General features: G+C 36.4%; 3 protein-coding genes across 4 annotated transcripts; 1 reads left to right on the forward strand and 2 right to left on the reverse strand.

Annotated features, from left to right (window-relative positions):
• Positions 1–3,892: 3,892 nt before the first annotated feature.
• ZNF365 (zinc finger protein 365) lies at positions 3,893–22,115 on the reverse strand. The gene is made up of 5 exons (XM_053450180.1): positions 21,999–22,115; positions 15,269–15,994; positions 7,219–7,399; positions 4,962–4,999; positions 3,893–4,384 (listed from the first exon to the last, which is right to left on the reverse strand). Exons 2-5 carry the CDS (start codon positions 15,979–15,981, stop codon positions 4,132–4,134), a joined length of 1,185 nt encoding a protein of 394 aa, XP_053306155.1. The 5' UTR covers positions 15,982–15,994; positions 21,999–22,115; the 3' UTR covers positions 3,893–4,131.
• Positions 22,116–31,595: 9,480 nt separating this feature from the next.
• On the forward strand, positions 31,596–61,729 carry RTKN2 (rhotekin 2). The gene is made up of 12 exons (XM_053450610.1): positions 31,596–31,778; positions 36,153–36,352; positions 38,509–38,567; positions 44,130–44,183; positions 49,236–49,353; positions 51,315–51,512; positions 52,928–53,022; positions 53,448–53,554; positions 56,554–56,685; positions 56,961–57,126; positions 59,885–59,992; positions 60,901–61,729. The coding sequence occupies exons 1-12, from the start codon at positions 31,629–31,631 to the stop codon at positions 61,443–61,445; spliced, it is 1,932 nt and encodes a 643-aa protein (XP_053306585.1). The 5' UTR covers positions 31,596–31,628; the 3' UTR covers positions 61,446–61,729.
• Positions 61,730–94,245: 32,516 nt separating this feature from the next.
• On the reverse strand, positions 94,246–221,962 carry ARID5B (AT-rich interaction domain 5B). Of its 2 annotated transcripts, XM_053451208.1 has the most exons (10): positions 221,905–221,962; positions 221,392–221,646; positions 194,797–195,022; positions 164,706–164,936; positions 129,164–129,276; positions 127,805–128,024; positions 125,991–126,043; positions 123,186–123,283; positions 104,417–104,615; positions 94,246–97,510 (listed from the first exon to the last, which is right to left on the reverse strand). In XM_053451208.1, the coding sequence occupies exons 1-10, from the start codon at positions 221,923–221,925 to the stop codon at positions 95,360–95,362; spliced, it is 3,567 nt and encodes a 1,188-aa protein (XP_053307183.1). In that variant the 5' UTR covers positions 221,926–221,962; the 3' UTR covers positions 94,246–95,359. The 2 variants fall into 2 exon arrangements, with proteins under 2 accessions (XP_053307183.1, XP_053307184.1); XM_053451209.1 differs by lacking the exons at positions 164,706–164,936; positions 194,797–195,022; positions 221,392–221,646; positions 221,905–221,962 and adding an exon at positions 133,645–133,754.
• Positions 221,963–267,494: the final 45,532 nt, after the last annotated feature.

The following is a 267,494-nucleotide window of genomic DNA, read 5'->3' on the forward strand; positions in this document are numbered from 1 at the left end:
TTCTAATACTTTCAGCAACAAAGATATCATCTTTCCCTTATCATCAGATTTCTGTTTATGCATATATGAACAATAACAGAAGCCTTGTATTTTATTTTTTATGACAATGATTGAAGGAAGGGATCATGAACTGAATTTCTGGTAGAACGGAGGTAAGCAGATTAAAAACATTTTGTTATATATTGGCCGAATAAAAGGTATTACGGTCTCTTGCACCAATACAGCTATTATATTTTCCTTATTGAGTATGCAATTGTCATGAGGAATGAAATATAGAACAAGCTTACATGGCAAACAAAACACAAACAAATTGTAAATAAATTTATTTCAAGCCATTTTAATGACAGAAATAGTGACAGTTCATAACTGACCACAAAAAAACATTTTTTGGTGACAGAATCATTTTAAATGAGCCACCCATTACTTATTATTAAAGTGTGATACATTCAAACCATTACATTAACAGGACAACTTGAATGCAATAATTTAAAGGATTATATACATAGATTTTTACAAAAATATCTATACAGAGCTGTTCTGTTTCTGTTTATTATAGAACCTTCTACAAATACATCATAACAATGCATTTCATTCAGATAGACTGTATCTGTTCCATTTACAAAAACAAAAATGTAAACCTGTAAATGTAAAGTCCTGGTTTTGGTTTAGATGTGATTTGTACAAAATAATAAAAGGTTAAAGCATAATTCAATTTTGAAAATAGACAATAAAAGTCTGTCAAAGGGAATTGACCTTTAAATTGCTACCCTTACTAAACCCACTCAAATGCAATGTATATCTGCGTCTTAACGTCCAGTTTCAACCAACCTATGTATAGAGGGCTCTAGTGAGGTTAATTAGTATCCACCACTGTCCTTCAATAAGCACCGTGCACAGGTCACATCACACACTTAGCTGCATAATACAGACAAGCCTACACATTATTGGAGCCTAGCAGGTGTCTAGAAATGACAAGAATCAACTCCACTCTGCCCATATTTTGTGATGGAACAAAACTATATTAGCTTATATTCCCTAATAAATCACAGAAGAAGATGTGTGTGTGTGTGTGTGTGTGTGTATATATATATATATATATATATATATATTTATACATATATACACACACACATACATACACACATCCGTACAGTGTACTGTGCAAAAGGTTTCAGTCAGGTGTGAAAAGAGTGTTGTAAAGTAAGAGTACTTTCAAGAAACATGTTAATAATGCAAAGCGAGTGACCAGAAGAAAAACCTAAATCAAATGAATATTCGGTGTGACTACCCTTTGCCTTCAAAACAGCATCAATTCACACAGGCAGGTATTTTGCAGGCATATAGTAAGATGTATGAGTAAACAATTATACCAAACAGTGCTAATGATCATCAGTGTAATATGTAGGTTAAAACACAATAATTACATAAAACACACCTGCCTAAAAGTTTTGCACAGTACTGCGTGTGTGTGTATGGTATATATATATATGTATATATATATATATATAAAATAAAATACTCCTTTCGGCTATTTACGTATAGCTACTTTGGCATCCGATAACTAGCTTATTTACGAGTACTAGGCGTGACTGGGCAATAGAGAACATTAAGTACCTTAAACTTTGTGGGTGGTGTTAGCAGAGGTCTTCCTAAAATGGGTTGATCTTATGAAAAAAAATCAACATGTTTCCCAAGGCTTATTAATAATTAATATAAGATGAATTGTCTGTGTATGTGACGGTGTGTCCCTGAATGGCAGAAGTAAACTGTGGTCACCCCAGATGGCAGTGAATTGTAGTACTGAAGTGCAGGTGGAATTTCAGCAATTAATTTGGCAAACAGGTACTCAGGAATCTGGTGTCATTACACAGTATAACAGCTAGAATTTAACCCTACTTAATTTAAGCTATGCCATCTATTAATACAGTAGATACCTATAGGGGCTTTTCAAAAGTCTTTATGTGCTATTCTGCACAAGCCTGATGATAAACTTCTTAAATACTGTAAATAGAAACCAAATCTATTTATATTTCAGAAGAGCACTCTACTTCCCATAAATTCTGAAAATATATATCCATATGTCTCATAAAACTATATTATTATATTATAGCCTATAAACAGACTGTTTGGGTCAGTTGTATAGGTAGTACAATAGGCCCCATAACTATTATCAAGAAGCACCAAAATTCCTTGATAAATGAGAACAATCATAATTTTCAACAGTATATTAAATATGTAAATTTGGCTTACAGTCTTAACATTTTCCTCCAGTTTATAGTTTTCAAATTTACCCTCAGAAACAGCTTGTATATTGTGTTTTCATTTTTCAAACCATAGTTTTAGCCATACTGGAGTGAGTATGTCTCTGTGTTTTATTCTTATAGAACCCTCCCTTGTGCCTTGTTATGTCTTTAATAACAAATGCTGCCACAGCATCTACTATAAGCAAATGTGCTTCCAAATATTAAGTAGAGTGGACAGCTCAATTTAAAGTGCAAAAGAATGAAAGTGCCCAAATATCGATGTGCCTGGGGTTCCTGGGAGGTCTTAATCCAGCACTGAGCGCCCTCTATTTGTTATACTGCTTCCTCATAAACTTAAGTGAGAAGCAGTTTTTATTTTAAAAATGATAAAACCCATATGATACCTTTAGAATGTCACAACTGTGTGTTTAATGGTCATTTTACATACTATTAAAATTAGTTGTTTTCTTGTAGTGTGTTTCCCAACAGGCTCATTGAATAATGGCGCACCAGGTGAACATGTTTTTGCATGAGGGGCTTGTCTAAAAGAACAACATTTTACTATCTGTTGTAAAGCCATTGTAAGAACCTTGCTATTATATACAATGTTCTCCATAACAATGGTGCCCAACTCAGTCCTCAAGGCTTGCCAATGGTATAGCTTCTTTGAATCTCCTTATTGGAATATACTGTGGTAATTACTAGATTGTTCTGTGTGCCACGGAGAATGGTTTGGGAACAAGTGATCTATTATTTGCAAATCCTGGGTTATTGTATGCAAGCCTAGAACGAGCAAGGATGCATTTTAACATTTTTCCTTTTCGCTCCTAGACTTTTAAACATTAGAATCATATATACATATATATTACTGGCATTATCTACTGAATGCTGAGTTGCCAAGAACTATGTCTTGTTTTTTCCATCATTTTTATCCAGATTTAATTTTTTAATCTCCTGACAATTTCTGGGAGTACTTCAGCAAGACCTTTCCATTTCCTGCTTATCCGGGTCTATATTTCACTCTCTATGGTCCTCTGTGTGAAAATATAATAGTTATAATGTATTTTTATGGAAAAATAGCCAATACTGGTTCCTATATAATAATAATTTTGTTTCCTAAAGGTTTTGATATGTGAACTGCTAATATATAGACTTAATGGTCTTAGACCAGGCCTGGACTAGCCACGTGGCGCATCAGGCAAATGCCTGGTGGGCTGCTGGCCAACAGCACCCCCTGCCGCATGGATACGCCTGGCTGCATACATAAGTATAAAAACATGAGGCCATGCATAACCAGCCACAGCCTGCACTTATGTTACTGCCAGTCTGGCCCTGTCTTAGGCACAGTGTCACTTACATACTATCAGTTTTAAATCTCCTAATTTATGTATAGCATGCATTTTGTGCTCGAGCAGCTGGCGTTGTCTTACTGATTGATCAAAAAAATGGATAAAAAAGTTATTTTTATAGTACCATCATCACTGAGAAAAGAAGGTAGAATTTAACGGGTTTTCGTGCAAAGTGCAATGGATACAAACAGTTGCATCCTAACTGAACATACATGTGACTGATGCAACCGTGACAATTATATCTCATAGAATTTTTTACACATATACATATATTTATAGTGCATATCTAAAATAGCATTTTTGCATCTTTTTTTACACTTGCAGAACATTTATGGTACGTTAATAACTCATAAAAATAAACAATACAATTTACACACATTTAGTAGTCATTCTCTGTTTTTTTTTTCTTTTTTTGATAAGTAATAGACATTGGCAAAATTCTACTACAATGGGTATATTAGTACAACTCTTACGGTTCAATAGCAATAAACCATTTATTAACTTATATATGTATATACTTATATTTTTATTGTAAAAACTCAGTATTGTTTATAAATATTGTGACACAAACTTGGCTTCTTTGTCAACTTGGTTTTGTTAAAAACTTTTCTGCCAATTATTGATGGATCACCTTTCTTCTGTGACTTCCAAAGATCTCTAGAGCTGTCAGAAGTCTCATAGAGCAATTTCATTGGCTGTATCCCTATGCGGTTTATGTATGTTCGTCCTTTCTGGGCAGATTGAGGTTTCACGTCATGTGAATTACTAATAGGATGGCAACTGCATCGATTCCTGGGGAAAAAATAAAGATTACTGTAAAATGTATATAAATTGTTAGAAGTTTCTAATGAAACAATTACCCAACATACAAGATATGAAGATTTAAAAGCCCTATATACAGAGCTCAAGGCTGCGTTAAAGAAGACCTAGCTTATATAAAAGTGATGATAGGGTCTACTACAAATATTCTTTTCATTTATATTGTGTCTGATTTTGCAAGGAAGTGTATAAATAAAAAATATATAAAAAGGTAGCTAGAACAAATCACCAAAGAGGGACAGTGACTGATTAATAAGAGGCAAATAACTTAACAGGAAACATTATTCATGTCCTGTGTACAGTAAGTTGGTACGGCTGTTTCAACTGGTATATACATAGGGAACATTTAATTAAAAAAACACACACACACACACATATATATATATATATATATATATATATATATAAAACATACACACACATACATGTATACTATTACTACTATTTTAGTACACTGAACTGGAAAATATAGTATTTGGGAACAGTGACAGTTCAGCTCAGTAGGGGATATAAAAAAGATCAAAATAAAGCATAAATTAAATATACATACTGAGACTTGCTTTTCCTGCTAGCTGGAATGTGTCCAACCTTAATTAAGAAGAAAAAACAAACTTTATAAAATAACTCAATATTGTTTCATTCTGAGTAACTCACTATAAAGATAATCAATTGTTTCTTACAGAAGGGGTTGCTCTTCAATTCTACAGACATATTTTAAGAAGTGAAGTGTTTTTTTCATACATATGAGACTAGGTCAGCAAAGGACAGGCTTGCTTTTAGTTTAAACTTTCGTGAGTCCACACTCATAGTTTGAGTTTCAAGTCACTTGTGCTATAATAAAGCAAAATCGCCAAAAAGGTTGTTTTGATACTAGCATCCCAGATGCGAGGGATATTTCCACTGCACAAGAGAAGCAACACTCACAAGTATACATTTTATACTTTCCTTGGCTTCATTAGAGAGGTATGGTTGGTATCTCTCAAGGCACAGTAATTAAAGCGGACCACGTCTGAACTTTTTTACTTTAAGTGATAATGTCTAAAACATTTAGAAGAATGAACCGATGTGTGTGAGATGAACTGAATCGAGAGCGGGACCTTTTTCACCCAGAAAGATGCCAACTACATCCCACATGGGCTGTAAGTTGACTTGTGCAGTGGAAACTTACTTGCACCGAGACATACACTAGTGCTACCTGTTCTCAGTAGAGCTGTCTCGGCCCTGCTTCTTAGAGACTCTGGGTCAGTTTCTTCTTTCTCTGGGAAGGCCACACCTACATCATGCTCCACCTCCTCCCTGCCCACTTTCCCAAGTCCCCACCCACTTCAGGCTCTGGGCGGCTAGCCACGCCCCTTACAACAACACTCTTAGATGAACCCAGCACTGGAGCTTCCTGGAAGAATTACCAGTAATGTCCATTACTTGGAAGGAAATAAGTATAAGCGGTTAAGATTCCCAGTAGAATTCTATTAGTACTTTCAGTCACCAATTTACTTCCTGTTCTTATTTTGTGAAGCATTTTCCATCCAAGACAAGGACATCAATGCTTTTATCACTATACAAAGAGCTTTTTCTTTGATATAATTCTCAAATGTATTTAAATAAGGGTATTTCACTGAAAAGGATTTTAAAATACACAATTTAACCTGGTAATTCACACACATAAGCTAAACAGTGAGACTGTACAAATAAATTTCTTTTCAAAGTCTTTTGAATAATTGCAGATTTGACAACTTCTAAGCAAAACAGGGGGCAAATAAATAACAATTTTATTCATTATATATATGTTTTTAAAGGAAAAAGGCACAGGTTTGTAATCACTAGAGATGGTATATTGTGGCACACTGACTAATTGAATCCTGCTTGAATTGCAAACTTGGAAGTACAGAGATTTAAAAAAAATAATTCAAATGCAATTATAGGATAACATGCACCCAGCCAAGTGCTAAAAAATAAATAATTGGCTATATGCTTTTGGTATTACAGTTACCTTTTTTAGTAAGACATATTCTTATTCTTCAATAAAATAATTGGTTGGCTCTGACTCTGTTAGAAATACGGCATGTGGCTGAGTGGATTAAATAAATACTATATACAGAATATACACACACGCATATATATATATATCAATGAAGTGGGAAACTTCTTCTAATCCAGGACTAGGCTATTCAGTTACATGCAATTCTTATAATTACATGTTAAAAGGTGAGAAAGTGGCATAAACGATGAGTATTGTCTATAAAACGTGTTTTGAAGTTATCCTATCATAGCAACTAACAGAATGGTCTAACCAATATTTCCCTTAAAATGCATTGTGCTGATCCGAGGAACCTTTACATCTTATATCAACTGAATGTAACGCGATCTGCGGCTTTGCAGCATCCACGGAAGCCTCACACGCGAGGCTGACCGTGGATCCGGGGAGAAAAGCCTCAAAAAAGTGGTCGCCACCGCACTGATTATCAAAGATCGTGGCGGCGGCCAGCTAAACAGCTTAGGAAGTGATCAGCAAACAATCACCATGTTTTATCTTTTTTTATAGTAAATTAGATATGATAAAAATAATGGTATCTAAAGAAAGCCCTGTTTGTCCAGAGAAAAAAAAACAATATATAATGTGTGTGGGTGCACAAAATGAGAAAATTACAGCTAAACAGTAACGCTGAAAAATGTTAAAATAGCCTTTGTCCCAAAATGTACTACAAGTAAGAAACAGTCTTGTCATTAAGGGGTTAATAAGACATTTTATAGCAATGAAGATAAAAAAAAACTATTTTATCCTAATAGTGAACAAAATAAATAATTACCACAGGATTGCATGTTTTTGCTTGCATGTTTTTAATCTGTCGATTTTGATAATATTCCAATTGCTTTTCGGCAAATTCAACCCGTTGAAGGAGATTCTCAATAAATTGCTGAAGTCTTCTTTTTCCACGAAATTCCTTTTCAGCCGCTGCTTCCAGAAAATGGTTGATTGTAACAACTTCTCTGTAAGAGATAGATCATGTATAATACCTCTGTTATGCTAAATCACTGATGGTTTAGAAATTTAGTCTACAGACAATAAAGCGATATGGTACTTCATATGGAAAGAAGTGTTTGTCCACCAATTTGATATCATGAGTCCATAGGTGAAATTCAATATTCTGTAATTGACTGGAGAGTTTTCTTTTAAAGAAAAACTTTGCTTGATATTTGATCAACTATGTGGTATAAAAATTAATGAGAAAAATAACATTTGGAAATTAACAGTTAAACTCTGCCAAAATATTCTATATAAAAATTGATATAAAGTAATGCTTCTGGACACTTTTAATTTGTTGCAGCTTTAAGACCAATGGGGCCAATATATTTGGCACACTGTAAGACTGGAAATAGAGAAGGGATGCTTTCTTATTAATTCCTATTCTGAACGCAGTCCATGGTACCAACTGTCTGGCACTAACATAAAAATATTCATGCATCCAAATACGCATTCCAAGTACTGGGATGGGCCCTAAAGAATTAATTTAAATGGGATTGCCCAACATAGCTCTTTTGCATTATTATTATTGCCACATATACTATAGATTTTAAATGCATTGGATTGTTTTTTCGGTTTCAAAATGATTATAGTATTTTTGTGTCTCAAGAGCTGCATTTGCTCAATTTTAAGACAACCCTATAGGAAAAATCTGAATATTAATTTAGGAAAAAAAGAAAGGGCCTGAATATAAGACGACCCTGTAGGAAAAAAGTTTTACTAGTAAATGTTAATTCATGTAAACTATGTAAACATTTTTTTTATATAAAAGCTATGATTGAGAAAAAAAAAATTTGTTTTGATTTCCTTTTATTTTCCAACCTGCTCCCCAGTTATGCACATCTGCCCCCAGGCTTGCCACTCTGCCTCCAGAAATGCCTTATACCTCTATATGTCACTCTGGCATTTAGGGGTTAAAAGCCATATTATGGGGCAGAGTGGCATATAGGGAGGTATAAGGCATTTCAGGAGGCAGAGTGGTGTATAGAGGGTTAAAAGGCATTTCTGGAGGCAGAGTGGCATAAAGGAGGTTAAAAACGCATAACTAGAGGCAGAGTGGCATTAGGGAGGTTAAAAGGCATATCATAGAGCACTCTGCCTACAGAAATGCCTTATGCCTCCCATTTAACCCCCCCAAACTTACCAGTGCTTCTGACTCCCTGGTGTGTAGTCGGGTAGCGGGTAGATGTCTACGCGATACGCGTAGGCAACTTCCGTTGCAACCGGAAGGAGGTGTCGTTAGCAGCGGGAGTTGTCTGCGTCCATCCCGCGTATCCCCTTGGCTGTCAGAATTCCCCGCAGCGGTGCGGGGAACTCTCCTCTCTGACAGCCGGGGAAGGTTATATAGTTATAGGTATACAGTATTTTGCACATGTTTTACACATGTGTTAAAAAAACTGCAGTAAAGTAAGAATGTTTTCAAAAATAGACAAAGTGCAAAGTGAGTGAACAGAAGAAAAATCTAATTCAAACCAATATTTGGTGTGACCGCCCTTTGCCTTAAAAAGTTTTCAAGGAATTCGGCAGGCTCATTGTTTCAAACATCTTGAAGAACTAACCATGGTTCTTCTGCAGTTTTAAGAAGCAACAGTTGCTTCTCTGTCATCATGTAATCCCTTACAGACTCAATGATGTTGAGATCAGGGCTATGTAAGGACCAAATCCCAACTCTATTTTCAGAAATGCTGCCGCAAACTTGCAGGGAACATCGACCATGCTTCACTGTTGCCTGCAAACGCTACTTTTTGAACAGCAATCCTGTCCTTTGGCGAACTGCCATCTGCTTCAGAAATATTTCTGACTCATCAGTACCAGAGCATCCACTGTAATTATTCTGCACCCCAGTGCCTGTGGTTTCGTAAATAGTTGAGTCACTTGGCCTTGTTTCTAAGTCAAGGGTATGGCTCTTTGGCCTCAAGTCTTCTGCCAATAATGGGCATCTTCGGATTGTAAAGGGAAGTAAGCATGATGTGTATTTCATCTGTTTGGCTAACCACTACGTCTATGGTCTTAAACATTGCCTGTTTCTTTTTGCTTTTTCAAAAGAGTTTGGGCAGAACATCTGGAAATCTCTGTATGCATTGGAAGTGTAACTGCCTTGTGTGTTGTTGCTGATCACAATCTTGCCAGGGTGTATGACTGTTGAGGCCAATTTCAGTCATCCTACACAACTGTTTCTGTTTCACTTAATTATTGAGTTTAAACCTACAGTCCCAGTGACATCAGTTGGCGGTCCCACTGACAACACCCCTATTTAAAGGGGACCCAGAGGATTCAGGTGCTGACCCCGAAAAGCAGCGCTTCTCCTGGAGTTCTACGGGCCAAACCAGTAGAGTTCCCAGGCATATATGTGTGTATATGTCACCTTCTTAGAATCATATCTACAAAATGTTGTACATAATGTACTCACTGGCCACTGTATAATGTACACCTGTTCAATAGCTAATCAGCCAATTACATGGCAGCAACTCAATGCATTTAGGCATGTACATGTGGTTAAGACAACTTTCTGAAGTTCAAACCGAGTATCACAATGGGGAAGAAAGGGGATTTAAGTGACTTTGAACGTGGCATGGTTGTTGGTGCCAGACAGGTTGGTCTGAGTATTTCAGAAACAGCTGAACCATCACTGTGGTCACGCACAACCATCTCTAGGGTTTACAGAGAATGGTCCAAAAAATATCCAGTGAGTGGCAGTTGTGTGGACAAAAAAGCCTTGTTGATGTCAGAGGTCAGGGAGAATGGGCAGACTGGTTTGAGATGACAGAAAGGCAACAGTAACTCAAATAACTAGTTTCAACAAAGGAAGGCAGAATACCATCCCTGCACATACATCATGTCAAACCTTGAAGTAGATGGGGTTCAGCAAAAGAAGACCACACCAGGTGCCACTCCTGTCAGCTAAGAACAGGAAACTGAGGCTACAATTCGCACAGGCTCATTAAACTCAGGCAATGGAAGACTGAAAGAATGTTGCCTGATCTGATGAGTCTCTATTCCAGCTGCGACATTCAGATGGCAGGGTCAAACTTTGGAGTAAACAATATGAAAGCATGGATCCATCTTGCCTTGTATCAACAGTTCAGGCTGGTGGTGTAATGGTGTGGGGGACATTTTCTTGGCACACTTTGGGCCCCTTAGTACCAATTAAGCATCATTTAAACACGAGTATTGTTGCTGACAATGTCCATCCCTGTATGACTACAGTGTACCCATCTTCTGATGACTACTTCCAGCAGGATAACGCAACAGGTCACAAAGCTCACATCATCTCAAACTGGTCTCCGCAGTCACCAGATCTCAATCCAATAGAGCACCTTTGGGATGCAGTGGAACAGGAGATTCACATCATGGATGTGCAGCCGACAAATCTGCAGCAACTGTGTGATGCTATCAAAATCTCCGAAGAATGTTTGCAGCACCTTGTAGAAAGTATGCCACGAAAAATGAAGGCAGTTCTGAAGGCAAAAGGGGGCCCAACCCGGTACTAGCAAGGAGTACCTAATAAAGTGGCCAGTGAGTGTACATACAAACACAGATCTAATGCTTTGATATATTGTCTATATTAATAGAAGCAGAAGTAAATACTGCCATTAGATAAATCCCTGTGAGAGTGTTGTGTTGTTTTTCTTTTTCTCATGGGTTTGTTCTCTGCATGTTTTTTTTTCAATTCCCAGATGCTTTTACACATTTAAAGAACACATAAAATAACCATGCTTTATTTCTTATTACAAAGCAATAAGGACATATCCAATAGACAACTGCAGAGAGACTGTGGATTTTTCAAGAAGAACTGTATTACCACTTATGTCACGTCATAATGAGTTCCAAGAAAGTGACTGTTCAAAGATAACTTTAAAACAGAATCATATAAAAATAGCAGATAGCACCATTTTTGGCAAAATCATAATGAAACTTGACAAAAGATATATTCTTTAAAATCTCCTTTGTTGTTTGATGTTTATATATACCGTATTTGCTCAATACGTTGTTGTTTGATGTTTATATACACCGTATTTGCTCAAAAGACAAGGTTTTTTTCAGGGTATAAGGCATATTTGGAGGCAGAGTGGCATATAGGGGGAGGCATTTTGGGGGCAAAGTGGCATATAAGGGGGTATAAGGCATTTCAGGGGCAGAGTGGCATATAAGGGGGTATAAGACATATCTGGGAGGCAGAGTGGCATATCAGGGAGGCAGAGTGGCATATAGGGGGGTATAAGGCACATCTGGGGGCAGATTGGAAAATAAAAGGAAATAAAAACAAAAAATAATTTTTCTCAATATTTTTTATTAAATATGAAAAAATAGTTTACATGTGAATTAATATTTACTAGTAAAAAAAATTTCCTATAGGGTAGTCTTATATTTAGGCTTTTTCTTTTTTTTCTAAATATTGGGGGGTCGTCTTATAATCAGGGTCATCTTATAATCGAGCAAATTGACAATATTTCGGCTAAAACATTAACTGATTTATTCGCACAGTTAGCCAGTTATTTATGTAATAATATATGTTAGCTATATATCTGCACTGGAAAAAAGAAATACGATAAACCTGCTCTTAACCATGGTTACCTTAACCATTTATTGTGAATATACTTTTATAATCTGATAGAGATAATCCATCTTTGTCTTGTTTGACATATGGATTTCCTAAAATCCTATTATGCATCTGAAATTTGCTACACATCAGAGAAAGATTTTGAGACCCCTACCATATGGTTTACTATCAATATAAGAATATGTTCTGGAAGTTTTATTTCCACCAGGTGATATTTACAGAACACATCATAATCAGACAGACATCAAAGACTCTAGACATACCAGTCCAGTGCTGTTTATACACATATTTCTGCCATCAAAAGAATGCGAAATACAAAACAGACTAAAAATTATTAAATGCTCATTAAATTGATGTAGCTATGTTTCCAAAGCTCATATTAGCTTTCTGCATAGAGATATTGCATTGCATTTTCCATATTCTGGTGGGACCCCACATTAATTACCCACACTTTGCTTTGCATATGCTCACCTATGCATATTTTAGGCATAAGTAATCTTTAGCTAGCCAACAGAAGTTACCAAATATGCTTTTTTTTTCTTTTAATGGCTAACACATTGCAGTTCTCTCTCTCTCTATATATATTATGTATTGGCTAGATAGGCTGCACCCTAAAAACAATTAAAGAAAAAATACACATTAGTGGAATAGTAAAACAGTATTTTATCTAATAAACAGGAATACCTGTATTGTAAGATTTTTGGTATTTATTATGCAATTAGTCAGCATATGTTATATATAAACAGAAATTTGTAACGCCCCCTAGAAATGCCACTCTGTCCCCCCAGACATGCCAATGCCCCAGACTCCCTGGTACCTGGATCCATCTCTCTGGCAGCCTCCTGGTTGCTTTAGCTACAGAGGCAATCTCATTTAAAGGCAATCAACCCGGACATCCTCCAGAAACAGAGCTTCTTATCTAGATTAGGCTACTCATCTAAGAAGAAGGAGCAAAAGTGTGCTGGAAAATCTTGGGTTTCTAATTGGCCCCTGGAAGAATCTTATCCTTTTCTAATTGCAACACCAATATAATGGATGTCAATCAATCTACTTCGACCACAGAAAAAAAGGGAGCACGAAGTCCCTCCGGAAACGTAACTGTACTTAGTAGTGTACCTAGCGGGGGGGCGGTCCGCACCGGGTGCCGCTCATCAGGGGGGTGCCAACTTGCCGGCGCCGGGCACCCATCCAGAGACAGAAAGTAATGTCCGTCGCTGGAGGAGCAGGCTCAGTTGGGGAGATCAAGGATCTCCCTTGAACCGGCTTAAAATCACTCAAGGGAGCCGGAGGTCTATTAAAGACCTCCGATACCGCTCCCTTGCGATGGGCGTGGCAACTGCTGCTGTGCGCCGGGGTTTCTTGTCAGATCCCGGCGCACAACACTGAAGCCGCGCCCACCGCCGTCCGTTCCCTCTGAACCGGAAGGAGACAGCAATCAAGCCCTGGAAGGAGGCCGGCCAAGGTAGTCAGGCAAGACCAGGCCAGAGGTCTGCAGAGATAAGCATTCAAATCTAGGCAAGCTCAGGCAGGAGGCAGGTAGGTCTAGGTAGATCCTAGCATAAGCCCTGGAGAGATAGCCAAGCCCAAGGATGAGCCTTGTCAAAGTAGACAGGCCAGCCCAAAGACAGACAGGCCCAGAGGCAAGTGGCCGTCAGAGGTAAGCCGGCAAGGCCTGGGCAGAAGGCCAGCAGTCCAGGGCCATAATATGAGGCTAAGCTCTCATCACCCACTATGTCCACAGACACCACAGATCCCAAGGATCCTACCCACCAGCACCTGGTGGTTGACTGGTCCTCCCAACCAGGGCTGCACACAAGGCTCCCCAAACCAACTGAGGTAGGGTACATAGCCTGGGAAAAGATCTTTCCCATGAGCTCAATAAAACAAACAAGAGGAAGACTGACTAATAAGAAACATATTCTCCAGAAAATAGCATGCAGTGTGCCAGTGAAAGGCTGGATTAACATGGTATGCGACCCAATCTGGATGCACAAATAAAAGGAAACTACGTTAGTACAAAAAGCTCACGCTTCAGGAAATTTTGGCAATCATTCGCCCATGTCCTATTTTAATACTTTTCATGCATTAATTTTACCACCAGCCTTTACCAAAGTTTGTGGTATTATTTTTATGTATAATTACCACAAACCTTAAAAAAAATAATGGTATCTGTAGAAAGACCTTCTTGTCCTGAATAAAAACAATATATAATTTAGAAATGAGAAAACAGGTAAATTACAGCTAAACACTGCAGAACAGTCGTCACAAAGGGTACAAGAATGAAAAACCACCCTTGTCCTTTTACCCAGGGCCAATAGATTCGAAAGCAAAGGAAAACGCTATATATATTGACCTTCCAGTTTCCAGAAGCTAATGAAAGAGGTATAATGGGAAGAGTGAAAATAAGTTAGACAGGTAAGTACCATATTTGCTCGATTATAAGACGAGGTTTTTTCCAGAGCAAATGCTCTGAAAAATACCCCTCGTCTTATAATCGGGGTCGTCTTCTAATCAGACCCCAAAAAAATGGCTGGGGCCATGCTGCTTACCGGTCGCGAGCAGCGTCTCTTCCGTTAGAAGCAGGAGGACAGGAAGCTTGAAACTTCCTCACAGAACTCTATCTCCCCCTCCCTCCTCTGGGGGCGGGGCCAGAGAAGTTGCTGGTACAGCCGGTCCCCTGCAGAAGTCTTCGAGTGAGAGATCTGCAGTTCAGGTAAGGGGGTGGGGGAGGGTTTTTGGGTAAGTATGTGTGATTAATGTGTGAAGTATGTGTGATTAATGGAATGAATGAGTATTTAAATGTTTGTGAATGTGTGTTTGTGTGTGATAGCATGGATGTGTAAGGGGGGTGGGGGTTGTAGCATGGCATAGGGAGGCTGTAATCCCACTACTATCATCCCCAGGTTCCAGCATGTACTGGCTGCCTTGGCTTGATAGGAGTGTGATTGCTGTGAAAGCATTTCTGGGGGCAGAGTGACATAACTGGGGGGGGCAGGTTGGCAAATAAAAGGAAATTTAAAAAATATATTTACATGAATTAATATTTACTGGTAAAACTTTTTTTCCTATAGGGTCGTCTTATATTCAGGCTTTTTGTTTTTTTCCTAAATTAATATTTTGATTTTGGGGGGTCGTCTTATAATCGGGGTCGTCTTATAATCGAGCAAATACGGTATATATTAACATAAGCACAGTACTTAAAAGGACACCACTGGAAACCTGATATATGTCTATTCATACTACTTTTGCATTCACTTTAAACATTAATACTTACTCTTCTTTCCTCTGGAGCTCTTGCTCAGATTCTGTCAGTCGTTGTCTAAGTATTGCAATCAGCTCAACAGCAACATCTACTTGTCGACTGAGCGCCCTTTCCCGATGCTGGACTTCTTGTTTCTTCTGGGAAAGTTGCAAGAACGCAGCACGGACTTCCAAGAGCTCTGATGTCTTTTCACAAAGCTCTTTATTAAGTTTGTCGATTTTCTTTTCTATTGTCTTATCAACGGTTTCAGCAATTTGGTTAAATGTCACTTTCCCTTGCGGTTCTAAATTTGGCTTAGTCCTGGTTGCAGGATATCCACATACAGAATTGTGAACGTTTGTGGATTCATCAGAAAAATTACTCTTCATAAGCGGTGAAGGTCGTTCCGTTTCAGTGATTGCCTTGTTCTCATTCGTTTGATCACAATAAGTAGATGATGCTTTTTGCTTCAGACCATTGTAAGTGGAACCTATTTGTGTTTCGTTTAAGGGTTCTATGGATAGTTTGGGATCAATCTCTTTTAAAGAACAAAACAGACCTGACTTCCCCAAAATATACCTTTCTTCATAGCTGTGCATATAATCCAGATGAGCCCTTAAAGCACAGAGGCTTCTAAAACGTGAATTTTCTCCACATTGTGGGCAGCGGAAAGGCTTATAGACATTGTCATTTCTTAGGGTGTCCTGCCATGAGGACGTGGTTCCTTCAACGGTTTTCTGTTGCATCACACTCAATACCCTGCAAAACAGAAAAACATTATTATTTAATGCTGCCTGATCTTACTTTCCTAAAAAAAATGTGAGCTGCAGTCATTTAAAAGCTAAATGTATGGTATTTATATCGGGTCCACAATATGGCGATGTTCCTTACATCAGGCCATTTCATAAGTAGGATGGTCTGGGAATTAAACACCTGGGAGGGTGATTATCAAGAGTGACAGAGCGCTATTATATTAAAAAAATAAAGATGTTCTGATGTAAAGGGACCGATTACTGTTGGTAACAGGTCCACTAAGTAAGAATTTATATTAAAGAACTATGTGTGTACTTTAATTTGCATTCTTCAAAAACAAAATATAGCACTTAACCTAAGCTTCAATCATTCTTGCTTAAGAAGCCAATCATTATAAGGAGAGCATTCCCACAGCAGGGGTCTACATAGACTTTCATCTGCCATGTTCGCAGGGTCTGAATAGACCCTATATATATATATATATATATATATATATATATATATATATATATATATATATATATGGTCTATGCAGGGCTCGACAAATCCCAGGTGCCAGGTCGCCATGGCGACAGAGAATTTTGTCCTGGCGCCTAGGTTTTGTCAGCCTCTTACATCCAGAAAAAAATATGGATGTAAGAGGCTGAGCCACCACACGGGGGCGCTGCTGCTGTCTGCCCCAGACAGCACAGCCACTCAGAGCCCGCCCCCCGAGCCTGAGATCACTCCCACGGAGTGATCCTGTGGGCTGAAAACGCGGTTGCTGCAAAACCAGCAATCGTGTTTTCAGCTGCCACAGGCAGCTTCAGGAAAGGGGGTTGTGTGTTGATTGGGTCCCCACACAAGTGTGGGGACCTGACCCAACACCCCCCAGCTGCCTGATCGCTCCATGAGAGCGACAGTGCAGCGTTAACCCCTTCAATGATCACGGCATTTAGGAGTTAATTCCCGTTTTGTGCGGGGCTCTGCTGCTGGTGGTCTGCCTGGAAGCCCAGGCAGACCAGCAACAGCAAAAACGAGCCCCCACAAGCCCTTTGATGATTCCTGTAGGCATGGAAGCCTACAGCAGTCATCAAAGACTCCCCCCTAAAATGGCTGGTCTATAGACCAGCAATTGAGTCCCAGCTGCCAGAGGCAGCTTCAGGGACAGGGGAGAGGGTTCTTTGGTCTCCGCATGAGTGTGGAGACCAGCCCCAACCCTCCCCTGCTGCCTGATCGCTCCCTGAGAGCGACAGTGCAGCGTTAACCCCTTCAATGCCACAATTGTGTATGACACATTCGTGGCATTGCAGGGGTTAAAAAAAATTAATAAAAAAAAAAAAAACAGCACTGACCTGAAAGTCCAGGGTGCTTCCAGGTCAAACGCTGTGATTTTAGTAAGTGGGCTGATTATGATCAGATCACTCCTGACCAACTGTTAGTTTAAAAAAATCCTGGCTCCTAACTTTTTTACCTGGCGCCTAGATTCACAACAAATTTGTCAAGCCCTGGTCTATGTATGTGTATGTGTATGTGTGTATATATATGTATGTATATATATATATATATATACATACATACATACATACATATACACACATACACACACACACACACACCGTATTTGCTCAATTATAAGATGACCCTCATTGTAAGACAATTTCCCCAAATTTAAATACTTGACTCTTCAAGAGTGGAACTACTTTCAGCCATCTCCTCTTAATGGATGAACCCAAGCTGTATGCCAAGAGCAAATCCACCCAACACTGATTTACAGCAAAGAGATTGGGATGTAGTTCAGACTGGAGAAGTGCAGCCGGATAGTAATAAAGAGAGGGAAGGTACTTAAGACTGATGGGGTGGAACTACCAGCAGGACACATAGCAGAAATACAGACCAACTACAAGTACCTTGGTATCCAACAGTCGCATGGGAAACACAATGAGGAGGCAGAAAAGGTAGCAACGTCCAAGTACCATTAAAGCAGATCATGAAAAGCCAGCTCAATGGGAAGAATAAGCGTTGTGACTTCTACACATACTGTACATCCTGCCAATAATCAGATACCTTGCCGTCATAGAGAGCTGCCCAATAAAGAACACAGAGGCTGCCAATATGAAGACCCGGAAGCTACTCACAATGTACCGAGGTTTCCACACCTAGAGACTGTACACTGGTCAGAAAGAAGACGGACAGAGTCTGGTAAGTGTCAAAACTACTGTCCTGAATGAAACCAAGAGTCATTCGGAGTACATCAGTAAGGTGGCACCCATAGATGAGCTCCTGAGAGGATGCCTGAATCAGAAACAGACATGCAAGGAAGTGTCATGGCAAGCCAAGACCCTGAATGGAATGTACCAATGACAAATAGCAGAGGTGGCTGACATTGGGAAATCCTATGAGTGGTTGGACAGGGCTGGACTCAAAACGAGCACTGAGGCACTGATAATGGCAGCACAAGAGCAGGTACTAAGCACCAGGTCCATAGAGGCAGGCATCTACCGCACCAGGCAGGACCCAAGGATCAGAGGGGCTTCTGAGACAGTCCAACAAATAGTGGAGGGGTATACGTAGCTAGCACTGTGTACAGGAACATCTGCACAGAGTATGGGCAAAACTGTCACATGCCCAAGTGGGAGATTCCACAGAAGGTTCTGGATAATAGCTGAACTAAGATCATGTGGGACTTCCAGATCCAGGCGGACAAGCAGGTACTGCAATCAACCCGACATCGTGGTGGTAAACAAGGGCCGGAAGACTTGAAAGATATAGTGGTGCCAAGTGACTGGAACAAGGAGTATGAGAAGCTGCAGTATTACCAGGGGCTGAACAAGAGAGTGAAGGCCAAAGTGGTCCAAGTGGTCATAAGAGCACTCAGTGCTGTGACCCCTAAGATGGGAGAGTGGCTCCAACAGATTCCAGGACTGATATTAGAACACTGTCCAGAAGAGTGCAGTGCTAGGAATAGCTAAGATACTGTGCAAAATTCTCACATACCACCCGCAGGGGTCAGAAGGAAATTTTTCATATTATGTATATGTATATATATATATATATATATATATATATATATATATATAGTGGCATAGTGTGTATTTATTATTATCTTTTATTTATATAGCGCCAACAATTTATGCAGTGCTTCATACAATACATATATTTAGGGTATATGACAATATGTATAACGCAAGTGCGTGTGTGCGCATATACACCAATCAGCCATAACATTATGGCCAACTGCCTAATATTGTGTAGTTCCCCCTTTTGCCATAAAAACGCCCATGACCCGTCGAGGCGTCCCACTAGACCTCTGAAGGTGTGCTGTGGTATCTGGCACCAAGACATTAGCAGCAGATCCTTAAAGTCCTGTAAGTCGCGAGGTGGGGCTTCCATGGATGCATCCTGGTGACATGTGTCCCTCCAGGTAAGTGACGCACACACACTCACGTTATGTGAAAGAAAACGAGATTTATCAGACCAGGCCTCCTTCTTTCATTGCTCTGCAGTCCAGCTCTTAGGCTCACGTGTCCATTGTAGATGCTTTCGGCAATGGACAGGGGTTAGCATGGGCACCCTGACCGGTCTGTGGTTACGCAGCCCATACGCAACAAACTGCGATGCACTGTGTATTCTGACACCCTTCTATCAGAATCAGCATTAACTTTTTCAGCAATTTGAGCTACAGTAGCTCGTCTGTTGTATTTGACTACATGGACCAGCCTCGCCCCCATGTGCATCAATGAGCCTTGGCCGCCCATGACCCTGTTGCTGGTTCACCGCTTTTCCTTCCTTTTGATAGGTACTGACCACTGCAGAAAGGGAACACCCCACAAGAGCTGCAGTTTTGGAGATGCTCTGATGCAGTTGTCTAGAAATCACAATTTGGCCCTTATCAAAGTCGCTCAGATCCTTACGCTTGCCCATTTTTCCTGCTTCTAACTCGTCAACATTGAGGACGAAATGTTCACAAGATTATCAGCGTTATTCAATTCACCTATCAGTGGTCATTCTGTTATGGCTGATCAGTGTATAGATGCAAGTGTTCGATAGTTTGTACATGTCTATAAGTGTGTTGTTAGCGTGTTCAAGCATATGATGTGTGTTACTGTATAGCATTAGTGTGTATGTCAGCATATAGTGTTAGATAGTGTGCATATTAGTGTATACTAGACGGGGTTAGTGAGGTTAGAATGTGTATGGCTGTTTCTGCATGGCGTTACCATGAGTTAGATGCGACTGGGAGATGGAGAGCAGGAGAAAGCGTGTGTATGTAACGGTAAGGAGGTAACTTGAGTGTAAGACGGTGGGCTTGTGAGATGATCAAAAGGCGAGGCAATGGGTGGAACAGGTGGATGGACATGGGGCTGGCTGCTTTACAGGGCACGGGGGCCCTGACATTAATTCTATACTTGGCCTCAAGATTGCTGATGGTGGCACAGCATAAGTGGATTCATCAGGATTACTTCAAACCAGTTCCAGTGCTGGCTCACTTTAAATTGCCAGAGGGATTGAAACCTCCTCTCCCAACCCCACACATGCAGAAAGTGTTTCCACTGATTTCAATTGGAGTGCTTTTCTGTCAGGGATTTGCAGAAGAAAAAGCAAGAATTGCTCTGAAGCTCCAGCATCTTCGGCAGAGGTTTTTGATTAGGTTGATAATGTTTATTAAAGTACTTACTGTATATTTTAATACACACTCTTCATTGGTGAGCCTGTTTTGAGCAATAGAGGGCCACATTAAAGGGACAGTCTAATGTCCCTGGCACCCCTGCTATAAAGGAATGCATATGCCTTTGTGAGTAACCCAAATCCTCTATGATGACATCAACATGCATTCTTAAAAAAGAAAATCATATAAAATTAAAGCTCTTATCTGACACAGAAGAGATTATCTTGTAGCAGCAGATGTATACCTCCTCTATGACCTGACTGTTCCTGTCACTGATTGGCTGCTTAAGCAGCTAATCTGTGGCAGTAAAGAACTGCCAACACAATCAATGAGAGTATGTTCCTATCACTGACAGACAGCCTATGCAGCGAATCAGTGGCAGGAGGGCGCTTCTATTTAAATCTATGGGGAGACTTTACACACTTACATTGCAAGTAGTGTTCAGCAAAGCCAGTGCTGGAGGCGAGCGCTTCATGTGCAGGAAGATGCATTCGGCCAAATGCATCTCCTGCAGGGCATTTAGGCGAGGAAGAGGCAAATGCATTTGGGGATTCTGCAGAAGCTACCCATGCATTTACAAAACGGACCCCATGAAAATTTACCACCCACCTATCATATGCATTACAGTGCATATGATGGCTTTCAATTTGCTAAACTCAACTATCGCTAGTGGACGAGAAGCTGCAGAACGATTCAAATCACATGAAACAATAAACGATGGGAGAACGCTGTAAACACACTGCTGCTACAGCACAAAATGCTACTTTAACTCTGAAAAACAACAGACATATTGAGAAGCTGTAAACCTGGCAATGATTTACAAGGCAACTAGATGGCAACTGATGAGGAGTAAAGCAGAAACCCTGAGATTTATTCAGAGCATAAATATATGATTGGAAAGACCAGGGACATATAAAATATGTATACAGGTATATGTATCCTAAACATATGCATGTATATATACACCCAAAGCAGTATATATACACCCGATCATATATGCACTGTGAGTGTACAAACTGCACACACTATACAAATCCAAACACGCATTTATTTTGTTATTATGTGTGCTTCACATACATACACAACTGCATGGTGAACACATTAACCACTGGGCTGCAAGGAATGCACGTCGTGCGATCAGCTGCCTCTCACATAAATCATCCATCTTTAAAAGAGAACTGTCATGGCTGTCTTTCTGCTGGAGCTTATATACTGAGGTGTTACTGTGTAAAATACATGCAGGAGACTGTGGGCATTTTAGGAATATAGCGAATTGGGAGCTCTATATTGCACACATTGAAACGTTTATCGTTATCCCTCACCCGCAGCATCCGTAATCACAGCAGGAAACGGCACACTTACCTGACTTGTTGCTGATGCTGCTGGAAAAGCTCTTTTCAGCAGTGCCGTAAATCAGCGCCGGGCTGACACATACACATAGCAGAGCTGAAGGAATGTTGCTAGCCGGACACCTCCAGGACAGCTACACACTTTGCAAAGTTGAGATGTAAGCTGTCCCCTAATTGGTCATTGGACTGTTTCCGCTGATTGGCCAGTTATGTATCTGTATCCTTTTTGTTACTGATGGGATAATGTCATTTATTACACAGCTTTAGGCATATAATCCCTGGCATTAGCCAGATAACCAGTTGTAATAATGTGTAATACATTACATACTGTTAAAGAGACACCTGATGTCTAGACAGATGCAGCTCATTTTTCTCTAATGTCCTTTAGGAAATCTTTTTTGAGATGTCTTATTTTTATTGTGTTGATCTAACCATTTTTATTCAAACAACTGCAGATATGAATCTATTATTAAACCAGAGAGATCACATTTCTGCAGCTTTCAGTTCTCAAGGTCCTTGCACAACGTATTCTCATACCACTCAAGCTTCCTTTTTTGAGGAGGAACATTCCCCCTTTTGGCCATTAACCCCTTTGTGACAATGATTTAATTTTTTTGTACCCTTCCTGACAATGACTGTTTTAACATTTCTGCGGTGCTTGTGTTTAGCTTTAATTTTCTTTGATTTACTGTGAACCCACACAAGTTTTTTTTTTTTTTCAGGACAAGAGCATTGTTTAGATACCATTTTTTGTTCACATAATTTAATTTACCATAAAAATATGGTGACAACTTGAGGGAGAAAAGCACCTTTTCTGACGTCTGACATTTTTTTTTAAATCTGGTAATCCTGTCCCCACGTCCTATTTGAATATATTTGAAGCTGGCCAATTCGGTTTACCTCTATCAAACCATATATGTTTGAAAACTAAACACCCCAGGGTATTTAAAATACTGGTATACCAAATGTGTGTCCCGGTGGCCCATCCTTTACAGTCTGCAAGGTGAAATTAAGCACCCTCCTAGAGTGGTGGGACCCCCTGCGACCATGGTTGCTGTAGGCTCAAGGGTTAGCTGTTATGGGCACCCAGGAATGACTGGGCCCACGGCTGCGAAAAACACCAAGAAATTTTTTGAAAAATTGCCCTAAAACCCACCGTAAGCTGTGACATGTATACAAGGAAAAGAAAATCCTGATATTCATTTTGATACATGCATGAAATGTGAAAAATATATAAGAAAAATCCTTCTCCTGTGTTATCATTAGATTTGAGGTTGTGGCAGTCCACTTACAGAGATAAATGAGGGCCTCTGGCTTTCTGCTTTCAGGGACTATATAGTTTATAGGCATTATTTTGATGTTTAGGGTATTTTTACTCCCAAAGCATGATGTGTGCCTTCCTGGTTCAACTGTAAAAAATTAAAACCTCTTCGCATACTGTTTGTGGTATATGTGCTCAGAAGTGGGAGATTATTTCTGTTTTCTTTCTTGCCCCAGGTATCCCAGCATGCACCATCCAAAAGGTGAAAAGGTAGAACAAAAACCTGGCAAACCTAAAGTGCCCCTGGCAGCTTTATGGTTGCAATGGACCACCTCGAAGGGTACGTGTCTTTGAAATCCTCAAGGGGTGCGCACTTAAGGAATATATAGAAACCTCCCCCATTAAAAATATTTAAACTTTTTTTTTTTCCAAATTTTATTTGAACCAAACGGTCAGGAAAAAAAAATGTTGTCCGAAAAGGAACTCGGCAAAAACAAAATGAAAAATTTGCCTAAAAAATCTGATGAGAATTCTAGCAGGATTATAGGCTTTAAACAGATTATAGTTATTTGAGCCACTACAAGGAGGTTTATGTCCTCTGCATATCTGTAAGGATGAAAGAACTTGAACTACCTGCTTTGTCAAATAGATGATTCTTGTATTTTAGACAAGTACTGTAAGTGGAGAGAAGCATAATGTATGCTTCAGGGGACCCATGGAACGTGTGTGGCGAGGAGCACTCTGTTTCACAGCAGACAAACCTGAAGGCATGACTCTGATTCTGTCACTAGCAGTCATTGTGGATTGCATCTTCAAGGTGCCTAATAAGTTCACATTTATTTACCACAATGTAATCTCCTTATCTTACTGTGCAAACATGAATGAATGCCCTCGGAGAGGTCCTCTTACTTTTTACCCAATGTAAAACTGTCCTGTCTGGAAGTCACCGTATATTTAAAGCAGAGCACTGTGGAATATGATCGCACTATATAACCAAAGCTGACATCAGTGGGCTTTCCTGCTGATGTCGGGGGGGGGGGCTCCCACTGACATTGTGGGTAACGCCCCCATTTAAAAGGGGAAATGGGTGGGTAGTGGGACGTGTCAAGACGGAGGATTCGGGTGTTGACCCACACCACTTCTCTCGGATTTGACCCGGAGAGTTCCCAGGTATGTATATAACGCAATAAATAATAATACAGGTAATAGATGATTAGCGACAACAATATCAAGACAAACTAAGAGATCCTAGTATTTATTATTATTATTCTTTATTTCTAAAGCGCAGACAGATTCCGCAGCGCTGTACAAGGTGAAAAGGTTACAGATAATAACAGGTACAATACAACAATTGACACACAGATACAAGAGGAATGAGGGGCCATGTTCCCACAGGAACTTACAATCTAGGTGGATAAGGGGTACAAAACAGGAGGTGAGGACTGCATGGTAGTGAATTACGTTAACGTGGGGCGAGATAAGGGTTGTAAGTGGGTGAGAGGGAAGTTTTGATGATTACCTCAGTGGTAGGCTTCCCTGAAGAAAGGTTTTTAGTAAGCGTTTGAAGGAGGGTAGAGTTGGTGAGAGTCGAACAGCACGGGGAAGAGAGTTCCAGTGAGTACTAGTACAGAAGGAGAAAACTCTACTCTTGCAAGCTTACAATCTTTTCAAATTAATATAGAAATTGTTACATTCCTCTGAGACTTGGACATGCTCCCTTATACAACTTTTGCATATAATGTTTGGCCCTAGACCTTTTTTTTAAAATCCTCAGTCCATTCCTGACTCCTTGTTTTTGCTGTTGGAAAAAAATATGTTTTCCAACAGGCAGAAGACTTTCCCTCTAGCAACAAAGAATGCATACTAAAGGACTTCGACACCCCCCACCCCAGAATTCTCGAACAAAATGGTGAGTGTGAAGGGCACGCCTTGTACCCCGGCTGGGTACACCCGTCGGTTCTGCAATGCTTCCTCCCGGGACCGAAAGGGTTAAAACCGCTGCCCGCGCTAGACGATACTAGCGAGGCAGCGTTCAGGAACTGGCCCGGTGTCCCTCTGATCATAACCCCGCAGCACACCAAGGCGCAACTACAGGCAGTGCAGACATTGTCCTGAGAAGGACAATAGGTGATATAGCGTGTCCCTGAAGCATTAGACTAGACTAATGTCCAGGGAGAGAAGAACACTTTATTGGGGAAACACACGGGCTTATATACAAGTTAGGTGAGAAAAAGACCATAAATCATGTCCACATCTTCCCGCTCCATCCCCAGACAGACCGGCGCCGCGCTTAGGCCACCGAGCCCTGCAATGTCCGTATGACGTTAGCTGTCGTTCTCGGGGTGATTCCGGGGTACCGATGGACAGCTCGGGGTCCTGGGGGTATCCTGTCCAAAAAAGCAACGCGTTTTCAAAGTCTCCCCGGGACGGACCGTTGTGTGTGCAATAACCGTGCCAGCCGATCTCTGTTCTCCTGGCAGTCCCAGCGACCGGGAATCTGCTGGAGGCTCCCTCTTCAAACCACCTCTTGTCTGTATCCCACCACCCGTGAGTTACCTCCATAAAAGAGCGGTGTGGTCGGGTTGGTGGTGTCCTGGCTACGAGGGGTTAAAAGTCTGTGGGCAGGACATGTGGCACACATATAGGATAGGACATGAGGGAGAACAAAGGACACTCAAACACCACATATATGGGGAAAATACATAAGTCACCAACAATTAATATATCAGTACATTTTAACCCCGGATGGTCACAATAACTACTACAGATGGCACCAGTTAACCCGGGGCCGTCACAGTGAGTATACCCAGCATGTAATGGGTTTGCCAAATGCAGGCAAGGAGCATTCTTCTGATATGATGAGGTGACACAGCCCATATAAAACAATAAATAATAATATACATTAAAGTGCATTTGATGATGGGAGTGTCCATTTAATTTCTACTGAGGGGTGGAGGTTAGAAGAGAAAATCATTTTTGAAATCAAAGAATAATTTGTTAACATATAGAGAAATTATTTTTTTAAATTATTTGTATTTAGTATTACATCCAGTTTGGTAGCTAAGTCCAGGGAACATTTTTTTCTAAGTACAGGCATAAAGTTGATGCACTCGATAGGCTTCTTAAAAGCTTTGCTATAATTATATTGAAAGGCATTTTCATCTGCAACAGTATAGAGATATAATGATTAAAGAGGGAGGAAAATGAGGAACAATGGGCTCAATCAAAAAATAAATATTAAAAGGCCGGAACTAATAATGAGAAAAAAAGGCTTAGAAAATGATATTTAGACTTTATCTTTACCATTCAATTAGTTTAAGAAGCATGTTCATTGTGCTCGTTGCTGCATATCTTATTTGTATCTAAACACTTGTAAGAGATAGGCAAATATTTTGCTATGAATAGATTTTTTGTTCTGTTTTGCAGAATCATATAAAGACTTATGAAAATATAACATCCTGTAAAAACAACAAGAATACTTCCTGTTGACATATTATAGATATGAATAGAAATCACAAAACCCAGCGTGCAATATACACTATATGGACAAAAGTATTGGGACACCAGACCATTACAGCAACAAGTACATTTGCATTCTAAATGCATAGGCATTAATAGGTAGTTGGTCCCCCCTTTGCAGCTATAACAGCTTCATCTATTATGGGAAGGATTTCCACAAGATTTTGGAGTGTTTTGGTGGGAATATTTGCCCATTTATCCAGTAAAGTCTTTGTGAGGTCAGGCACTTGTTGGATGGCAACTACTGGCTTGCAATCTCCGTTCCAGTTCACCCCAAAGTTGTTCCATGGTTTTGAGGTCAGGGCTCTGTGCATGCCAGTCAAGTTCTTCCACATCCAACCATGTCTTTATGGACCTTGCTTTGTGCACTGGGTCACAGTCACGCTGGAATAGTAAAGCCTTCCTCAAACTGTTTCCACAAAGTTGGAACCATAGCATTGCCCAAAATGTCTTGCTATGCTCAGGGCCGGCCGAAGACTTAACGCCGCCTGGGGCGAAGTTTAAAACTTTAAAAGTTTTAAACTTCGCTGACGCCATTATCCCCCCCCCCGGTACTTGCCTTTAAAGAGTCCTGCCGGCGAGTCTCCCTGCTCTGCCACGGTGCCGGTTTGTAATGCTGAGCGCCGGAAATTGACGCCACTTCCGGCGCTCATCATTACAAGCCAGCACCGAGACTGAGCAGGGAGACTCGCCGCAGAGGAGAGAGGGGCGCCGAGCGGGTAAGCGAAAACTACTCGGCGCCCCTCTCTCTCTCCTCCGCTTCAAAACAAACAACCAAAAAAACCGCTTGGGGCGGCACTCTAAAGTGCCGCCTGGGGCAATTGCCCCATTCGGCTCCATTGTAGGGCCGGCCCTGGCTATGCTAAAGTAGCAAATACTCCAGTGTGAAAACCAGCTGCAGGATAATATTTTACATTTTTAATTGGTCCTCCAATAAAAAACTACTTATTTGGGTCAACTTGAGCCATGCTAGGATTTAATGTCAAATTTCTTAAAGGGATGCAAATGAATATCTTGCAAATTACACTAGTTTGGGTGCTGAAATGTAGACCATAGTTTTTGTGACAGAGACCCGCACTCAGGATGAGTAGCTCCTCCATGTAGGTCTTCCTTGCAGAGAATTCCATAGGCAGCCTGGTAATTATAGCTCTTATTCACCCAGTCACATGCCAAGACACAGTGTAGGGTGAGAAAACAGACTCTTGTTTATTGAATTTGTACACATTGAAGCAGGTTAAATACAATATCTTCCATTCTACCTGTCCTGCCCAGGGTAAACATCCCAGCTGTCTACCTGGCACCCCGCCGGTATGAAATGTCCAGATGTACAGAAACAGGGTTCCCCCTAATGCTGTGACCCCCAAACCCTGTATATCTCTGGATGCCTCTCATAATTGCCTCCCTCATCCCAAAATATTATGCTGATTGGAGGCTTTATGAGGGAGTGACAGCTGCTCAAAGTTTTACTGGACCGCAGCGGATTTGTGGTCCGCCCTAGAGTTCCAGGAGAATCCTGCTGCTGTTGGTTATATGTTGCAGTATCTAGTGGTTCCCGTTGACGCAAGCACATAAGGATGTGTTTTGTAACAATGACTGTGCCCCATAATGGTACAATGAAAGCTTAATTTTTTTTTTTCAATGCAAGAAAGAAAAAAGTACTTGTCATTTTGTTGCCCTTTTCCAGCTAAAATATGCCTGAAGAACAGACCTAGTCTGAAAAACTTGCACTCTATTATACTCGAGTTAGGTATCATCTTTTCCTAGGTATCAGCTCTTTCCTTTGTACACCTAACACAATACAACTCTATATAACTTTTTTGTATTTTTGCATTGCTTGTGACATTACATAGCGAGGGCATAATCGTTAATGGATTTCAAGTGGGGAATGCTTTTACAAATATGACTCTCCAGGCAGAGCATTGGCAAAAGTGCCCACAGAAGTGAAACAGATCTGTATATAATATAATAAGATTTAGGAAATATCTGCTGGTTCAGTGGTAGCAGGTACTTCTGATTTGATGACCGTTGCCTACGATGAGCCAGTTGTCAATGCTGACTACCACACACAGTAAATGGCTGCTTGAATCCCACGCTTAGGTATATTGTGAAAAGTGCTGCTATAACACTTACCTTCAGGTACACTTAGTTTCAATGAACGAACACAAAAAGTAGAAGTTGATGCATGATGCCTTTTAGAATTGAACTGAGTTAAACTGTATAAAAGATGATATCGTAGGGATGCACCAAAATGAAAATTCTGGACCGAAACCGAACCGAAACCGAAAATGACCCCCCCTCCTTAACGCTTTTATTAAAACACACCAAAATGGGACAAAAAAATGCAATAACAATATTAATATATATATATATATATATATCATTGTTAACTGCAATCACACTGCTATCATGCCCAGGCAACCAGTACATGCTAGAACCTGGGCATGATAGGAGTGTGATTTTAATAACAATATTACTTATATGATTGTTAGCAGCAATCACACTCCTATCATGCAAAGTCAGCCAGTACATGCTGGAATCTAGGTTATGTCTGGGCATGATAGGAGTGAGATTTCTGTCAACAATCATATATATATTGTTATTGCATTTTTTCCAATTTTGGTGTGTTAAAAATGGTTAACACACCAAAAAAACAATAACAATATAATATTTATATATATATATATATAATGTCTAACAGCAATCACACTCCTATCATGCTCAGGCAGCCATCCTGGGCATGATAAGAGTGTGATTACAGACTCCCTCTTGCCACCCCCTCACACACACACTCATATTCCTTATTCATTTACATTAATTCCCTTAATCACACATACTTGCTCATACACCCTCCCCCACCCCCTTTCCTGAACTGCAGCTCTCTCACTCGCAGACTACTGCAGGGGCACTGCTGCTTCCTCTCGAACAACTTCTCTTGCCATGCCCCCAGTGGAAGGAGCGGAGCAGAGTCACGTGATGTTCATTCGCATGAATCAGCTGGGTTCCTGCTTTTCCTGCCCGAGATGCTGCTCGCACACTGTGCAACCAACACGCAGGTAAGCAGCCCATATAATATGGCGACTGACCCATTATTTGAAAGAGCTTAGAAGGCAATCAACGATCGCCTCCTACGCTTAAGCGATGTTGCTTAAATGCGAAATGCGACACCAAGTGATCACAAGTGCCACTGTGAGAGATTTTACCTCTCGCAAGATGGTGTCGCCCATAAAAAACAAATGTTCTCAAGAGGGTCTCTCCAGGTACTGTATCCAACCATGCAAGTCAATGGAGCCCAGCTTACTAATCACAAAGAAAAAAAACTCCCTCCTGATGTCACTGTCAGGGGAACTATCCAGTTCTAAAATGTAAAAGAAAAGGTCCAATATATATATATATATATATATATATATATATATATATATATATATATAAAGCATCTTCACAAAAGTCCTGGCATGGAAAGAGTTAAAATACTTTAAAAAATTATTAATATATTAATATACTTAAGTATTAATTAATACTTAAAATATTTTAAATATTTTGATGGGGTAAATCAACTTGGCCGGGTTTAAAGATGTCCCAAAAATAGGGCATGGCCACACACTGACCAGTTGTCGAAATTTCAAAGGTGGCCATTTACCTCCCTGTATCACTGTACTCAGGAGAAGTTGCTAAACAGATATTGGGTGTTGTTTGCTGTGGCATATACCAGGAGCTGTAAATTCATACCTAACGTAGAATGCGTATGGGGAAAAAAAAAATTACTACCAAAAAACTTGACTGCGGCCGGTAGCAGAATTAGTGCTTGGAAAGGGTTAAAAAAAACAGTATTTGAAATACCCTGGTTTGTCTGGTTTTCAAACATATATGGTTTGATGGGGCAAATTGACGTGGCCGGCTTCAAAGATGTCCCAAATAGGACATGGGGACAGGATATGAGGAAAAAAAGGTTTTTAAAAAGCAATATACTTCTTGTATTAATTGCCCTATAATTTGCAACAAAAATTTTTTTTTTTGGTATTTCTAAATTCAGGACAAATTTTAGAATCTATTTAGCAGGTTTCTTCATTAGCTTTTGTAGATGAGTAAAAGATATGTCAAGTAAATGTCAGAAAAAGTACTTTTTTTCTACATTTTTCACCATATTTTATACTTTTCTTTTGTAAATTATATGATACGATCAAAATAATGGTATCTAAAGAAAGCACTTCTTGTCCTGAAAAAAGGTCTGCCGGTTCTACTTGCTGTAACTCTATGTAGCATTTAAAAATACCAGATTTGATCAGAATATTATTCTTCATAAAATATTACTGCTTAAGTAAGTTTTGAACATATTTACTTATTATTACTTATAATATCATTCAATTCATAGAAATGTCATTACTCTGCTTTAAATGGGTTGGTCTCAATAGTATTTGATAAGGTCCATAAATTACTTGTGTACTTCCTTAAAGTGTCTTTAATTTTAAATACGCTCCATAAACGAAAACCGATCCATCACTTTCCTCCTCGAGAATACAAAAGCCACTGAGCAGGTTGCACTATTGTCCAGCCGCACCTGCTCAAGGGAGCTCTGTTTGTCGCAGTCACAAGTGGACGGAGGTGGAGGGAGAGTTATTGTACCTTTCTATATGATACGTTACAGTGCTTCTCAGTCGTGCCATATACGTATATATTATTAGCGCCATATATTATACCATCAGCGGCCAATCCTTTCGGTGGTGTATACATTGTTTTAAGCCTAGCGCTTTACGTGCCCTGTTTAACCTCCCCCCTTAAAATGGTACGACCCACCCTTCACGGGGCGGTGATTGGCTGTCTCCCAGGAACTGTAGAAAGATTACAGATAGAACGTTGCAAAACACAATGGAGGAATCGGGACACGATCCACGGCGCGAAATTCAAATGTTTCGAAGGAGCGATAGGAATCGAGCCACGGTATCTGCCTGCTCGGCACTCGGGATGGAGATAAAGCGCAAGAAAATCCGGGAGAGCGCTCTCTTTCCGCAGCAAGATGTGAGTTGTGCGGGCAGACTGGGAATCTTTGTTATCAGTGCCTGGCAGGCAGAATCTCTGTCCTTCTCTCTTCCCCTCTGTTCTGAGATCTCAGAAGGTTTCGTGGATTTCAAGTCTCAGCAGAAAGCCTGCAAATCAAATGCTCTTTCTTTTAAAAGCCTTCCTAAAAAATCCAATGTAAAGCCCGATTACTAGCAATGCCTCTGACCACGCCCCCTACAACAGAGTCCCTTGAGTCAATTGCCTGAAAAAATTAAGATATGTAAATATTTATTATTAAAAGGACACGGCAGCCAGCATGTGCACTTTATACTTGCCGCTGGTCTGCGCTGGGTGGGAAACACATGTGGAAAGCGCTCCTATTGATTTCAGTAGGAACGCTTTCCTGACGCTTATTGGTTTAAAGCAGCCAATCAGTGGCAAGAATTCCTGGGCCATAGGTGAGGAGGGCAGCTGCAGATTTTACCTCAGGTAAGTCTTTCTTTTTTTGTTGAACGCAGATTAAAGTACTGAAAGGATGTTAATATACATTCTGTGGTGGGGTTGTCGGGGGGGGCAGTAAACTGTCCCTTTAATTAAATCATGAATAGAGAACCTTGCAAACATTAAAGAGCTGGTAGGAGAGTAAATTGATTGTCTGGCTTGGCTGTCTAATGATGGTAATCTATACATATTGGCAACAATACAACCTAGTAGGTTTGTACACTGCGTTAGAAAGTGTCTTTGAGGTCTACGTGTCCTGTGATTGGTAAGCTTTACTAACTATAATCCACGCTAGGCAGCTACAGTCATTTTTAATGAATAATGCAAAATGTTGGCTCTACCAAAGCACCGCCTCATACTGCTGATGGTATCGGTAGGGATAAACCTAGTAGTCCATGCTCATGCCCATCTTATTCTTCCTTGGCCCTGTCCCTTGGCATTGGTGTGTTCTTGCCTAGCCCCACAGGTCCAGAGGGGCTTCCACGCTCCCATATTTTCCAGGTTTATTTTGTGTAAAAGAACAGTCTTCTAAATGAAAAGACACAACTGTTCCTTTATCTCCCTGCGCTTCTGAGCCAAAGCAGCAAATAGTGTAATATGTTAACAATTAATTAGGCTTGAAGCCAAGGTCCTCGTCATTGTCAAACGCAAACAATTTAAAACAGCTGCAATCAATAACTTCTACCACTTACCATACTCTGCACACGTTCACCGGCATTACTTATTTTTATACAAAAACCCCTAAACTGACATTTATTAAAAACTATAAAGTATCATCGCGTAATATTCAATATTTGTCCCTAATTGTATAATTTTAGATTTTAGTGAGTGGTTGCGTATTACATACGCTTACAGCATACCATATAATGTTTTCTTCCAACCTTAGTCTTAAATGAAGGGTGCATATTACAGGCAACACAATAAAAACTTTTGTCACTGTGGGAATTACCAAAAAGACTGTTCATTCGATATGTGTGATTCTTCCAGTGCACACAATTCTTGGTAGAAACATGCAGATAATGTTACTTTTTGATTTGTAACCCATTGTTCCCAAGTTGCTACTTTGTGTATTCATGTGCTATTCAAGGCAACATGGAAACTATTTTCTATTTTCTTACTCTAACCAACAAATTATACAACCCCTGCTTAAGGCTGTCGGTTATATTTGCTTGGGAACGTCTAGCTCAGTGATGGCGAACGTGTGGCACGCGTGCCGCTGTTGGCACGCCGAGCCGTCTCTGTGGGCACGCCGTGACTACAGTCATACACTGTAGTCACGGCGTCAGCTCCCGCGGACTACATCTCCCACAGTTCTCTGGGGAGAACCCTCCAGCTGTTTCTGCTGAGCACCGGGCGACTGGATATGACGTTTATATCCAGCCCCGGCGCTCAGCATAAACAGCTGTGCGCAGCCGCACTGCACAGACTGCGAGCGGCAAAACGCAAGGAAAGTTAGAACGGAAGAAGCAGAAAGGAGGAAGCAGAAAGGAGGAAGGGGAAGCAGAAAGGAGGAAGAAAAGGTAAGATTTGTGGGGAACCAAGGTGGGTGGGTGGTTGATTATTGGGGGGTCTGATGTGGAGAACGAAGGTGGGTTAGGGGGGTCTGATGTGGAGAACGAAGGTGGCTGGGTGGGAGGGGGTCTGATGTGGAGAACAAAGGTTGTGGGGGGTCTGATGTGAAGAACAAAGGTTGTGGGGGGGTCTGATGTGGAGAATGAAGGTGGGTGGGTGGTGGGGGTCTGATGGTAGATTTGTGTGTGCATATACATATGGTAAGGCATATGTATGGGCACTTGGGCAGGCATATGTGTGTGTGTATAGGGCAGCTGTGTATATGTGTGTGTATATGTGCATACGTCTATGGGCAGTGTATATGTGTACGTGTGTATGGGCAGTGTATATGTGTACGTGTGTATGGGCAGTGTATATGTGTACGTCTGTATGGGCAGTGTATATGTGTACGTGTGTATGGGCAGTGTATATGTGTACGTCTGTATGGGCAGTGTATATGTGTACGTGTGTACGTGTGTATGGGCAGTGTATATGTGTACGTGTGTATGGGCAGTGTATATGTGTACGTGTGTATGGGCAGTGTATATGTGTACGTGTGTATGGGCAGTGTATATGTGTACGTCTGTATGGGCAGTGTATATGTGTACGTCTGTATGGGCAGTGTATATGTGTACGTGTGTATGGGCAGTGTATATGTGTACGTCTGTATGGGCAGTGTATATGTGTGTATATAAGGAGTGTATTTGTCTTATAGTGTATACGTCTTTGTAAGTATGTGCAAGGGCAGTGTATATTTATGAGGAGGCGTGTGTGTGTGTGTGAGAAGATTATGTATGTTTGGGCAGGTGTGTATAAGGGTAGTGCATATGTGTGAGTACTGGCAAGTGTGTATCTGCAGGCAACTGCAGTGTATATGTGTGTGTTTGTGGGCAGGCATGCGTAAGAGCAGTGCATATGTGTGTATAAGCAGGCATGTCATACATAAAGGGAAGAGAATGATTCCCTGTAACACATGTTTAACCCATTATGTGTGTGTACGTAAGTGTGTGCATGCGTGTGTATGTTATTCAAGTGTTTAAGTGTGTGGACACACAACAGCAAAAATCACATTAATTGTGCCTACAAAAGGCGTCTTTAAAAAAATACATGCACGTGTACAGTTGTATTTTTTTTTTTTGTTTTTTTCAATAAAAAAATGTTTAATGGAAAGCTCTGTTATTGTGTTTTTCTTTTTAAACAAAAGCTGTTAATTAGTACGAACTGTTTTTTCTAAACTAAAACCTCGTTATTCAGGTTTAATTGCAGTGTTGGCACTTTGAAAAAAATAAGTCGTTTTGGTTTGCAGTTTGGGCACTTGGGCTCAAAAAGGTTTGCCATCACTGGTCTAGCTGGTTGGATTTAACCTTGCCATATCATGCTTCCCGATGTCATGGGTTCTGTAAATGAATCCAGTCAATTTTCAGTGACCGGTCATGGCTTTTGAGCTCCATTATGGAGACTAGTTTCTGGAATGGTCTCCAGGTACCTGATGTAGGGCAGGCAGGCTAAGATGTTGAAAGATCGGTAAAATGGATTGGTTTAGTTGCTTGTTCCTGGTGCTCGATGCAAAAGCCAGTACAGGTGCCAGCTACAGTATATCTAAAAGGTATGTTTATCCCCTCTGTGCGCATGGGCAGAAACCACTTATGTTAATTTAAAAAGGAGCACATACCTGCCACTGATTGGCTGCTTTAAAGTACTCACAAATTATATGCTTTCTTCTTTAATGGGGATGTTAGGGACATTTTTACTCTGATTATCAATTTAATTTGTCCATCATACCTTGACTCACTATGAGGACGGTGGTCATAAGCGGCCCCTGTAAATGTTTGCAGGTGTTGTGCATATACACTCAGTATTACTCCACGTAGGACTTTTCCATTTTTTATCCAACAGCTGTTCATTTTCTGAACATGAAGCAGTTTTCCACTGACCTTAACTTTTTGAGTGCCGGTGAGCCAGTGGTGGGAAAACCAATATTGTGTATCTGGGATTGTTAAATTTCTACTTATATTTTGTTAGATGTATTATAGCTACCTCTCAAACAAGCATACCATGCGTTATAATGTGTACTGTTACCTACATGGTCTGCGTGTGTAATCTACATGTATGTGCAAGCAGATTTATTGGTTAAACTTACTAAGGAGGTGGGGGCTAAAAAAATGTAAAAAATAAATAAATAAATAATAAAATCACTCATATCTTGATTTTGTCTTGAGTTGGAAAATAGTAAGAGGTCCTTTTTATCTGCTATTTTCACCATTATATCATGTGATGGGGTGTACTGGATGCCTTAAACTAGGTATCTATGAAAAGCTTAACTTTGTTCCTTCCATTTAGGACAACTCGGTTCAAGAAAAACTTGATTTTGAAATTCGGATGCGAGACGGAATATGTAAACTGCTTTCCGTGAGCAGTCAGAAGGACCAAGTACTGAATGCTGTAAAGAACTTAATGGTTTGTAATACCCGTATCAAAGGATATATGTTGCAGCTCAACTCGCCGGCAGAAGAAGAGAATATTGAGAATAATGGGAGAAGGTGGGTTTGACCAAAAAGTAGTTTTGCAACTGTTCAATAGCATACATTACTACAGAGCCTCCAGAATCCCAAAAGCTGCTGTACCTCTTTCATGTGGGTCGAGGGGGGGGAGTTGGCCTTGTTTTTGTGACTTTGTGACTTTGTGCAAATTTACCAGAACTCTGTACATTTGCAATTCGTACAAATCTGAATGTGTATCCATATGTGTATTTTATTGATCAAGGGGCATATAGAATATTCTATGATCCTCAGTCCTTAACAGAGTGTTAGCACCAGGCCTGGGCCATAAATCGAATGAGTAGATAAAGTCACCAGAGCTGGACCTAGGGTGCCATAAAATGTACTGCTCTGAGGTGGGCTACCCAGGGGACAGCGACATAATATCAAATATGTAGAATGTGTCTATGTATTGTTAGAAGGTTCAATACGAATGTATATTTAGAACATGTAAATATATTTAACATGAATATTTATTTAGAATACCCGGGGTTTTATCCTTCCTGATTGATACTAAACATGCCCAAAGAGATATGTTCCTGTTATGAGAATGGCTACTTTGCAAACGGTTAAACCCAGCATATTTGATGTCCAGATTTTTATGGCAAAATTATGGAGGTGGCCGTAAACTGCATGTCTGGGGATGCCTTGTGGCAAGCCTGATTAAGTGTGCCATAAACTCAGGCCAAATCTTACATGGCATTTCCAAGTGATACAATGTGTGAATGTTTGGTGCCATCTGCTGGCCACGTTATTTAACTACACTGCTCACTGTATTTCTGCAAAATTGTTCTTTAAGTGGTAATAGCCAGTGATGATCCATGTTGAAAGTATTAGAAAAACTTTAAAAAAAATTTTTTTTACAAATTAGCATGTATAAAGAGCCTATTTTTCATCCTCACAAAATGTCAAGCATACTAGATGGAAAATGAAAAGCTCATTTGACATTGAACATGTTTGTGTATTTTTATCAATTGATTCAACATCACTAGCACTTTGCAGATAAGGTATTGATTTCTGCATCCTTGTTTTACCCTTTTCAAGGACACTTTCTCAAAACTAAGTGTAGCTTTTATATTCTTTTACTGTTCTATTGGTATGAGAGAAGATCGTGAAGAATAATTGACTGCATATTTAAAGTAATGCAGTGAAATAAAGACCTTTTTATTTTCATATATATATATATATATATATATATATATATATATATATATATATATATATATATAGTGTCTGTATTTCTGTGGTGGTTCATGGTACCGCCTTGCTTTGGACATTGTCTTTAGACCTCACAATGCTCTGAATAATACCCCTCGTCTTATATTCAAGGACGTCTTATAATCCGACCTTAAATAGAGGGCTGACTATAAGTCTAAGATCCAGATCCCTACAGCGCTGCAGGGGACCTGGATCCTCCTCTCTGGTAGCCGGTGAAACTATGATTAAACTTCCGCGCAAAGTGCATAGATAATCTCTGCTGCTACCTGGCACTTCCGTTGGAGCTTCTATGACGGAGCACCGGCGTGACATGACCTTCCAGTGCTCAGTCATAGAAGCCCTGGCGGAAGTGCCAGGTAGCAGCAGAGGTTGTCTATGCAGATTGTGCAGAGTTCCAATCATAGTTTTATGAAATATGAAAAAATACTTTACATGTGAACTAATATTTACTAGTAAAACTTTTTTTTCCCTTTAGGGTAGTCTTATATTCATGCTTTTTCTTTTTTTCCCTAAATATTCAAATTTTGGGGGTCGTCATATAATCGAGCAAATACGGTATTAGTAAACATTGGAGGAAAAGTTTAAATTTAAATGAACAAGTCAGTATCCATTCATTATTTTTAACCAAGGAACGGGACAAAATGCAGGGATCTAATTTGTGTCCATTGTAAGGCTTGTGTGTTGCTCATCTTGGGAAACCGTGGAGCTGGACTTTCCCAAGTGGATTCCATACTGAATAAACTAGAACGCTACTATAGGCAAATAGATTCTGAATGAGTGGTGACTTCGCTGTGCTTTCTGAGCGTTCCACCTTGGAATTTCTTTTGGTAAAGCTCAGAAATTAGTGAATTTAAGCTTTGGCCTCAGGCGGTAAAATATTTGCTTACAATAAAGTTTGTGTTAGTCATTCCTTTTTTATATAAATATATTCTTTTTTCCAGATCTTCTGATGCGGGAGTGAAAGAACGTGCAGCTTGCACTGGAAAAGTTGTTATATCAGGTACTAAACTGTCTCATAAGCACTACTGCTGTTTTTAAAGTATAATATTGTATGTAATCTTGAAGTGTTTTTATTTTAAATGTGCCATCGAGTAGAACAAATCTGTTAATGGCTTTTCTAAATACATTTCTGATGTCATTTTCCATTTCAAAGAAACTTTTTTTTTTTTTTTTTTTTTTTTTTTATTTATTTTTTTTTAATACCTGAATAACTTTCAAAAAAGTATTCTATGCACGTTCTAAAACTAGAGGGTTGGATGTAATGTAAGGAAGTTAGCCTGGGATAGGTTATAAGACAAAACAGCGGATTGAATAAGGTTTGGGTCGTTACAGTGGGAATAATTGGTAGGCTATATCGGCCACGTGATTATCTACTGTCAAAACCTGTTTCTGCTCACAAATACTTTCCCAATCAATACTGGCAGTATTTTTGTTGTGCCACTATATGGCACAGTATGCTATGTAGGCACAGTTAAAAGACCAGGCTTTATAATTATTGCTGCTCTTGGTAAAAAATCTAGGTTTTATGGGCACACACACGCCAGGATTTTTGGGTCAGCAAGGTTCTCAACGACTTGCTTTATCATAAGTTGTTGGATATTCTACATAGTTTAATAATACAAACGCGTTCGGATGACAAGCTGTAAAATTTCAATAAGTTCATTTATTTATTCTAAGTGCTCTTACAGCAACAGTTCCCCAAGTAACCGCCAAATTCACATAATCGTAGTTTTTTTTTGTTCGTTTTTTTAATCTGGCGGACGGAATTAACTCGAAGGACTGCTAGTTTTGTTTCTAGGTAGCTCGGCATACCAGGTGATAAGGTAAACACACTTTCAATTACCCTGATAAGTTTTCTTATAGGGTCAGTTAAGTTTTATTATCTTATTTGGAAGTTCCATCTAAAACAGGGTATATTTTTGGCACTTTATTAGGCCTGACAAATGATATTTAATTGCAACAGATTTTAAGATTTATTTTACCTAGTGGGTACCTGGCTCTCTGGGGATTGGTTACATCCTTAATATTGCCTTTTCTTCACCTCCTTAATTTCAAGTATCATTAATTTGATGTATGAAGCTTCTATATGGAAATGATAATGATGATTTTCTTTTTCATGTGGTTGATACCTAATATGTTCAAATTTCATATGGCTACGGGAAATCATAAATTGATAAAATGTGACCTTAAGAGTAAATCGCCAGATTTCAATGGACACGGTCTATGTTTATTTTAATATTGTTTTATATTTTAATATAGTGGATTTTCTGATTTGTAGACATGATAAAATAGTTAATTAGATTCTCTATTTTTGTGGATTTCTCTCTCTATATAAGGGCTGCAACTAACTATTATTTTCATAATCAATGAGTTGGCCGATTTTTTTTTTTTTTTTTTTTTTTTTTTTTTTTCCGATTAATCGGACATAAAAAATAAATGTAAATGTTTTGCTTATTTAAAATAATTTAATGAACAAACAGCAGAATAAAAAACTTTGAGAAAAATGCATTTCTTGTTTTTATTTCCCAACCTGCTCCCCCAGTTATGCACATTTGAGCCCAGGCTTGCCACACTGCCTGCCAGATATGCCACATATCCCCAGATATGCTTTATACCCCCAGATATGCCCCTCTGCCCCTCAGATATGCCATAGTGCCCTCTGATATCCCTTATACCCCCTGATATGCCACTCTGCACCCCTCCTCGATTTACCCCTGTGCTCCAGACTCCTTGGTGTCTAGTAGGGGCAGCTGGTGAGCATCTGCGCGTAGACCAACCTCTGCTGCTGCCGGCATTTTTTAACGGGGAGCACCGGAAGGTCATGTCACGCTGGTGCTCCATCATAAAAAAAACCCCAGCGGAAGTGTAGAATAGTATTGGAGGATGTCTACGCGCATCTCACCAGCCAGCTGTCGGAGAGGAGGATCCGGGTTCCCTGCAGCGCTGTGGGGGATCTGGATTTTAGTGTTATAATCTGACCTCTATTTGAGATTGGATTAAAAGATGAGGGGTATTTTTCAGAGCATTTCCTCATTTTATATTCAATAAAATCGATTCAACTAATCGATAATGAAATTCATTGGCAACGATTTTCTTATCGATTATTATCGATTTTTGATTAGCTGTTGCAGATATATGTGTATGTATATATATATATATATATATATAATGTACGTATATGTGTGTTTTTAAACAGACTTTCCCTTTAAAATATAGGAGTATACACTGTAAAAGAGCATATTGGGAATTCTAAATCAAGAAATTATTTTTCTTAAAATAACGTTCATGTGGCACCTGTTTATCAATATACTGCCAAGGTTTCTGTGTGTGTGTGTGTGTGTAGGATTTAAAAATAATTAATATCCTCCTCTCCTACAAAGGCCTTTTTAGGCATCTGCAGAAGAGATCTGTTTTGATATTGCTTGGTAGCAAAGCTTTACAATGCTGTAAACCGGAATCTGTTTTCATATGCCGGTGATCTGCAATGTATAGCCACTAGAGGGTACAAGAAACAGAAATCTATGCTGCAGGGGCACAAATCTACCTCCTGGACTTGATTGAATTTTGCGGTGGGACTGGGGGGTGCATTCTTCATTTGCATGCTAATAGGCGCATTCAAAAATACACTCCTTTATTCTGGGGTAATTTTGAGCTGCCCCTCTCGGATAACCTACAGTTCGTATTGCTGACATTTTACATGAATATCTCTATTGTTCCATTTAATATCTTAATAACATTCCTACTACTTAATATCATGATGCATTTCCTTTTCATCTGCACATCTTGTTCAAGCTGTATAATGAAAAGCTAGAATCTGAATGTGTATCACTACCGTGGCTTAGGCTATTACTTTACGCCGTTAGAAATATATCTGCGGAAAAGCATTACATAATAGCCTGCTTTTTAATCATTTTAGCAACAAAAGGACAAAGCAGGAAAACTGAAATACGTCTTTGTTGCTTTAGCAACACTGGATTAGATCATCCATAATTCAGACAGCATTTTCCAAGTGGTGAAAAAATGCAGTCGGGTTTTCGCACCTGTGATTTATCTGTAGCAGAAATACAAGCTCAGTTTTAATAATCATAAAAAAGCGAAATCAAAATGAATTCACACGTTTTGCGGAGTGCCAAGCAAGAAGATGTGTTGTAATCATAGTTTAATCTTTGAGAAGTAATATAGTTTCCTACACTCAACAGGTACGAAAAATGTTATATGGCTTGGGTTTTCCGTCTCTATTTACGTAGATATATAAGTGGCTATAATCTGGCTCTAATAGGAACGGTCCTTCAACATTTTGGACAACGCCGTCTTATTCCTGCGGCCCAAGGGAAATCTGATCATAAACCCTGCAGTATGTCAGGCTGTTGTACATGTGTAAGCAAATATTAGAAATCCTGTGAAAACACTGCTGCAATTTTTCACCAATTACATTACAAAAAAAGATTTGTACCGCTAAGTAACGCACACGCTGGGCCAGGATTATACTAAAAATAGTTGGCTCTGCGTTATATTGTGTAGTATCTATTCAGCGCTTCAATTCATGGATTTAAACCTCTTTAATCTTTATATTATTTCAGGGCATGAAATACCAAGTTAATTATAACGCGAGTACAGAGCCTGTAACACTTCTTTGATATGAAGAGTTTACATGTTGACGAAAAATAACATCACGGGGGGGGTGGACTGCAATAAAAAGACATTTTAGAGTAAAAGTACATTGTGGACAAAACTATTGGGACACCTGATTATTACACCTGAGGGGGTCATCCAGTCTGGCTTTACTGCGATATTCTGTTTTTTTTACTGGCTTACACCAACAGGGACTTTATTACATCACATTCTAAATACATAGACATTATTATGTAGTTGACCCCCCCCCCCTCCCCCGGCTATAACAATGTCCTTAAGCGTGTGTGTTAGTATGCGTTTGTAAATGAGTGTGTGTGTGAAATGAAATGGGTGAAATTGATATATATACACTCAAATTATATATTACCTGCAACAAATATGCAGTTTACTGATTCATAATAGTCAACATTTTATATCTGTGGCACCAAATAGTGGATTTTATGTAAATGACAATAATATACATAAACTAAATTTGAATGTAGCCAAAATATGAAAAAGAATGTGCTAATAAACCACTGTTGTTTGTTTTCTGATTATGCTATTAACCCGCTAGAATGGTTTAGCATCTAATAAATAATTTACCAGCTGCCGCATGGACGTAGTTCTGTGTATTGCTGGAAGTGTACAGTAAAATCCTGCAGAATACATTTCTTGGAATTGAAAGTACACAGGGTATGAGCAGGGCCGGCCTAAGACAAGAATATGTCTCGGTGCCCCATTTTTTTCTATTTTATTTTAGATAGCAAAATATTTTGACACAATTATGGGTTTACACAATTTTACGAAACACTCGAGCCATCATCGGCTTTTTAGTGCAAATGATAGCTATGTGAGCCCTTTACATCTTTCTTGTGTTGCTTTCAGGAATGCCCCACCACCCCATATGCCTTTGCCTGCCCCCCAAATATTTTCTTTGAAGGCGTATATCACATGCAGGGAGATGTGTTCATCCGGTCACCCCATCTCTATGCATGCCATTATTTTAATGGCAGCACTTTCCAGTCACTGATTGGCCGATTCAAGCAGCCAATCAATGGCAACAAATTTCAGACCACAGGTTAGGAGGGTAGCTTCTGCAGCAGGGCTGAAACTTCTAAGTAAGATAAGTGTGGTTTTTTTTATTTTTGAAAAATGCATAGTAAAGTTCTCAAAGACGAGAATATTTTGGGTGTCCGTTTCTAATATGCCCAATATTGATGGAAGGGAAGGAGGTACATCAGGGGTGATAAGCGGGGGGGCAGGGATTATGGTTCAAATGTGGTCCAATAGGCAGACCATTTGTAACTAGTTCAGTTTTTGTATTGTGCATATTGTAACGAAGAAAATGTGATATTGCTGTAGTAGCCCAAGATAAATTTGAGTCTTTAACCAAAGGCTACACCTTTTTATTGGGCCAACATAGGAAAACATGTAATGTCTGAATGATTAAACATATAGGTTAACATGTTCTAAGCATCTTTTGCTCATTAGCCGTCACAAATACTTGCCTTGTTTATGGTCGCTGCAAATATTGCCAAAGCTAGTTAAACATTCTTGTCTCTTCTATTTGCTTTTATTATATAAACCTGTTCTGAGATCATCAGTTTACTTTTGCCTAACACATAGGGGGTCTCTTAACAAAAAGAGATTTTGGGAGAGCTGAACATTTTAACCCCTGTGAGCTCTTCCATTTCTTAGAATTCCCCTAACTATTCACTATACAGGGCTAGCTCAGCCCTTCTTGAAGGAGATACTCAATGAGGTTTTTCCCTACATAACCTAAAGTGGAGTCAGTGAGTTAAAAGGTAGGTTTCTGTGAGCTCACTCTTTAGTGAAAATTCCCCATAGAGTTGATGTTCCATAGAGGACCTAATGCCATGGAGACCTCTGACATACATTCTAATTTGTCAGCATTTCTGTTTTTAAAATCAAATCTGCTTCTTTTCTCCAGGTATTCGAATCCCTTTGATGTGGAAGGATTCTGACCACTTCAGCAACAAAGAAAGTAGGTTTAACACATGAGAATTTTTATTTGGCAATTTGGCTTAAATACGGCTCTTAGCACTTGGCGGGTGAGCTTTTATGCTTTTGCCGGACGCAGTAACAAAGCCTCATAGTTCAATTCTATGTCATCGAATGCTCGTACTTATTGTCCTATACTTTAATAACAGTCAAGTTATCTAGTTAGTCTGTTAGCTGATAGAATATCGTAGATGACTTGTCTGAATTGAGCACAAAGATTTATAAGAAAGATATTGTGTTGACCAAACCTAAATTTATTTTTGTCATCACATTTATATACAGAAGTAAGTGTTGTCTTTATTCTCATAAATGTTCATTGGGGGCCACTGATTATATTCTTGAAAAGTAGCAACAATAAAATACAGAACACTCGTGCTACTTTGTATATCATACTTGGAAATATTTAATTTAATTACGTGCCTAAGCATTTATTAGTCCACGGTGTCGTTTGATACTTATTCGCTTGTAACCATAAATCACTTCATGCTAAATTAAAGTTTTAAGTCCAAGCTGGAATTTTTTTTTTTTTCGTCCACATTTTCCAGGCTTTGATGATAGAAACTGCTTGGAGATCCTAGACACGTGACAAACTGTTTAAATGTATAATTAATGAAAACAAGAGTGCTTTGACAACTCCTTCGAGTATAGGGCTTAACGATTTCATCTGAAAAACATCCAAACTTCATATACAATGGCTATTGTAGTGCCTTCAAATTTATAAAACAAATTGTTTGAATACAGGTTTTTATATATATTTTTTTTTTAATTTTTTGGTTCTAAAAAATGTTTTAACAGATCGTTTGCATGTGCATCTAACGTTTTTTTATAACAAAATTGAAATAGTTTTCTAAAACCATATTTATCAAATGAAAAAAAAAAGGGTCACCTGAGCCCTGTCTGCAGTAGAAACTATCCATTGGGCTTTCATTAAGTTAGAAAGCTCAAATGTATAAACTCCCCAGCTGACGATTTGTTGAATAGACTACAATTTAATCATTTTAAATGTTTTATCAGCTATCTGATTCAACTTAATTTTATCAATATCAGAACTTAATTTGGTTTTATAGCTTTAGGTTAATTGTGTCCGGACATTTTTTAATTCATCAATACCGTTCTGGCATTCTAGTACCTTTAAGTCAAAACAAGTTTTTTATCTGGGTTTGTTCACTGAAGAAAGTAGGTAGGGAAGTTTGCGGGAGAGTTGTCTTTCAGGTCCTTGACTTCACAATACATTGTGAAGGTCTAGCCCCAGTGAGCTTCTGCTGTAGGAAGCGCTTGGTTGGCCCTGAATAATGTATGTTTAAGTCAGTGAGATTTCCCTGAGGTCCCCTCATCCATTGAATTGTGAATAATGCAGACCAGCTCAGCATTTCTAGCTGGAGAAACTGCTAGTGTTGGCCCTTCATAATGACTAGAGAAGTGAGGGAGTTAAAAACCACAACTCTTCTGCAAATGGTCCCATTAATAGAGTCCATCATCATCATGTTCTCAAACTACAGAGCTGCATTCATTGTAAAGACTGATCTATGAGCAAAGGCCCATGACGGTATTGGAGAGACATGCACGTATGATAGATTTATCATTGGGTTTAGGCTATAACGCTTTAATGTATTTAATAGAAACAAAAGCATACACATGATGTGTGTAATTTGATCCCTTTAAATTAATAGAGCTACCTTTTTGATGTTGAGGCATATTTGGCTCCTAAAACATTCCTGGCCTGCCAAAGAGAATCAGATTTTTTTATGTGTTCTTTCCATTGGGAATAGCACATAAAACACTGTTGGGCGACAATGGTATGTAATGCTATTATACATTTCCAGATGTTGATGGATCTAAAATTTGTAGTCCTCTTTAAAACCTTTATTGAAAAGACGGTGGTTACAGCCCACCATTCTATGAAACCTTGCCCGTTTACTGATCATTTTGTCTTTGAGCATTTTAAAGCTATTTAATTGATTCTCGAGCTACCCTTAGAAGAAACGCCATTAACCTGGAATGTAAATCAATTTATAAGAGGACATTGCAGATCAGAACTTGACAAATATTTTAGTATCTAAGAGACGGCACTGAAAGTTTAGGGACCTGAAGACTTACGAATAAACATGCTGGTTGTTAATGTATTGTGAGCGATCAAGAAACACACAGATTAGCAAAACCATTAATTAGGATGCCTATTATCATAAGGGATCAAAGTCTTACAAATTGTGCTCACTGCTCAACCTGAATTCCTATATTTGTGATTTGTTGTTACCCTGATACTTTTGGGGACCTTCACATCAATCTCTAGTCACTTGCACCTTACGTTTTCAGATAGAAATGCACTTGGAGGTGCTTGGATGTGTACGTACTTGTCCACCTAGAGTCAACCTAGTTTGTTTCACTGATCCATGACAAAATGGGCATGACTGCCTGGCTTGCCATGCCATACGGAATTAAACTTATTGGCAGTTGCATTCACAGTTTAATATAATATTTGGAGATACAAGAACAGGTTAGCAGGGCTTCATTTATAAAGAGGTGGAGAGGACGTGGATAATACTTACTAGCATGTTCATTATGCAAATGATTCTTAGCAAAGAGCACGCATCCCTAAAATTGTATTATGTCTCAAGGACAAAGGAATGAGCGTAAGCATTCATCCAGGAAGGGCGCCTTTGATGGTAGGTTGATCATGGTCTGCTTGGTGCCCAACAGATTCTACTTTTGGTTACTCTTGCGATCTGGATGCGCTTTAAATGATTACTTTGTAGAGCTTTATCTAATCTGAGCCGCTTATGTTTGCCTGTGTATTGTCCCACATTTTTTATAACGCTTTAGTCCATATACATATAATACTAATTAAACTGTATTCCAAACTGTAGCGCCAGTGTTCTGATTATGGGTGTACCCCGATTGCTCACATTTTTACCCCAGCTGCATTGTATTCTTCCACCATATATGCTTATATCTATGTCTGCGGATGCTATTATATCTTTTTAATACAGCTTTTAGTTGTAGAAGTGTTTTATACATATCATTCAGTATGTGTAATATTAATTTACATGCTGAATGCCTAGAGTATTTAAACCATTTTCATGTTCTATGATTTAATAACAAATACACTTTCATAATAATTGAGAAATTAAACTTTTTAATTTACAATCTTTGCTAGCACTTCGTAAGCTGCTTTCACTTGTAATAGGCTTTTTATACACTGCCAGCCAACTTAATCTCTTAATACCGCCAAGAAAATATTTCCATTAAGGGATGGCAATACTAACGCAAGCTTGCCTCCTTGATATCATAGGAAATTGTCGCTTTATTACTTCAGAGACATAATCAACAGATTGGTTTCGCTGGTGACGCCATGCAAACAAAACTGATCATTTGATAGGGATGTAGTAGGGGTTCTGTTTCTTTATTTCCTTTGTAAGCTTAAATGTTGGATCGTATCTAGCACATCAGCTGCTAATGTTCTCCTTTTTAAATAAATAAAATGTTTCCCATGCTAAAACCTCTGACATGTATCAATCCTGTCCCGAATAATGTTAAATTAAGTTGATTTCCAGTTGTACATCGAGATACAATATAAGACCAAAACTATGTAGACTCCTGGTCATCACACCTATATAAGCTTGTTAGACATCCCATTCCAAAACCATAGACATTAATATGGAGTTGCCCCCCTTTTTTGTGGTTAGAAAAGCTTCCACTCTTCTGGGAAGGGTTTTCCACAACATTTTGCAGTGTTTCTATGGCAATGTGTGACAATTTATCAAGTAGAGCATTTGTGAGGTCAGGCACTGATGTTGGACGAGAAGACCTGGCTCGCAATCCCAGCTATCCCAAAGGTGTTCAATGGTATTGAGGTCAGGGGTCTGTTCTGCACACTTGAGTTGTTGGACCTTGCCTTGCACACAGTGGCACAGTAATGCTAGAAGAGGAACGAGTCTTGCACACACTGGTACCACAAAGTTGGAAGCATGCAACTGTCTAAAATGTCTTTGCATGTTGTAGCAATAACATTAAGCTTCGCTGGAACTAAGAGTGCCAAACCCTGAAAAACCGTCCTATCACTCCAGAGAACACAGTTCTACTGCTAGAGAGTCTAGGGGTTTACATCACTTCAATGGACGCCTGATGTTGCATATGATCCTTCATATATTTAATTTTGATTAAGGCTCTAGTTTACCAGCAAACTTTACCAGCAGTGAAGGAGCCTAATTCAAAAATCTAGACTGGTTTTACCATCTGAGCTGCTGACTGTAGAAATACAGTTTTATAGACTTGTGCATCTAGATTTGTATGAATTGCAGATTTACAGAATTTTGGTAAAGAAAAACAAAGCAAAAAGCGCAGAATTTTCATATGGTATTCATGGGTTCACATTCACTCATGCTCACACTCTTGTTCTCGCTCTCTAAATGTTTCCCTACCTTCTCTGCCGACCACTTCTGCTACTGCAGACCACTTCCGCTTCTGCGTCTTCTCTTTTCTCTTCTATCTTTAATACTTAATCTTCTTTCTTTGTCTGCATCTCCGTGTAAGTAATCCGGCAACTTCCGCCAAAATGGCGGCGCTGCTGGCCTCCAATCAGGTAAGAGGTCGTCACCAGGTAAGAGGACGTCGCTTGTGGTGACACCCTCTCCTGATCCTCCAAATGGGCCTGAGGAAGTCGCTACAAGAACCGCCATATTGCATGAGCAGTGAAGGCAATTAGTTTGCTTGCATCTGATGGTTTCGTTAATAGCCCCTTGAATGGGAACAGGTCGGTCAAATCATTTTATTTTATCCAGATGACTTTGGGTTTACTGAAGGAAGGTCACATTCCAGTTTAACTGGTTTGTTGATCCCAAGCATGAGGTGCAGGAAAACATACATTGAGTTTGGAATCCTTATCTATCGTTGTCTTCAAAGCGTGAAATAAGCACAATGAGTTTCCGGTGCATAATGAGGCATTTCTTTGCTGTGTGTTAGAATAGTTTGCTCATGGATCTCATGAGCATATTACCCCATGCAAAACTAACCCCATGCCTTTTTATTTACTTTACAGAATCACAGCGCTATGCCGTCTTTTGCATGTTAAAGCTGGGAAAAGAGGTTTATGACACTGACATGGTTATAGTGGATAAAACAATGACCGATATTTGCTTTGAAAATTTAATTGAATTGTAAGTACAATTTCTCCCTTTGTGTTAATATTAATCAACTTGCTTTATAATATATATATATATATATATATATAATATACATTGTACTTCTGTTTACCTTTAAAGTTATAGCGAGTCTCTGTTGTATTACGTTTTTAGGCACCTTGTTTTAAATAAATAAAGTTCCATGATTTATTCTGATATATTGTTCAACAAATGTTATATTCCCAGGGATCAGCATCACTTGCAATCCCAGCATTTCAAGCAAATAAATCTTCTTTCCTTTTCTCTTAAGGTTTAATCACATTAAAATAACACAAACTATTTAATTTTTTTTTCCAGTTTCTATGGCAACAAGCAATTAGTGTCTGCTTTTTTGTGCCCCATAACAATTACATGTTCTTGGCAAAATTTTACAAGCGTAAAGAATTATTTCTATGAAAGGTCTGGGCGTTCAGCAGTACTAGTGATGATGTTTCTAATGAAGCATTTAGTTACAGAGCTGTTACTTTCAGCACATTAAGTGGAACAGCACCTTTAAATTCCTCTTCAAACGTTGTAATTTGAATCCTGCCATGTATTGAGACTGTGTATTGCTGAAAATAAATTACAAAGTATGCATGCGGAGAATGATGGTGGTTGGTTCTTGGACAACAGTTCCTACAACTCTCATCCATCCACTAAATGAAAGTTGGCTCTCCCTATTATTGGAGCCTGACAACACTTTTATAAAAATAGGCTGCTAATGGAATTGTTTTCTTGATTTTAGGTCACTCTGTTTTAAATCATAACCAGTCCAGCTTCTTGACAAATTTGGAGATTTGAAGGGCAAATTATGATAATCTTTGTGCACTCATGGCAGCATGGGTTTTAAAGAGGATAGGTTTTTTTTTTGAGATTTCTCCTCAATTTTATTATTACTAATATTATTATTTTTTGGAAAATGTCTGCAGAGATAGAAAACCTTTTATCAAGTGACCGGTCTGCATTACTTAATGGAGATCTTTTTACACCTGTTATTTCAACAATGCATTGCACCCCAATGGATTAATATATACCGTATTGGCCCAAATATAGGCCGCACTTTTTCCCCCCACTTTAAGTCTTTAAAGTGGGGGAGCGACCTATACAGGCAGCAGGGTTAGGATACAGATCCCCTGCAGCGGTGCAGGGGACCTGTATCCTACTCTCTGATACGCTCAGACAGCTTCCCCTGCCGGCACTTTCCACAGGAGGAGTGCCGGCAAGGGAGAATGTTGAAGCACATCGTGAAGACGTGCCGGCGGCGGAGGTTGTTTACGCGCATCGCCGCAGCCGGTGAACATCCGCACGATGCTTTTTACCTCTGCCCCCAAGACTTACCAGAGCAGACTCCTGGGTGTCTTGCGGGGCAGGCGGGGGACACCTACGCAATACGTGTATACAACTTCCGTTGCCGGCACATCCGCTGAGTGCCGGCACCGGCAGTTGTATGCGCGTATTGCGTAGATGTCCCCCACCGGCCCCGCAAGACACCCAGGAGTCTGTTCTGGTAAGTCGGGAGGGGGGGGCAGAGTGGCAGCATATCAAGGGGGGGGGGGCAGAGTGGCAGCATATCTATTAAAAAAACTTTTTCTTTAAAAAAGCACCAAACTTTTAGGGTTCGGCCTATATTCGGGTGCGGCCTATATCCAAACCAATACGGTATATAAAAATATTATTTATGTTGTATGCGTGCATTTATCAGGTGTCCAGTTGTTTGTTCATTTTGCCTTATAACTTTCCTTTTGCCCGCTGTTACTTTTTTCCTTTTCATTATTTCTATCTTCATTCTTACGGTATTCTGCCCTGAAGAGCATACTTTCCCCCCGACGTTATAGATTTGTCTGCATGTTTTTGTCTCTAAGAGAAGAAGAAAAAGGGCTCTTCGCATTTCATCAGATTTTGTTACTGATGAGACCCCCCTTTAACTTGATTAAATTGTGTTTGCTTGTTTTTGACAGCACCGAAGCAAGGCCAGATTTTCTGCTAAAGCTGGAATTATATAGCTGCTGCATGGAAGATTCTTCTATAACCAACACTCCAAAGAAACTTGCGCAAAAGCTTAGAAACTCAATTGGCAAATCTGCAGGCAAGAAATTTAATTCAGAGTTTGAAGAAACAGAGCCACAAGCTTTATCGTTCTCAAGTCCTCATATGCCGTGAGTGTTTTTTTTCTTTTTCTTCCACGATGCGTTTTTCCTGGGAAAAATGTTTTTGAGATATGTTTATACATTTAGAAGTCATTTCTAAATGTGGAAATTATATGATATATACCGTATTTCTCCAAGTATAAGACGGTCCCTTGTATAAGACGCACCTTAATTTTGGGGGCCGAAATAAATAAAAAAATATTACATAGTTATTGTACTGGCTGCCTGGGCATGATATGAGTGTGATTGATGTTAGCTGCTAGCAATTGTTGGCAATCGCACTCCTATTATGCTCAGCCAGCCAGTACATGCACATCACTTTCAGCCTCCACACGGATCAATGCTAACACATACATACATACATACATACATACATTCATACATTCATATACTCCCCCACCTTACCTGAACTGCAGATCTTCTGCAGCCTTCCGTGGGGGCCGCTGTTTCCCCTCTGCCTTGCTCGAGCAGGAACAGAAACTGAGCGGAGTCACGTGATGCGATGTGCATTCACGTGACTCCACTGGGTTCCTGTGTCGCCGCGGCGGATCAAGAAACGCTGCTGAGCAAAACAGGTAAGCAGCAGGTCCCCTTTCTGGTCCCCTTTTTTAGACCCCAGATTTTTCTAAAAAAGGTGCGTCATATACATGGGGAAATACGGTAATTTATGACCTCGGGTCCATCAGAGCCGGTGTCGACAAGCATATTAAAATCAATCCTGGATTTTTAAAGCTAGCAGACAATAACATGGTATATGTGGATGCTGCAGCTCCTCTCTATGCTCGCACAGCTGCAGCATGCGGCTGTATGTATCCAGCTGTCAGCCAATCACAGGGAGGGTACCATCCCGCTAGGCATTTGCCTTGTTTTCCTTATGGCAACTCCTGGCTCGTTCAGAGCATGTGAGTTTTTGAATGAAATGTTAATTGCTGTTAGATTGTGTTTGTGCCTTATGGCATGTCATAGATTAACCATAAATGTTTACCGCTAAGTCAAACATCCTATAATATTACAAATGAAGCATGTAATGTGACCTTTAATTAGTATGGGTGACATTTTGCACAGATATCTTTGGATGGGTTAGTAAAAGGAAGAGAAAACATAGTGCCTGAAAAAAATAGTTTGTAGAGATGTATTTATGTTCCATGAACAAATTCCCTTTCTGTTGGCTTCAGGGATACTCTGGGTTGGTCAATAACAAATCAACAAAAGGAAGGAGATTAATAGGTCTGCATAGTGAATTTTAATGGGTGGTGCAGTCCAACTCTTGGATGATTGCAAGCATCATTGTCAACGCTTCATTAATCGACATTACAGTAAAATACTGATTTATAATGGAAGTGAAGCTAACTTAATAAAATTCACATACAGGGAATGATGCTTAGTGTGCAGTTACTTTAACATCTAATCTTTTTGCCCCATAGAGGAGCAAAATACAACTTGCTTGCCCATATTACCTTCGCTTTGGAGGATATTGAAGACAACTTCAGCACCCATAGTCTAACCATAGCTGCTCATGGTAAGTATTCAACTCTAATAGACATTAAAATTGATTTTTATGTGGAAAACACCTTTTTATCTTGACTTGGTAAATCTCTAAGAGGCTAAACTCTTAGGAGTCCTACATCTTGCCTATACAAAGAATATTATATTTGTGCCCAGAAAGAATGTGGGTTCTAGAACCAAAAACTCTATTTTAATTCAGTTGAGGTAATCTGTAAATCTTAATATAGGTCTGTAAGAACCGAATTGCAAACATTCATGATAACATTAATGAAAACTACTCAAAAACTACGAATCCAATGTATACATATTACGCTGTTAATCATAACATGCAGAACCAAAGCTTACCAGTATCTGCACTCTGCAAAAATCATATAATACGTAGCTGGAATGTATATAAACATTAAATATCTATGCTGTTTTTCTTTTTGTTGTTTGCAGAGGAATCTTCTTTTTGGCTTCCTTTGTATGGTAGTATGTGCTGCCGATTAGTTGCCCAACCAGCCTGTATGACTAACGAAGTAATATCAGGATTTCTCAACCAACAGGTACAGAAGCTATGTGATTCTCTCTCTCTCTCTCTCTCTCTCTCTCTCTCTCTCTCTCTCTCTCTCTCTCTCTCTCTCTCTCTCTCTCTCTCTCTCTCTCTCTCTCTCTCTCTCTCTCTCTCTCTCTCTCTCTCTCTCTCTCTCTCTCTCTCTCTCTCTCTCTCTCTCTCTCTCTCTCTCTCTCTCTCTCTCTCTCTCTCTCTCTCTCTCTCTCTCTCTCTCTCTCGGGTCACCGTCAAGTGTGAAAATCTTATTTGAAAGCCCATGTATTTTACAACATGTATATCATTTGTGTTGACTAATAGCAGTGTGTGTGTATATGCAGCGACGTAGGTTTATTTGAACAGTGAGAGACAGAATAACAACCAAAAAATCTAGAATAACACATTTTAAATAAGTTATAAACTGATTTGCATTTTACTCAGTGAAATAAGTATTTGAACCCCCTATCAATCAGCAAGATGTCTGGCTTCCAGGTGTCTTTTATACAGGTAACAAGTTTAGGAGATTAGGAGCAGTCTCGTAAAGGGAGTGCTCTTAATCTCAGTTTGTTACCTGTATAAAAGACACCTGTCCACAGAAGCAATCAATCAAGACCAAAGAGCTGTCGAAGGATGTCAAGAACCTACACAAGGCTGAAATGGGCTACAAGACCATCGCCAAGCAGCTTAGTGAGAATGTGACAAACAGTTGGTGCAATTATTTGCAAATGGAAGAAACGCAAGATAACTGTCAATTTCCCTCGATCTGGGGCTCCATGCAAGATCTCATCTCGTGGAGTTTCAATGATCATGAGAACAATGAGGGATCGGCCAAGAACTATGTGGGAGGATCTTGTCAATGATCTCAAGCCAGCAGGGACCATAGTCACCAACTACGAAGGTAACACACTACGCTGTGAAGGCCTGAAACCCTGAAGTGCCTGCAAGGTCCCCCTGCTCAAGAAAGCACATGTACAGCCCGTCTGAAGTTTGCCAATGAACATCTGAATGATTCAGAGAACTGGGTGAAAGTGTTGTGGTTCGATGAGACCAAACTCGCCGTGTTTGGAGGAGGAGGAATGCTGCCTATGACCCCAAGAACACCATCCCCACTGTCAAACATGGAGGTGTAAACATGATGCTTCACCGCATCAAAGGGGGGATGGATGGGGCCCATGTACCATCAAATCTTGGGTGAGAACCTCAGCCAGGGCATTGAAAATGGGTCGTGGATGGGTATTCCAGCAGGACAATGACCCAAAGAACACGGCCGAAGCAACAAAGGAGTGACTCAAGAAGAAACGCATTAAGGTCCTGGAGTGGGAGTGAGAAAATCTATGATGGATCTGCAAAGAGGAGCCAATTACAAGAAACGTCTGACCAAGTACTAAGTGATGTTTTGCAATGGGGTCAAATACTAATTTCAGTTATTTGAAATGCGTTATTCTGTATTTTTTGTTGTTACTCTGTCTCTCACTGTTCAAATAAACCTACCATTAAAATTGTAGACTGATCATGTCTTTGTCAGTTGGCAAACGTACAAAAACAGCAGGTGATCAAAATTTTTTCCTTCACTGTATTTACAACATGTATATCATTTGTGTTGACTAATAGCAGTGTGTGTGTATATGCAGCGAAGGAAAAAATTATTTGATCACCTGCTGATTTTCTATGTTTGCCCATTGACATGCATGATCATTCTATACTTTTAATGGTAGGTTTATTTGAACAGTGAGAGACAGAATAACAACCAAAAAATCTAGAATAACACATTTTAAATAAGTTATAAACTGATTTGCATTTTACTCAGTGAAATAAGTATTTGAACCCCTATCAATCAGCAAGATGTCTGGCTTCCAGGTGTCTTTTATACAGGTAACAAGTTTAGGAGATTAGGAGCAGTCTCGTAAAGGGAGTGCTCTTAATCTCAGTTTGTTACCTGTATAAAAGACACCTGTCCACAGAAGCAATCAATCAAGACCAAAGAGCTGTCGAAGGATGTCAAGAACCTACACAAGGCTGAAATGGGCTACAAGACCATCGCCAAGCAGCTTAGTGAGAATGTGACAAACAGTTGGTGCAATTATTTGCAAATGGAAGAAACGCAAGATAACTGTCAATTTCCCTCGATCTGGGGCTCCATGCAAGATCTCATCTCGTGGAGTTTCAATGATCATGAGAACAATGAGGGATCGGCCAAGAACTATGTGGGAGGATCTTGTCAATGATCTCAAGCCAGCAGGGACCATAGTCACCAACTACGAAGGTAACACACTACGCTGTGAAGGCCTGAAACCCTGAAGTGCCTGCAAGGTCCCCCTGCTCAAGAAAGCACATGTACAGCCCGTCTGAAGTTTGCCAATGAACATCTGAATGATTCAGAGAACTGGGTGAAAGTGTTGTGGTTCGATGAGACCAAACTCGCCGTGTTTGGAGGAGGAGGAATGCTGCCTATGACCCCAAGAACACCATCCCCACTGTCAAACATGGAGGTGTAAACATGATGCTTCACCGCATCAAAGGGGGGATGGATGGGGCCCATGTACCATCAAATCTTGGGTGAGAACCTCAGCCAGGGCATTGAAAATGGGTCGTGGATGGGTATTCCAGCAGGACAATGACCCAAAGAACACGGCCGAAGCAACAAAGGAGTGACTCAAGAAGAAACGCATTAAGGTCCTGGAGTGGGAGTGAGAAAATCTATGATGGATCTGCAAAGAGGAGCCAATTACAAGAAACGTCTGACCAAGTACTAAGTGATGTTTTGCAATGGGGTCAAATACTAATTTCAGTTATTTGAAATGCGTTATTCTGTATTTTTTGTTGTTACTCTGTCTCTCACTGTTCAAATAAACCTACCATTAAAATTGTAGACTGATCATGTCTTTGTCAGTTGGCAAACGTACAAAAACAGCAGGTGATCAAAATTTTTTCCTTCACTGTATTATATATATATATATATATATTATATCTCTGTCACATAGGTGTGTGATTTTTATGCGTTTTGTGTCCATGTAGGAATTGGTGGGAGGCGTTGGCAGCTGCATTAGGTTGTACTGTGTGCTGAAAGGTGGAAATCTTCTGTGCTATTATACCCCAGAAGAAATTGATGCGAAGATCGAACCAACTTTGATTATACCTGTTAACAAGGTAAGTATTGTGAAGAAATACTACTATGTTTCATGTATTTATATACACACTCCAATCAATTTTGACAGGCATGTAAGAATGATATGGTTGTTGGTGGTCTGCAGGTCAAATGTAATACAATCCGGATATCTTGTTGTCCATGAAGCCTTTCTCCTTTGGCTGATGACAATATGTGACATTTTTTTGGAGGGGGGGTCCAACAAATGACAGAGGGTGACCTAACAACCTGGGATCGTGTGCATGTATAATTATATATATTGTTGTTTTTTTCTCAGGATACAAGAATTCGAGCTGTGGGGAAAGATTCCAAGAAAAGAACAAACAGTTTTTCTGTTATCAACATTATGTCTGGAGAAGCTGTTACAAAAATATTTTCAGCTGACAGCAGAGAGGAGCTTCAAAAGTGGATGGAAGCTTTCTGGCAGCATTTTTACAACATCAGTAAGTTATTAATGCGCAAGGCTCCATCTAAACAAGTCTTTTTATTTGTTTGTTTTTTTACTACTGAATAGAAAAAAAATGTAGATAAATGGTTTTTGTATTTATCCCAGTCATTTTTAAATTTCCATTGGCCGATGCTCTCTGGAAAGTTATATTCTTTAAGGAGGGCGGTTTTGTAATTTTTTTTCCAACACAACTCTCCTGCTTCAGCCTGTGATAACATTGCTGTGGCTTTTAAATGTCTGAGGCTGTACCGGTTTACAGCGTCGCATGCTGATCCTCGCTAAGTGGAAATACTGTGAATTGCAAGACTATTTCGCAAGTCTAGTGGTAACCTTTGACAAATAGCAGTGGAGACAGGCAGAAGAAACACGTGACTCTCTCTCTCTCTCTATATATATATATATATATAGTGGAGCAGAAGTCTCCTCCAGGGATGGACAACCGCAAGTAGAGTCACGTGTTTCTTCTTGTATGTATGTATATATATGTATATATATATATTTTTAAACTGGGAATAAGCCAAAGTAAGCTTTTGTTATCTAACATGTTTTTTTGTACATCGATGATCTATTGCCTTATGGTTGTTTTCACTAAAACTCACATTAGAAAGAATAACAACAAATCACAAAGTTGTGTCCAATACAAGAATAATTGTTTTCTTGTAATCACTTTTCTTGTAAATTTTTCATTTCATTTATCTATTTTTTCATGCACTTAATCCATGTAAAGTTCTTGTGCTGTTTGTTCTGCTTTTCTCCCCGTAATCCATTGTGCTAATTTCTCCTGTGAGTACAATTAGCACAAGCCACGTTGAAATTGTATTTCCCCAAAGCATGTATCTAATTAAGAATTTTCTTAAGGAACAGACAGCAAAATATTGCCTGTTTGGTATTAATTTTAATTGCAATGTTCGTGGTGTAAAAAAAAAAAAAAAGAGAGAAAAAAAATCACATTGGGCGAAATGGTTTTTGCATCAGATTTGTTGATTTTTGGTAACCTATGTGGGGGCATCAAAGTTTTTTTTTAAATGTGGACATTAGTTTATTTTGCTGTAAAATAAGAAATGGCTTTTTTTTTTTTACTGGAAATAACAGAATACATTTTGTACATTAAACAAAGTGGCCTTTTCCCTTCCTTTTAATGTATCAAGGAAATTCTATGCATTTTTTTCTCATTTATATATGCCCTTCTTACAATAGTTTGGTGTAATTTATTAAAATATCTGAAAGAAACCGGAATTACTGACCGAATACAATGGCATGACTTAATTCTTAAAGCAATGATTCTAAAATAAGCCCTCCTTAACAAAACCAGCTGCTGAAATACAAGCGTTTTGATATACTTGCAGACAAGCATATAACCAAATAATCGACCAACTCTCTCTCTTTGTTGGTCATGTTTTTATGTCTTGTCGCTCTTGTATTTATTATTCATGCGATTGTCTAATAATAGTCCAGTAGCAGTTACACAAAGTCAAATAATAATAATGCTTTTGTGCTAATGAGCAGAATGCCGCCCTGCCATCGGCAGCTGACGGCACCATATGAATGGCTTCTGAACAGCTGTTAAACAAGTTCTTGACATCGCATGACAGCTGGTTGGAGATCGTTCGTGAAGCAAATATGTATTCAAAATCAAATATCAATTTAGCACAATCACGCGCGACATTGGTGCAGTGGGGATTAAACATCAGTCTACGCGCTGCATTCTTCCGTCAATTAATCAGCAGTTAGAAATTGTGTGTTATCTGTTCCGTTGCTAACCAGTTTAGGGCTTAGATCACAAAATTTGCCGTAATTGGGTGTGTGGGGCACTGTGCCATAAAAAACACTAAGTATTTGATTGGTTGCCTCCGATTCCTAAAGCATTAGAAATCTAAGTGCGGATAACGAATCAAAATTCGTAAATGGGTAATCCGCTGTCCCATGCAGCCCCGCCAATGAAGAATGCATAGTAGAGTACTTAGTAAGTAATGTTCATTCTTCAACTTCTTAAGACCCCTTACCTTTAGGACGTGCTGCAGCTTCCCATCTGTGGCCCTGTTTTCACGCTACTAGTTGAAATTAGCGAATGCACCACATGGCGCAGGTAGCAGGGGATGGGAATGAGGCATGCATATGAAGGGGCTCTGCAGAATACCTCTATTCACGTGAACATTTTAAGTGGACACTCTGCTATCGAAACACATTAAACGTATGATGGCTGGAGTGCCCCTTTAATATTAGTCTAGTGTAATCCTACAGTACTTAATTGTTATATTCCTTACAAATTATATATCCTTTAACAACCAAGAATCGGTTATTTCTACAAGTTAGGGATTTTTATTACTCATTTGTGGCAGTATTTTTCTTATTAAGCAATTCATAAATACGTTCAGTGGAAAAGTAAATGTAGTGGATTTGGCAAATGTGCTTAACAATAATCGAGAGACGCAAACATATGATTTGCCTGCCAAGTGAAATTCTGTTTAATTATACATTCTATAAGTTGTTGCGTTTTTTATCATTTTTGCGCTCTCTAACCTTTAGGATGTTAATGTTAACAGTTCAGTATGTGTGAAACGGAACATGCTATTTTTAATACGCACATCTAATGAATTAAAAGCCATCACAATAGTATTAGTATGTAGGTGTTGAATAGCTTTTTCGTGATAGGAATAATTATGCATTTGATTAAAAAAAAAGCTCTCAAAAGGATATACCTAGATTGTATGGTACATTGTTACTGTAAACGTTAACTCAATTTATTCTTTCAGGTCGATGGAAGCATTGTGCAGAAGAACTTATGAAAATTGAGATTATGTCACCACGGAAACCACCATTGTTTTTAACAAAAGAGGCATCCTCTGTTTACCATGATATGAGTAAGTTTATTTTTGTGACGCATTGCATCGAGAATCATCTTGTATTACGCAAGTTTAATATGTAAAGTTTTTAAAGGGGGAAAAAAAAAATATATATATATATATATATATATATATATATATATATATAACACACACACACACACACACACATTATTACATTTTCACAAATCCACGATCTGTTAATAACACGCCAAACGGGCCCGGAATTCTGTGAATCCTTGCCTACAAACAAGTAGTTGTACTCAGTATGGTATATTCAAAATATGTGACCGGTCTGTGGCCCTGAAGAACTAGAATTGTACGCTCCTGATATACAATCTGTCTAAAACCTTTTGTTTCACACATGTAATCAGGGTTAGCCTAAATATTTTTAAAAATTCTTGTTTATATGTCCTTAAGTGGTACAAAAGCACATGAATGATTTTTATTTTATTAATGCAAGTCTGCCACTTTTATATCTGTATTTTAATGAACCAAAAATTTGCACAATAACACTTATAAGCAAAAAAGGGTCCCAGTCTTGTTGTAGCCCCCCAATTTTGTTTTTTTAGCAAGACAAGCTTAATGCTAATGGTTTGTGCTGCCCTGAAAGTTTTCTGTATTTTTCCTTTTGATTTTCTTACCTTTCTGATTACTTTGCATTATTCTGCAAACAACACCACCATTTAAGTATGTTAAAATATGATTTATTTTTAAGGAATTGCTTAGTAACTTTCAGTGTTAGTAATTTTCAGACCCAATTCATTTTTAGATTGTATTTGAGCATCCATGTTTGGGGTGATCTAGACCAATTCTTTGCCCCAGGGTTTATTGGATATGTTTGTAGACTAGGTTCTAGATTTGGAAGTTTTTAACAACTAAAACTTACAGCTCTACTTCACATTAAGCATTACTTGACCTTTTAGGTATTGGCTCCCCAGCGAAACTTGAAAGTGTAACCGATATTCTGCATAGAAAAATTGAAGAAACCGATGGGATGTTCCTTATAGGACAGCAAGAAGATGCTGCACCACCTCCTTGGGCTGCTTTATTTGATGGTAACCATGACCTACATTTTGAGAAAAATACAATGCCCTCTGCCTCAAAAGATGAGACCATACAGGGCCTTGATGGTAAAGGAAAGAAGAGAAGAGCACCACCTCCTCCACCCAATAAACCACAGTTTGGTGCAGAAACTCATACGAGCAGAGACATTGTGGAAAAAGAGAACATGTGGACACGCTCCAGCTTCTCCCGAAAGTCCTTTGATTCAAAGCTGGCTGCTCTAATGCACCCGTTTCAGAGGCCTATGGCAACCCCTCGTATCCCTGTTTTATCAGAAAAAAGACAACTTGAAGAAGGCAAGTCTAAAAGCCAAGATGATCACACAACAAAACCGATCCCAACCCCTAGACAGAAATCTGTCAAAGAAATACTGGACCCTAGGTCATGGCGCCAGTTACAAGAGTGACTTTTTTTAAATCATTTTTTTAATGCATTTTGTATATATATCCTTTTAATTCTCTAGTAGATGATAGCATTGGAAATCACCACGGTCCAATTAACTGTAATTTTCTACAAATGGTTAAGCACAGAAGAAAAAAGACATTTGTTATGAGCAAATTGTTCCATAGAATAATTGGCTTATTATTTTAATACCCCAATCCTATCCTCGTGTTATTTGTAATGTGCTCAGTTGATGTATAAGAATTTTCGAATACCATGAAAAAAAAAACTATGCTCTTAATCTTCAAAGAGAGTTTTCCTTCTTGTTGTTCTCCGCTGGCTTTGAGACTGTTCTGCATCATAATTACAGAGAAAATCTCTGTTTAAGATGACTAGGCAACATAACTCACCAATGCTGTCTTATGCCAAATCATCTCTATTATTACAATTAATAGGTACATTGTTCAAATTTAATGGTTAAACATACATGTGTATTCATTATCTTCTCAGTTTTTTTTTTTTTTTTTTTAATATTTCCTCTTCAGTTACATTTGTGGTTTTCTGTTGGCTTTTTCTGTATAGATTTATTTTACTTTAGATTTTTGAAACTCATTTATGTGGCAGCTGCATTATTAGCATTTGCGTATATTTTGTCCATAGACAAGGTCTTTGATTATTTAGCCATATTTCTGTATGGGTTTTTACATAGCTGTTCACAAAGGTATGATATTATCCAACAGTTCATAAAATACATTAAGTAATCCAGGGAAATAAGTTACTACGACAATGTAGTATGCGTTTTTCTTAAAGTACATTCATCCCTGGAGATGGATGATTAGATATGTTTCCTTTTCTTTAAACCTACTGTCCATCTCCGCTGCAAGCAAGTAGAAGGACCTTTCATTTGTACCAAACATATCCTATAAAAAAAAGAATATTAGTTGTAATTATGCTAGGAATATGATTCCTATCCAAACAGTACCTTTCTAGGTGGCAGAATTCACAGGTATAATACCAAATTTAAGAAATCCAACAAATTAATGAGGGAGTCCATTATTATCAGTCAAACAGTATTTGCATATTGTGTGCATATCCATTATGCATATTGCATAATAATTCCTATAAATGTTTCAACTACTAAACATTAAAAATAATATATAAACACGCAATGCAGCCAGCTTTTTGGGGATTATTCAAGAGGTGGCAGGAAAGTTGCAGTTTCATCTCTGGTTTTATCATGCATTATGAATGGCCCTCACGTGAGCTTCTGTTGCAAGAATACCTTGTATGCCAGTGTATAAGAAATATTTCCTACATTCATACTTTTTGAAACGCTCCTTTCTTATTAAACTATGAATAATACAGGGCCAACTCAGACATTCTAGCCATTGATGGCCCTTCATAATGCATAGTGAATTCCGAAAGTCCAATCCATAACTCTCCTGCTTTAGTGAAATTAACCCCCTTGTGCTGCAAGATTTTATGGGGGGGGGGGGAATTAGATTGAAGGCCACTTTGAAATACGCAAAATAACTTTTGTTTTTTTGGAGAATTAAGAAAATGTTTTTTAAAGTTATTTCAAAGAAAACATTAAAAAGTAATTTTAAGAGTATTGCCAGTGGGGTATTACAATGTCTCAGATATTGTATATTCTGTGAAAATATGCAAACATGTTTTTTGGTGTTGAAAAGTGTTTGTTCAATTCTGACCTTACATTACATTTATTTAAGATCTTTTAGTTTAAAAATAAAAAAACTTTCTAGCAAGGTCAATGCCATTTGCAAAACCGTTTTTCTTACCTGTCCTGAAATCACAATGGAATACAAAATAAAAGACCATTAACAAGAATGCACGTAGTTGTTTATATTTCCAGCAAAAATCACTCAATTTTGATTCTAAATGCTTTATAATTTTATCAGAAAATACCTTTTGATAAATGTATGATTTTTATATTAGTGGTCCTTAATGACTGCGATGTTTCTTTAGATGACTCATCTTTAACTGCATGACAGTAAGACTGAAGCAATCATCTGTCATTTTCTGTCTGTAGAACAAGATGTATTTGCCTGATTTAATTAATTTATAAATCTTCTATAAGATCTACCGCAACAGTAATATTTCTCATTAATCAAGAGAAAAAATGTACAGTGGAATATTGGATATTTTGTTTGACAAAAAAAAAAAAAAATGTAACTATAATGATTTAACAATACATGTGCATTTTTAGTTTAACAAACAAAATGAGTGGCTATATAGGAAAAAACTAATTAGAATTTGTTTCTAGATTTCTTCATTTATTCCCACAGTTACATACAAATATAGAGCGAGAAGCAAGATCTCTGTTTGGTTTGACTGCATGTGTGCTTCTATTCATGCATCTAAATGAGCTTTAATTACTCTCTGCATTTGAACTCGCATGAAATGCCTGGATTCATGTATTTTATGACTATTGCCTTAGTGAAAATAGAACTGGGTAAACTGGATTATGGATTCTTCCTCTTAATTCATGTTGTATCTATACATCTGTATATTAGTTACAAACACCTGTCATTAACACTAAAATAAATATCCCTAATTTTGATCATTTTCAATTGATTGTACCTGGTAATGTAATTTCTTTACATTTTTTAATAAAGTGAATTATTCATAAACTGAATTTGTACGTGTCTGTTTTTATTGATTTGTAGTAATTCATCTAACTAAGTTACCCCTCATCTGGAGCATGTTGTTCTACGATGGTTACCCATCTGTGAAAACCTCGGCTTTTGTTATAATATTACTTACCGTATTGGCTCGAATATAGGCCGCACTTTTTTCCCCCACTTTAAGTCTTTAAAGTGGGAGTGCAGCCTATATTCGTAGTCTAGCGCCCGACGCCCGGGACATGCAGTCCCGGGCGCCGGGCAGGCAGCAGGTTTAGGATACAGATCCCCCGCAGCGGTGCAGGGGACCTGTATCCTACTCTCTGATACGCTCAGACAGCCTCCCCTGCCGGCACTTTCCACGGGGGGGATGCCGGCACGGGAGGTTGTCTAAGCGCATCGTGCGGACGGTCACCGGCTGCGGCGATGCGGGTAAACAGCCTCCGGCAGCGGAGGTTGTTTACCCGCATCACCACAGCCGGTGACCGTCCGCACGATGCGTTTTACCTCTGCCCCCAAGACTTACCAGAGCAGACTCCCGGGTGTCTTGCGGGGCCGGCGGGGGACATCTACACAATATGCGTATACAACTTCCGGTGCCGGCACATCCGCTGAGTGCCGGCACTGGAATTTGTATACGCGTATTGCGTAGATGTCCCCGGCCGGCCCCGCAAGACACCCGGGAGTCTGCTCTGGTAAGTCGGCGGGGGGGGGGGCGACAGTGGCAGCATATCTCGGGGGGAGGAGGAGGACAGTGGCAGCATATCTCGGTATCTCGGGGGGGGGGAGACAGAGTGGCAGCCTGTTTTTTTGGTGCTTTTTTAAAGAAAAAACCTTTTCTTTAAAAAAGCACCAAACTTTTAGGGGGCGGCCTATATCCGAGCCAATACGGTAATTAGCACACACATAGCATAGTAAGGCAGGGCTGACCATACAGAAGCCTTCAGATGTTTTTCTTACACCTGAGAGTTTTTTTTTTGTCCAGTTATTATCCCAAATAATTAATGCCACTCTATTAAAAATGATCTCTGGCCTACTCTATTAAAAATGGACAGCAGGTACAGTTGAGGCTGAAAGTTTACATACATCTCCACGCATTTCTTGTTGTTATGCATTTCGTTTGACAATGAAGGCATCTACTCTGTTTATATCTGGGTGTAAACATTCTGTCAGCTTAATTCACTGTATCAGAATTCCAGTGGGTCAAACGTTTACCCATTCCTCCCAACACAAGTTGTGTAACGCAATCAAGTTTGTGGGCCTCCTTGCTCAGACATGTTTTTTCAGTTAAACTTACAATTTTTATGGGATTCAGGTCGGGGCCAACTTTGGAGGCACGGTTAGGAGTATTTCCAGTGTGGAAACCTTTAAACTTTACATTTAACCTCATGTGAATAAATGTTTAAATCCGCATGGAAGTCACTTACAGAGTGGTCTTCATGCCAAACACAAGCAATAGCCTAACATGTTTTGTCCATCATCCTAATTAAGCCCCGAATGGTGGGTAAAAGTCTTTCTTCCCTATGCACCAGACCAACCTCTCACAGTGGACACCTTGGCTGCTGTTTTTTTACCTTGGTTACATCTTCCCTTTGTGGCCCTTGATATAAAGAGTGCTTCAAAAGATCAAGGAAGGAATCATTTGTCGCACTTCCCAGTAGTAAAGCTCCCTGTGTTATATTGATTTTTTTGGTCTAGTGTTGGTTATTTCTACATATGCATCTCTAAGCTTTGTCCCTCATGAACAAGTGTATTCTTAATCTCACCTAATGATAACCAGTGGGTGATGGAGCAGAGAAATGTGGAGCAAATATTTACTTAAAAAATATTCTGTTTGCAGCCCTTCCTTCAAATAATGAATTCTGATCACGATCTGAATATTTAGAGTGATGGGGAAAAAAATCAGGTTAATCCTTAAGACCTTTACACTATGCCAGCGTATACTGTATGGTATTTTGAAATAGCTGGCCTTGGTTGATCTTTTTATTATTTGTAATAAGCATGTGCGGGTGCACATCCAGAAGGAAGTGGGAAAAAAGGCAACCATTAACGTAGTAAACCAAAACGAAAAACTTTATTTGCGTCCTTGGACAGCAACTGTAAGAAAGGCTTCTGCAGGATCAGACATCACGGCTGTCACAATTCGTACGAACGTGCTTACTCCAAAGCAGTCTCTTTGTTTTCAGAGTTCCTTCACTGAACCTAGTAGGCTACGTTGGGTCCGGTCATGCTGTGGGGTATTGGTTGTCTAACAAAACAGCTGGGATATAGTTGTACTGTTTGGGCTACGATGTCCTTAAAAACCTGTGAGAAATGATGACTTGATAAATGGAAGTATGCCAGTCAACAATATTGACTAGCTTACTTAATTGATCAAAAATAACAAACCAAAAGCACTGCCAAATAGCAGGAAGCATTTCTTCATTTCATTTCTCAGCTGATCTGTTGACCACGTCACTACATTAACAAAGGTAAAACAACTATGCATTTTTCAAAGTTCCACTTCTGATTCTACCAATAATGAAGAACTTGATCATTTGACTTACATACAAGTGAAATTGTTGGGGGGGGGGTTGTAAATCATTCTAAATTTAAATTCTTTGTATTTAGCCTTAAAAAAAATTGTAAGGCTTTTGACAGATTTTCTACTTTATTTAGGACCACAAAAATGTTGGAAAAAGAAACTTTGGCATGTGGTCGACTTGGCATGCCCCAAAGGATGTTAATTAACCACAAACGAACACATTATTTGAGGGCTTGAGATTTAATGGACCATTGGGGATTGCAAATATGAGAAATCCTTGTTAGACGTTTTTAAAACTATACGTTACTATACCATGCTTGGAATCATATCCTGTATGTAAACAATGTAATAATTTATCGTATTGTGTTATAAGCCAGTGCATAATATTCCACTGTGTATTTTGAAAACTTTGGTTCTTACCTTCTCCTTGTCCATTTCCTTAGTGGCAGTAACAAATAAAAAGGTTAACCTCCCCCTTCCTTCCCAGTATAATTAAAAATACAGGTTGTACCTGGGCAGCATTGTAGGCTTCAATGATCGCTTGTCTAATCCAACGGCGGATGGAGGCTCTAGAGACCTTCACCCCTTCATTGATGCAGCAGAGGAAACAACCAAGACTGGGGATTTACACCAGCACTGGAAATGAGACATATGGAAATACATCTATTAAGATCCAGGTTGTGGAATCTCTTTTGTTTGGAATTCTGAGTGTCTGGATAGAAAACCAGGAGGATCTGAGATGAAAAAGTATGTAACCTCTGGGAGAAATTCCAGGGACTCTTGGAACTGTTCTTGGATGGAAAGAGCCCGAAGCTCACAAGACCCAATGGTCTCAAGTAAGAGCAACAAGGTGGATGACTTTATATGTCAGCAGCTTAGAAAAGGTTTCTTCAAGGCAGGCTTCCAAGGGTCCACCGACAGTTGCTGAAGCAAAGGAAGGGGTCCTCCCTCGGTCTGAGTCTTGAGATGGCTTTGTGGATTTCTAATGACCCAGGGATGTTCAGCCAGACAAAAGTGTAGGATGGCACTGAGAGCAGAAATCTGTACATTCTTAGTACTAGGTTCCTAGTATAGGAGGAACAGATGGCTGAATGATGACACTAGAACAGCACCAGAGAGAAAAACATCCAAAGCTTGCAGCACCTGATTGATATGGCTGGCTTTATACTGGCGATGAGCATGTTAATCACAGAGGACAATTGACCCTGACTGGCCATGAAGCGCTTTTCAGGAGCCAAGCTGTCAGTTTCAAGGTGGCTGGACTTGGTTGGAAGAGTGGACTTTATAAGAGGAGATCTGTTCTGGTCAGTAGGTGAAGCGGGCTGTCCACTGCAAGCTGGACCAGTTCTTAAAGTTATACTCTCTTGGGACAAAATGAGACCACAATGATTACTTGGGCTTTTCTCATTTAAGTTTTTATTCATTTTACAAAGGTTTTTTTTACGTACAAAAAGAGTTTAGACAAAACTCTAAGACATATCAAAACATTTTAAACCATAAAAAGACAACGAGATGCAACGGAAGGAGGATGTCCCAAGACCCAGCGTAGCCTAGGTTTTCAATAACTGTATTCTTTTTTCCCATTTTGTGGGTTTAGTTAAGCTATAGCCATTTGATCTAGTTATACCCAGTTCTATTTTGCAATGGTAAATTGTATTTAATCTTATCTCTTCCCATTGAGGCATTTTTTTTTTTTACTTTTCCAGTATTTCACTATTAGTAGTTTAGTAGATAGGAGAACATGGATTATCAATATTCTTTCTAATTTTGAAAATGTTGGCCAATCCAAATGTAGTAGGGCACAGTCCGGGGTAAAGGGTAGATTAACCCCAGTCATGATCTCAATCTGGCCAAAAACCTTTCTCCAGAGAACATCTATATAATAGCATGCCCACCAAATATGTAGAAAGCTGCCGTTATCGTTTCCGCATCTCCAGCAATTCGCCTCTGTATGTTCATACATTTTTGCTAATTTTGCTGGGACTAGGTACCATCTGTTTATAGAAATTTTCTCTTATGTATAAACATTACTTGGGCTTTTCATTCCTTATATTCTTGATCAGACAAGAGAGCAGAGGCAGAGGAGGAAATATTTAAGAAAAGGGAAAAATTCCAGGTTTGAGTGAGACCATTGAGACTATAAGGTCTGATGTCATGAGTTCTATCTCTGGTGTTCTCTATCTGTCTGTAATGGCAAAGAAAACATCTTGCACTCCCCTGGTAGAACTGACTGATGGCTGAGGAAGTCTTCTTCGGATATTGGCGGACCCTTGAACACGAACTACTGACAGATGAGGCAGATTTATCTCTGCCCATTAACAAATTTGTGACTCCAAAGGCTTCTACCTTGTTCCCCTTGCTTATTTAGGAAGGCTATGACAGTCGTGTTTTCTGTAAAGATACCATCCGCTTTTCACATCAGCAAAGTTGCCAGGTTGACAAGATCTGTCCCAATGATGTAGGAAGAAGGCTTGAAGTGGCCAGATGTTGGCCAGGGCCCAGGGGACAGCAAAGCGGGCTAAAGTCATAAACCCCTACAGGGACATGATGCAGAGGATAGAGACAAGATGGTTGCTTTCGGACCTGGAGAATGAAGTCCCCGAGCCTCTGGAATTTGTCCATAGGAAAAAAGCTCTTTGGACTGTGGAGTTTAGAACTATTCCTAGAAGCACTCTCTTTCTGCATGGAGAGAGCTGAAATCTCTCCCAATTGTTAATCCAGCCAACATTTTGGAGAAGAGGCGTGGTCTGATGAACTTGGATCCGAAGACGTTCTTCTGAGGAAGCTGCTATCGACCAATCATCCTGGTAAGGAATAATTGTTATGCCTCTTTGTCTTAGGTAAACTGCGATGCCGACATCAGCTTTGTGAAAATTCTTGGAGCTGCAGATAATCTGAACTTGACGGCACTACAACTCTGAGAAACCTCTTGTGACTGTGTTTGACAGAAACATCTCCACAAGGATGATCCTGATGTCAGAACTTGCGTGTATTTCTATCACCTCTGCCTCTTCCTCTCTGGGGTTGACCTTTAGAATAATGGTATGGCTAATCACGGAAGGAACGAAAGGATCTACGGATTTTGATGGCGCTATATAAAACAATAAATAATAATAAAATAATAATAATCTATAGTCTTCCTTATCCATACAAGGGATTAGACTTTGGAGGAAGCCAGTTCTTACCCCACTTATCCAAATAAGTCTTTTCCCGAAAAGGAAATGACACAAAGATGGTTCTTGGAGACGTTTTCCGTCAACCAGGCTTTAGGCCAGAGAGCTCTTCTGGAGACGACAGAGAGGGGTCATAGCGGGCGAGGTACTACGCATTTGATGTCCATGTCAGAATTAAAGTCAATAGCCAGGCAGATGTTCCTAGCCACCTGTTTAGTCCCTGTAATAGAACCCAGATATTCTAAGGCCTGTTGAAACCAAGTTTTTAAAGCTCTTGCCATCTGCCATCTTGTGTGTTGGGATCATTAAAATTAGATGAACCCTCTTCCTAAGTTTTCCTAGTGGCATTAGCCACGGACACATCCACTCTAGGGGTCACCCAAAGCTGCTCGTTCTTGAAATCAAAAGGAAAAAGTCTCCTTTTACCCAAAGAAAATAAGATTTCTCTGGGTATTTCCACTGCTCGGTTATGATAGATGTAAGAAACTCGTGGACCGGAAATGTCTTGCACTTCTCGGTGTAGCCATGGAAAGGGATCAGATTTCTTGGAGACTTCTTCTTCCACTATTATCCCTTATTCCTTATCAATCTATTCCACAGAGACGAAAATTGAGTCTTCCTTAATGTTTTCTTAATTCTTCGTTTTTTAGTAGTGGGAGGAAAATAAGGGAGGAATGAATCTTCTAAGGAAGTGTTGGCCTCTTTTTTAGGATGGAGTGGGGGTAAGCTGGAGGAATGAGAGGAGCTGGAGCCTAGTGACTAGAAAGGCTCCTGAGGTGGTTGAAAGTGGACTGTAGTTCTTCCTTAAACCAGGGCTAACCACCAAAGTTTGTGCCAAGGAGGCAGGAACAACTTCCTAATCCAGAGGAGTAGTGAGGCAAGAGCATCACTAGAGAACAGACTGTAAGTGATACGCACCGCCAACCCAAAACCAGAAGACACCATTCACTGACGTATCAGAGAAATGTAAACTGTTCTCGCAAGATCCAGGCTGTCCACAGCACCACTGGCAGTGGAAATCCTCCAGCAGTCACCCAGCAAGGGAAACCTGCAGATGAAAAAGAGTTAAGTGCCTAATAGTACAAGAAGGTCTTCCCAATGACCTATGGACCATAAGACACAGTAGAATAGCCCCAAGGACCCCACCTGTATCCCCAAATAACCATGCACTCTAAGATCATTAAATGAATGACTGAGGGAAAAAAAGGACTCTTTAATAGGAGCTTAACCTTTTATTTGTTCCTGCTTTACTTGATTTGATAGCAAATACCAGTATAATGGTACAAAATGAAAAGTTAAAGTACTGTGGTGCACCTTGTGTCTGCCTCGCGGGAGAATTGCATGTGATGCAGGATACTGTATGTCAGAGACAACTAAAATGTAGTGTGCTCACCACGTAAGAAACAGAAAAGCATTGGGAATCCCCTTTAATCTTTCAGTATATGAAGTGTAAGTCATGTTCCTAATGTGGCACTCCACCTCAGCTACAGGAAAATGATTAATTTCTGCCCCTTTCATCCCAGGGTAATGGAAAACTTACTATGGTGGCTTTGAGTCCTATATTCTGGAAGAAAAATCTGATGTGTCATGAGGAAGAAAATGCAGTTTCTTAAATTACTTTTATGCTTTACAAGTGAATGCTCAAAACGTAGGATATTTAAACCAAGGGAAAACACTATTCCTGTACTTAGCTCTGGTAAATAATATCATGGAAAAAGGAAGAAAACATTGTGTTTAAAATGTATTATGAATATTAAGAACACCTACATCTCACGATAATGCTGAAAGTTAGCCATATTCATTCTCTTCAAAGCTAAGAATAATAATCAGTTTGCATAGGAACATAGGCAAATCAAGTATCATCTGTCATGCGGTTGCATTTTAATGAGTTTGACAAACTTTCTCATAAAATGGCCTTGCCTTTATAATTTAAATGTTAGCACCCAATAGCAATCTAATTGGTACATTAGGAATGGAATTAAGAATAGGATTTTTCTTGTGCATTCTAAAGTCAACTGTGAAGTGATGCATTATCTGTAATTTAGTAGTCTATACACATTTTGTTTGCTAAAAGAAAATGAATAAAAAATACAGATGTGGATGTTTTTACACTAGGTCTGGTATCCATTAATTATTGACTTTACATTTTATACAACACGGACCGTTACTAGTAGGATTTTAGCATTTTATTAGCATTTTCTTAAGAGGTCATAGCACTTCACTATTGTCATTCATGGAAGTAGATACTGATCTCATGTGTTTGTAAGGCGTCAGTAAAACACTTGGTGCCCAGTGTTGTTCTTTTGAGGTAACACAACCTTAATGAGGATATATGACCAAAAAATGCGCTAAGGGGTTAGATTTTCTTGATCCCACCTAAAGGCCGGTGCACCTCCTCCACCAAAAAGCATTACTACACAATTGATTAGCAATCCATGAATGGTTTAATAGATTCTTCCATAAAGCCAACTTCCCCTTCGCAGGCTTTAGATGCCACAAAGGAACCCTCTGTTTCATGTAATGATGCCTAAACAAATTCGCTTATTTAATGATCTCTGTTTAAAAGAAAAATGTGTGTGCAGCCAGCTACTTCATTTATAACCACTTTTAAATTCAAGGTGTTTGAAACCGTAATAATCAGATATAATTTTTTTTCCAGAAAGGCATTCATTTTACCCAATCACACAAAAAAGCAAGTTTGAGCTTTGAAACAAACCTTTAAGGTTATTTAATCAAGACCAGCACTTTAACTGTCACATCATTCCTCTACAAATGAGCAATAACAATCACACAGCTTCCTATTAATTTTCATCTTGAATTCTCTTTTTAACGTATGACATTACATCTTTGTAATAGTCGTAACAATACGTATAAAATGGCAAACTGTGCTGGAGACAAGATTAACAGGATAATGAAACTATGTTTTTGCGAGGTTTTGCAACCAGATGCTTTAATATGTTCAATGCATTATTTTGCCAAAATATTTAGCGACAAACGTAAACTCTGAGATTTGAAAGGTTTTTACTGCCTCTGTGGGAACTAATTTCTCTCCGCAAAACGAAAGTAAACATCTGGTAATGAGCTGGGTTTGTGAATGCCACCCAGGCGGATAAAGTGAAGTACTCCTGCTGTTGTATCCAGACAATTTAGTACTTTCTTTTACTCACTTGGGTTTTATGTTACCAGAACAAAATGCGTACATGAATTACACAAAAAAAAAAAAAACATTCAATTTAAGGTTTTTGTGTCTACCAACTTGCAAGTGGTTTTTTAATCTACAAGCCAAATACTCATCATCCCATGGAAAAGGGGGTTCTTTATAATGTAACGGAAGCTCAAGGTTGACGTTTTCTGATCACATAGTTTTGATTTATTTGGATTCATCTGGGTTTTGGAAAAACAGTCATTTTAATTGATTTAGTTAGAGGTCTTATAAAGTTACAATGGGATAGGAAATACTCTGTTTTAATGGTTTCATTTTCACACCTGCTTGAAACAAGAGAGCTGACCCTTCAAGAAATAAGAAGGCTAAAAATCAATGGAGGTATGCAGAAGAAGGTTTTTAAAGGACAAAAATGGTGGGAACTGAAAGAGTTATTGTCTTGATTTTAGCTCTGCCCCTATGCCCCCTTATTACCCATGTACCCATTTCTGTGGAAGCTTTTGTAAGATGGATTTATGGACACTGAGTTGGACTGTTGTCCTTTTTTTACTTGTCTCTCCTAAAAGTAAAGAAATGAAAGTCATAGTAAGAGCTTGTAATAATCCAAGAACCTTCTGCCTTCTGGCATCTTTAGCAATAGCAGTATAGAGAAAGTGCTGTAATTAGTTACCTGGGTAAAGTTTTCCCCATCGTATTGCACTAATTGAAAACCAAAAGAATAAAGGCTATGGGTCAGGGCCAGACTAACACCCTGACACTTTAAGGCCAATGGTTGCTAAATGACGTGAGTGCAGCTGCTGACTGGGTACATTATATTTTTATATTGTCACATATGCAGCAGCCACACACTGCAGGAACCAAAGAATGTGTAGCTTTTAGCCAACAGCTTTATAGAAGCTAAAAGCTGTGAGGGTGACAGTTCCTCTTTAATTGATCATAACTTTCAACAGTCTCAAACTTCATGGGGCAGCCACAATAACCAAGGTTGAAGACGGGTTGTTGCATAGCACACCCTGTGCAGTGGCGTTACTGTGACCCCTTGTTCCTGTCTCCCCGTACTGGCTCAAACATTTAGAGAGTGTCCTTCCAACCTGGACCGCACCGTGTGTATGTGAGAGCATGTATGTGTAGGTGTGTGTGTGTGAGCATGTGGGGTGAGATGGAGTATGTGTTAGAATGAATGTGTACGTGTTTGTTAGTGAGTATGAGTAATTGTGTGTAATTTGTGTAGGTGTGTTTACATATGTATGGCAGAGTGTATGGTTGAATGAGGGGGGGCCAGAGGGAATTTTCACACCATTGCCCTGTGGTTTCTATTTACGCCCTTGACCTTGTGGTGTCACAATGATAGCGTTCTGTCAGGATGAACCAAGGGTAATCTCACATGCATTACACTTTTACTAGTTTCGAACCCAGGAAAGTATGCAGACAGTTGGTAATATTTTTACTAAGAAAAGATCATGTGCAATGTAAAAGTTAAAACTTTGCAATATAATGTATTATCAGTGGTTTTGGGTCCCCCCCAATAACAATAGTGTTATTCCATCAGTGATGCAGTTAAATGAAAACAATTTGAATGAACTCTCTGCTTGCCAATTGACTGCTTTAACTTGAAATTCCAGCACATGTTGTTAATACTTCAGTGAAGTCTTTGAGGGCAAAATGCAAATACATAAAGGTCAAAAGTACAGTAAATATACTTTTTAACATTATTTGCATTCCTCCAACTGATGAAATACACATTTTTTAGTTGCTTTGTCTATAGTTTTGAGTAAGCATCCTTCATCTTAAAGTATGTTTAAACAGCAGAAGGAAAACATTTCATATAGCCTTGAGATGACAATTCTTCTTCTTCTTCTTGGAGTTAGGCCTTTTTATAATATGATTTTCTCCTTCCCCTTGCTCCCAGCGTTTGTTTCTGCCACTTCTTGGGAAGTTCATTTCCATTCCCAGTCACTCCTTTCATGCTCTTAGAGAGCATGGATGTTTGTGAACACAGTTTAAGCCATTGGGGAACTATCCTACTGTGCTCTCCCCATGGTCCACAGGTCCTTGGGCAAACCTCTCTGTACCATTAGACACTCACCCCTTTTTCAACTGCAGGCTTCCCTTGCTTGGCAACTGCTGGAGGATTTCCACAGAACAAGAGGGCAGGCTTTGAGGTCTCCGTTGCTATTGGTGCCTTGGCTAGCCTGGTTCTTCCAAGAGCGGTTTGCTTTTGGTTTCTGGTTTGCGCTCGACGTCACTTCTGGCGCAAGCAAACCTGCTCTCTGGTGAGGCTCTTGCCGCTGAGTGCCTCTCTGCCCCTTTGGATTAGGAATTTTTTTTGGTATATCTTCAGCTTGTGCCTGTTTCCTTGACATGAATTTCAGTGGCGTTCAGCTCCACTTCCGATTACTTCTCTATTTATGGGTAAAACCTTTCCTTAGACTTAGTTGCTGTGGTATACCCTCAGCTTGTGTATTTTTTTCTACTATTGTTGGTATTTCCTGTGTCGGATTCTGACTGTCAATACCGCTACTTACCCACTCTTGCTTTGAGTCTCTGGCTGCAACTTGCATTGTTTTCTATGAACCAGGATTGGCCCTGTTCACCGTTCCTAGTCTGTTCCTGTCCTCACCTCAACCCTGGACCTGTTTGCTGCCCAACCCTGCATCCCTGTATCCCAGGCTTGACTCGTGATTAGTCTTCAGTTGTGGTTTTGTCATTATTAACCTGCAGTTTGCTGGACCCCATGTGCTGTGCTACCAGAACTCCTGCTTGCTGCGTAGCTTCCTGCTGCTGGTTCTGGAATTCCTGTGGCCAGCCAGCACCTGTTCTTCCACTACCAGAGTTACTACTGTTTGTGGTTTCTGCTATCATGTCCAGTTCTTAAGATCTCATGGTCTGTGAGTTTCTACTTACCTCCTTGTGCTAGGGTTCTGTCAGTCTGCTCCTGGATTTGAGTATCCACCTGTTTGCCCGCTCCCTGCTCAGCTACTAGTTGAGCACCAGAGCCATCTAGCTAGTGTTAAGTGCAAAGTACAGCCTTTCTGCATAAAACTCCTATTCTCCTTGGCAAATTAGCCCTGACGCCGACTGTGTGCTCCATCCAAGATGTCAATCATTTCCAAGAGGTTTTACCTAGAAAAGCTACCTCTAACACAAGCATCCACCAACATAACAAGAGCTTATTCTTCATATAGAGGAGGAAGAAGTCGCCAAGAAACTTGGTCCTTTCCTTGGCTACACCAAGAACTGAAAAACTTTTCCGGTCCACAATACTCTCACATCTATCATGACTGAGTAGCGGAAACAGAGAACCCATCATCCACCCTACTATTCCTCTCATCCTGGATTTCTTTCAACAAGGGTTCAAATCAGGATTGACCTGAGCACTAAGCACTAAGAATGTACAGATTTCTGCTCTCAGTGCCATCCTACATTTTTTTCTAGCTGAATATCCCTGGGTCATTAGAATCAACAAAGCCATCTCAAGACTCGGACAGAGGACCCCTTCCTTTGTTCCTCCCTGGACCTGAATTTGGTGCTGTCGGGTGAACCCTTTGATCCTCTTGAAGAAACCTCTCTTAAACTGCTCACCTATAAGGTTGTCTGCCTTTTTACCCTTACTTAAGCCAAATGGGTCTGTGAGCTTAAGCTCTTTCCAAGGACCTTTTCCCTGTTTTTCTTGCTGACAGATTGGTCCTCCGACTGTCCCTGGAATTTCTCCTGAAGGAGGTTACAGACTTTCATTCATATGAGGAGAGCATACTTCTGTTTTTTTAATCCAGACCCCCAGAATTACAAACAAGAGAGACTCCACAGCCTGGGACTCAAGAGAAGTCTTTCTATCAGTTTGTCTTGTTCCCAGTCCTTGAAGCCTACTCTGCTGCCAAGGTTCAACCAACCTCTGGTCTGAAGGCACACTCCACCCGATCAGTTTCTATGGCCTGGGCAGATGCCTCCTGTGTTCACCTGAGTCTGATCTGCAAAGCTTTCGACGTGAGAGTCCCCACATCTTCACCAATCACTACAGACTTTTCCTTTGTTCTTCCAAGGACACACTATGTTTAGCCGCAGTGTTCTTCAGGCTGCATGTAACCCCTCTTTTTCTTGCTACCTCTTCCTGTGCCACCAGGAATGGCAAGAAAACTGTGAATTCCTCTTCCTTGTCCATTTCCTCTGTGCCACATTTTTGTCCCTCACAATCAAGGTTGTTTTTGTTGCATTTTCCTCAGCATGTCTTTTTAGTTACACTGAGGAGAAAGTGGCAAGTTAACCCTTTTATTTGTAACAATTATTAAGTAATAATTGTAATCATTTTCAAACATGAAAGCATATCATAGAGACAATACATATTAAAGTATAAATAGTTTTAGTAAATAATTTGCTTCATACAGATATAAAACAAGTATAATAAATTAGGTCCAGACTGGGGATGACTAAGAGGACTTGACACATTAAGGCCAGGGGCTGCTAAATGACATATGTGGCCGTTGACTGGAAATGCATGGCCACATTTTTATATTCTCTCAGTATACGGTCACGCATATCCAGCAGCTAAACACTGCAGGGCCTTATCTGCCTCTGGAGCAGCAGAACCCATAAGTATGCAGCCCTATCAGCCTCCAGCCTACTGGGCATCTGCCTGGTGTACCGAATGGCCTGTCCAGGCCTGCATTAAACAATATGGAGGACATTTGTGCCGCCACCTAGCTGGTCTCCAGGAAAGTTTTTTTTTCCATGACAGCAAAAATGAAGTAACATTGGCATTATTTAAAGCAGATCAATTTTTTAAAACTCTATAGCACATTAAATAAATATATGTAATGTTGTTTATGTAAGGACTTACCTGCCTCTCCGGTCCCGCTCCATGGCTGCTCCCGCGACGCTTCCTCCTCAGGCAGCTTCCCGGGCAGCGAGTACCACCGCTACCCGGTCGGCGTCTTCACCGCATGGCCGACCACGCGGCAAACAGGTACCACCGTGTGGTCAAAACTTAATATTGCACGTTACATTTGTAACATGCCTTTATAACCTCGGGTGACCTCTTCATGCAGGACACGCCTCCTCCTCTCCCTATTTAAACCCGGAATTCCTCTTCTGGATCACCCTTGGTTGGTGTATTTTTGCTATTTGCTTGCGCATTAGATTGTGACTGACTGCTCCGGTTTGACTTGGCTTGTTGACCTCGTTCCTGTCTCCTGATTCCTGCTCGTCTGGTATTGATTCGGCTTGTTGACCTCGTCTCTGGATTCTGATTTGGCTTATCCTGATTACCTTTCTGACCCGGTTGGTTCTCTGACTTTCTGGTTCCTGTTTGGCCTGGCCCACTCCGCCATCTGGGGTCCTACCTCACCATACCATTACAGTTTACATATTAAAGTGAGGAGTAGCACATCTGATGTGTTAAGCCATCTTAACTTCCTGATTTCCAGATCTGCAGCAAAACATGTATACAAGTCAAAAAATAAAAAAAACACACTATAGGCAGTTTTGATTAATTTACTTATACTAAAAGCTATAAAGAAGGCAGTTCCCTCTTTAATAATGAAAAAAATCAGCTTGGATTACAAATGGAATACAGCATGACAGGGTATTGCTGCCAAGTGTAACTACAAAGATATGTTTTTGTATCATTAATAACGTCTGTATTCCAAAGCAAATTGAAGTTAACTTCACGAACAGCACAGAGGAAAAGGTTTAAGAGATTGCCTTGATCTTTCATGAAATAAGAATACTTTGAAAATATTTTTCAACATTTGAAATCTTTACTGCTCATCTGTACTGTTTGAAGTTTATTGATGTTTTTAATGGATTGAGAAGTTATTACAGTAGGAATGTCACAACAGTTTATTTCTTGACTATCATACGTTGTTAATGATAACTTTGTTTTTTTGCAATTGTAAGGGGTTTTTTTAACTTATGAGGAATACATTTTTGTATTCTGCTGTTTTATTTAAACTGTTCCTGTTTTGCATAATCAAGTGTTTTTAGACAGCTGCATTTAAGCCATTTGTTTGTGCTCTAGCTATGTTATTTTACCCCAATCTATTGGCCAACACCATGACTCTTTATCATACTGCATGTGGTAAACATTAGAATTGCTCAGTCTTAATCACCCAGCCTGAGACTCTGGCTATCGGAAGTCTATAGTGGAACAGACTTTTTTAGCATTGCCATAAAGAATTAGCTCCGTGTGATGTTTGAGCAGGGAAGTTCACCCAAAATATCACATGAACGAGAACTAGACATGTAGAAATGGGCCAAAAACAATTCGGACTCATTTCTTGGTTTGTTTCTGGCCCATTTGTTTTCGGGCAATGATTTTCGTTCCCTGCCCTTTTCGGTTTGGCCGAAAATTCTGGCAATATGACGCCACTTGCGGTGACACCCTCTCCTTACATGACATCCCAGCAGCACCGCCATATTGCCCTCAGTCATGTCCTCTCCCCGGATTGGAGAATCAGGAAAGACGTTGCTGCAGCACCACCATTTTGGGTTATGTCCGCAGCGATGCTGGCGCAGAAAGAAGATTGAGGATTGAAGAGAAGGGAGATGATAGAAGATGTGGAAGCAGAAGTGGTCGGCAGAGAAGATAGGTAAACATTTAGATAGGGTGAGAGCGAAAGAGAATGAGAGTGTGAGTGAATGTGGAGCCATGTCGGATAAAAATTCAGAGCTTTTTGCTTTGTACGAATCTGAATGCACAAGTCTACTGAGAACAATAGCAACCTCCAAAATATTTTAATTGGGACAAAATGAGAAAAATACAGGGTTTTGTCAATGCTAACCTTCCTTACCATATTCTGCACTGTCATTTATACATCTAATTTACCTTTTAATCTGACTTGACTATTCTACTAATTTACTGGTACCATTGAAACATTTTTTACAAATTTACATAAGCAGAAATTATTATTACATCAAATCAATGGTCTTCTTTATGCTTTACGTACTTATCTAGTAGGGATGCACCCAAATGAAAATTCTGGACCGAAACCAAAATCTGTGCCAGCACAGATAAAATGCTGCCCAGCAAGATGGAGTCTGCACATCACTTACAGCCTACCTGTGCCATGCCCCCCACACTTACACATTAATGCTATCACACACATATTCATTCATTCACTCATTCATATACTCATCCACAGATACTCATTTATTCCCTCAATCATGCATACTCGTTAATACACCCTCCCCCACCCCTTTACCTGAACTGCTTTATATTTTAGTCATATGTTTGGTATATTTCAGCCATGTGAGGTTACTATAGTCATTTTGTAATTTTTTACAAATATTGCTTGCGAGCAGGGCTCTATCCACCTAATGTATCTGTTTGTATTATATCTTGTATCTGTCAATTCTCGTCTTGTCATACCCCTTGAATATTTGTATTGTAAGAAGCGCTGCGTAAATTGTTTGCGCTATATAAATTCAATTTATTAATAATATAACATAAGGTTTGTATTCCTTTTTTTGTATTCTTAATGGTGAATCCAGTGTCTCTTGATTTCAATATATTTTACAATTATCTGGCACGTAAGTCAATAGTCTCTAGTTGAGTAAAATTGGCTGTCCTCAAAATATTTCATGTCAAGTTAGATTTTATTTTGAATGTATCATCAAATATAATTTTCAGTCGTTGTTTGTTCTGGAAAGGATAGCGTATACAATGCCATCTTGTGGCCAATAATGGTGCTTATTTAAGAGGGTGCTAAACCGTTTTATTTTGTTCTCATGCAGGCATTTAGACGTTGAAACATTGTCTGAGAAAATGCCAGATTTGATTAGAACCAAATGTTGCTGCTTCTTTATTTTAAAGCCCTTTAGACAGGAATATTGTGTTTGTGTTATTTTTACATTCTGAGAGCCTGCAATAACTGCATGAACTACAGATTTTTTTAAGGTGACATCAGATCCAGCTGTTCTTTTTTTCCCCCTTGTTACAAGTTATAAAAAGAGAGAGAAAATGTTAGCAGTTCTAAAATTACAATACATTTAAACACTACTAATTCAAAGAAGAAGACACAAAGGAAGTTCAAAAGTTGCTAGAAAGTGTTTAAGGTTTGTGGGTTTCTTGTATAATATTGTGAACGTTTGGAGCTCTGGTTTTATTGACCCACACAGAGCTCTACTTTCTAGTGGCACTGGCTTCAGATGTGGGAAGGGTTAGCCCTAGGGGGAATTTTATAAGAGAATGTGAGTGGTGAGTAGGCAAGGCCCTGGTGGCAGACGGGTAATTGTGGAAGCGCAATGGGTTCACATTAAATTGCTTTTGTAACCTACTAGTAGTAGTGCTGCCGCTCGCACAGTATGTAAGCAGCTAAGGAGAAAGGTTCCAGGCAAGGTAAAGGTGCGAGGTGTAATGGAGTGAGTATGTTTTGGTGTGAGCGTGTATGTGTATTAGTGTGTGTTTGTGTTTAGTGAATGCATAGTTAGTGGTATATAATGCATATGCATAGATGCATATAAAAACCCAAATTCTTTTAGGTTTGAGAGAATATTTTTTTGCTTTTAGTCCTACGTTTATTTTACATTTCAATTGATATGTAACATTAAAGTTATAAAATATTGTATTAAAACTTGAGATTAAAAATAACAAATATTGAAATAGGCCTGACAGCAACGGCTTGGGTTTATAAACAACAAAGACACATTTATGTAAAGTCTACTTTTACGTACGTTGACAAATGCAACTGTTTTCTTCTTCACAACGCTTTCAAATATTACATTTCTGAAAAGATATATTTTCTTTTCCTGAATGAACAGATTTACAGCACTGAAATGCTGCAGAGAGCCAACTGGGGTGTTAAGGCCTTTAACAATATGGGTGATTTACATCTTACGTCTAAAGCTCAGAAAGTATGACTGTAATGTATAAAAGACGTATAAACTTCTGCAAAAACAAAGTGTATGACGCTTGTGCATTGAGATGCTTTAAATTGTCTACTACTGACCTGCATTACACAATGGGAGTTAAAAGAGCAATTTAGCATCCAAAATAATATATTATTTATTATACAATATTGTAAATATATCAGACTTACTGATTCAACCCTTGCTATAATAATGCAACCAATAAACCAATGTGCCAAAATTGTTTTTCCATTATAAATTACCAACTGACTGTGAAATCCAAAAATTAAAATATACAAAAAAGTAGATCACAGATATATGTCAAAAAGTGTATCACATATCAAAATCTTCTATCTTTTCAAAAGTAAGACAATAACATTTGTCAGACACGCACATTTTGTTTTCAGCAAAGTTCTGCAGTTTTTCAAGCTGTCCATGATATGAAATGAGCCATTGGTTAATTTCTTTCTATAAATCCAAAAAAAAATCCATACACAAGCCTGTTCCCCCCTGCTGGTTTGAAGTCAGATTTAGATTAGGGTCTCACGGTTCACTGCACATCTTTTTAATCTGGAACAATATTAAGAACGAAAATAGATGTTTCTTTTATTTCAATTCTTAATGGAATATACAGAATAGTGCCAAGTCTCAGAGGAATCAAATTAAAAAAGGGAATATTTAAAGCAAGTATTTTTGTAAACACAAGTTTTATATAAAAATATGATTTGATATATATAATAGCTCTGTGCAATATAGGCAAATAGGACATAAGTGGTGCATTACATGACAGTTTGGGCATTAAAGTTAGACTTAAGTTTTCAATCTAGAAGGAGGTAGGGGTAAATAACACAACAGGTGAAATAAATGTTTCAGGTGGACCATTCCCAATTTTATCTCAGTGTGTGAATAAATTATATTACTAGCTGTATGTATAGACTTACTAAATGGTAAACAGGTATGGTGGAAGACACACAACAGCAGGATTGTGGTTCAGAAAGGTGAGGCAGTGGTAGGAGGGGAGTGAACCTGTCAGTTGAAATTTCTGGAGGACCGGAGACTAAGGAGGATAATCTAATAAATCAAAGTAATATATTGCATAGGATAGGGGAAGCCCTTGTTCGTTCCCAAATTAACCTATTATTTTGTATTTATTTATTTATCGTAGTGTATAGTTCTGGTATGTAAAAAGTATTCGTTAACAGATGTCCAAGTAGCAGGGTTGAATGTGACTTTTTCCCTTATCTTGTCTGAAAAGAAAACATATGATGCAACATATATAGGTTACAACATATAGTTACAGCATAGGAGGTTTACTGTGCTTTTGATCGATCACTGACATTGTCGCACCTCAGATTTCAAAGGACAAATCTCCTGCCAAATGTAAAAAAGCTGCAATTTTAGAATGGCACAACCGAGAAGTTATGTGGCGATAGATGTCTGCGAGGCATGAGTCTGTAGTCATAGTCCACAACAACAGCGACACCTTATGACAGCCTCAAACACTTTTTCCAAAAAAATTTACCACTTTTACCACAATTAAAATTCCAAAATTAATGTTTTCCACTTGCTTCCTTATCATCTTTTTAAAATCTAGCACATAGAGAAATATTTTATTGTTTGTACGTTGTTAGAGGTTTTCCAGACCTAGCAAAGCAAAGAATCAACAGAATTGAATGGGGATACAGAGGGTTCCATTGGCTTCCATTTGTGAGGCTGGAAGACTGCACTGGTATCTGGTTGTGTTTTTGTGCATAATAAATAAACCACTGATGTTCCCTTCATTGTAAACAAGCAGTTTGTTGCCAAATGATTCATTCCATGTAATATAATCCCATAAGAGAAATAAACAAGATAATATAGTGGCAGTATTAGTTAAATTAAATATACAGAAGAAAACACATGATCACATCTGTTGTTTGTGATACCTCTTTAATATACTGATCATATCCATTATGAATGATAACGCACACGTCTGAGCACAGGAAACCATAGCTCTAGCCCTTTCAAAATATTTATAGAGCTTTAAATAAAAAAGGATCACCAATACATATTAAATACTGTTCATTTTGTTTGCTGCTTTTATCGCGATTGGATTTCGTTAAGGCCTCTAGATTGTAAACTTGTGAGCAAGGCCTAATGTATTTGTTAGTCTGTCATTTCCAGTTTTGTCTTATATATTTGAATATATGTTTTGTTAGAAGCGATGCATACATTGCTTGTGCTAAATAAAAGATGATAATTATAAATAATATAATTATAAATAAAAATTGAATTTATATACCCGAACACTATGCATAGTTTTCAATGCACGTGTGTATTTTTGGTTTCAAATTGAGTTAAGCACTATTGAGTCCCCGAAGATCGCTTTTGGTGTCAGTGGGTCGCCTCTAGGGGAGATCCTACAAGATCTGGCCCTCCCAACGCTTAGGTCTCTGAGTGAATGAAGGGGCTGCATATCCCCTTGGGAGTGCAGGCTCATATGACAAAGATTGGAGACTTGGTTCCACTGTGGCCCTACCACTTTTGGGTCACCGACCACCCTTTTTTTATTCTTCACATAGCACGGTAGTAGATTGTAAGCTTGCAAGCAGGGCTCTCTCCACCTAATGTATCGGTTTGTCTTAGTCTGTCAATTCTCGTCTTGTCATACCCCTTGAATATATGTATTGTATTAAGTGCTGTGTAATTGTTGGCGCTATATAAATAAAAGATAATAATAATAATAATAATAATAACAGTAGATGATGAGAAGAGCACGATTGCTCGGCCACTCAAAAAACAAAAAAAGTGTGTTGCTCCTTCATAAATCCTAGTATGCTGTGTATACAGGGTTTGAGGTTACCCGATCAGGGGGACCCGGGGGAACCCTGTTTTCTGTACAACGGGAGATTTCACAGCAGAGGGCCAGAGGGAAGGGAGACAGGCAGACGGCTTGAATGTTTATCCTGGACAGGGGGAGTGGAAGATATTGTATTTCACCTGATCGATGTGTATAAATACCTGTGTTATTTTCTTGGGAAGTGACTGGGTGAATAAGAACTATAATTACTGGTCTGCCTATGGAATTCTCGGCAAGGAAGACCTACACGGCGGAGCTACTCATGCAGGTCTCCGTCTCAGTTTCCTCTCCTTTGTAGTTCCTATTGCCCTATTGGAAAGATGGCACTGTAAGCATAAGCATCGTCTAACTGTAATGAGATCCAACAAGCCTTTACATTTTAACTTGAATTATTATATTTCATATGAATTCTTTGGACTATGAAACAAATGGTTAACATCTAAAACCATTTCTGCTGCTATTACAAAATGTGTAAGCAAGAAAGTACAAGGAAGTTGTAAACATGATCTAAATATGTGGTGACATGTAAACCGATGTATGCTAGTTTATGCATAAATGTAAGTTAATCAAGATACTGGCTTTTGTAAATGTGCTTTTTGTGTCAGAATACCATGAATTCTATCCTTCAAAATGATTTAGCGTATTCTCTAAACTGAATATGCCACATTTCTTTTACAGAAAACCTAGCCTGCCACTAATGAAAGGTGTGAGATAGGAAATGTTTGTGTGCATTCCAACTGGTCCCTCTCGTCCATTAAAATCTCTGGACTGCAATTCAAAAACTACATTTTTAAAAAGTAAAACATTTCTCGAATATTTCTCTTGCTGGCAATAGATTATAAACTCACAAGGCCAGCCCCCCCCCCTTCTCCCTCCTAGGTATTCCATATTGGGAACTGAATGCAATATTTTACCAGGAATTGACAATTTCTTTATAACCATAGTGCTGCATACTAGAGACCTAGTGATTTCTTCTTAACATGATTTGGGCTCAGAGAAGTTCTCCCTTCCCTGATCCCTCAAACGTTTCTCTATTGGTTGTTGTGCCAGGCTCTCTCTGCCCCATTTAAATAGCACACCATTGACTCCATTGAAGTCGATACTTTTTCTTGGGCCAACATAGAAAATTCTATAAGTTTATGTGAGCTATCAGGACTTCAGATGTCTCTTTTTCAGATGGAAACTCTCATTCATTCATTCTGGAGAAATCTCTGAGGTCCAATAAGCTTGTGGAACTTTACGTGTTTTTCTGTGATTGCCCAATAAGTAGTATGGACTTCAACTAGTTTTCTCATTGGCTAATATGGGTATATACATTTTTTTCTCACCATTCTTGGGTCTATTTTTAGATTTCTGAGGTATCTGGTTTGCTGGCATTAGTTTGCATGATCTGATATACAGCTATAGTATAGCTACAGAGAGAATCTAAAAGCAAGTTACTGCTGTTAAACAGATGGGTTTAGAGTCTGAGCAAAATGGTTGTAAGTTGCTATTTCTTGAAAAACTTGAGTCTTTCCTTGAGATATGTGTTTGCTTGATAAAGCGGCACAGCTTGCCAAAACTCCACTGAAAATCTTTATATGCACAGCTGATTTTTAAAGATTTTTTCATCTTCTCAGATGGCCCTGGGCAGAGCAAATCAAACTTTTTGACAACTTTTGTACTCCTAAAAGAACTACTTATATTTATTTAAATAAATAAAACTTACTTTGTTGCAGGTACAAGTGTAACATTGAGAACTTGGGTATTATCTGGAGTTATGTGATGATCTTGGGCATGGGGCATTAGGAGGTAATTATTATGAATTATTATATCCTAGAGGTTTTGTAATAATAGAGGTCTCACGGTTCCCACCCAAAAGTGAAATATGTGGTTGTGCTCCATCGAACTCCATTATACTTTAAGCCTATACCTATATATATATTTATTTTTTACTGGGAACATGAATGCTCTTTGGCCTGATTTCTACCCTAACAAAATTATTTTCTCTCTGTGCTTAAAGGTTTCAGCAAAATTCAGATTTGAAATACAAGAAATTAGTCAAATGCGAAACATCTTTAAAAATGTACATGGCGAGATGAATTACATGTGTTTGCTGCTTCCATAAGCAAAGATATTTTTAAAAAGTCAGTCATTTAATTTAAATGACATATCTGTAAATAAAAGCAGATGTTAGAAGGAGGAAAATCTGAATCTAAGTATGGCATAACCCAACTTTCCCACCGAACAATAGCACTGTATGATTTAGGTTTGCGATGAAGACATTTTTTTTTTGCTTAAAAAAAGTGTAAAAAGCTTCCCATAAAACAGCCTTCATAATGAAGAGGTTAACCATACATGTATGTATCTCTTACATTAATATTTTGAGCTCGAAACATGTGGTTTATCCTGAGCCACACTCTACTCACCATATTGTGTGAATGGTGATGATGTTCACAATGTTACAATTTTCGGAACTTAATTATGAGCACCATTTTGGCAACGTATAATGGTAAAGGTTCATCTAAATACAATCTTTCGCTTGTCTTTTGGAATGACGACTTTGGCATTAACAAGTGGGTTACTGCCATTTAATGTCCATTTTTGCATATATTTCAGCAACATTTCAAAAAGCTAATGTTTTTAAGAAGGTTTCTTGGCCAGCAAAATACTATGTAGAAATAGCTGTCACAATGTGTTTATGTTGGAAAGGTTTAAAACATTATTTTCTATAGTTGTGAGAATTCAAGCCAGGCCATTTTTCTTGTAGTGTAATATGCATCGTGGCCTTGGGCAGTTTTAAAAAAAACTGCCTATGTTAATGGAACAGTCTATTCCCAACAACGGGCCTCCCATTATAATACACGACTAGCAGCTGCCAATAATGATCATGTGCATGCTAGCAAAACACCAGTGCTCAGACAGCATAAATGTGATTGGCTGCTCCCAGTGTAACATGCATATCTAGGATTAACTGCATTGTAGGCCTCATCCTCCTTCTAATCTGGGTTAGGTAGATTAATGTAGCAATGTTCTGGCATGACTAAACTGAGTGGCAAGGAATGGGTGGGAAGTAGGTGGAACACGGTGGATAACAGGCAGTAGTAAACCCACCGCCCTAAAAATCAAAAGAGGAGAGTTGCCAGACTTATTTAATGTTGTGTGATTAAAATTCTAAGCACCATAACTCACTAGTAAATTAAGCCACCCCCTGCCTCATACTTTCCTGTGTCTTTACTTTGTTTCTCTTAAATGACACAAGACAAGAGCTCATTGTATTTCCAGTAAGTATCTAAAAGTCTGTGGAAATCAATCAAAATGGCCTTCTACACCAGCTACCGTCACATCATCAAATTGCGGTGACATCATTTAGCTGGTTGTGTAAGCAGGGCTAGTCCAGTGTAAGTCACGGCTAGCCTCCAACAGTATGTACATTGAGTGAAAGTAAGTGGGGATTGGGCATTGTTATTTGCCATTCCACCTGCATGGAAAATGGACGAAGCGACCTTGAGACCCAAGAAAGCAGCTCTTCACCAGGAGTCAAATGCTGAGTTTCTAGGTATGAATCTACTTAGCAATGACTATATTTATATATATACCTGCTGAATACGAGGATGGTTGTTTTATTGTTAACATGAATAATTCAGTAATGTTTTTCAGGGCACAATGATCAATTATTTAATAATGAACAAAACATTAGGAATTCATAGTAACATTTTATTAAATATTACAGTGAATCAAAAAGTACAAAATATCGTATGCCTGCTATGTGATTGGGAAACTATTGGCACATAATACAGTATCAAAAAGCCACTGGATAGGTACAATTTGGAAAAATACAAAAATTGAGTATTTCTGGCTCAGCTTATTTGTGGTAGTGTTTTGACTTAAGGTTAGTCAATAACCTTTCATTGAAAATCTGACCAAGATCATTACTGGGCCGTCATATTATATACAAATATTCACGTTACAATGCTTTTAAGCAACATAACTCGGATCACAATAAGTATACAATATTTACAACAAAAAAACTATTTTTAGATTTCTTTTAAACAAAAAGTATACACAGCCAGCTATATTTGAACATACCTTTTTAAATCCAAGTAAATATCAAATACATTTACAGCAATTTCTTTTAAGTGCTCATGGCAAAAAATAATAATGCAGTGACTCACATAAAATTCCCATTACATACAATTGTGACAGTTCATATTTTGGAACATGAAATGTAAAAATGGAATTTAGAACTCGACAAAGTAGGCAGCAACACCTTTCTTTGCAAAGATATCCTTAAAACGTGTACAGTCTTGAGGCCAAAAATGCTTGTGTGTTCTATGTGTCTGCAAACATATACATACGTATGTGCATTTGCACATATTCTATACACTGTATGTGTGCTTTTATGATTATTACACATGGAGGCATCTGTATTAACAATCAATATACAATCATACAGAAAATAATAAACGTGAGGTTTTATGTTTGAAGCAAAAATCTATGTGAATATTACATAAAAAAAAAAAGAAGCCACGTTCGTATAAAAAAATAAATAAAAAAACACACTCCTGTCACTTTGACAGTGATCAGCAAACACCATTAAGCAGAAATTAATCACGTTTAGAGAAAGCAGAACAATTAGCGAGAATTAGCAGGCAGCGTCATACTGTATGCGTCTGAGAAATTAGTATCCATGTTACAGTACTTTAAAGAGCCCATACATCACTGCCTGATGAGGCAAGGAAAATTAAAACATATTTGGTTCGCTTCAACTTGTTTTTGTAAAACTCGGATCATTTTGTTTGCCTGGCAAAATATATTTTTAGCGTGTTGTGTGACTGCTTTGGTGGATATGATTTCTCAGAACATCAGCTGGTCTTCTGTTTGTGATTTCAGCTCGCTAAAAACAAACTGTTCTCCGCCTTGCCAGAGGTTGTATGAATGTTTTATCTCGCAACCTTCAGAGCTCATAATGAATCACTAACATAGCAGAGTTTTGTATTACAACATTTCTTGGAAGAGAACATGCTTCATAGATTTATGGACTCTGCCAATTAGATTTCAGAGTTTCCTTGACAAGCCTACCTAATAACAATGCTTTAATTGCACACAAAAAGCTTGTGCAATTCAATATTAAATCCTCTTGAACTCACACAATGCAAACAAAGCCCCTTTTAAAACATTTTTTTTTTTAAATCAGCTCTTAGCCCAGAGAGAATTCAACTGTCTTTTTGAACTGTTTCCAAGATTCCCGTAAGCAGTTTTTTTTTTTTTTTAAACAAATAATCCACTGGGGTTTAATGCAACTAGCTTTAATTTAGAAATCTGTATCTATAACCCAATTTGGGAACACTTTCAGGTAGAAACGTTCATTTACATAATAAAGAAGGAAATAAAAGCAAAAAAAAAAAAACCATGTCCGTTAACACTGATTGCAACCTTTCAAACAGAGAAGTGGTCGACTGTTTATAATCAAATTCCGAAATGACGCTCATCAGGAGCAGAACATTAATTCTCTCTGTTGTATTTATAGAGAACATTATGCACTTCCGCAGCAAGAAAGACAAATTCGCCAGCAATGTCAGGCTGCACACCACCTCCTTAATCGAGTAGCTAGGAATGCGGTCCAATTGAGAGTTTTTATTTTGCAATTGAACGTATAGCTTTAACTCTTTGTGTACCCATGGGTGCTGGCAACCGTTGAAAAACAATTGTATCTCTCTAAATTCCTCCTGCACTCCATCACTTAATCTAAAATGGAATTTTCACTTTTGTTCCCATGCTGTTGTGAACAATTTATTATTGAGAGAGGAATTTATTATCAGAGAAGTCAAGCACACTTAGCTTTTTGGTGAAAAAGCACTACATTTATTGGAAATATAGGGCAGAAGCACAAATAACTGGCACACACATGTTCGGGGTAACCCCCTTTGTCAATGTGCAAAGCCAGCTGTAGCAGCACTACACAATTTTTGGTATTTTAAATCCTTATAAATCTTATTATTTATTTGATGGATTATTCTGTTTCAGGTCCTGGTGGCATGGTTACACTACACATGCATGTTTCTTTACCTATAACAAATTTAAACATGTCTACCCGACAATTTATATGAGAGAAGAGAATTGATTTGAAAACACAAGTTTTTTCAAGAAACAGCTGCTGATAAATATGCTTGTTTGCAAGGACAATTCAAATAAATAGACTTTTAAGCTGACAATACATTAGCATTATTAAAATAATATTTTTTTTTATTTTCAAAAGTAAGATGTTGGCATAGAAAAATATATTTTTAGAATATCCTAAATGTAGTACCTGTAGTTACATTATTATTAGTTATAGATTTATATAATATCATCATATTCTGCAGCACTTTTTAAAAAATTCTGTTAAATGCGTTTGTCATAAAAATGACAAAACTAGGCCATACGATATAGAATATATAAGACAAAGCACTGCATAATAATAATAGTAAAGAGAACATGTAGGCTACTGTTCAAACCGCACATAATAAAACACCCTGTGGCTTTCATGGGCAGGGCTGGCCCTAGGGTCTCTGAAACCCAAGCGCACCCCCTTCCACAGCTTAGGGGACCACATTGACCATGTTTTCCAGGCATAGTTTTTACATGTCCCTGATTGGCACAGGTAGTTGAAAGTTATATGTGTCCTGGAAAACATGGCTGATGTAGTCACCCAATGCCAACTAGCTGCCTCGGTAGCCTATATAATTGGGCTGGATGCATTCTTTATAAGCAAAATGGCTCTGCGGGATTAATAAGTGGTAAGAGGTTGTTGTCAAACAAAAATATAGTTCAGAAAACATAAATAAACGCCATATTACATATTAGGGTTTTTTTTAACTAGTACTTTGCAGCTAATGGGCTATTTTAGATCTAACACTACAAAGCATGTAACACATTAACTACAATGGCTTTTCCTTTTCCTATCTGTTGAAAACAAAAAAAACATTCCTATCATCGTTTCTATCAAGCATCATTGCCTCTTGATGGACTGTTAACGTGTAAAGGACACTGGAAAAACAAGGCCCCAGGAAGTGATGTGGAACACAAACAGAGAAACTCTTAGTAAGCAATAGTGGGAAGGAAATAATATATTATTCTTGGACTTTACTATTATACATGGTAAGTATAGTTGTGGGTTGTTTAGTATTAAGCATAATGCAAAGTTTGAATGAATGATGTATTTAGTATATAAGAAAAAAGTAACTGACACAAATGGCATACAATCATTATTCCAATTGCACCAAAATGTTTAATTTTAACATAATGTTGCTAAGGGATACCAGCACTGACATGTTACTAAATACCCCCCTAAGTCTTGTCACGAATATAGACTATCTGTGTATATGTATTTTGCCTGCACGGACAATCAGATGCCTTGTTCATAGATGTGATGATCATTACCACAAGTGAACATCATGTCTAATGTGTTTCTCAAAATTGAATCTGGAACGTGTTATACATGAATGCTCGAATTATAGCATGGAATTGAAATAGATTTTAAGAAGTAACTTGGCTCTCAAGCCAGACTTAGATATATTCTCAAATCTGAGGTGTAATGAACATATATAATCAACTGGATTATATTTTTCCAAAAATTGAAATATTTGGGTAATTTACACTTTAGGCTGCTTTTTAATTTTCTGTAAATTTTTAATCTAGCCATCGCATTTTGATTGTTAAGAATTTTAACCTTGTGATTCGTTAATATCATAATGGTTGTTTCGAAAGACACCACGTCTAAAGATTCTAAAGATCACCATGCAGTGACTTACAGCATTCCAATAATATCTACTGATCCAGAGACATCCTTTTACTGATACATATACTTTAAGACGCGATTACTGCAAGGGAAGTAGAAACATTCCAAAGGCTCATCATTTGATTACAGAGTCATTGATAGTAGTTTTATTATGTTCACAGTTACATCTGACTGCACACTGGGGAAGACCATCAAACATCTTTATATATTACTCTACTGAAGCGTTATGGATTCATTACGGCTGGCTGATCCTCTAGTGATATTTTTGCATGATGATTAACAAGAGTATTTTAAAATAAATATAGACTACTCATTAAATCTTTTCGGCTTTCTGCCACCCCCACTTGTGTGCATTATTCTTTAAGGGTGTTTGGAAAAAAGAACAATAAATAGGTGGTAAAGAAACATGGCTTCTAGGTTACTAGGAGATTACAAGCTTCTGGATCACCCAAGTAAAAGAATTTGTAGCTGCAATGTTTGATCTCATAAACCGTTCCTAGTGGGAACATAAAACCCAATCAAATGCTAAAATGCAGAGGTAAATTAATGTCAAAATTCTTAATGCATATTTTAAAAGATTTACACCTTATTAAAGGCTTTGCTGTCAAGAAAACTCTTTGAGTTATGTCAACAACCTTATCCTTGGGACCAATAAGTAAAGTGGCAGCAATTATATTTTGTGCGAGAGGATTAAAAAATGAACCGACTGCTAGCTGAGAACATTAATTGGTGACAAAATAAGTGTTACTTTTAAGAAGGAATGCACTTTGTTTTAATACACAATGGTATTACAATACAGAGTGTGTGTTCTTAGGGGAGCGGAGTGTGAGTTTGACATTAATAACTATCAATGATTTTGCCTCTTTTTTATGTGTTTTAACAGAAGGAGTTTACAATAACTACAGAATCAAAAAGTTTACAGTGTGATGAGTGTCATGTAATGAAGGCTAGCCACGTTGGTATGTGTAGCTAACCTTGCCTCCTTGACCCGGCTCAACCTATGCCAGGCTCCCACATGGTGAAGGAAAGGAGCACCAGGAAATGACCCTCATCACAGTCCTCCTCAGTGTGAGTGGGCCGGTTGGGAGATCACAGATCTCCATTGAAACTGACCCATTGAGCTAGGCGAAGTCTCCTAGGACAGAATATGTTGCTGGTAGGAAGTTCCCACAGTATGAAAATGTTGGCTTTTACTTGCTTAAACATTTTATATTTAATGATTTCGGTCTCACACAAGGTAATCTTCACACAGGCCATCAAATGTTACGTAATAATGTTACATGAAGCTGTTACATGACAATTGACTGTTTAGCATAGTCGCCAGGTATACCTAAAGACCTGGCATTTATGCAATAGCAGATTTAAGTTTACACACAATAATAAGGACAAAAAACACTGAAAAATTCACCCTACTGAAAAATAATAATTTTCCCCAAAATACTTTATCATTTATAAACCCGTCTCTTTATTCATGTACATAATGGGTCAATAATGTTGGTGTTTGTGTGTATATATATATAAATATATATATATATATATATATATATATATATATATATAATCACAGGCTGTGATCATTATTTTGTAAGAACAATGTGTAACGTGTGCATTTCCTGGGCACCTATGGGGCTCAAGTCTGTATAAGAATTGAAATCTTAAATTGCTTCCCTCACCCAGTTTAGAAGGAAGGGTAAATTTAGCACCAGTCCCAACATGACCAAAATAAAAATATTTCTACAGCAGCCATGTGTTTAAAAGACACATTATGTGTTGGACATGTTAAGCAGGGTAGAGAAAAATAATTTTGTATAGCAAATATATATATATATTTTTAATAATGTGCTCTTATGTTTCTGCTATCATGCAGCCTCTCCTAAAAACTAGTTTATTTTATAATTTTGCTCTTGCATATGTTTGGGAAGTTGGGTCAAACCTCAGACTTACCCAGGTATGGCTACTGGATCTATGTGGCATGTCATTGTTGCCTTAACATCAGCTCAGTCATGACAGTGAAAAGCTGTAGATATTTGATTATTCTTAGGTGTCATTTAATTAGCTTGAAACGAGATTTCAAGACATAAAAAGTCTTTTTTTTGCATTACTGGAAAATCTCTCCGAACTAGGGCTTTGTTTGCATGCCAAAACGTGTGATCAGTATTATACTAATTCTCTTTGGACAATCTCTCAAATTACAATTTTCAATACGTAAACAATACTGTTACAAAAAGATGTTTGATCAGCCATCATGGTTTAACAGACACACAAATAATAGCCTCTCAAAAATGACCTTGCACTTAATATAATATTGTTTAATAAAAAAAAATAATAATAAAAAAGCACAGAATCAACTGAAAAAGATTAATCCATATAAATTAGGTGAACAGACAGTGACACTGATATTTGTAAGAGCAGATATGTACAGTCAATTGAACAGTGTTTACCTTTCTGTCTTTATAGTGTTAAAATTTAATATATTGATTGACCTGTAACTATACATTGCATTGATTGAACTTTGAACCCTTCTCATGCCAGAGAAAACGAGCAGCAGGTTGCAACATGCTGCTCTCAACTCTGGCACACAAAGGGTTAACAGTCAACAACAAAAAATAATAAAAAGCAACGCAACAACATTAAAACAAGAAGTCAACATTTTACCCCTTTGTATATTTTTCATTCATCCAATATTTGCACCAGCGGTATTCCAAACACTTGTCTAACACTTAAGGGTCAGCTTTCAAGAAACTCTTTAGTTCCATAGGTGTTAAAAATCACATGTGCAAGTCTGAATTATAGTACGTTTATAAGGTATATGAAAGTACTATTCAAGCCAAAGAGTATGGAACTGAAATATAACCCAGTTCTTACCTCTAACATATTAGGTTGGAAGGTACAAGTTATGGTGTGGCTCACATAGACAATATTTTGATGCAGAATATTTTTTTACTGAGCAAGGAATGTAGCTAAAATATTTAACATTTGCCACTGGTCATGGAGAACTTTAAAGTTTTGTGCTAGGATGTACAGATGAAAGTTGGGAGGAAGGAAAAGCCGACTGTGGATTGATTGCTGTTAAGGGGTAAATGCTATTGTGTAATAAGTCTCCATATGAAGACCCTACAGATGAACCTGAAGCCAGTTGCCTGTATAGCTGTTGGGAGTTAGTGGAGTTAGCCAGGTATTGTCTCTGCATCATTAAGGAATGAAGGGCTAATGGCTGCATTAGAGGTGAAAGCATAGTCTGATTTTTCAAGTAGTGGAGTGGATGAGAATAAGTGGTTGGTATGCGAGAACTTAGCCCGCCACATAGGCCTCCAGGATAGATTCCGGGAAAGATAGGTGATGACAAAGGATATTTGTGGCCTTCCATCATGTTACTAGAATGAACATCATGCACAGATTTGCTGCTTTCACCATCATGACCTGTGAATGTCTCTTTCCCAGACATCTCCTTTGGTAAACTAAGAGGAGAGACGGCTCGTATTTTCTTCTCGCAGACAGGACTGTCTATATCATCCAAGTTTCTTTTTAGAACTCTAGATATTCCAAAGTTTTGACTATTTTTTCCAATAGTGATTGGGTGGACCAAAGCTTCCACCTTTCTTGAATTATCAAGTCTTACATTGTGAGTTTTGACAGGCCTGTGAACGGATTCTGGATGCCGTTTAGATATTGTCATAGGTGATACTCTACAGGCTTTTGGGTTACATTCAGCACCCATGCTCTTGCTATTTGGAACTTGAAAGTGATTCTGAGATTTACTTTCCTGTTGGACCAACAGATGAGAAGTGCTGGATCCTGGAATTTTCGAGGAAAGTTTGTGTGCAGATTTGGGGAGGCTCAAATCGGTTGGCTGGTCATCCATGTTATCTGATGTATTGTGTTTGTCTTGGTGGTGCAAGGAGTGATGGTAATGAATTTTCTCATGGTGCTTGTGTGGAGACAACACATTTTCAGATTCTCGAAACATCTCTCTTGGGTGATATTTAGATGAATGTTCATTATGAAGATGGTGCTCTGTATGTCTATAGAGTTTGTGCAAATGTGGTGAGGAATAGAATTCTGCCAGAAAGTTAGGCACATTAGAATGATGTGTACTTCTTTTTTCTGTCATTCTGTCCTTGCAGTCGGGCATGCTCGACTTCAACGCATAAGATTCAGCAAGTGCACTTTGATGATGCTTGGAGAAATCAGAACGGTAAGATTCTACTTTGTTATACGTACTGGGTTTGTAAAGGTCATTAATATTCTTGTCATCTGGGCTTTTTTGTTTAAAACTTTGAACATGCTGTATCACAGAAGGTCTGTTTAAAGGGACAGATTCAGAATTGGATACCTGGTGAGTTTGTGGTAAAGGTGAAGATACCTCAGCTTTTGTACTTAATTTTTTCTTGCTTATTAATGGAGGCGGAGAGCCAAAGGGATAGCTTCCAGACTGTGATGCCCCACTAACCTGAGATAACAGTTTCTTTTTTGCCAGCGGAGACATGATTCCTGGATTTCCCCTGGAATAAAGCAAGGGTGTGTTACCAAATGAGGAATCCTCATTCAAAGATGCAGAAACATCCTTTTCTTTAAGCACGTCGAGTGTTTGAACCAAGTAAACTTTGGGATTTTGCTTAAGTGCATTTTGTAATATGTTGCTGTCCAAAGGATTTTTGAGGTCTTCAGATACAAGTGAGTCCACCTTTACTGTACAATTTGCAATATAATCTGGTATACTGGGTAGTTTTTCATCTTCCATGTGGACCTCATGCTGCACTTGGACTTGAATCTGGGGAAATATATTAAAATTCTCATCACATGTTTCATTTTCCAATGAATCTGGAAATCCTTGTTTGCTTTGATCTGGTTTCATAACGGATTTTTCATTGGAAATTTGTGAGTGCTCATCTAGTTCACTGGAATTAATAATTTCTACTTTAATACATTTAGAGTCACTGGGATTCTGGTCTTGGTCGTTCTCTTCTGTGACTTGGTCATTGTTAGTGATTGAATCTTCAAGCTCCTCCTTTATCAAGGATGCAGACAATTTGACTTCACCACTCTTTGATTCAGAACAGTCTATAGATGGCTTGGTATCCTCAGAGTCACATGCATGAGACAAGCTTTTCTCTTCCACTTCCAGGTGATCGTGTTCCTCTGTCGTCTCCTATATGGAACACAATATAGATAAATAATCAGACAAAATATTTATTAAGATTTAATCATACACAACAATATTTATAAACAGATAATAGTGGATAAGTAGCTGTTAGGCTTTATAATCCAACTGTTTTTTTTCATCTCACCTACAATATCCCCAACATACTGCTTAGTGCTTAGCAAACCCTACCATTATTTTTTTTTTCATGTTCCTACAACTCCAGAAAACTAAAAAAGAGTAGATGGAAAAAAGGAAACACGTTTACGCAGCTTAAACATTGGATATTATTGTACTCCAATAAGTACCTGTAAAATGGAAAAATCACTAAAACACTAAAAAAGCACAATTATACCCTTAATGCAGTGAAATGAGAGTACAAGCAAAAGCAAAGATATTGATCAGTGAAGCTTATAAGTACAAATAACCCGAGCACTATAATTTATGGTGAGTGCACAGTGCACTCATTTTAATCAATTTAATTTCTTGCTCAGTGAATTGTTTATTTTCTGCTTTTATTATGAACCTATAAATTACCCAGATTCATAACATTTCTCAGAACACAGGTAATGATGTTTTTTGAGGGGTCATATCACATGCATTATATCATATTAACTATAATTAATAGTACCAGAGGAATTAACCTTTATATGTATAGCATTTTGGTAGTATTTAATATGCCGTAAAATATTTTCAATATATCAAAAATATAGCAATTTGCCAGAATAAGTATTAAGAAAAACAATTCTCCAAAGAATTACATATTCCATCAATTTGCCGAACAATAGGTTCACAGGTTTACAAGAATCTGTTCTATGCTCCTAAAGAATAAATATACTGTATTGCTAATGTATTCTACAACTGAATACGAGTGTTAATGTTAACTATACATGTAGCATCGACTACACAATTATATTCTTTTTTTTCTTTGTTACTTGGATTGGAAGCCACCAGTAGACAGCAGCTTATGATAGCTCTATCTATAACTCCTGAGTTCACAATTGAATCTTTTTCAATCTATAATGCAGTCAAGTAACCCCCAAACTCTAGGGTCATCAGAATGAATCTGAAATACAGTAGACTGACAGGCTTTTACAAAAGTTGCTGTCATTCTTTTGTTAGAGAGCCATCACAAAACATTGTGTGCGCTCTTATTATTTTTCCCTTGTCTAGTTAAGATAAGAGGCATCAAGGCAACATCAAGAAGCATATTATCTAAATTCTGTATGGCTGATCATGGCAGTAAAGGGAATGTAAAGAAACTAATGATTCACAACTGTTTTGAAGACGTCTTTCTGTACTTGATGCTTTTAATACCCCTCTGAGTTTAGTATTTCCTATTAGTTGGAGTCTTTTAGTGATCTTTGCTGGAGATTTTTTTTTCTTTTAATAACAGCTCTTTTCAGTCAAAATGCCATCATTAGTACTTTAATTTAGTATCTAACAATCAGCAGTCTCTTGAGCTTATTCAGTTACATGAAAATACCAGTCAGTCAAGCAAGAAAAGAAAAAAAAATCAGGTAATACTTTAGAAAGCTTAAATCTCGACATTTATTTCTGTTCAACAACACCTTTGGTGAATTTTGGGACAATAACCAAGAATTAGACTAAACTGGTTTGCAAAAAGACACACTTTCTCAGTAAATTTAAAAGATACTAAACGTTTATAATCTACAATCCCAGTCCATACGGAAATAATTTTAATTTTATAAGGGTGTGAAATGCTCTATAGGAGGCATAAGGTTTTAGCTTGTGTGTTAGTTGAGAAATACTTCTTAAATGGCAAGAGGTGATTTAATTATTTAATAATAAATAAATAATTAATTATTACAAATAACATTTAATTTAATAGTTGTTTCATTAATATATATTAATATACATGTAAAAAAGAAAATGAATAAAAAGCATTATTTTTAAAATAAAAACATAATTTTAAATTATTCTGTGTGCTGGAAACATCTTCATCTTATCCATGAACAGGGCTACTTTATTTTATGGTATGTTTCATTACATTGTAATAATAATTAAAAAATGAAAACAAAACAACAGCCCAGTAAAAAAGACATCTGCTTACTACAACAGAAAACTGGAAACTGTTTAGAACTGATGGTGTTGATTTTCTGCATTTTCTAGGCACTTTGTTAAAGCTTAACGGATAAATATTGTATTTTACAAAAACACACAACTGCTTTCCACTTCCGCCGTCTACTTGCAACAGGAGTGAAAGTAAAGGAAAGCTGACTGTATTCAGTCCTTCATAGGCAGGTTTTTTCAAGTGTGTTTTTGGGGACGCCACATAACTTTTTTGAGCAATCACGTTTTTGACCCTTGACATCAGAGATAATACTGAGATTCTTAGAATAAAATACTTCCAATGGCATAGGCAGGGCCGATGTTTAAAGAACAAATGTCAGTTGTGTGATGTTTGTTATGCTTACTGACTGACATTCAAAGTATTTTCAAGTAAGGCCTTTTGTTTATGCATTAATATTGATCCTCGTTTTATGAGGAAGGGTGTCAAGATCTACTGTGGTATATTTCCACTATCATGCTCCTCTGTAATGCATGTAACACATCTACATACATACATACATACATACATATTTCTAACCCGAACGCTTCCTCTTCTGGGTGTGGTGACATAAGTATTGTGGTCAATGTTTTAGCCAGTTGAACTCTTCCTGTATTACATGTCTTTTGATATGTTAACGAGGGCACACCTACAGTGATTCAATATGCCTGTTGAATGCAAAATCTTAGTTCAGTTTCTCTCTGCCCACCATCCTGCATGGATGGGGTTATCGGTGGTGTGCTGAGTTATGTTGGACCTTTAGGTTGCAGGTTAGTCTTGGAAAGTGTTGCATTGTATGTTGGGCTGTCACTCATTTATTGTATGTTACTGTGTTTTTGTCTCTTATTAAATATCTGTTAAAGTAGACGAACCTCAGTGAGATATATTTTTATATTTGGTTTAAACACCACATTTGGCGACCACGAATATCAGACTTCTACAGCAGATATTTATGAGGCCGGTGACTAAATTGCATTTTTAGTGCACAGCGCAACTGCAGTGCAGCATTTTCACAAGACAGGGGTGTAATTACTGATTTTAATATATATTGTGCATAATCTTGTTGATGTTTTGTTTGTTTTAAATCTTGGCCTGATTTGTGTATGAGGCCTGGTGATAGTAAGACAGTATCCCTCACTGTGGAGATATCTTCAACATCTTTATTGCAAATGGTGTCTTATTTCGTTCTTACATTTGTGCATAATTTTAGTAGCAATTTTATTTGTAATTTTTTCTTTATACACCAGTTTTAATATCTTTGCCATTGATCGTGGGGTAGGCCTGGTGCATGTGTGAGGCCTAGTTGAATACAAAAACCTTTTGCCTCATGGTGAATTGAATTGTGTGGGGGGGGGTTTGTTTGGTTTTCTCACCATTTTCTTTGTTTCTCATTTCAGGATAGGCCATCAAAAGCGAACTTTTCTGTATTCGCCTTAGTTAACATATAAGCATTGTTACCATTGTCTGCACTATTTAAAGGGGGTTTCATTTGAATTTGTTTTTGAAGATTAACAGTATTTTACAATGGCATTCCCAGGTGCTAACTATTTTTCTGTAGAAGTGCACAATTATTTTAGAAATTATATTCAAAAGCATAATGGTCCATACATGCTCCCAGAACCAACAGATTCCAACTGTGGGAAATATGAAGGATTTATGGATGTTTTAACAAACATTATTAAAGCAAAGCTAAGTGCTAAGAAAAGAAAAAGTTTAGTTGCACAATCTGTACTGTATACAATTGGAGGTTTGGCAGACATGGTACAGAAATTAAAAAAAGAGAATATGGAATTAGCAGGCAAAATGGAGGAAGCACAAAATGAAAAGGACTGCATTATGCTAGCTGCCTTAAAGACCACCACAATCGTGGATAACTTACAAAAGGAATTAAAAGACATAGAGGAACAGAGGGATACATATTTGGTTAAAATCACTGAACTCCAGAACATGGTAATGGAGTATAAAAATAAAATAAAACCTGAAAACCCAAGGGAAGATTTACATAATAGCCCAAGACTTAATCTTCCACAAGCCCCAATAATTGTCTCAGAAAATTTTAATGTGCAACAAATGCCAATAGGTTTTTCTACCCAGACACATCCTTTGTCTATGGCTGAGAAGGATAGTTTCCAAAAATGGTGGGGAAACATGCCAACCAATGATTTTAACAATTTTACACATTGGTTTCAGAGGGGAGCTGAGAGAGCTAGTAAAGGAGGCCTTAAATTAGAGGAATGGACGGAGCTGTTAGAGTATGCTATGGGTCCCATAGCTAGTATTTTACTGGGATTTAATGACAGTGTGTCTAAACAGGCAGGAAGAATTGCAGCAAAACAATTCTATTTACTCAGTGTAGAGAAAGAATTAGCCGACATTACAATGAGACAAACAGATGGTCCTAGAGAAGTAGCTCAGCGGATATTATTCTGGTCTACACTGCGTCAGCCACAGCAGCCAATGGAGTTGGGTTCACCAGCACATATATCCAGAGTGTTGGATGCTCTACCCCATGAATGTCAGGAGTTTGTGAGGCTGTTTGACCAAAGGCCCACAGACCTAGAACTGCTGCTAACTAGAGCAGACAAGTGGTGGATTGATCATCTTTACACTGAACATGCGTTAGTTGTCTCAGCAGTGAGACGGTTTCAAAGAGAACCTAGAGATATGAAATGCAAGGAGAATAATTGGAGAAATCGGCAATGGGAGGAGCTTCAGGGAAAAAGACATAGATTTAGTCAGAATTGGAGGAGGAAAGAAGGAAATAATTGGAGAAACCAGAGATTTGGAGACTGTAATAATAATGGAAGAAACAGGGAGAGTGGTAATTGGAGGAGAAATGAAAAAGAAGATAAATTTAAAAATCTGAGATGGGAGGAGACAGAGAAAGACAATACATACTGGGGGAGTAATAATTGGAATACCAGAAGGATAGGTAATAATTTGGGGAAACAGAGATGGGATGAGCCACAAAGGTACAACTACTACTGGCAAGATAATAACTGGGAAATTAAAAGAGAGAGAGAGGGTTACTGGAGAAATCAGAGATGGAGGGATCCTCAGAGAAATGGCACAAGGCAAAATAATAATTGGAGGAGGAAAGAAGGGGTCAGTAACTATAGGGAACCAAGACAACAAACTGAGAGAATGGGGGGTGGTGTAGAAACATTGGGAGAACAGGCTAGGGAGTTAAAAGGGGGGATCAAGAAAGAGGAAGGAGAGCATAAGAAGTCAGAATTATTGGCAGTGCCTGCATCTGACTTAGATGATGGATTATCTGATTGTTCCTTCAGCTCAGGGTCACAAAGTTATATGAGCGAAGTATTGCCTGGTTGTGAAGAATATTTTGAACAACAATATCCACAACACAGAACAAACCCAGCAGATCAACTTCTCTTTGGGTCTCAACCTAGACACTAACCCTGCCATCAACCCCACCCTACCCCACAACAATTATTTTTTGATTTTACAGGACATCTCAGAGCTTAAGAGACAGTGGTGATGGACCAGTGGATAAGTATACACTGTATCAAATTGTATTATTGTAAAGAGAAAAAAGTCATGGTTTAGGTTAAATGTTAAAAGTTTTTTTAAAGGGGGCGAGTGGGATGCTGAAATATATGTGCATCCCAACATAAAGTAATTAGTTACTGGCAAAACTGAGGAGAATGGGTTCTGGCAATAGTTTATTTTGATGGCCAAAAGAGGGATTGCCAAAAAGACAATATAACTTTTTGATTTTAATATTTATTTTATTCTTTTAAATCCATAGAACCATGAAAGAGCTTACATTTATAATCCTGGACCACCACTTCATTACCATCACTTCATTACCATCACTTCATTTAATTTATGCCTATGCTTTGTATAATAAATGTACTGTAATTTGTGGGTCACGGGTATTGTAAAATACATTGCAGGAAAACTCATGTCGCTGAGGGAATTTATTCCGGAGGGACGGTGGGCTGAATTTTTACCTATAAGGTTTTTTTGCTCCCACTGGGTTTTCTTGCATTTGGGTAGGGGGGAGTATTTAAGATTGTAATGTAAATATGTTGATATATGCATGTTTTAATGTAAAGTGACAGTCCTAGGTCAATTGCAGAAAAACTTACGTCGCTGAGGGAATTTATTCCGGAGGGACGGTGGGCTGAATTTTTACCCAAAGGGTTTTTCGCTCCCACTAGGCTTTCTGCATTAGAGGGGGAATACTTAGAAAATGTGCAACACAAGAGAAAATAAAGTGGGGGAATGTGGTGACATAAGTATTGTGGTCAATGTTTTAGCCAGTTGAACTCTTCCTGTATTACATGTCTTTTGATATGTTAACGAGGGCACACCTACAGTGATTCAATATGCCTGTTGAATGCAAAATCTTAGTTCAGTTTCTCTCTGCCCACCATCCTGCATGGATGGGGTTATCGGTGGTGTGCTGAGTTATGTTGGACCTTTAGGTTGCAGGTTAGTCTTGGAAAGTGTTGCATTGTATGTTGGGCTGTCACTCATTTATTGTATGTTACTGTGTTTTTGTCTCTTATTAAATATCTGTTAAAGTAGACGAACCTCAGTGAGATATATTTTTATATTTGGTTTAAACACCACACTGGGAAAGTAGTATCACGTGAGGCGTGAGCTAACGTGTAAGGGTGGCGCTAGCTCCAGATAGCATTTAGAGGGGGGAAACCAGGACATTCACCAGGTAAAGGACTTACATTTTTCCTTTACATCATATTTTTATGCATTTAAGTGAAATAGAGGTGTAATAAGTAGTTGCCCAATCAGAAAGGTTTAAAAGGAATCATTTCAAAACTGCTCTCAAACCAACCCGTCTAGAGGTGACATCTTACCTCAGATAGGTCCTGAGATTTTTCTGTAATATCTTTTTCTTTCTTTGACTTTTGGTTTTCTTTCTTAATCAGCTTTGTGTTGCACAGTTTGGTTTTATTGTCCACCTCTTGGGAGACATTATCTGGTTTCCGTGGTTTCACCGGTGGCAGTGGTTTGTCTTCTTCTCCTTTAATAAACCTTTCATATGGCAGGATTAATCTAGATAGTTAAGGAAAACAATATGTCAGCTTATTTAAAGTATCAATAAAGTCTACTTTAAAATGCACCTTCAAGCTTTTATTAGCATATGGTTACAATTTGAAATGGCAACCAAAAAAACGATCTAAAACCCAACTGGGTCATGCCATGCTGATGACCTAGCTTGTTTAGGGGCAACTTGACAAATAGTGCAGTTGAAGGACATCAAGGCCTAGTTTGGCAATCCAGATGGAGATGCATTTGTGCTCATACATTGTGGACACAACAGAATTAGGTGCACAAGGAACATCAGGGAATCCAGTCCTATGCATCATTAACTGGTGGCTCACGAGAAGGTAACCTGGTAAATTTTGTTTCAGACAATTATCCCTGCTTCCATATCTTCTGATACTACCTTAAGGTCAATAACTGTTCTACGGACGTCATTACAGTGGGTATCTAATGCTACTTTAATCCAAAAGGTAGCAAACATACAGCATTATTTAGTTGCAGCCAATAATCAATAATATTGTCACTGGTCGTTTTATGATCTGGTAAAATCTTATTTTATGCCCAGAAGTTACATAAATAACTTTTGACAGATCACAACTCCCCGTAAAAAGTCTTGGTAAAGCCCTGCCCATGAATATACCTCCAACAACCCCCCTAAAAGTCTCCCTCTTTAAAAAATTAGAGGGGGTACACCGGATGACTGCACGCTTAACACTCCCAACCTGCTGAAAATTGGTTAACAGTTCTGTCTTTCCAAATAATACTTTGAAATAATCTACAGGACATACCGGTTACATTGTATCTTCTTATAGAAGGTAATAGAATACACACACAAAAAAACCGGTACACTCAATGTAGACAAAGCAATTGCTTTGTTATACTCAAACATATTCTGAATCAATAACAAAGATAAAATTATTTTGTTAGGGCATGAAGACCTGGGAAAATGTAACAATGCCTATGACAGGTAATCCTTGGTTATGGGTGCCAATATTTATCAAACAATACTTTAGCAATGAAACCTGAATAATTACAGTTTCCAAGTGGGATGCTTGCCTGCGCCTGCAGCCAAAATATGAGCTGAGTTTTCAAAAGACCGCAGGGGGATTTACCAAATGAAAAACTTAATCACAATTAGAAGTTTCATTGCAACGCAACTAAAATCTCTTTTAGAATGACACATCAAACAATCTGCATTTTAATAATCTGTTTTCCAGTCGTAGCTTAGCTCTTGGTCTTAAAGGAGAACATAGCTGTGTTATAATTAGAAGAGATGGATTATATTACAATCTCAGTCTCGACTTCAATGATGAACTTTTTTTTTAATGCATTCGGCATGATTAATGACTTGCTCTGGGATTAATGCACAACGCAGCGACTCTAATAAAAAAAAAACCTACATTGTTATACAGAACATTTTTTTGTTGTTTCTGAGATTAATTATTATAGTAAAGCCAAAGTTTCTCTCACAAATAACACATTCAATGCGTAGCATGCCTACTCACAGCCTCAAAAAGACCAAAAGAAAAGAATTTGCGTACTAAGATTTTCATCGTAAAAACCGGTTTCATTAAGTGCTGTCAAAACATTTAACCTCTTCAAGTGCAACAACATTATAATGCAGTGATGGTGGCCCATGTCCTGAAACTTATCCTGAAGGTTAAGATGTATTAATAAATATTTCAGGACTGCACCCAGAACTATGACATGCAAAATACAAACTTAGGATATGTTAGGTTTCAGATAAAATTCATTAATAGAGCATGATCTGACATGGTGTGTGCGAAAGGGTCGTAAACAAGGCTTTCTAGCCCAAGGTTTGGCAGTCAGCCAGCAGTGAAGCTAAACAGAACCCATGGGGAATATTCATGCTCAGATCCCATTACAAACTGAGTTTAAACATGTTACAGCTGCTAAAACTGTAAACTGCTCCCTCTATGATGGCTTACCAAAATATTAAACGTCTGCCAAATATCTTCTTCCTGCTGTAATTTTACAGTCAATGTTTACATAATAGATAAAGGCAAACCAAAAAAAAAAGAGAGAGAGTAATGAAATGTAGTATATAAACACTGTTTATTTGCATTTAAGCCCTCTTCTGAATAGGGCATCTACAGTCACAGTATAGGGGCCAGGATTTGCCTTTCACTCTGGAACTGGAAGGGTTAAGAAAATCTACTCAACCCCATTTCACTGCCAAGGCTATCAATGCAGAGTGAGCAGCACAGAATGCTTTAGGGATCATTAGGGTTGTAAATTATAGCGTCATGGAGAAAATACTTCGCCCCCTATCCTCGCATTCTAAACCGTTTAAAATTCATTGTAACTGGAGCACATTTCACAATGCTAATTATGAGCTTAATAGGATAACTCAATTTAATGTGCTTTTTCGTCTCCAGGATATCATTTTCAATATTCAGATGCATGTATTTCATCAGAAAAAAATATTCAACAGCTGCTTACCCCTGCATATTAAATAATGGTACTAGTTAGTGACCCTGCAGTAATGTGCTGTGAACACGCTCTGTTGGTATCAGCGGGGGGGCACCTTCAAACCAATATGGCTCGAGAGATGATCCCTATATATTTCTTCCCCTACAGTATTTTATCTTTGATCTTTTTGGTGTTATTCTACCAACATAACTAAGTCTACACTTCTCTGTATCTCTCTCTTTCCTTTCTTCATAAGGTCTAGTAACTGCATTTCCTTTGGGTTTTTTTTAATAGCTCACAAAACAAAGGCAATGCAATATTTTCATTTTAAAGTTAATTTTCGGTGAGTTCAGCAGTTGGCAGGAAGACAGCAGTATAAATACATTTTACACAGCTGGTCAAAGGCCTTGAGCCAAAAGCAGGAACTCTGGAATTAAATGTTTCTTGTATCAGGAAAAGAGGCATGACTAAGGTAAAAAAAACCAAAACACAAGGCTTTCTTGTTCTGTCTTCTCATTCAGTTCTGAGGATAATTCTCACTTAATACTTAAAAAAGACAGAGTGGCTATTATAAAGTTATATGTAACCTATATGCAAATGTTACATATTTACATACATATACACATATGATGCGATGTTTAATACCTAAAATATTCTCTCCCATGCAGCCCCACCAACGAAGAATGCATATTACAATACTTAGGAAGTACTTTAATATGCAATATTAAGTATGTATCTTTAGGAGAACAAGGGGCCTCTTTTGGCCTAAATTCTTAATCCACCTTTCCTCCTATAATATCCCTATTTGCTATAATTTTACATTTTTGATGGGTAAATAAAATACATTTAATCTTCTAAATGCCTCTCAGTAACATAAATAATAAAAATACAAAGTGGGCCACACACCCTAAAACAAAGGTAGCCCTTTTTAACCATTAGAAAGGTTGGGATGTATGTTCAGGAGATATATATCTCTTTGTTTTAGGGTGTGTGGCCCACTTTTTATTATTTATGTTACTGAGAAAGGCATTTAAAAGACTAATAGGGATATTATAGGCGGAAAGGGGGATTAAGAATTTAGGGCCAAAAGAGGTATGGGAGGTATGCAAAAAGCTGGGTTTGCAAGGAAATACATGGGGGGCATTTATTGAATCCCTGCATGCATTTTCATATTCAAAAAATGCCCTCTAATTGAAAGGCATATGATGGCTGGCGTGTCCTTTTAAATATTTACAATACATATACACACTACACCACTTCATAAAGGCCAATATTTTCCCCACCAACAGTAAAGCACATGAATATTCAGTAAAGTGCTCCAGGGATTAAACAGACTTCTAGAATCATATGAACAATTGCTTTTTTCCAGAAAGGTCTCTGTGCAATTTTCTCTGAATGTTTTTTTTAAGCTATCCTGTAATAGTACAACACAATTGCCCACAGGATGTGATTTTATCATTTGATTATAAGCAAGCTTTTATTTTTCTCCTTGCTCTTAACTGTACGCGAACCATTGTAAATGGATTTATCGTACGTTCAGCTAGAACACTAATGATGATGTGGAGGTCAATCTAATGTAAACCGACAACCCCCTGCTAATAAGGGGCTATGTTTATGTTAATATAAAAACATGTTCTTGATGAAGAAACATGTAAATATCTTCGAATACACTGCTGAAGCTATGACATAAGTCACAGTGTTATTAATATTATTTGCAATTTTAATTGCAAGTAATATAAATTATCTTGAAAAGGCTACGTATTGTATCCCTACCTCATAGATCTGCAAGTTATCTCGTCATGTTGTCGCTTATAAAATATTTGTATATATAAAGGGCATCATTTACGACACAGTACAATGAATACATCAAAACATATCTAATGGTCAAAGTATGACTAAGTCGGGAAAAAATGAGATTTGGGTAATGTTCAATGCCGCCTATAGAGGAGCCTGGAACACTCTGGATTTCATCTAAAAATCATACCCAATAACCAGGACCTCTACATCTACCTTGGACCTGTGTTTGGACACACCTGTTCTCACCCAGGTTCCACCGTGGCTAGCCCTGCCCCTAATTGCAGCTTTACCTTGACCATATCCCCTTACTGGCCCCTATATGGAACAAGAGCTGGAGAGCACCAGAAGGACAGCCATGGGATGTTCCGTGGTCTGCCTTGAGAAGATCCTTTGTTAAACATAAGCAGACCAAAATCACTCCATGAGAGTCAGTTTTGAGTGAACCTCCAAGATTCCTAAACTTATAGGGGAGAAGCTCCAAAAGTCATAAAGTTAAACTAAATACCGATGTAATTTCCACTGATTTGAGAAACATTGAGGACATGAATGTATAATATGAATAGGTAGTATTAGTACTACTGCTGCTCAAACATTTTTTTATTAGAGAGAAATGTATTTACTGAGTAATTACTATGGTATGATTGCTAGTCTGGACTCATTCATGTCACATGAAGGAAGTGCTCCACATAATAAACGTTTGTGACTTCATACTGGGAAGCTTGCCCTCGTAGGATCTCAGAGGGAAGTTCAAACGTGTTAACATACTGTGGACACTGAGTCACTATCTTAGTCTCCATATTACACAGGCTGCTTGTCAAGTACAACACTGATGAGGTATCTAATTGAACCGACTTATAGAACCTCCTAACGATTTAAAAAGCATAATAGCCCTGCACATTCCGTCATCCCACTCTTACATGTAGAGAACAGACAAAAAGAGCCGTGGCATGGAAAATAACATGTATCCTAATATAATAAGCTTAGAAAAACATCACTTACGTGTATCAGCCCGCATGGAAAGTTGCTAGTCAAACCCAGAGAATTCCCAAGTTATGGTTATAATGCACGATTTTGTTTTCTCATAGCCCCCTTCACTGGTGACGATGAAGGAATGTGTTCATTAGGCTAGGAAACCAATGCTTAGTGGCCAGTATCCATTTCTTATTCTTGTATCGCCCCCTGGCATTATGCCCTCCGTGCCATCCACACATTGTCTGTACCAGTTTCATCAATATTTTCCAAGCACACACTGTAGTACCGTGTATATGTTGGCATGTTAACAGCAATAAAAGCAATAAAAATGCCTCTCTCATTTTTGTTAATTTTATAAAACATCTGCCAAATTCAATTCATTACACACGCTGATTATTTTGGGGAAGATTGGTTGGCATTCTACTGGCCTTTAAGCTTTGGGGTACATGGAATGTAAATGTACAGCTAGCCATAAAAATCATATAAAATACATAATCTATAGGATATACAAAACATATATATATATATATATATATATATATATACTCTATATAGAGTATATATATATATATATATATACTCTATATAGAGTATATATATATATATATATATACTATATATAGAGTATATATATATATATATATATATATATATGTATATATATATATATATATATATATATATGTATATATATACTATATAACATATGTTTTTACTGTGGGTTTTTTTTCTAATTTTCTTTACTTTTAAATCGTGATGCTTGTTTTATAAATGTAGTGTGTATGAAAAGTCTGTTTGAGGCAAAGGCGCATTCCAATCAATAAACGTAAAGCAAATTAACGATTCACCAAGTCATTACAGATATCAATAGTTATGTTTTTATTTTAATACTTGGGAAATGTAGTTTCACTGTTGAAACAACACTGACTCATGCTGGAATTCATCTACATAAAAACATGTTTCAGACGCTGCTCAGAAATTAAATAAAGGTGTGGAGAGAACACAGGCTTTAGTTTTTCCATCCGAATTTATGAAAATCCAATGCATTGCTACAGCAAAGGTCACCAATCTATTACACTATGTAATCGGGAAGCCAGCCAAAGAGTGTAGGAAAAGACTGGGGGAGGGCAATTTCACATCTGAAAATTGTGTAATTCCCAAGAGACGTCATGTCTTTCTCAATCAAAAATCACAGTATTGGTACATTTCAGTTTTCAGGAGAATTTATTTTATAATGTTGGCAATACATCTGTCAAAACGATTCCATAAAGGTGATTATTTTTCATTCTGCACTTGCATATTTCATTTAATTTCGTGGTAATTTTATAAAACGATGTCAGAACAGCGGATAATATTTTTTCTTTTCATTTGCCTAATACTTGGAGGCGTCAATCATGCGTATGCACACTAATAAAAATATTTTATGATCGATTTGTAAATTTAATGTTATTATGCAAGAAGGTATCCCAGTACAACTATATATGAGGAAATTTAGTAAATAAGCAAAACACAAAAAAAACTTTGCTGCGGTTCCAAAATCTTAACTATTTTATACCTTAATGAACAGCAAGGATGACAAATTCTGCCTTTACAAATTGCCCTTGACCATTGCCGCATTCTGTCCCAGGAATGTTGATCTAAACCTCCTACTAAACTTGGATATTCTAGAAATCATTCTAGAATACACATTAAAATATGCTTTATTTCCCTATTCTGATATCGATCAATATCACAATAAATCATTTTAATCAAGTATTTAAAAGTTTCCCATGAACCGACTGAAGAAAGTATGTAATATTCCGTACTTAAGCCTCAGACTCTTTATTTTTAGTTTTTTTTTATTTATATATCACACTAGGTTTGTTATTTATAGTCATTCAATGATTCTAACATATTTTTTAGAACTTTTCCATTATTCTAAGGTTGTGCATAAACTGATGCTTTCCTATAAAATGTGAAACGGAGAGGACAACGCCACACCGCCTACATACAATTACCTTTTTTCTTTAACACTAAGACTCCATAAAGGTAATCATGAATTTCCAAAAAAGTAGACTTGCTTAATATGCAAGAGCAAATTTCAGCTCAGAAGCCAAAGACAACTGTTTATTTAAAATACTGCTCGCGTTTTATATTTACCAGTACGTTTGTAAAAAAAAAATACTTTTTTTGATATCCAACAAAATTGAAGGATTTTGGGATATTGTCAGGAGATCAATCAATTGTGTCAATCAACGGATCAGCCATCTTGACAAACACAATCGCTCGTGTGAGTGTTGTTACAAAGCTGCCACTGTTGGGGGTTCTGTAAAGCTGAAAGATGTAATTGTTTGGAGCTTAGTGCCTGAATGTTCCATTGTTGGATAATTAAGCAGTGCTTAATAACAAGTTGGTATTTTTGTCTCAAAAACGGCAAAAATACTCCATGTCACCAAATACAACAAAACATTTAAATAAAAAAACTTTAAATTATAACCTTCATGGGAATTGTAATTTACCATTGTTTTTGCAAGACAAAATATTATTCACCATCATAAAAAACAAGAAATCAAGCATTTCTAAAGCCTTTGATGAATTTGTATGTGAACCTGTTAAACAAGTTTCCAATAAATACACTCTGGGCAGGACTTGTGACATCAAAGGAGTAAGAAGTTCTTAATAGTGTATTAAAAGTCATTTAAAGGTCAGCCAGTGTATAAATTACTAAATTTCTATTGATGCTTTATATTCAAGAGTAACTATTACATTGAATTTGAATATAAATAAAATTAACCTTCAACTTTAATCCCAGTGTTTATTTAGTGTTTTTGGAAACTAAACCGTATTTGCTTGATTATAAGACATGTTTTTTGCCGAAAAATCATCTAAATTGAGGTTGTCTTTTTAATCAGACTTCAGATCCGCAGCACAGCCGACTAAGCCGAGGGGCTTGTCACTCACCCTCACACTCACATTCTCTCACACTCTCTCTCAATGTCTCCCTGCCTTCTCTGCCGACCACTTTCATGTCCCTCTCTCCTTTTTTTGCAACTCTACTTCTTCTCTTACCTCTTGTAAGACCCTGTAATAATCTTAATTTCCCATTTTAACAATCATAATCCTAACTATGAGCTTTGGAAAGACTTCAAATATAACAACAACCAGTGATGTATTTTGGTCGAGGTGATTAAGCCTAGGGCAGAAGGTCCCCGATGCAGAAAAGTGCGCTGACCACCCTAAAAAGGCAATCAGGCCTCTGGGTGCGTCTGTCGGGCTCCGTGTCTCTTGCAGTAGTACGCATCCGGTTCCCTGTATATCTGTGCTTGGTTTGTTTCTGAGTTTATATTTAAGCTGCCCCTGCCTGGACCTCTGTTTGGTTCCTACTTTCTACAGGTAAGCATCTTGGTTCTGTTCTCCTCTTTTAGTGTTGACGTTCTGTATTTTGTTTTTGTTTATGGCCATACAATCAACTAAATCTTAGCATGTTTTGCATTAGTGTAAGCTCCAAGAGCTAGCCTGTATGTATGCACCATCGGACCAGGCCGAAACATGGATCCTGCAGGTTTGTTTTTGTACTGGAGACCTCTCTGTATACTGGACTCCCCCTCACATCACTAGACCCTCCTTGTGGGTCCTCACAGTGTGACTGTTCAATGTGCCAGTTACAAACCTAATTAGCCCCTTTACACGATGGCCTTTAGGTCACAGGGCGCCAGCATATGACGTCATATCCTGGATCTCCGCATGTAAGGAGGGCAGTCATGGTGTTGGCTAAGGAAGCAGTACTAAAGGTAAATATGCCATAAATCATGGCCTTTAAAGGGGAGCAGGCCCAAGGTGATAAATAATTCTTATTTAAAAGTATATTTAGTTTTGTTAGAAAAGAAACGGTTCCTTTACCTAATAGTGAAAAAGAAATAAACTGGTGGCTGACACATCAGAAAATATTTACTCATAAAAAAGATTACTGTTAACAAAAAAAATTAAAAAGCTTAATGTAAAATGACTGTAAACAATTATTGCAAAACAATCACATTATTCTGTCATCTGAGACTTTAACAAAAAAAAAAACATGCTTTACAGATTTTCAATAGTGCCTTTGTTGAAGCATCTGTTACTCACATAATTGAAAAGATGTTTGTGCAGAGGCATGCAAGAGTGTGTGGTTACTCGGTGTTAATGATCAAGCCCCAAGGGCAGATAATCATAAGAAAAAAACTCATGGAGCTAATGAAAAAATATGAGCTATATTATAATTGTTTTATTAGCATTATTATTATTTTACACCTTAAAATCAAGAGCTAGCAGAAGTATTATTGTTTTGAAACAAATGATAACTCGACACAATAGTGATACATAAGGACTAAAAAAGCAACAGATTGATCCTGTAGATCAAAGTAGTTCTAATGATTGTACACATTAAAGTAACCGATTAACAGCTTATCAAATAAACCAAACATTCACACCTACAAGTATTTTAGGAACGTGTTCATAAAAATACAAATTATAATCAATATTAGTTAATGATTCCCTGAAGTTGCACAATGAGCAACACAAAACACATGCAAAATGGGTAGGCTGTACAGTGTCATGTTTCTTCCAAAGAAAGGGTAATGTGGTAGTTTGAAAGCCATATTTATTTTTTTCTTTTCATTTCACTGTTGCCAGGGCTAGATATTTCAATATAATATGTATGAACAAAAAAACAACACATTTAAAAAGCAGCAGGAGTCAGTGTCTCCAACTATAAACATTTCCTTTTTATACCAATTACTTTGGCTCTGTCGTCTCGTAAAGAAAATGCCTGAAGTTGCCATATTCTTAACTTCTATGAGATTAAATGTTTAGCTTCTGATTTATTTAAAAACCCACCAAATTTAACAGAAAGTTGACAATCAAATGGTCCTCTTAACTTAACCACTACCTCCTGCTTGCAAAGAGAAACATTACACTAATGTTTAAGGGGGGGGGGGAGCTAAAATAGAAAGGCCTCTGGGTTTGATTTGGAATATTATGCATTCTCTAGATACCTAAAAACAATGGATCACTAATTACATTCTACCCTGAAAATAATTAACAGAAAAATAAACTGTATGCAATTTGAAAATGTGATATATATATATATATATATATATATATATCAGCAATAGCAGCTTAGGTACAAGCCATGGCTGGATAACACAAAATGAGATGTTTTACAGCGAACTATCATCTTAAAGAGATTGAAAGCAGTTTTCAATAAACATCCAATGCAAATTACAGTTAAATTATAAATCATGCATTGGCATTTACTGAGGGGCAGCATAATGTTATTTTAGCATTAAAAGAATTTAACTTCTGTATGAACTGGGTGTCTACATTGCTATTACATATCATGAGTTAATGCCCAAAACATCTACACACATACACGCAAGAAAACAATAACCTAGAGGCTGCCATTATTATCAGTAATGTGATATGCTGCATGAACTTCCATGCTCAACACCACGTGCAGCTGAATCTGTATGGCAATGCTAATGAAGTCCTCCATAGACTTTCATAAGTCAAGGAGTCAAGATGTTCCCTGTTACACCTGGGCACGTAAACCCTGTCCTGATTTATTTTAAGCACCACAGAAGAAACTTTAGGAAAGAGAGCCCTGGGTGCAGCAGAGTCTCCGGGTGTAGAATAAAGAAAAAAATGTTATTTTTATACTAGAGATGGGCATGTGTCAAAATCCTTTTCCACAGTTTGTTTCAGTAATATGTTGATCATCTAACTTGTAAAGCACAATACTGCATTAATGAGAATAAACATTTTAAAAAATATATTCTGATTACAAAAATACTTAGACGCTACTCTTTAGTTTACTCTAAATCGCCTTAATGTAAAAATCTCCCCTTTTAGATGATTGAGCTTGGATGAATGCGTGTAAAATGTGTTCTGTGGTGTCATGGAAGATGATTGTTTTGTCTATAAATTACAGCATCCCGAAAGCTGTGTTTTGAACCTGGCAGACGTACAGCGTAATTTGATTTTGGAGCTAAAAGTCAGGGAAATTAATTAGACAGATTTGTTATATGGACCAAGAGCTACGTGTACCTACTTTCAAAATAGTTCACAAAATGAATGTAGCCATGGTTCCATAACCTGCACTCACAAAAGCTTTATAAAGGCATGCATTGCTGAGACAAGCATCTTGGAATGTGTAGGAAAAAGCACACCGGCTGCTGATTTTCCTTGCTGTCTGGATAATATATATGGATAAACATAAAGATGCTTTTTAAGAAATGTAATTTTAAGTTGTAAGTGGCATCTGTTCTTTTTTGTGATTCAGTACTTGCCTGGTAAAGGGGGAAGAGGACTACATTTCAGAGGAGAAAATGAAAATATATATTTTTACTTAAATAGTAGAGCGGAAAAAATGTAGCAAACAATGCGTAGGTGGTACAGATTTAATGGACCAATTTAAAACATTTCTGACAAGCTTTTAAGAGCTTAACTTTAGTCTTCAAGAGCTCGAAGAGGCAGAAAAGGTTATGTGTAGCATGCCAATACATTAAATTATCCCAATTTGTCAAAAAAACACCCCAAAAAAACTATTTCTTCTGGTTGATCAAATTAAATTGTTAAAAAGGTGCTTTGCTTACTTGTATTATGCTGAAGATAATGCCATTTCGGGGAATTGTTTTATAGCTTTCAAAGTAAAACTGAGCCGCAGCTTAAATAAGCGCACAATGATTAATAACATATGGCACATATTGCGTAATGGTTTTCAACGGCGCAACAGTGGGGTCTTTATTCAAAGTGAAAATGAATACACTAGCAGTTGTGTTCAGGGATTTTATATCAAACAAATCAAATCAAATATATACAGCATCATGCTAATTCTGCATTATAGTTCTTTACTTACTGATCAGCTATAGAAAGGTTATTTTTAATTTTTAAAGGGACAGGCTAATGTCATCCATAGCCCCACTAAAGAAGAAGGTAGATGAAAGTACTCTGTAAGTGCTTCAATATGCATAAAAACAAGCAAACCAAGCTTATTTTAGGAAGAAGCTGCAGCTACCCTCCTTCTATGTGATCTGACGGTTCTGAACACTGATTGGCGGCACTAAGTGCATATAGGGGCCTGAATAGACATCCAACGACAACATTAGCCAAGACAGCGGTGGAGCTGTCAGGAGGTAAGTGTGTTTGGCTGAATACATCTTTTGCACTCAAAATAGCTGGAGGGTGGGAAAAGGGGCCATTGCATTTGGGGTGGGGTATTCGGAAGAATCCCACCATGCATTTACAAGGGGGGCACCTTGCTTATTTAGAGGGACCTTTCATTTATCATATGCTTAAAAGTGCATATGATGACCTGAGTGTGCTTTTAAACAACAGTACATTTCACATTTGCATTATAAAAATTGTAATTTATGTCAGGCACACAAACTGTTCTACAAGAACAACTGTTTTGCACTCATGATATAATAGTAGGTTTTGTAAATGCACATACAGTTGCATCTGTATATAATTACCCTATGGCCTAATAAAATATATCAAAGCTTTAAACTCTTTCTCTTTCCTTTGTGAGAGCACAGCTAAAAGAGGAACCATCAATATTGTTTAAAATAAGTAACCAGATGAGCATGCCTATCACATGACCTCAGTGACTGTGCAAAACTGCTACAAAGGACCAAGATTTCCCAAACAACTTTCTTATGGTTTAAATCCCGGCCAAAGAAAAGAATGTTTAAAGATATGTTCTGAGTTTTTCTTTCATGATGATAGACATGCTATGAAATAAACTGACATACAAGAAAATAATGTATGCAGCGGTATCAGAAGTTTTTTTTATTGGTTCTCATGGATTTCAGCCTTTTTTAGCATCAGTGCTACTTTTAGTATTGTAATGACTAATGTTTTACAAACTAGTTAAAAGTATAAATACCTCAAAAAAGAGAAGATAAAAACTAACAATATAAATAATTCATGGAACGAAAACCACGTGATAAGTTGAGCATAATTATCATAAGTAGCACACAAAAGTATAGTCTAAAACTCTGGGTGCAGGAATTATCTAGGCTAAACATGATCTGGATGTCCAGACCAAGACCCAGTCAACACCTTAGTAGAAAGTCAACAATAATGAAGGTTGTGAGTGGCGAGTCATATGTTATGATATAATAATGGGCAATCGAGTATGGGCATGAAGCCAATGCACTTAATCTTCACAAATGTTAAAGTCGGTCTCTCCATATGGTCATATGATCTATGTGTCATCCCACTTCTACTGCCAGCCTTCCTACTGCAGGTGTAGTAAGGGGGATTCTAGTAAGAGATACTGATTGGCTGTTGATCATTGGTTTGTTCAGGAACCAGTCCATGTTTTTCAACAATATTATTTTTCTATGGAAACCGAGATGACCTGCCTATTTCTACAGTTTCCTAAGCAAAGTAGACCTTTCCTTAATTTGTATGTTACTGAGACTTAGGAAGCAGAGCAAGATGTGTGATCATGGTTTACCCTCTGTCATGCATGTCCAAGTTATAACTTTACAACTAAATTGCAATGGTTACTTATTGATACATCATTGTTACACATCAACACCTTTTCGAGTACAGTTTAACTGAAAGTCACTAACTAGGATGAACTTTAGAATACACTATCTGTGCTGACATTTCCTTTAAGTGGAAAACATCGTAAATTCAGTAATGCCTTGGAATAGAGAAAAGACACAAAATTGCATGTTATTTATATTGTGATCTGGCAACAACAATAACGTATTATCAAGGAAAATGACATTTGGGAAGTAGAGCTTGCCATATAATCATTTAAAAAAAAAATGCTAATATAAAGTAAGCCAACAGTAATCTGAAAGAAATTAAAAATCTGTAGTTCCTGAAAAAATAATATATATATAAAATATGTACACACACTGAATGCTATATGTATTTTCTGTTTATAATAACTATTTGCATTTCATATAATTTCTTATATTTCCACAGTGCTGCTTTCCATTTGTTTTGTAATCTTAGTTAATATTTCATTTCTTTGTACATCCCACGGATTCCACGACCGATGCATTTAGCTAAGGTGTTAACAGAGTTTCTTTTATTTCATTCATGTGAAAAAGTCATAAAACTTATCTCAGTTAGTGCACTATGTCCAACACATCTATGCTTTTTAGCCCAAAATTGTTCAATGCATAATATATATAGGTGAAATGCTATCCAAATCTCACAATGGATAGATTTCTGGCAATTGAATCAATGCTGCATATTTGTAGATACAAGACGCTATTTTTATTTTTGCAGTATAGTCATTCAGTTGAGATGTAAAATATTGTAACGTGCCAAGAAGTGGTCAAGACCTATGCACAAGCCCTTAATTCCCTATTCAATAAACGTAATTAGAGAAAACATCTGTTCTATATTAACTAATATAGTTTTTTTTTTATCATTGTATGTAACTTGCCTCTTCATATTTTTGGGGGGTGATTAAAATTACATCATTTTGAAGATGTCCATTTGATGAAAAAGCTTCATAATAATGGTTTGGTTTGATTGCACAAATTATAGGCAAATTATAGCTGTCTTCATTTCAGGAACAAGGAAATTTTCTCCTAAAAACTGGCCAGTCACAATAACGTTGCAACACATTGGAGTGTGAGATGCACCAAAGTAACTAAAACAAAGTGTTGGCGATATGAGAGGAAGCCAGGTTTCCCTCTTTCCCAGGAAGCATGGATAGATTCCAGAAAGCAAAGGAGAATAAGAAGGCTAGTTCTCTTTTTATTTAAAGGATAATATATATATATAAAGGTAGCTAAAGACTTAAGTCTAAAATCATGTTTGTGGCACATTATCTAAACATAGAGTTAATAGTCTTTATAAACATGTTTCTTCCAGATTTGATACAATCTCTTCCGATGTAGTAGTTAATTTTTAAAAGTGTTTTTTTATATATATATCGAGAACAAAACTCATTTATTGATAGGTTGTGCCACTCTTTATAGCATGATTGTGCACCTTTTCATTTACAGATCTACTAACTGGCGCGACCGTCCAAACCTTTCAGATTTTGGTGCAAAGATTAAAAAAATTAAATATATCGATAATATCGATGCTGAACTGCAACACAGCCCAGGCCCTCAGGTTCAATTATTTATATCTTAGAAACGTTTTCTATTTGGTAAGTAAGTTATTTTTGAGGCACAGCACTTGGCATGCGCAGTATCTATACACTATATTATTATACAATGTGTTGTTGATATCCATTAATGTACAACAGCCGAGGTTGGAGATGGAGTTTGGCTTTACTATTTATTTAATGTAACATTATTCTATTAATGAAATAGATGTTATGGATATTTGGTCATACTGAAAGGCATGTGTATTAAAAAAATAATTATTGGTGGGGCATTTCTTGACTTCCTTACTCTTCAATAGTAAGTAATGACCTTTAGAAAGGTTTTCCTGATAAATAAATGGTTTGGTTAAGCTTGTGTGACTGCTTTATGACTTAAAGGTCAGACCCGTAAGTACTCAAGCTACATTAAAGGAGCTTTTTATTTTACACACTGCATGCATAATGGAATAGCAATCTCATTATGTAAGACTCAATGAAAGTCATATTTATATAATGGGGTGATTAGCCGATGACATAAATAATGACATCACCTAGCAGCTTAGAAAAAATTGTAAACACGTGAAAGATTAATGCCTTCAAGGATTTAAATATTTTTGAATGTAGACGAGATATGTAAATGTCCTTTGGCCAGGTAGTTATGTGATATTTCAAAATGTTTAAAATGTGATTTTAAGAAGAATAAATCTGAAAGAGCATGCAACAGGACAGCAAAATTATACAGAAGCCGTCATAATGATTAGTGTCTTTAAAATGTTGCAGAATGACAAATATCATATTGAAATGTGTACCTTGGACAGTTGAAAGGTATTCTTAATTCCTTTGGACAATAACAAGCTACCTCTGTTATATAGAGTGAGTTTCTGTTATATAATATATGAGTATACTACAAAGGTATCTTAACTTTCCTTTCTTTAGATCCGCGTGATTACTTTTATTGACTGATTAAGTTATGTTAAAAATAGACATCTCCCTTTTGAATTAGTGTAATTTAATGACAATAGACCTATAATTTGTGCAAAAATTAAAAAAATCCTAGGACAGGGCACTCCTCTTCCACCATAATAAACGTTCACATCTATGAAGCTGAACACATGGGTATGTATTTTATGTGTAAAAGGTTATTACGTATGAAATAATCTTATACTACTCAAGACTATGTGACGTGATGTGAGCACAAATCCAAAATCTAGTCACTGATTGATCCACTATATATATATATATATATATATATATATATATATGTTATGAATGTATATAAAACTACATCCACACACATACATGGAATAATAATCCTTAATATACTATATATATATATATCATAGTATATCATAGTTATATACTTCATAGTTATATACTTCCCAAAGATGTTCCCCAAGGTTTAGACATACCACAGGTTAAAAAATTACATTCTAAACCATACACATAATCCAAAACACCACATAACAGTAAGCAATATTTCTCAAAGCTTTTCTACCCACACAATCCATTTAAGAGATGAAATGATCTTTGTCACCTGTTTTACATTTAATCACACAACAATGTGCTTAATTGCTTTTATGTACTTTGTGGCGGTAATTATGCTTTCGTGCATTTCATTAAAATTATTTAATAATCATACAAAGTAAACCCTTACAAATAAACACATAATATACAAGAAATCAACACATATCCAGTGTCCAGTGACACTTCGGAAATGCACCGGATAATTTTTAAGCCAAGAATGTTTACCTACAGTAAATTACAATATTGTTAATTTTTGTAGCATTAGATCTACAAAGCTGCTTTAACAACGTGTCTAATTTTTTAAGTGTAATATCATGGAGCAAGATAATGATGTATCAATCTGTGGTTCCATTTGAAGAAACATTTTGGCATTCATTTCATAAAATGAAGAATGTCTCCAAGAGAAAAATACATCTTTAAAGTTGGCAACTGAATGTATTTTGGAAGCAGCTTTTTAATGAGCAATCTATATCAATACACATCTTGAAAGAGATCTATTAAAATCTAAGTATTTTTAAATAGGACATGTTCAAATGGTACTTAAACGTTCACAACGAATTCTAGCAGCTGAAACTCTGTTTCATTGTGAAACTGGATCCGTCTGTGCTAGCTGTACCTGCATTGTATTACTGTGATTTGCATCACATCCTGAAATATTACCCCATATCGGTCTGCATACAATTAAATGTACTATCCATCATACTAGAAAAAAAACAGCTTAAAAGAACCTTGAAAAGTAATCAGCAAATGCCTTCAGCTGTAAATAGGTACATACACGAATACTCCAAAGAAAACCATAATATGTTTAACTAAGAGCAAAAATCAAGATAACAAGGTCAAATAATAGAAAGAACCCAAAAGCGTGCACTTACAAAAAAAAGGCAAATTTCACTAATAAATCCCAGTGGTTTATTCCCAGTACAAAAGCTAAAACTATGTTTCATGCCAACTTCGGTCTTTTCTCAAGCTGTGACCTGCAACGTAATATGATGGAATACGTGGTCTTCTGCCTAAGCAGATCGCTTAGCGTTAACATAATGGAAACCTTTGCCATGTGTGGTACATGGGTTATGGGCACACATGCCAACAATTCCTCAATGAATCTGTGCAGAATCAGGTATATTATGGTCTAACAAATTAATGGGCTAGGGTTCTGTTAGTACTTGGATTAGAAAAAACAAAAACTGTCTGCGCTTCTCACCCTAATAAAGTTGGCAACAAATATTTAAACATAATATAAATGAGAGGTTTTGGTTATATGAATTGGCCAAAGCATAATTAAGCTCACCCGCCACATCAAGGCACACTCTCAATAGGGTGAGAACCTACTCTCACCTCCTACATAGTGGGCACACAAAGCAGTTTATACTGCTACCAAAACCTATTTGTTTTTTGTATACATTGTACAGCCAATACACTGTTTCTTGCAGCATGCTTACACCTGTTTGGTAGGCCTCATATTACACATTTGTATTATTTGAGCCTGAGACTAGCTTAGCGCACCGACATTTTTTCTTTTCCCAGTACTTGGATTAGTCAAGAAGGCCCGAGGCTTCCAAAACTGTTTAGGGACATCTATATCACTAAGGCTTCTGGATATCTTACCATCTGGATTGCCTATATATATCTTCTCCATACAATACTGCTCATCCTCCCTGTTCTATGAATAAATAGGCCCCAATATTTCTCATCAGGATGTGCGACGCTGTGGTAAGTTAGGGGGCTTATTCCCTCCTTGAGATCATACCCACTTAATATTAACTCTGTGTTACCTTTCGTAATGTCTACGAGTGCATGTAGCAGCGCTGGTACTTCCTGGGTTTCCTCCTAGTTCATCATAAATATGTTTCCACTGTCTCCGAGCAGTAATCTGTACAAAACAATCAATAAAGGATGCGCATGGTTTTATTAAAAAGTTCAACCATAGTTATATCCATTAACATAATCATCAAATGGCTTTCCGGTAAGTACAGTAACACAGCAATTCAGAAATCCTGTAATTGCATATAGTAAATATGTAAGCCCGGGGTGCGTACCCTTGTATGTTAGATAGTAATGCATTCGTTTTATTCTTCAGGCATTTTGAATGATACACCTCGGGTTAAACACTGGAACGGACTGTGGTATGTTAAAAGGAGCTAATTATTGTTATTTTAGAAATAAGGATGGGTCTGTCCACAGACTGGAAATAGTGAAAAGCTCATTGATAACTGAATGGGTGATTCCATCTTTAGCAAAATTGCCATTAAAGGTTTTATAGCTGTTCCCACGGGTAAGTCCAACACGGCCATCAAATATATAGCTAACTGTAAAGCTACTGCTAACAATAGTAGTAACAGGGAATAAAAGTACCCAAAACGTTATTATTAGCTGGCATGCACCTCCTATGTTCTTATAATCTCTAATATTAACCTTATGTTGAACTGTAAAGAACACACTGGCAAGTTGGTTAACGTGCCTGTTATCTATATATAGCTATATATATATATATATATATATATATATATATATATATATATATATATATATATATATAATATGAACGTATGGTATAAAAATGTGCTTTCCTTTTTCTATCCTTTGTGTACGTACGTATACACACACTTTATTTATCCAAAGCGGAATCTGGATATTGTTTGCTATGACAACTTTGATTTCTCTGTTAGAAATGTCATTTAGCTATGTATAAATGTATAAATATAGACATGTTTATAGTTTATTTTTGTAATTTAACAAAATGCAAAGAGAGCAAACAGAAGAAAAAACTAAACCCAATCAATATTTGGTGTGACCACCCTTGGCATTCAAAACTGCATCAGTTCTCCTAGGCACGCTGACACCTAGTCGGCGATTAAACAATTATAACAAACAGGTGCTAAACATCATCAATTTAATATGAAGGCTGAAACACAACCAGTAACTGAAACAGAACAGCTGTGTAGGAGGAACAAAACTGGGTGAGGAACACACGTTTGGGACTGCATTTCTGCAAATGGAGTATGGGATTTGGTCAGCATTAATGGTCTCCTCAATGCTGAGAAGTACAGGCAGATAATTATCCATCATGTAATACCAAGAGAGAGGCATCTGCTTGGCCCCAAATGTATTCTGCAGCATGACAACTACCCCAAATATTCAGCCAAAGTCATTAAGAATGTTCTTCAGCATAAGGAACAACAAGGAGTCTTGGAAGTGATGGTATGGCCCCCACAGATCCCTGGTCTTAACGTCATCGAGTCTGTCTGGGATAACATGAAGTGAGAGAAGCAACTGAGGCTGCCTAAATCCACAGAAGAATCGTGGTTAGTTCCTACCTGCTGAGTTCCTAGAAGAATCGATGCTGTTGTGAAGGGTGGTCAAATATTGATTGGATTTAGATTTTTCTTCTTTTTTCCCAAATCTGCCTAAAACGTTTGCACAGTACTGTATATATCCAGAGCATTTATTTCAGCAATAAATCTAATCTTGTTTTTTTTTTATTAGCTAACTTGATATTTATCTGGGCAAATAGGTAATACTCAAGTACGGAATACCGGTACTGCCCAACGTGTGTGTATGAATGCTTTAACCAAATAAACCAGCGCTGTATCATTGGATTAGTTGCATTAGGATTAGCCCTGTGCGGATTAAATCAACATAGCTTTCATGATCGTTATAAAACGCATGTATTTCTACAAATATGAACGCCTGTCATTTCACAAACCACACATTTTTTCCTGTTTACATACAGCTATAATTGCGCAGAAATGGATACTCAAGGATGCAGTACATCTCAATTAAACAGAAATACACTTTATTTAATCAAAGCGGAATCTGGAAACAATTTGCTATGACATCTTTCATTTCTTTGTTGCAGATGTCATCTTGTATGATTTGTATCTTTACTTCCCTCGTAGGGGGAAAAAAGGGATCTTAATCTCCGTCGTTTTTTTTTTATCTAGTGCTTTCGTGATTCAAAGTACATAGTGTTCAGTTTCTGACCATCAAATGTTTTTGTGAGCTAAATATAGACACCCTTGTCAGATATCATTAGTTAATAAAGCCAGTGGAGAGAAAATTGCGAATAACCGAAAACGTCCTGTTTATCTGTTTGTGTTTTTTCCCCATTAGGGTATTTAACACCAGCAATTAAAGCCAATAAGTGCAAAATGTAGCTTCTTAATGGTGTATACTGATTACGTTTTTAAAGCTTTTAATACATTCCACGTATTAGACATAAGCAGATGTCAGGTATGTTGCCAAGTGAAATTTTCTTTTTATGCAGCCTTGGCTGCTTATACAATAATAAGCTCTTTCTTAACATGGGAAAAAATTACACATCCATCTAATTTCCTTGACGGGGGAAGAGTTACATGTGTTTTCCGCTTGTAGTTTTTTTTTTTCGACAAGTTTACATATTTTTTTTCTAAAGCTGGAACTAATCAGGCACCTCTCCAAGAGCCGTTCAATAAACCCCCATTGTGAAGAGCTATTCTACGAAAAACTGTGTTTGTTTTAAACCTCGATGTAGTTTATTAAACAAGAAAAAGTTACATTGTGCAATTCATTGTTCTAGTAAGAAACCTAAAAGCACTTACCGTTTCGTATCCTCCCAGTTTTTGAGCAGCTTGAAACATAGTCCAAAGGTTAACTGTTAGAAGGACAATAAGTATTTAGATAAGCCTCGCATTAACCAGTATCGTTTCAAACAAATGTAAATTCAACAGGGCACATGATAACTTTGATGAGGTCAAATTGGACAATTAAAAAAACCATTTCCACAATACTTGAATAGTAGGGTTAATCAAGAGTCTCTAAAAAACACATTAAATTAATAATGACTCTTACTCTATTATTATTATTATTTATTGTTTTATATAAAAAACATCAATTTCCGTAACGCTCTACATTTTAGACCAATTATAGTTTCTTGCGGGGAGTGGCTTCTTGTAGTAGTGGGGCGAGCCTAGACAGCCCTGAGTGGGTAGCAAGTGGGAGGGAAGTGAGCAGGAAGTGAGCAGGAAGTGAGCAGGGAGTAGGCTTCAACTTAAAGCACCCTGCTGGATCCATATAGGCTTCAGACTGCAAGCCAGATTTACTAGTCTTACTATACTTGTATATAATGTTTATAGACAGATAAAACCAGAAAAGGCAGATTTTATTTATATACTTTGATAACTTTCAGATGTGAATCTTCACTTCCTAAATACATGAACAGTTTTTTTCCCTTTATAATTGCAATTACCAAATCAAAAATATACATCCTGTAACTTGTTTGTTTAAAAGTTGTTTATTCTTAACAACGTGCGCTAAAAAAAAACCAATGAGATGTGTCCTTCGACACCAAGCATTTTGGAAACCTAGCTGAATCTTGCAATATTTTTTTTTAAAAGGCATTAACAGATTTCCAGAGGTCTTGATTTAATCTAAATCAATGAATAATGTAACAGGCCTGTCTGCAAGCACTTTGGTTGAACTTCTATTCCAAGCAGCCAGTTTGGAGACAAACATTCTAATCATCTGGAGTTATTCCACTTCATCATGGCCGCCGCCGCCAAAGTTGCTGCAGCAATCAGTGCCAATTAGGTATGTAAATTGTTATGTAAAACTTGAAGGGGTGACATTCTTCATAAAAATAACACATGGCTTCAATGATGAAAAAAAAAATATATCTGGCACGCATTTCAAATTCAGGAAAAGGGTAAAAGGATTTAGATTTGTTGAAAGAAAACGCTGTGTTGGCTGCCATTACATTGAAAATGATAAATGTTTAGTTTCTGAGTAATGAGGATAAAAGTATTATGCCCTTCAGCTAGTCGTTAAGACAAAGACAGACATAATCTATTGGTTCAATCTTGGAGGACAACTAAATTGCCAGAATTATAGTTTAATTTGTTTTATTACAACTTATAAAAGTTTAGACATTTAATAAGGTAGGATGTGAATGCCCATACTTCCTCCTTATCTGTGAACACTACTAATAAATAAATATGTTGTGTAATGAATAAAATGGTGAATAAATATTACACATATCTGCACAATAGAATTGGCACTAAAGTGATGGCTTATTGAGACGTACAAAAATAATGCTAAATGTTCTGACCGACCCTAGCAGGCCTTAGTATTTTGAGTACAATAAATGTTACAATACTATATATTTAAGGGGCGTTCCTTTGTATGCTTATAGCTGGGACCCTTTCTTCCTGTTAAATGCAATGATGTGTTTATATGTAATACAGAAACAAAGGCATTTCTGAAGCTTTTAGGGCTGCTTAGTTTAATTTGCAATTATATATATATATATATATATATATACATATATACAGACCTCTATACACACACACATCAATCAACATCAATACTGATGAGCTAAACATATAATATAATAAAGAAAAAAAAATATCCTACTTACTCTGCTTAAACCCTAGATATGGTATCCTCTCAATAGGTGTTTTTCTATCTTTCATATATTTATATAACGCCACTAAAAATGCTTGTTCATCTGCTTTGCACTCGTCTGCTTTGCATCCATTGCCCGTAGCCGGCTTTGGTTTATCTTCAATCGATGTCTTTTTACAGTTGCTGTTGGCAGACTTCGCTTTTGATAAGGTTGTCTTAACTTCACATTTTACCTGGAAGGAATTGTATATGAGACTGTAGATGACCAAGCACAAAAGTTTACAGAGTCTATTCATCAAAGCCACTTATTTGTCTCACGTATTACTATGTTATTCAGCAAAACTATGATTGATTTTATACAGCAATACATAACCACCCTAGAATATCAAATAAGGGATTGTTTTTCCAGTCTCAAGCACTTTTACATGATCCTCAGATAAGAAGCGTTGGCTAATCTGTTTCTGGAGTTAATTCAACAAAAGTGAGTTGCAATGAAACTTTTCATGAATCATAAAGGATCAACCTTGACTTCCACCAACAAAAGTCAGCCCTACATAATGGATAATTAAAGCAACAAGATTTCTTAAATCCCCCCCCCCCCGGCTTATTATATTTTAGCTATACAAAGTGTTACATAGGAACAACTTCCCAAAAAAGAAAGAAATATCTTTCAGATATTGACTGTTTTTACAACATGTTATTAAATCTGCAATCAATAGTTTCCTAGCCTATAAATGTCCATTAAGCAATAATTTAAATTTATAAACCTAAAACTATGTGAATTACAGTAATTTCGTTTCTGTAAATTACTTTCAAATAATATTCAAAATTAAGATTGTGATCTATATATGGGAAAAATGATGAGATTACCAATGATTCTGGACAATTTGCATGAAATGACTTGGGAACATAAAATATAGTAGAGTTCTCTTAGAACAAACATTCCCTGTGGAATCTTTTCACTAAAATCCGATGTTGCTGAGGTTTCAAGCTTGCAGTAAATTATTCAGAGTATTAATTGAGTTTTTCTCTAAGATCATCCTTTGGTTAACCTTTAAAAGAGCTGTTCCAAGAAACATGTTAAACAGCAAGATTGAAACCGTCTTGTTTATTTTGTAACTGGAAATTCATTAGAGCAGATTATTATGTCACCAGAAGCAAAGTCTAACAGTACATGACATGAAGAAACAACAGTGTCCTACTTACTGCTTTTGTACTTTAGACAAAAATCAATCTAGTGTCAAACACTCTATCTTGAAGCAGAAGAAGAAGGAAAAAAAATGGCCGTACTAAAAATAGGTTTTCATTTGAGAAATAAGAACAATAAACAGTCAGGAGGCAGTGGAATGAAATAGAGAGTCTAAAAGATTACCTTGGCAACGGCTTTGCCGTCACAAATATTGGAGGGATCTTTAACACCATTTACAGAATCTTTTCTCTGTGAACACGGCTTCTTTTTGCGCGGTCTGCCTTTAAGATTTGGAGCTGAAAAGAAATGCACACTCATTAATATCTGTTCCATATAAAGCAGCAATTCTCTATAGTCCTCGGTACGCTTCGTGACTTTAATATAACAGTTTTGAAATTAAAGATACTTTAATATTATTTTTTCAATAACCCTTTTGAAAATGTAATTTGCACTTCAAAACGTCTAATTACGTCCCTATTTACACACATTCCTGACATTAGGCGTGTGAAAGACATGCATTCGATTCCAAGAGAGGCCACTATTTTCTGGTGCCCTTTCTGATGCCAGTTCTACAACTTAAAGCCCACTTCAGTCATTGGATCATGGATAGATTTACTAAGCTGTGGAAAGTTAGCAAGTTCACTTATGGAAAGTCAAGTACCGAGTTATATTGCACAGAATAATATTTGAGTTTTCATACAAACTATTCACATGTCAATCTACCCTATACGCAAATGGAGTAAACCAGAATAGTGTGATCATTTATAAAATAAAAAGGGGAGGAGTCTTTATGCAAATTAAGCAGACAATACCATATTTGGTAACTCTCAGCGTTTTGCTCTCAGGGTTGGTACACCAATTGGAGTGTCTCATGTTAAGTGGGCAAAACCTTAGGGTCACATAGTGGAGAGCTGACTCCTCAATATTTTACTTTGGTATAATGTATTCATTTGTCTTAGTCTGTTTTGTGCTAACCTTTGAATTGTAAGAAGCCCTGTGTAAATTGTTGGGGCAATATATAAATAAAAGGTAATATAATGACATCTGAGCAAGCCTGCTGGTGCTTTGATTACCGGTATCTTACAGTTCAAACCCCAATTAAGCATTTGTAATCTAATTAACAATATTTTTAACTCTTGACAAGTTTAAGGTATTAGGTATAAGGTCCACCAATACATGTTGTTACGCAGTGGGATTTAAAGAAGTAACCGACAGTTTAATTACAGTTTCACTTCTCTGGCTTGCCTATGCATTACAAAAAGTCCTTCTTGCAGAGGGATTTGGCAGGGTGGGTCCTTTATAAAGCATAGTCAATTTGTGGAGTGTGGTGTCAGCAATCATTTAGAAAACAGTCAGAATTCACACCTATATTAGCCCCAATTTTCCAGGGAAAGCAGTAACTTAATCTGGCTGGTGGATGATACAATCGTGTTTTGATGTATAAGCTTTCAATCCTCAAATACAGTTTATAAAAGTGAAGTAAATTAACTAACTGGTATTAGTCATCAGGCATTTGCACTCCTCTGATGTTGTGTTAATGTTAAAATTGCTTGTAAAGTGATCTTTACAGCGACAAAGTGATCAGAACTGGGAGATCAATAATCAGGGCTAATACCATTTCATATAAAAATATCAACATGTTTATTTACAACCGGCGTTAACACCACACGCATTATCACCTCCATAAGGTGCTACGCAACCAAGGTGATGATTTTGTAGTTGGACTTGGTTAACAATTAAAAATAATTTTTCGTTTAATAATTGATTAAAATACCATTATTTTCAATACATTATGTTGTGGCAGTGGAAATTTATCATTAATCATAAATCACCCTTTTTACAGCTATACAACCTAAAAATGCCTCACCTTTTTATTCATTTCCTGTATGCTTCAGTATGTTAATCCACTGCAGTCATAAATGGTTAGTAAAAATAGACTTTAATCATAGTATATTACTCACATGGGCCCTGTCGAACTTCCCAAACAAATGTTCACAGCAGCGCAGTCACAAGAGGATTTATTGTAAACACGACTGAAATATGAGTTTATGACATAATTGGGCTGAGCAATAACAGCTACATTTTCAGGTAGGAGTAAGTTTCTTATCACATTTGTTCTGAACAACTAATGTTTCTGTTTTTCGCATTTCCCTGTATGTGCGAATTTGTCACCTCTTTCCCCAGTTCTAATTGTCTATGGAGGTGGGTGGACTGCCCTAAGTGGTCTCACTGGCAATGGCCCATCTGGCCCTCACTAAGAACTGTCTTAAAGGGACACTCCAGCCAACATATGCACTACTTAATCTATATGATAGCTAAGTAGTCCATTTAAATATTCATGTAGTCCCATTGAAGATACATAGGGGGGGTTCTGCAGAATCTCCCATATGCATCTGTCACTCCTCCCCAAGCAATTTAGCATGCAGGAGATGTGTTTGGCTAAGCACATCTCCTGCTGTGTGATATACCAGTTAGTCAGCTCCAGCCATGGCTCGGCATGAGAGACCCCCGTGCGCATTCACAGAAAGCACTAGTATTTTTTGCCACTTACTGACTGCTCCAAGCAGCTAATCATTGGAGCAAAGCTTTGGACCATGGAGTAGGTGCTCTGCTTGCAGCCCTCCAGCTACAGGTTCTCCATTTGTATGGCAGGTTTAAAGAATGCACCATTGCAGCCTAAGTAATGGTTGTCTTGATTGGACAGTTCCATGGTTGCTATACATTTGATGACTTTGTACCATAATCCCTTAGCTAATTGTACACAGTACATTGACCATTTGTTAAAAAACAAAAACATTAAACATCATCCATAGATACCAAATTAGCAATGAGGCATACAGAGGATGGGTAAATGGGAATTGGCAGAGTCACTAACTTCACTATGAAGGACAAACCCCATTTACATTTTGCTCCAGGAAGAGTTTTGATTGCCATGTATAATGTATAATTACATTAGTGAAAGCACTTTAAAGTCACTCCACCAAATGAACCATGCATTAAGCAGTTCAGACCTTCTCACAGGAGAAATCTTCCAAGGGTGGCCCTTTATGATGCATTTGGTGAGCTGAAACCACCATTCTCCTTCAAACTATCAGTTCAACTATGGCTTCAGTGAATAAACCCCTTTGGTCAAAGTGTCTGGAATTAAAAAAGTTGTGGGAAACATCTCTGATCCAGCAAACAACTCAGGTCTAGAATTTTATAATGATAATAATAATAATAATAATAATAATAATCTCATAGAGTAATTGCTATTCTAAATCCAGTGCACTATTAACACAAAGTCCCTTTAAATTGGCTCATTATGTTCACATCTAAATAACTATTTCTATCACTGACCATCCAGGCTGATAAGCATTTCCATATTTCAGTCAACTGTAACTACAATACAATCTCAATACAAATGTTTCCATTACGATTCACTCTGCTGGAGGCTTTGATGTTGACCAAAGAGGAAAAATAAATAAATAAATTGAGAATCTGTTGCCAGCATTCTCTCTCTCTCTGAAGTATTTGCACAGATGACTGACACATAATTGTGACATGCTTGAGAATGAAAATACACAAATTATATGCAAATTGTTTTAACACTCTGGAGATTGGAACTAAATGAAAATAATAAAGGCAGACGTTGGATCCGCTCTTGTTTATTTATAATAAAAGTAACATTGCTAATTATCTGTACCGAAGGTTGTGTACACGACAGCAGAAAAGACCTACGGACCACTTGGTGTTATTACCAGATGGTCAAATTCAGTTCTTTAAGATAATTTCATTCATTTGCATCTCTTAGTAATCTGTGTTGAACTGTGATAATGAAATACTGCTTCTGCTATACGGAATTATTTCTCTTTAATAACATTATATTATCCTCAATATGATAATATATGCCATTACGTATGACAGCGTATAAAGACAATTTGCGCCTATCAGCAAGTTATGTCTATCACTTTAAATTTCAGCAGACTGTTTAAAGCAAGTGAGTGCCAGATTATTACAATGTTTTAATCATTTGTCTATATGTAAGATAGACAAACACAAAGTGATTTATTCTCTCTTGTAACAATTGTTATATGAATCCTTTCAATCAGGACTCTTGTATACAGCTAATCACATTTAAGACACATCTCCCTTCCTGTATATCAGCACAATCACTATCCCATGGTTCCATGACAATCAATCGCAAACTGCTACACGCGTGACATCCCAACTTAAACTATGATAGAATTCTCCTGGTAGCTGCTACTCTTTTTTTATTCCTAAAAAGCTGAACATTAACTGTCACATTTCAAGCCACATCAGATCTATTGCTCCTTCTAATTGTTCTTCACTTTGCATTTCTCACACAGGGAACGGTCAAAGCGGTTGACATGTTACATTTACATTTTAATCAGCCTGCAAACACTGAGCAGCTTGGCACTCATTTGAAGGAAAAAAAAAATGTGCATTTCTGAAATATGCTTTATCCTTTCCTGACGTAAAACATCAATCTAGGAATTCCAAAAGGCAAGCAAATGCTATTAAATGAAAGACACGGCATATAATCCATCGGTTGTAACATGTTCACAGTCTGTTTAAAGTTTGCCCTGTGCAGCCTTCAACTATGAAAAATAAAACATGCATGAATATAAGTAACAAGATTAAAAGAAAACACAAGTGGTTACCCATTCCAGTCGGCTAGCATCTGTCTCATTTATATCAGTTCTCATGAATGCTACACTGCATCTGACTGGTCATTAAATCCCTGGAAGTCTCGACTTGGTGAAGATGTGAGCATAACACAAAATGAACACACTGAGTATCTGCTGTGTGCTTACAACTCCCCTCCCCTAGCTACAGTACATTACTCGTATAAACACAGATTACATTAGTGGCGAGGAATGGGATGAGCTTTGGCTTTAGCTTGCTGCCAGTGGGTGCTGCACTACACCGCCTTTTAAATGTAGGTTATGACTTGTGCCTTAATGATTTTCTCTTACTGACCTCTCGAGAATGCCTGGACTTTTTTTTTCAGGCTTTTTTTTTCTCACATCACAGCAGAAATAAGTCAAGCTGCAACCAATGGATTTATAATATAAATAAATAAATATATATATATATATATATATATATATATATATATATATATTTGTATGTAAATATACACACAAACACAGCAAAGTAGGAAGATGGCTTTATACAAGATTATTTTTTACTACTACTACTATTGTTATTATTAATAACAAATATATATATATATATATATATATATATATATATATATATATATATATATCACGCAGCATAAACATTTAATAATGTGCCTATTTGAGGTGCTGAGGTAGCAAAAAATGTTCTATGGACAACTTAACAGAGAAACACTTGTTCTTTAACATGTACCTATAGTGTCTCATTTAGTTAACAATCAAAGCAAAGAGTACAAGGTAGGAGAAAGACTCAATTGATCATTGTATGGTTCTCTTTGCCTGAACACTCAAAAGTGTGCCATATCAATGTTAGAACGTGCCAAACCCAACTCCTGCAATTTTAGCCATGCCAGATTTGGTCCTTGGGCATTAACACTTGGAATACGTTCCAACGACAAGGACACTAGTTACGTTGGACACAGTGTTTAGCAGGTCCAGCCCAGTCCATAACACAAGAGGCACCGATCCAATGTCTAGTGACACTTAACGCTGCATAACAATAAAAACAGCAACAGCATAGCAATTGATTATTGAGTGACAGTTGCATCCCACAGCCCTTGACAACTCATAAATTATGGGGTTATATGCAAATGACCTATGAACTATGTCTCTAATTTACTCCACAATGCAAAGATCAATGCTTCTATTAATCATTAAAAGTGCCAACAATCATTACCCACAACAGGAATAATATTCCATATTAGATGGACTCTAATCCATCTATATTCGCAGGATCCGTTGCCTCTGCCCGCAACCCAACACAGTCTTTGGATGGATGGATGGATGGGTGGATAGACAGATAGATAGATAGATAGATAGATAGATAGATAGATAGATAGATAGATAGATGATAGAATGATTCTGGATAACATCACTGCTTCAGTAGGTCATTATGTAGTGGTTTCTTAAAATGAAAAAAAAAATGCTGATCTTCTGCACTAAAATAATAAAAGTCAACAGTGAAAAGAACATTTCTATTTATATTCACAGTACATGTTAACAAAAATATCAAGTTCAGCTGAAAATATTGCTTTTCAATTGAGATCATCCATTTTAATGACCCAAACAGCCTTTTATATTCCCAACGCAAACAGAAAAAGAAATCATGCTTTCAATCATAGAGTGATTAATTAACAGAATAACAAGAAAAATGCTACACTGAATGTATTTTTTTATTATTATTTTAATTCTGGCTGCTTTTCTGACCTAATTCTTCCACTCTGCACTATAATGCAAATCTAATAAAGGACAACTGCCAAGTAACATGATTATTCTTTTATTTGGAGGTCAAAGAGCACATGGGAGGTTTCATTTATTGTGGGAAAAAGTATTTGAATGACCTCTATTTTTGTCACTGAATACATCCCAATGCTTCTAAGTATAACATATTATTAAAGAGCCGGCTGCGAGTACTTGATAGGAATACAAGAGCTTGATAGCCTACTTTATAAATTATCTATATACTGAATATTGATCAAAATGTGGCCGCCTATAAGGTATAAATAAACAGCTATAACGCTTTTACGTAAAGGAGAAGAAAAATAGTATATGCGTATTACTTAATCCCCAAAACAAGAAAAATGTTAATTACCCCCATGTCATAATGTCACATTCTGTCAAAACTATGACTGCATTCTTTAGGCTAATATGCAGTCTTTAGGTAAAATATAACAACGTCAGTTCTTAAACATTGGTGTGGGGGGCAATCACCTTAATTCCCTTTGAACTGTATTTAAAATAATAATTCAACAAAACTAGCCCAGGGTACACGACTGCATCATTTTCTTTTCATACTTATTCTGAATTCATCTTTCTCTTCCCCTCCCTGATTTTGTTCAGTTATTACCAAATATATGTGAATATAATACCGCTTTCTTAATTGTAATTCATCATTTGCATGGCTTTTAGATTGTTAACATTAAAAATAAATCCCAGCATTTCAAATTGTCAGGACATTTTATTTTAGAAGGGATGGTTATATTTATATAATTAAGTCAACTTAAGCAAGAACAAAGATATTTTCTATACTTTTAATACATGTTATAAGGTATATTTAGATCTCAGACGGAATGTCTATACAAGTGGATGAAAACGGTCAGATAAGTGGGGCACTGCCTTATGTCTGACCCAGGGCACTGTCCTCGTCTGTCCACCAGGACCTACCTGGCTCCTCTCTCTACTAGAAGAGCACTATGGAGACTGATGTCGCCAGATGCAGACCTCAGTAGTGTATATGAGCCAGTTACAAGAGAGATAAGTGATTTCTCCAACTGTCCCAATGAACAAAAACGCACCAAGCAGCCATATTATCCAGTAGGATGCCCTGTTTAATCTTTCAAAGGGATCTAGCACCCTAGGCCTTGGTTTCTTTGGAAGGTGTATTCTACCTCTTCTTCTTGACAGAGTTGGCTTCCTAGATATATCTTTCCATCAAGGTTGAACCTTGGGTAACATTTTACATATTTATCATATACCTGTTTAATCACCCTGTAATAAGGGTCCTAACTGACATTTTTATCCCATATTAGGATAAAATAAATCAATCCACTGCCCCCTAACAAAGAGTTTGAAAGGATTTGGCTCATCTGGTGTGCCTGCTCGTCAATGTAACACAGTCTTACAGAGCCAATTTTTTTCAGGAAAAAGGAGCTTAGTAATTAAATTGTATAAATAAAATACTTTATTCTTTACTTATTTCCATAAATAGCTGTCTATAAATCACAATGTCACATATAAAGTCTCAGAAAAGCCAAACCATGACCAACAGCCATGTCTACAACTTCTCCGTCTTTGTCCATTACAAATATTGGGAGGTATATCTCCGTATCTATCTTTCCTTGCCTGATGTCCCCGTTTTCAAGAGCGTATGTTGAGTATGCCTCTCCATAACACAATATAAAGTAAGTATTCATCTATAGACATTTGCTGCTACGAGCATATTGCAAGCCCTATTTATACTCACGATTAGTATTATTTGTGAAGCAATTGCCATTAAAGATTTATTTTTTCCCATTCACAGAATAAAATTCAATTTTATCTACAATTCATTAAAAAGAACAGTCTGTTTAATGTTATCATCATGAAGCCATTACACCTGCTGATTATTATATGCTTTGTTGTTTTGGAACTTGGCTCAGATAATCTCTTGGAGGCTTTGAGCTTCGTCCAAATAGTAAAAGCCATTGACTGTTGGGTTTAAAGATTTCAGATCAAAGTGTAGTTTCTGAGATGTGATAGTTTAGTCAGACTTTATTACGGTTATTAATAAGTTAGCATTCACATTTAGTTGAATCAAACAAAGATGAAACGGTAATTTTAATTTTCCTAATGCCTTTCATCGAAACCTATCAAAGCGTGTCACAGCTCTTGTAAATAATACCTGCAGTCAAATCATGTAGGTAATTCATCATCACCCGGTTTTTCAGGAAAAACAAAATAAAACAAAACAACAAAAAAAAGTATGACAAGTATGATTTTACGGTATGCTTGTTTACTGTGTCAAGCAACATCCACAAAAGATCTGACTTGTGTAAAGGCACATTCCTTCATGCCGCCAGAACAAACGGGAACAGTCAGAGCAAGAGTCAAATGCAGGGAGTAAATAAAAACTAAAAAGGGCCAACACATCTACAGCTGGGGATGTAGAATATCCATGAGTAATTCTAACAAAGTCACTACAAGAATAACTCATGGCTTATATTAAAAAGACTAAATTAAATTACTTGTACAGCTTCATACAGAAGGAAGAACGACCAAAAAAATGCTTAATACTAAAAAAAAAAGTAGCTTTTGCATAACTGGTCTGACTGTTCAACAAAAATTCTTTTTCATGTCTCAACAAAAATTGATTTTTTTTTAAAGATTTTTCTCCCACAGAATATGTACCTAATAAACAAGTTCCTTGTAGATTCAGCCTTTTAGACAATAACCGTTTATTGCTTCTTTGATGACTCACCAGAGATAATTACGGCGTAAAGTAATTGACTCTGGGCTCCAAAGTTTTTTTTCTGTGTTTTATTTCTAACTTTAGCTCCGTTTGTCTTTATCTGGAGCTCTATAACCGCCGTGGTATGCATGTTTTAAAATGCTGCCCTATTAACTCATGAACAACTGTCAGCTGATCATTATCTAACACATGGTGATTTTTAGTAAAAAAAAAAAAAAAAATCCATATTTGGGCAAAAGCTGTTCTCTAAAGATTACGGTCTATAATTTCTTCCCAGAACAACCTCGTTTTTTTTTTTTAATATGCCGTCAATGCAGCCTCAAAGGGTAATACATGTTAAAATTTGCAGGCAGTGAAAAATACGCCTTTCCATTGTAAATAGTTAGATGATATGGAAACCATTTCCAGCTTTGCTAGCAGAAAAACTCTCAGTTGCCCTCTAGTGTTGCACGACTGTCAGAAAACATGACAAAAGAGAGCGTATTCAGGATCGGGAAATTCTGACTGTCAAGTGAATGCTTCTAGGAAGACAATAGGTTTAAGAAGAGAAGAGATGCAAGAGAGAGGACATTGCCCTGAAGGGCAGTTTAAGATTTAGTGCTATGCTCAATGTTGTTTTTATTTCTGCAAAGGCAGGGAACATTTTAAAAAATGCAGTACATGCGTGGTACTTATCATCAGCTGTCAGTGCCAAGTCTGATTTAACATTAAACCTTACGAAGAGCAGCCTGCCATGATATGTGCTGTTTATTTGTATGTTAAATATAGATTGATGTGTAAATGGATTACGGCACTTTGTAAAAGTAAGACCTCCTAATATGGAGAAAATTGGATATTTTTTTAAGCCTGTAGAATGCTTGTGGGTAAATAAAGATTACATCCTACCGAATGTGCTTATCGAAACATATCTAATGACTGTTTAAAATGTAAAACAGTGGATATTTTTCCAAATCAAATATGACTCAATTTAAAATATGCAGTTTGATGGCAAACTAAATCAGTTGTTAAAAAAGAAGAAGAAAATGTGTCCTTTATTTTACCAAGTAAATGATTAAACATTCTTTGTCCAGAATGTTTACTTAATATATGGCTGTCTAATACACAATATGTCATATAACAAAATACCATTTTGCCAAAAAATAAGCAGATTTCAAACATACCATTGATTGAACAGCATGCCTTGTAACGTATTTGAAAGGCCACATAGATAGATAGATAGATAGATAGATAGATAGATAGATAGATAGATAGATAGATAGATAATAGAATTGTGTGCAAATACACATTTTGCTCTTGGGAATTATTATTTTTTTTTAAACGTCAAGTCTTTAATACAGCCAGCATCCTGTAGGTTTGCCAAATAATAATCTGGTAACCACTGGTAAACTGTCCGAAAATCCTTATAAAGTATCTTATCATAAAAATGTACAAATAAATACACATATATAAATATTCTAATAAATAATAAATAAATAAATGTAAACACTATGGCTGCCCAGCTGGGCAGCTGGTCAATTGCCCCCTGGGTCACTTCAATTTGAAGATTATGAGTTACTAACAAAAACTATCTTTGTCTAGTTTCACTATGCATTAAGAAGGGCAACCCCAGAAAGCTTCTCCTCCAAGTTGAGCAGCATAGTGCATAGTAAATGTATGACAATTTCAATGTGTCTCACTATTTAATTATGGATTATTAAGGACCAGCCACAGAGTTGAAAAGTTCAACTCTCTTGAAAGTTCTTGTTTCAATAAATATGTCTATGGCTACACAAACTTTCTGGCCAATAAAATAATCGAGTGGACTTTTTAAAAGTTTACCTGGTTCCTAAATTTGACTTAAATTTTGGAACCTCAGGTTAATGCACTATATAATCTACTATAATCATACCAAACCAAAGCCTATTAAGCAGTGTGAGCATTGCCTAGAGCCATGGCAACTTGTATTAAGTACTACATTAACTCACTAGAGGGGCAGCACTCATATAGACTCTGCGTGTCCACTGGGTCTGCCTGAGTTCATTCAAAATGGTAAAGTTACCAACCTAGCTTACGGCAGAAGTAGTGGTTTTTCTGTAAAATACTGTAAAAGCATTAGTATAACTAGGTGTTCATGAACGACAAGGCCTCCTAACAAAAACAAACCTTTACAATCCTTTACACCAAAAGATTCATGGAAAACGTTGTGTGCCAGATCAAATTAAAGATGACCGAGTCACAGAGTATCTATGACAGCGTTTGCCCCCCAAATACTTTTAACCTCAGGGTAGAAATGCAAATTTACCCAAATGGTGCCTTCTTCAAGCTTATGTCTGTAGTGTCCCCAAATCTTACACCCATTGGATAACACAATACAACCTTCTCTTTTCAAGACTCGGCCCTAGCTTGAACATATGTTTCCAAGTGTGCCTCTTTAGGACTCAAACCTCTCTTTCCCCTCCTGATGTCCTCTTTTATAGGAGCTCAGAATGTTTGTGATTATAAATACATCATGGTATTCTACAGTCTTAAGAGTTTGTATATGGATTCCTATGCTTTTTTTTTTGTGTCCAGCCCTTTTTCTCTGTATAGTCAAATCCTATCAATACATCTTAGTTGACCCATTAGTCCAATGAACTATAGCATAAATGAGTAAAAATAAAAATGTATCAATATATATATTTTTGCTTTATTTCCGGTAGCTCGAAATGTATGCTTTGCTTCAGCCTTTACTCTGCTGATAAGGAAAATTAAATATTTAAGAGACCATCTGCAATGCATGTTCTCACACATTTGTAATAGAAAAAATACTGTTATTTTTTAAAACGCCTGTTTGGGTTATAAATACTAGATTTCAGAGTACACAGCGACGCTATTTGTTCCTAAAAAAATCAATGAAATCACAGTGTTCATCAGTTTCGAAGAATGATTTATTGACAGGATTTCCAAGTTCTGTAACCAATACAGTAAATAACATCAAGCCATAAGAAGCACGCAGCTTTGCTCACAGTTGTAAATCCTAGCGAAACGCAACGGAAACATATCGTGGGGTATAGATACTAAGCTTAAATCCAGATTTTACGTTTCTCTTAATTGATATATGGATTTTCATGTTTTATGATTTCAACATAATAGGAAAAGGTACCCAACTCTGACCTTGAATTGTTGAGCTTTAACTACATTATCATGAAATTGATCAAACAAAAACCTAACATTCTTGGCTCCTTGGACATTTAAATGATATTCTTGGGAGCTTCTGTTGCACAAAAATATCAAGATTTCTGAAAATCTTAATAAAAATGATAATTATCAATTCACTTGAATTGAACTTTTTGATGAAACTTCACCTGGGTACATCCTCCAGCCAGAGTTAATAAATAACAAAAGGATTTTTTTCAAAAGTTTTTCTGTATTTAAATTAACGTAATGGTGGTACAAACAAACTTGATGTTTCAGTCCCTCTTGGAGACTTTGATAAAAGTCACTGGGACAAAACATCAAGCATTTCAAGCATTTTCAAATTAACAAGGACCGGTATTTGTCATCATTTCTGTGGCTATTGATGTATGTCTAGAGTGATTATAAAGTTCTATTAAGATTTATGCAAGGAAGGTATACATAAGTACACATTTTCTGTGCATCTATACATTTTCAATAAAAGTGATTACAAAAGCTGGAAATAAATATTTCCAAGCTAAAGATTCCAGCAGTTATCACAAATGAGATGGGTGGAATCCTAACGTCTTCATCTACAATACCGAAATTTCAAATGGTTATAGTGAGGTCTTCTATGGGGTTATCCAGACATAATTCTGTGCAGTAAGGCTTTATATGGCTAAACCGTATACAGACGCTAAAGAATTTTTTGCTGTATAACTTATACTACCACTTTAATCTTTTTAATGACATTCAGTTCATATACAGAAGTGTGAAGTTTAAACTTCTCTTTCGTATTCCAGAATCGTCGAAATGAGTCATTGCTGTTATAACAGCAAATGATAACTGCAAATTCTCTCCAAATGTAACAGAAAGTGTCTCATATTCAAGATGTTTATTTTTTTCCAGGTAGTTTTTTCCATTTTCCCTCTCTGGCCAAAATAACCTAAAAAAAACATCTTATTGCTTTGATGACATATGCTTTGCCAGGTATTTTTGCAAGCAAATCATTAATTTGAAACACTTTATTTCCATACATTTGAAATGAACGGTACAGAATTCCCCTTGTCTGTTGACTCACCCCAAATGGCCCAGGTATAGTAGAGGACTATTAATTTAAATAGTTGTAATGAAAATCAGAAAAAATATGTTGCTGCCTTATTGTCTCTGCCACAGCGATTTGATGATAGACCATGAATTTCTTTAAAAAGTATATATATATTATTTTTTTTGTGAATTGTGATTGTAGTGGAGCGGCGCTGTTGAAAGTTGACATGCTGGGCTATATTTAATGCCAGAAATAACTCTAATTTTCTAAGTAATTGAAAAGCAATTTCCAGTAGACCACAATTTAGATAAAATGGAGATACCTTGGCCCATATTCATTTGCTGAGATAAAACATTTCCCCTCATGTTGCATTGCATGGGTGGATTTCTACTCAATTACCGGTACTTTTGATAGTCCTCGGCATTCAATCCAGCCCATTCTCTCAAACGTGTTAAAACAAGAAATTTCTGTATTTTGTATTTTCACAGTTGTCTGGTAATATTTAGAAATCAATGTGACACGAATTTACCAAAGTTTAAAAAAAAAGTGCACATTTTTGAACAAGGAATCATTCTTACACTGCCAAGAATTTAAAACTATCGTTTAAATTCCCATCAGTTTAATTTCATATCAATTCCCTCAGCACATATTATTCTGGAAACATGATTGCATGAAATTAATTCCACTATCACAAAAATATTTTTAAGATGTGCACTTTTGTTTTCTTTCCTATATTGTTTTTGTTTCCTACCAAAGGACATAATGTCATCAGGACAGAAGTCCCGCTTTGTGTGTTGATTTGGTTAGCAGATGATCCCCACCAATTCCTTCTATACTTCTTCTCCAGTTCCTAGCTAACCACTTACATGCCCTAACATGTTATTTATAATATAAACGTCCATTTTTCTTGAAGGGCTACTAAGATGTAAATCCTACCCTTTATGTCTTTTTACATGTAGACTTGGATGCTTCCATTGTTCTCAGTCGTAATATTTCCCTGCTCAAACACTGCCGTGAGCTGACTCTTTATGCCAATGATAATGAAGTCAGTCCCTCCATAGACTTTCATTAGTCAGAGTGTCTGGCTGGATGATTAAGATTGAGCAATTCTGTTGTTTACTACAAGCAGTATGATCAGGAGTTAGGGTGTTTTTTTTTAGTAGATTGGGTAACAGAGCTAACAGCTGTCTAAAAACTAATTAAAAACACAATACCTTTGAAAAAGTATTTTTAATATCATACTAGTAATATAAAATAATTTAGGAAAGTGTATTTAATAAAAAGGAACATAGGTACAAAAAAAGTCAACATATTTCACATTTCCAACACATAGATTTTTAATTAGCACAAGATACTATTTCATCTGCAGTTAATAAACTGTTGATCTTTGATAAAAATGGCTAACCAGATCTTGTTACTATTATGAAGAATAAAAAATTCCATTCATTTAAACTAAAAATAATATAGCAACATTTTCCCATACGAAACAATTGTTTCCTTGCTGAATTGGTAGTCTTTGTCTCTTATTTCATAAAGAATAAGTCATTCCTGAAGCTTGAGTCACGAGAGATACAAAAGAAAAAAATCTCAGCCCCAGACCCTTAACGTCAAAAAAGACAAGATTCTGCATGCCATACAATTAACGTAATGGTTGAGTAAGCTGAATGTACTGCACAAAATGTACTTTTTTCTTTTCTGAAGCAATTTTACATCTCTGTAACCTTATCGGCTAGAAAAATAACATCAATAAATTGCTAATGAGATCACGTGTAAAATCACAGTAAAGCACAGAAAATAGACCATAACCCTTACAAGATCAATGAAAAATTATGTTTTGAAATAAAGCTGAACTGAGCTATAACTACAAAAGCCTAGAAATCCTAGAACTTTAAAGTAATGTTTTTATATGGATTGAAAAATAATACGGCGGCCATGACCAAGCAACAGAAAAGAAGCCAGTCAATAAAAAGTCCATGAAATATAATAATAATCAGTAATAGAATTGATTTACCTCCATAACAATCTACACGTATCTATTTATATCTCTAATATATAAAATCCAACACATTATTCAAGCAACAAAAAGGTTGATCAATGGTTCCAGTTATGAACCTTTGTCAAGATAAACAGCGCTAAAGAATCTGATGGCGCTATATAAAACAATAAATAATAATAAACTATCATTCAGAAGTTTGGGGTTACTTAGCTGTTTTCATGCAAAGCAAGGACATTTTAGCTGTGTTTTTTAAGCAGATACATATGTATATACACACAAGGTTTTATGCATTATATACAGGCCCCTTAAACGGAATTATATACATATACCTACACATGAGTGTTCTCAAACAAACTATTCACACATCATAGTGAACAAGCATTATCAGGCGTGTCGCTGGCACTGACTTAGGAAGGGAGCAGACAATTGAGCAGTAAATACAGGCTTGTGTTCTTCTTTAACCCCTATATAACCATTCATTGTGTACCCCTACTGGCTGCTGTCCCAGTCTGCTCCATGTTATGATATATTCGTTTTACTATATTAAACTGTTACACAAACTTGACCCAATCATGGACAAAAAGGGGTTCTATATTGCATTCCATTGCATAATCCTGACTACAGAACACCTTCATACTGTGTAACATCAACAGGAAGACATTTATATTCGCTTCTCAACATGTATTACATCTGGGATATTTTTAGAAGAGATTTAATGTGTCTTTTGGCCAGGATTGTCATCAGACCCTATTCAGACCAACAATAAGCTTAGGGCCCAGGTCCTCACCACGTGACATCCCACCAAGATGTTAAAAAAGCATACCCCATATTCAGCTCCCCTGTCCACAAATGACAAGTCCCTTCCTTAAATCCACCAGTATTGAAGGTAGGTATCTAGATAAAGTATACCAATGTGAGATTGTGGGGTCCTTAGACCACTCAATAGGCTAGGAACCATAAAGTTATATTGGCTATACTAATGGCTGCCCTATTTTTGGCATGTGTGTAATATTAACGGCCATTGAGAGAGTTTTGTGCCTGGAATAATGACCAAACAGTTAACGCACAGATAAGGAATTGTTAATAATGGAAATTATAATACTACAGTGAGAACAGAACTACAGTATTAGCCAAGTTATGTATTAAATTACCTAGCAAGGCTATCGTGAACAGTAAGAAAATCAGAAAAGTAGGTGTGGGTTTTTTTACATGAACAGACGCAGCTGACTGTGTGATTTCTGTTAATGCTGTTTATGTCTGAACCAGTGTATTTCATGTTAACAGATTAAAAGACAGTTTTTTTTCTTCTTTCCATTTGTTCCAACCATGGAAACAGCAAATACAAATCCCCATTACAATGCTAAAAGACAAATACTCTCTGGAAACAGAGTGATATCATGTTTTTAAATTTCTTAGTGGAGTTTTTAGTATTATAAAACTAAGAGACATGAAAAATGTAATTTTGATATAGATTAAGGGAAAGGTAACAAATGGATAGATACATTTGAACACATGAGGCCTACCCAGCGTAGGCTACTTGGAGCTCTTGCTCTTCTAGAGGAGTGGTTTCCTAAACGGCCATGGCTAGGAATGGTTAGGGACAGGAGGAGTCCTACTCCAACCTTTATTGAGTGAGAGGGAATTGTTCAAGGAGCAGACAGAAAGTGGGCAGAGAATAGCCCAAACCCATCTGCCCGGCTGACCAAAAGACTAGGGGAAACACGGCTTCCCTCGGCCCAGGTAAAGAGCTGCAATGCGGTATGTGGGATATATATACTTATGTAAGGGAACCAATTAGTCAGTTATACATCCTCCATACTGCAGGGCAGCATATTATGTGGGCTGGTCAGCAATATGGAAAAATTACGTGTGCCCTGGAAAACATGGCTGATGTGACACTACGGGTGATTATGCGAAGTCTGGATAGTTTCTATTGATTACCCTGCGACGCACATCTCTGAAAGGCGGAGCGCCGGGATATGATGTCATAAGTGTCAGAACAAAGACTGTGGAGGGAGCAGCTGATAGAGCCGATGATTAATAGGGCACGCTATATACACATAAAGCCTGCGCTTACTGAAACTTATTTCTCCCCTTTTTTGAAACATTTCTGTGTGAAACAGAAAGAAACATGTAAGTCAAAGGTAGATATTATGAAATTGTGATAATTTTTTTGAAGGAAGTTGGTGTGGTTAAATGTTAGGCCAATCAAGTTTTATTAAGTTCTACATAATTAGAATTCCTTCCCTACTTGGAATAAAACTAGCCTTACAACCAGTAATCACAGAACCATACAAAAATATAGTGAATACGATAAAATAGACAAATGACCCAGGAATCAATTATTGTAACAATTGTGTGTCCTTTAACATCACAGGTGGCAGTTCCATTATCATTTTCTTAGATTTAAATTTATAAAAGAAAATATCTATTTTTTGTCTATACTGATTTTATTTGTAAAAATACCAAAAATAATGATCTACATTTACAACTATTCTTTTATGTTCTGTATGGAAATATATCTTATGTGCTTATTCCTGCCTGTTAAGTAAACAAGTACATTGTACAAGTTCGGAATTTTTGAAGAATGAAGTCAGAGGATTTGTTTGCTAAAGATGAATCGCAAATACTCTTTGCCCCATTTAGCTTTCTAAGCACTAAAAATATTTGGGCGCGACACAAACATAGAAAGGGGTGATTCAGAGAAAAAGATAAAAGAAACATCATCTGTAAAACAGTTGTTGGTTAAACTGATATAATATGCTTTTTGCCCAAAACTTACATTGGATCTAAATTATTAAGTAAAATCTTGGCCCTCAATTTTTCTCTTTTCCATACTGTGGTCTCAGGTCATCAGATTGGACCTAACATACTCCCTAGTTTTTAATAAGATATTTTAGGTTTTACATCCAAGTTTTAAAGACAGCAAACAGGCCATTTTATTTATTTTATATTTTTGTGCTCTGGCTGGAATACCCAAGGAATATCTAAGGATCGGGGCTCAAAGCATGGTGCTAGAAACCACTGATTTATAGAGCATAAGTACATAAAATGGCAGGTCACATTATCTAAAAGACCCCTTTAGTTTCACAGCCTCTATTTAGAGGGCCAATCACCACCTGGGCTGCTCTGATTTTAGGATTGTGAGCCCCTGCATAAAGACATTTCTTGGGTGTAATTTGTGATTTCACATATATATCCACCAAGGTGTCTAATGCGTCAAAACTAGATCCTTTCTGTGCTTTCCATAAATGCTGTGAAGCCCCTTTTTGTGACTGTGTATAGGATAATGCCCACTGAGCATATTGTATTCCTAAAAGGTGTTCTGGACACTATATTCCTGGAGGGACACTATAATACCGGATGATGCACTACATTATTGGCTTGAATGGAATAAATAAGGAGTAATGAACCAAAAAAATAGTTATTTTCATTGCTAAACATGAAGGCTCAACTATATTTACCCTTAGTTTCTAACAAACTAAAAAAAGATTTATTATCCTTTTCTCTAGTAGTTCTTTCCGAAGGAAAAATGAACAGGAATGATAGCCCATGTTTTGGTCTGGTGATACACAGTAATATAACTAAGCTTTTCTCTTTCCACTGGATTAATTTTTATAGTAGATCCACTAAACGCTGCCAAATCAAAGCTTCACTGAAGTGAAATAATCCAAAGTTTCCAATTCTAAAGAGTAAATATTCCACAATGATGATATTGTCAGATATCCTTTCCAATGCAAATCTGGCAAATCCACAGTGTGATTTGTCCAATTTCTGCAAAGCGTGTAGCTGGCAGAAAGAATTAGCTCAATATTGGTTGTTAAAATTCCCAATCTATTTTTATGTATTTAGCTATTTGTTTGGTTACTTAAAAAACATTCGGCTTGACGTGTTACAGTTGTGGTCATTAGCCAAATCCCAGCCATGCATGGACTGGCGATGCAATAACAGCACATATATTAAATATTATTGCAATGCTCATTATTCCAATGATTATTTTATTTGTGTACAAGATCTCTACGTTATTTGTCCTTTTGGTTCTTGCAATGGACAATCTTCTATGAACCAGTTCAGTTTACCAGGCTGAATGATATTTATTATATGAAAGGCTCTCCAAGGAATATATAATACAGTTACCATCATACCAAAGAATAAGCTGTACTATGTTAAATTAAACCATCAATGTGTAGAAAGGTTCATTAACATGTTGTGTACCAACCCCAAGCTTGGCTTTAAAAGTGTTAAAGCAACAGATATAAGCCAAGAGATCAAGGGTTTAAATTGTGTAGGCTAAAGAGTGATTCACCGTAGCATCATTGACTGCATCAGGGTACAGTGCAGTAAGTGGTTTTTCATCTGTTTTGAGATTGGGCATATAAAAGCGTTACATAAACCTGTACATCTTGGCTATTTTTTATATCTTAGATGCAAAGCCATTTTTTTCTACAGTGATTTGTTATTTAAGAAAACTTTTTACAAAAAGAAATACTGAGGGACCCATTCACAGGGAAGCGACCAGTTGTAACTATTATCTTTTAAGACAAATACATTTTGTTTTGCAGCCATCAAAAGAAAGAATATGTTAATTTGTAAAATATCAGATTTATTGGTTAGTAATGTATCACTTATTACAAGGCTCAGAAATTGTAGATGTTGATGTCTTTGTTATAGATAAGCTCCCACACTGACATTCAGCAATATGAAAGAAGAGATACGTCACATGCGCTTTGCATGCACAAAACAGTGTTTATCAGAGTGTTCTTTATTTACTTTCAGTTGTGTTTTAAAGTAGCTGTATGATGCTCTTAAATTGGCTGACATAAATGATTATATTACTCAGGGACTCAATAAAAGCCCCACTATGAACCTCGGACCTCTATAGTTTTGGTGCAAATTACAATGAATGCTTCTTGCTTTGTTCAAAAACTTTCATGTAGTTTCTTATGAGCTGAGACCCGACGCAGGGACCTCAATAAAACCAATACAGAATGAACATTTTAAATAACTGGCCAGAGCAAGGCAACCTATTTTGTCCTAATTCTTAAATACATTTATATCCTTGCTATGGCAGATGTCGGGGTCATGTGAGATAATTCAGATTGCTCTGCGGGGGCATAACATCGGCCCCTTGAAATCTTTGCAATGTATATCTTAAGTAAAGCCCAAGTGTCCCTACTTAAGATGCATATTCCCTTCTTGGAACCCTAAACCTCAGCCCAATTTCAAAATGATAATAATAAACAATTTAATGAAAATCAAAGCTTCTGAATAACCTATTTAGTTGCATTTTCATTACTTGTATTAGGCTCTCTCACAGCGCCTTGACATTTCAATTTTAATACCCAGACTTAAAAAAATTCAGAAAAAATGCTACAGTCATTGCAGCAGTGATTTCGGAGTAGCTTCAGAATTAACAGATGATTTTCATTTCCGAATGGACAACAGCAGAGGCCTAAAATTCACAGTGTCTTTATATGTGGCCCATTTGATCCTGCAGACCATCCAGGTTAATGAAGAGGATGACACAGATAATTGCAGAATAAATATTAGATATCACTAAGTAATTTAAGATTTAAACAAGATAAATAAAACAGATGAACTAAATGTACTTTCTGATCGTATTCCTATGGACCTAAATTATTATTTAAATCAGATCATATCCATAACATTCATCTAGCTGGCAGATTATAATACCTACATTTATTTGCCCAAGCATGAACTATATCCATGTTTCATTGCTTAGATATGTAGGGTTTCCAGCTGTTCCTCAAAATATGTTTTATGGCAACTATGGGCGGACGAGGAAGAGAGATAAGAGACATCACCCATGTGCCAGCATCTTTGGAATGTTGGTACATATAGAAATTGTAAATTGGACCCTTGACCTTCCAAGGACAAAGAAGAACCTTTAGGTTGTTCCATTTATGATTAGTCTAGATTCTTCTGAACAAGATATCCTATCTAAACATCTACCACTGTTTGTTTCCTTGTTTCAGAAAGCTATTTATTACACATTTAAAAACTGTTTGCATGTACGCTAGTTTTGCAATCACAAGAATTTAATTTGAATTACACTAAGTCTGGCTCATTTTATTCTTCCGTTCAGTCACATAAATACCAGGGTCTGTTTACAAAACTTTGTCGATTAGAACGCACAAGCTCTTCTAAATAAACAGATGCCCTGGTGTGATGTCTGAAATATCCACATTTTCAAAGCTGCTTTATGAACACCAAGTATTTCCCCATATGTTTTGCATTTGAATGTCTCAACAAACGAATAACATGTTCAAAAAGGCAAATAAGCGAGGCTTGGTATTTAGTTGAAGTTTTTTTTTTTTTTTCTCTCAGAAATGCAATAACATCTGTGGCAATAAAGGATTTTTGTTTAATAACTATATTTATGGATATTATCAGTTGAAAACAATTTACAGCTAATTGTCTTAAAAGGCTTTAGTCTTTGTGTTGTTTAACAAAGGCCCTCAAAGAGACTTTTAATTAGATAGCCGCAAATGTTTAAGACCAAATACTGCGATACATATTGTTCCAGACTTATATAGATTCATGTGACAAACCCATGATCTCTCTTAGGTGACACAGCCCGCTCATTAACACACACCACAGTCAGAGATTAAATGCAAGCTTTGAAATATTGCCAGCATGCACAGTTCAGAGTATTGAACTTTGACCTTTGCGCTACTAATTTCAGTTTAGGATAAATGTCTGACATTTCAACTCAGCTTTTATAATTTTGAATGTTCAAATATCACTTATCAACATTTATAGAGTCAGGGGGAAAAAGGAAAGGGAAGACTTGCTGAACGTCAGTTTTTATATTTTTAAGGAGACAACAGATTTGAACTGAATGTGTAAAAGCGGCCTCTTTTGTTAACAGGGCATTCCAAAGCATACTGGAGAAGGATCTTATTACAACAAAAATCTTTATGCCTTGGTATTCTACAGTGATGTCCTTCGGAAACAGTACAATTAAAGGGACAGCTACAACAAGGGAAATCGCCTTTTTTTTAGTGTTGGAATTCCTGGACAAAGTACATGAAACATGAAAACAGAGAGTGGACAACTGAAAAAGACAGTCACCATAAAGCAAACTAAACTTGTTTTACATTGATAATCCTTTACAAAAAAATGTGGGCACTAAGCCCAAACACAACTCTCCTCCAAACCGTGCAATGCGCACAGACAACCTCCACTACTGCCAGCACTTCCTTTGGGGCTTCTATGAAGGAGCGCTGGCATCACATGACCTTCTGGTGCTCAGTCATAGAAGCCCCGGCGGAAATACCAGCAGCAGCGGAGGTTGTCTGCCGGCTGCCCCCACTAGACAACAAGGAATCTGAAGCATGGGGGACAAGTCTAGGGATGCACTGGTAAGTCAGGAGAGGGTAAGAGTGGCATATGGGGGGTTGTTAGGGCTTTCTTGAGGCAGAGTAGCATATAGGGGGTTAAAAGGAATATCAGGGAGGCAGAGTGGCATATAGGGGGTTAAAATGAATATCAGGGAGGTAGAGTGGCATATAGGGGGTTAATTAATATTCAGATTTTGGGGGGTCATCTTATAATCGAGCAAATACAGTAAATATAAATGCACAGTGTATGCCTGCTGTAGCATTAAGTAAAATTACATTTGTTTTTATTGATAGACAATTTCAAGTACTGACATGAAATGCATGCCTTGCCAAGTATACGATACCGCTCTCTAACCAATTCTGACATTTTGCTCACGGCCTAAGCCTTGTGATTACTTTAAATGTGTTCCTCATAACTTCTGTAACATTGTTAACATATGACACAAATTAAATAATGTTTTGGAAACGTAGACCTAGGAGCTACATTTTATAATAATAATACAATAAAAAGGGAATCTGCCTGAAGCACAATATATAATGTTTAACAAAACACTACAGGATTGTAGAGAAGTGCCAATGCAGGGGCGCACCCTATAGAATTTAAAATCATTTTAAGCACACAAACATTTACTAGAAATTATGATTTAAAGGTGTCATATAACAGGCAAGAGAGGTGGCTACTCCCACAGTAAACAACTGAAAAATGCAATATTTGGGAAAAGACACTTTAAGGAAAAACATGCAACATTAGCTGGAAAGAACTTTCTAAATAAAAAATACTTTCCTTTGAAACTGCTAGGATTATACACATTATGATAAAATGGCTCTTTAGATAATGAGATTATAATTCCCTGCAAGTGTCCTTATTTATTGCTTTTGCGTGTCAGTGGTGAAAACTAGTATATCGTGACTATTTATCCAAAAAAGGCTGCTTATTGTACAGGCACATATCAGAATTAAGGAGAAATAATGACCGTTTAAACTGAGGCTGACATAACCCGTGATAAACAGTCAATGGAAAATATTACAATGTTTTCTTTTTTGAGTGGATTTAAGTTGCATAGTTCATGCAGCTATATTATAACATAAACTACTTCTGTTTTCCATTGTACTAATGTTAGGAATGTTGGCAACTAGGAGGGTTTTTTAGATCATTTTTATTCATTAAAAAAAAAATGTTTATCCCAAAAGTTAACCCTTTATAGGCACACAGTGCCTTAAAACCCTTTAAGGCCTTAGAGGGGGTTATACGATGAGTGTATGGTTTCTAAATCAAAACGAACATTTACAACTAACCTAATGTTCTTGCTTCACAGTGATTTATGTTGTATAAAATATAATGCTGTTCAGGTTCACCTGTGTAATGTTAAAGGGAATGTTTAAAAATGAAAAAATAAACTTTTTTTTTATTATGCTTTAATTTTTAACAGAAAGCTGCCTTCACTTTTTTGTCTTACTCTGTGTAATCTTCTCGGGAAAGGAATTCATAAATCAGGGGGCATCAACTCTTCAGAAGGTGATAGAAACATAGAAGTTGACGGCAGATAAAAAACCATTTGGCCCCCCTACTATTACAAATTCTGGGTAACGCTAATTTTACAACCAGTTATTACAGTAGGGAAGAGGGTATTATGTAGAATTTTGCAATAAATTCCATTTTAAGTATTAACTTTCCTGTAAACTACACCACATATTCCCCCTACTACTTAACCCATGTTTCAGCTGTAGTTCATTGTTGGGTTGTACTAATATTACTTTCCTACTACATAATTCCTTTTTTCTAGTTACATCACTAAATGTGACTAACTATGGTTAATAAGTGATTCACACATCAGAGTTGGCAAAGATGTCAAATTTTCTGGAGCAATCAGCATAACGTGGAATCTCCGGGTGAAGATATGCTTCCAAAGGTCTCAGGGTCAGCTTCCCCTTTCTAGACTTAAGGTAGCATTCTTTGGTAATGCACACCTCCCTCCAATTTCACCCACTAAAGGAGCCCATCCCACCCCTACATACAGCTAGCCCTGAACCTTCTCAAAGCCAACAATTCAAAAGAGGGAGGACTCTGGGTAGTCTACCCTGGGAAGATCCCAAGTATGGGTATCAATCAGCATAGTGAGACAGCAAACTTTATTAAATATCAAGGTTTGGATAAATCTGTGTTTAAAAGAGGAGCCGTGTCCGCTTTGCTAGGTAGGGTTAGGCTGCAGATATGCTAGGCTGTGTGTGAAGGAACTTCTAAACTGCACTGTGGTAAAGTAATCTGAAGAAATCCAGACAGATATCAATACTAAATTATTAATTTGTGATTTTATCAGTGTCATTTGAGTAAAGGAAATAAAAGAGGTGAAACACATCGCAAAGACAATAATCTTCACTCTATGGTGAGCGTGATAATGGTGTCCAGTAAAATCACGCGTCTATACTATAAGAGGCCAATTTGAGCCTACACTTGTGTTATGACTAACAAATCCATTTATGTTAATAATATCAAATGCCAGCAGCACATACACAAGAAAATAAACATTTAAATAAATGCAGTAGGATAGTTGAAAGAAGAAAAAAAAAACATATCAAAAGCTTTTGCTTGGCATTCCTGTGACCTATATGATTCACTGAGATTTTAGAAACATTTTAGCTGCGATGCTTCAAGGAACACATGAAAAGGACAGCTGAAAAATAAAACCCAATAAGCTTTTTTAAAAAAAGTAAGAAAAGATATAAAAGGTTTAGTATGAATCATTACATTCAACTTCCTTCACAAGAACACTACAAAATACAGAACATACCCTATGGATTTACTGATAAGTCAGTTCCAGCAATACTGAGAGCTACTTTTATCACCCAAAAAACATATTCAATAGGAATTATCTCCTGTCATTTAGAACTGACGAATAAAAAGCTTGTGTCAACATGGCTGTAAAGGAATAGTATGCAAGTAATACAATTATGTATTGCATCAGTATGGAAAATATATTGGTTTTAGTTTTAACTAATTTAATTACCAACCTTTTACTGTAATGAGAAAATGCACTATATCGAAAATATACGGTCTGTTTAAACAGAATGTTTAGCTAAATAATATCCCCTTTATGACTGTTATACCCTTGCCCTGATTTTATATATATATATTTTTTTTTTTTATTATTATTATTTATTTTATTTTTTTTATTATTTTTTTTTCACAGTCTTATATGCGGATAAAATGTACACAGCCATTTTATCCCCAATAACTTACAATTACTAGTGATCACATTTATTTTGTTTGACCTCTTTTCACTTGATATTGCATTGTTTCAATAACTAAGTATGATGCAGCCATTTTCATCAACATTTTCTAGGTTATTGTGTCTCAGCTTTAATTAGAGCAAACGTAAATGATAATTTGTAATATCTGTAAGTCTAAGGTAATCCAGATAATGGAAAATGGGAGAAGTAGCGGAGCAATTACCTGTGTCAAATTAGGTCAATGCAAAAAAAAAAAGTGTAGTCTATTTTTGTTCCTGCACAAACACGACTGAAAGTGTGATTCAGTAACGTCTGGCAGATGAATCTGCTGCTTTGCTACATACATAATATTGTTGAAATTGTTTGAAGCATGAGTATTGTCCTATCTAGGCTCAGGGGAGAGGGACAATTAAGGAAAGGAAGAATCCTTGTCAAAAAACTTTTTTTGGTCATCCATCACGTTCTCTGATCCCTCAACCTACTGTTTCAACACCTGCTCTGAAGGGAGCTGGAGGAATCTGGAGGTACACTGTTGGCATTTTTCTTACTCAGGGTTCATTTTCAAAAAGAAAAAAAAAAAAAAAACAAGAAATACTATGTCACCTGATTTTTGGTCCATCACTTAGCATGTCATAGGTTTAAGTTCCCTGATTGGAAGTTTATTTCGGAACTACTCCTTCCTAATTGCTTTGTTTTCCATTTATCTAGTGTGGAAGTACTGGTATAGTGTGGAAGTGTTTTAGGATCTAAATACATAGTGGTGCTCTAGTGCTAGACATACAGACATACATTAGGAGCTAAATGATACATTTAAGTAGACACTTTAATCAATAAGGAAGGTTATGAGGTGATTTGGATGACTGGAATCTCGTTGGAGTGGTGGCATTTCCCATCTGAAAACCACATCTGCTGTATATGTTATATCGTTAAACTATTTAACCTAGTATATATAATTTTGTAATGCAGGTTTCCTTATCTTGAGTTATATACTGCATGTATGGAAAGCTATTGCATTTGTATTTGAAATATTAATATACAGTAACAATTCTAAAGCATTTCAAGAATTCACTTGCTACTCTGTCTGACCTCTTCAACTCTGTAAAACTGTCATATTTATACATAATAGTTCATTTACAAATTATACTTTATTGAAAGAGGTTTATATATGGAAAAGTGGTATGGTTTGAAATGCTAAGCTCCAGTGCCTTTATATCATTGTGTAGAAAATTGCTCTTATTATATTTCATGGGAGCTTGGGAAATTGTCCTTAACATGGAGAATTGTAGAACTTCCCTTAGTTACCTAAACCTTTTATCAATTAGTCCAAATGAGTCCCAGTGCTATTCATCCTGTAGAAGAAAGCTACAGCATCATTATTCACCTGTATAGTAGAGTTCCAGAAGCTAGTTTAGTAGAGTTAAATAATATTTTTGCCGTATTGTACCTAGATAACGCAATGGATATATCAGATTTCGCAATAGTAGTCACCACTGTGCTAGCACTTCACCATCCTGATGATCAAGATGCTAATAGTATATTGTTAACATTATCAGTCTATTTTGTTAAACTGTACAAATATTGCATGTTTTGTAATGAGTGGCAGAATGCAAAACTTGCAAATATTTATTTTTAGCTCTATGGGAAATAGAGCAATTAAGAGCCGAGATTAAGACTGCAGTACTTGCTTAACAGAAGCAATTATATTACTCATATAAAACAAAGTATTCCTGCTCTCCTATCTCCCTATTCACATTCTTTAGCTTTCCACTGACATTTAAAGGAGACTCAAGAGTATTAGTTTTCTGTTTAAGAGATTGACCATTACAAAGTACACCTGGGTAACATAATCATTTTCCCTGTGCTTAAATAGCTAACATTTTAGAAGTATCACATCTGGAATGGCAAGCATTTCCTTACAATTTGTTTTGTTTGAACCAACTTTTGCTTTACTAAACTCTAACATGTATATCTTTACATGTCTGTTTTTGTGATTTCTGCACTCAAATTCTTCAGTCATCTTTGGTCATGTATAGTGGTCTTACCACAATAACAACTAATAAGATGTTCCTGCTCATTGGAGCATTCTGTTGGTTGATTAGGTGATAGGATCACATTGCAAGGGTCCGGAATAAATTTGTATTCACATCCCCTTACTAAGTGGTGCAGGAGTGTGCATCATACAGAAAATTATTATGATTCTATATCATTGCAATTGGTTTATGCGATATGCAAAAAATTACGGGTAGATTCAGGAAAAGGGTTCATTGTGAAAGGTAAGCACAATTTAGGTTGCCCCTGATCTCCCATTAGTCAGCAGCCACACAGCTCACAATATGTCCTACCCTAAAAATATTTGTCTAAGCGCATCGCGCAGACGTCCCCCGGCCGCCCCCGCTAGACACCAGGGAGTTTGGGGGTGCATTGGTAAGTCTGGGGGGTGGCAAAGTGGAATATCTGGGGGGCAGATTGGCATTTCTAGTGGGCATAAAGCATATTTGGGGGCAGAGTGGCATATCAGTGGAGCAGAGGGGCATATCTATAAGTAAGGTGCATTATGAATTAAGGTAAAGGACCTTAAAAAACAGCTATTGGTTTTTCCAAATTTCTGTTTGTATATAACATATGCTTACTGCATAACAGATACCAAAAATGTTACAATACATGTATTCCTGTTCATTAGATAAAATACTGTTTTACCATTTCTTTAAAATAGCACCAAACTTTTAGGGCGTGGCCTATAATCGGGTGAGGCCTATATTCGAGCCAATACGGTAATTTAAACACATTGATGGATATGTGCAACATTTGTAGCAAAACATAAAAAACATTAAAATACTGCAGTATGACCTTTAAAGATGGTTCAGCACACAAAAGAGGGACACTGAAATGCCTATAGGTAAAACCTGCCCTTCTTCTGAAAGTGAAGTCACACATTAAAGGGTTTATATATCCACCTTTCAAATTGAATTAGATGATTTAACAATTATATACTCAACTATTTCTTTTACCTGCCTTGTTTATTTTAAAAATGTAAAATGTTACGCTGTGTAAAGTATGCTCTGTGACCTTTACCATTCTGTAAATGTTAATCAACTGAAAGAGAAATATATACTATGCAGATTCAAAATGACTTGTTTCAAATATTTATTTTCTTAAAACTATGTAAAGGGAAGTTTAGAAATGAACATTTTTTTTCCAGTATTTAACACTGGAATGGAATAATCCCACCTTTAGCACATGTCCTTTGGCACCTTTTTAGGAACCTAGTATGGTATTAACATAATACACGTTATTTAACTAAACGAGTACAATCTGTGCTGCACAACATTTTTACAAGAAATGTTTCCTTCCATGACAGTGTCTGTTTTTAGAAGCCCATTTTTTTATCTGTATTTCTGAGAGCACTTCTATTATTATTATTATTATTTATGTTTTACATAGCGCCATCATATTTCATTGCGCTGTACAATGGGTAGACACGACATAACATAAGTGGTATATAACATAACAATTGCTCAAACAAGCTTCCAATCTAGAGGCTTGAAGGCTGTTACATTTATCTATCATGAACTTAGTGTTATACATCTGAATACACACACACATGCCCAAACAAGATGAACAAATATCTCAAATTCAACATAAGCCACAAATCCTGCCCATGCCTAAATAAAAACATGATGCTTTGCTACTTGGGTATTAACACATCTATTTAAAATGCCTTCTTAACTCCGAGTAATACCACTCTCAAGTCTCCCATGACATGAACAGCCTTTATGTCAAACAGAATGATACATAGATATGAACCATGCCAAAAAGGCTACTCATTACATTATATAGGTTCTCTTTCGAAGACAAAAGCTAGATTATGATGCTCAACTAATGATAAATACTGTCTGTAGATTGATTCAAGATACTTAAGATGCCACGTGGCAGGCATTTTTCTAACATTTTTGCATTCATTTCATGTCTCGTTTGCATACAGTTGGAGAAACAGAAAATAGGAGGGGGCTTTTATGAGTGCCCAACATCCCTACGGGCCTCAAAACAATTAGTTGAAACAACATATAGGTATATGTATACCATCTCTTGATTAATCTCAAGTTGCTTAGCAACAGAACACTAATGGGCTTGTTTAAAAATTGCTCCTTATAAGTGCTTTAAAAATTATATCATTAGTTTACAGTGAACAAATAGGGACCTGTGAATCCACAATAATATATATATATATATATATATATATATATATATATATATATATATATTTATTTATATATAAATTGTACATTGCCAGGGCTCAATATATTTTACGTCATGGCTGCAATGTTGGTGACCATTCTACAAGAAACTACTGTTAATAACAATTCAGTGATTTAAAATGTTTAGAAAAAAGAAAAAGAATCACATTGGTACACAGTACATAAAAATCTAATTATTTAGACCCATTTGCTATCAGAGGAATACACATTACAAACATAACATAAAATTCTTCAATAGACACTACCCAGTTCGCAGAAATTGGCAGTCATGTGTGTTTTTATTAGACTACCAGTAACATGAAATGAGCAACAGCCTACATCCAATTCAGGCAATGCAATACAATATACAACATAAATAATTACAAAAGCCATAAGCCTCCAACCTCAAATAGCCCACTTGTGCACCAACAGAACATGAGGTTCTCTCAAGACTGGAGTCCCACTGCACTTAAGATATTTACATTGTATGTGTAAAAAATAAACACTGCAAAAAGCAGAGTATCAATAAAATCCCACTGTTTTTGAAGACTTGTTTTAATCATAGTTACACGGAATTACCTGACGAGCGCCATGTAATTATATTATTAAACGGTAGGAAACACCTATTTACTTTATCTATAATGAGCCATTCATTTATGTATTAGGAGTAAGTAATTCAGCCAAATGCTGTATAATTTTGTTGAATAATCCCAGCTACTGAGCAAAATTCATCCCAGAGAATGAGACATCCTACCAATTTCTGTGGCCAAATGATAATTACTGGAGTATTTTTTTAAAGTCTATGGAAAAAAATATCTCAATAGAGGCCCTTTTACGAGCAAGCTTATATATATATATATATCAGGAACAGTTCAACACTTGCGTTTTATTTATATTACATAGAGGTATAAGAAGTGATGTATTCTGGCCTTAGCTGAGTAGGCATATGGTGGCAGTTCCATGAGGTTGCAGCTCTAGCTCCATGGACCACTTGCAAGATAAGAGAGCTCCCTTGTACCTAGCCCAAATATACTATGGGACACTGTGCATAGCCAAAACAAACTCCATAATGATCTTACTCCGAGTGTCTTTATAATGCAGATCACTGGGATATGATGTCATATTCCAGTCCTAGACAACAATGTGGTGGGGGTTGACTGGGGTACTTCCCTGGGTTAGAACTAGGGCAGTGCCCAGTCAAGATTCTCTATTGGGTACTTGTCTGTAGTTTAGCATTAAAGCAGAGCTAGCTGGTGCCGGTATAAATACAACCAATATTGCTAAGTAGCGCTGTCCTGTCGCTATCCCAAGTCTTACATTTCATGTACTAATGCCCTATAATGTTATATCTGCAGATCATTTAACTAATATGACGACCGTATAAATCAATAAATAATTATAATAATATATGAAGGTAGTAGGCCTCCTTTAAGGTAACCACAAATGTAGCTACCATAAGGCTCTCCTCCTGTGAGGGTTGTTATGGGGGGCAGGGCTTGATTTGTGGAGAATGGGTTAGCTCTGCTCAGGGGTGGGGTTAGTCTGAGACAGGAGTAGGTGGGAGTTAGAAAGGAAGTATGTGGGAAGCGAGCATGAAAGAGGAGAGACCAGGGGACCCAAGGAAACATCACTTCACCCAGAGACTCCAGGTCAAACCCGGAGAGTTCCCAGGTATGTTAATGAATCACAAATATATGCAAATCATTGACTGATCCATAAGGGTCGTTTAAATTCTAGGTAGGTAGGTAAGTTTTCATTAGCATATTAAAGTAATAGAATGTTATCACGTAGAGGAAGTAGAAAATTAAAATTGAAGCTTGATCCTCTTAAATAATGGTTAAATTAGAAACAGAAAAAAGTTTTGTTTTATAACAAAAATAAAGCAGCTATGCTGGTAGATAAATCACAACCCTACAAATCACCATTTTCCACATCGTATCTCTATAACATGGGGCCTCCCACGTCTAAAGATGTTTCATTTCTATGGTTCCTGTATCAACCTGTATTATTCAAAACTATTTGTATTACTTTTCTTGTTACAGACATGAATCAGAAGCAATGCAAAAATTATAAATTGAAATTTCTGCGACATTTTACATACCTTTTTTAACCTGTGTGTGAATGAATGTTGAATAAACAATTTAATGTAAAATGCCTGTGTACTAGCCCTGAGCCTGAACTAACACAGAAAGAAAGGTAGCTGATAATTTACACATTGTTATGTTGTAAAGAATATTGCACAAAACACCAATGTATTTCATAAAACCGGTTATCCAAGGTTCAGATTTCGTAACTTATACACTACAATCAACTCTGTTTTGCAGCCAGGGAAATATTTGTCTTCAATAGTTAAGCAAACACACTAACTTCCATTAGAAAAAGTAAACACTTTTGTTAACATCTGCAAAAAGCTGACTGTACAATTAAGGTAAGTAGGAAATCCTTTAAAGTTTTTTCAAAGTTATAATAGCTAAAAGTCAGTACTGTGCTCCCTAATTAAGATCTTAAAAAAGAAGAAATACCAATTAATGGCTGCTGCATATAATACATAAGAGGAATGCATGATTAACACAAAAACTAGCATGTCACCAGTGAAGGGTTAATTTAACAGGCGTTGTACATGTATTTGCCATTTTATACGTTTGTTTATTTCCAGTAAATATCTAAATGGATTAATTATGTTGATTTATATAAAAGACTATGCCCTATATCACAGAGTACAACTTCATAATTGTATTTATACAAAAACACATTTTCAAACTAGAGTTGCCCACTAAAGTATTGAAGCCCCTTTTAACTAAGGGACAAAATGCAAAGACGACTGGGATAGATCATGTTTTCAAATGTTTTCTTTCAGGATATACCTGAAATACAAGACACTTTCAAATGTTTTCTTTTAGGATATAGCGTCCCTTCATGGAGATTAATAGTCTATTCAAGACATGTTCATAGACCTCCGTTGCCCCAGAGATCTCCTTCATCCACATTTTTCCTCATCGAACCCAGAAACGGCTATCCTCCAAATCTTTTGTTAAACTAGAACGCTGTTGATTCTCAACCACCACCCTGCCAAGCAAATCCATTCTGAACATCTAGAGGGCAACTTGTTGGCTTATCTGATCTGAAAGGCCTGGTTATTGTTTTAATTTCCTCTTTACAAAACATAATGAAATTGCTTAAATTCTTCTGATCTTATTACAAAGCCTTTGAATAAATATCACTCTTTTTATAATACAGACAGTCACTGTTCTGATGTACTCCTGCTAAGGTTAATCTGTCATCGCTGTGCACATATGAAAACAACTGACATAATACTCATACAACCAGTTCTACCATGCTAAAAAAAAAAAAAAACGCATATAAGAGCATGGAAGAAATATATAGAATAGTTCAAGATTCAAATTCTATATTCAAGGAACAATTATCCACTGAGATTGTTGGCAAAGACAACATGCAGAAGAAATCACATGATCCGCGTTATTTAAACCAGGCCAAAACATTAATTTCACTCCCTAGCATCTTAAGAAAATAAACCGTAACAGATCTCTCATGTAATTATTCGACGGTTTAATCAAATCAAAACAATTGAAAAACATTTAAGAAGCATTTTTCGATTTCTGTGGCCGCTTTTGTGTCACATGATAATTAAGTGTTTCCGGTAAAAAAAAATATAAACGAGGCAAAATGTTAATGGTTCCTGGGAAAAGCATTCAACAGTACTAAGGAATGATATTTCTAGTTACACAAGTGTTACAATCAGCAGAGTAGGTAGAACAGCATCTTTAAGCAACAGCAAATATTAGACCTTTGCTACACTTGAAATGTCTTAATACAGCATGTGTACAATTATTTGCATTATCATATACATTTTGCCATGCGGACTGCCATTTTAATAGTATGTGTATATTTATATTGATAGAAACACCGTTATTGATGATCATAATAAATAATGAAACTACCCAGCAGGAAATATCAGTACTTGTCAGTAGTACTTTCTGAACATCTGACTTGAAAGACCCAAGCATACCTGAGTACACTCTTCAGATCTCCCCTAGTGGACCTGGGGTGTGTGTGTGTGGGGGGGGGGGTTATAATTATAATGTTTTAGGAGTAAATGTTGAGAAATAATGAAAAAGGAATGTGGTTTTTTTAAAACAGTCATTGTGCGAAAGGAATTATTCATGCCTTAAGTATGCAGAAACAGTCATTCTCGTGTACCAGTAAATAAAAAAGGAAGACGTTTATATTTGCATTTCAAAGCTTCAGACAGGAATTTCACAATGTCGTAAACAATATATATTTTGTTGTTTTGGCTATTAACAGCAATATCATTTTGCAGGACGAATCACATTCTGTTATGTGATTTGTGGTTACAAAATGTCGAAAGAGTTACAGTAGGCAATTAACAAAGCCATCAAATCTTCTCATGAAATGGATTGCTTACACTTTGAGATTAGTCAGTAAATTGCCATTCCTCCAAGTGCACGAGTAGTGCGCTATTAGCATCGGCATTAGGTGGCCTTAATGCTAAATGTAAAGGGTAGAAAGCAGAGGCACACCATGTAAAAATCAATTGGCATACGATGTCTGACTGCTTTGGACAAAGTGCAAAATCTGAGCTTTCTTTCATACTTTGCCGGGTTTTCCAGGAGGCAAGAAGTCTGCAGGATCCGGTCCGGGATTTCTATGAGGCCGGCATCAGGCACAGGTGCTGGACATTAAAAACCCCTGGAGCCTGATACTCAGAGAGACTGTTGGGGGAAGAGGAAGTTTCCCTGAGCTCCCAGGGCAAGGAGAGGCCCTGAAGAAGACCATCCCTGAGCCAAGCGAGGCAATACCTGCCTGGACATTTTGTGTGTTGTCTGGGGGAGGTTTTCCAGAGCCTGGCGTAGCTGGGTCTGGCTGGGAGGTTGAGGTAGTGAGTGATTAGGCTGGTCAGTCTGGACCAGCATTGTTAAGTTAGAGAGGGCTCCAATTGGGAGCTAGGTTTTATTTTTATGATTTGGTTTTTGGGGTTTAAGCGGTTAAAATAAAGCGCTGTTTTGTTCAAAGCTGCTGTTCCTGACTCTGATTGCCCTAGAGGACTGTGCTTAGGACCCCTAAAAGTGACATGTATGGCCCTCATGCTATAGGGTTTGTCACAAAGGTTAAATAAATTATTATCCATTTATTAATAATGAAACATTTGGAAGCAAAACATTTTATATTATTTTATATAATTTATTTAACACCTAGTTTTATGGGCTGCAACAGTTCCTGTCCTAGATGGAATGTTTTGAAATGTGCATCTGCTTTGTATTATTATTATATATTCTCACACATAGGGGGTATTACCAATGCCTTTGAGTGTATTTATATATTTATATATTTTTTTAATGGACATGCATTCCGGTTGGGGCTGCCCTAGGCTTGATGATCACCCAAAAATTGTCTGGAACATTGAAGCTTGTTAAATTATAAAAAAAAACACAATATGATGATACCTACAAACAAAAACATGTATTTGTATTTCATAAAATACTGAGACATCTGAGACATCTACACATATTTACCAGACCTGTTGTATTATATAGTATAGATATAGACTTACCAAATTCATCACAAATGCTTTCATTTTCAATTAGGGTTGGGTGATCAAAGGTGTCCCGACAGTACAACATTTTTGTGTTCTTGTTCATGATTGCAATACCGCCAAGTGCTTGAACAAATTGGTCTGCCAATACAGATGAGGGCTTTTCCTGGATACGTTTCAGGATCGACCGATATCTACAGTATTGTGGATAACTTAGAACCATCACATTACTCTCTTCTTCATTTTCACCTGTGATTGAAGCAAAAACAAAAATCATGCACCCAATCAAAACAAATCAGCAAAGAACATGAAAGTATTAATACTTTTGTAAGGTAAATGATACAACTTTGATATAAAACAACTTTATGGAAAAGAAATTTGAATTCTATGGGTGGGTTGCGTTGTACTGAATTTCGTCTGCAAGAAAGATTAGATTGACCTGGCATTACATCAACTGTAAACTGCAGAGGGAAAGCAAACAGTATCACAAGTTTTCCAGAATCCAAAGACAAATTTGCTTAACCCCACGTTTATAATGAACATTGCAATTTAAAAACTAATCTAACCATGTCTTTATGGGCCCTGCTCTGTTCCCAAAAAGTTGTAAGCATATCATTGTCCAAAATGTATTTCCCTTTTCGCATACCAAGATATTTTGGACAACGCCCTGCTTACAACTTTTTGGGAAGAGTTTGGGGAAGGCCCTTTTCTATTACAGCATGACATGAATGGAAACATACACTGCATCTTATAGGGCTGAGAGTCCCCTATGGCATACTGCAAACACCTCTAGTAATTGTTATTAATTGCTTTTTGTTTTTTCTTACAAAATAGTATAAAATTGACTGTACTTATTTAAATAGGTTGTTAGTAATACTGGGCTGACAAAAAAAATAACAAAATAACCATTTACTTTTGGGTAGTTGATACTTACATTTGATCAAGTTATGGGTAAGTTATGGATGTATATATTCAAGACAGACCTTGACTAAAAGCATTGTGAATATTGCTGACTTGTTAAATGAAAGCGTGTTGAAATACCACAGAGCTGTTCCATGGAAACACATAATCTAACAGCAGGTATGTACTGAAACATCTTTAACATTTAATTGATCATTTCAGTGCCGGTCACCCTGGAGGTACAACTTTGAATTCCTATCATTCAAACATTCATCCACTAAGAAACCGATGGGATGTGTGATTCTGCTAGTGCGGAGAGACAGACTTTCTGAGAAATCTTTATAGGAAATGGCCATACTCTCTGTATTCCATTACCCTGGAGGCCCTTATTGGTCGATGGAGCCATTATCCAAACCGCCATTACAAAGAAAGACTGGATGTTAAAATGAAAAAATACAGTAGGATTGTTTGTATTATTTTATATTTTTTTCATTGCAGTATTTTGTAACGGATCATTAAAAGCTATCCATTTTGAGAACACACTGGGATGTGTACATTGTATCCTTTATCTGTGCAGTAAGCCATAGATACAACACCATACATCCTATTTACTAAGAAATCTGCATTGTAAATTAGCTGTAATCCTTGCAATCAGCGAACTTTGTGTAGACGTCATAATAAGGAAGCTGGTTGCGAATTACCCGTCATAAAAAATAAATAGAATTGTAAAAGGCACACATTAATCATCAGGTTCAATGTCTAATACTAATATTTTTCGAGCAGTTCACAAGGGAAAGGTATGAATAACAGTCTTGCTTCAAAGCAGGAAAAAAAAAATTGAAGTCATTTTTTTCCCCGCATCTTGGCAGTGCCATTTAATGTTTGAAGAGGTTGCAAAACATGGCTCATTCTTCAAAACAGAATGTTCTCTTTTTCCAGAATTCCTAGCAACAATCCAAAAATATTAAATAAAACATGACATAATCACCCTGTGAACTGTAGTGTTGGAGTGACATATATTTATATCCTCTCTGATCTAATAACAGTACAGAACGATATTTTGAAACTGTGCTAGTGCTTGTAGTATAATTAAAAACCCATTTCGGCAAGTCTTCTTTTCCTATAGACTAAATAATAAAAAAGGGGGAAATAGTAATTCAAATTATTTATTGCTTTACCAACATATGTTCCCCCCACACAAGAGTGGTAGAGAATAAGTGGACACATACGTGTGCCTTACCTCTAAGGCAAAATGTTAGTTGCCCCTGAGGTTATGATTCACATTGACTATCCCTATAATGATCATCTACCCCTTTCACTTTTAGCAGGGCATGATTACTTGGTTATTAGCATGTTAAATGACGCCAAAAACATCTGGCTACAAAGACATAGGCAAATTAGATATATTAATATGATAATCTCTCATCTACATGGCGTTAATGCAGAATTACACCAACATCCATCAAATCATAGAATAAGAGAATAAAACTCCCATAGTGTAAATAATGGATCATGTAAACATTTAAACATAAGCATTAGTCATTTATTACCTAACTAATTTGACCTACTTCTGGATTAAGAAAATCTATAAACAAACATGACTGTGCTCACATGAATACTGAGATACAAGTTGTGAAGCAGGTGGAAACGGGAGCTTCCAGCACTAGTCCTTCCTCTATAGCAGGGGCGTCCAACATGCGGCCCGCGGGCCAAATGCGGCCCGCGGGACCTCGAGGTGCGGCCCGCGTAAGATCGGCAGCCAGGGCAACCGATCTTACGCGAGCCGCACCTCAAGCCCTGCTACTTACTTGTGGGAGGGTCTTCTGGACTGCACACAGAGGAAGCGGAGTTCACGTGACATCCTACTTCCTCTGTGCTTTAGCAGAGAAGGCAGAGGGAGGCCGCGCCCCCTGCTGAAGTCTGTAAGCGGCATCGAGGAGCTGCCTTGCAGGTAAGGAGGTGGGGAGGGTGTTTGAATGAGTGTGTGTGATTGAGGGAATGAATCTGTGAATGAATGATTATATGAATAAATGAGTGTGTGTGTGTGTGTGATAGCATGGATGTGTAAGTGCTGGAACCTAGGCATGATGGGACTGTGATTGCTGTTAGCAATCACACTCCTATCATGCCAAGTCAGCCAGTACATGCTGAAACCTGGCCAGCTGCCCCCCTTGTGTATTGATGCTGCCAGCAGTATGGGGTCTGCACTTACAGCCACCCTGTACCAGCATGTACTGGCTGACTTGGCATGATAGGAGTGTGATTGCTAACAGCAATCACAGTCCCATAATGCCTAGGTTCCAGTATTTACTGGATGGATGTGTAAGTGCTGGAACCTAGGCATGATGGGACTGTGACTACTGTTAGCAATCACACTCCTATCATGCCAAGTCAGCCAGTACATGCTGAAACCTAGCTTGATGCCCCCCTTGTGTAGTGATGCTGCCAGCAGTATGGGGTCTGCACATCACTTACAGCCACCCTGTATCAGCATGTACTGGCTGACTTGGCATGATAGGAGTGTGATTGCTAACAGCAATCACAGTGAGCACAGTCCCATCATGCCTAGGTACCAGCATTTACTGGTTGCCTGGGTTGCCAGCATTTACTGGTTGCCAAGTCATATTGCTAATTTTGTCCAATTGTGTGTTACCTACTTTTATTAAAAATGTGAGCTTTTATTATTATTTTTAAAGGTGGGGGTCATTTTCGGTTTTGGCTAAGTGAACCCTGAATGTTTTGGTCCAGAATTTTCATTTTAGTTCATCCCTAGAATAAATCTAGGGAATCCTGAATTTGTAGTCGCAAAACTTTCTAGGCCCAGAAATCAGTGAGAGGAAGAGTAAAGGTTTTGTGTCATTTACTTTATTTTAATCTGCATATTTTATTAAAGGCCATATTTTCTCACAGTGAAAAATGAGTGCGGCCCTCGCACGTATACAATTCTGATGAAGTGGCCCACTGCAGAAAAAACTTGGACACCCCTGCTCTATAGAGTCAACAAACTTCTACTTAACTGTGTAGCAAATAGAGAATGGATACCACAACAGACATAGACAACAATGTTGTCTTTTCTATTGAACTACACAGCTTACTAAATTGAATTGCCAAAACCCACTTAAGTTTTCCACAGAGAGAAATTTATCTCTAGGCTAACCAAGCGAGTCGTTAGGGCACCATATTTTTTTTGGGAGGTTGTGGAAGGTGAAAGGGATCAGTCAAACCCAGGGGGTTCCTAGGTTTGTTTGTAATGTATACAGAATTCAAGGATGTCTTAAATTAAATTTGGGTCCAACATGGATGCCACTTAAATGTTGGCCCACAAGTGCCAACGCTAAATTGACATTTTCACTAAAGAGACTTTAAAATCTAAACACTCAACTTGTTTAACTACTAAGAATCAGCTTGCAGAGGTTAACCTACATTTATATGTTTCCAGATTGTAAGCTTGTTTAAGAAGGGGCCTCCTCACATTTTATTTCTGTAAATCCAGATTCCGATGATATATCTTGTTTGCCTACTGTACACTGCTACAGAATATGATGGTGCAATATAAATCATTACCGCTATGGCTAACAGTAATATTAATACACCAAGGATGGCTGTCAAAGGAGTATTTCAGTCTAAGGAGCCAAATGGTTAACTCGTAGAAGCTCAGCAGGACTTGAGGCTGTTTAGAGGACTCAGATAATTCATCATTCACCGAGCTAACTTCTGTCAATTGCTAGAACAACTGAACTAGCTACTTCAGTGACAATAACTTGTAGAGCATTTTATAATCCCAGTCATGCCCCTTTCAGAAATGGTATTTTAAAGACAAGGAATGGCTAGTTTTGACAGAAAAGATATAACAATCTTAATTATTTTGTTCCAAATATCATTGAATCATATACATTCTAAATACCCCTAAAACATACACTTGAAGTTTACTCAGTACTTTTTCTTCACATATTCAAATATTTACAGATTAACCTTTTCCAAAGGACCTTTGATTATACTTAAGGACCCAACCCATCCATTGCACACATTAGGTTTATTTTCACATACAGCCAGGACTTATTTAAACAAATATCCAAGCTGATGCAAGAAACTATTTTTTTTTAAAAGATTTATTCTCATAATTCCCTTAAGGTCGAAGAAAAACAGGTGTCCACATAGAACAAAAAAGGCAAAAAAGTAATTTTGTCATTTTTTTCCCCACTAATTACACCTTCTGCGGTGAAACCATTCAGCATAGCTTTCTGCAACACAGAGGTAATTAGACTAATACTAGTTTGTAGGGTATCTGAAAAATGGCCACAATTTCAGAGATTCCTATTTCTATTCAAATTAATACATGCATTAGCTAATTTGGCACAAAACCGGTTTTATAATACCTGAAACAAGGGTGACATTTGAAAAATAATCCCAAAATGCATTTAAATGCCAAACATATGTAATTTTTTAAATTTCAGTTGTGAAATTATTTTAGCTGCTCTCGACCATAATGTCAGCATCCTCCAAAAAAAAAATCCAGAATGTACTATTATGCAATTTATATTTCATAACATAGCCTTGCAATAAATATAGTTTTCAGTAATTAGGTCAACTATTATCCATCTATATTATCCTATATACAATATAAAACTTTTGATAGAAATATGTAAGGTGTGACTAAAGAGTTTATATCTTGCACCGTGTTACTGCTGGCTGTATATAAATAAAACATAATAATAATAATAATAATAATAATAATAATAATATTAACCCCTTAATGACAAAGCCCGTACATGCACGGGCTCAAAATGCATTGTTTTCAGTGGGTTTAGGGACCGTCCATTGTCATTAAGGGGTTAATAATAATTATAAACTATGAATAACCAGTGATAATATGAGCATATACCTGCCATTATTTTTTTCCCTTAAAAAAATATCAAAAAAGGGTAAAATAGACAAAAATGTATTGTAATAAATATCATCCTCACTACCTAGATCACCTTTTGATAGCGCATTCATTTTTTATGTTCCTCTACAAGATTAAATTTTAAAATGTTTGCCTCCACTTTAACACCAGAAAAAAATGAATGCTCTATTTGTTTAAAAAATATGGCCCCACAAAACTTACACATATGCCACGCGGCTATTTTGGAAAAATATTGTAAACATTTGAAAAAAAGTTTTAATAGCACAATGTACTTTTTAGACATTACATTTCAATCCACAAATACAAGGGTTTTATGAATCTAAATGGAAAAATTATGCAAGTTCTTTCCTGTACCTAATTACCACAGCTACAAAATCTGCCAAATATTTTGCCCTTTCGTTCCCTTAATCGTATTAGTGTGAATGCATCTGAATGCCAACAGAAACAAATATTTAATGATTTCAGCACAAAAAGATCCTTGAGATATATTAAAATTCTATTTAAACAATGCGTCTCCATCCTATTTCAAAAGAAATGTCCAGGTATTTGTAAGAACAAGAATTAATTTGCTTTGGTTGGGAAACTAAACGCCTCGTTCAAAGTGTTTAAGTAATATGATGTCAATACGAAGCTCTCGTGAAATGATTTATGTTGCCTTGAGTTAGTTTGTTGCATTAAACATTCCATTCTCTGACCTTTTTTAAGTGCCCGTAGCAACCAAGGAATAATAATTAAAAAAAAAATAAAAAAAACTGTAGCCAGCTGGCTGTAGTCCACTAAAAAAAAAATATCATAAAAAATAATATTTAAATAGGTATCCCACACAACTTGTTTTGGTGCACATTTCTAATATAATGCTTCATGTTACACACATAACAACAATGTATAAAAATAATAGCATATAGGTTATGAATGATAAGACATATACAACCACATCTGTTATTCACATTACCAGCATTAGAAAAGGACTTGAATAAAAAACATGAACAGCATTTCCCGGAATATAATTTTCTCTTTCAGTTTTGAGTGCTCTTACTCATCTTACTGTTACTCAATGATTTCCTGTTCTAATTAAAAAAAAAAAAAGAGCGCAAGACGGTAAAAAGGAAAATATGGTTGTTCTAAGAGGTGCGTGTTGTTTATTTAGTTGCAGTGGCTCAGAATCTTTACTCAACGCATCAAGATAATCAATTCTGTCCTGTAATAAAGAATAATATTCTCAGAGGGGCGGGTAATTGTTAATTCACGTAGGTTCCTGTTTCCAAAAAATTAAAGCCAAATGAATCAATGTGCTGCTAATGAGTCATTGCTATGCAAAACAGGCTTCTTGAATAAGCTAAATAAACAAATACATTGTTGTGTCTTATATTCCAAATGTTTCTTATAGTCTTAATTTAATTGTTGTGTGCCAGAGCATTTCGCGATCAATGCAATACACGCAAATTTAAAATAACCCTCTGCCACATTAATCATGTAAAGCTGAAATAATTCTATATCTCAGAAGTTTAATGAAAAATGCTACAAAATATACTATAATATGCTAGGGCGTACCACCAACAAAACATTGAAATGTGTACATTATAACTGAACTACTTAATTCAACTGAATTATTTAGCTTATTTACACAGCTCACTACCCAAGTGTTTTTATTTTTAAATCAACACTTCCAGATTCTGTGTCGACTCCTGAACAGATGACTGCAATATACTTCAGCTTGTATGTGTGACTGGCCTATATGTATGAAAACGCTTTATTTCATTGACCTATAAAGGAATCTGTGCTAAAAACAAAATTATATGGTTTCAATCTGTTTGCTTTATTTATACTTCTGACTCTCAAAAACCCTAAAAAAAAAAACGAGAAATTTGAGAACAAAACTCTCAGGCTAACACAACATAGTCTTACTGTTTCACTTTAATGTTTCAATAATGTTCTACAACATGGACACATATAAATAATCCTGCGTGCCTCCCAAAGGCCAAACATTTCCACTTAACATACTTTACTGTGCAAAGCATGGCGAAACATGATGAATTTCAAATTCTGAATATCACGAAAAGGTAATGCTTCATATGTTATATTTCGGGGGGGAATATTAAACATATGCGTAACAAATGCTCCATAAATTCAGAGTAACATTCTGTAAACATGGTACGATGATTACCCTCTTTACATCAACTGATGATCTGAATGTAAAAAACTGAGATATGAAATAAGGGAAGTTTGTTTGTATATATATATATATATATATATATATATATATATATATATATATATATATATATATATATATATATATATATATATATATATAATTCTCCAACAGGATAAGAATACAAAAACTGTATATATTCATTATAGATATTGTATTGTAAAATTCATTCTGTAGAATATGGGGTTTGCCAGGTTGATTATGTCAAATATTGTTCTACTTTATTATACATACAGTATATACACAAAGCCAAACACAAATTATGATGAGGTGGGGATACCTTCATCAGTTTATGACACTGACCACATCCAACTGCTCAACACTGAGTTTACAGGAGGTAAGCCAAATAATGGCATGGGAACTAGAGTTTAAGGAACTACAGCTTAAAATCTTCCAACAAAAAATTAAACTGGACACACCACAAGCCACCAAATGAAAACACTGAGTGACGTGAATTAGGCTAGAGCATTGTGCTGCTGTGGTTATTTTCAGAAATGGTTTGTACTGTAAGTCAGCTGGTACTGACACCCCCCCCCCCACACACACACTCTAGTATAAAGAATGTAGAAATTCACAGTGAAATCAGCAAACGAGAGGAAAAAACAAATAAATCTAAATGTCAAAAGTGTGCAATAAAGCCATATTTTCCTGGCTGTGTGCCAACGCTATAACTAGCCAGATGAATTTGGTACGGCGATGAACATTTAATATTACATTAAATAATCCCTCTAGGGCTCTAAAATTATTCTAGTCCTGTTGGAGAATGAGATGTGTTTACTTAACTTTACTTTCCTGTTAGATTTTGCTGAACTGAAACATATCATCAGGAGTATTTTTTGGTATTGCTCTGGAAATACGCTGGATGAGCACATATACAATGAATTAAAAAAAAGAAAATAAATGATTGTTTTCAGAGAGGGTGACGATAAAATTTGATAGGGAAATGAAAGATTACAGTTTAAGTGGCTTCAACGATCAGTAAAAGAACTCTAGCAGCCATGTTAACCTAATGGAAATATTTCACCTAAGCAGTGTTTTTATATTGTGAGAGCATAAAAAGATGCAATGCCGTAGATTGAAAGCCATCTTATGCATTGGTTTGCTATAGTCTGTTAATTCTAGTTTTGTCATAACACTTGAATATATATACACTGTAAGAACTGTTGCGTAAATTGTTGGCGCTATATAAATAAAAGATAATATTTAAAATGTATTTTAAAACTTTCTATTCATCCTTTTATAACAAAACTTTGCTGTTCCTGCATGCACATTATCTCAATACAAGTGATTATATTGTATATTGTTACAGTCAACACTTTTTGACAAATATCATTTATTTATGAAATAAAAAAATATGCAATAATGGGTGTGTTTTATTCTTGCAGTATCCCAATGTTAAAAAACTGGAGACCCTTTTCCAACTTTGTTATTTTTTTTTACAGAACGTGCCGCCATCTTGCGAGTGGCAAAATCACTCGCAGTGGCGGTTGTGACCAGTCTCTGCATCGGTCACAGCGCATCCTGGGGTGAGTGTTCGATGTTGCTGAATACCTCGTTATCGAGGCATTTCAGCGACACCATTAATTGATCGCCTCCTAAACTCTTTTAAAACGGGCGTCCGCCCGCCATACAGTGTATGGCAGATGTTGACGCCTCGGGGAGTGGCTTCACATTGTGGCATTACAGCAACACTGTTTAAGTGAAGAAAGTGATCATAGATGACTGTCTAAGCTTGTTTAATGAAATGACGTGCCAGGCACGTCATTGGCCGTCACCTGACCGTTTTTGCGTGACGTGCCTGGCCCGTCAGTGGACATTAAGGGGTTAACTGTATGACTCACTGTAAAAGTATTGCAAGTCTTGTTCAGCCAAAAAGTGAACATGTTGATATAATACCGTTACCAAAAATGGAATGATATTTTTTTCAAAAAATAGATAAAGCCTTCACTTCTAGAAATTACAATAAATTACATTTAGAATGTCAACTGAAACGTATTACTTTGTCTTCAACATATGTCAGAAATCTTAAGTCCCCTCCTCTTACCATTATAAATAATTAAATAGTAAAGACAGTTTGGTCTGATTCGATGACGTAGCTTGTCTCTGCATATCAATGTCACGCCAAAGCCAGCAATATAATTGCATGTTAAGTATATTTACTTCCTGATCCTTTGGAATCCTCTTTATCTACTTTAATGAAATAAATCATTATCAAAGATAAAAATGTTAAAATAAACCTGTAAATTTTCATAACAGAAACAATCCATTAAGAAATTGCTTAAATTTAAATTTTTAATGTGAATATATATTTTTTTTAAATCCCACCTTGTCCAATCCATTCTTAAATTTAGACCATAACACAACATTACTATAAGAGTAATCTTTCTACATTTCCAGCAAGATAATTGCCAGTGATTTTTATTGAACACATGCCAGAAAAGTGATATGCTTTATTGACATATGAAGAGCTTTTAAGCACGCTATAGATCGCCCACAACCCACACAAACAATGGAGGAGAATGATGAAACATATTTTTAACGTGCATTTAAAATTAGGGTCAAATAATCTAATGGGATAGCAAAGGTTACAATACAAATATCGATGGATGATTTATGGTTTTCAGTGTACTCTGCTGTGACTCTCAAGACATAAAATCTTGAAACCAGGCAGGGCTGTCCCTGGTTGGGTGCAGAATCCAAGGCGTCTTGACTTTTACGGGGCCCACATTAGCGAACACATCACATAATCGCTGAGAATGTGAGAACTCGTCGTTTGCTTACTGCGATTTACCAACAACAAAATGTTTACGACACGGCGGTTATGCACAGGTGGGAGTGGGGGGGGGGCATTCCAATCTATATAAAAGACGGCCCAGCTCTTTTAGGGTCTTCACCTTTCTTTGACTGAACCTTTGTAATAGGTTAACATTCAGTAGACATGTATAAGAAGAACCCAACTTGGTTCTATGTTAAATGCAGCAGAAATTGTCCCAAAATAAATATTTCAAAATATTAGTTAAAATAGATGTTAAAATTAAAGCATCTAAAGCATGCATGTTTAACTTTAACACTGCATATTAAAAGTACTTTCTCATTAGTACCAGTTTTTTTTTTTGTCTACTCCAGTGTATTATGCTAGAGGATCAAAAATGTTATCACTGTAGAGGCCAATTCTGCAAACAGTTTGAGGAATATCCATCATAGTTTAGAAAGTGTCCCTCAGGTTAACCCTTTATGTTTATCTTATCCTATACTGTATGAAATAAGATATATTCCAAACTGTTGGTACAACATTTCACACGTATTGAATGAAGTGTACATATAAAAGAGAAACATTTACAAAATAGTTTTAATTTTAAAAACATCTATTTTAACTAATACTTTGAAATATTTCTTTCGGGATAATTTCTGCTGTAAACAGGCAGATAATGTCCCAGGCATGATGGAGCATGTGTTATGTGTTCGAGCACAAGTAAGTGCGATTTAATTATACCTTTCCATATCTCAAGAAAAGTAATCATTCTTACACAGCATGCCCTATTTCCAATTTACCGCAGTAACTTATAATCTGTAGATTTAACATGTTAGAACCTCCACTCAGCAGTATTACAAAAGCTCAAAATTTAGGTCAAAAACAATTGTCCTGGTTTGTTTTGAAAATCTAAAGTTCTTTTTTTTTTCTCTGTGGGAATATGAGTTTTCACACAGCTTCCTGCTGTAAGAATCTGGATTTAAATTTCATCATCATCACATAGTGGAAATCCAATTGTAGTTGAGTAGTAGTAGCTGAGTAAACTGCTAAAAGTTCACTTTTTTTTAAAGCTGTGTATTTCATAGAAAAATGTATAATTAAATATGAACAACATCATGGAGATAGATATATGCATAGGCACACAGGCCATGAAAAAGAGAGTAGTTGTCTAAGTGGTCCCCCCAGCCCCTATCAAACAGAAGAAAAAAAATAACAAATATATAGGAAAATTCACAAATTAATACTCAGTATTGGTGTATCAATTCATAATATATTATCATACATCTATAGATGTGGTTGCCAGACTAACAAGGTGCTAATACTATTGACCCAAATTACTTATCAGTCTGGATGCAATTAGACGCATGATTGAAAAAATTAGAAGCATAATTGAAAAAGAAAAAAAAAACAAATATTTCTCATCCCAAAGGGAATACATTGTCCAAAGAAACCTAACAAATAAACTAATTAAATACCCATGAATATGAGTTTAATTCAAGAAAAAGTAAATTTCAACCAACGCACATACATACAGTAGATCAGGTAAATTAATCAGACTTATCTTCAAAAATTCAGTCTAAAAGTCCATAAGTATACAATACCTGATCCTTCTCAGGTCCAAAAATCACTTCCCTAAACCACAAAAAATCTTCCGGTGAGGTGAGAGCAACACAAGCAGCATTCAAATGTTTTCTGAATTGAATAAACAGCAGAAGCTTGAGAAGAAGAATTCTCTCACACCAAGGTGTATCTCCGATTCTAGCACTATGAGATCCTTGTATGAGTGTTATTGTCAGTCAACGGCTCCCTGTATTTGCAGTCAATGGGATCCCCAGCTAGCTTCATACAGTACTTATTATTATCCTTTATTTATTAAGCACCAACATATTATGCAGCGCTGTACAATTTAAAGAATGTGTGGTTAACAAATACATAACAAACATTAATTTACACATTGACACAACAGGAGTTGAGAACCCTGCCCACGAGCTTGCCATCCAGCCTTATGGCACATTCATACAAAGTTCATGGTAAGAAAGGTGAGATTATGAGGGCCCGACCAGTGATCTTACAATCTAAGATCGATATTTTAACATTTTCTGTAGGCTAAATATTACACGCATTGAAAACTGCCGGTGCAGATGACAAAAAAACGCCCTGGTCTTGCAAGTCTACAAACTAGTTTACATTATCAACCTTCTGTTTCTAGTTCCCTGGGATGTCCTAGGTGTGCGAATGGACTACGGGCACATAGTTTCATGTGCTATCAAGCAGTTTTTCTGAGACATGAATGGTCAAGGTACATTACTCTTCCCGTTGATGAAACATAATCCTAATATACTCTGCCTGTGGTTGAACAAAAACGTAGTTCCACAATACTTCAACAACAGTTGTAACAGAGTTTGTTCACGTAAATTTTATTTTAGATGTGTTGACATATCTGCTCAGTTGGTTCACCTCCTTAATATGAGCAACATCAACGTTGGCATGGATAGTCAGTAACATTTTTTTCAATTTACTGCTCATGCATAATAATTGCAAATTTCCAGCAGGGGAAGAAGATTCTAACTTTGCAATAAATATCTAAGATGAATTTGAAATTGTAACCTTAATATTTTTTTGTCAACGCCATCAGAAGAAGAAGAAACAAAGTAAATTGAAACAAAAAAGCCAATAAAATATCTGGAAAAAAAAGTTGTAAAAAAATCTAGCAAAATATGTTACTTTTTTAATATGTTGAAATATATATTACTTATTGTTTTCTGCCCTAGAGCTATTACAAAATATTATATCTAATCTTTTAAATAGGAATACTAATTTAGAAGATTAGGAAAACATGACAGAACATGTCCAGGCTCTTAATTAACATTTCTGGAATGATCATTTACCAATAATATTAAAAAACACATGTAATGTGTAACTTACATTTCTTTAAACCAAAGGGAATTGTCGACTTTGTTTAAAACCCTTGAACTTTAATCAGTTAATTTGACCAGCAACAGTTTTTTTTAGCAATTCTAATTCTAGAATACATCATTTGTTGTTGATTTAACATCAAGCTTTAAAAAAAAAATATATATATATATTTGCAAACCCAGCTGCTAGTGATCATGGGAGCACTTTAGGGAGAACATATGGATGATAAATGGAATTGTCCATAAGTCCGAGATCAGATGCTAATTAAAATTTGAAGAATGCACTCCATCAGAGAGTAAAATAAATGCATATGTGTACTTTTACGTAGTATGCTCTTCAAACATTTTGTAATATGGTTACCAAATTAATTTTCCGGGAAAAAAAGTCCACAATGTTATCAATATGTAAAAGGATAAGAAAAAAAATGCAGACTTCTTGTCTAGGACTTTTATCTACATTATATTTGTCTTAGAAAAATAGAGCAAATATTTTAATTAAAATTATTGATACATTTCATGAACTTTTATATTCCAAATGCTTCAATTTAGACTATAAATATATGTACAATTCAGCAGCAGCTGCAAAATGTATTCATTAAACTATTCTCTTGCGACTTAGCCCTTCATGATGCACAGTTAATTCAAAGAAACTTTTTATTATCTAACGACAATGTACCTATAACCCATTGTTTTTAAAAATTCCACCATGGTTAATACCGTAATCTAGCATAGCTGAAGCATGTTATGACTGATGCAACAGATTTGCAAGGGTGACATTAAAGCAGCCCTATACATTTTTGACCCTTAAGAGAAAGGTTTAGCAAGTCTTACTTATATTAAAAGTAAGGTTTGTAGAACTGTTTGTTCCCTTAAGGATTTGGTAGAAGAAAGAATTGCTAACCTGCCAATGTTCATTACCTACTGCTTTATCCCTGGTCTTTGATAGCACAGCAATCAGATGTGTCCATAATGCGCTGGCAGATCCTTGCTTAATAGCTGTTGATGTGGCTTCCAAAATTTAGCATCACTTTAATGAAAGGAAGAGCGCAGAAGCTGGAAGGCGCTATGCCAAAATCACAGACATCAAGATGGAACCAATAAGTTCTGCGCAGGATGTTGTTTTGGACAATTATAAGTGGTCCTATAAGTGCTAGGGAGCCTTAGCCGCATTTAGCTTTGAGATATCAGAGTTCACCCCAGAAGCTCCAGAATATGCAGATCAGGTTTCCAGGGGGTTCATTGCGTGGCACATACTAGGCCAAAGGCGAGCTAGACTCAAGGCATGGATCTATGCACAAGCCAACCTGGCCATGTCCCAAATGGGAAGAAACAAGAGGAAAGTCGTAAGGATGCTTGTGAGGGCCAAATATTTTATGAGAGGAAGGGCCCGCGCTTGGGCTTCTCCTCTTTTTGAACGCGGGAGTAGCGCCAGATGCTCAAACGCAGCTCAACCAACAATGTCTTGCACGCTATATATATATATAGATATAAGATAGCTTAAAGCTACATTCGTTTGCTGGGTCTGTTACATTCAAGACTCTCAGGTAGCAATGATTTGTAAAATAGTGTTAAATAATCACGTAGCCCTTCATGTTTCAATAGTTTCACATCACCTCTAGGAAAATTAATAAACTGTTCTATAAAAAAAAAATTGCTATATTAAAGCCTAATGTCGGGAACAAAAGAGCAGAAAGGCAGAGTATACAATTTTCAAATTCCTTTTAGCTGAAATATATGAACCTATTCAAGGGTTGAAAGGTTGTGGTTTATTTTAATAATTAGTCTAGCTGAATCTAGGCAATTATTATACTTTATTCACTAATTTTTAATGATGTCACAAATGTGAATTGCCCTCCTGTGTCGACAACTTATTACATAAACATTCCTTATTTTTGTTCTTGGATTAGGAAAACAAACAGCAATTCAAAATTAAATCAAGAATGCATATCAATATTTTTATAAATTCATATTTTTTAGTTGATATATATATCATATAGAAGGGGTGCCAAAATATTAACCATCATATAATATTATAGGGGTTTTTTTTTTCAATTAATCATGACTAAGCAAGAACAACATGTGCCACTCCCTTCTTGGATTCGCTGCTACTAGTTATTGTTATTATAAATTAAATTATTCATTTTACTACATTACAAATCTAGGCACTCAAAAAGGGAAACTCCCCTTAACGTGATTGAGTGTTTCTTAGCAATTGTACCTGGACTGTTCTATAATATTTGAATGAATAACCTTTTTTAAACAATTAACAATTTATCACTTCTTGTTAAAGACGAAGGGAAGTTGATGTCTCAATTTTTTTTTTCACTCTGTTAAACAAAATGTAAGGTGTGGCAATCACAATGTAGCATTCTTTCTTGCACACAATAACAGCACTTCTTAAAGAGTTAGTATGGGATATTTTCCCGCGTTTTCACAAGAAAGCTAGGAGTCTTATTTTGATTTAAACAGCAAGAATTATAAGAAAATTCCTTTATTTACTTAGTTTAGTTTTTTTTTTATACTTACTATACAGTAATATTTACATGCATTCCAACAGCTCCCAGTATGAGCTTTTAGTATTTCGCTATATGTTGGCATACATAACATTTAGTATCCATCCACGTGTTCTCCAAGGCAGGTCCTTACCTCGCTGATAATATAATATAAAAAATCACTTGGAGTTACACCCTTACGAAAAATTGAATAAGGTAAATTAACCCCTTAATGACAAAGCCGGTACATGTACAGGCTCAAAATGCATTGTTTTCAATGAGTTTAGGGACCGCCCATTGTCCTTAAGGGGTTAAAATAATACTTAGTGGTTGTTAATAGCAGTTGAAACGCATTTTAAAAGCTGTCCTAGTTTTCACTATTTCCCTTTGCTAAAGTCATCAAGTATTCAATAGAATAGATTTTAAGATTCATCTCCAGGCGCCTGAGGTTAAAAAAAGTTACAAAACTATAAAACATATAAATACTGTTTACACTGCAAATGATTTACGTAATTTCCAAGCCATGTTTGGCATAATATTGAGTGTGCATTTCTACTGCCCTGCATAAGAATCATTTATTTATAGTGCAGGTTAAATTCGTAAGTCAAAGTGTTGTTTCAGGCAAAATAATGGACACACAATAAAACTATTCATTTTCTCAAAGGTCACACGCGAAAAAGCATGCAAGGTTTTGTAACTCACCAACTATGCTATTATCCTACTGCTAAAAAGTAGAAGAAGAAAAAAAAAAGATGTGGCAAACAGCTTGAGAATATTTCTGCAAGAGACAGAGGCTAATTTAAAGACTACGATAACAAGGCAATCAATCCTACCCTAAAATTACTTGATTTTCCAAACTGTTTACATTGTTTAAGTCACAAATCCACTTTTAGCTATTTCAGCCCACAATTTACAGCTTTAGATTTGGAGTTTTTGGCCTCTTGCCAAATTTTAGTTAAGGGGAAACTAATGATACAAGATCTTTTTTTTTGATAATACTAGAGAAAGGCACGCGTGAATTTCCAATATGTCTGCAAGAAATCAAAGCAACTTTGATTGGTGAAAAAAGGCAGAAGCTTAGATTTTTTATGATGATCCAGCAAATACAAATCAGACAAAGCTTATTGCAGAATTTATTGGTCCTAGATGCATCAATCTACGTATATGACGGGAAGGTGTTAGGAACTATTTGAAAACATCAGGATATTCCAAATGAAACTACCACCCCCCACACAATTAAAGAAACCTCCTGGGCACATTGACGTGATATTAGTCTTGGAGTTAGCTTAAACAGACTCATAGAAACATTGAATTTGACAGCAGTTAAAAACCATCTAGTATGTCCATTTTTCCAGATGTAGGAATCAGGCCTTAATCAGTCCTTGAAGTTGTCTTAGATTCAGGATAGATTTATGCCTATGCTATGCTTGTTTAAATTCCCTATCAGTTCTAATGGGAGGTTCTTTTATTGATCTACCACCCTCACGCATATGATACCTGTGCAGTTCCTAAATTTTTATGGTGTCCAACTCAGAGTCAATAATCGTTGGACCGTGGACCAACTTCTACCTCTGGTAAGTTCTAAGTAACACTTCTTATAGCTTCAACTACATACAAATAATATTGTGGTCCTTACTACTGTTGCGCCGGTGTCTGTTCGAGTTACACACCTTGCAGCAGAAAGAGCTGAAGGAACGCAAAACTAAAAAAAATTCAATGCAAACAAAACATGTGTCCTTGTTTCAAATGCAAAGTTGCTTAGCTGGTTAAACACAAAAACCCCAACCAAACAAAAGTCATATTAGACAAACAATGCCAAGTACTGAGATGGTCCTTCAGAATAATTTTCAGCATCCGAAATAAGAAATCTCTCTTGAATGTATCTTTTGTTCATTAGGAACATTGGTTATTCTACCGTCCATATATAACTGCTTGTACTAGTAATAAAGGATAATCATCTTCTAGCAGAATATTACCCTTACAACTTGACCTATTCGCAGTAAGATTTTTTTCATGTTTCTATGATCGTAATGTTTTGTTTCCCTGAGACACACACAATAGACGCAACATTAGAACACTGGTTTATTTCTCCATTAGCTGCTACTAAAGCAGTGGGCTGTATTCTGTTACAGGAAGAAGAACAAAGGCTTTTTTTATTAAACTAACCTTGTTGCAATTATGATACGATTCTGTGGATATTGCATTTACATTGCATAACGTCTGTCTCAATCTATTCTGATCTAGACTTCAAACAATCTTTTTTGGCTTAGACGCAGATCATTTCATAGTTTTCACTATTTTATTGAAGGGAAACACCCACCATTTTTTATAGTGCCATCGGGTTAAAAATACGTTTTTAAAAATATTGTGTTGTTTTCTTATTAAAACAGCTCTTGATTTTGCATAATACAGCATTTTTAGGGAGCTGTATATTAACAATATGTATGTGTTCTAGCTACCATCCTTCCAAACACTCTGACTCATGATCGTTGTGTCTATGGTAAGTCACAGAATGGCTTTGTCTTTATCACCCTGCCAGACACTTTGATTAATGAGTCTATGGAGTATTGCCATAAAGAATCAGCTCAGGGTGGTGTTGTCAGCAGGGAGTGGCATCTAAAATATCACATGACTAACAAAAATGGCAGCCTCCAGACAGTAAAACAAAATGAGATAAAGCCAGGTTTTTATCTAACCGACATGACTGTATCCAGTACTGTATTTAAGGCTTAAGGAAGAATGACCTCCCCTTTAAAGCATTTGGTCATTCTTGATGTATACTTTTAAAGTTTATTTTTTAGCTTCTTTCACATATGAAATATGATGTCAATATTTACTATCATTATTTTTTATACATGTATATGAACAAAACATTCAGAACAAAAATAGAACACATTTAAAATCAGCTTATTATTACTACTAGGTTAAATATTAATAATACCGTAATTCTAAAATCACTGAACACCAATAAGAATATGGAATGTGTAAGGAGACATATTACATGAAAGAAAACAACATGTTCTGTATTTCTTTTTTTTTCCCAGCAACGTCAGTTCTAAATTTAGCTTGTGTATAATACACAAGTGAATATTATATTTAGGATTTTATGGTACAATTCATATAAACTCCAATTACTTACTTACAGGCTTTGTGGTGTGGGAATAAGATTTATGAGAATTGCAGGTTTGTGAACTAGCAGAAATATGACACTCTTAAGATAAATAACCTTGTTTAAATATGCTACTAACACATCTTTTTACACGTCCATCAGTGTTCATGTTGAAAATGTTCCGTGATTTACTTTCAAAAATCAAATAATTTTGTTTGAATTTAACACAATATAATCTCAACGTGTGAATAATGATTACAAAAAAAAAAGGGATATAGATAGTGCGTCTACCACACCTGTTTTATAAATACATGAAATCGTTTAGTTTCCAGCTCTCTATTTCTGGCTTCCAGCACTGGAACAAGTCACAAGGAAATGGCATGTTTTATAAATTAAATACTTAGTGTGGGAAATGCACAAATGGACTTAAAACAATAACAAATGCTAAAATGGAAATCCTTTTGTGGAAGAGTAAGGGAAAACATGAGAGATTTCATTTAGGGCAGTTTTTATATCCTTTTGTTTATGCAAAAGATGCCAAAATGAAAAATGTTTAGGTATGAAAATTATGATACCAAAAATGGTCTGATGTACCCATACATTGTGGATTAAATTTACTAATGCTGTCAAGAAGAATGTATCAATGATATAAACCACAATCAAAGTAAATTTACATTCAACAAGATTAAATACTTGCTATACTAGGGAATTGACAGATTCACAAGTTTGTAAAATTTGGGGAAATACAAATGCCAATATCTGCGAATGACCTGATTCATTAATCTGGCATATCCACAGCTATGAGGAGGTTTAGTAGTTAAGTAGCGGATGTTAAAACTGTATGGATCTCTATGTCTATTACTTTAATATAAAGACCTAATCAACTAAACAAGGGCACAACCAATCCTATGTGCTACCAGTATTCTTTTCCTATGCAGTTAGGGTTTGGATTATCCCTATGTATCTATATATATAATTTAAAAAATTTCCGGCATCACTGCATCTTCGGTGGCCCCGCTTAACATCCACATGTTCAATAGGAACCAAAGAGGCAGATTTTAAGACTTCAAGTACACAAGATGGTAATATTTGTTCTTAACATATCCATTATAAATGTAATTTGGGACAGAGACGTAACACGTGATGGTAAAATATCATATGCAGACACATCCTTTCTATCTAATTAGGCTCATTACCAGGAGACACTAAATAAATATATATATATATTTTAAAGACTTGCTCAAAATTTGAAAATGCAAGAGAACTTTACGCCAACATTAATCCTCACACATTTTATTTTTTCCTGAAAAGCTGAGGCAAACAGAACGGCTGGGGCTCATGCTATCAATATATTCATATTTAATATATTAACAGTTAAACGGAAAAAGTGCACACTAGCAACTTAATGTACTGAACTAAAACATAAACACCATCTAAACTTTCCATCCAAAGGCGTGCTTAGTACACTCTTCAGCCATCAATACAAACTAAGTATAATGTTTTTTGTAACTACGGTGTCAATAGGGTCACAAAAATCTAGCTGGGAGTTTGTAAACAAGAACGAAAATAAGTTTAGTTTTGTCCCTTTCAAACTCCTAGCAGCTTCCTGTTTTAATTTGTATAATACACAACTGAATAAATTAAACAAATAATTACAATAATTTATTTTCCATCAACATATAGTATGTACTTTACATGACTTTACATAATATTTCCAATCCTAACAGTCACCCCTTTAAACAAAATATTGTCATGTATTTTTTTGTTTAGCTCTACTGAAGTATTAACACAAAATGAACTGTTATTTTCTTTGTTATTGATATACCTGGTATCTCTCTAGGTGTGACATGGAGCTCTCCTGGTAAATCACTGCTTTCCTGGGCCCAGTCATTTTTTTACCTTTGAGGGCTGCCCTAGGCCCGACATACGGCAGCACCACCATCCTCAGTTGTATCCAGAATACAATAAACGGTGTAGCACGTCTTTAAGAAATGGAGCACTGGGATTTGACATGGCAGCGCCTTTTGATGAAGTCTATTGAGGCTGAGCTGAGAGGTCAATCTGCCCCCAGTTTGTCCCACGGGGACTGCTGCCCCCCCTGAACTTGTCACCCAAGGCCTAGGTATTTTACGTCACTGTCTAGGTCTCCGGGTCGCTTTCTCCTTTCTTTGCGCAGGAGAGTGGTGGATGGCCACAACCAATCGTCACCCACTTCCTGCCACATTCCCGCCAAAAAAATGGGTTTTGGTCTCTACACGAAGCTACTCCTCAGAAGAGGGAAAGCTCTGGTATGGTTACTATGTGAGAGCTGCCGACGTGCTAATATATTTGTCATACTGGCTTTAACGTCAAACTACATGGTAAACAATTTTGCTGGTAGTGTCAAGGAAATGTGCCTAGGCTTATAGGAAAAGGAGGAGAATTTGCATCACATCCCAAGGCTATGAACTTGGTGAATACCAACACTGGAAAGTATACATGTGAATAAAATGGGAAAAACACGTGTTTTCAATGCTCGATTCAATTACAGCTAACCTCAGGTGTTGTCCATAAGTCATCCTATCAGAAATATGTACTGAAAAAGGTACAAAAGGTTTTGTTTTTATCCATACTAGATTTCTGCAAAAAGTTGTTAGCATGTGGTATATCGCTCTTACACATGATGTCATGTCAAGGGAGAAAAGCTGTCCCAGTGCATTACATCACTAGTAAAGTCAGATAACATGGCATAAATCAATATACAGATGAGTAATTTAGAATAGTTTCCCAGGTTTGTTTCTAAGTGCTCCTGAAAGGTTTAAATATATATTTTAGCCACGGACCAGATGCTAATACCATTTCTGGTTAACTATGCAAAACAACATATTGTACATAAAAGTGCAGGGCTGTGAACACTTTAGCTAACAGATCAGACTTTAAATACATCACCTTTTGAGAACATGTGAGACATTTAATATTAAAAAAATGTATTGGCTTTTTATCAGACAAGAATATCCTGAACATCTGTGCTGATAATAGCCAAAAAAACCTGAAAATAAATCCAGAAGATAAACACTTATACATCTACTCATAATACCATATATTGCAATATATACAGAACAGCTTAATGTAGCAAAGTGACAAAAACCTGGGCCTACAAGGCTGTATTCAGTATTCTTGAAAAAAAAATCAGTTAAATTATCTGACGCTCAATGATTACAATGTTTTCCTACACAACTATAAATCTGTGGTCATCACTGGGTTCCCGCTAAGATGTAACCAAGGCACCAGACCAAAAAAATCTAATGAAAAGTAAAGTTTCTAAGAGTGAATTCAGAATTATCAACAGAATTCTATAACAGCATCCAGATTTATGAGTCATTATAGTACACATTAAATATTATTAAGTCTAGACAAGATTGTTCTGTGAATTCTTACACAAAAATAATGTCATGCCTCGTGGGATTTAAAATGCCATTGTATGGTAATATAGTTGGAATCAGGCACTCAAAACCTATCTTGAAAATTATTATACAACTTTAAATGCAATGGTTTTTCAAAGACATTTATAGACTATGGGCAAACAGGAAATGTTCGACCTACTAGTCACTGGTATTATTGTTAATGCATGAAACATAACAAATGATAAAAGTCGATTTATAATTCCTTTTTTGGAGAGGAAAAAAGCAGTCTAAGTAGGGAAATGTGCTTTTCCTGGCTATTAAATCACACACGTTTTGTTTTAATGAATTAGACGGCTATTCACATTTTGTCATTCTTGGCAATACATCTGAGGCTCCTGGCATACTGATAAATATGTATAAAGTCCAAAAAAAAAAAATCAATAGGCTAAGTAATCACAGAACTGGCAATCGCCTTCTTTCCTAAGATCTGAAAGGAATACATATGTAAAAAAAAGACAATAAAAAAAACATGCTACAATAAATACTACTAATAATAATATTATATTAATAAATATATTATTATTATTATATATTAGGATCACTTGTGATAAGTCTAAGTATTCTTACATTGCGATAGCAAAATCGACAACAAATGTATATATAAAAAGTTATACTTACCTGAACACTAACTTCGATCTGTGTCAGTAGTCGGTCCGGCCATTGGCCATACTTTTATAGTTCTAGTTATTATATACGCCTATATACTTATACTGTATTTCTGAACCAACAGGCTAGCACAATGTATAAGTGAAATGTTAACTCCTAAAATCACGAGTGCCCTTTAAGTTACTCATTGCCTTAGCTACCCTTGGCCTTTTTGTTTTGCTTGTGTTGCTCAAAACCTAGACAACTATCCCCGCATTCCAACATTTCTAAATATTTAATTCAGCACGGTGTCTTAGAGCATGGCGCAGAGGTAAAAAAATCATATTGCTTGGCAATTCACACCCCTCTAGTTCCCAAAGTAATCACCTGCTTCTTAATGTAATTCCTTCTACCCAATAAAGGTCAGCAATATAGCACAATATGTTATCTCCCTCAACAATTCCTCGCGAACAATAGCTACACAAACATGACCCATTATTGTAACATTTGGAACTGTAAAAAAAGGGGAATGAGGCACATATATCTAAAAATCAATGTTTAAATATGTTATAGCTTTTCTGAAAGCATATATAGATTTATTCACACAAAACTGCATTTAGCTTGAATGCTGATCTACAACTATTGATTCTGCTCTTTTGCTGCATTTCATTGGCGCCTTCACAAACAAGCCAATATTTTTCTGCACATAATTCCGAATGAGTTCGCCTTGTGTTTTTAACTTTTTTTTTTTTTTTTTGCAAGGGTTGGTTGCCTTCAATTATTAAACTACTTAAAATCAATATGTTTTTGAGTTTTCAGATGATGATGAATAAATTCTGATTTTTAAAATAAATCAGTAAAAACAGTAACTCAGAGTTCAGCAATATATTTATGAGATATAATAATGATATTTACTAAAACTATATAACCATCTGCACTGTAGGTGGAATTGTAGGAATATGGATCCATCTTAAAACGATTTTAAAAGGAAAATAATGTTTAATACTTACATGTAACATAAGAACTGTAAAAATATACAGTGCTTTCTATCATTAAGATGAATCTATGGTGAAACCATGAATTAATCCCTTTTGAAGTTGTACAGGTGTACAGTTTACAGCTGTGCTATTAATTCCAAATACCTCCGGGAAAGGCATCATTATTTCACTTCTAGTTTATTTTTTTTATATTTCCCATGTCATTCTAAGAAGATCATGTTGGTATCCTGCTGTCAGCAAGTTATAACTACAGCTGGGTAAAAAGTTTTGTCCATAAAAAAAACCCCATGGAAAGTAGTACTTTCTACAACGTAAGACCCTTGCGGAAAAAAAGGGGGGACTGTATCTCTAGTCAGTTTACAACCTCTATAAAGTATTATCACAAATACCTTTGGACAAGACAGCAAAAAGTGATAAAGCAGCAATTTGGCAGCTCTACCATAAGGCAAAACAGGAAATAGAGACATGGTCAATATGTTGTATATTGGTATAACAATTAGGAATGTGACAAAAATGAGTTTGAATATTTGCACTTGAGGACTACACTTTAAAGAGTGCCCAGGAAGCCACTATGCCAATTGTACCAAAGGTTGCCTCTCAAGGCTATAACTTATAACATTCATTTTAGATCCAATTTACTGTTAGTAATCTGGACTGACTCAAAGATCAAGAAACCATTGATTATAAGCCTGACAACCCAAACTACCTTCAGTTCTTCAAATGCATCATTACATGCCAGAAAATGTTATTTATGTTTTTTTATTTAACATCATTTTCAAGATGCTGTTCCACCTATTCTGCTGACGTTAACACTTTTAGAACTAAATGCAGTGTTAGAAGCATCCTTCTTAGTACTGATGGATGTCCAGAACAATTATTTATTTTGAGGGAATATCATTTTGCCTCATTAATATTTCTGTTAAATTGTCATGGGACACAAATGAAATCACCAATTGGCTTTTGAACTGAGGGCAGAATGGTGGCGCTTGTGGTGACGTCCTCTCCTCCTACTGGAGGATCTGGGAGAGGACGTCACTGCAAGCACCGTCATTTTGGTGAAGTTCTCATCGGGTTATGTCCGCGAGGATGCCAACAAAGACACCAGAGAGCAGAAAGAAGATGCAGAGAGTAGAAAATGCAAAGAGCACAAGTGGTCGACAGAAGCAGAAGTGGTGGGCAGAGAAGGTAGGGAAAGAGAGAGAGTGTGAACAAGTTAGTGAGATTAAATGTGGGCACCAGGCAACAAATTTTGTTCCAGAATTAAAAATGCCCCAGAATTTTCAGCAAAACCAAATGGGCAGGGAATGAAATTCATTGCCCCATTTGCGTGTCTAATATACACCAATACAGGTAATCATGTACCCACAGCTGACTCATGCAATCCAAGTGCTGCTAATATGATCTTGTTTACATGTGTGTTATTTTCTATACTAAAGGTTTAAAAGGCTTTGGGTAAGACTTGGTTAAAATCAGGATGGCATCATCTTCAATCTACTTCAACCACTATTTAATGATGCTGTCCGTTTAATGATTGAGTCTCGGTTCCATTGGTATTTCAAAGATCTGTGTCTCCAGCTGACAGCACAATGCTTTATCTTCGCCGTTCACATCATAACAAAACGGAGCTGAAACAAACTGTGGATGGCCTTTGGTGCATTGTCTGAATAATACTGCTTACTAAGCAAATCCTGACCCATTTACTCAAACCACATGCAATGCAATGTTCTCATAAAGACATTAACAAGCATCTCAGATCACAGTGTGAAACGCATCCACATAAATAAATGTTTCCAAAGGATGAAAACGTGCAAAAGGGCGGAAGCCTTATTTTCTAGAGTAAAGTCTCGCTTCAATCAATAATGCAACTCAGCACAGATGTGATAATTCACCTATAATTTTTTTTATGAGCTGCAAACATATACTTCTGCAAAATATACACACACAATGCCACTAAACCATCTGTCAAACAGTATGCTTTGGGCATTCATGATTTGTCCTTCAGATTCCAATAGCTTTGATGCTAATTTGTTTTAACAAACAATTGACAAAAAGCAGTTCTGGTAGGTCTAATTTGTTTAACCATTTGGTTGGCTTGTGTTATGTTTGTGTTCCCTGTGGAATAAGCACCCTCTGACATTCTAATTGTTGAAGATCAAAAATAATTAAAAACTATGCATATATAAAATAATTCATTTTAGAAACTAGAGACATATCAGCACACGAGCAATGGAGTATTTAATTAATTTGATGAGACACAAGACACTCATTTTCAGCATGTATACAAAATGTAGTGGTGATTAGGCAGGGCATGGCTTTTAGCTAGGGAGGAGGGCAAGCAAAGCTAGGAGGCCTCCACCCTATGTCCCCGGCTATCATGCAGGTACTTTGGGGTCATGTAATGCTTCGTTACATGATCCCACAGTGCTCCTGCTTCCCATAGTGGGTTGTCCTGTTTGAAGCATTTGGACTGGATCAGGGGAGAATTGTTATTCCAATTATGACATCATGCATGAACCGCCCCCCCCCCAAAAAAAAAAATTAATTATAAAATAAAGCACTGCTTTTAAACTAATTATAGCTTTAGCTTTGGAAACATCAAACTAATAACAGAAAATAGGCCACCATTAAGCTTGAATTTCAGAGTGGTACAAAGCATAATTTTAGTGATTGTTTTCACTGGAATAGGAATGATGTTATTGGTCAAACCTGCTATATTTTCTTTGCAGTATATAACACAGGTAGCAGTAAGACAGGAGATCTTTGCAGGAGCCAGCAAATAAAGGTATAAACGCCTCTTTATCCAAAATTACTTGTTTATTGCAGGTTTATGATTCACTGTATTGCAAAGAACGTGGGTATATCACTCAGAAGGAACGCATGACGTCTAATGCCTACTATGCATAACCACCTAATACACAATATACCCCTGTTATATGCAATGCAGTCAATCATAAACCTCCAATAATCAAATGAGTTTGTACCTTTATTTGCCCACTCTCACAATGATCTCCTGTCTTCCGGCTACCTGTGTTCCGTATTGCTGACGGGAGATTCCGTGGACACCGAGGGGTGATGTTGAGACCTGAATGCTGCAGTCCTTGTTTCAATATTTCCTTTGCACTCCTATCATATTCAAAAGAAACTGGAAAATGTGAACATGTACCATTTAAAAGTCCCGTACAGGAATGGAATTAGCACTTCAAAATGTTTAACGTTGATGTCACAAAGTCATTCTTAAAAGAACAGCCATTTCATTGTAATTATTTTTTTGATTGGAAAGCTCATCTTAAGTCTATTAGGTACACTAGCCTCCCCTAGGTTTACAGATTGTTTCTTTGCAATTTAAGATGCTATTTAAAATGAAGAATTCGTGGCAAAAAGGGAACTATTGCTTCTCTGAGAACAAAACGGCTGCTACCTAAAATATATTATGGCCCATGCCTTAAAGGGTTTCAATAAAATAGAAAACTCGTAGAAATAACATAGTCATGGCTGAAACAACCATCTAAACCATATAAGTGTAGCCTGCCATACTGACATATTTATAGGCCAATAAAACATACACTGATCTTTTTACATCCTGCTTAAGGCTTTTCTGTTGGAGAGCTGTTCTCTCCGCTGGCACTGAAATGGTTAAAAGGACATTGTGATATTCAGCATTATGGAAAATAATTTACATAAATAATATTGTCAAAAGGAATCAGTAAAATTCAGATCGGCTATGGTAAATGGATGGTGTTTACACTGCTTTGCAGCTATCCTTCTGTAAAATTAAAACAAGAAAAGATTATTCATTCAGCCCTTTTCAGATTATTTGCCAAGGCTGCATGTTTCCCGATCACAGATGCTACCTATTTCTATTGAAAAACTTGCATATACAGACATTTCTGGTAAGCAAGAGCATTAATCAGCCTGACATACATTGTATTTTGGTTTTTGGTGTCCAATATAAGAAAAATGATCAAGAAACACATAGAAATAGTATATAAATATTAAATATTTAATAGAGGTACACACACTTTTAGAAGCAAGCAATTAAAGCACCTGAAACTAAAAAGGGAAATGGCAAAATACTCCATACAAATGTATTTAACCCTATTGCTGATATTTAACACTAAAAATTCACAAAATCGTGAATGTCAAGTATTAACCAGTAAACCCTCTGGGTTGAATGACAGTCATGGGTGTCCCCAAGTGGTGGTAAACTGGTAATCTGCTCATTTAAAGCCATAATGGCATATAAGTATAAAAACTACTTATTCATAGCTAATTACTTTAAAAAAGATATACTCGTTTACTGAAAGTAAGTGATTAGTCTACTGGTATTCTTTTAAATAACTCCAAATAAAATACCGTATTTGCTCGATTATAAGACGACCCTGATTATAAGACGACCCCCCAAAATCTGAATATTAACTTAGGAAAAAAAGAAAAAGCCTGAATATAAGACGACCCTAAAGGAAAAAAGTTTTACCAGTAAATGTTAATTCATGTAAACTATTTTTTTTAATAAAAGCTATGATTGAGAAAAATATTTTTTTTTTGTTTTTATTTCTTGTATTTTCCAACCTGTCCCCCAGTTACGCACATCTGCCCCCAGGCTTGCCACACCAATATGGCACTGTGGCCCATGATATGCCTTTTAACCCTCTATATGCCACTGTGCCCCATGGTATGCCTTTTTACCCCCTATGTGCCACTCTGCCTCCAGAAATGCCTTATACCCCTATATCCCATTCTGGCATTTAGGGGGTTAAAATGCATATTATGGGGCAGAGTGGCATATAGGGAGGTATAAGGCATTCCAGGAGGCAGAGTGGCATTAAGGGAGTTAAAAGGCATTATATAGAGCACTCTGCCTCCAGAAATGCCTTATACCCCTATATGCCACTCTGGCATTTAGGGGGTTAAAAGGCATATTATGGGGCAGAGTGGCATATAGGGAGGTATAAGGCATTTCAGGAGGCAGAGTGCACTATTAAATGCCCCCTTAACGCCACTCTGCCTCCTGAAATGCCTTATACCTCCCTATATGCCACTCTGCCCCATAATATGCCTTTTAACCCCCTAAGTGCCAGAGTGGCATATAGGGGTGTAAGGCATTCCAGAAATGCCACACACACACACACACACACACACACACTTACTTACTTACCGGTGCTTCCAATTTCCTGCTGTATTGCCGGGGCAGCGGGTTGACGTCTCATTCCGCGGCAGCCGGAAGGAGGTGGAGTTGGCAGCGGGGGTTTGTATGCGTCCGTCGCAAATACCTTCCCCGGCTGTCAGAGATCAGGAACTCTGGAACTCTGATCTCTGACAGTCGGGGAAGGTATTTGCGACGGACGCATACAAACCCCCGCTGCCAACTTCACCTCCGGAAGCACCGGTAAGTGTGTGTGGGGGGGGGGCGACGACAGGAGGATCCAGGTCCCCTGCAGCGGTGCGGGGGATCTGGATCTTAGTCTCCTAATCAGACCTCTATTTGAGGTCTGATTAGAAGACGACCCCGATTATAAGACGAGGGGTATTTTTCAGAGCATTTGCTCTGAAAAAAACCTCGTCTTATAATCGAGCAAATACGGTAATTAGATCCCATTCCCATTCGGTAACTTTTAACTCTTAGGAGTACCAGCCAATAAAGTATGGTATATTGTGACATGTGGTTGGTGAAATTACTTACTAGAGTTACTTAGTAGATAAAAAAAATCTAAAATTGTAAGTTTCCTACAATACATAACAGTTATTAAATGATTGTATTGCTAAATACAGGACACTCCAATTAATGAAGACAAGTAATTACCTAGTTCGGCCTTTTCTTTGAAGACATCTTTGAAGTTCAGTCCACAGTTGAGAATGGTCTGTCTGTGCTTGAGAAGTGATTCCCTCTGGCCATTCTTTCCTAGTTCCTTGAGTTTTAAAGGTAGCGCTGGGAGCCCACACTTCCATTTTGAAAAGTCAGAATGTGCCCACTTGACCAAATCTTCTAATTTTACAATGACCTTTTCTGACACAGCAATAACCTCATCCTGGAAAAAAAAATATAAGATTATAATTGGATATCTATAATTTTGGTACAATCACTTCAAATGTACACTTCCATTAAGTATTGAGTATCTTGTCTGGCGAATTGCACTACACAAAATGTTATGTGTTCTTTTATTGTACAAAACAATAGGTTTTGCCAGACTATATATAGATCATTATTTTTAATAATACTATTATTGATTTATTTAGCGCCAGCATATTCCTCAGTGCTGTACAATGGGTAATACAGACTTATTATTTGTCACATCTGCATGATCTGGATCTTCACAACTGCCTACATGGATAACTTAATAATATTTCATCTTTAGCAATACATTTATTGCAGTAACAGTATTGTAAATTTTTACTATTTTGATTAAAACCTGGACTTTTATTCTACCTAACAACATTTCCCACTATCTAAACTGTGTTCCTGTGCTTTAGATCAAGAACAAAGGTCAACTGACAATTACACCTATAGTGTGTTTGAAAACACTTTGTTCTCAGCTCAAATTACAACAGGTGGCAGGAGGTAAAATCTATACAGAAATTGTTTGGAAAAGCCGTGGAATGGTTTTTAAATTCAATTTCATTTTCATGACATTCACAGCCGAACAATTTGATTTAGATTCTGAATCTAAAAACAAGATGCCTTCCAAAATAGGACTGCATGTAAAAAGAATCTATGAACATTTAAAAACCTATGTCCACTATCCCCTATTAAGTTCTGTAGTATTAAAAATATAATAAAATATTTACATAATAACAATATACACTGATAAGAATAATCATTTTATAAACAGACATACTACAACTATATACACAAATGTTTATATATATATATATATATATATTTTTTTTTTATTATTATTATTATTATTATTTATTTTTTTACTTATTTTATTATTATTTTTTTTTTTCAGTTTAGGTTATTATGAGAATTACTTTGCGCTAATCTTAACTTAATTTGATCACCGTCATAGACCAGAAATATAAATACACACTTTGACAATACTATAACGCAAAACTCAATACCACATCCTTCCTGTTACGAACATGTAATAATGGTCTGTAAAAAAGCATGAGGAATCAACATCCATTTTTGGAACATGGCAACACTATCTCCAAGAGCTGAAATGTCCAGAAAATAATTTGTGTGTGCGTGTACAATGCAATACTTTTCCCAGGCATGCAAAGGGTTTACAAAATCAGAGCAGGCCAAACAATGTAGCTATTTAAAGAAAAGTATGAAATAAATTATTTTGCTTCCGTGAGAGCCTCCAATTGGCATATTCGGCTCAACCGTCGTGCCACTCATGTACTCGGACATCTGGATTCGAAAAATAAGCTGCACTTCAGCTTACATCTTGAGAGTATTTGTAAGGAAACTACAAAACGTGTATCATTTTCTGAAGTTGTTTTTCTGCAATTACCTCACTGCTTCATTTCATTCTTAGTACAAAAGCTTAAATCAATATTTGTGTCCAAGAAAAGGAAAAACACATTATAAACATGAGACTGTTCTTACATGAGTCAGAGTTTCAAGAATTTATATTAACTTACTTCATTTCTGTAAAGATCAGCAAACCATTAGTCATCTCAGCATGACATGTTACATTTACTTCTAAATAGGCCTGAAAGTCTCTATTTACTGTGCACCCATTCTCAGCTGGTTATATGAAATAGCTGAACTGTTACACTATTCAATCCAATGTCTTGGGTTATAGTTTATTCTGCTTATTTTCTCTATGCTAGTATTTTGCAATGATTATATGCTACAATTCTGTAGTAGATTGTTGCACGAAGTTATCCTAATGTAAACTAGCCCCTGCACTCTAAGGTATGTATGTATTTGGGGATTTTTTTTTTATATCAAGTAGCAAACACAATAAAATACACATATGCCAACATAGGCACATTTAAATATAATTCTGTTCTAAATTGAAATTGTAATAATAATGAAATTACAATTTGAATGCACCATTCCTCTAAACCGAATATACAATATATATATATATATATATATATATATATATATATATATATATATATATATCAGAAACATGTTGTGCCACAAATCCATTTCATAAAGAAACCAAAAGGGGACAAACGTGAAGCATTTGGTCTTTGGTACACCAGCAACCCCCACTTATGGTGCACCTGCCCTCCATGGAAAAATTACCTTGGCTTAATGAATGCATGTAATAAATCCATAGGTCTTACTTATACTGAAATTCTTCTAAAATCAGTGATCTGAAACTTCTCTTAATTAAAAGTCGAAGGTAATCCTTTTTTATCATATACTTTCAATAATAGTTGGCAATGTATGTATGTCCAAAAGATATGACACCCTGATGGTCACTAATAATAGACAAACGTTTTGCTTCCATGACTTGCTAAGGTACGAGCCTAGTTCATCTTTCACAATTTATGTTGAAAGCCTGATGTAAGTTATTGTGAGCTATACATAGAAATATTTGGCTAAATCATACTTACCTAATCATGCATTATATTCCAGTGTTGAATTGTTCGGTTTAATAAAGCACAAACTAAAATATTATTTGTTTCCATTTTGTCTGATGAATAAGTTGACTCGCAAATTGCTGTCACATAACCATTATCTTTTTTTCTGGGCTACTGAATAGAAGCTAAGCTGTATTTACCGTTCCACGGAAATTTGTGTTATTCTGCAATAAATAATAGACTTTAAAACTTTTTTGCAATAACAATATTATCTTATTTGTATATCAAAACGATTTAAGATTGTTTTATGGTTTATTTAAGAAATGTGCTGTTTCTGCATAATGAAAGGCTTTTATAACTGGTTTTAGCATTAGGCACGTAAGTGTTTAAGCCAATAAGCTGGGAATCGTCTTAAGCACCTACACTACATGATTTATCCTATTACTCCAGCCCTCCTTACATATATATTTTTTGTTTATTTCGATTTTACGTACATTAATTCTGCCTAACCACATCTCATAAAGAGATGATGATGACAAATGATAAGGCTATAGAGCTTTGTTGCTATTGCAACAAAAATTCCTATATACAAAAATAATTTTTTTTTTTAATTTCATTTCATTCATTCATTTTTCAAATGGCAGATTCCAATATTTGTAGGATATGCAGAACTGTAATAATATGATTAGCCCCATTGTAATTGCATGATTAACCCTGCAATTGTGTGTGTCCTCCCTCTTTGTCGATATAACCCTCATTTAATGGAAGCTAATGAGGAGAAAGGAGGCAATTTCTGAAGAGGAAGTGAATTAATTGGCTGAATTTGCAATTTTTCTTATATAATTTACCCTTAAATCCTACTTTTCTTGAAAGTGCAGACACTCACGTGTAGCCAGACTTGAACCGTATACAAAAACACTTATATTTTTCTGTCAAGTAATTATTATTCATGCACTTAGTGTCACTTTATTAGAACAACCAGTTCATGTTTTCATGCATGTTAACTTTGAATGTATATATATAGCATCATATTTTTCCTTCTTCTTTCGCCAACCCCACCCTCAATTTATATTTAGCTACTTTTTAATCATTAGTATTTATATCACTGGAACAGTAGCTTGCATTTTGAAACGACTTTAAATAAGTTGTATACTTCTAATAGTATTTTAACACCGTATCTTTCACTAGGCCAAACTGGTTACTATGCTTACCATCACCTTGAAGGCTTTTAGGCTGATATGATATGTGTAATGAATATATTATATTTTAAATATGTTTTCTCTACGATTACTATTTTTATTTTATCCGGCCTTATTTTTTTTTATTGAAAACATAATGTCTCCAGGCATTCATCGCTTATATATATATATATATCTGATACATCCGATATATCAGGAGTGTATATGCTCCACTGAATGATTATATTGACTTATTGGCCTTATAATATGAATTACAAGCTGCATCTGTCCAATAACCTATTCAAAGCCTGTAACAATATATTTGCTGTCTCTTAAATATCATGTTCCCCTGACATTTCTATTAAAATGTCACTTTAATGACACTCCAAATGTTTGTGAATAAAATTGGCAGCCTTTAACTTGATAAGCAAACCTTTTAAACGGAATTTTCATTCTTATCAATTCTCAAAAGGAACTGCAATACTAGGATAAACAATTGACGCAGTGTCTTGGTTTTCCCGCTCTGTGATGAAACTGATTGTTTTACAGCCTAATACTCAATATACCTCATAGTTTTGGTTTATTAGGTCATACTATATCTTTATTATATTTAAAGCAACATTATCCTTGCTTCTTTAATACTGGTGTTACCCTCAAGTAATAAAACATATACCGTAATTACAGAATTCCCCATAAAATAAGTGTCAAAATGTTTTCCATTATAACCGTAAAAAAAAAAAAAATCCCCCACTTGGGACAAAAGGATGACTACAACCCGCAAGTTCATTTAAAAAGACAAAGACATAGACAGGGAGAAAAATCAATGTTAACTTCAGGGCTGGCCCTAGGGTTTCATAGAGCCCCATGCAAGCTATGGTCTAGGACCCTTTACTGATGACAGATAAGACCCATTTGGCCCATCAAGTTTTCCTAGTTTTCCATGTAAAGACTTAGGCCTTAATCAGGCCTTGTCTTGTCAGGATATCTTTATGCTTATCCCATGCATGTTTAAATTCCATCACTGTATTAGCCCCTACCACCTCTGCTGGGTGGCTCTTCCACTTGCCTAAAACCCTTTCATTAAAGTAGAACTTACTTTACGTCTAAACTGACCCTGCAGTTTTAGATTAATGTTGCTTGTTCTAGCATTTATGTTGAATCCCTTACCGGCTTTAATCTAAACTAAGTTTTTTTTTAAGTGAATGCTTGTCATATGGCACGGATTGTGAAAAGGGGCAGTACAAAATGCCCCCTCCGCTGTGTTACATTGCACAGTGGGGTAGATATAATTAAGAGAGCTCTCCTTGTACAAGTATATACGAGTATGCAGATTGTATCTATTAAACCAGTGCGACTGTGACCTTTGAATCAAACTATTTATCTATTGCTGGTTAAAGCAAGATTAATATCATTAAGTGTTTACTTTTCCTCTGATCAATCCCAATACAGATTTTTCCAGTTTCACTGCAATATTCTTTTTTTTTTTTTTTTGAACATTGTTCTATTGTGCTGTAAAATGTCTGTTATTTATTACATTCCTGCAATACAAATTCCATGAGACACGCAGGAAGAGATCAAATGTCAACAGATGTCAGTAAAAGCAATATGAATATATAATATATCAGGATGCATACGTATAGATGGGCGGAGACGAGCATAGCAAAGGGTGACGGGAGGATACAAACTTCAGAGTCACCTAACATTCCAAAAGGTCAAAAAGGGTCAATGAAATTAGTGAAAAACAGATGTACTTTTGCTGTGTTCTTAGCATTTAAAGGGAATTATCACCTTATTACAAAACATGTTGTATAAATGAGCCTGTCTGTAGCATGAACTTTAACACAGTGAGATAATTGAAACATCTGTGTCTATTCTGAATCTAAGACGAGACCAAGGACCCGCTTACGTCCGATCTTTACATCAGGCAAGATGGGCCAAATGGTTCTAATCCGCCATCGGATTCCATGTTACATAACAATTTGGACTTACAGAAACACCATATAGAACATTTTGTTGCAGAATTCTCTTTCCATAGATGAAAAAACAAAAATAGATGTGGGAACTTCTGTCGGGGAAAGAGTTTTTTTTGTTTGTTTTTACTGTTTAGACAGTAAATGTTCTCCATCCTTATTAACAAATACACAACAACAAAAATTTCCCTATGCTTCAACATGGATATTATTTTGAGTTAAAAATATTCATTTATTGATCAAATTTTTCCATAATTTTACTTGGGTGTGTACACGCTACATTGTTACTATGTTTTAGTAAGAAGAACCTGGTACAAGTCAGGGATTGATTTAATAAATGGAATATTTCTTATGAAGTTTTGTCACTTGGCAACCATCTTAATAGTTTGGTTTCACTCATTCTGGAAATACTCAACAGCTAGTATTATAATTTCTGTATTTTTATTGGCTTCGTGTTCTCATTTCCACGTGAAGAAACAATAATGCTATAGTGTTCTTTGGCCTTCTCAAATGATGGTATCTAAATGCATATACGAATTCACTTAAAAGCTAGAGGCTTACAAGATACCAGAAGAACAAATAAACCATTTATTCACCAGCAGAACAGTCTTGAGCTGAGCCCTTTTTGTACAAAACATTCTATTATAAAGAACCAAAAAGTGGGAAGTTCCATATTTAACTATGAAAGAACTCGGGGTAACAATATATACAATTGTTTTAAACATTGAAGCGGAGAAAAGAAAAAAAGACGCATATTAAAAAAAATATGCAATCTAAATAGGAAAACTGTTTGGAGTTTAAATATAGTACTATAACCATGTTACATTTTCCTCTGCTATTTTTAACCCAAGTCCCACAGTTGCACGATTTAATATCGAAAGCTCATTTCCTTGCACAGCAGTGACTCGAAAGACATAAATATAACATGTTTAGGGTCTGTGTAAACACTAGACCGTCATACACTAGTTCACTTCCATGAACGATACAAGAAAATCTAGCAGACGTAAAAAAAAAAAAAGTCTACTTTTTCCCCATAAACAAAAAAACTGGCTGGACTGGTATTTTTCTTTTCTTCTAACTTGTGCTATGTAGATGGATCTTTATATAAACACTTGCATAGGTATTTTTACTTAGTATCTAACACACAACTGATGAAACGCGATGGCCAATATGCAAAGGGATTTAAGTACATTCTTCTATGTTTTTGTCAACTGCAAACTATGAGAACTATGTACATATCACATCTATCCATACCTCCCAATATTTCAAACTGCTAATTTTAGGGCTGCCGTTAGAGGTACGGCTTTTATAGTAGCTAGTGACCTATTGATAGCCTTTTTTATAACCAACTAAAGCTTTTCTGAGAAAAGGAATACATTCGATTTATCTGATTTAATAGATAAACATGCTTTCTGTTGGTTTAATACACGTTATTGTCACTTACAGGGCTGTAGAACATTCAGAAATGTATAGATAATGCCTCAATACTAATGAAACGTAATTATGAGAATCTCATTCATGAGAACAGTAGAAGGGCCTGGGAACTGCTCCAGATGAACCAATTGAGCTGCCAAAAGCTGTCCATAGAGCAGAAGCAACTCTAAGCATAATTTATAAATCGTTTATTAATTATTTAACATTACAGATATATATGAACGTATGTCAATATGGCTATCCCAAACCTAAACGCAATATTGGATTTTTTTTTATTTCATGCACACTGTTTTTTGGTACTTGTGAGAACAATGTTATTTGGTGTACACTCATCACTTTTTATTTTACAAAGTCTTAGTCCCTAGGTCACGTACTCAAAGATTAGGGATCTTTTTTTATTGCTGGTGAGTTCTGGCCTTTTTCCCTCTACCTACAACAATTAGTTGGCCAGTTGAGCATTAGGGTGCCAGCATAGTTGAGCCATCGTATGCAATGAGAATCCAAACCTCCCTTTAGGTGTTTTATCCTGGGAGGAACAAGTGGCACCAAAGATCAGCCATTCTTGCCTAGTGTGCCCACCAAACATACCATGTGGAACATTAGGGAAGTATAGAAGAACGGAGCATTATTTTCCTATTAATGTCACAGAAAATACATATCAAGCAAGCAAAACTAATAACAAAATTATATATTATGCATATATTTCAAAATAATATTTTACACCATCTTTACTTTATAACAAATACTCATAATATGTAAGTCTGCTGACTGATCCACATTTAATAATGTATTGTGTTCTTTTTTGGAGTCAATTGGAATAGCATTTTCATATTTCACAATGCAACAGGAAGCCGCATGTGACTTGTTAGAACTGAACTATCTGTTTAGTAATCAAAATAAAATCATCCCATTCACTTCCCCTAAGGTCATTTCTCCCAACACCAAAGAATATCTAGACCGCTTTCCAGAAGCCAAGAACCATAGCAACCTTAGCAATATAAACACTATGCTTTAATATTACAGCAACTTGAATACCCCCGTGGCAAATTTTGCAGCGGGCAAAGTGCAACTGCATATAAATAGACTAGTTCTAAGAACATAAGAGAAAGAATACGATTCCTTATAAAAGAATAAAAGCATTCATACATACATTTCAAACTGTCACAGAAAATGTACAGTTTAGTAGAAAAAAAACACAATTCTAATTAACCAACGTAGCATTAGTATATCTTTAAAGTGTTTAAATTACATGTATATAAAATATTTATACTATAATATGAAACCATTCTTCAGCAACCGCAAGACCATTGTGCTTTAATGTTCTTATATGAACATGGCGAGTGAAGACAATATATCTCCAGGACAGTGGTGGCTAATGGAGGAAATAAACATGTAATGTCATTATAAAGGCCTAAGCATGCTACTTGAACATACCTTGGAAATCACCAGTGTTTACCCCAAAAGACTCATGATTTTTACATGCCCCCTTCTCTCCAGACATTAGAAACCCACAGTAGCCATCATCACTCCTGTTTAGGAAGATTCAAAATGTTCAGCAGTGACCATAGAATGGACGTCAAAATGTTGGTCTTGTTGTATACTCTTGCTAACCTACCTCTTGGTTATATAGGAGGATTAGAGACTAGGGTGTGATGTGATATCTCAATGTCCTTACCACAAAGAGTAAAGAAGGCTCACAAATCTGAATCTCTGTGTTAGAGTCACCAAGGTGAGTGTCGATGCCCTTCCACACAGAAGATTATTAGAAGGTTGACTAAAGTGACAACCACAAAAATTTCCATGTAATGAATTCCCCAACGCTCTTAGTAGTACTGCCTGTGTTTTTAGAAGTAAAAAAAATATATATATTTTGTATTCAACGTGTAATCAATCTACTGCTAAAAATGACTAACACAACATGCTTGCTTTAAATTAAGCCAAAAAGCTAACACAATACACCAAGGGGGAATTATAAAATTCATATTTTATTAACCATGCACGAGAGGTATTTGTTTGTTACATATATATGTTTTATAACACATGATAACATTGTTTACTCTGGGTGTACCAGTCACGTATAAGTCGTGGTGGGTGAAAGCAATCAGTTGCAATTTGCATAATGCATGTGTTCTGTAGTATCAAGGAAAAAAAATAATTTAAATAACACACATTCAAATCGCTATTCATCTGGCTTAACCACAGAGGTGATTTATCCTACCTTAAAAGCTTCATGTATATAATATAATAAAATAACTAAGGGCCGCTTTTATGCAAACTTCACTTCTGCCTAAACTCTATTTTTATAGCTCGATTTAAAGGGACATTACAGCCACCATATGCACTTTAATACATATGAGAGCTGAGTGGTCATTTTAAATCTAAATATGCATAACTATCAGTGTATTTGCAACCTTGTATTTTTGGTTAATACATTCCCTTAATAGCTTTATAAATTAGAGTATGCCAATTGTTTGGCAACCAGTTTCTGCACAGATCTCCATCAAAGATTAACTGACATATGAGGCAAACCTGCAATGTATTATTCACAAATACTATATTTAACTGGGTAAAATGTCAAAACAACTGTTAGATTTTAAGTGAATCACAGAACAGAATATGAGATCATGCTAATCATATTGTTCAGCTGAAACAATATTCTTATGAAACAAATGCCTGTACATGCATGAGAACTAACATAGATGCCTCCAAGAGGTAACCTTAAAGGTTTGCGAATTAACCCAATGACTCTCTGCTCCATGTCTGAAGAAGACCGAAGGCGGCATGTGAAGCTATTCCAACTAACCCTCAGATATCCACACATATATATATGGAAGCTAATTTTTCTTCATTAATCTCATGATTTCATGAGAGTTAAAGCAGGAGAGGTCAGAAGCTAGTTTCTCTTTGGCTATTCTGTTTAGAAACTTGTTCTACAAAAGCCAAATAACTGCTTCCATATAGCCGAGTAATACTTTCATCTGTAATGGTGACAAAACAAATCTAAAAATCTCACAATTTCTGATTTTACTAAAATCAAAGAAAATATTTTTTTAGAAAACCTGTAAGGTTGGATTCCAAAGTAAAAGTATATTGTTGGGGGTTTTCAGTCAGAAAATAGTTTGAAGAAGAGGCCTCGAAAGCTTACGATCCAGTGTAGCTCAGTTAGCCAATAAAGTTTTACCTTTACTGAATATTCAAATAATGCACAGATGAAAATAAACCAATGGCAGCGCCCTATGTTCTACATAATGGCGCAGTAAGACATGTTTTAGAATAATGCTGAAATTAAACAGTCAAGCATAATGAACAGTTTGGAAAATCCAGTATTACTATACCCCATTATTGGCTAGTGGAAGGCATTAATACCCCAAAGCACAGATTGACAACTAGTTTCACTTGGGCAGTAACTGGTTAGGCAAGAGATGCCAAATTACCCCCCCCTCTGATTCACCTACAGTACATAAAAATTATATAAAATCATGTTCATGGACCTAAAATAACTCCTTAACCTGGCCAATCTTAAAAAGAGCAAGAAATAATATATAATTTGATCCAGAACATGACGAAAGTGGATAACATTTTTTTTTAGCCATCATGGCCAAAACACAATCACCCTTCTAGTTCACATAAATCAAACAAAAGCATACACAATAAAGGCTTTGTTTTTAAAGAAGGGTAGTCGTTACTGGGAAAAATACAAGGAAGTTTCTCTTAAGTATTATAAGAAATATTTTGTAACCAACTAACTAATGAAGTCTGTTTACTTAAACATTTTCTGTTTGAGAACAGCTTTAGTCGGTTCAAATCTCTGAATTTCTACAAAATGTATCTTTTTTAAAGAGTGGAAATGAAAAGACTGGTTAACGCACAAAAACATTAGTGGTCTAGAGGACAGGGCAGAGCACTGATAATAATTATTCATTGAAATGTGTTAATATGTTGCCAGCAATTAATACAGTGCTCTACATATCGTGTGGGGTATGACATACTCAAATTTACACAAAAAGGTGACATTGTCAAGATCTAGTACAGTCTAATACAGTAATTAGAACAAATTCGAGTTATATATAAACACATTTACACATACATGTTTAATTATTTTATATATATATATAATATAGGATATATGTGAGTAGAAAGTGCATACAAATATGTATATATAAATACATATAATATACATATAAAAATGACATCTGTGCAAATTAAAAATACATTATGGCATGAAAAAATGCTAATTTGGACAGGCCCATTCGAATATACACTACACGTCAAATAATTATTCCGATCACGTGGCATTTGCAGTGTTTTTAATTGGGTGTATTTACATTCAGCTGTCTGGTGGCTTTGATTAGAACGGATAAAGTGTTTTAATAAGGGGGTCATGTTTCGAACATTTCCTCCTTTATTATCGATGACGCCAATTGTACAAATTTCAAAGTGGGTGGCCCCAAAGACATTTATATATTTTTTTTAAAAACCTTTAACTAAAATTTCTTCTAAGTGCCCCTCTCTGGTGTGTTTATTCTACGAATGCCAGCTAACCCCTATGGCGCACAAAAGCCAATTTCAAGGCAGACAAATGTTTCTTGTTGAACACATATGTCTTAAAGCAAACTCAATCAGATTTTCATATTTTTTTCTTTAATGCTTAATTACAAGCAGACCAAAATTCAGGCACACACTGTATGCAATTATGTAAGCAATGCCAGAACAGAAGAGGATGCATAGCTTTGGAGTTACTTTTGAATAACTTTTGAAAAAGAACATTTTCATAAATGACAATGGGGACAAAAGTCACAATTTGGTGACTGTCCCCTGTAAAAAAGGACATCTGATCACCATTATCTTAACGTTTCACAAAGTGAAGGTCCAACTGATGACCAGCTATTCTGGATTTACATCAGTGGGCCAGATACCCAAACCTTAATGTTCTCAAAGTCTACTATAGCTGATAAACCTATTCCGTCTAAAGATTAATTTAACTCCTGTAAACATTATTACACATTCTCATTACCTGCTTGATTGGGAGGTCAGCCATAGTAAAGACTCTCACGGGATTACCCTTACTTTTATTCCCGAGAACTCTAAATTGTTGATTATAAGAGTGAAAAAAAAGGCAAAGGCAAGTAATTAGTTATACAAGCTTTGACCTCTTGTCACGGGCTTAAGGTGAAATAGTACTTACATTTTAAACCAAATATCTCTAAAACTATTACACAGATTGAAAAATGAGCTATCATTATTTATAATAAATCTCCATTTGATGAGGATTTAAGCTGTGTTGATGACATGTTCCTCGTAACGTTAATTCTACTGCCTTACACAGGTCACAATAAACAACCAATAAATTGCACAATGAAACCAGCATGATTAAGACTTCTATAAATCTGCCAATTTCTGTAAATGCATAACACATAAGGCACAAACGTCTGAGTGTACCAATGTAAGTCTCAGCTTTGTTAAAAAAAAAAAGGAATTTGAGCAAATCGAAGTGTCTGCAGTAAATAAAGAAAATATAACCGTGGTTTCTGCATGCACCACTCAGATGGCTTCCATGATGGCTTTAGTGCATATCAATACTTTACTAAACTTTCCTGTGAATTAAATGGTTAAATCCTGAGGGTAATTTGAACCCTTAATACAGTTGGGAAATATCACAACTTATCCAGAAGTTACTCAAGTATACCAATAAACGCAATAAAGTTATATTCTTAAACTAAAAAAAAACCTGAAAGTAGATGAGTTTTCTCCCTCAGGCTAGTTTTTCTTTTGAAATAAGCTTGTAATATACTAATGCTGCAACTTCCTGTTTCTATTAATTTACAATTTCAGACCCCTTTTATATTTCTGTATGGCTAATAATCTAAAAAGTATAAAAAACCAAGTATTCAGAGCACCAGCACATACAGCCAAAGGCAGCAGGTTTGTGGTGGGACTGATCTCCGATCAAAACTCTGCTTAGTAAATCTGTCCCCAATCCATAATGTCTCCCTGTATTTATGTTTTTCATACTGCAACTTCCTCTATTTACAAAGCGACCGGTGTCGATATGCCGGTGCCAGAAAAGGGGTTAACACACGTTTTATGAGTATGAGATGACACATTTGAATATGTTTCCTGCACATTAACATTTCATAAGGCCACATATTATATATATCAAGAATAAAACACAATTACGCCAATATGGGCATGGCGAAAAAGATTTCAACATTTCCACTTGATGAACCCAAGCATATATTTACATAACGTATATAAACAGTATAATATCTAACCTTGCTTGCAAAACATATCCCCATTAAACCATGCTTTGCATGGGACAGTGGTGATTTTGCCACTCTATCCCGCTGTCCTACTGAGCTCTACCTAAGTCTAACTTGTCTGCAGGACGGTGGGACTCAGGGCCGTAATCCCACAGTCCTAATTTCTGGGACACTGCATACAGCGCAGAATTGTGGTCGTGCACAATGGCACTTCCAGTTTGTCTTGATTCAGCGGGGGTAGACGTTGGGGATTTGTTATACAATTAATAATTATTAACGGCAACTATTATATGAGTGACAGGATATATATGACACCTAATAATCAGAGAAACATTCTACTCAATAAGCAATCTGCTACATAAGCAAAGTAAAAGTACCGGTAAATGATTTTGACAATTTTATTCCTATATGTTTGGGGTGTTTAGTTCCTAACCATTAATGTCTGCAGAAATTATACCAACGGGGTTAAAAGCCAAGATCGGCGCGATCTTTCTCCCAGCTTTCATACTTTCCTTTCAACATGTCCATTCCCTAATTTAATTCTGCCCTCAATCCAATCTTCCCTTACTTCAGACCACCTAAATTCCAAATTCCACTCCTTACAACTGTACCAAATTGCTCCCCCGCATTTTCAATACATGCAATCATTTCCAAGGAAAGAGGGGCAGCTCCCACTTCTGCCCTTGTTACCGAACACCCATATTGCAACACAATGTGGCATGAAACATATGCCAACTAATTTATTGGAGTATATGTTAGGTTTCATCGACAAGATACAGCAACACAAAAACACAAATAAAGACTATTGGAATTTGAATAAATATATATTTTTTTTGTACAAAATTGTGAACTGTTGGGTGTGTATATTTACTAGAGCCAAGTGGTCACCGTGCTTGTAGCTAAATACAGTTTTTGAAACATAACTTCCAAGTACTGCTGAATACTAAAAACCTTCACAGGAATAATTCTTAAAATAGAAGTAGAATTTTGCCAAATTCATGTTTTTTGCCAGAAACACTATGTTGTCATGTGATAGAAACATGAGCACTGATGATTGCTAAGAACACTGAAGTTTTCAAAAATGTCTTTGTTGCTTTTTAATTGATTAAACCTTCAGAGGAAAAAGGGACATGTCAGGCCTGGTAAGGTTTATTCTGGAACATGACTAAATGTATCTGTATCTTTAGGGTGTTCTTGATTACCAAGGATATAGATATATATTTTTTAAAAAGTAAACAGAAGTATATTATTCATCTGTTTAGCCCCTTAATGACAAAGCCCAAATTGTCCTTAAGGGGTTAAGAAATGCAGAGCCTTAAGAAGTAGGGTGTGTTATTGTGGACAACTTGACACTTCCAGGTGTGGCATATAATTGTCAAACTTCAAACATGGAGGCGAGTGGTACCTGAAAATGATTTACCCCTTCAGCGAACCAGGTCTCCGCGGGGGCCACTAACACTTGGCCTTTTCAGCAAGTCAGGAGTTAACATATTCCCTGTAGAAAATTGACCACTACAAGTTATCTTGGGTTCTCATCTCGAATCCTGTACTTTTATTAATGGCAACGACAAGACAAGAGCGCTCTGTGTTTCTATTCTGCCAACACAAGCACAAAGATTTATTTTAGGCAAACTTCTGGCCTTTAAAACAAATGATAGCAAGCAAGATGTCTTCAAACTGTGACATGCTCACAATGTTTTCACTCCACTGCTTCCTGGGGTCATGCGAGGAATTTTTAAGGTCAACATAGATTTGTACACCTGCTTCTCTTTCTACTAAATTACTTATATGGAAACATTAAACGTAGCCTTGAGACGTAATAGCAAATCCATAATGCCACATAATCAACCATCTAACCTGCTCTAAACAGCAAGCTTCCAAGAAACAAACAAAATAAAGCACAAAAAAATAATAAAAAAATGGCACTTTATCTTCTGCCTGCGCATTGCAATTTTACAATGAAATTCTCACAGAGCTGGCGTGTTTGGTCAGATTACTATCAATTACAGCCTTACTCTATAACATGGTAAATATTTACCAGTGTATTTATAATCAGAAGAAACAAAAAAAAATCTCATAATAGCTCAAGGTTAATCATTGCTTAAACTTTTTTTTCTTATTGTAAATAATTTAGAACGTGTACTTTTACCTTTGATCTGTAACGTAGTATATTCTCTTTAATGCAAATGCAAAGCGTGTTGTATAAGGCAATAAAACTAAATACGGGTATTTATGTAACAAACAGCATTACAATATCACTTTTTTCCCCCAAACTCTGAGTGCAATCATCTTGCAAATATTGCCATACATTACAAATGGCCAAGCCCTGCAAACTGCATAGCTAAATCGGCAAGTTTTTTTTTAGTGTCTTCCTACTTATTTAACTACTTTCTATGCAGAAGTGAGATTAACCCTTGTCACAACTGGGAAAATTCACCAGGGTGCAGAGTGAAGATGGGTTGAACTCTCACTCTCTCACCAGCAAAGCCACATCTGATTAAACTATTATAATATTTGGCCAGCAAAGCTTTCATCATAAAAAGCCTTTTAACATATGTTGCGTGTATATGTTACACAACAGAAAAACAAAATTTTAATATATTTCTATTATTTTATGTACAAGAAGTTGTGACACTTGTCATTTTGTAAATCTACCACTAGGCATCAAGCTTAATTGATAAGGCACTACTCTGATCAAAATAACACACTACAAAAAATAATGTGCCATTTTATTTTTTAACAACAGTTCTAGTTTTTGCATAATATAATGCCACCTGCATATTTGCCATCTGTATGTGTTCTAGCCCAATCTATTAAATAAACCCCCTGATTCCTTATCATACTGTCCATGGTAAGCAACAGAATGAATTGCTCAGTCTTAATCACCCAACCTGACACTCTGTTTAATGAAAGTCTATGAAGGAACGGACTTCATTAGCATTGCTATAAAGAAATGTGATGTTTCAACAGGGAAAGTCACCCAAAATATCGCAACTGGCAACAATAGCAGCTTCCTGATCTGCAGAAAAATTGCGTTTATTGGAACAAATATAAAGACAGGTTTTTGTCAATACAACCCTAAAGGAAACAAAAACACACTTTGTAAAAATCAGATTTCTAAACAAGAATATCAGGTTTTGTAACTATCAAATATGCACGTCCGTAAATATATCTTTCCCAGCTGTGGATCACACTGAATTTCACACTTTATCAATGCAAGAGTCATAGGATGAAAGCATGAAGAATGTTACAGCCAGAAGATTTTCCCATCAGTTCCCTGGAAATAGTGCAGCTCCACACAGCCAATATTGCTTGTGTCAAGCAGAGAAGCAATTTTCTTGTGTATTTCAATCCTAAGCGCTGTGCAGGCTTCACTGCTGTAGAGTAATTAATTTTTTTGCTTAGAAGAAAAATACATACTTATTGCCTTTTTAAGTAGTGCATGCAAGTTGCATTTTCTATTTGAATTGCACAAAAAAACCCCCCAACTAAAGCATTTATATTTATGCACATCTTCTGAGAGTATCTGTGAATAATTGACTCCCATAGAAATCAACACAATGGCCAAGCATAATGTACATACGACAAAGCAGAAACAATGACTAAGACTTCCCTCTTTTGTTTGATATGTGTGTTCCATTTCCCCTAAATTATAATCATTCAACACAAGGGATGGGAACTTAAACGGTGCACAATTTTCCCAATTAAATTTAGAAATTTCTGTGAAAATGAAAATAAAATACTTTATTTATTACAACCGTACCACCCCCAAGTTCAAACATGGACCTCTGCCAAATACTAAGGACACTGGATTGGCACCGCTGAGGGACAATGCTTGCCTGACCTTGCAAATGCATTTATTTAAGTTAAAAGAGAAATGAACTAGAAATGTTGAAATACCAGGAACTGTCTTAAGTTTTATGAACAGATTTAAATGTCTTTAAATTTAACATGTACTACTAGGACACATACTGTCCTAATGAGTCAGAGTTTATTTGCCATGCAATATGGGTTGCTGGATCTGTATGGCACATTATATTATCCCTTTAACACGCCACATCTAAATACAAAGACATTCACCTAAAATTGCTGTCCAAGAGTCATTTTTCAGAGCCCAAGCATTGGTTTGCAAGAACATTGTTATAGTTGGGATAAAAAAAAAATGTCTTAAAAAGCCAGACTCTCTGAAGTCAGTTAATATTATTATTATTACAGAACCGCCAGATATAAACAAACCTGAGTATTAGGAGATACTCCTGGTCTTTGAAGTGGAAAAATGCTATTTAATCCCAAAATGAGTAGGTTCTTTAAAGAAAATTAGTGAGAATTTAAAAGCCCCACACCTTCTAACCAGTGTCTTAACACATGATGTAAATTGAATGGTCTGTTGAACATTTTGCTAGCACTGGAAATCATTAAAGCTCTAATTCACTCAATGTGATCTATGATGTTGACCAAAAATCAACAACCACTGCCGCTAAATGGTAAGGTAAGCAGAAAAGTTCTAATTAATTACCTCTTCAGCGAAACACGTATTTCATACTTGTGTATATATGTATGTGCATCTATATGGGTGTATATATATATATATATATATATATATATATATATATTTATTATACACATATCTATATGGGTATATACCGTATGTGTGTATATATATATATATATATATATATATATGTGTGTGTACATGTGTCTATATATATATATATATATATATATATATATATATATACATATACACACATATTGACACACATACATAGATCTCTACAGATATAGACACATGTACACACACATTATATATATTATGCACTCCTGTATGAGATACATGCTTAATTTCAAACAATTTTTTAAGGAAAACTTTAAATAGAAGCCATATTTTGTATGTGTTCCTAAAAATATATATATTTTTTTACTGATACTGATATGCTCCATCTGTCAGTCGTACTGTATGAAAAAAATGCACATATTTTTTTTTCAACAAATAAGGTTCAGCATGACAGAATTATGATATATCTTAACCAGCGAGAGTTATTGAAAAAAAAAAAAAAGCACAATCTACATATTTTTTACTCTCCAGAGCAATAAAGTCATTATGTTTAGGGACATGCAGCATAAAAGAGCCAATTTATCTCACATGAGCTGAAGAATACTACTTTGTAACCAGGCAACTGAAGACAAAATATGTTCTCATTAATTCATTCCTATCCTTATTTAAAAGACACAATTAGAACATTTTTAGTTTCCTACAGGCGTAGCTCAGGTTTAGACTAGAATATTTATTCGCATAGACTAGTTAAGTGCCAATGGCTGTGTTAGTTACAGTAAGTGGTAGGGATTTTCCAGTATGTAATCAGACTGATCAGTGAAATTTATTCATTACATATTACTTGGAATAATTGAAAGAATTCAGAATCGTTGAACTCCTAACGCTGCTCTTTAGTCAGCACTAAGAGGGTTATGGTGCGATGCACCTGTTTAGAAACACTTATTATGGACATTCTAAATGGCAAATAATTGTAAGGATTTCAAGGTGGGGATTTTAAACAGAAATTTAAAAAAAAATATTAAAAATAATAATAAAAAATATTTTTACATCATGTAGTATTCAAAGATAACTTTGTTATTCTCATATAAAGCCCACTAAAATCAGTCGGTTTTGCACCAACCACCATTTACACCTGGTTGGTAAATGAAATAATAATTTGTATTAATTCCTTTATTTATATAACGCTAACAATGTGTGTAACATTTTACAATGCAGGTTATATCTAATCATGTCATTTAAACAAACAGAAGGCGCGGGGGCTCCTGCTCAACAGAGCTTACAATCTAAAGACATTTACAAAAACAAAGAAGACATTCGGCATTATGCAATGGCATGAACACCTGAAACGATTCCTTTAATAACCTTTCTAAATATATATAAGCTGCATCAAAAACATGATAAAATACTGCCGTCTACGTGTGCTTTAGTATCAGCAAAAGACAAATTAAGGTTTTTTTTGCTAACCTGGGCGATTTGAATATTAGCTTCTAGAAAGTAAAATGTCTTTAGTCATTTAATTTAATGTGTCTTGATCTGTTCGCTCCAAAAATCTTGTTTGAAATGTAGATAGCGATCATAAGTAATGATTCCCCATTTTACATTGTGCAGACGTTTTTATTTCAATAATACTTTGGTAATGATGAATAGATTTCTTAAAATGGCCACGGCAGTGTATGTTTCATAACAGACCACTGATTTCTTCAATTCTCCTATAATCTTTAATGGAATGTGGAAGTATTTCTTATGAGCGCATGTGCATTAATCCGCATGTACTGTTGTTCTTCATAGAGTTATAGTTGAGTGACTTAATTAGAAATGATTTGATCATAAGATTTAAATTGATTAAAATAATGCAACACAGATGAAGAGCTCACACGTATGTGGATCACGCAGCTGAACTGCTTCACTAAAGGCAAAATGTTTTCCGGCGAGCCCCACATCACGTGCTGATATTTTTAGACCAATTGACGGAAATAAGATACAAAATAATTTTTGCTTGTGTAAATATTATACAGATGTAGGAACAGTCATTGCAACAAGTGACACAAAATGTATATTTATTTCACATAATACAAAAAAAAATGATTAAATCTGTATGGAATGTGTTACACGATCCATGGTCTATGTGTGTGCACGCCTGGGCAGGCCGTCTAGCACATCGGGCAAATGCCGGTGGGCCGCTGCCCATACATCATGTCCCCCAGTGTGGGTATAAAAATGTAATGCAGGGCCTTTGGTCGCTGGCCTTAAAGTGCCAGGGCCTCTTAGTCACCCCATTCCGGCCCTGTGTGTATAGTTAATGAAATAAGACTGATACAGAGTACAGAGAGGGAACTTGCATGGGATGGGCATATGGCTTTCATGAATCTAAGACAGGACCAAGACCTGCTTAAGGTTTGAGTCTTTACATCAGGACATTTTTGCCATCAAATTCCACGTTCCTGAATGAGCCAATTTAAGAGTCTAATTTTGTAATGTTTGGCTGGAAGAAGTCCCAGTTCACGCATCACACATTCTATAGAGGCCTATTCAATTTGAATGCTATTTGCAATACGCAAACTACAAAATACCACAATCCAACAACACCATAGCACGTTTGGCATCATCAGAAGCAACCTTCACGGTTTACCATGCTTTAAACTGCCAACCAACACCAAACAAAAGATTCAATGGAAAAAATTAGCACAGTGTCTCTGGGATAATTGCTCTACTATAACAGAATCCTATTGTATAGGCCTACGTGTCATGTGCATGTCAGGTTACAGCTGAACCCCCAGAAAGAGGGAAAAGTACGAGATGACTGCCTTTCCCCTCTACAGGTCCTATTCATTAAAACCATGCATGGTCAGAATGTAGGTTCTTCCACCTTTTTTTTGTGACCAGCCCAAGGTGTTGGCAATGGCTGGTAAGAGTTGTTGGTAAATGTAAGCACAAGCCTCAGTTACCTGACATGACGACCAACACTGTCTAACCGGTATTCATTTCTGGTTTACGCCACAAGTATACCCTTTCCACAATAAATATGAATATACAAAGGAGGATTAGGTTACAGAACAATAAGCCAAAGGCATGAATAACAACATCGCCTATTCGAACATGAACACATTTCTAAGCACATGAGTAATTGGATATTAAAGTTATTGTATATACTTGACATTAGTAATTATTCTAGATGCTATAAACACCTCTCTTCCTAAACACAAAATGCTGATATGAAGAGAACGTGTAAAAAAAAAATACGATACGGGGCTATAAGTGAAAAAAAAAACTTTAAAAAATGATAGAGCACTTTACAGCATTTTAAATACCTATCAGTTCCCAACTTAACTGCAATGAGATGGGATCTTATCTTCCTTTGAGTTGCTGAGACTGTCTAAAATATCATTTGTCATACCTAATAGATGCCGTTAACAACATGTACTGTGCAGCCAAAGTAAAGTGTAAGTGACAAATCAAATAGCGGCACCTCTGCAATTTTCTGTCTTCACAGCGCATGTTTAAATTCATCTTTGGAGTTGGAAATCAATGCAAATAAAGAAAAAAGATAAAAAGTAATGTATAAATTACAATTTTCCATAAATTCACCTTTTGCATTTGGAGCAAATATAAACCATCCAGAAAGCAAGACATATTAGGGGATTATTTGGGTTGTTATGTTACGTTATGTTACGTTTAATAACTCCGGCAAATTGTTAATAGTGCAAAACCACAGATCATGATATATATTCCTTATGGCTCTTCGTCTTAAGGTGCTGGTTTGCCATAAGTGACAGTTGAGGGTCTCAATGCGTGACTCCAATATTTTCCAATATTGTTTGCTTTGAGTTCCACATAGGGTGATAATTGAGGCGTATATAACCAATTCCTGTATTTATATCACAGGATCTGCATAATTATTCCTCCTCTGTAAATTATTGCTCCCAATTTGTAACTCACTGGTGATTGGTTCAGGCAGTCTTTGTAAGGGGGGACTAAGGACAAGGGTGATAAATTCAGGAGAGAATGCTAATGCTGGGGGGGGGGGTAAAATATCAGCTGACCTGTAGTATCTCCTGAACAATACTGATTAAAAACAGAAAGCACATACGGTACTTTAGATAATGTTATCACATAACCAATATATGTCATTTTAAAGAGGTCGATGTCACCAATACATGTCTAACTGGTCATCAAAGTAAATTTTGAACCTGTACTATGAACAAAATGGGTTTACAGGCTCACTTTCTCTTCTGTGTATGTCCATTTTATTTCACTAAAGTTCAAATTCACAGGAACAAAAAAAAAAAATGTTGGATTGTCTTACAAACTGTACTCATCCAAGAATCAAAATGGCCAAAATAGTACTTGGACTGAAACAGCTTTGTATTTGAAGTGTATTGTAACAAAAAAAGATTAAGTAAACACCATGTGAAAGGGCATGAATAAAAATAGCATGAAATAACATAATGTGCAGGGAACATATTTACGATTGCAAAGCCAGTAAGACAAAAAAAACATTAAACAGAATTCAGGCATATGACACCAACAAGCCACTCTATGAGCTCATACACATGCGCAACTGTTTTGAGTTTTGAGCATGCTCAGTAAAGAACATACTAGACATGAGCTGTTGGCAGAGGCCATAAATTATCTGTTCCTCTCACATTGTATATAGGGCCTAACTTATGCCTGGCATATATATATAAATTTGAACAACATGTCCTCATATAATATGAGTACATGAAAAATTATACCCATTTTGAGGGGTTAATTTCCCATTTAAGGGACACCACAGCCATCACATGTAGTTTAATGGATTTTATAGCTGGTGCTCCCCTATAGATTTACTGTCTCTGTGTTCAAGGCCAGCCAACTCCAGCTTTGACTCGCACAAACATACCAGGGAGATCTAAGAAGACTCACGGTGTGCATGCACAGAAAACGCTCCAACTAATTTAATTGGAAGAACTTTTCTTACAACTTACTGACTCCTTTAAGAAGACCAAACCAAAAGTGGTGTACTGCAGCTCTGGAGCTGCAGCTTCTTGTAAAGGGAAATGTTTTCGTTTTTTTTCTCACAATAAACAAAAGCAAGAGTACTTTGATTCACATTCTTAGCTGATGGGGCTCCATGAGGTCACTGTAGAGTTCCTTCACAAAACATGCATTGGTGGTGTGAAGAACATGGTACAACGTTCCTATTACAGTATGAATCGCATTTCTTGGAAATGAATACAATCGTATATAACTTACGCTGATGGATCTCGAGGTTATTAACAAACCCAATATATACTGCCAAACTGAACTCAAACTGATGCGGTGCCAAATACAAGCACTTGATTTGAGTTATACAGAAGAAACATAGACTGGCAGATTAACACAACATATGCCTAGATCCCAATTAATATTTTATTACATTTACAGCTAAACATATAGCACTAATACACATTAAATATTTTAAAAAAACTCTCTGTTCTATTTAAGCACTTAAATATTTAAAATATGTCTAAAAACAGTCTATTCTACATTAATAGCATAATAATAGCCAAGGGGTTAATACTGCCATAAAGATGATTGTCCCCCTTTATCACACTATAGTATGGATACTGCAATATGCCAGACAACGCAGTCATCTATATTGAAATATTAAAACATCTCTATTCACTGGTTTTACAACAAAACGAAGTCTCCATGAAAAGGATATCTCAATGGCATTTGTCCACTAGACCGTAAAATTCTATTAACAGCCATAAGCCAAACTGACCCCATTACCATGAATAAACATGACATCCTTTATATAACTAGCAATAATTACATTCTGGGATTATCAATATTACGTGCACCAAAATAGCCAAGCCTGTGAAGGAATGCTAAATAAACTGTATTTTTTTTTTTTACTGTAACTAACTCAATGAGACTTGTAAACATCACATTAATCCAAATTGCTAATAAATCCATTTCGATGTATATAAACATGTTAATAGAAAAAGTAAGAATAAAGTCCATTTTTCTCGGTGAGAGTGTTATGTTGCCCTCTCTAGGCCCTGGCGTTAAATGTTAGTTTCAGTAGGCTGTCTGCCAATGAGGTAACACACTATGCTTCTGCTATTCTGCTAATGAATGACTAAATCTGACCAGAGGGGAAATGACATCATCAGGGTGTAAAAACAGAAGAGAATAAGGAAACTTTCTACCTGTTTCAATTATTTAGCGATATTATCCTGCACACCGCGCAGAACTTTTGCATAATATTTCACTTTAAGTGTCATCTCCTCCCCTGAAAATAATTCCAAGCAGCTAAACCAGTTACTATGAGTCACTTATATCTTAAACAAAAAAAAAAACAATGACATAATTTTCTATTCAAAAAAAAAAAAGATGTTTGTAAATATTGATATATATAAAAAAATATATAAAATATATATAAAAAAAAGAAATAAAAACACACAACTTAAAATTAACACATTAAGCACTAACATGTCACTTAAAGAGTTAAAGCACAATTACAAAAACAGTACATGCCAACGCCCTTTAGTCAGTGGGAACATTCATAAGAATCTGTACAGCACTACAGATCATGTTGGAGCCTTAACAATCCAAACACAGTATTAGTATGTTTACGACACAACCATGTTATTGTGGCAGAGCAGTTAAAATATGATCTCAAGTCTGTATTGTGTTGAAATGTTTCTCAGCTTTTGAAATTGATGCAGTTTCAGTCCCTAATAAAAAGGCTGACTCATTTCCTTGAAGTGGCAAAAGAACATGGATGATATTTATACTTCTTTTCTTGATATTTAATCCTTCCCCCCTTTTTCCAGATCACAGACCATGTTGAAGTAATAAATTTGAAATGCAAATAATAAGTACTAGTAAGGGGGGGGGGGTATATGAAAAGATGGGGGGGGGCATAGACAGCTGCACAGGAAAGTTAGACAGGGGGGAAGGGGACAGGATCAGATCTTGCAGAAGAGGTCAACCTGCTAATGTTTTTTTTCAAACAACCTTTTTACAAGTTGCAGAATGTCAACTTAATATTGTTGACATGAGCTAAAAAAACCAAAAAAAAAAACCTTTGAAACAGAAAGCAAATACACATTAATTCAGCCATATGGGGAGCTAAGCAGAGCCTGGAATATTGAAGCCATTAAAATCATGTAATATTAAACTGTAATACAACACTAGCTTTTAAAAAAAAACTCCAATTAAAACCATTAGATTGACTTCAGTAAACTGCAGTTTGCAAAAAAAAAAAAAAAAGCAGGATGACTTCAATTTAGCCTTTGGACAAGAGGTCTAAAAACTGGATAAGCAGGGTGTATTGTAATAATGAGGTTTATATGATTTAACATGCAATCTATGGCCATAAATACAGTGCTCCCTGTACACACCATAAAAATAGTTCAGCAGTAACATATTGCAGGCATCTGAGTACAATAGCCTAGCATAATTGCAGTGCTACTTAGAATTAGAGATCTGGAAAAAATACATTGTAAACCAATCATGCTTTTGATGATTTGGGGCTATTATCTGTAAAATATCAAGTGCAGAACAGACATTTATTCTGACATGCTGATTATATATATATATATATATATATATATATATATATATATATATATATATATATATATATATATATATATATATATTGTACATTACATGGTGCATTTGGATCTATGATCAGGAAATAGAGGGTTAATTTATGACATAATGGCAATTAGCCATAAATATCTTCCAATCAGATGATCATTGTAATAAATAATCTGCAGCCATCGATGTTAAGGATTAGGCTGTTAATGCTTAACGTGTTTGTGCTGGTTATATGACTGTTTCATTTTTTTTTCTTTTCGTTCCAATACGCCCATACAGATCTGCAAGTTATTTAAATGTATATATTCCAGTACCTGTCATTTATCACTTTATTCAACACGTCTTTTTTTTGCCAGTAAAAGAGCTTTTGATCTCACTCAGCCTCCATTTCGTAATTTCCTCCCTCTTAAAACATATCAAACACAGTGCTGAGATGGTAACAATATCATGATCTGCAATAATAAACCAGTGGGGACTATAATGGATGCATTAACAAAAACACAGACATGTGACTGATACCAAACAATATAACAACAAGAATCAAGACCCCCCCCCCCCCTCAAGAAACTACAACAACCAAAATGATCAGATTCTATTACAGATTGGTTATTATTTGATGGTGATGTGTTAATCTCACCTTGAGAAGGGGGGGGGGGCTAACAGAATGGTAAAAACAGCAATTCTGTAAATGCCTTTTATATATGTATTATGTACATGAAGATAAGGATCCCCCCTTCTTCCTAGTCTTGACATGATCAGTAATTTGTGATCCCAAGAAACAGCTTCCAGCACCAAGACATTAAAGAACTCTTAAGAAAATATACTGTACTGCAGCCTCATCTGCTGACAGTGTGAATCTCGCCCATAGACAACATGATCGCAGGCAAAGAAGCAATAGGGGACAGGAGCTAGATTACACATAATAAAGGTTTCGATCACCTCTCCATGATCGCTGTTTCTTCCCTGGGGGGTATCTTCTGGAAGGAAATAAAGTTTGGAGCTGGATAAAAGTTGCTTGCTAGTCCTCTCTTCCCACAACAGCTGGAGCTCCGCTATGCAAATCGGATCTTCTGGCTTGCATCTGACAAAGAAAAAGTCTCCAAGGGACAAAATTCTTGATCTGTCTTCAAGGTGGAACTGAAAAGCCTTGTAGAAAATATAAGGTCCGTGTAGACCACAGGCTGAGCCGACCCACTGTAAAAAAAAAAAGAGAGAGTGAGAGAAATGATCTATTAAAAGGTGAAGATGATCGGAGACTCTGAAGGACAGGATCGAGAGATACATTGTATCACTAGTGGAATGTTGACAATAGAAGAAATCAAAATATTATTTTTAGGTCCATAGGATAAAAGTTTGGCTGAAAGTTGCTGGGTGTTGTTATTATGATGAGGGGGTGCCGGGTTCCCCCCCTCCAGGGTGCAGAAGGAGCCATGAAGGAGCAGATGATAATACCTTGAGTGAGTTGGGCTCCATCTCGACGTTCTGAATTGATTGAACTCAACATTCTCTCCAAACTTGTTGGCTTCAATGGATTGCTCAGGTCCTGGCAGGTCGAAACCACAGCGAAACGTCTCGTCAATATAAAACCCCAAATTCACCTTAGAGAGCCCATAAAAATAATAAAAAAATCACCCTAATATTTCTCAACACCCCCAATTTTATTAATCTTACAGAAAAAAAAACCCACTCGGAAAAACACGACCTCGAAAATATAAGAACATCGTCCGCCGGTGCGATCAACGAAACGCCAGGGCTGTATTTTAATATAAACCATAAAAAAAATATTCTAACGCTATCGGCGGTGAGATATCGGAATTTTAAAGCAAAACGCTGCGAAATTATGTTATTGAAAGGGCGTGGGTTTTTTTTACGCCCGCAAAGACGGTGTAGTTGTTTTAGCGAGCGGACAGGACCTGCGTGTATATGTATAATATAAAGAACATTTCCTGCAGAGATTCAGGGGCGCTCTTCTTTCTCATTCTCTTTAGCAGATCGCTTTTATTAGACATGCAGATTCGTTTGATCGTTAAATTACACTCCTTCACTGCCATATTTTTTTTATTGCTAGAAACATTCAAATAAATTAACGATCGCTGCTTGTGTGCAAAGAAGAAGAAGAGGAGGAGGAGGGGAGGGAGGAAAGGAGTGTTTTATTATATAAACATATAAATATTAATGTATCCGTGTTCTTTGAGGGCAGGAAAAAAAATAGACGGGGAGAGGGGGGGCAAAAAGCAAAGATCACGCGATCATTAAACCTTATTGAACAGCCATATAATTTTATTTAAAGGGAATGGTAGAATAAACGATACGTGATCAATCATTTAGTGCGAGCGAAATATAATCTGCCCCTAACTGGGAGTACTGGGGATTTTATTCTCACTGCTGTCTTGGGGTACATTCATCTATTAAAATGATGAGACAATATAGCTAAAGCAAAGTATGTAGCCATTTACATATATAAACTCTGATGTGTTATAATGATTATACTGTGTTATTTTAAATATAATCGAAATATCTATATTCGATTAAATATATAGATTTGTCAAATATATATATATATATATATATATATATATAAAATATATATATATATATATATATATATATATATATATATATATATATATATATATATATATTTGTCAAATGAAACATTAATAAATAAGGGTAAGTAGACTGGCAACAACTATATCAGCAATTGGAATGTCATTCTTATTTCCCTGACACAGACCTTAGCCAGGCCTGCTATGTTGGGAACACCTAGTGGCATGTCTGGGGTACTGCGGTATCTGTCATCTGTAACATGTTGCCCCTATCATTAAAGAGTTAAAGTGGTAGGATGTTTTTATGAGAACTGAATAAACAGTTTTTTTTACCCATAAATATTTCCTCTCTGGAAATGTGGTCTGGTTGTATTTCTATTTACAATGGTTCTTCCCAAAGTCACTTGATATTTATGCAAATGTCAATAGCATATCATATAGGCTGGTCTGATAAAAGTGCCAAAGGGGAGTATGTAGAATATAAGTACCTGGAATTAAGGTGAATTGTGTCAAATGCTGGTGGGCATCAATGAATAGAAATAACAGTGTCAGCTCAACCAGCCACATTGGGTATTTATTTATATGCTGTTTAGACCAAGGTCTTTGCAACTGGAGACTCAATTGGCCTTAGAATATCCTTAGATGTAATATAACAAAGTCTACATTTAAAATACATCTAAATGACTTTACTGAGAGGGAGGTAGATTAGTGGAACAGCCTAACAGAAGAAAGGGTAGGGGTTAATACAGTAAGGACATTTAAACTTGTATGGGATAGGCATATGGTGATCCTGAATCTAAGACAAGAAAAATGGTCAGAATCCACCTATCCACGCCTGCCACCCCTAAAGTTGGCAGTTATGAAAATGCTGTTGTGCGTCAAATACACAATAATTAAACATGTAAACTAACAATGTAAGTCCCACCTTCCCTTAACAATTAAATCAAAAATGTCAAGAGTTATTGTGATAACAAGATTGAATACATTTAGGGTTTTGAGAAGGTATTTCAAACAATAACTCCAAGAGACTCTTTCCTTGAAAGTAGTTAAGGCAAATTGTAAGGCTATTGAAAAGGCAGGGCCATGAACTATGATACAATAAAAAAGCTTTTAAATGTATATATTTATTGTTCCTAAGCCCTGGAGCCTCGTGGGTCTCGCATGAAGCTGACTTATTATGCAAAGACGAAGAAACTTAAGAACATTGGGATAGTGGCAAAGTAGTAAAAAGGCATCACAAGGTAGTAATTTTTTCTGTCTACCACCAATCCATAATGGTAATTTATGAAGTTGTTATTGTGTAAAATATTTTTTTGGGTTGTTGAAATTCTCCTTTGGGAGCCCACGCCCTATGTATGTTTAACATACATGAGCTATGACAGTTAAAACCTGATCGCAGGTAAAATGACATGATGTTGAAAGTATTATTTTTAACACTTTCACCCCCAGAAACAGGATATTTCAAAGTGAAGAATCATTTCAATGAAAAATATATTCACATGGATGAAGATGTTACCAGCCAGGGAGGAGACGGAGAAACATTAGACACAGTGACTTGGGGTATTTATTTTTTAATATATTTTCAATAATGTATGGATTCAATTTTACTGTGATGGAACTACAAGCGCTTGACATCTGAACCACATCTCTGAATGAGCAGAAAACAAGATGTGGCTTGTTTCTTCCATCATGAAGAGATAATCAAAAGAAAATGACATAGCTTCAAATTACTGAAAGAAATAAATCCTCAAGCACAAAGGGAGGTTTTAGAATGCTTCTTACCATTGTAATAATTCAAAATGTTAGTATAAGCTTTCTGCAGTAAAACTGGTTCTGGCTAAAAAAAAAACACAAGTAACTCATTGATCATATTGATTAACACATTAGCACATTGATACATTGTGAGAAAAACACCATAACGTTTGCACTTGAGTCATTAAATGAGGTTATTAATGTAGTTTTATTTTATAGAGTGTTCTTCAACGTGTGACATACACATTTAATAATAATGTGCTGTATATGACAGTAGCAGTTACAAGTGGAACAGTAGTAACCAGCAGTTTGACCCTATGACATGATACCAAAACCACTTCCTGTTAATGATATTGCCACATATATTCAAAGGAAATTGAATTAAAAGCTATCTGATGTAATTTTAGAATCACACTCCAAATACAAAGTAAAAGGTGAATTCCTGAACCTTTTCTCTTTATGTTTTTCCGTAAAGGTGCTTCTATTTGGGGATATTCATTTAATTAATTATCTCAGATAATAGGGAGGGATTTTCATACAGGAAGTTAAGATGGCTTTGTCCATGATATCAGACCAGGACTGGTGCCTGGTGGGTCGATGGCCAAAAGCACCCCATACTTAGTATGTTGCAGTGTGTAGCCGCAGACCGGTTACATAAATATGTAACGATGGCTATATATATGTAATATGGCTGCACCTACGTCATTAGCGTACTTGGGAACTCCCAGGGTATGACCTTGAGTCTTAGTCTGAAACCAACTCATTCATATTCTTCACTGCTGTGATCATATATGAGACTCCCAGTTGTTCTTTTACTCCCTGTATGTTATAGTTGATATCCCTGCTTGAATGCACTTCAATTAAGTGTATCTTTAAATAATGGCAAGTCAAGGTTTCCATGAGGGCTAGTATTGCAGCCATTGGTTAACAAGTCACTACACAGAATCTGCACTATTAGCTATTGAAGGGTTAATAATTCAAAAGTCTCAGGGTCAGGTCAGGTATGGTCATTAGGCAGCGGCTGACCAGGCCACCTCATTATCTCCATTCAAGCCCTGCATGGTTTACACATACGTTGTGTTTCTATTACACTTATATCCCTTATTTTAATTTATAAACTGCATAAAATGGGATAATTTATTGTAGTGGCTCATTAATGTTGAATTTGGAAAAAGTGACAGATGAACTTAAACACTTCTGACTTGTGGTTCTATGGGATAAATTTTTGTGTGAAAAAAAGTTCTTGTAATACTTGTAATACAAGGATCAACTGGATAATGATCTCTAGCTCAAGGAATTTGGAGAACTGTGGACCATAGAGTTGATATTCTGGAGAGAGATCACTGTTTGAGCTAATAATGTGTGGCTTTAAAGCAGGTCAGCTCAAAAACCTCTTTTATTCATTCCCTGTAGATTTTTCAATGTTCTACCCACTTCTACCTTGGCAAAATTGTGCCAACTGGGGTCTTGTCATCTGCCTTTGTACTTAAGGTAAGGTGTGCACCAAGGCCCTGCGCATGTCTCTTCTTTATGATAATATCAACGTAACATTTTAATTCATTTTAATTAAAAGCAGTGTTTAAAATATAAAACTAAAATACTGCATTCTATATACTTGTGGAAGCCACAGTGTGCATAGCCGAAGATACCTGAGCCCTAACGGTGAACATGATGTGAAGAACTTAATTTCATTGACTGTTGAGAATCAAGCTCGTGAGATACTTTAAAATGGGCTACTAAGTTAATATAATTCTAGTACAATGTTTATGGTGATCTTACCCTCCTTTGGATTTTGTATGTGGTTGACATCATTTGGTGTGACATCAGCTTAATAAGCATGTTGGTCATCAATGTTCTGGATGAACATTTGTCACAGCATATGATGTAACAATCGACTAGGTTATATCCAACATTGCATAAATATGAAGCCACTTAATATATTTCTGAATCGCATTCTGCCATGGTGATTTGTCAGACATCCTTTTAGATCTTATCACCCATCTTTACAACTGAACAAATCATATCAGATACTTATGGCAAGGACACACAATCCAGAGCTGCTAATCCATTGTACACCTATATGACCTTTAATTATTTCCAAGATGTTCTAGTTGTTTATGCACTTGATGCATATGGATTTACGTCTCATTTATTCAGAGCTGCAAATGATGTGTATTAAAGGACTCCAAATGTGTGTATTCCAAAGAGATGACATTCTCCAGCTAATCAGTCAGTTTACTGTTCAACAAATGCAGCAACATTAATGCAAAAAAAAAAAAAAGAAGAAAAAAACCTAGTTGAAAGCCTCAGGGCATCTCCATAAGTAGATACAGTATTATGCCATTTTTTCAATGCTTAGCATTTTTCTTCACCAGCCAGAAATCTTTTTATTTGAAGCTCTTGTCTCAAAATGTCTTTTAAAGACTTTATGTATAATTGGAATCATTGTGTCAGTGCAAGCTATGCTGAGCTATACAGCATAACATGCTGCGTTATCGGTCCTTTAAAAAAATGTTCTTTTTCTGTGATGTTAGCAATTTCAGCATGACTGCTTAATATATTTGGACATCTGTAGCTAGCAATTAAGTCCATATATTTTACACCTAACACCGCTGCCTACATTTACACGTACATTTTCTATAATAAGGCTGTAGGCTGATAGGAGGCATTTCTTTCTTTCTTTCTTTCTTTTTTTTTGTTTAACACAGAAGTCTGTTTGAAGAGAAAAGATGTCTGTTTTATTTCCACCAATATCATACTGTGTGCTAATGAGCCCGTGCATTAATTGTAGCGCTGTCACAATTAAAATTAAAATGACTCCCTATAAAAAAAAAATTAGCCATTATTTAAACTTTAAGTGCCAATATGCTAATATCAGTGAATTAAATTAATAAAAATGCAGCGGAGGGGACACGACAATTAGCAGTTTTGCTGTGAATGGACAGGAAAGGAAAAAAAAAGGGAAGGAAATGACAAAATCACATAGTTCACTTAATAACAAAACCATTGCACGAGTAGCAATATTTTATAAGTATATTATGCTTTGCATGTTAATATCAGCCACTATGTTAGCACAGTTATAGGAACACAGCAAGGTGACCTGCACAATTAGCAGAAGGTCATGTGATATTTGGCCTCGGTGGTCTCTGCATCGGTTACTTGTAATGGTTGAAGAGAGCTGTATTTCATAGTATTTCTTTCTGATTAAATAAAAACATAAACCGTTGAATACAATACATGTGAATAAATACTATACACACAAATAAGCCAAGTGATTTCTTTTTTACCCCTGATAGATGATGCAGAACAGGCTATGAGCAGACAAGAGTATCTCTAATTTGGAACAATTAAAAATGTAGCTGTCTAGTGCTGAGGAAGGTGTCAGTTTAATTGAGTACAAGCTGAGGAAAGGGTTAAATGTAGGATCACTAGCGTTAAGACTAGGTCATTCACTAGGTCATTCACTTGTTATTACATATGGAAAATGGAATCATATAGTTTAAGAGTGTTTAATAACACACTGTCCATATTTATATAGAACTTATATTGTAGTGTATGGGGTATGGCTTTAAGGGACGCATGCGTTAAAGAAACTGCATCTCTTCACTGTCTCAGGCTGCCTTTTAGACAGTGAATGCATATTAAATTACTTTGTAAGTACTTTAATATGTCTTAGTTATGCCTGTCAAAAAATTGACCATTTGCCTTTAGAAGAAGCTGCAGCTCCTCCATTGTCCAAAATCAATGGGAGCACTTTCTATGCATGCGCCAAGCCAGCACTGGAAATGACTGGTAGTAAATATATCATGTAGCAAGAGATGTGATCAGCCAAACAGCTGGGGGTCGAGAAAGTTCTGTGTTGGGGACATCATGAAACTTTATAGGGACCAGTAAGCTATCTTACGCATTAAAGTGTCCCTTTAAATGGACAGGTAGACAGATTTTTATTATTAACCCCCGAGGTCAATGCTTTGCTATAAAAAAAAGAAAATTAGAAAAACATGCCAAACGTGGGGGCCTCACTCCTAAGGAATGCAACCCCTTCCTTCCTAAAGGCTTGCAGGAGGGCTAAGTCTTCATGGCCCCTACCTGCAAGGGAAAGGACCACTGAAAACAGGGAGTGGGCCACCTATAAGGGCTACCTAACTCCTCCCTCACCAGAAAAAAAAAAAGGGCTCTTTAGGGAACCCGCTTTTCGGGTGATTCAAAATTTCCGTGACTAAATCCGTTAACTGTGAAAATAGGCTGGTGTGTTACAAATTATTACTTAATTACATGTAAAAATGTTAGGCAAAGTCTATTAACCGAAAGTTAGAACCAATCACGCATGAAAAACATATTAGATATTGTCCATGCATTATAGATGTCCATTAGTATAGATGGGTAAAAACATGATGATATTAATAGCAACACAAGTAATTTATTGATCACGAGCTCAACATTGTAACTTCCGGTGCATCTTATTTAATAACGCAAAGCAAGTCCAGATTAAGCGTAAAACCGACGTAAATAGCATGTTAACGAACTTTTCTGTATGATGTATGGGTCCATTAATTTCTACTAGTGTCTTCAGTAATCAAAACCAATGCCGGGCTTGTGAGAATGTAGCCAATAAACAATTTCTCAGAAATATCACTTTTGGAGCAGATTGTAGATGTAATGGAAAACCCATAATGTTACATTTTATGTAACATTTTTATTGGGCTTTTCTTTCGGCGCATGCTATTAGGCACCTGTAATTTATCTACAGAGCAAATATCTATACAAAGAAAAAGTTTCAATTAAGATAAGTAGATTGTATTGAAAGAGTTCTTTGAAGTAATGTAGTTAATAGGCTGTTTGATTTCTGCTTGTGCCAGAGTAATAACTGTATTCAAGGCTCCATCAATCACCGAGCAGATGTAAGACATCAGACACTGACACCCAGGGGAAAAGAGACAAACTCCTGCAGTGCAGGGTCTCTCTTAATGTAAAGGAAAGACCCATAAACAGATTGAATAGAGCAGCCAATGCAATCAGTTCAGGAAAGTTATGTCCTTGAAGATGACTTCATTTGCCTATAAAAACCAGTTAGTGGATAGAAATAGCTTAGCAATAATTAGCTGCATTGTTTATCTATTAACTCCATTATGAGGCTGCTCTGCATAATAACCTGCATAATAAAACATGTACACACATGCATACACTGCTTTACATTCTGCATTCCTGCTATAGGAAAAGAAACGTACGAGTAGCTTTTTTTTTAATTTGCTATCAGCGAGTACACCCACTTAATTGTGTGAGCTAATGAATTTGAGTAAGGTGTGGTCTTACAGGTAAGAATGTTTTCTATTTAATGTCAGGTACATATACTGTATACGAGATAATCAGTGGATGGTATATATATATATATATATATGAAAGTTGAATATTTAAAATATTATGTTTATTTTTATATTCACTACATGTAAACACATAGGTAGTGTAATTATGTAATTATGTCATATGTGTAGGCTTATATGTCTATATCTTTATATATATATATATATATATATATATATATATATAGATATGTATGTATATATATATATGTATATATATGTATGTATATATATATAATAAGCATTTTAGTATTTAATATAATTGATTATATATGCTCATAATGGAATACATTACAGGAATTGATTTAAAACACACATAACTGTAATAAGTGTTTAGAACAAGAAATCTCTTATCATTCGAAAAAGCAGCATTTTTTGACCTTGACTACAATATGCTTCATGCTTTAGTTCTTTAGTCAGCGGTTTATCTGCTAATTGCTACAGTCTATTGCATGTGGCTTGAATCTGGAATTGAAGTCTTTTTATTTTTTTCCCACTGGTGAGTGATACACTGGATAAACACGGAGAGACCCAAGCTATATTTTCCCCCTGCTAAGAGCACATTATTTTACCAGCAATGTGTATTGAGAAAGAAGGCATATATTCCACGAGATATAAATCACCAGATCTTCCTACCTGCTATTGTGCTTTTACAGCAGAATTTTTTAAGAGTGAAGAAGGGATATCATTCACAAATTGCCTTTATTTAAGCATTTTCAATGTCACCCCACACTGCATTTTGTCATTACTCAATAAATGCAATGGAACACAAATAAACTGGCCACCGCAGAAACACTCAAAGTAAACTCGTTATGCAAACGGTGCTTGACACTGGTGTGTAGAGAATCAACAAGATCTACACTTGTGCAAATATACATCTAGATCAGCAGAAAAATAGATATTACATCCAGTGTCCTTGTTTGCTCCATGAAGTCATCAACCTCAGAAAGAAACATGGCTGATCATTATTGAGAGCAACTTTCGTTGGTAATCAATACATTTCTGCAACTCTACCTAAAGTAGCAACAAAAAAGTAAATGGACCCTTTGGAATTACCAGTATTTATGTATAAATTTGTCTTCAAAGATTTGATCTGTTTTAACTAATAACACACAAATAATTATTTAGACCCAGTTTATAGTTGATAGTGTACATATATATGATCACACTGTGTCATCCTAAATAACTATGACTTACGAAATGTGCTCTACAAAAACTGGTTCTCAAAAACATATTGTGTCATTAAAAGCCTAGATCCTAATTACTGCCTGCTGGCCAAAATCAGGCTTTGGTACTTTTTGATTGATTGTATTTGGGCTATTTGTATGCAGTTTTGTTTTCTGAGCGCAGTTCCCCTACTTGTTTTTACTACTTTATCTACAACTTACTTTATTATTATTTATTGTTTTATATAGCGCCATCAAATTCCATAGAGCTGTACAATGGGTAGACAGTAGAGGACCACATTGGGAGAAGGTTGCGGGTGCGGGCGGTCTTGCTGGGGTTTGCGGGCGGGAGCGGGCGGTCAGGCACTGTACCTGCGGGTCCCGCAAGGCTGCCTTCTCGCTGCTCCCTTACAGTGTCTCCTCTCTTGCTCCGCCCAGGAACAAAACGGAGTCACGTGATGTGACATCACTTCCCGTGACTCTCCCTTGTTCCTGGGCGGAGCAAGAGAAGAGATGCTGTGACGGAGCAACTCGAGGGCAGCCTTGCGGGACTGCGCGGGATATCTGCAGTTCAGGTAAGGAGGTGGGCTTAATTGGCCACAAATGTGGTGGGAGCGGGCGGGAGTGGAACACCCACATTGCGGGAGCGGGCGGGATTGGTCAAAAAATCTGCGGGAGCGGGATTAAAAAAACAGTCCCGCGCAGGGCTCTAGTAGACAGGACATAACAAGTAGTATGTAACATAACAAATTGACTAACAGAGACAACAGGAATCAATATGTCCTTAGTAAATATACTGTATATACAGTATATATATATATGGGTATATATACACCCTGGGTCAAATACATCATTAATAGCAACAATGGCCTTGTAACTGGTTGATCTATGTCTTTAAGTCATAAGTCATGGTTATTTAGGATAAAAAAGCAGAGGCTCAGCACTTCAATGGTGAGTTTTCACTTCTCTTTATATAGTGACAATATTAACGGTAATCTGGGTCTAAGATCTCTATAGAAAAGTTTCAGTTGGTAAATCCAGTGTAGCTTTTTGACAAATTTTTAATGTCCCGTATTTATAGCTCAAAGACTGTGATGAATGAGCTGCTGGGAGATCTAACATAGAATTGATGATTTTCTTGTGGATTTGATAAGAAGATAGCCTTTTATAAAACCATAGGTGATTGATAGCCTCTTTTGCGTGTTTCCATTACTGTTGAACATTGTTTTTAGGCAGACCAGGGCTTAAAGTCACACCAACAGTGATTACAGGTAAACATTTAGGGGAATAATGCTTTGTTGGTACAGTTAAATGTTGTGCAACATGCAATATAATGGGGTTTATGAGCCATCTTGACTAGTAGCACGGTGTCAAATTAGATTGTTAGAAAATATATGACTATGCATACAACATGTATGATTATATCTATCTATCTATCTATCTATCTATCTATCTATCTATCTCAGTTTTAAAATTAGCATAGTTCTGATTATACATATTACTGTTTCAGTTAGAGTTTAGCACACAGTGAAACTAAATGAACAGCTTCCCATTAAATACTTAGAGATATAATGAAGCGTACATAACCGTTTAGCAGACCAGCATTTCTAGACTAAGACGTAGAGAAGCAGAAGAGAGACCTCAAAGGTCCTTCCTTTATGAGACTTGAGGAACTTTAAATACGCAAAAGATAACTTTTGATTATTCTGTAGAAGGCATTCAAAAAAGTTCACATCGAAATCTAAAAGAATTGCAATGTATTTAATAGGCAGACCAATAAACACTGTATTACTCTCTCTCTTAATTAAGTAGGAACCGATATTTTTTTTTCTTTAAGCTTGTCTACTTGTCTATGCACATTGGCCTCACGGTTCACGCAGTTTATTACTATAAAAATAATTCATTTGCGGGTTTACATCTTCTTAACACACATACATTAACCAAATAAACAAACACAAATATATATTTAAACAAAACACTGTGGGAATCGATGAGTATTTTATAAACTGTCAAGACAGGAGGGAACATGCAAGCATCAACGCGTCCAGCCATGTGAATATTTGCATTTGCATTTAAACGTGATTTAAAATGAACCTCACAATATTCAATTCATTTTAGTAAAATAAGTGTCAGATTAATATGGGGTTTTCAATTGCCCTTTACGCAGGGAACACAATAATAATAATAGCGAGAGATATAGTCTGTAGGCCAGAAGTACGGTAGCTGCTCCCCATTCTCTTGTGCTGCGGCACACAAAGGGTGTCTGGGGATTAATTAATCGCCTAAATTAATTTGTATTGAATGCTAGGAGTAGCACAGTATTAAATGGGCATATAGTTACCAGATATTTGTGTACAGCCAAAGATAATGTACATAGCAACCGGAAACGAGACTCTTGCGTTTATCAGTTTTGTTATGTGTGAAGTCTTTTTAAGAAGCGGAGGAATTAGGCCTGGTAGATAATTTGACTCAAAATACAGAAAACGGTGCGTCGTTTGAGAAAATAAACAAATGAAATGTTTGATATCACTATTTTGCAATTGTTTTACTGGAAAATATTTTATATTTTTTTAAAAACCCAGTAATTAAAATGATTATGTAATGCAGTAGAACTTAATGATTTTTTTTAGGAAAACTGGGGCTTATTGCTAAATTCGTAAGGGTCACATCTCTTCCATGGGGCTTCCATTTGATTGTTTATATCATATATCTCTTTATTGCCACATTACAATTAAAAATGTAATACAGGAATATCACATTGGGCTCTGATTAATGCCAAAACATACCTAAACAGGCCAACTTCCCTCCCCCATCAGCCTAAAGCAGAATGTACCCATCTTGCCCACCCTTATTCATCAACCTTAACACAAGTATCTGTACTGTAGTAAATGTATCCCTTCACCACCACAATAGATCATATTTGTAAAATGAAATTCAGGGGCCAACCTGGGCATGAATAGTACATATATATTTATATATAATGGGATACAAGGTATCTTACAAATAATATCTTACTAATTAACGGTATGTAGTAAATGTGGCCTTAACGGTTGCTTCTGCTGGGGGTGTTAGTGACATATCGCAAACCTGAACGCATTGTCTGGATGTAAAGGTTTGAATAGTGATCTTATATTTTTTTCCTGCCTTTGTCCATATCCAATTTGTTTAACATTAAGAATCCTTAACTACCCACAGAGCGATGCATTTTACAACTGAAAATATGTGCTCATGAAAAGCCATCAAAGATTTAGTGCTAACAATACAATGTTCTCTATATTTTAGCTGTATGGAAAAAGTATGATGTCATTTATCATTTTCCCAGCGTCCTTATTTTTCTACTTCAGAATTGCTGATCTAAAGAATTCCATGTTAGATGTTTTAGAAGGTGTAGTTTTTCACGCGGTATTCATGTCCATTCTGTTTGTCAGGCTCAGATCGGAACTTTACAATGTTATTGTTAAGGTCAGCGAATTATTGATAGCCGCTCTTTACAAGTACCGTTCTCAAAAAACCCAAGAAATCTGGAAAACTACTATATGCAAAACCTTAATGTATTTACCATTTTAAGAGAAGGATCATTAGTCATGGTGACACAGCTAAAATGGAAATTGTATACTTAAATGAATCTATAGGTAGTGTTTTCTTTTTAATCTATGCATCTTTTATTGGATTTTGGAATGAGGAACTTAAGCTTTAAAAAACATAATGCTTTCTCCCATCAATATTTTCCTATAAATATAATCTATATGTTTCCATTTCTGTCTATTTTTATCAAGGATGATCTTAAGAGCTTCACTAGCTATATTCTCATGTTCCAAGTGCAAAACTTCCAGCTTTAAGCATTCTTGATACCTGTCCGGCTATTAGGTGGGCTACAAAAAGTGGTAAAGTGATGGAGGACAGCAGTTTCACCTGGATTCTGAAGCTATTGTTTGATGGAGTAGCCCTAAGGGCTTGTGAAGTATTTTTAAATAGACGCATTTTATAGATGTGTGTTTCCTTTTTCTGTTTCACCTTCGGATTGCAATCGCTGGGACCTTGCAGTAACGCGTTTGCATGGAGGCTCACAATGAAAGTATGTATCCATGAAGTGGTCTATGTCCTTGGGGATAAGGTTAAAGTAGCAGGGATGCGCAAACAAGGGAGCAAGGATTCTCTAAATTGCACATTGCATTTCTATATTTACAGCGGAGCAGTATTTTTAGACATGTCTGTACTGATAGAAGAGTATTTCATTTCACCAGTTTACCTAATAATGGATGAGGTTATATGAAACTATCCATACCAGAGGGTGAGCTCAGGACAGGTAAGAATAATTGCATTGCATTTCTGTCTATCATCTTTAAGAACTTAGAAAATGAACAATAGGACATACAGTTGAGTTAAAATAGACCTTAACCAATAAATCTCATATTCCAAGAACGGTTACTTGACTTAAAAAATAAAAATACAAGACTTTTGAACATGAATGTTAAATCCTTAAATATTCAATCCATTTGTTTTATGCATATATTCTGATAAATACCCTAAACTACCCTAAAAACAATTGCATTAATTTATTTAATGTGTTATTTAGATTTTATTGTGTGCCTTGTGTTCCCCAATACATATCGAAGACTCCAATCCACTCATCTTTGTTGATGTCAGCCCCTGGCCTTTCTGATCTGGTGGCTCTGGGCTAAGTGGTGAATTGAACAACCGGATAGCATGCACTGTATCTGTTCTCTCTGGAACTGCGCATGTGCAAATGGAACACACGGAAGCCAAATGATTGTCATTTTCCAAGAAGTGCCACAATATAATTGTAACAGCACCAAAACATGTATGAGAAATGGCATAGACTTAAAAAATAACATGGAGGCTAGAAAATATCTATTTAATTGAAAACATGAACCCACAGATTACCAACTGGCATTGAACAAGTAAAAAATATGTCTGTTTGTCTTGCCATTGTTTAGAGAGCTCAAAAGTGGGTGTAACAGATGGTGGACCCCCATTAAGGAAGATTATTGGGGCTGCAGTTTTACAGTGGTTAAATTGTAATGATTTAGTGTAGTATAGTATAGTAAGTTGAAAAAAAGTAATATTTTGTATTTTCACCCTTGTTTGTGTAGTAAGAATGACTCTCTGTCATGGGTGGATCGGGGGGAGCACAGTTTTACCTTACATTTACCTTTTGAGAATGTAACAGGCAGTTTTTAGTGTGAAGTGGTGTATGACATGGATCAAGGATCAAAGATCAGTGTTATTTCATGCAGCAAAAAAATGTTAAATGCAATTCTGTGGTACAAATACACATTGGTGTCATTTCTGAATCATACAATTTGGTTCAAATCATAAAGGCTGATTTTACAAGTTAAAATTTTTAATTAAGAATCATAATCAGTCTTATACCTCATGTTTTACTGTAGCTATCTCGGGCCTACAGAATAAAGACTATTTGTAGTAGTAGTAGTAGTTAGTAACAAAAAGTGTGAAGATTCTGCTTAAAACTATGAGTTGCCCAGTTACCTAATCAGCATGTTCAACATACATCATATATTTTTGTGGTTTTAGGTGTTTAAAAACAAAATTTTACATTTTCTTGAATATTTCAAAGCTGAAAGTAATAATCAAAATGCATACCAAGTAGCAGTTTACTTAAGTTGTATTTCATTTAAATTGTATGATTATTATTAGTTAATTATTTTTTAATAGGATCTGTACTATGAGTTACTGTTAGGGAATATTATTATCACACCCTTATAAATTCTTAAAAATAAATAAATCTGGTAAATAGTTCTAAGTGCCTTTTTAGTGGTAAATGGTTCCATACAAATAAGTATCAGCGCAATAGAGCATTTTTATACATATAAGGGCTTAATAAAAGCGCCGTTTTCTCAGAGAGAACAGGGAGTGGGAATAGTGTATACATAACTATTTTTATACCGAAATATCTTTCCTTTTTCTGCCTCACTAATGAATTACAGATCAATGTTTCTTTAGGAGATCTTGCTTAATCTCCTAGTTTAGTAACCAAGCTACATAGATCTTAAAAAATATACTGCATTCTTGTACAACAGCGTGAAAAAACCCCCCACATTTCAGTAAGCCAAAACCCTGTTAATTATATTGTGTTTACTGGAAAGGTAATCCTGGTGCCATTTATTATCATAAGAAATGTATTTTAATATCAACTCAAATTACTGTGAAACATAAAAACAATTACACTTTCAACAGTAATAAAGAAGTTACATTTTAACAACAACAGTTACTTTGAATGGTAGATACCAAAGCGCTAATATGTTCCTGTAAAAAGAAACATTATTACAGGTTTACCTTTGATGGAAGAATTATCACTCTTATCAGCTGGCATTTTAATACAAACTTTGTGGGACACACACATGAACAATATTGACAAATTATACAGCCGTACACAGTTATAATTATTTATTGATTGATATAGCGAGATAATATTCCACAGCATTGTATGTAAGCAGGCCATAACAAGTAGTGCATCACATAATAATTGGGACTTATAGACACAAAAGATGTGGAGGGCATATAGTGTAGGATACGTTACATGATAGGTGACAGTGACAATGTTTGAGATGGGTCAGTCACATAAATGTATGTTAAATGCATGATATTACTGGACGTGTACAGATTGGCCGAAGAGTATGGTAGGAGACACCTGATAGCAGGAGGTGAGGCGGGGGTTAACCTGTCAGTTAGTAGGCATTCTTGAAGAAGTGGGTCTTAAGAGATTTTTGATGGACTGGAGACTAGAGGAGTATCTGAAAAGCCAGGGTAGGGGACTCCAAATAATAGGGGCAGCCACTGAGAAGTGTTAAATACACAGATGAGAGGTAAAGAGTATCTGACAGACGAGGGTTAGCAGAGGGACTGAGTGGGTATATTTTGGAGATAGGGGATGTAGATAGGGAACTGCTATTAAGAGCTTTATAGGGGAGAGTCAGGATCCTGTTACAATCTATTCATAAAGACACTGACATAGTGGAGACATGTTTAATAAATAAGTTTTAAATAAAAACAATCAATAAGTGGTATTAGAAAGATGGATAAACCTGGCTAGAACATTCATAATGGATTGTAAGGGGGTAAGATGCGGATGAGGGAGACCAGCTAAGGTCCAGTAGCTTATAGACAATAATGTCCTTTACTTGAAAAAAAATTGGACCAATACCTAAATGTGGAGCAATCGCCAGAAAACCAATGGAATATTATTAGGAATTAGCACATTGGCTCAAAATTGCCCTTTAAAAATATGACCAATAATATTAACACCATTTTGTATCCCTGCTCTTAATCTCTGCAAAAGATTCAAAATTCACAATTTATAGACTGTCAATGCAATAATATGTAACATCTCACATACTGTATAAACTACATATATTTTCACATACGGATATCACTGTATGCATGGTTTTAGAGACTAGAGTCACATTAGATGTTTTCCATGTCAAATTACAAATAACACACTCATCATATTAAACAGAATTCCATGGATATTATAATTTCCATGATAATTTCCATAATAGTAAGATTTGTACAAACGGCAGTTGCATCATAATCTTATTAAGAAATGTACATCCATTTGCAATAACCTGAAGGAAAGGCAGTGAAAGTGTTTAAATATTAATTATGTGGTGTTAGTAGAACAAGATTACTTAGGACCTAGTCCTATAAAAATTAAATAAGAATAAATTGGACATATCCTTCTAGAATAGGTTAGTATATGAATATGTGTATTATTCCACGGCAGATGGGCTGCTAATGCATGATTTAGTAATACATTGCATGCCCTTGAGGCAGTGGGTAGCTTAAAGCAGAGATCCACCTTAATCATATCAATGAGTTCATTAGAAGCATGCTTTACATTTAATGAGCTGATTTCAACATTAGTCTGGAGGTGCAGCGTTACAGATTCCGTTATTAAGTATAATTTACCAATTCAAGTACATAAACTTCCTTAAAGATATTTATTCGTTTTTTTTCATTTAAGTAAATAGTATTTCCTACACTGACATTTGCTTCGGTGCGTATATACAAGATGCTGCATATTCACACATAGCGGTAGTACATGCTTATACTTCCATGCTCATTCCCATCAGTAAGAGTAGCAGCAGCCAATCACTTCTGTACATGCAAACTATCAGTGTTCATATCATATACATGTGATTGGTTGCTGTTACTCCCATTGATTTCAGTGCAAGACAAGCTTACACTGACTATTGCTATTGACAGTGCTATTGAGCAATAGGTGTACTGAAGAATGCTTCCTGCTCTCAGTAGAGGCAGCTGAGGGAGGAGTTAAATGAGACAGAAGCCTAATTTTCGAACTACAAAAAAACTAAAGAATTGCTGTAGCGATTTGCACACAGTAAAACTGATTAATATTAATTTAACATGAAAATATGGCTGGCGTGTTGGACTTAAATAACGTGACACACACTAGAATTCGAGTTTTTATGGTAAAAGTGTGATTGAATAGATGAGTGGGCCGAGATCAGCACTCTAACTTCCCACAGTGGATCCAGGACCCTGTCTGTACAGCAACAGGCTTTGAGGAAGGTATATTACTAAATGGGCTATAATATATGCATGCTTCACAAGTCTTGATGGAACATTCCTAAACACTGACCCTTGACAAATCCTTTTTTTGCTTATTCCTATTATTTAATAAACATTATATTTCTTCAAGCCTTTATCATTTAGCAAAATATTTTTAACTCAGCTGAATGTCGTTATAATGACGTTTGTGCATGCGTGAATAATACAAATGTGCCTAAGGTGTTAAAAAATACACTAGGACTATTGATTATGAAAGCTTGTTTTTAAAAGTGCTAAAATTTAACAGAGATAATTGCCTTGAGTTTAAAGAAGTTTTTCTCTTCTACTCCCCAAGTCAGAATTTAACCATATAATTTGTAACCATATAATTTTTTTACCATTAAAATGTATCAGTATCCCTCTAAAAATGTATTTAGAGCAGAGATGGGTAAAGTAATTTTCTAATTTATTCACTGGACATGGTTTTTAACATGTTGTAAACACATTATTGTATAGTATATTTTTAATGTAAAAATGAACATAATAAGATTAAATAAATGCCCACCGAATGCAACATTTATCTAAAAAGTCTCATATATTTGTTTTTTTTCAGTGCAGTGATTTATTGCATTACTTCAAATGACTTAGAACATTGATGTATGATACAAATAAGTCTTTGCAAATATGTGTAAATGAGATCTAATGACATTCTTCAACTTGTATGGTTATATACAGGGGTTGGGATGCTAAGGAAAGCTTTAATTTTTCAAAACATTATGCAAAATTATTCCAGCCTTGAAAACACACACTTACAATGTGTGCTCCACGCTGGGCAGTGTTATATCCGAAATGCAAGCTTTGCATATAGTGCCCACACTGAACAATAATTCAACTTAATGGATGTGATTTAGCCAGGAGAGAGAGAAGAACACTATTAACCTAGCCTAGCAATAATAATGAGCGAGCTCCCCAATACAGCTGCTTTAATGGCCATCTGGGAAGGAAATTGTAAGGGATTTGCTAGGTATTATTATTATTATTATTGTATTATTAGTATTATTACACAAACCATGGCCACCTTTATCATCTTATTCTTCATATCCTGAAAAGAGAAAGACATTTTATATTTAAAAAGGTAACCAGGGATAAGAAAAGAGTATAAATAAGAGGACCAAGTTTCAGACATACCAGAACAACACGTCTCAGATCAGCATAGACACAGACAGGATTGAGGTTCATCAGTGTCATTGACTCTACAGGGTGCATTTGATACTTAGCATTGGTAACAAATTTACTTTACTGTCTATTTTTCCAGAAAAAAAAACTAAATTCTGTAAACCCTTAGACCGTCACAAAAAAAAATATGTGACTGCTACTTATCAGTGCCACCACTTCACTGTGCTAACCAGTTATCACATATGTGAGTGACACTGAAATAGTTAAAGCCTACTAATACATAGTAAGAAATGATTGACACATTTTCTGTCTCTTTGAGTTGATCCTGTGTCCCGGCATGCAACTGACTTTCTTTCTTCCTGATTTGCTAATCATCTGGTGAGTTTCTTTATTGTAACATTTAAAAATTCTGCAAACAGGAAATAAAATAATGTTTATTTTTTTAATGAAATGTCTAAAACATTGCCATATAAAGGTACACACATGCAATAGCCATGTTTTCTGCAATATACAATTAACTATTAAATATGTGTGCAATTAAAATAGTCATTTTTTTTCTACAAATGAATAAAATAATAATTCATGCCTACAAGTGAAAGGATGATGGGTGATGAAAAATATGATGAGCAATTTCATGATTTTTTTTCTTCTTGCTGAGGTAGCAAATGCTAGATATCTCACTAGTCTTAAATTGCAAGAAAAAATAAATGATTTTTAATCAGTTTGACATTTACCTAATGTAATACAAGGGCACTCCAATGATTTTTTGTCTGTAGGGCAGGGGTTGGGAACCTTTTTTCTGCCAAGGGTCATTTGGATATTTCTAACATCATTCACGGGCCATACAACATTATTGACTTAAAAATTAGCCCCACATTGTGTATTTATCCCATCAGACAGCCCTCCCTTTAGTATTGATTTATGTGGTGCCCCCAGCCAGCTTCACTTGTGAATGAACGCATCATTGCCCCCATACCCTCATGTATTGCTTCAGCCAGCGCTATATTGTATATTTATCCTCCACTCAGCCAGCAACCCCTTGTGAATTAATGCCACCACACCCTCGCATTTTGCCCCAAGCCAGCTCTACATTGTGTATTTATGCCTTTATGCCAGACCCCCCCCCTTTAGTATCATGTCAGCCTTGGCACCCAGATTGCATCCACAGGACCTGCCTAGCACCCAGCATAGGACTTGCCATCTTTGCCCTCAAACAGCCTCCCTGTGCCACTTACACATTCATTCTATCACACACACATATTCCTTCACCAATTTACAGATATTAATTCACTCATTTACAAATATTCATTCCATCATCTACAGATACTCATTCACAAATATTCCCTTATTCAGTTACTCTTTCATTCACTCAATCACACATACTCATTCATAGACCCTCCTCCACAATTTTGCAAGTGAAATTCAGGAACTAAGACACTGTAGTTTAGTATAATAACCGATGGCATGTTACTACTTAAAACAATTAAAAAAGGCAAAATCAAATTATCAGATAGGTTAAGAGGATGAATAAATCAAGCTATTTATTAACATATATGCAGGAACAGTAGTACAAGATATTCGAATAAGATGCAGCAATCCTATTTTACTTCATTAATTATCTGCAGCTTCTAGTGATTTACCTAAGGGAAATACCCCCCCCCCCAATGTACTCAAACTAATAAAGTGTAATGTGTTTTTTTCTGCAAGTGTAAGCTATTGAGTGTTTAAAGCACACTATTAAGTACAACAACGGGGATAATTGCAAAGTTATACTATAAGGTTAAGCCAGGCTTGGACAAGTTACAGCCAATTGGGTATTGATGTATCGCAACTCTCACCACTCTGCCACAAAGTCTGTCTGAGGATGATGCAAGTAGTTTTTCAGCTGTATAATCCTGTTGTAAATCATGCTATGTCATCTACTTGTTTACCTGAGCATTTGAGAAAGTATCACCTGGGGCCTCTGGGTAAATATATTCCAGACGGGAGCTCACTTGGTCTAGGTAAAAAAACGTACTTTATCCGCCAGGTATAAAGAATAACAAACTAGTACATATCAACAAAGTGGATTTGATGTCTCGTTTTTTGCATTAGTGAGGGTGAAGTTGGAGAGGTTCCCGGCTGGAGATGCTCCCTGGTCGGATGGAGGAGTATTGAAAAAACTGACAGAAGCACCTTTTTTCTATAGATGTATTCTAGAATCCAGCATTGCAGATAGTTGAGGTAATTTGAGTTCAGATACAGGAAAACCTATAAAGTTTTAAAGGTTTTATCTTTTTGGACTTTGTAAAGGATATGATTTTTGAATTTTATACCTGGACTGGCCATCTGGAACACCGTGCAGATGTCCAACGGGCCACTGGTAGACATCAGGTGCTGGAGCGTGTGGCCAGGAGATGGATATGCCTGGCCCCATGCAACGTGAGCAGAAAAACTTAGTGTGTGACCGCACATATCCAGTTGTTGTCGCAAGTCCAGCCCTGTATATATTTTTATATATATATAAGTAGAGAGTAGGCACCTAAGTCACTTTTTATTGTTCTGTTTAATTACATGGTATTATTATCAATGTTTCCGTCGTAGGTAGAAAATCTAGCAAATTTGCATTATCAAGGCCTCTGTTTTGGATTCTCCTGCACATTTGATTTCCTTTTATACCATTTTATGATGAATGTATTTACATCAAACGCTTATAGTAAATCCTAGGACTGAATTTGAATTTTAGAAGCCATTTAGCACAAAGCCCATCGGAGCCCCCTTTCGCTTGAAATGAAAACATTGACAGGGCATTGGCAGAATTTAAGTGGAATGTAAACTTTAACTAATATAACATACTTAATACACGCTGTAAAATATGCAAACATCAGAAAAAGTCTCCTCAGATGTCATAAACATTTTGTGCCCATAAAAGGTTAGGGGTCAATTAACAAAATAATGGGATGTGGGTGCACCCTTCAAGCATACTGGTATCACATTATTATAATATTTTAATCCTACAAATGAGAAGGGAATTGTTGTAGACAACAAAATAGGAAACAATGTGCAATGTCAGTCAGGGCCAGATTAAGAGCATCATGGGCCTGGTGCTGAGAATTAGGGTGTATATAGCACTAAAAATTTACACAGCCCTTTTTGCAGTACATACATTAAAAGTGTCTGACAAAACAAGTATTGACGAACTAAGACAAACCGATACAAGCTTAAAATCTACAGGATTTTATCTTCCTGCATTTTGATAAATTGCACAAAAGTATCTAAAGTAAATCAAACAAGTAACATTTGATATTGGAAATTGTTCAGAGCAAGTCAGTATCTCTGCATAAAATATTGAATGCATCAAGTCTATTATACAGCAATATTGCGCTTGCTTAAAAACATGCCAAACATTCAATTTTGTATAAAGTACTTTAGGATGGCGAAACAAAAATGACTGGAGAAGTGAAAACGTTCAGGCATTCAGGTTTTATTAAAAATGTATCACTTTGAGCTTCTGTTGATTTATCATACTTATTAATACACAGGATCTAAAAGAAAACAAATTATTCAATTGACTGATTTTACTTCCTGTAGTTTTAAAAATTAAAATAAACCTAACTGGCAGTATGTATATCACTTGGGCGCGAGCAGCAAAAGATTCATCTTGCCGAACTCCTCTCAGTAGCTGGGTGGTGGGAAAGGGGCAAATCCGGCATTACCTATGGTAGCACCACATTTATATTTTTATTCCTTTTGTTACTTATTTTATTGTATATTGGCTGTGTTCCAAATTTCCTTTCCTCATGTCTAGAGGAATGACCCCTAAATATTTACAGAGTTTCCTATTATTCATAGCTAAGTTTATGAAGTTTGTAAAGTGCCAGGTTACTTCATTTATAGTAGAATACGGTACAATTATGTGAAATATCTTACATTAAAATATTTTTTTTTAATTATGAAAAACATTATTTTGTGAACTTAACTATATTTAACCCCTTAATGACAAAGCCCGTACATGTACGGGCTCAAAATGCATTGTTTTCAATGGGTTTAAGGACAGCCCATTGTCCTTAAGGGGTTAAAAATAGCCCATTGAGTTTCTTTTATTTGTCCTGGCAAGTTTTAATAAGGATCTCCACGTTTCTTTTAGCATGAGAGCTAAGGGCTGAAAATATATTATATGAAGATGGGGCTAAAAATAAAGAAGCTAACTTATACATAAGATGATACTCCAGGCAAAAATGTGCTTTATTGGCTAGTGTATTATATTTAATATTTAATGTATTGCTGTGCCATTATTGCCTCATTAGATACACATTAAGACCTATTTAAAGGAGAAAGGTTAGTCCTTACAATTTTATGCTTTTTTAATCACAGGCTTATTTATCGGGAAATTTTTCATAAACCGTGACCGTCTAAGTATAATTTGATTAGCAGGCGACATTAATTTACTATACTGTACAACAATAAACAAACAATAAAACATTGCTACAATCCTTGTGCTTCCCATTGTAAGTATGGTGTATATGCATGGATGGAAGTGGAGGTTTCACAAGAGGTTAATTTTAATACTGTATCTTAATCAAAACCAGCTGTGATATTTTTGTGAATGCAAAGTGGTTTATAGCAGCAAGGTAATGCATCCTTTCAAAAATAGCACTTCTTGATGATTTTACTATTTTTAAGGAAGAGAAACTGTGAGAGACAGGGGAATTTTGCTCGTGTTTGTATGTTTGCATGTGCGTAGGTCACATTTTTAATTCTATGCATTTTTTTATTTTATGCTTTTTTCATAGAAACACTCTACAGCAGGGGTGCTCAAACTGCGGCCCTCCAGCTGCTGCAGGACTACATCTCCCATAATACTCCTCAGCCAGCCCCTTAGCTGAAGGAGCATTATGGGAGATGTAGTCCTGCAGCAGCTGGAGGGCAGCAGTTTGAGCACCCCTGCTCTACAGTGTACAAGAATGAAACAGATTTAGTGTTCATTTAAAGGAACATTCCAGCCCCCATACATATTTTAATGCCTATGATAGCTGCGTGCTCCCTTTAAATTATATTTTCTCCGCTTTGAAAATGAATAGAGGGACACCTTTGCCGGTTTCCTCTCGACCCCCGGTTCATAGGCTTGGAAGATTTTGGTTGTAGGTCGTACACTCCTTTGAGTAGGTTCCTCCTTACCTTTTGTTTTCCAAATTATTATGTAATGCTCTCCTTCTTATGTTCTGTTTACCCATTGTACAGCGCTGCGGAATTTGATGGCGTGATATATAATAATAAAATTATATTTTATTTTTTAATTTAGGTACTTATCACCATAAGAGGGGAGTGGCTTTGTGAGGGGGCGGTGTTAGCTAGATTTGTTTAGAGGTGGGGCTTAACTCAGACAAGTCTTGAGTAGGTAGGAAATAGGAGACAGAGAAAGAGAACAGCGACTCAGGGGACTCGGGGGAATAAAACTTTTATAAGCCAAAATCTTCACTATTAAGTGTTTGGGTCATTTCAACTTATTTCAACTTTTCCTGGAACCTAACCCTGTGTATGTATAGAGACAAGCATGTTTTTCATGTATCTCAGGGTCATATCACTTGAATAAACAAAATTCAGTTTATTTTCCATTTCTAAGTGTATAAATCTAGACATCTCTACAAAGTACACTGCAGCTTTCAAAAGCATCCATACTGTGTGTGTGGTTGGAATTTAAATTCCAGTTTAATAATAGCTTTGCATTTGGCCTGAGGTCAAAGCATATTATTTATACGAAAGTTTAGCAACCTTATCTGTACTAAAGAAATTTGAGAAATGTTGTAATGATTCTGCATTTTGCTTTTGGCAACCTAACTCTTGCAGAAAAAAAAAAACACATAATAAAAGAAATTTAAAACATTCATATTCTCATGTGAAAAAGCACAGTGTGTGTGCTATTATAGATTCATATTCAATGAATTCGTACTGGATACTAGATTCATGTGGATAAAAAATATGTTACAAAACCTACCCATACATTAAAAATTTACGTTATTAAAAAATATCAGCATAGCTAGATCATGCAGCTAAGCAATCCCAAAAGCACTTATTGTATATGGTAATAATACACGTGGCACTAACACTTCCAGGCAAACAAAACAAAAAAAATGGTAAATAATTAAATACTTACATTTGTAATTTAGAATTCTCATATGCATTAAATACAATGTTATTTATTATTAAAATGATATCAGATATATAATCATTTTACCCAGTATACCCTGTTCACGTTGATAGAACATTCTTGATGATTGGTGGCCATGTCACATAAAACTGCTTATTTTGCTATTTTTGGGCCAAAAAGAGGAAAACAACAAAACTGAAATGCAATTGAAAGTTATACTAATCTGTATATGAGTTTGTATGCCAATATTAATTGCTAATGGCACAAAGTGATATCCTTTACGTTTTGTGTCTATACCTGAGCTGTAATCAGATATTTTTGGCCTCTGGATACCCCTGCTATTGATCTGTGTCATTTTTCTGCTGTTTTCTTCCTTACTTTTTGTTACTGTAAATCCAAATTATGTGATGAACCCCTTGTGATGTCCTGTTTACCCATTATACTGATCAGTGGGATATGATGACACTATATAAATCAATAAATAAAAATAACGATCAGTTAGCCCATATGACCATTACAGCTTAAGGTGCCTTATTTGGCACCGCACTTTTACTAAAACCTTAAACAGACTCAGACGTTTATTAAAACCTTAAACACACTCAGTTAGCCCCTCATTTACATGTGAACACTGGTGGGCTGATAATGGTTTGGGACTGCATAGGTGCCAACAGTCCAAAATTTGTCACAAAAATACAGGCTTGAATCCTGGCAAATTTCCCATATATTGAGATCACCTGTAGCTTTGAAAATGAGTGTAGTTGGGACATTATGTGCTGTGATGTCATGCTGCTGCCAACACATACTGGGGGGCTGCAGGCAGTGTTGTATTCTGGACTAACAAGGCCAAGTAGGCTTAAAGCATCAGGTCCAAGGAGGAGGACATGGAGGACACCTAGCCTGACGCGTCCTTAAAAGGCAGAGTGCTGGGATATGACATCATATCCCTCTGCTCAGCAGTAAGGATGGTGGCACAGAGGGGATGGCTGGTTCCGCTACTCTGGGTTAAGCCTTTCGCAATGCCAAATGTAAATATTGCCCTGGCCACATAAATGCTATATCCTAACCTGGCCGTGTGCTGACACCAAAATGCCAATGTTGGTATATTGTTACCAGTGTTGGTTGACCATGTATATACTGAATTACATCTCCAGTTGTACTCAAGCATCTTTATACATATAGTTTGGTGTTACATGGGTATTTAGTGAATTTAAAGAAAAGGAAAGGGTGCAATCAGTACTGTTTGCATTACGTTGCCCCACAATTGCTTTTCTTTTTTTTTTTTTAAATGTGACCCAACTAATCAGAAAGCATCTTTATAGAAGCTTCCATAAAAGAAATGGCAGAAATTATTTCCCATCCGGCAGAGATTCCAGGTCAATAATGCATAATTCAGACATTTTATTTGCTGTAAAACTGAAGTACATGACATTATTACAAATTTAAAGGTACATAATGAAATATAAAACTTGATAGATTCTTTTTAAATGTAATGCTCAGCTTTTATTGGCAAACCAATTCTAGTAATTCAACCAAAATAGATCATTACAGCGGAGTTAAATAAAAATGGTAAGTAATATTTTGGAGCTACGGCATACACTGACGATAATATTATCCATTACTTGCCTAACCCGGTAAAAGATTCACTTCAGATTCTTAAGTAATAAATAATGTTTAACGACACTAACCGAAATAATTGATAAATGATTAGCACTGTCTAATGTAACACTTAAGTGTTTAATCGTTATATAATCATTGTTATTTCTATGGTTTAAATACATATGTGTAACATAAATTATGCTCAACATACCTGGGCTAATGCCTCATGGGTCAGCGGCCAATGGCTTGTGCTGAACATACACTGCTGCACACTGCTTAAATTGCCAGGGCCAATTTTAGACCCTAGGCCTAAAAAGACAAATGAGCATGAAAAGTCTAATTTAGAATGATTATTTCTAGGCGTCTTAACCAGTTATTGACCCTCTCCATTGAATATCAGAACACTTGTCTAGACAGAGCATCTGAGGCCCAGTGAGAGGTCTCAACCCATGTCAACAGCATTTTCACTTTTGGAAGAGAGTGCAGGGTGGTTGGCACTGGGTGGCTGAATGGGGCCTCTCATTTTGGGAGACCTGGGTCAGCTGCCCCTCTTGCCCTATGGAACTTACTGTCTTGGGTCTAGAGCCTTCTGTACATTTCTGACATCTACCACAAGACATCTTGAAGGATGCAATAGTATAACCTCATTTATAGTTAGAATAAACATTATTTTGCATGTTTTTAGTTTAGGTCACATATATACATTTCAATAGAAGAAACATTATTATTAATACTCCCGCCGTTACATAATAAATGATGAAAGAAAAAAAAGAGAAGCACTGTGAACAAAAAGTAAAACATTGTATGTAACTTTGTTAAATTGCTCTTTCAGGTTATAGATAACACAAGAGTGAAATTAAATAGCAAAATATATTGATATACCGGTATTTCAGACAGGCAGTACTTTGATTCAGCATGATTAACAATCAATATTGCACACTTGTTTTTGTATCTAGATGTTTAGGTGAAATTCAATTAAAAGCACAAGACATTGGCGTCTTATTTTAGCACATTAGACAGTCCCTGGTGAGCCAGCAAGGATTTGTTCTACGGAGAGAATTAATGAATTTCTGTCACTTGTTTTTGTTTGTTGTCTAAAAAAAATAAGACTCAGAGGACGGTTTTTGCATTGCAAGCTTTACCGTTTTGTTAAAATTGTTTTTCACTTTGGTCAAGGTCTAAAATTACATTTTTATTGTATTTTATATCTTAGTATGAATTTCAGATATTCCTTCTAATCAGTGTTATCAGTTAATTATGGCTTAAAAAAAGAGAAGGCATGATTTTGTTTGCCATTTGGGTAAGATAATAGTAAACACTATTAAAATAATTTTACGGTCTCCAACATATTATATGAATATTAGAATTTTATAACAAAAGGATCGGATTTGCAGCAAGAATACACCAAGATGAAAATCAGAATGATAACCAATACATTTAATACATAACTAAGTATTGCAAGGAAAATAATTAACCTTTTTGATTTCTGCATAGACCATGCAAAATTGATTTTCTTCCCATTTAAAAATAATCATGTAAAACTCAAAACTGAAAACGGAGACACTGAAGTCAATACTGGGCAAATCATGTTCATGTAAATGCGTTCTGCTATTTCTGACTATGTGTTAAAACACTGGACCACTGACCTTGATGAACGCACGTTTAATTACACAATTATTACAACAAAATATATTTTAACATATCACCGGATTTCCATGGTGCAAATAGTAATTTGTAACACGCTACAGCTCATATCAAGCAGATACAGAGATACAGTCCTCTTCCTTCCAAACTGTCAAGCTTTTTACACGTTTCAACATTTCATAAAAAAACGTACTTTTAACTCGTTATTGAAGATATTAACTCTAACAACTAGCCTCACATTTGGTGTCGAATTCCACAAATTTACAGAATCTATTGGCTTTCTTAAGTAGAACCTGCCTAAAATCTCACCACTATTACAGCCTACCTTTATTTAATGATCAGAATGGTATAGGTGCGGAAATAGGATACATTATCATCAAAAATGGGAAAAGCATTGATAGGACTAAGTAATGTTAAGTCTCCCTCATTTACCCTCCTATGCCAAAAAAATGGCATCCGTGGGTTTTCAAGCGCAAAGGCTGATGGCATATTTCCAACACACTTGGATGTACATAACTGTGTTTTGTGAATGGCATTTGTTGGGTATGCCCGGAAATCTTGCTTTGTAGAAATTTGGCAATCTGAATGTGTATGTTTTTTATGCTTTTTATGCTTTTTACGTTGTGTGTTCTCCTATTTTGTATGTATATATATATTTTGTGCTATACATAACTGTAACAGTACTCTGTGTAACAACGAATGGCATGTTTAGTGCCACAGTTTGCCAGTAAATGCCTGACGGAAATTACATGGTAATCTTGTCTTTCATGACATATGTTTCAGTTGCTTTCGGCATAGAGACTCAGCTTTCCTTGATAGTTGATCTCCAGTGTTTAACTTATTGGATCATTTCTTCAGACTTTGCTTATTTCTGCTGACCCTGACCTGTTGACTTGGCTTTTGGCTTTGATTTACTCTTTTGTCCTTTGTACTTTTACTTGGGATTGTCTACTCTGATGACCACATGCATACTTGACCCTCACAAGCACAAAAACACATTTTGGTGCAAATGTTCTATTTTATATTCAACAACAATATTGACTTTATTTGTGTATAGAAATTATGGGAAATATCCTTTAGATTGTAAGATCACTAGCAGGCCGTCATAAACCCACCATTCCTGCCAGGGACTTTGTATAAAATATCATAAGGCTAGATGTGTTAACTCCCCATTAAACTGTACAGTGCTGCTTAACTTGTTGGCTCTTAATAAATAAAAAAGGTAATTATATATATATATATATATATATATATATATATATACATTTTTATATATTTGTTTATATATATATATATATATATATATATTTTTTTTTTTTAGAAAATACAATTTCAAGAAAACACTCAAACTCTATTACAATGGCCAATATTAATTAATATTATTGCACAGCAATGCATACCATTGGTTTGAAATGTCCTTAGCCTGGTCCCTTATCAAACCTCAAACACCAGCCAGTGAGTCAAAATAGCCACCACTTCTTGTATTGGTAACAGGATTTGTTCAAGCATGCTTTTCATAACAGCTTGTTGCAACATTTTTACAATCCCAAATTCTATCAACTGGAAATGAACCGTAAGGAACCTATTATTCTTTAAGCAAACAAATCATTAAGCTATACTGAATTACAGTGCTATACTCAAGATCAGATTTTATTTTGTTAATATTTATCCTCTGAGAGGCTATAAGACTGTTTAATATTTGAGAATCATTAATGATTAACCTGTGAGCCTTTATCATTTTCCACTGAAATGCTTATAAAGTGCAAAGGTATGTGGATTCAGTGGTTTTAATATATCACAATAGAGAGCGAAACTGTGATGTTTGTATAGCGTTCTTTTATTATTTTTATTGTCATTTCTTGACGTAGCCTGCTTGTTCACAGTAATAATAATACTGTGCAAAATGTTGCTCCATAGCATAATAGCTGTTTTGGTACAAAGTTATCAGTTATTGTATTAAATTACATATTGATGTTTTCAATCATATTTGCCCTATTTTCAACTCGCTAACACACTTGTCCTGTTTTTAAGTCTTTTCATTCTTTTTCCAGGTTGCGTCTGATTTTATGGAGTGGCCTTGCACTACTTCCATGATGTAAACATAATATACTGTCTGATTATTTAAGTTACAAGCTGATCCATTGTTCGCCTTTCTGCATAATGGAATATGGAGAACCATTTCTTTGTTGCTAATGCATTCCAAAGATAACAACAACTTTGTATTTTAGATTATGATTAATGCAATACTTGTCTGTTTTCACTCTTTTTTTTTTTTACATAGAAGCAGAGAATAACGGTTCTACAGCCTGTTCTACCCATTTTTTTTTACCGTATTTGAAAGTACTTTTTTAAAATGCAGTCAGTTAAAATCTTGTTTGAAATACATTACTATCTACTGTCTCGCATTCCTCTAAGCTATGAATATTGAGATCCTGTTAATTTTTATCCTGTAAACCAATACTGTTTCAGTAGCTCTGCTTTTGCCTTACTCTGGAATATCTGTACCTTCTAGAAGGTGGCGTCAAACTTGAAATTGAATCAATGTTATTTCATTGATTAAATTAAGTCTGCTTAAATGCATTGTTTTGAATGGGTTTCGGGCCCGCCCATTTTCCTCAAGGGGTTAATTAAATATTTGATCTTTATTGCTTTATTTATTTATATCGAGTAATAATAATTGTGTACATTCTGTAGATACGTTCAAGTATACGTGGCTCAGGCATCCTCTTATCAATGCAGATATCTGATCCAAGTATTGAATTGCTGTTTGTTTAGCAGGGTGGATCATTTAGTAAGATATCTATTCATTGTCTGGCAAGTCCCTAATTTTTTTTCCATGCTTTTAGTTTGACTTAATGTTGCTAGTACCTATATATTTGGCGGTGGATATTTGTGTGAAAGCGTCTTTTGAATAAGCATGGTAGTGTGAAACGCGTCAAACGTTTTCTTTCATTGCTCTGCATTGAGTTTTGTTTGCTCTGCATTGAACATTGTTGTTTTTACAATGATGAATTACAATAAAGAACAGCTTTTATTTCATTGTTACCAATCATGGACAATGAATGCTCTTCATTCATTCTCTTCTGCTCTTCAAGTTGGTGTGATCGCCTTCATCATCTATTAAGCTTGCAATAATGTGACATGAGATGTTGTCCTAGCTTGGCTTGAGGACCGGATCGAAGGGGCACTGGAGGTCAATAATTCTGATCTATGGACTGAGCCTGCATATGGTTGTTTCCTACATTGCTTTCCCTTGTTTGTTTTATTACATTACATTTAGCTATAAAGCATTAGCAGACTTTGTAATGAAATTACAAAAGGGAGACAGTTAAAATTAACAATAACTTCAAAGTACCATATGATGATATTCAATTAGGTTAACAGAGGCTAAGACATACTGTTAATGATGAAGAAGAGTGCGCTGGTGCTGCAAGCTTATCATTTATTATTATGTTGGTTTTATTCCTTACATTTTATATTCCCGAAATATATTGTTTTTGTATTCAGAAATATTAAACTGAAGTTGCCAAACTTTAGTCCATTTGGCTTATTTTCATAGCAGTGCTCTGCTATGCTCTGACATGTATATTTCAAACATCACCCTTTGGTCAAGATGGTCCCAATTTTGTTGGTACCCCCACATTTAATTTGAGCACCCCCAGGTAACCAGACAGGTAAGGAAGGTGAGTGGTCCTGCTTATCCCCCAAACAGCTTTACCTCCGGTCTTTAACAAAATCCTAATTGTAAAGCGTACATCCCAAAAAACATCAAAACCAGTTACATTCAAGGAGTCATTCTATATCCATTTTTTATCCTTGACTGCATTCATTTTCCACAGCATAGCATTACAAAAAATAAACATGGATATATTCAACGTAATTGTTTATATCAATAAAAGTCTATGTAACAGTGTGACCATTTCATTTAAAAATGAACATCAGAAGGTTTCATAGATTGGCTTATACATTTTGTTAGGTCAGTAGATGATTAAGTGTCACCCTTTTAGACAGTCTAGAATATCCATCACGTAGACATACTGCTGGCAGATGCTGCGAGGCTTGGACATGTGTAATAGTTACACTGAAAACATATAATTCTACATATATCAAATCTATGTATTTACCTATATATCTAGCTATCTACTGCAAAACACCTTAGGGGGAAACACTGGCAAAGTGTAGCATAAATCTGATATCTTTATTGAATGTTTCTAAAACCAATCTTTCGTGAGAAACTCACAAAGATAAATTTGAGCACATAGCAGATCACTTGCAATGTCTCCTGAAATGTAAAAAAAACTTTTTATGAACCAATAATATGAAACTAAAATAAAGTGTTCATAGGGTAACAAAAGACAAGAGCGTAACATCCCAATTACTCATCCATAAAGTCATACAAGTCAGAATTCTAGACATTTCAGAAGAGTATCTGGCCAGGAGAATTTGGTATAGACTTTGGTTTTAACACTTAGGATGATCATGTCATACATATACTATTACAATAGGGGGGTGATAATAATCAATAACATGAGATACTGGTATAGAAGGAGAAGCGGACCCTGTGCGTGTGAGCTTCCAATCTATTAGGTAATTGAGAAGCATGAGACTATTTGTTGTCATGGTCCTTGTCCCTTACGGTCCTTTTTAAAATTGCTTGAGTTTGAACATTGTATTTTGTAAGTTGGAGATGTTTTGCTGTTATTGACCCTTGACTTGTCTGACTACTCTTCTGCTCCTGTATTGCCCTACTTATGTAACTTACCTGGCTTCTCTGGCTACCTGCTCTGGGAATCAACCTCTGGGTTGTACTACTACTGGTTGAATGTATTGAACCCAGCTGTGTATGACCATTAACCCGGATTAACCCATGGACCCATCTGTGACTCCATCCTGCAGTTTAACTATACAGATATCTCGGTCGCTCCATGCTTTGCCTACTACACTTATAACAGAAATTTACCTGCCTACACCTGAGCCTTCTCACTGCTGGGATCTGCTAAGTGCCTGTCCTCTTACCTTGGGGCCCAACTCCTTGCTAAGTGACGCAGGGCAGAAGAACTTCTGAAGTGAGTGCTCATTCGGTGATGGTGGACGTGACAGTCACTTTCAGATGGCTTATGATAGAGGTTGCCACTAATAGAGGTCATGCTAATCCAAACTAGGGTTTTAAAGAATATTCATGTTTCAAGTCAATGCAACTGTTTGTTGTAACAAATTTAGAGGATAGCCTGTCATTGTCACAGTAACCAATATTGCATGTAATACTTTACTAATCTTGCTAATTTTGAATATTTTACAGTCTTCCCCAAATTAAGTTTTTGGGTCAAATAATCTGGAAAGGTAAATAGATTTTAATTGTAAACATTCATATCCAAAACATAACGTATCAACATTGCACAGGTATCAACTAGCAACAAGATTCCCAAATATAAAATAAAATTACAATATAAATAAACTTATATAAAAAATTATATCCAAGGGTAAAATTAAATGGACTGAATCAACTTTATTCTGAGGTTAGGGGCAACATAAAGTTTATTTTTAGGTTTGGGGACAGCATAAACGATATTCTGAGGTGGGGAATGCATACATTTAATTCTGAGGTTAGGGGAAAGCAAAAGTGTTATTCTGAGGTTAGGGGGCAGGCCTTCTCGTCCAACATCGGTGCCCAACCGTACAAATGCTCTTCTGGTTAATTGGGTACAAATTCCCACAGACATACTTCAAAATCTTCTGGAAAACCTTCCCAGAAGAATCGGGACTGTTATAGCACAGTGGAGGCTAACTCCATGTTAATGCCCATGGTTTTGGAATGGGATGTCCACTAATCTCAAATAGGTGTGATGGCCAGGTGTCTACATACGCATGTAAAAGTTTTATTCCAAACTGAGTTAAGCTGGATTGATTTCAAAATAGTGTTATTTAGTTTTCAGAATTATGAATTTTGTCTATTCTGAATGTTTCAATAAACATATATCTCAGGTGTACCTGTTTAAGAGGGTCAGTCCCACTGAAGGACCCCTCCCTTTGTCTTTTTTTCCTCCCCTCTTTTCTAGGAGCTCATAACGTGTTCTACAGCTCTAAATATCACAGCAGGGACAGGTGTGTTAATGCAGAAATTAAGGAATAATAATTATCACTAAGCGTGAACACTGATGTACCAAAATTAGCAAAACTTTAAGACAATAGGTACTTAAGTACCACATTGTCAAATTACATTTCAGAACATATGGTACTTGATATTATAAATTTTCTTCTGTGATAGGTCTGTTTACAGGCTTAATTAAAGACAGGATTTCCATGTAGATGACATTGTTTGTGTATGATTAATAGCAAGTGCTACAAGTGAATGTATGGAATAATGCATAAACGGAAGTTGGTTGTATATAACATTTGTAAGACTTTAGTGGAAGGAAGATGTCTATGGAAGATTTACTCAGCTTCAGCTGCTTCAAAGAGCAATTAAGTTTTTGTTTTTTTTTCATTAAAAACAGTAAGAAAAATCTTTATTTTGTGTGTATACTAAATGGCTAGGTTAAATTTTTTTTTACTATATTTTCCCAACTGTGTAATTGATCGTGTCAAGTCTGCTCAGTATATTTATTATTATTATTATTACAATGGGTAGACAGGACATAGCTAGTAGTATATAACATAACAAATCGACTTACAGAGACAACAGGTGAGGAGGGCCCTGCTCAAACGAGCTTATAGTCTAGTGTATTTTTCTGTATGTTTATATTCTGCTGCCAAACATTCTTACATTTCATTCTTATAGCAGACATTATGATAGTGGAACTGGAATTGATTTCATCGACCTACTCCAAGGCTTCGAAGTTCGATTGCAATATAGTTACACTGTAAAATTAGAGCCTTAATGGTAGAAAATACTTCAGTAACAGTTTGTTACGTTCTGGTTTATGGGCAATAACTAAAAGATTTAGATATGTCATCTCTTAAAAAATATGAAACCATATGCTGTGATAGATTTAGTGTTCATGCATACATCCCACATTATTTGACAGATCCCATACTCTATCCCTAGATTTTATGGGTGGCCTCAATAATTGCTGTTCAAATTGTGGGTCAAATTCCATAGACCTATTCTTTCTGGTGATGCAATGCAAGACACAAAGGTTGTAATAATTTAAATAAAAAATGTTATGTTTTAGTTATAGCCTACATGCATCTCTGTGAAGCACACGGTGCACCATTTTCTATGGAGAGTAATACATATGAAATTCAAACGAGGGAAGGAAGAGGGAAATAAGTAATACCTAAACTAATTGGACAAAGGCGATATAGTGCTTGCGATAAATATACTCAGAAAATATCCTCATCTGAAAAAGTATGTGATACCTGCTGTCATGATTTGAGTTTTGCAGTGGAGTCATGGCAGATTCATGGGGAAGCGCCTTTCTCAGCTTCCCAGTGCCCTCGGTCTGTGGCCGAGAAACGCAATCTGGTCTGCTCAATGTAGATTTCTACCGACTACCCTGCTACCCGCTATGAGGCTCCATGCGCCTGACCAGGACAAACCAAGAAACTCTGTAAAACTGCCAAGCGCATAGGAACTTTGCCCCTGTGTGTATATTGTTTCAAGACTGTCCTTATCCCTATTTCTCGCTCGTTGACGGCGCAACGACTCAAATGACGCCTGACTGGAGGGCATAAGGATTCGGGCGGATCACAAGTCCGCCGTGGTCTGCTTAAACTTAGAACGGTGGTCGCTCCCCCATAAAGCCTATGATCCATAAGATATTTGGGGATGAGGGAGGAAATTGTGAGGCGGCATCCGTTGATATACAGAGGGACCCTATTTTTGATACACTGGAATTCTTCACAGCAGGGCGCCAGGGTAAAGAGCGCCAGGCATACGGGCAGAATGTTTACTCTGGGCACTATAGGAGTGGAATCGAGGTCTCTGTGTATAAATATGTGTCCTGTACTTCTGTTTTGTTTTTACATTTCATCAAGTTTCGACTGATGTGAGATCACGAACACTCTTGGCAAAAGGCACGGATGTTGGCAAAGATACTCTTGTCGATTATTGGAGCCTCGCCACACCTGCATTTATAGAAAAATATATATTTCTTTTAAAAAATCCAGACGTCCCTTCTAGATCTAATGATGAGTCCTCTGAGGTCTTGAATATAAAGAATTATTTCTCTCTAAACATTAGCTGCCTGAAAAATATTACTCATTTGGATTACCTTCTTTGAGACACTCCATTTTTTGTATTTTTACAAATTATTCATAAATACTATTAATTTTCATTGTGTGTATAAGCCTACCAATGTGAAAATACTGATAAATTAAAAATAACTTAAAATGTTAGACAGTGGACACCAAGCAAAACATGAAGAGAGGATCCATTGAATGGATGCAGTAACCTCATAGCTTTTCCTGGGTTCTGCAAACTAGACTTGTGCATTGGGATTTCTACGAATTGCAAATCGGCAGAAGCGGAAGTGGCCAGCAGACAAGATAGTTAAACATTTAGACAGCGTAAGAGAGAGTGAATGAGAATGTGAGAGTGACAGTGTGAGAGAGTGAATGTGGGTACCAGGCAACAAATTTTGTTCCTGAATTAAAAATGCCCTCGAATTCTCAGACAAACAGAATGGGCAGGGAAAGAAATGTGTTGTCTACGGCAAACCAATCAAACTCATATAAAATCATTAAGTAAAGGTAAGTAACAAAAAGTGACGGCTGAGCATACTGAGTAAATTGAAACTATGAGATACTGTTGTATTTTAACATCACACAAGAGTAAGACAGCTTTGGCTGTTTCTATTCAGATATTACAGGGCTCTTTCCTCTATAATCATTTACATAATATTCTAAGATATCTTCTACAAATTCCTTTTACATACATTTTGTGTAAAAATGACTTCAAATGCAGCTGAAGTCTACTTTTCCATCTAAAGCAATTACGGTACTTATTTTAATCTAACCTTACCAACCTGCTATTCTCCTACCAATAATTCAAAATGTTACTTTATGACATCAATGTTCTACAGAATCAATTTTGTCCATATCTGGTTTGATTTTGCTTACAACTGCAAGTACCTAATTGTATTGGAATGTCATATGTAGATCCGTAAATGGCTCAAATTCATCGTCAAAAGGCATCTGGACAATCTAAATTCACAGCTGTATTGTTTATTTGGACCTTTCGCAACTTTATCAAGAATTTTGGCTGTTCATTCAAGTAGAATGAGATATGACTTAATACGTAAAATTCATGAATAGAAATCGTATACATTGTAGAACATTAATTATTTCCGTCTCCAGCCTTTCTTTTCTGAAGGCTTTGGTGGCTGGGTAAACCAGGTTGCTTAGATAAACTACCATATGAACAAGGTAAAACTATTTAATAGTTTCAGGCTGAATTCACTTAAGTTTGGAACTGTGCCAAATATATATATATATATATATATATATATATATACACTTACATATACACACTGTACATATAAAAAATTATTTCATCATGGTTTTTCTACTCATTTTGCTGCATATGCCTTTGGTCATTCTGAGTATTTTTATCCACTGATATGGAGCTATAATACAATTTTTAAATATTCAGTTTCAGCTCTTTTTTTAAACACTCTAAAATGTATAGGACGATTAGGTTTAAAAAAAAGTACAGTGGTTTATTAGTCACTATAATGATTTTAAAAGTGATTTCCTGCCGACCAAAAGACTGACCTGAAGCCATGTCTTTACTTAATTGCATGGCGTATTTTCCCTCTGGGATAAAATATTTAGTTATTATGTTGTGTGTTTTGAAGTCAGTGATAAGTTAATGTGTAATGGCTTACTAAGAGCACTCCGTGTTTACAATTCCTTGATTAGCTATTACTAGTAAACAAATTTTTTTCTGCTTTCCAAATGGAAAAAAAACCAAAAGAAAACATCTTGGAAAGAATTTAAGTGTTTTTTTTGCATTTTTTAAAAAAATACTTGACTGCTAAGAATATTCCAAAACTGCTAAGAATATTCCAAAAAAGTGTGTATCTACGAAGGATGTTCAAAGGGCGTCAAAACTTGTCTAAACTAGAAACTGCATTGAAAACATTGCAACTTACAACATATCACATTGCAGTCTGACCATTCATGATCAGTGTTTCCCACAATCTGCCAAGTGGCAAGAATGTAGTAAAACAAATTAATAAAAAACAGCATATATATATAGACATAACCATATAAGGTATGGTGTCACTAAAGAATGCATAAGTCTCAATAGCAGCAGCAAATTATATATATATATATATATATATATATATATATATAATCATTACATCAATAACTTAACACCTTAAGACCAGAATTAGCAGAAACTTTACATCTAGTTTACTAGGGCGGGTAGAGGTTCAGCACAGCAGGATGTAGACCTAGACATACACTAAATTTGTTTTTTTTTGGAAATTTTATTATTTTCCATATTTTGTATGTAAAAGGGCCTTGTGTAATCCTTGAGTGCTTATAAATGTATTTTTTAAATCTAGAAATTGTATTTTTTTTTTTAAAAAAATCTGTTTTTAACTAATGTGACTAGATATAATAACTGTTTAAAGCCATCTTTGCCAGAAATGCCAATAAAAGAATTTGCATGCCCTGTGGCAATGTTCTATTTGTATGTAGTATTGTTACATAGAAACAATTCTTCTTACTACTAATTTTAAACATGTATATTTTAAGCTGTGCTCCCACGCTCAAGAACTGATTGTGTCTTGTGATTTTATTTATGTGCTTATCGTGCTAACATCTAAAATAAATGTATATTTAAACATTTTGCATGTGAAAAAAATATCAAACGTGGAAAATATTTCTTTATAATTGAAAGCATACAGCTCTTTAGCACATGTTTCAGATTAAGTATACAATCTTTGGTTGGCATTTCTACATTGTTTACCGGAATGTATAAACTCTGCACATAAAATTTACATAATACGTCAATAATAAGTCAATCTAACTAATAACATACAAATGTTTCCATTTCAGAAATGTAATTGTCTCAAACTCACTAACAATGCTCTTTATATATATAAAAAAACCTCAGGTGTATTTGACCAAACCCTTTTGTTTTATTTTTTTCTTTATTTTTTTTTTGTTTGCTTTGTTAACTTGGTTTAACAGATGGCATACCAATTTTTAATGACTATTAGTCCTGTGAAGACTAATATATTTTGTTTCAATTTCCCTTCCAAAAGATTTATCAGGAAAAAAAATGAAGTTTCTGTAGTTTCCTGGGTACAAAATATTATGATTCATCAACAAAATGGATATTCTATTTTAAGAGTTTCACATAGAAATCACATTTAACAATAAACAATGGGATCCAGATGGCAAGTAATAAAATGGCTTTATTTAAATGAGATCATGTTCAAAAACGAATTAATTGCTTGAATAGTTATCATCACTTTACAATCTATGCATTCTTTGTTTTAAAGGTACAATAATGCTTAATTACTTGTTTAAAGATGCAGTTCCATCATTAACAGTTTTGGAATGTATTATTAGAAAAAACACTCCTGATAATGTCCAACATTTACATTTTCACCAAAATATTTTTACAAAATTGGCACTTATTGGTAAGCAACTACATGCAGCAGTGTGTGTGTGTGTGTGTGGGGGGGGGGGTGCACAATTGGTGCCAGTACCATGGAGAACATACTCATGATAAGCTAAAGTAGCTCTGTTAGGACCTGCCATACTAGACAGTATATGGTAGTACAGTTTGTTTTTTGCTCGATTATAAGACGACCCTGATTATGAGACGACCCCCCAAAATCTGAATATTAATTTATGAAAAAAGAAAAAGCCTGAATATAAGACGACCATATAGGAAAAAAGTTTTACCAGTAAATATTAATTCATATAAACTATGTGAACTATTTTTTTTAATAAAAGTTATGATTGAGAAATATATTTTGTTTTTATTTACTTTTTTCAACCTGCCCCCCCATTTATGCACATCTGCCCCCAGGCTTGCCACTCTACCCCAGAAATGCCTTATACCCACTATATGCCACTGTGCCCCATGATATGCCTTTTGACCCCCTATGTGCCACTCTGCCTCTAGAATTGCCTTATACCCCTATATGCCACTCTGGCATTTAGGGGGTTAAAAGGCATATTATGGGGCAGAGTGGTATATAGGGGGTCAAAAGGCATATCATGGGGCACAGTGGCATTTAGAGGTTTAAAAGGCATACCATGGGGCAGAGTGGCATTAAGGCATTTCACAGAGCACTCTGCCTCCAGAAATGCCTTATGCCCCCATTTAACACTCCCTCGCCCCCTCCTCCAAACTTACTGGAGCTTCTGAGTCCCCGGCGCGTAGTCTGGGCAGCGTGTAGAGCTCTACGCGATTCGCGTAGACAACTTCCGCTGCAGCGGGGAGGAGGTGCGGTTAGCAGCGGGGGTTGTCTGCGTCCATCGCGCAGACCTTCCCCGGCTGTCAGAGATCACGGGGAACTCTGACAGCCAGGGAAGGTCTGCGCGATGGACGCAGACGCGAATCGCGCAGAGCTCTACATGCTGCCCGGACTAAGCACCGGGGACTCAGAAGTACCGGTAAGTGGGTAGAGACAGGAGGATCCAGGTCCCCTGCATCGCTGCAGGTGATCTGGATCTTAGTCTCATAGTCAGACCTAGTTGAGGTCTGATTATAGGACGACACCGATTATAAGGCGAGGGGTATTTTTCAGACCATTTGCTCTGGAAATCTTATAATCGAGCAAATACGGTATTTTTTTTTAGCTTATTGTTCAGATATATAGCTGTAGTTTATTGTATTATTTTATATAATTCATTGTATAGATAGAGTATAGGTTTCTCCGTATGGAATTACACATTTAGTGTAATTTTGTTTGAAATACAAGTTGACACGTATACATAGACATACTATTTTTTTGCCTCTTTAATATGTCTGTATCTCCCAGCTGTAGTAATAGACATATGATTACTTTGGTAAAAAATTATATTGAGCACTCTGATATAGTGTGAGTCAATACCCATTTGTTTTAAATAGTAAAAGACCGCATACTCCTTAGCAAGCAGCCTCAAATGAACTATAATTTATTTTCATCAATAAGAATTATCCTAATCTACTGAACAAAGGTAGAACATTTCCCAGTACAAAATGTTAGCACTATTACATTTACCTTAAAATATCCTTCGGTTACAGACAAATTATTCTTATTCCCTAGTTCTTTAAAGATTTTCAAACACATGGTATTTCCTTTCTGAACATTAATGTTTCTCTGAGCTGTACAAAAACATGGAAAAATGGATGAGTGCATTGTAGCATAATAAAAATCAGATTTCTTCCTCTAAGAAAAAGTACTAGAACAGGTTTAAACAATTAAAATTCCTGTAGTGGCAACCGATCTGCAGAAAACGTTTCCGTGTTCTGCTTTTAAATGTATCGACTCATCAGATTTTAATACTTGGTCAATAACTCTTCTATTTCGCAGAAATGATTGTTATTCTTTTTTACTACCAATATATATGATTAAAAATCTTGGATTTAATACACAGTCATGTATAATACGCATGTTTCATTTTCAGGACCATGTACATAACATTCATATTTTTTGGTTTATGGATGTTCCAGAAATTTGAAGAAATAAAAATAGAAGTTTGGCAACACATTTTTTTCCACACATACAATTATAACATTACAAATAAACGTTACGTATTTTTTTGTTTAAATGAACCCACAATATAAAAATGTAAATAGTTAACATAACTAAAACAAAAGAATCAAAATAGTTGGTTGATTTATAAATGGAATCTGTTGTGTGCTGGCTAGCTTTTCTGTGGTATGCAAAGTTAATCTCAACATCAATATACAAGGAAAATTAAAAGGCAAACTTAATTACACGGAGAGGGGTTTCTATTGTTAAACTATTCCTAAATTTTACAATAATAAATGCAGAGAACTGAGTTATGGAAAACAGATTTACAGTTTTCTTGTCAGTAAAATATGTATATGGAGGTCACTTAATATTTAACAGAATCTGGCTGCAATTCATGAAAAAACTGAATATGAATGACCTCTCACTTTGAAATTATCAGCCTTTTCATACATAATGGTAATAATTAATTTTTCGATTGGTCGCATGGAGGCAGACTTGAATTCCAGGGCAGTTAGATTTATTTGTCTAGAAATATTTTGTCCTTATTTTGGCCGCTTGAGTGCCAAGATCCCTAATTGTGCTGATGTGGTAAGTGTCCATAATCTTGTTTCATATGAGTTTTATTTTTTTCTTACATTTAGAGAATCAGAAATAACAAATCTAACATTTCTGTGCTGACATGTTTAAATAACATGTTAAAATTAGAAATGTTCTGATGGCTATATTTTAAACATGGGTGTCCATAAAATATTTTCCGAGGAGCTGCTATCCCTATCCAAGGCAAGACAACGTGGAGCATGGGTGGGGTAATATGCCCTTCTCACTCCAATGGGACGTGGCATCCACAGCATTATATGGAATGTTGAGGCTACCTGAGCTTGAAATAGATTTATTCCTGTCGCTGTGCACGTTGTCCACAACCATCACTGCTCTGTAGGCCTAGCCAACTGAATTATTCAAAATCGAAGTAAAAAAATTTCCAGGGGGAAATGCCCCCTCTCATGCCCTCTGCACCAATAATTCGGAAATGGGTATTTAAATATAGGACGTATATAAAAGTTGTCTAGAGATCACAAACCCATGTGCACCTCTGGAGTTCATAATAGACACCTGTCTGCAACTTCATGACTGAAAGCATGCTGTAGGAGGTATCTGCAAAATTTAGAATTTTGCTGTCCTGATATTCAGCCAATGCCCTGTCTACAAATACTTTAATGGGGTTTGTTTTAGAATAGGGCCTGGAATATAAATTCTAAAATACAGTCTGATAGCAAAATATAAGGAAGCTTGTGAAGGGAATATTTTTTAGAGAACACAGTACCAATATTATTAAGCAATATTTGATTATTTAAAAAATAAATTGATATGATATATCTGGTATTACAAAATTGTATCATTTAATTATATATATATATATAATGCTATTGGAAAAGCATATGATCATTAAACATTAGTCTGTGCCGTACTTCATTTAATTGCCAATCAATAGTATGTTTCTATGAAACATAATTTACTTTGTTAATTACACATTTAACTTATAACTTTACAGTGCTATTATGGCAAATGGCAGTTGAAAATCATTACAATCGTAGAATTATTCTACTTCACCATCATAATGTATAGATTATTTCTTCATGTTTTAAAATGATAATAACTGATATTTCTTAAATGTTGGTATAAACTGAAAAATACTATGACAATTTTTTTTTAATACTACGTACGATATATATGGACAAAAGCATTGGACACCTGACCTTTACACTCTATCTCATGCTCACTGAATGTCTCCTTCCGTGCCTCGCATCTTCTTGTTCTTTATCTTCTTGTTCTCATCTCTTTTCACTCTTCTTTCTTCATCTGCATCTCCACGGACATAACTTCCTGCCGAACCTATGCTGGTGGAACTTCCAGGGACGTCCGCTGCCCAGATGCTCCAATCGGGAGACAGGATGTGACCAAAATTTCTGCTATTTTGATGGAAATATGAGGTTAATGATGGAGCTTCCGGTGACATCCTCTACCCTGACCCTCCAATCGGGGCAACAGAGGCTTTGGAGAGAGTAGTCCAAAGCAGAGAAGGCAAAAAAGGGGCTAGGAGGATGAGAGAATCAGCTGGATCCCTATAGCAAAAGACAAAGGAGACCAGTGGGGAGCAGAAGGAGAACACTTGTGTAGAACAGGGACCATCAGAGCCCATCATGTACACTTTAATTTGATCTTACTTTAAGCCCTGCCCAGTGTGACCAACAATTTACACTGTGACAAAGCTATATTAGATAAATATACAAAGTAAGTCAGGGTATTTATGTGTGCCTGTCTGGGTATTTTAATGCATGCCTATGTGTCTGGTTATACTAGTGTGTGTCTGTGACAATTCTGAGGTTTTTCCTTTGTTTTCATCTGATTTGTGGTGGGTCTGTGGGTTAGTGCTGAGTGTCTGGATGTGTGTATTAGTGCTGGGTGTCTAATTGTGTGGGTGTGAGTGTTTGTGTACAGGTATGAGTGTGAGTGTCTGGATGTGTGTCTTTGGGTGTTTGTTAGTGTGAGTGCCCCTTCCGAGGTCATTCTCTGGATTCATCCTCGAACTTCCCCAGGCAGGAACAGGCAAGCCAAGTTAAAAATCACCTGTCAGGCTGACAGGACAAACACTGGCTGGCTAAGGTGAATAGGTGTCCGATTTGTGTCTTATTTCAGTTTTCCTGTCCTACCAGCTGAGAGCGGAGGAGCTACCCATTTGTCAGGCTGCCATGAATAGCCAGGAAACAAGTATTCTACCCAAAAAATATGGGACATATATTGTTCTTGGAAATACAATATGTAATATTTTCATATGCAAATGGTCTGATAAAATGTAATTTAATTAAAGATGACGTCCACAGCAGGGAACACATTTTTGATGACTTTAAAATGTTAATGAGATGTCTACTAAAAATAAAAAACCTATTTTAAAAAGCCATAGTTTTTTTGTGTTTAATCATTTAGCATTTATTGTATTGTTAAAACTGTAACAATAATATTAATATATACAATACATACTGTGAGTGATTATCATGGTGATATGAGTAATTAAGTACAAGATGGTATTTACTCATATTAAAATGTAACCTTTAGAGAGACGCAAGTTTCTCTGTTGCCTAGGAATCCCTATTTACTGTGGTCAAAATACTGCTCTCAAATTTTACAGTTTAAAGATTTTATTCTGCTTAATTATAAAGTTTCATTATTCTTTGTTTTTAAAGTACAATACATTTTTTTATTCCAACTCTAGATGATCCTTTAATTAGGCGGCTTTGCTTTCTGAAGCAATCATCTTATTAAGTTATTAATAAAATTGAATGTATTGTCAATCAACAAAAGGTTAGAAAAATCTTAAATTGTTGTTAAAAATGTTTGTTCTATTAAGTTATTTTATTAATTACCCGTTTGCAAAAACAATTTTGTGGGCGCATAATTATATATCCTAAAGAAGA

This window comes from Spea bombifrons, chromosome 11 (genome assembly GCF_027358695.1).
Source record: "Spea bombifrons isolate aSpeBom1 chromosome 11, aSpeBom1.2.pri, whole genome shotgun sequence".
In the NCBI taxonomy this organism is placed as follows: Eukaryota; Metazoa; Chordata; class Amphibia; order Anura; family Pelobatidae; genus Spea; species Spea bombifrons.

Bases quoted from the DNA above. Each gene is read 5' to 3' on its own strand.
- ZNF365 (XM_053450180.1), bottom strand. From the start codon at position 15,981: ATGCAACAGAAAACCGTTGAAGGAACCACGTCCTCATGGCAGGACACC. The intron at 7,400-15,268 runs GTAAGTATTAAT...TATCTCTTACAG, and splicing joins GAGCTCCAGAGGAAAGAAGA to AGAAGTTGTTACAATCAACC. The intron at 5,000-7,218 runs GTAATTATTTAT...TTCTTAATTAAG, and splicing joins CAAAAACATGCAATCCTGTG to GTTGGACACATTCCAGCTAG.
- RTKN2 (XM_053450610.1), top strand. From the start codon at position 31,629: ATGGAGGAATCGGGACACGATCCACGGCGCGAAATTCAAATGTTTCGA. The intron at 36,353-38,508 runs GTGGGTTTGACC...TCTTTTTTCCAG, and splicing joins ATTGAGAATAATGGGAGAAG to ATCTTCTGATGCGGGAGTGA. The intron at 44,184-49,235 runs GTAGGTTTAACA...TTTACTTTACAG, and splicing joins CCACTTCAGCAACAAAGAAA to AATCACAGCGCTATGCCGTC.
- ARID5B (XM_053451208.1), bottom strand. From the start codon at position 221,925: ATGGAGCCCAACTCACTCAAG. The intron at 126,044-127,804 runs GTAAGTAGGATA...TCCTTCTAACAG, and splicing joins ATATCTAGGGTTTAAGCAGA to TTAACCTTTGGACTATGTTT. The intron at 97,511-104,416 runs GTAAGATGTCAC...TGTTCCATATAG, and splicing joins AATCTCAGGACCTATCTGAG to GAGACGACAGAGGAACACGA.